Source organism: Sus scrofa, chromosome 14 (assembly GCF_054392235.1).
Source record: "Sus scrofa isolate SSC_HxYL_T2T_F1_AM1 chromosome 14, Sscrofa_HxYL_maternal_Yorkshire_Landrace_v2.0, whole genome shotgun sequence".
Taxonomy (NCBI): domain Eukaryota; kingdom Metazoa; phylum Chordata; class Mammalia; order Artiodactyla; family Suidae; genus Sus; species Sus scrofa.
Window position 1 is genome coordinate 72,319,019 of NC_139396.1, and position 234,232 is coordinate 72,553,250.

The window sequence follows — 234,232 nt, forward strand, 5'->3', positions numbered from 1 at the left end:
CATTGCTCACACTTGCAGCCTGGCTTGTGAGGTATCCATGTCCACATGTGCTGGTTTTGTTAGGCATGTGTGTGCCTGGTTGTCATCCAGTCACCCAGCTTCTGAGTGACAGGCAATGGGATGGCCACCTGGCAGGGAAGCAGCTAGAGGGGTGTCAGTGGCCACTCATCCAGGCCTCCTTTCCAGACTCAGGACCACACAGCTGGCAGGGAGGCAACAATGAGGTTTAGGACCCAGGGGAGAACGTGCTTAGCCTTCCCTATGCTTGACGAATCTGACTCTCTTCTCCTGTGGGTCAGCATCTGGATAACTTTCTAAGAAAATCCCAATTTCCAGATAATTCTTCAGGAAAATCAAGTTTGTTTACTGATGAAATTGGCAAGTCAGTGGCAACCTTTGGTGTCCAACACGATCAGGGACCCAGAGCACAGAGCAGACAGAACCACAGACCTTGACACCAGGCTGGGGAGAAGACATGTACAAGGAGCCAGTCTGCTAGGCCAGCTCAGATTGAGATGCTGCACGGAAAGTGACCTCCATGCTGTGAAATGACTTCCGTGTGGAGGGGCCGGGGGGATGAGAGGACATCAAAGACCCCTTCTGGCTCCAGTGTTTTGTCACTGCCCATTTCAGGAGCAGAACCCACAGTGTAGGTGAGGAAAGTGGAAGTTGGAAGGTAGAGGCTGCTGAAATCAGGATCATTTGGTATCCAATGCGTGTTCATTTATTTTACACTTACAAAAGAAATCACCCGCCCTCCGCCCTATTCCCCCCAAAAGTCTCTTTTTACAAACATTGAAAAATTAAAACCAAATGAAGATAGACAAGTTAATTTCAGTACAATTTGTTTTCAATGTAGCTGTCATAATTAGAGTTTAAATTTCCTACAAGTGACCAATGTCCAAGTGACTTATAGGGAAATCCTGATTATTGGCCAAAAGGAAAATTCCATATTACAAGTTAGCAAATTCTAGTACAAAAATAGTCCGTGTGTTGGATAGCCTTTCCTTTCACATAGGTCTCAGGTCAGTCTGCTGACCACACAGTACACTAGCGTCTCTGGGCTGGCTCTCTCACACACATGGCTCATTTGTTGTAGTGGGAGCAGCACAGCACCTCCAGTGGCAGGGGCTACTATCCACCTTGGGGCCGTGCTGGAGACAGCCGGCCTCGGAGTGCCTCACTGGCCCCCGCTCTGCACTGAGGTCCTGGAGGGAGGGATGAATTGTGGGCAGAGCTACCTCCCTGAGGGGCAATAGGCCCAGGACACAGGGGAAGTTTGCCCAGGGGGCTGGGCCAGTGCTGGTGCAGGACAGCCCACCCCCTATTAGCATCTCTTCATCCTCCTGTGGCCCAGCGAGGTGAGAGGCGGCTCTGCGTTTGCTGTGGCCGGGGTGGGCCTGGGCAGGCTACTTGTCTCTCAGGATGTCGAGCTGTTCCTGACACTCGGTGAAGAGGCGCTGGAAGCGGAGGTTCTGCCCTATGACAGGCAGCAGCTCCTTCAGCAGATCCCTCTTCCGCAGACCCTGTGGGGACAGGAGTAACAGCTGAATGCAGATGACAGGAAGGAGACCTAGCCTGGGAGCCTTCACTGGTCTGACAGAGACCCCTGCAAGCACCTCCTGAAGAAACTAAAGATGGACAAAAATAATTTCTCTGTATGCTGGGAGGCCCTGTGACAGCTGAAAAGCTGAGCTGGGGCATTTGGGGTGGAGTGGCGGGGTGTAGGGAGGGACACGGGAACAGGTAACAGGGTAGGCTCTGCTCTTCTGTGTCCCCTAAGTCTGCTGGCATACACCTGGACTTTGAATGCATGGGTTAGTGGCCAGAGTAGCTTATTAGCTTTCCGGGAAGGATGGAAGCAGGCTATCAGGGCATAGGGACGGGTAAATGCTCTCCAGGGGATTGAGGTCAAGCCCAGGTGCCAGGAGGGGCCTGGGTGACAATGATGGCCCTGGGTTTGACAGTCCTCCAGTCTCTACCCTTGGCTCTTGCTGCACCTTCTTTCATGCCTGGGTGCACGGGCACCAGATGTGCTTGGGCCCTTCATTGCACAGGTCTGTGAGGAGCACAGCTGCTATAAATGGAAAGCCACCAACTGACAACAATGACCACTGGAAGAGAAGGACCAAGATGCTAAAATAAGGGGTAGAAAGATGATGAATTACAGAAAAGAACCAAGTATGGTATTAACTTTGAGCAACACAGTGGTTGAAGGAGACTGGACACTGCTGAGGGTAAGTCAGAGTGAGGTCAGACGGAACAGCGGTCCACACTCGAGCAGAGGGTTCACTGCAGGAGGAGAGACTGTGCAGTTGCCTAAAAGGATGATGGAGAGCAGCAATGGGCCCAACATCTATATAATGGGTCCCCCAGGAGATAAGACAGACAGAAGGAAATATTTAAAGAAATAATATGGGTATACTTCACTTAAGAATCAAATCCAGATGATGCTAAAGGGACAAGGAAAGCAATGTGATTAACTCTTGCTGAAGTTGATGTTGGTCTTAAAAATGACACATACAGAGGAGTTCTCATCATAGCTCAGTGGAAACGAATCTGACTAGCATCCATGAGGACACAGGTTCAATTCCCTGGCCTCACTCAGCGGGTTAAGGATCTAGTGTTGCCATGAGCTGTGATGTAGGTTGCAGACGTGGCTCGGATCTCATGTTGCTGTGGCTGTGACCCCTAGCCTAGGAACCTCCATATGCCGTTAGTGCGGCCCTTAAAAGACACACACACACAAACATATATATATATATATATGGTAACAAAAAAATGTAAATGGCTTGAATTTGGTGGTGAAAAAACAGCTGGTTAGATACAACAAAAGCCAGTTTTACCTGATGTTGGCAACAACATATACAACACAAACATGTATACAGAAAGGCTAAAATTTAAGATGGAGAAAGCTATATTAGTAAATAGTAAAAAACCCCAAAAAACTAGTATTACAATTATCAGATAAAGTAGATTTTGAGACAAAAACCATCACCGGAGAAACAGTCAAAAGAGAAGAACAAAACCACCCTTATAGTGAGGTTTCAATATACATTCAATTAGTGATGGGTCAGAAAGGCAAAAACTACCAGATTCTGGTAACTCAATCTGAACATTAATAAACATGACCTGACAGACATATACAGAACGAGGCCCCCACAACTAGAGAACATATATTTTTCTTTGGCATACATGGAGATATGAAAACTTGTTCTAATGCAAACCTCAACAAAATAAGTATCATGTAGATCATGGACTGGCATAAGCCAAATCAGGCCTACCATCTATTTTGATAAATGATTTTATTGAAATGCAGCCAGACCTGCCTATCTGCAACAGCAATCACATGGGTTTGCAAAACTTGAAAAACTTATAGAAAACCTAAGTGAATGAAGAGTAGTGATCGAACAGGGGCACAGTATGGAGAACAGGATAGAGGCTGCAAAAGATAGTGGTGAGCACTGTCGCATGTGAGAGCTTCAGGGGTCAGGAGATTATGGGTAGAGTACAATAGACATCTAAGGTTGTGGAACGAAACAGGAGACTTTCAGGGAAAGTAAATCATTAAAGGCAGTCTTGTACATGCCTGGGAAAGATGCATCTCCAGAAAAGGTCTGAGAGGACCACGAGCCTTCACAACAGGCTGAGTAGTGGAACCAGTGTGTAAAGATGGGGAAAGGTGTTTTTTTTTTTCAAGTGCCCAATATTCAATAAAAGATCACAAGTCATACAGAGAAACAGGGAAACATGGCCCATTCAGAGGAATAACATACATCTCCAGATTCTGACCCTAAAGGGACATAGGCTTGGAAGTTACATGACAAAGACTTTTAAAACGACTGTCTTAAATATGCTCACAGAGAACACGGACAGACAACTAAATGAAACCAGGAAAATGATATGTGAACAAAATGAGAAGATCGACAGACAGAAATTATAAAAGGGAACCAAACTGAAATTCTACAGCTTAAAACCACAATAACAGAACAGAAAAATTTACTAGAAAGGTTACAGCCAACTTGATTAGACAAAAAGAAGAACCAGTGAACCCGAAGTCAGGTTATTTGAAATTACGGAGTTTGAAGAACAACAACAAAAAAAAAGGCAAAGTGAAAATAGCCAAAGGCACTTAAAGGGCACCATTAAGCAGATCAATATATGTACTATATGAGTCCCAGAAATATAACAGAGAGAAAGGCTAAGAGCTTATTTGGAGAAAGAATGGCTGAAAATGTTTCAAGTCAGAGGAAAAAAAACATGGATCTACAAATTCAAGAAGGCTACCAAACACTCCATGCAGGAAAAACCCAAAGGGGAGAGTTCCCATTGTGGCTCAGTGGGTTAAGAATCTGACTAGTATACACGAGGATGCAGGTTAGATCCCTGGCCTTGCCCAGTGGGTTAAAGATCTGCTGTTGCCAAAAACTATGGAATAGGTCGAAGATGCAGCCTGGCTCCTGTGTTGCTGTGGCTGTAATTGTAGGCCAGTAGCTGCAGCTGTGATTTGACCCCTAGCCTGAGGACTTCCATATGCTGGAGGTTCAGCCCTAAAAAGGAAAAAACAACACAACAAAACAAAACCCCATACTGTGATACATTATAATCAAACTGTGGAAAGTCAAAGACTAAGAGAGAATTTTGAAAGCAAAGTGATTTGTTATGTAAAAGGGATCCTCAATAAGATAATAAGTGGATTTTTCAGCAGAAACTGTGAAGGCCAGAAGATAGTGGGATGGCACATTTAAAGTGTTAAAAGAAAAAGTGACGTCTGGGAATACTACATCAAGCAAAACCATCTCTCAAAAACAAGGAAGAATTTAAGACATTCCTAGGTAAATAAACCTTACAGAGTTTATTACTATTAAACCTAATGTATGAGAATTGTTCAAGCTGAAATGAAAGGTCACTAGACAAAAAAGCATAAAATTCTCCAGGGGAGTTGCCACTGTGGCACAGCAGGTTAACGATCAGGCACTATCACTGCAGTGGCTCAGACTGCTGCTGTGGCATGGGTTCAATCTCTGGCCTGGAACTTCTACATGCCACAGGTGCAGCAAAAAAAACCCAAAAAACAAAACAAAACATAAAAAAAACAACTCTGGTAAACAAATACACAAATAAATATAAAAATCTACATTATGACGGGGTTCCTGTTGTGGCTCAGCAGTAACGACCCTGACTAGTATCCATGAAGTTGCAGGTTCCATCCCTGGCCTCACTCAGTGGGTTAAGAATCTGGTGCTGCCGTGAGCTGTGGTGTAGGACGCTGACATGGCTTGGATCCCACATTACTGTGGCATAGGCCAGCAGCTATAGCTCCGATTGGAGCCCTAGCCTGGGAACTTCCATATGCTACAGGTGTGGCGCTAAAAAGCAAAAACAAACAAAAAACCCAACCCATATTATGTGATAATATGGTAACTCCATTTTAATTCTTTTACAGGGTTTAAAAGACAAAAAAAGAGATATTATAAATTTAAGTTAATTGTGACATAATATATAAAAATATCATTTGTGACTTCAATTACAAAGTGGGCAGAGTGGACCTGTAAAGGAGTATGCAATGTTTTTGTATGCAACTGAAATTAAATGGTAATTTGGTTTAAAATAGATTGTTATAACTTTACAATATTTTTGTTATCTCCTCACAGTTACCAAAAATAAAATATCTATGAGAATATACACAAAAGGAAATGAGGAGGGAATCAAACCATTTTACCAAAACAATTAACTAAACAAAGAAAGATAGTAAAGGAGGAAGTGAGAGACAAAAAAAAAGGTATAAAACACACAGAAATAAATTACAAAATGGGAACATTACATCTTTACATGTCAATAATTTTTTACACTATAAATGGATTAAATTCTTCAATCAAAAAATGGATAAAAGGGAGTTCCTGCTGTGGAATGGGATCGGTGGAGTTTCTGGAGCGCTGAACACAGGTTCAATCCCCAGTCTAGCACAGTGGGTTAAGGATCTGGCATTACCGCAGCTGCAGCATAGGTTGCAACTGTGGTTCCGATCTGATCCCTGGCCAGCAACTCCATATGCCACAGGCTGGCCAGAAAAAAAAAAGGATTAAAGAACAGGATCCAACTACATACTGCTTACAAGGAACTCAGATCTGAAGGACACATATAGGTTGAAAATGAAAAGATAGAAAAAGATAACCTATGTAAATAATAACCAAAACAGAGAAGAGATGGCTATACTAATAGCAGACAAAATAGATTTTACATCAAAAATTGTTACAAGAAGACAAAGGACACTGTATAACAATAAAAGGGTCAATTCACTAAAAAGATGTAACAGACAGAAACATATATGATATGCATCTAACATCAGAGTTCCTAATCATACAGTGTAAACATTATCTGAGTTGAAAGGAGAACTGAGACAGTCCTACAATCTGTAGGAGACTTCAATATCCCATTTTCAATAACAGAACAACCAGATAGAAGATCAATAAGACACAGAGGACCTGAAAAGCATTACAGATTAATTTGACCTAAGGGACATACAAACAAAACACTCCATCCAACAATAGCAGAATATATATTTTTCTCCAGTGCATATGGAATATTCACCAGGACAGACCATATGTTAGGCTACTAAACAAGTCTCAGTAAGTTTAAAAAGACTGAATCATAAAAGCATCTTTTCCATTCACAATGGAAAGAAACTAGAATTCAATAGAAGGAAAACTGGAGTACCCACAAATATGTGGAAATTAATACATTGTTAAACTAATAATTCAAAGAAGAAATTACAAGGGCAGTTAAAAATATCTAGAGACAGATGAAAATGAAAACACAACACAGTAAAATTACGGGATGTAGCAAAAGCATTAGTTAGAGAGAAATTTGTAATTAGAGGACTCTGCAAAGAGGAGTTGAGTTCCCTAGTGGCTCAGCGGGTTAAAGATCTGGCATTGTCACTGTCAAGAAATTATATGTTCAATCCCTAGCCTAGGAACTTCTGCATGCTGTGTGCAAATCAAAAAAAAAAAAAAAAGGCGCTCCTGTTGTAGTGCAGTGGGTTGGTGATACGGCTTGTCTCTGAGGTGTTGCCAGTTCCATCCCTGACCCAGCGCAGTGGGTTAAAGATAGGATATCTCTGCAGCTGTGGCAAAGGTCGCAGATGTGGCTTGGTTTTGATCCCTGGCCCAGAAACTTCCATATGCAAGTGCGGCTGAAAAAGGAAAAAAAAAAAAGAATCTACAGAAAGATCTCAAATCAGTAATACATCACATTTAATAAAACTAGAAACATAAGAGCAAACTAAACCCAAAGCAAGCAGTGAAAATAAATAGAAAAATAATAGAGAAAATAATAAAAGCAAAAATGGTCATCAAAACTGACAAAGCATTTAGCTACATGGACTAAGAAGAAAAGAAAGAAGACTCAAATAATGACAATCAGAAATGAAACAGGCACATTACAACTGATGCCACAAAAATAAAAAAAGGATTATAAATAAGAGAATGCTATGAGCAATTGGACACCAACAAACTGGATGACCCAGATAAAATGGACAACTTCTTAAGAAATATATAGCCTACCAAGACTGAATCATGAAGAAAGAGCAAATGTGAACAGACCTATAAGGAGTAAGGAGACTGAGTCAGTAATCAAAAACTTCCCAACAAAGACAAGCCTAAGACTGACCATATGCCTTTACTGGTGAGTTTTACCAAACATGTAAAGAATTAACAACAATCCTCCACACACTCGTTCAAAAAATGTGAAAAGAATATGTTCAGATTCATTCTATGAGGTCATCATTATCCTGATATCAAAGCCAGACAAAGAAAGTATAAGAAAACAGACCAATGTCTCATGTGAACATTAATAAATCTTGAACAAAATACTTTATTGAACAGAATTTAATAGCAAACTGAAAGAATTATATACTATAACTAAGTGTGACTTATTTCTGGAATGCAAGGGTGGTTCAAGAAACTAATCAACACCACATTAATAAAATAAAGGGGAAAAAAAAATCCCAGACCATCTCAATTGATGCAGAAAAAGCATTTGACAAAATTCAACATACTTCCACTACTAAAATACTCAACAAACTGGTAATAGAAGGAAACTACTTCAATAAAATTCAGGTCATGTATGAAAGGCCCCCAGCTAGCATCTTATTCATTGTTAAAAGACTGAAAACTTTTGTACCAAGATCAGCAACAAGGTGAGGATGCCTCACCTTCACCACTTTTTCCCCCCTGAACCCACAGCATGTGGAAATTCCCAGGTCAGGGACTGAACTCTAGCCACAGCAATGACCTGAACTGCTTCAGTGACAGTGCCAGATCCTCAACCCTGTGCACCACAGGGGACCTTCACTTTCACCACTTTTATTCAACTTCTATTCAATATTAAAAAGTCTTCGCCAGAACAATGAGGCAAAAAAGGAAAAAGGCACATTTGAAAGAAAGAAGTAAACTTATCTGCTTGCAGGCAACATAATCTTATATGTAGAAAAACCCTAAAGATTCCACAAAAAACTTGTTAGAACTAATAAATGAATCTAACGAATTTGCAGAATATGAAATTAACACACAAAAATCAATTTCGTTTTATACACTGACAACCAACAACCTAGGAAAAAAATTAAGAAAAACAATTCCAGAGTTCCTGTTGTGGCTCAGTGGTTAACAAATCCAACTAGGAACCATGAGGTTGCAGGTTCGATCCCTGGCCTTGCTCAGTGGGTTAAGGATCTGGCGTTGCCGTGAGCTGTGGTGTAGGTCGCAGATGTGGCTCAGATCCTCCGTTGCTGTGGCTCTGGTGTGGGCCAGTGGCTACGGCTTTGATTAGACTCCTAGCCTGGGAACCTCCATTTGCCGTGGGAGCAGCCCTAGAAAAGGCAAAAAGACAAAAAAAAAAAAAAAAAAAAAAAAAAAAAAGAATTCCATTTGCAATAATATCCAAAAGTACAAATACTTAGGAATACACTTAACCTAGGAGGCAAAAGACTAGTATACTGAAAACTAAAAAATGTTGCTGAAAGAAATTAAAGACACACATAAATGGAAAGACATCCCATGTTCATGGATAGGAAGGCTTAATATTGTTTAAGTTATCAATAATGCCAACAGCAATTTATCGATCTAGTGCACTCCCTATCAATATCTTAATGGCATTTTTCACAGAAATAGAAAAATCTATCCTAAAATTCTTATGGAATCTCAAGGGACCTGGAATAGCCCCAATTATCTTGAGAAAGATGATAAAAGGGTAAACAGCCTCATGCTTCCTGACTTCAAAACTTAATCAAAACTATTGTACCTTTTAATTTTTGAAATATGTGATCATTAAAAATAAGTTTAAGATAAATTTTAAAATTAAAAAACTGAAAAATGTATTAAAAATGAAATGGGGGAGTTCTTGTTGCGGCTCAGTGGTAACAAACTGGACTGTTATCCATGAGGACACAGGTTTGATCCCTGGCCTTGCTTGGTGGGTTAAGAATCCAGCATTGCTGTGAGCTGTGGTGCAGATTGCAGACAAAGCTTGGATCCCAAGTAGCTGTGACTGTGGTGCAGGCCAGAAGCTGCAGCTCTGATTCGACCCTAGCCTGGGAACATCCATATGCCGTGGGTGTGGCCTAAAAAAAAAAATAAAAAAAAGAAAAAAGAAAAAAGAAAAAGAAATGGAATGAAGTAAATTATTATAAGTAAAGCAAAATGTTCTGCTTGCATGTGGCATCAGGGTGAACTACCAAAGGATGTGCCCTTGGGCCTGAAAGGTGTACCTTCAGGTCCCCAGCACCATTTCCCACCCTGGGCTCTCAGAAATGGAAGATGCTGTCCACTGTTGTCAGGTAGCAGCCTGGACAGGATCAACACCACTTCTCTGGGCAGTGTCACAGGTATTGAAATGAAGATCTTGTCAAAGGGAAGCTTCCTAAGAGCAGGGAGGGCCTGGCTAGGGAGACACGTCACCAGCACAGCTGCTCAGTGCCCCAAGCCTCTGACTACTGCTTCCATCTTGCACAAAGATCTTTTGAGGGAAAGGATCCTGGATTTCTGGGGTCCTCCAAGGCACACAAGCAGCTCATATCACAAAATTTCCCAATACATAAAAAATTTCTATAAACTAGTAAGAAAAACACATGACACCAAAGTATTTCAACAGGAAATACAAGTGGTTCTCTTTTTTAAATTTAGGGCCACAGCTGTGGCATATGGAAGTTCCCAGGCAAGGGGTCAAATCAGAACTGCAGCTGCCAATCTGTGCCACAGCCACAGCAACGCCAGATCTGAGCTGCGTCAGTGACCTACACTGTAGCTCATGGCAACACTGGATCCTTAACCCTCTGAGTGGGGGCCAGGGATCAAACCCATGTCTTCATGGATGCTACCACTGAGCCACAAGGGAAACTCCACAAGTGGCTCTTAAATATATGAAATGATGCTTTTTTCAATACGCCTCTTGGGAGGGCTGCTGGGTTAGCACTGCTCATCAGCTCCATTTCCCAGACATCTAGAGGACCAGTCCCATTTGAATGACCAATTCTCACCATAAAAGTCTTCACAAAGAAACTCAACAAGAAGGCAGAGGGTTCATATTCAACTCACACCTTCTGTCCCTAATATTCAAATGAAGAGACAGTAAAAATATTTTTAAAAAAATGCATAAATTCAGAAGAGTGCTAAGGTGAAGAGGGATGTGCAGACAGCAGGTGCTGGCTCTGTCCATACCTGTGCCAAGACTTTTCCCATGTGCTCTTTGCGGCTCATGTTCCCAACCTCCCTCCATATGCTTTGCTGCTTGTGTGGCACAGGCTGGCTTCTGAGAGCCTTTCTTTTCCTGGTAAGAGGGAAGGACACTGCTGCTGGCTTCCTTCTGTCCTCCTTCCTTGAACTGGACTTCCTCCTCATCTTGCAATCATGAGGCCAAGAGAATCATAAAGTTATAGACTAGCACTTAACTCCAAATGACTGGTTTTGGAAGACAGAATAAAACTAACTTCAGCCACTATTAGATGGGGTATCCTGTGATTTTAGGGTTTACGTATGGGAGAAATCCTGATGGTGCCCCTGAGAAGGTAGCCACAGGCTCTCCTGGGCAAAGTCCCAGTGAGGATGCCAGCAAGAATAGCAGGAAGGAGGGGGACTGGAGGGTGCATGGCTGTTGGCTGGTGGTCTGTCTGTGCCCCTTGCTCCCTCACCACTTTGGCCTAGAGGGCTTGCCTTCTGCTGAGACAGAGAAGGGGTATGTAGAGCTCTGGCTAATGTCTTGAGCTAAGGCTCCCAGAGTGGCAGGAGAGTCAAAGAGCAGAGCCCCACAACCTGGTCAGGGGGATGGCTTCATCAGGCCCATGCCTACCTACTGCCCACTCAAGCATATGGCAGGGAGGTGTGCTGGGAAATATCTACTACTGCAGGTAATTCAGAACAGCTCCTCCTGTTGAGGACAGAGGACAAAGCTGAAATAGTGTGTGCGGAGGTCAAGGACTGAGCCAGGGTGTAGAAGGTGAAAGCTAGAGGGACACTTTTGCCTTGGGAACATGCATTGATGAGGAAAAGGCTGAGTGAACGTCTGTCAGACTTGAGAAATGGGGGTTCTTGGGAAAAATGGGGGTCCTTGGGACAGCACCTTCCTCTGTGCTGGTAGACCCAAGGGATGCACCAGCAAGTGCCCAGGTTTGCGAAGTTCCCAGGCAGCCCAGAAAACCTCTAGCCCTGAACTGGGTGAAGAGACTCTGTAGTGCTGGAGCTTTAAGAGCTGGCACAGCAGTGCATCAACTGTTCTGCGGAGAAGGTAACATCACCTGAGGCTCAAACCATTTCTACAAATGCTTTTTCAAATACCATGTCCAGTAGATGGCTGAAAATAACCAGGCACATGAGATAGGATGATACGAATGACAACTAGCAGAAACACTTACAGGCAACAGAAACAGACCAAGAAGGGCACCTGGTACTAGGACTACCAGACTCAACTTTTATTTGTGTGTGTCTTCTTAGGGCTGTACCCACCGCATATGGAGGTTCCCAGGCTAGGGGTCAAATCAGAGCTGCAGCTGCCGGCCTACACCATAGCCATAGCAACGCCAAATCCGAGCTGTGCCTGTAACCTACACCACAGCTCACATCAAAGCCAGATCCTGGTTATAACCCACTGAGCAAGGCCGGGGGTTGAACTTGAGTCTTCACAGACACTATGTCGTGTTCTTAACCTGCTGAGCCACAAGGGAACTCACAGACTCAACTTTCAATAACCAACTTACTGTGCTCAGCAGGTGAGAAGGATAGATTGAAAATTTGAGGGAGAATTAAAATCCTAAAAAATGATACAGCAGACTTTAAAAAGGGAGGATATGACCTTTCTGATGATGGGGAAAATAGAAGGGAAGACATAACCACAGAAGAGAGCCAAGTAAAGTCCACAGAAAGAATGAAAGCCCTGGAGCTTTGTGAGTCTTCAAACATGGAGGCAGGGTCCCCACAGAGCTTACAAAGCAATGGCAATCAGATTTTTAGCATCAACAGCAAATGCTAAAAGTTGGTGGCACATTGCTTTCCAAATGCTAAAGGAAAATGATTTTGAAACTTAGGATTCTATTAACCAACCAAGTTAAGACCTATGGCAACAAAATAATGGACTAAAAAATACAGGAAGCCAAGCACACACCAAGGCCTCCAATCCTCCCGGGACTGACTCTCCAAACTTCAGATCTCATCCCTTTCAGCCCCCTTGCCTCTGCTCAGCTGCTCCTTTTGCACCAGCCCTCCCACCTTGCGGTCCCCATACTTGCTGTTCCCTTTGCCTGGATTTCTTCCCCTAAATATCTGCAGGGCTTGTCCCTGATTTCTAACCTCCGACAGTCAGTCAGGACCTGCTTGATCACCTGATATAAAGCAGTGCCCTGGTAGTTCTCTGTACCCACTGCCCATTTTTACTGGTCCTCAGGGCACCCACCTCTGCCAGCACATTCTGGGTCCCCGTCACTTGTTTCTCCCCAAGAATGCAGAGCTGTGACAGTGGGGCCCCCCTGGTCTGCTTCACCGCTGCTGCTAGAACCCAGACCATGCCTGGACAGAGCAAGCACTCCACAGCAGCTGCTCAGCCACTGGGTGAAGTGGTGGGACCCACCTCCCCCTCGCCAGGTGGCTCCTTTGCACAGCCAGCCGCTGCACCAACACCCACTTGTGTGAGCCCAAAAGGTCTCATTGTTGTGATTTCATGATGTGTATCACTCTCTCCTTCACTGGCTCCACACCCACCTGCCTGCCCCCTGCCTTGTTGGATACATATAGACTCCATTTCCTTTTCCTTCTCTGTGGCTACTACATGGGGCCGAGTCACCTTCAGCTACTTTTGGGACCATGGCAGAAAAACATGCCCTGACTGGCTTGTTCCCACAGCTCACATGCCCCACGATCCACTTCCTACCCCAGTCGGACTCAGGTCACTCTCTTTTGTCTCCATGTACCAATGTCTCTGTGTCTCCTGTTGGCTCTACCAACAGACTCCCCAGGTCTGCACGGAGCTGGCTCACTTTTGCCCCGGTTTACCCCAAAGTCCTTTCTAGGCGAGGCCTCCCCAGCCCACTCTCCCAGGCACACTTGTCTCACTTCTGTTCACTTCTTTCTTAGCATGATCCACAGCCTAATACCACCTGGATGACCGAGGTGCTTATTGCTGATGTCTGCCTTCACCGCTAAACAGAGCCATCGCCCCTGGGGGGTAGCTGTCCCAGCACAGGTGCGTGGCTGAGAGGAGGCTCCCTTGGCCCTGATGTTAAGGCCCTGCTCCCACCAGGGTGGTCAGGGCCAGAACCTCACCCTCTGACACCGGGCCCTTGGCAGTGTGCTGGAGAAGTGTAACAGAGAAGAGTTGCAAAGTGCGGTGGCTTACTTTTCAACCCCAACTTTCACTTTTCAAGAAAGAATTCTTGTGGCAAGAAGGAAAGCAGCACCTACCACTACTGTGGACTCCCACTGGCTTCCAGTGGAGGAGTGAACCGGACCCAGTAAGTCCTTGCATATTTCTCGGAGTCGGTATTCAAACCCTAATTATAGAAAACAAACAAAAACAAAAACAAAAACAAAACAAAACAAATAGGAACACATTACAAAAAGAAATTAAAAAATCAAGAATATGCTAAGTTGCTGTGACGTCAAACAGAATGAACAAAGGCCACTTGCTGCCTTGGGGGCAGGTCAGGGCACCAAGACCTAAGGGACAGGCCTTGCTCACTCTCCCATGCCCTGGCCCAACGCAGTGGCCTCTGTGTCCCAGGCCCAAGGGAAGATGAATGGGGCAGCTTGGGGACAGAGTCCCCAAGGGGATGGGCTGCAGGGGGTTGAGGAAGGAGGGAGCAGGCCTGAGGCCTGCTTTCGAGAAGACCTGGCAGTGGCGGCAGTAGATGAGCAGGGTCAGAAGCGGGCTCCAGACAAGAGATGGTGTGGGAATGAGTCTGGGCTGGGGAGGTGGTGAGAGCAGAGGAGACTGGAGGAGACCAGCAATGCTGGAGGCAGAATGGGCAGCTGCATCACAGGGAGTGGATGAAATCACCCAGAGATGAGGGTGGAAAACAGGGGATGAATCTGGAACCTGAGGACCTTTGGAAGATAGCGGGGGTTCCTCCTCCTTCAGTGGAGGGAGCAAGGTACAGGCAGAGGGGGGATCCGTGCACAGATCATGGGCCAGATGCATGAAGACGGAGGAGGAGAAGCAAGTGGTGGAGGCAATGGCACTGGGGTAGTCCAGTGAGGGACGCCCACAGGGAACAAAGCAGAGGGGCTGGAGGCAGGCTTTCTGGGAATGGAGTGAGGCTGAAGTCTGGGCAGGAAGAGCACAAACCTAACTTGGCCCTGGCGTCTGGTAGGGAGGGGACTTGGCAACTCAACCTGGGAGTTCTGCTTGTAGGGGTCTGGCAATTTTTTCTTTCTTTCTTCTTTTTTTTTGGTCTTTTTGCCATTTTCTTGGGCCACTCTCGCAGCATATGGAGGTTCCCAGGCTAGGGGTCCAATTGGAGCTGTAGCCACTGGCCTACGCCAGAGCCACAGCAACGCGAGATCTGAGCCGCATCTGCGACCTACGCCACAGCTCAGGGCAACGCCAGATCCTTAACCCACTGAGCAAGGCCAGGGATGGAACCCGCAACCTCATGGTTCCTAGTCGGATTCGTTAACCACTGCGCCATGACGGGAACTCGAATTTTTTCTTTCTTATACTTAATTTGTTTTCTCCAAATCATACACAAAACAGGGAAGGAGCTGAAAGCAAAGCAAGAAGGCCAGAAAAGGCTTTGGGGGAATCTGCTCCGTAAGCAGGCTGGGGCTGTGTGGTGACACATGGAGAGCTTGGGCAGGACAGTCCCCAAGGCCATAGCCTGGGGCTATGCTTGCCTAGTGGGGAGATGAGAGGCAGCTGGAGGCGGCAGAAAGCGGTAGCACCTTGCTTTCTCCTGGTGGGCAGGCGGGCACACCACTGGGAAGGGGGACACAGTGAAAGAGCCCTGGTGGGGAAAGCTGGGCTGGAGGGCCGGCCCTTTCACGATATCAGGGGCTTGGAGGAGGAACAGAGGTGAAGGCCCACTGATACCAACAGATGCTGTTCCCTGGGGGAAGCTCACAGACTGACTACTGGCTGAGGGGCAGCAGGTAGGGGCCAGGGGAGAGCTGGGCTTGCACCCACTCTTCCGAGTATGCTTTCCACACATCCTCTGCCCCACACCTCCTGGCCCCGGGGAAGGGTTCAGAGCTGCAGTTGCAGCTGCACCTTGGCCCCACCTTGCAGGCCACTAGGAAGCTTACCTTCATTCACGAGGTACCGGGCGTAGAGGAGGAGCCAGTGGCGGTACTCGTGGCTGGACTGCAGGGTGAGTGCTGCGGCAACCTGGCTCTCCAGGTAGGCCAGGGTGGCTTCCCGCTGCACAGCATGCGGCACGGAGAAAAGCCGGGCCGCCTGCCGACCTGAGCTGCTGGGATGGCAAGTACATGTCACAAGACTGCCTCCATGTGTCCCGGGAATGGGCAGGAAGCCAGGGGGTGGGGCAGGGAGTGGGGCTGAAGCTGGTGTCAGACTCCACACTGCCTGTGGATCCCAGGTGTGCCCACCCTGCACCTCCCTCTCACCCGGAGGTGTCAGGCCAGCAGCCCACCCCCACCCAAGGTTCAGCCCAACATGATCATCCATGACCTGCTGCACCTCAGACCATCACCCTCGTGCTGAGGTGAGAGCTGTGTCCTGTACCCTGAGACAGTGCCATCACAGGTCCACCACCCGTGTCGGCACAACCCCCCATCCCACCCCAGCCCTCTGGTCACCTACGTGGAGGCGCGGCCCTGGACTATGGCTAAGGGCCCTGAGCACAGCATGGCGTCCTGGGGAGGCAGACTGCTCCTGAAGTCTGCGCACTGGGCCAAGGAGTCCTGCTTGTCAGAAACCAGGTTCCTGGGAGCAAAGGCAGGAGCAGAGCTCAGGAGACTGGGAGGTCCACCGCCAGAGCACCAGAGGCCACGTCCTCTCCTGAGGAGAACACTTCTGCTCTGGGAACACGGGCAGGGGGCTGTGCTCGGAATGTCCCCGGGTGCCCACCCTCCCTGAGCCCCCACAAAAGCCCAGGAGTCCACCTGCTCTGGACCCTTTGTGTCGTTGTAAAGAAAAATTTCCTTATACACTTTTAAAAACAGCCCAGTGCCTTTGTAATGTGTCTCAAACACACAGCCCAGATTTCCCTTCTTATATAACCACCTTGTCTCTGTAGTTACACTAACCACATATAATGCAATATTCTGCAACTTGGAAAAGCAGATAGTGGGTTGTGTTTTGAAACTCAAGACGGAGATCTCAGTGTGAGGATATACTGGTGTCCAGCAACTCTTATCAGGAAGGACTGGGAAGCAGCAGTTGGGGGGGCCTAAAGGACAAGGGTACAGGCAGGAGAGAGCCGAGGGCATGCGATACAAGGCGTAACCTTCTTTCCAGGTCTGGGTTAGGGTCTCTGATGGATACGAGCTTTTCAGAAAGGGACTCCAAATGGCCGAGCACAGGCACAGACCTCACTAACCCATGGCGTCGGCCAGAGGTGCCACATGACTCCCACCAAGCCACAGAACAAACCAGGGCTGAGGAGTCTGCTGTGAAGGTGGCACAGGAGGCGAGGGCGGAAATACCCGTCAACAACCATAAAAATGCTCAAATGCCTGTTCCAAACAAAACGACGAAGGACAGTGCAGGCACAGTGCACAGGCCTGCGGGTGGAGAGGCTGCAGCTTCCATGTAGATGACGGCCTGAGCTGGCGGGTTAGAGCTCCATGTCCGCCAGCAGACAGGCTCAGGGGGTCACTATGGCCCCCACTCCAGGCGAGGCTCCAAGAGGAGAGGGCCAGGCAGAGGCTGTCGCTCGTTGGGCTGGGCTCCAGCTCAGACGGACACTCCCAAGAGAAGGGCTGGGCGGGTGGGCTTACCATGTAGACAGTGATGGGTTAAAGCAGTAGGCCTTCCCATCAGACAGGTTCATCACGGGGATTCCATGCTGTGTCAACAAGATCTGTGAAACTGTCATGTCACTTCCTAGAAAGACAACCAAGAAGGGGTCCCAGTGAGTTCTTGTCAAGAGGCGCCCCAGGGGCACCTCAGGGGTCACTGCTCCACTCTGCACGTGCTGTGCTCACTGCCACCCCCAAGCAAGCACACGGGTGCCAGAGCTGAACTTGGGCTCCCCACCCTGCCCACCCCTGCCAGCCTTACCTGCCAGGATGGAGTGGAGAGGCTCTTCCTTGACCACCACCACCTGTCTGTGAACGTCCCTGGAGGGGGACAGGAGTGGCTTACCCTGTGGCAGGGACAGTGCACCAGGACAGGCCTCGGGCTCAGACCCTGCTGGCCTCCTGAGAGGGGTGCAGCCTCAGGCGGCTTCCGCTCCCCACGCCACACTCCCCTGCACATGCAGAGCAGAGGGCTGAGGCTCTGACTGTAAGTCCATTACCAATGCCACGTCAACTTGGGAGAAGCATGGCCCCTGCCTGGTGCTGAGACCACATTTCTGAGGTCTCACAGACTTTAACACATGTGATCTGGCACCATGTCTTGTCACATGGTTTGCTCCTGTAAGGGTGGTGGTGGGCAGGCCAGCTGCCCCACTTCTGCAGGCCTCCCCTCACCCCGGAGAGCCCCCCAACACCATGTCCAAATGCTCAGGCCTCTGTGGGCATTAAGACCCACTGAGGGCCTGTCTGTCAGGGACAACCTCCCTGAAGTGAGGGGGACTGGCACAGCCCCTCGGGCCCCAATGCCACCTGCTTCTCACCAGACAGACAGCGTGGCCGCAGCGGTGAGGGCCATGACGTAGGAGCCGGTGCAGTGCAAAGTGGAGATCGGGGACGGCAGGAGGATGGGAGGGAGGAGGCGGCGCCCACAGGTGGAGAAGACTGACAGCAGCCTCTTTTCACAGGCGACACACACCACATCACTGAGAGGCAGAGGGGACGGGGTCACGGGGGGAAGCCATGGTGGCTCCAAGATACGGGGCGTCCCGCTGCCTGGACCGGCCCGTGTCTGGTACAACTGGTATAGCTGGCAGACAGGGACAGAGCAGGGCTGGGCAGCAGGGCTGCTGGAGCCCTCTGCCTGGAGACTGTCCGCCTTCTCCCAGGTCTGCTCACTGTTCTGAGCTTACAGCAAACCAACCCAGGGGAGCAGTTCGCAGGAAGCCAAGATGCAGCCGCACAGCAGGGGCTGACCACCTCCTGGCTATAGGAGGGCCTTGCCCAGGTGGGGTGGACACCAGAGTATGGCGGCACCCACTGTGCTCAGAAGGCCTTCCAAAATGGGTGGGAGAGACAAGTGACTCCCTGAGCAAGAACACCTGCCCGAGAGTGCAGGTGCTATCAGGTGTCTCTCTCTAGAGTGGCTACCAGGCCCTTGGGTGTGCCCGGCACAAGCTGGATCTGCCTTCTCAGTGAGGCCCCTGCCATAGGCCCAGGGTGAGGATGGAGCCTCAGACCCTGAGCAATGGGAGCTGAGCGCAGCCAGTGGACCACCAAGGCCCTGCTCTGTGTCACTTCTGTTCCACTTGGCCAGTGCCTTTGTCTCCAAGGCAAAGACCTGCTCTTACCAGCTGCCGGCAGCGGTGAGGATCCGGCCAGTGAGCACCGTCTCCCACTCCTTCCCTTCCCGGCTACACTTCAAGCGGCTCAGCTTTGTGCCCCCCACAGTCGTCACCTCATTCTCCACCTCGATGTACATGGAGGGGTCGGAGCTCACCTGGTGAGGAAATCAACCAGAACTCCTTGAGGCGCAGTGGGGAAAGATGTGGAAGGCAAATGGGACCGGCCGGCCAACAGGAAGCTGGCTGGTGGTGGGGGCAGTAACAGGGCAGGATGGCAGTAGGTGGGAGTGGGGATGGGGTCAGAGGTCCAATGTGCAGCCCTCGAGGCAGGGAAAGTGATGGGGGCTGGTCTCTGCTTTGTCCTCCAAGTAGTGGGTGTGGTACAGAATTGGGGTCACAACTGAAGACGCCCCAAGCCTTTGGATCCCACCACCTCCTCTCACGAGGCAGAATGCAGTGACGGGCAAGCACCTTGCCAAGAGCACAAGGCATGTAAGGCCTCGCCTGCTGGGGGTGACAAAGGTCTCTGGTCTTCCAACTAGAGGATCTTCAAAGACTGGGGGGCTTGGCAAGAACAGAGGCTATGTCGGCACTTGAAGAAAGTTCTGGAAACCCCTGAGTTTCCCTGGTTTCTTTGGCAGTGCACCTCCATGTGCTCATCAGAGCCCAGTGTCATGGGAGTGTCCCCAGAAGAGCGTGGCTCCACAGGAGGGCAGGTAAGCAGTCTTCACTCCCCTCACAGCAGGGGAGCCAGTGCCCCAGAAACCAAGAACAACCCCAGGCACCACTCTGCGAATAGGCCCCAGTAAGGGGTGAGGTGGGAGATTTGTGAGAGAAGAGCCAGATGACCCCAACTTGCCCACTGGCACCACCAAGGACATGAACCTCAGCCGAGGTGCAGAGGGAGTGAGGGAACAGTGTGTGATTTCTTCCAGACCCATGCTGTGAATAAGCACGTGGTTATAAGATGGCACTTGAGTGCTTCCCAGGGCCCTGGGAAGTGGATGGGGCCAGCAGGCTGGTGGGAGACAGACCACTAGCTCGCAGTCCAACAGGCATGGAGCTGAGACCAAGTGTGCAGATGGAAAAGGCTTCCAGGTGGGACACCGAGACGGGTTGTGAGGAGCAGGGCACCTTGCTGCCATCAGGAACATGGAGGGTACAGCCACAAAGGAGAAAGAGGCGGGGGGAGGGGTTGGTGGGGGGAAGCGAGGGGCCCTGGAGAGACCGGCCATCTTGTTAAGATTGGGGGGCTGCTCTGAAGGGGATGAAGGGCACCTGAAAGTGAGGTGGGGTGGGGGGGGCTGAGAGAATGTGCCAGCTCGGGAAGGAGGCAGGAGGCCCACTCACCTGGAGGGTGAACGCTCTCTGGGGACCCGGCATGGGCAGCTTCAGTGCAGGTGCTGGGACAGACAAACACATGGCATCCTTCTCTGCAGTCAGGGCGGCGGGGGACTGAAAGAGCAGAGATGTCCCTGAGCTCTGCCCTTGGTGAGGACAAAGGTGCGGAGGAAGGCTGACCCTGAGGACTCTGGAGGGGCAGGGGCAGCAAGGACCTGTGGCTTCACCTGCATGGATAGGGACATGGGCATGAGCCGGGAGTCCTTCCGAGGCCGCCCTTTCTTCTTCTTCTCCACTGTCTCCACCTCCAGGTCCAGCTTCCGCTTAGAAAGCGAGGAGGGCTTGGCCACAGGGACCTTCTCGTCGCTGTCACTGCTGCTCTCCAGGACATCCCGGGGCCTCAGCTCCTTCACAAGGCTCTGCTCTTTCAACCTGCATAAACATGGACACTCATGGCTCTTCCATAGGACCACTTGTTTTATGAAAATCAATAAAATCCATACTCATCCCCTAAAGCTGAGAAATTAAAAGTTGGGAGGGGATTTCTGGCTTCTGCTCTGAGATGCAGAGAGCTTATCCTCAAAGCAAGAAGAAAGCTGAAAGACTGAACATCAGCAACTCTTCTTAGATCCATCAGAGAAGTAACGTTACAGGGGAAACCATCACCCTGAAAACTGGGGACACAGGTAGAAAACCACAGCTCACCTGGAGCAGAAGTCCCTGGAGCCCTAACAGGGGGAAGAATGAAAAGGGCCCCAGTCCCTGGCTGGGTGCTTGTGAGTTAGAACTTCTGAGGGGCCAGTGGGAAGAGGGCACCCACACTTGGTTAATTTTATCTCCAGGAACTCCACTGGGTTCACAGGGTAGAGATCAGGAACAGAGTGCTCCCCCTGCATGCTTTGGGCTGGGGGAGGGAAAGTAAACATGATGAAACACACCCAGAATTCTGTCTGTCTTAACAAAAGCTTTTCCCCAAGGGAAACTATTCTTCTAGAGTAAGATGTGACCTGGGAACAGTGCAATTAACCAACTTCTGCCTAGGCCCCTCCACATGCAAGGAAACCCTCCTGAAAGTCAGAGGCAGGGACTCTGGCTCCACAATAAAATAGGAGACTTTAAACAAGACCTAATTCTTGCCCAGGTAAGCAAAACCTCACATTAAAGACTTTGGAACCTCAGTTCCTATATTATTCAGTATATTATGTTCAGCTTTCAACAAAAATTACAAGACATGATAAAAAGCAAAACAAAACCACACAAAAACCCAAAATGAAACACAGTTTTAGCAGATGAAGCAGGCTCAGAATAAGTCAGACATGGCAGCAATTTTGGAATTATCAGACCAGAATTTTAAAATAACTATGATTAATATGTTAAGGGCTCTAATGGAAAAAGCTGGACAACATGTAAGAACAGATGGGTCATATAAGCAGAGAGAATTTAACAATAATAATGATAGCAATAGCTGAGAATAATAGCTGAGAATTTTTCATAATTAATGAAAGACACCAGACCACAGATTTGAGTTGCTCAGAGAACACCAAGTAGAATAAATACCAAAAAATCAACACCTAGCTACACATACTCAAACTGCAGAAAACCAAAGACAAACAGAAACTCTTTGAGCGAAGCAGAGGGAAAAATACACTTCATATATAAGGGACAGAATAAAAATTATGTCAGACCTCTCTTCAGAAACCATTCAAGCAAAACTTGACTGAAGTGAAAAATTTAAGACATTAAATTAAAAACAAACCCACCTGAAGTTCCCATTGTGGCTGGGTGGAAATGAATCTGACTAGCATCCATGTGGATATGCAGGTTCAATCCCTGGCCTCGCTCAGTGGGTTAAGGATGTGGTGTTGCTGTGAGCTGTGGTATATAGATCACAGATGCGGCTCAGATCTGGCATTGCTGTGGTGTAGGCCAGCAGCTACAGCTCCAATTCGACCCCTAGTCTGGGAACCTCCATATGCCACAGATGCAGCCCTAAAGACAAAACAAAGTAAAAACAAAAACTAAACAAAAAAATCCCCTACCAATCTAGAATTCTGTATCCTGTGAAATTATACATCAAAAACAGAAATAAATACATTCTCAGACAAAAACAACAAAAAGAAATCAAAGGAATTTAGTTGCCAGCAGAACTGCCTTGCGAGAAAGGTTAAAAGAAGTTTCTCAGCAGGAAAACAGTAGAGGTCAGAAACTCAGATCTGCATGAAGAAAGAATAAATGAATATAAATTTTTAAATTTTTATTATTCTTAAAAATTTTTTTTTTTTAATTTTTAGGGCTGCAACCCAGGCTAGGGGTCCAATCAGAGCTACGGCTGCCAGCCTACACCACAGCCACAGCAGCGCAGGATGTGAAGTGCATCTGCAAGCTACACCATAGCTCACAGCAACGCCAGGTCCTTAACCCACTGAGCAAGGCCAGGGATGGAACCTGCAACCTCATGGCTCCTAGTTGGATTCTTTTCTGATGTGCTATGACGGGAACTCCGAATTTTTCTTATTCTTTTTTTTAAATTTTTTCTTTTTTTATTATAGTTGATTTAACACATTGTGCCAATTTCTGCTGCACAGCAAAGTGACCCAGTCATACATATATATACATTCCTTTTCTTTTTTTTTTTTTTTTTATTTTCCCACTGTACAGCAAGGGGGTCAGGTTATCCTTACATGTATACATTGCAATTACAGTTTTTCCCCCACCCTTTGTTCTGTTGCAACATGAGTATCTAGACACAGTTCTCAATGCTATTCAGCAGCATCTCCTTGTAAATCTATTCTAAGTTGTGTCTGATAAGCCCAAGCTCCCGATCCCTCCCACTCCCTCCCCCTCCCATCAGGCAGCCACAAGTCTCTTCTCCAAGTCCATGATTTTCTTTTCTGAGGAGATGTTCATTTGTGCTGGATATTAGATTCCAGTTATAAGTGATACCATATGGTATTTGTCTTTGTCTTTCTGGCTCATTTCACTCAGTATGAGATTCTCTAGTTCCATCCATGTTGCTGCAAATGGCATTATGGCATCCTTTTTTATGGCTGAGTAGTATTCCATTGTGTATATATACCACTTCTTCCGAATCCAATCATCTGTCGATGGACATTTGGGTTGTTTCCATGTCCTGGCTATTGTGAATAGTGCTGCAATGAACATGCGGGTGCATGTGTCTCTTTTAAGTAGAGTTTTGTCCGGATAGATGCCCAAGAGTGGGATTGCGGGGTCATATGGAAGGTCTATGTATAGATTTCTAAGGTATCTCCAAACTGATCTCCATAGTGGCTGTACCAGTTTACATTCCCACCAGCAGTGCAGGAGGGTTCCCTTTTCTCCACAGCCCCTCCAGCAGTTGTTATTTGTGGATTTATTAATGATGGCCATTCTGACTGGTGTGAGGCGAATTTTTCTTTTTTTCTTTCTTTTTTTTTTTTTTGTTGTTGTTGTTGCTATTTCTTGGGCCGCTCCCGCGGCATATGGAGGTTCCCAGGCTAGGGGTTGAATCGGAGCTGTAGCCACCGGCCTACGCCAGAGCCACAGCAATGCGGGATCCGAGCCGCGTCTGCAACCTACACCACAGCTCATGGCAACGCCGGATTGTTAACCCACTGAGCAAGGGCAGGGACCGAACCCGCAACCTCATGGTTCCTAGTCGGATTCGTTAACCACTGCGCCACGACGGGAACTCCCGAATTTTTCTTATTCTTAACTAAAAGATGACTTTTTGTTCAAACTAGTAACAGCAACAATGTACTGAATTACTATAGCTTATGCATAAGTGAAATAAATAAATAGTGGCAATGTTCTAAGTCATGGAAAGAAGGAATTGGGAATACTCTGTTATAAGGTAACTTTGGCATTGTAACATTTGAAAGTATATTCAGATAGTTATAAGTGTTTATTTCAAACTGTAGGGCAACCACCAAAAAAATTTTAAAAAGCAGTATATAATGTAAGAGAAGAGAGAAAATGGAATCATACCAAAAACATGCTCAGTTAAAACCAGAGAAGGCATAAAAAGAGAGGAGATAAGAACAAATGCAACAGATAGAAAACAGTAAAGAATAGGAGTTCCCGTCGTGGCTCAGTGGTTAACAAATCTGACTAGGAACCATGAGGTTGTGGGTTCGATCCCTGGTCTTGCTCAGTGGGTTAAAGATCCGGCATTGCCGTGAGCTGTGGTGTAGGTTGCACACATGGCTCAGATGCTGCATTGCTGTGGCTCTGGCGTAGGCCCGTGGCTACAGCTCCGATTTGACCCCTAGCTTGGGAAGCTCCATATGCCATGGGAATGGCTTAAGAAATAGCAAAAAAAAAAAAACAAAAACAAAAACAAAAAACCCAGAAACAACACCAGTAAAGAATATAATAGATATCAATCTACCTATAGCAATAATCACTTTAAATATATGTACTAAAGATACTAATAAAAAGACAAAAAAATGACAAAAAGAACAAAAAAGAAGACCCAACTTACATGTTGTCTACAAGAAACTCCATTTAAATATAAAGACACATAGATTAAAAGTGAAGAGTGGTCCCAACTGTATGGCATTCTGGAAAATAAAGAACTACAGAGACAGAAAAATATCAATTGTTGGGGGTTAAGAGGGAGAGAGGGATGAACAGAGTGTGAGGGTTTTCAAGCCAGTGTAACTGTTTTCTATGATACCATGATAGTGATGGATACATGTCCTTATACATTTGTCCAAACCCACAGAATGCACAACACCAAATGTGACCCCTAATTTAAACTATGGACTTTTGGGTGATGTGTCAATGCAGTTTTATTGACTGTAACAAATGTACTACTCAGACGTAGGATGTGAATAGTGAAGGCAAAGGAGTATATGAGAACTCGCTGTACTTTCTGCTCAATTTTGCTGTGAACCTTAAACTGTTAAAAAAAATTCAGTCTATTTTTGTGTGTGTGTCTTTTTAGGGCTGCACCTGTGCTATATGGAGGATCCTAGGCTAGGGGTGGAATCGTAGCTGTAGCCACTAGCCTATGCCACAGCGACAGCAATGCCAGATCTGAGCCATGTTTGTGACCTACACCACAGCTCATAGCAACGCCTGATCCTTAACCCACTGAGCGAGGCAAGGGATCAAACCTGCACCCTCATGGATGCTAGTCAGATTCATTTCCACCGAGCCACAACAGGAACTCCTTAAGTCTATTTTTGAAAAATGGGATAGAGAAAGACATGCCATGCTAATACTAATTAAAAGAAAGCTGAAGCAGTTGTATTAATCTGACAAAGCAGTCATCAGAGTAAGGAAAATTACCTCTATCAGTAATCAACAGATCCAGCAGACAGAAAATCAATGATATAACTCACTGAGCAGTTATCATCATCCATTGAATTTAACTGACATTTATAAAATACTTCATTAACCAAGAGCAGAATATACGTACTTCTCAAGAGCACATGGAATATTCGCTAAAATAGACCACATTCTGGGTCAAAAAAACATATTCCAACAAATTTAAAAGGATAAAAACCATACAAAATATGCTTTAAGACCACAAGGGAATTAAACTAGACATCAATAAAAATATATATATACCTAGAAGATTCCCAAATCTTTAGAAATCAAACAACACAATTCTAATTAACACATGGGTCAAAGAAAAAGTCTCAAAAGAAATTTTAAAAATGTTGAATTAGGAGTTCCCTCCATGGCTCAGGGGTTAATGAACCCAACTAGTACCCATGAGGATGCGGGTTCAGTCCCTGGCCTCACTCAGTGGGTTAAGGATCTGGAGTTGCTGTGAGCTGTGGTGTAGGCCAGCAGCTGTAGCTCAGATTTGACCCCTAGCCTGGGAACCTCCACATGCAGCAGATGAGGCCCTAAAAAGACAAAAAAAAAATGTAGAATTAAATGAAAATGAAAACATAATGTCAAAATTTATGGGATACAGTGGAAGCAGTGCTTAGAGGGAAAATTTATTGCAGAGAATGCATAAATTAGAAAAAGAGAAAGACCTGAAACAATATCACCTTTAGAAACTAGAATAAGATGAGCAAGAAGCAGCAAGCAAAGGAAAATTAATAATAAAAGCAATATAAAAAGTTCCTGTCATGGCTCAGCAGTTAACAAACCCGACTAGCATCCATGAGGACTGGCCTCGCTCAGTGGGTTAAAGGTCTGGCATTCCTGTGAGCTGTGGTGTAGGGTGCAGACGCGGCTCGGATTCTGTATTGCTGTGGCTGTGGCTGTGGCGTAGGCCAGTGGCTACAGCTCTGATTGAATGCCTGGCCTGGGAAACTCCATATGCTGAGGGTGTGGCCCTAAAAAGACAAAAAAAAAAAAAAAAAAAAAGTACAATATGATAATACAATATTAATGTACTAATAAACAAAATATACAAAGCAAGCAAAAGAAAGTAAAAAATAAAAATTAGAGCATAAATCAATGAAATTGAAAATGGAAAACAAGAGAAAAATCAATGAAAAGCAGTTCTTTGAAAAGATCAATAAAATCAATTAATAACTTACAGTGAGGATAATCAGGGGGAAAAAAGAGCAAAGACACAAAGTACTAATATCAGAAACGAAAGATGAGATAAACAATAAGGACTTACTGTATCATATAGGGAACTACACTAAATGGTCTTATAATAACCTTAATGGAAAAGAATCTGAAAAATATGTAACTGAATCACTTTGCTGTACACTTGAAACTAACACAGTATTGTAAATCAAAAATGCTTCAATAAAAAAAAGAAAGAAATGGAAGGGGGCTCTTACTATTGATGCCATGGACAATAAAAGGATCACAAAAGAATATTATGACCAACTATAAAATGGGCCTTTTTTTCTTTTTAGGGTGGCGCCTGTCGCATATGTAAGTTCCCAGGCTGGGGGTCAAATCAGAGCTGCAGGTGCCAGCCTGTGCCACAGACACGCCAGATCCAGCAATGCATGGCTGGATCCTTACCCCAATGAGTGGAGCCAGGGATTGAACCTGCATCCTCATGGATACTAGTCAGGTTTGTTACTGCTGACCACAATGGGATGACTGGGCCAGCTTTTTTTTGGGGAGGGGGAATCCACCTAAACTCACATAAGGAAAAGGAATCAGAATAGGCTTGTTACCTATTAAAGAAATTGAAGCAACAATGAATAATCTTCCAAGAAATAAATCAGCAGGCCCAGACAATTTTATTGGTGAATTTTACCAAACATTTAAGAAAGAAACTATACTAATACTCTACAACTGGTTCCAGAAAATAGAAGTAGAGGAAATAAATTCTAACTCCTATGAGGCAGCATTACCAAAATCAGATTATAAAAAAGAAAAACTACAGACCAGTATCTCTCACGAACAAAGATGCAAAAATCCTCAACAAATTACTAGCAAATTTAATCCAACAGCATATAAAAATAATTACTCATTATCATCAAATAGGATTTGAGCCAGGTATGCATACTGATTCAACATTCGAAAAAATCAATGTAATCCACCACATCCAACAACATTAAAAAGAAAAGTCTCATGACCATATCGACAGATGCAGAAAAAGGATATGACAAACTAAACATTAATCATAAAAACTCAGCAAATTAGAAATAGAGAACTTCTTCAACTTGATAAAGAATAATCACAAAAAAACTTACTGTTAACACTGTAATAGAAGTCTTAGCTAATACAAAATGACAGGAGAAGAAAACAAAAGTATAAAGATTGGGAAGAAAGAATAAAACTGATTTAGTGAATGAAGACATTAGTGATAACACTGTGTCATTGTAGAAAACCCCAAAGAATCAACAAGAGAAAATTTTTTTAACTGATTAGCAATTACAAGAATTCCTGCTGTGGTGCAGTGGGTTAAGAAGCCAACTGCAATGGCTTAAGAATCCAATTGCAGTGGCTTGGGTCACTGTGGAGGCACAGGTTCAATCCCTGGCCTGGTGCAGTGGGCTAAAGGATCCTGCCAGTTATGGCTCAGATTCAATCCCTGGCCTAGGAACTTCCATATGCTGTGGGAGTGGCCATTAAAAAAAAAAAAAAAAAAAAAAAGCAAAGCAAGTATACCAAGGTTGCAGGATACAAAATTATCATATAAAAGTCAATTGTTTTTCTATATACCAGCAACGAACAATTAGTATTTGAAATTCTAACCATAGTACCACTTACACTCATGACAAGGAAATGATCTGATAAAAATCTAACAAAATATGTACAAATTCTGTATGAGGAAAATCACAGAACTCTGACGAAAAGTGAAAGATCTAAATAGAGATATTCTACGTTCATGAATAGCAAGACCTCACATTGTTTTGTTTTGGTCTTTTTGCCTTTTCTAGGGCCATTCCTACAGCATATGGAGGTTCCCAGGGCAGGGGTTGAATCAGAGCTGTAGCCGCCAGCCTACGCCAAGGCCACACCAACACGGGATCCAAGCCGCTTCTGTGACCTACACCACAGCTCACGGCAACGCCGGATTGTTAACCCACTGAGCAAGGGCAGGGATCGAACCCGCAACCTCATGGTTCCTAGTCGGATTCGTTAACCACTGCACCACGATGGGAACTCCAAGACCCCATATTGTTAAGATTTTAATTTTTTGTAACTTGATCTAGAGATTCCATGGAATTCCATTAAAAATCCCAGGAAGTTATATTGTAGTTATCAACAAATTGCTTCTAAAGTTTACATGGAAAAGCAAAAGACTGAGAAACTGATCCATACAAATGTAGTCAATTGATCTTTGATAAAGGCAAAGGCAGAGAAAGGATAGTCTTTCAACAAATGGTGTTGGTGCAATTGGATGTCCACAAGCAAAAGCTAAATCTAGACATAGACCTTACACCTTTCACAAACATTAACTCAAAATGGATCACAGATCTAATGTAAAATATGAAACTATAAAATTAGAATTTAGAAGAAAACACAGGAGATCCAGGTGAGCTTGGGTTTGGCTATGGGTTTTTGATAATCACCAAAAGAATGACCCATGATAGAGAAATAATCTAGTGAGTTGTACCTCATCAATATTAAACATTTCTCCTCTGAGAAAGACACTTAAGAGAATGAAAAGCCAAGCCAAAGACAGGTAACAAATGTCTGTAAATCACATTATCTGGATAAAGACTTGTATCTAAAATATACAAAGAATTCTTAAAACTCAGCAGTAAGAAAACAAACAAGCAATTAAAAAAATGAACAAAGATCTGAATAGGTACTGCACCAAAGATACAGATGGCTAAGAAGCATATGAAAAGATGCTCAACAGCATATGTCATTAGGGAACTGAAAATTAAAATGAGATACCACTAAACGCTTATCAGAATGGTGAAAACCCAAGCAGCTGATGATACCAAATGCTGACAAGGATGTGGATGCAAGGAACTCATTCACTGCTAGTGGGACTGCAGCCATTTTGGAAGAGAGTCTGGCGATTTCTTATAAAGTTAAAGCTAGTCTTATCATATGATCCAGCAATTGCACTCCTAGGTATTTGCCCAGTGGAGCTGAAAACATGTATTCACACAAAAACCTACACATGAGTACTGACAGTAATCTTATACATCATTTATATATAATTGCCAAAAAAATGGAAGAAACCACAATGTCCTTCAGTGGGGGAAGGGATAATCTGTAGTACATAGAAACTGTGTGCATCCATAATACGGAATATTATCTAATGATATAAAGAAATAAGCTACTACACTATGAAAATGCATGGAGGAACCTTAAATGGCCATTACTAAGTAAAACACACCCATTTGAAAAGGCTACATACAATGTGATTCCAATTATATGATATTCTAGAATGGGCAAAAAAGACAGTAAAGAGACCAGTGGTTGGCAGGTGTACAAGGAGGAGGAAGGAAGGGATGAACAGCTGAAGCAGAAGGGGTATTTAGGAGGTGAAATACCAGGGCATACAGTGGAGGTTCTGCCCTCCAGCAGCCTGATTCAAGGGGCATGCTCTGCACTCCTCAAGCAGGGTCTGCACTACCCACGAGACAGGAACTGACTGTGACAAGGGGCGTGGAAGCCAGCAAGCGTCCTTCCTCATTGAAGAGGTGTTTCTGGCAATGGTGCTCCTCTGGGGTTTCACCAAAGTGGAGATTTCGTTTTATTCCTGCTATTCAGAATTCCCTCCATTTCCAAAATTGAGATTTCAGTACTTGCTTAACCCTGTAAAACAGTGCCCTCTGCCTCTGGACAGCTGCCCCATGGCATGTCCTCCTAGGAGCTCCATAGCCTCTCCTCAGACCATTCCCTCAGAGAAAATGCTCTTCAGCTGGTCTCATCTGCTGTCACGCATGCCCTGACTTTTTACTGAAATATTTATTATTATTCCTTTCTAAAAGTATTTTTGGGCTCATTTCCAAATTTATCTGGTTTTTCTGATGTATTATTTTTTTTTTATGGAGCTATAATTCACATACCATTAAGAGTCACCATTTTAAAGTGTAGAATTCAGTAGTTTTTAGTATATTCATAAGGTCTTCAACCATCACCATACCAGATCCTTTAACCCACTGCACTGGGCTGGGGATCGAACCTGTGCCTCCGCAGCAGCTAGAGCTGCTGCAGTTGGAATCTTAACTCACCGTGCCACAGCTGGAACTCCAAATATTTTCTTTTTTATCTTTCATGTTTTTGACCATCTTACACATTTATTTTCCAGTTTCCAACTGCCAATCTATGATCAGAGGCATATAGAGGTCTGTACCTTCTGCTCATGATGTTTCCTGCATTTGTGCATAAGCAAGGTTTCTTTTTTCTTTTTGGGGCTGTGCTCATGGCATGCAGATGTTTCCAGGCCAGGGAACAAACTTGTGCCACAGCAGTGACAATGCTGGATCCTTAAACTGCTGTGCCACCAGGGAACTCTAAGCAGGGTTTCTTCATGCGCTTTGTTTCTCTGGATTCCAAGTCATCTCAGGCAGTGTTTCTTTAGTGGGAATGCAGCACATCCTTGTCTGGGTCAGCTGCATTTGTAGTTGCTTTGCCAAGGGCCTCTGGGGTGTTAATTAGATCAGATCTTCCGTGTCCATTTCTCAGCTTGGTGCTTTCCAAATGACACAGGGAGTGTTTCACTGACCCCAAATCCCCAAGAGGGCAGGCCCATGTCTCCATAGCCTCAGGGAGACAGTCTTCCTAACTCAGAGAGCAGGCTGAGACACTGCAAGCTCTGGCCCATGTTTCTATGCTTTCCATTATGGCTTTCTGGTCCCCTCACTGGACCATAAAGTCTAGCAGCTGGACTTTAGTGTCTTAGTTCCATCCCTAGATAGCTCAGGCCCAAGGCTCAGTTGAATCTGTATGGCCATTAAAACTCAAGGTGCTTGGTCACTAGACCAGTAACTAACCTCCTAGCCCAATACCCACTGCTACAGTTGTTTTTGCACTCTTTGGCCAGGTTTTGGCTCCTGGGGACCTCTTTTGCTTTCTTGTCAACTAGTCACACATTTGAGGGATGTGTCACATCTCACCCAGCATTTCATAAGTTTTAGCACTGGGGAGATGTGAGATCCTGCATACTGCCGACAGAAATCCTGCTAGGTCAAAAGTTACATGAAATACCTGCACACTAAAACAGATGAGCACACTGGAGAGAAGAACACTAGCTCAAGGTCACAGATGCCACTGCTGGCCTGAAGGGACAGTCCTCCCAGGCTGGCTTCTGGGCCTGTTCTCCAAGGAGAACGAATCCTGCCTGAGACCCGAGGTGAAACCCCAGGTCGGCACACTGTGGCTTTTACCTCCAAGACATTGTCTATAGCCAGGTCCCTGCACACTTGCTGCCACAGTCTGACCCTAGGCCTGATGTGGATGGTGGCACAAGCGGAGAGCACTGGCCCAGGATGGATGAGTTCTGGCCCCCTCTAACTCTCCTAGCCCTTGCCTTGTCAGACCAGGCCCAGAACTTTGTGCCACAGCCTGCTTGGAGGGAGGTGCCCTCCTGGGGGGCAGGGCTCTGTACCACTGGCCCAACTCTGCACCTTCCTTGGTCCCTGGGGCCCCATACAGCTACCACCTACCTTTCCACGGCCGTCGGAGTCAAACTGGCCAAGGCAGGAGCACCTGGTGTGGCTTTAGACCGCTCCGTGAATCGGGAGTCGAATGCTTTCATAGGTTCAATTTTGGACGGGGTTGTCAACACTGAGGGCGATGATGCCGCAGGGGTGGAGGTAGCGTTCACACTGGGGTGGGTGAGGAGATGGAAGGCACATCAGCACAACCCTCAGGACCCGGGATTCATGCGATTGGAGCCAAGGGAATGGGGACATATCAAACTTCTAGAAGAGACTTCAGGACGAAACCTACTATTTCTAACTTTCTTTAATATTTTCACGTTAAAATTCTGGAAGATTGACTTTCTGAGAAGGCTGTGCATAAATGCACTCACAGAGGCCCCACTTTATTGTTCTGGGAGATTCTGGGGGTAGTGTGGGGCCTAAAAATGGTTCCCACAGGCTTTTCCCCTCACCATGGAGCCCTATCCTCACAGCCTGCCTCCAACTCCACACCCACCTACTCTGATGCTGGGCTTCGACAAGACCAGAAGCCCCAGCCTCACAGTGACAGTCACACACCCTTCATACTCTCCTTCAGGGCTCCAGGAGCCTTGCTCCCACTCCAGAGAAAGGAGGGCCCAGAACCCACATGTCAGCTTCTCCTGGGAACTGTGATACCTTAAGCCTAGAACATGTCTCCACAGCCATGTTACCCAAGCCAGGGCTAGGAGGCTGTGAGGATGCAACGGAGAGCCACTCTGACAGTGTCAGCGATGTACGCTGGGTGGCATACGTCTGGGCACTGGTGATGCTGCCCTTCCTAAGGGGCCAGTCCTGGTTCCCTCCGGCCCATTCTATCCTTCCCAGTGCTCCTCAGGGGTCCAGGCTCTGCTCTTCTGCTGCCGCTACTTTCCAACCCCTTCCCTGGGTCAGCCTTCCTGAGACCTACCCACCAAGGCCCTCAGAGGGCCAGCCCACACCCCTGGGGTCACTTCTTCCCTACCCATCTATAGATACTCCCCAGAGATGAGGACGCATTAGTCAACCCCCTGCAGCTGCCTGGCTCCTGGCTCTTAGCCATGCTCATCAGGCCCCTTCCAACATCTAATTTGGTTTTCAGGTGATGGTTGCTGAAGACCCCCTGGTTGGCTGGGGGGTGACACTCTGCACGGTGCAGACCGAGATGGACTGGTCCTGTGTTCCCACCCTAGCAGCCAGATCCTGTGACTGCCTATCCCCCGATCAAGGCCTCCTTTCTGAGCCCTCACTTGAAACCAAGCATCTCTTTCTTTGCTTGACAGAGGCTGCAAACTGTCCTTGATCTGTCTAAACTTTACTTTCCCTAGGGACCTACTTACCTGTCCTTACTAACAGAATCGCCTGCAGGCCTGGCGCTGGCCACCGACTCCGTGGAAGGCTTCGTGCCAAAGGAGGCGGGGGTGCTGGAGTCCAGGGGCAGCAGCTGTGGACTGCTGTGTGAGGTGAGCACAGTGCCTGCCAGGGAGCCCGAGAGTGGGATGCTGTTGAAGAACGCTGTGGAGAAGTCCCTGTTGTTAAGGAGGAGAAAAGTCAGCTTCACACTTTCAACACCAGTCAAGTGCCTACACATTCTAACTTTTGCTGGGACCAATGGTAATGTATTTTCATGGTAGAATTTTCAGGCAAGTTACAGAAAAGTACAAAGGGAATGAAAGTCACTTCATACACAATATTTAATCAAACTGAAGATGAACGGGTACTTTTATGCACCATTAAGAAACTGCTACCAATGATAATTGTCAGGCGCCAGTCATCTCAAGAGGTGCTAACATGTGCAAACCGCTTCAGGACTGAGAACAGCACTATCAGTGGGCCTCACTTTCATGATGGGCAATGTGGAGGTGCCACGATTTAGCAGCTCCCCTGAGGGACTAGCAGACGGCTCCCTGGCATTGCTGTAACGCACGCTGCAGTGTTGCAGCTGAGGGCCAAACCAGCTAGGTCTGACTGCTCTACCAGGCACTGGCTCGGGCCAGGGCCACTTCAACCAGTCTGTGCCTCAGGGTCCTGCCTGAAAAACAGGCAACAGGACCCCCCCATCTGGAGGCCACTGTGTGGACCGAAGTAGCTCCAGTTATACACTGGGAACACAGAGACACCTGCTATTTTAACTGTCATTCCACTGTTGTTTTCCTTGTTCCGTGGGACTGGGACAAGTTCCTAGAAGCAATGGCGGCAGCAAAGGCAAAGTTCACTGACAACTTTGGATAAACAGTCCTCAAGCGACCTCCTTAGAGGTCCAACTCCAAGCTGCAGATGAAGGTCTATTTCCCACACCCTCATCTATGGTTTTCATGCTGGACCATCCAACAGATGAAAAACGGTACCTTCAGTTTTACTTATTTATTTTTGGTCTTTTTAGGGCCGTACCTATGGCATACGGAGGTTCCTAGGCTAGGGGTCAAATAGGAGATGTAGCTGCTGGCCTATGCCACAGCCACAGCAAGGCCAGATCCTTAACTTACAGAGTGAGGCCTTGGATAGAAACTGTGTCCTCAGGGATACTAGTCAGATTTGTTCCACTCAGCTACAATCGGAACTTCCCAGTACCTTCAGTTTTAATTTGCCATTATTTTGATGCAAGGTTGAAAATTTTTCATCCAGAAACATCTCATTCCCACTTTTTTGGTGAACTCTTACATACCATCTGTTGTCATTTCCCTCGCAAAACATGTTATTTTTGTGTGGCTTAATTTTCTTGTTTTTGGCCACACCCACAGCATGTAGAAGTTCTTGGGCTAGGGAATGAACCTGAGCTGAGTTGCAACCACCACAAATCTGACTGCGTCTGTGAAACAGATTTCTTCTTTTAGGGAGTTCCCATTGTGGCCCAATGGGTTAACGACCCAACATGTCTATGAGGATGGCGATTCAATCTCTAGTCTCACTCAGTGGGTTAAGGATCCGGTGTTGCTGTGGCTGGGCTGTAGGTCTCAGCTGCAGGTCTCACTTGAGGCCTAGCCTGCAAACTTACATATGCCACAGGTGTGACTTTTTTTTTTTTTTTTTTTTTAAAAAAAGGAAAGTGATTTCTTCTTTTATATCTTCTAAATGTAGTAACTGGTACTACTTGGTCTCATTATGGTGGTTATTCCCAGTTATCTTACTGTCTTCCTTTATTGCCTACGATAGTTTTTCCAGTTGATTCTTTTATAGATCATATCATCACTGAGTAATAACACATTTACCTCCTTTTTTTGAAATTTCTTCTTTCTCTTCACTAACCATATGAGCTAGGATCTCTAGAACGATGTTAAATTATAGTCACAAGAGTAGACACTTGTTTGGTTTTTAAATTTAATTTGAAAATGAGGTAGTTTATCAAGTTAAACATATATTTATTTCCATTTAATTGAGTTTTAAATAAGACTGATATTGGATTTAATAAAAATGCCTCTTAAGCATCTATGGAAATGATCACATAATTTCTTCATTTTTACCTACTGACATGCAGGAGTAAATTAAGTTTCCCCAAATTGTTTGAACCATCTCGCTTTCCTGAAATAAATTTTAGTTATAGTGTACCAGTACTTTAACATGTTTTAAGTTTCTGTTAACTACTTTATTTAGGATTTTGCATTGACATTTAGAAAGGAGATTGATCAGAAACTTATATATCTTTGTCATATTGAGATTGCGAAATTTCAGTATTGTGTTCATTTCAGAAAGATTCTACAAGCTTTCCTTTTCCTATGCACTAGAATATTTTCAACAGTGTTAGAATGTTGTTCTTTAAAAGTCTGTCAGAATTTTCCCATAAAGTCTTCTGAAGTCTGGTGGCTTTGGTAGGTTAACTCTTGGACTATGTCCTCTATTTCTTCTACAATAATTCATCTATACAGGTTTTTCTTCAATTTTGGTAATTTTTGTTTTCCTCAAAATCTTCTAATTCAAATTTATTTGCATAGAATTCAGCAAAAAAGTCTTTCATTCTTTTATTTTTCATCTGTGATTATTGCTCACTTATTTCTATTTTAAATATTTACACCTTTTCTTTCTTGATTAGCTAATAATTGCCTATTCCACCACTACTTGTTTTAACACGGGAATCAGGAGGACAAAAAAGACCAAAATAATCAAGCTCCAGTGCCAGAAATATGAACCCCTTGGCAGAAAGCTGGCTCAAGATTGGGCAGCTACCACCACTGCCTCCTCATCAGGTGAGGCCTGGATGGACTCCATAGAACCAAAGTGCCACCACCACCTCTACCCCTTCCACCACCCTCACTCCCATAAGTATGACGAAGTTCTCAGGTAGTCGCATACTTGGTTCTAACAAAGGGCGGGCAAGTGGCATTACCTCCTGGCTCTCGATGGGAAAAAGGCTTGATCAAGGGAAAAGCTCTCCACAGGAGGAGTGTGAAGTTGGTTCTGGCCCCCCAGATCAGGCCTCTGCTCTTCAGAGCCCTTGCTTGCACACCTTATGTGAGAAGGGCATCAGTACATCACATGACTTAAAGTCTTGCAAGACTTCAGGGAAAATTTGGAACAGCTCATGGAGGAACTAGTGAGAAGTACAGAGGACACCCAAGCACAGGGCCTTACCATTCTTCATGTCACACACCTCACTCTGGGGAGAATGAGCAAGACAAAAGCAAGCCTGACTATAGATGCCAAGACAAAAGCAAATTAACTGAACCTACTGCCCCTCAGGGAGACCTACCTTTCACCCAGCAAGTCCACTTCTGGGAAGTGGCTGGAGGAACAGTCACAGGTGTGCAGAGTCATTTAAAATCACAAGAATACACGGTTAAGGGGCTAGGTAGGGAAATCATGGTGCATTCATGGGTTGGGCACCAAGATAGTCGGTAACCAATGCTTCAGAGGACTATTTATTAAAGTGGATGCAAGGTCAAGATACAGGAACAAGCAGGAGATACACACACCAAGATGCTAACAGTGATCATATCTGACAGACTGGATTATGGGCAAGATTTATGTCCTTGGGCTTTACCTATTTTCAATAATGTGTATATATCCCTTCTACAATCAGAAAGAGAGGCTAGAAAAGGAGAAAAAGAGATAGAAAAAAATCAGTATGACTTTTCTCTCTCCAGTGTTTTCAACGAGGCAGGGCCGGCCACATGGCCACACTGGAGCTGTGCAGGCACCTTGCCAGCTGGCCTGCTTGTAACACCATCAAGTGTGCATCGGGCTCTGTGGGTGAGGCCGGCCCACGAGCCCAAGAAGACCCAGCTGTGACAGTGCTACCTGGCAAGAGCAGAGTGGCAGATACCCAGGGAAGGCCACAGAAAGCCTGGGGAGTGAACGAGTACCCGGTGTCCAGCTGTGCTATGCAGAGTGGTGTGATTCTCCTCCGGCCATCCGCTGTCCGAGTCTCCACTTGTTTCTTTAGAAGATTCTGGCAGGGAAGAATGACATAAATGAATAGAAACGTGGCCGAATCTCCAAGTACCGACAGACAAAACCGCTGATGAAAAGCATCCTAATTTCCTGGCCTGTGTCCTTTTGCTGCCTCACTGAGGAACAAGTGCTTTTATGAGGGTGTATGCTCGACCTCCTGCACAGCAGGGTGACAAGGACACAGGCTCCAGCTCAATCAGATCCACACTTTCCTCTTGACCTCCAACTTGCACCTGGCCAGGTTGCCAGGACGGCGAGGACATGCCAGGCTGGCCACCTGTAGCCAGCAGCCATGGGGTTGGATGAAGGAACTAGCAGGTGAGACCTGTACTCCCATCTCTCAGCCGTGCTTTGCAGACATTCCTTCACTGAAGGCTCACAACCAAGGGTTTAGTCACACGAGTCCAAATCACCTGGGGAGGTGTGACACCTTGTACAAGGTCCTGGAAACATTTCAGGGCCCAATATCGGTCCTGTTCCCGTCTATCTCCACCTCACCTCCCAGGGAAACATCGGCTTCCAGAGGAAAAGGGGGAGTCCATGGATGTCTCCTAGGGCAGAACTGGAAACCCACTCTTCCCAATATCTGGATTTCCTGGAAAGGCTGGAGTTCCCAAGAGATGCCCTGTCTCAGTTGCCTCTTCCCTTCAAGGCCCATGTCCTAGAGCCACTGGCCAAGCCCTCACCTTCCTGATATCCTCCAGACTCTCCCCATTGACGACGCCAGCAACTGAGGCAGTGGAGCCTGTCTCTCTGGCCGTGGTACTCTTCTGGTCCAGCTGCTGCTGCTGTTGCCGTCGCTGGTACTTAAGCATCTCGGGGTTCTCAATGACAGCAGTAGACAGTTGGGCTTCAGTCATGATGGCCAAGCTCTTGCCATAGGTGGACTGGTGAATGCGGCTCTAGAGGCAAAGAGAGTGCAACAACCCGGCTGTGACATCACCCGCCAGGCTCAGAAGCAGGAGAGCCCTGGGCAGGTCCCAGCTCTGAATGCCAGCTCTGCGAAACCTCCCCCTTTGTCCCGCCAGTCACTGATCGGGTGCCTTTGGAAGGTGGTGCACCCTCACAGGATGTCTACAGCCTCCAGGGGATGAGAGCGAGCCATTGGGGAAACACCCACAGAAGATATGGTGCACAACCAACAGCAGTAAACTCTTGCTGAACTAAAGACACTCAAATTGCTAATGTAAGGCTCTTAAATCACTCTAAGGACCCCAAACACCTCTTGGGAATCAGACACTGAAACCTAGAGTCTGCTTTCACTGCTCCTGCCTGCAGCCATCAGTCCCACATGTGGCTGGAGGCTACCTGAGAGTAGAGGGAGGCCTGGCATGCAGGCCTGGGGGAATTCTTCTCTGCCTGTGTTGTCCCCAGAGAGTTCTGACCCTTCTGAGCAGGGCCCCGACCTTCGCAGGTCTCAGCAGTTCTGTATCACAAGCCAGGCCACATGCGGGCAGGGAGAGTGGCCCAGCACACTGGAGCAGCAGGTGTGATGAGTAGCAGACTCACACAGAACATGCTAATGACCAAAGCTGGACCAGTAGAAGAGCTGCCTCCTAAAAAAGGTGCTGGCCAGGGGAGGCCTTGACCCACCCCATGGCCCAAGACTCCCCTCCCTTGCCACTGAGGCTCCTGCCCTGACTGGTGCCTCAAGCTGGAATTTGGAGCCTGGCCTAGTATTCCTCAAACCCAGGAGTGCACATCTAAAGGAGGATCCCTGCTGGCTTCTGGCACAGGTTAGTATGCAGCCCCTGTCACTCTCTAAGCTCCCTGATGACAGTGACCGGTGGGGAGGAGAGCTGAAGCTACAGACATTCCTCCACCAACATGACTGTGGGGCACCAGGCTGCTTCCAGGGCCATCAGTGAGGCAGACCCTAACCCTGAGGGTTCTGTCACAGTGGCGTCCCCACAGCAATTGCACCACTGCCCTGGGCGCTGTGAGTCCCTGTCCCTGTGTGTGGTGAGGGCCTGTCCCCAGGAACGCAGGCTCTGGGTCTCAGGCAGGGAGAGCAGCGTCTGCACAGAGCCCTTAGGTATGGACACGGGGCCACTGTCCTGGACAGAGCACAGCAGAGAGGCGGCCTGGTCCAAAGGCTGTGGGCAGGGTTCAGGCCTCCATCCCCAGACTGGAGGGTCATGACAGCCTCGGCATAGGAAGGGCCAGACCATCTTCTGAGGCTGTTACCTCATCAATGAGATAGGATCAGCCCTGCCTTGAAAGGTGTTGTGTAATTTAAATGAAATAATACATTAAATGCAGGTTAGGGTTAGGGTTAGGGCCCAGGGTCTGGCACACGGTAAGGGCCAGGAAACGACCACAATCACCATTATAATCACTGTCCCAAGGCAACCAGGCCAATACCCTGCGGATGGGGATGGGGATGGCAGTGAGCAGCCTGGCAGGCCTCCCTTGTGCTCCTAGGCAGACACCTCCCTGGGCAAACAGAATCAGCTCAAGAGATGTCGTTATTCTTCATTCCAGAATGGATTTCTGACATGAAAAGAGCCTTGTTTTAAAATGAATCTCTCTTGTCCAGAACATAAATACCACAACCTATAAAAGGCCAATATCCAGAACATTTCAAGAAACAGTGTGCCTGTGCAGGTCACAAGAGGAGGCCTCTCAGAGCTGCCAGGGACGCAGCTGTGCAGCACACAGGCCACGAGCTGACTGCATGGGGTGCCCTACCTTCTCCTCCTCACTCAGGGGGTCCCCGAGCTCGTCCTGGGAGAAATCGAGGAACGCCACAGACCCGTCCATGGAGCATACCAGGATGCCCAGCCCGTTCAGCGTCCTGGAAGAGACAGCCGTCAGCAGCTGGGCACCACCCGACGGCACTTACCTGCCATGGGGGTGGCCAGGGGAGGCAGAGCCTGGGAGATGTCCCTGTGCCCTGGTGGGGTGGCAGGGCACGTCCCACAGGGCTCTGGGCCCTTCACCTCTCAGCATATGTACAGAGTATCTCTCACCTTATGTTCTGTGAGTTTCCTTTTTTTTTGGTCTTTTTAGGGCCATGTCCAAGGCATATGGAAGTTCCTAGGCTAGGGGTCAAACTGAGCTATAGCTACCAGCCTACACCACAGCCACAGCAATGCAGGATCCGAGCTGTGCCTGTGACCTACACCATAGCTCATGGCAACAACAGATTGTTAACCCACTGAGTGAGGCCAGGCATCAAATCTGAGTCCTCATGGATACTAGCAGGGTTGGTTACCACTGGGCCATGATGGTTATTCCCATGTAAGTTTCGTTTTTATCTTATTTTGGAAACCATTAAGAAAATAAACAGGAAGGAGTGCACATCTAAATGAGGTCATTGAGAAGCAGGAAATGGTCTCCACGCTGACGTTGCTCTGATCCATGCAGCGACAGGGCACTGGGGTCATGCCCCTCCACCCTCCAGAGCCTCATCTGTCTGAGCAGGTGTTTCAGCAGCAAATCCCAGGTGTCCAGGGGTACAGCTGTGGACTGGCCGCCCTCCCCTGAGTCACTGCGTTGCTGGGACACTTGGGCCCCAGTCACCCAACCCTAACCACACACACAAGAGGTCCTGAGTTCCGACATGTGGCTTCTCCTTTCCCAAACTATACATCGCAATAAGAATCCTTACCAAGAAATGTCCATAATGGATTTGTCAAATAGCTCATGGATAACAACCAACGGCCGCTTCAGACACGTGAGCTGGAAGAGAACATTAGCGAGGGTTAATCAGCGAACAAAACCCTCCAGATCCTCTCTAGCTCAGCGAACGCCACCACAGCCAGAAGCCTTGGTTGAAATTTTCCTAACACAGTTTTCCTGAGTTTTGGACTCCACCCAAACAACCACCACCAAGACTGCAACTGTGGACCCCAAGCCTGCCAAAGATGCATGTGCTTGTGTGGGATGTCCCCAAAGGGCCTGGCAGGGGAGACGGCTATATACACAATGGAGGGCTTGGAAGGCGCAGGAGCAGGTGCAGGGCTGATGCTGAGACCCAGAGAGGGAGTGAGGCAGCAAAGGCAGCCCCAGGATAGGAAAGCAGCCCATCCAGGCCCCAGGTTGGGCACACGTCCCTAGGCTCAGCATGACAGATCCCAGGTCCATAGGCATAGGCTGTAGACTATGTGTGGACAGCTCGCCAAGCCAAGCAGGCTGCCTCAATGAGCCCGGGTCAGCCTCTACCACTGCTCTGCTGACATGCTGTCTCCCATCTCTGCACAGGCACATGCCCACACAGAGGTTTTTCTTAAAAGAGTGCCAACAATGGCCCTCACCACTCTAAGTGTTCTCCGGGTCTGGACACAAGAGCTGCTCTGGCCAGCGGGTCAGGGTGGCCTCTCCTGCCCAGGCCCCGCTTCAGGGAGGAAACACCCACTAACCACCATGAAAGCAGGGATCTTCCCTTTCCCAGGTCCCCAGAAGTGTGAAGGCCACGCTGGGCTCACCCAGACAGACAGCGAGCGATCCTTGCTGCCAACAGCACAGCAGCAGTATGGGCAGCTAGGCTTTGCAGAGCTCCCATTCTTCTGTTTCTTCTTGAAGATTTTTGGGTTGAATTTCTAAAGCCAAATGACAAACATTAAATCATAATTAAGCAAGCATCAAGCAGGTAACCCACCCAAATATGAGAGACATGCACAATCCCAGCCCACCAAGGAACCCAGCAGACACTCTGCAGGCCTGGCACGTGGTTCTGTGGCCTCACAGCTACCTGACAGGTATGCTAATGCTCAGGGCTGGAGCATGCCTTATCAAACGAGCAAGTGGTGAGACCTGTCAGATGCTGGCTTTACCAACTAGCGCTCCCAGCCTGCAGCCAGGTCCATACATGAATCTCCTGACCAGGCCCTCCGAACACCTCTTGGTTTGGGTAGAACCAGCTCTAGGACCAGGCTTTAGGAACCAGGTCCTAAGGGAGGCCCAAGTGGTTGTCAGGAAAGGCTGGCTCTACCAATCCCTGCTCCTTTCTCCATATTTGATGCTCAGTCAAAACTGTCCAGTAGAGAAGAGTCAGTCCTACAGGACATGACCAGGCCAGGGTTGACGGCCAGGTCATGCTTTGGTCACTTCAGGGGGTTAACCCCCTGTCACCTCGGTGTCAATTTCTGAAAAGTTGGAAGCGCATGTGGAATTGAAAGGGGTGGGAGGAACTCCAGACTCAGACGTGGAGCTCGCAGGCCAGGATGAGGAGAAGCCTGGTACAGGCGGCTCAGAGCAGATCCAGTCCCAGAGGACAGGCAGGAATGGTCAGGGCTGCATGGAGTCTGGACAGCCTAGAACCAGAGGTGTGACCCTGGGCCTAAGTCAGCTGCAAGGCCTGGGGGCAGGAGGCTCATAGGAGAGTGACTGGAAGCACTGTGCCAACCACGAAGCAGTGCTCTCCAGATGTTTTAGCAGATGGGTCCTGGGCTCTAACAGAACTCTATGTGAAGTCCAATGTAATTACAGAAGCAGTATTTTACTTGCATAAAATTTATAGCTGAAGTCACAATATCTGATATTTATCATCAATTTAAGCAAAGGGAAGGAGGAGTCCGTTCTGATGGATGTCAGGGTCCGGCACAACCCTTCACCTTGGTTAACTGTAGCTGCCATCTATTGACTGTGCTTGCCTAGAGGTGACAAAGTCCTGGCTCTCAGAGGTTGTTTGCAATGAGGCACTCAGCCTGCCTCAGCTAAGGAATCTGGAAGCACTAACCCAAAAATAGATGCACCCAATCTTCTGGTGCCTTGCACCTACCATCAATGTTGGGCAGGTGAGTGTCCAGTGACCCACTGTGTGGCCTTGAAGCTATGCCTGGCTACCGTGGGCTGCAGGGAGCAGGTGTGCTCAGTGGGTACAATGGAATCCAGCCCATGTTCCTGGAGCCTGGCGAGTATGCGACTTGTCAGGGCCACCACGCCTAGGTACCCCTGAGTAGGCCCCAACATGTGAGGAGGCTAGTGCAGGCCTGAAACATCCCTGATCAATGCCTGATTTGGGTGATAGTCATCATGTCCATCTGCTAGTAAAACACATGGGTGTGTATGCTGCTTTGTGTGCTCAGTTTTTAAATAATGAAAATTAAATATTTAAAATGAAACAAGAATACGATATGTACTGAATCTCAGAGGCCAGCTCAGTCCACATGTGACCAGGCTCTGGCCGAGAGGACTCACCACGACCGTCACAGCTTTCCGGTGCCCAACAAAGTCCATGTTGGTCTTCCAGCCCTCCCGTTCGATAATCTGGGCAGTGGGGCCAGAGTTGTTCATGGCATGGGCAGACACCAGGTAGTGCCCGTCAGGTGACCAGCTGAGCCGCAGCACATGGGTCGTCCCTCCACACTGCAAGAGACACCCGTGCTTTAGCCCAAGGCCAACTCTGTGACCACACGTGGCCCCAAGAACCAAGCTGATCTCAGATCTACAGAGGCATGATGATGCTTCCGGCTGCACTGCAACTGCGTTCTGGCCTCTCCAGGTAACCCCACAGAAGGCTGTCAGGAGAGGCCCTCTACCCTCCCCTGAGGCATGGCTGCCTCTTCACTGTCAACCCTGTGTGGGCCTGACCACTGACCCTTTCCTCCCGCCAGTGCCTGTCAGCCTCCCATAAAGTCCTCAGAGCACTGACTGCAGCAGAGGGCCCTGCAGCCCCTCAGAAGCCATGTTGGGAGCCTGCCTCCTCACTGAAGCCTGGGGATGCTACCTGTCAAGGTTTACAAACCATAAAGGGCACAGCAGAAAGGCACTGTTCCCCCTGCTTGGAGAGAGGGCAGAGGCAGGGCATCCTTTCCCAATACACCTCCTGCAAAGTGAGGTGTTGGGTACAAGCCAGCCACCAGAGCTCAAGGCCAGTCCAGGATAGCCTGAAAGACTCGGGGTTAAGACCTAGGCTGCACAGCCCTAGAAGAAGCAGGACAGTCCCACCCAGAGGCTCCCACTGGGATACCAAACATTCCTGCCTGCCTCCCACAGCTGCCTCCCAGGCCCAGCTTGAGGGACCCCTGTGGCCTGGGAGTTGGAGCCCTGAAGAACCGCAAAGGGCATGGAGCACATAGCCCACTATACCAGGCAGCTGCCAGAGAGGGCGGAGCTAAGTACAGTGAATACCTGTGCTCTCAGGAGTTGCTGGCAGGGGGAGGGCTGAATACATGACTTCCACTCTCCTCTTGCTCCCAGACCTAAGCAGTTGGTAAATGCCCACCTTTCCTGCACAACTTGTGCTTATGTCCCTCTCTCTGAGAAGCCATCCCTGATGTGACCATCCCCTGCCCCCCCCCCCAGCATTTCTGCACACTCTGCATAATTCCATCCCAATCCACATCCATTTCTTGTACTCAAGACTGCCTTACACACAGGGGCACTTAAGACACATCAACCGAATAACAGCGACTTTGAGCTATGATCCCAGGTGAAGATGAAGGCAGAGCTAAAATAGGGGAAGTGACAGCAAAATACCACACACCACTGTAGCCCGACCTGCATACATTCTGCAAACTGGACTATTACCTCCACCCCAGGTAGCTGGCTGGCCCAGGGAATAGCTGTCAGCAGGGATAGCCCAACACTGAGGAAGACATGAGAGCTGCCTCTATCCCCCACCCCCGTATACCCTTCAGCTTTCACACCTATAATCCTTTTCACTTCAAAAGTGGATGTTTCCCAGCTTCTGAGAAGTAAAAGATTTCTGTCACCAGCTCTCGGGCTCTAGGCAGGTCTGGCCCCGGGTAGCCCCTGTTCCATGTGTGGAGGCCAGGAAGGCTGCTGGGCCACTCTCCATACTACCCTGTTACCTCGTCAAAGGGCTTGGTGATGCTGGTCTCTAATTGCCAGTCCAGCGTCCTCCACACCTTCAGGCTGCGGTCATCAGCTTGAGAGGCAATGTATTTACCAACAGGGTCCCAAGTCAACCCCTTCACCAGGCCTGAATGACCTCTCAGAGTAGCCAGAATTTCTGTAAGGAAAAATAAGAAAGATTCAGAATGCATCACCCAGGGGGATACAATGACTCTGAACAGAAACAGGCCAAGGGACTTCAGGAGCAGCCTGCCAAGCAAAGGGACTTCAGGAGTCCACCCTGGCCATTCCCCACCCCTGGACACAGGCAGAAGAGCCCCCTGGCCTGTCCCCCTTTAGGAGTGGGCACCATACATTCCCCCCCAGCCACAGACAACACTTGGAGGGACAGCCAGGGGCCAGGCCTGGGCTAGAGTCAAACCCTGCCCACCCCCCCTCAATCCTGACTATAGCCATAAGCCCTGCCTGTGGTTTCCCTCTCTGGAAAGAAGTCCATGCCCACCCAAGCACTTCTGATGTGACACTTCCTGGTAAATGGGGACAAGAGTTGGGGCTCATCAAGTCCTCTATTGTCACTAAGGACAAAGATGAGAGAGACTTGACCTCACAGAGCTGCAAGCTGGGTGCCACCCCAGCCCTGGAGGCTAGGCTGAGGCTCTACACACAGTGGACGCTCACAAGAAAGTGAGTGCCTAGGACCGAGCCCAGGATTAGAATACACTGCAGACGTGAGCTGTGAAGTGCCTCACTGGGTGCAAATCATGGTGCTGCTCCAGGCTCTGCCATTGGCAGAGACTTCAAAAACATCCATTGGGTGTGTCAGCCTGCGTATGCTCAAGGGCTTCAGAGAGATGGCTACTGAGCTGGGGCCAGAGCCCGGGCTGGGGAGCCAGCCCTTGAGAACCACCTGAGCACCAGTGCGCAGGGTCCTGGGCACCCACCCTCATAGCCTATGGCACATCCATGCCAACTGCATGCTTTTTCTTTAACATAGACATCTTTTTAAACCATAAATGGAACTGATAAAGAAGACCTAAGTTACTAAGACGCCAGGAGATCCAGCTGCTACCAGTGGATGGAGACCGAGCCCACCCGTTCCAGACCCCACCAGGCAGCGGTGTGGACAGGCTGCTGCGTCAATATGGGCCACTCAGAGGAGGCGCAGACCTGGGAACTTCACAGCGTTCCAGATGACCACAGTGTTGTCCACGCTGCACGAGGCCAGCCAAGCATCATGGGGAGACCATGCTACATCCATCACATCTGGAAGACAAGGGCTGGTAGTGAGTCTCTTACCTGGCACTTGGAACTACCCTGTTCATCGACTGGTCAGCAGTCCCTGATGTTCTCACATCTGAGGAGACAAGACCTGGGACCATAACTAGACTTCTTAAAACCAATCTGAGAAACTCCTCCATTACAGTTTCTCTATCAATCCTAAAGGCTGAAGGATCTAACTGACCCCGCCCACCTCTTCTCAGATGAAGCCACCGAGGGCTTCACAGAGAGCCTGGCACAGGCAGAGCTCCAAGTGCCTGCCAACCCAGTGAGTGTGACACTGTCTTCAGGTCCTGCTCCTCACGAGCTGGATCCCACCTCCACGGCCCTGGGAGCCCCACACAAGGTTACTCATGATTGTTTCTCCGCAGCTCAGCTTTACTACCTATGAAACACTGATAAGGAAAACCCACCAATCAATCTGTAGAGGGTCATCGTGAGGACTGAATGTGAGCAATGGCAACATGTGCGCTGGGCACATACCAAGGCAGTGACAAAGACCAGCTGTGATGATGACAATGACCACAGCCAGCCCGCCACGCTGGTGGGATGGGCAAGGTCTCACTGGCTTCCCACTTTAGGGCCTGCTGCCGCACTAGGCACACAAAGAATGGCTGATAAGGTGAAGAGACAGACATGGTGGCAAGTCATGGGACCTAAACCTTCAGTCAGTGTGGTGAGGTTCTGTCCTGTGCAAAGCAGCGATTTTACTAGCCCACACAGACCTGGTTCAGTGGATGTGGGCGGGGTCCCAGCTTCTGACGCCAATGAGCACATGCATGTTCTTCACCCTCCATGTTCTGGACTCTTCTTTGAGGGAAACTGAGCATCTTCACTTGTCTGAACTCAACGCTGTGGGCTGCTTTGCAAAGACCCTATAACTTCACACTTCTATAAGCAGAATGTCCATTTCAAAAGCTCCCTTATTAGCTGAGGACTCTTTTTCCCTTTTAACTTATTAAGCACATTTTCATGTTTTAAGTTTCCCTTTAATTTGCAAAGTGAAGAGTGCACCTTGGTTGTCTGAAGTTGTCCCAGACTTCTCTGCTCCTGCCCTGTCTGCCGGCGGGTCCGAGGCGAATGTGGCGTTTGCAAAGGCAGCCCCTTCAGTCTGCTGAGCAGACTGTACTCAGCTGGGAGCCCAGAAAGGAGACCGGTTTTCTTTTAGACATCCACGGACTATTGATAACTCAGACATGAGCTGCAAATCCCACCAGTTTGCCTCCTGTACTATAGAAGATTTATGTAGTGAAGTCTGTTATTCTCCTTTGTGGTATTTTAAAAGTTAATTATTTCTTTTATTGTTTGTTAACTTTGAAAAATATTCACTCTGCTAGAAACTTGATAAAAAAAATATACAGTTGTGTTTTCTCTTGCTTGATTTAGAATATTTCTTCAAAATCTGCAGTTGATTATGCTGTCTTTAGCTGAGGCTCTAAAGTACTCTTCTTTGACCCCGACCTGCCGCATGGCTAGTTACTCCAGTGAGTGCAGGGATTGAGAATTGATGCTGCCTTGACAAAACACGAGTTCTCTGGCACAGCAGCCTACTCTGACTTGCCAACCTTGCCCAGCTCTGAAGGAGTTCTTCTGCATCCTGACTCTTCTCCCCAGGACACCCTTTGCAGTCACTGCTGCGTCTGCAGTAAGTCCACACACAGGATTTGACTTCCTCCCTGATTTTGAGCTTTGGAACATCTGTATTCAGACCATACACCCCCTTTCCTCACCATAGCTCCACACCACGTAAGACCCTCCCTGCACTTAAAGAATGAAGTTTCTGGTCACTGTCATTTCCACCAACCCTCCATCACCATTCTTGGTGATTCCAAGAGGATGACTTCTCCTTTTTTCCTTTTTCTTTTTTTGGCTGTCATAGAAATGAATTAAGGAGAAATTTTATTTCTAAGCTGTTTAAAGACTATTACAAACACCCTCCAACTCTTCCACTTGCTCAAATGACTGTGGCTTCCATGGGCTCAGCCGCTATTCTCATGGTCACGCTCAGAGACCCTCCCTGCTCTCATCCCACCTTCTCAGATGCCCCCTGCCCCTTTCCCAGCTCACTCTCTGATGGGGCTCCTACCAACTATCTTCTCCAGGCTTGGGATCTACCTTCCTTTGGCTTTTCTGTCTGCACAGGCTCCTGCCTACACCAGCCTGGTTCCATCCAGCTCTGATCCCTGGTTGGGTCTTTCCTGAGCGGCCTCCACGCTGACCAGCCCAATAGCCAATCCTCAGCCCTAAAACTTGACCATGAGGCAAGATGCACGGTTCACTCTCTCCACCACCCTAATTAGCCTCCCTGATTCAGCTGTATCCTGGGCCCACCCCTGGCCTGTGTCCACCTACATGTCTGCCTGTGCTCTGGACTCACTCACCTCAACACCCAGGGGGCAAGTCCCCTCACCTCGCTGCCAGGCGGTATAAACCTTCTGTTCCATCCACAGGTAATGGCTGTCCAGGCTGCAGTCTGGGTTGCCAGCCAACTCCACAACCTCACCCCACATCTCCTCCCCCAGGAAGCTTGTGTGACCACCTCTCCCAGTGTCACCTCGGCAACACTGTCTCTCACTGAGACTGTCACTGGTCTCACCAATGTGGCCTTGGCCCCTTGGAGATGGGACTCCATACTGCACCATGGCCCCCTCCCTCCTCTATCACTCAGGGGACCCCCGTGGCCTGGAGGGCCCGCCCTTATACTCCAGGGCTCAGCCCTGGCTGCTCCCTCTGCCTGGGAAGCTCTTGTCCCTCACCTCCTCCACCCACTCTCCCCATGGTCACCACCTTCTCAGTGAGACCCTCCTTGGGACTCTGAGTAAAATCACACCTATCTTCTCATCTCTTACGTGGCTACTTGACTGTCTGTCTCTCTTATAAGAATGTGAACTCCCTGAGGGGTGAAACAGCACCTGGAACACACCAGGTGCTCAATAAATATCTATTAAATGAATAATAAATATTAATTTGGTAAAAAAACAACAACTTTATTTTAAAGTATTTAGTCTTTCCATTTATGAAGTTGTCCCTTTATCTCCTTCAAAAAAGGTTTGTGCTTGGGAGTTCCCATTGTGGCGCAGCGGAAACAAATCTGACTAGTATTCATGAGGACGCAGGTTCGATCCCTGGCCTCGCTCAGTGGGTTGGTTGGGTGTAGGTCGAAGACATGGTTCAGATCTGGTGCTGCTGTGGCTGTGGAACAGGCTGGTGGCTACAGCTCTGATTTGACCCCTAGCCTTGGAACCTCCATATGCCTTGGGTGGGGACCATTAAAAAAAAAAAAAAAGTTTGTGCATTAAGTCTTAGAAATCTCACATATTTCTTGGCAAGATTATTCCTGAGCATTTTCAATTTTTGATCCTACTGTGTAGGAGTTTTCTCTCTTTTTTTGGCCCCATCTGCAGCATGTGGCAATTCCCAGGCCAGGGATCAAACCTGCACCACAGCTGTAGCACTATCAAATACTTAACACATCGAAACACACAAGAGCTTCCAAGAATTCTCTTTTTAATCATTAGATATGCTAACTGGCTATTATTAGCGAAAGATAATTAAAAATTTTCTTGTATGAAGCCAATTCAATGACTCATTTTTATTAGTCTTAAGTGGTTTTCAATGCTTTATAAGTTCTAAGAGTAATATTCCTTGGCGTTTTCCTGATGTACAACAATGCCATCCTCATGATCACCTCATTTTTGTATTTTCCAGTTTGTCTACCTTCTTCTGATTCTGTTTAATGCTACTGCAGAAATTCCAAGGTAACAAATGAAGTGACAGCACCCATGCTTGGCTTTTCTTGATACTGACAGGAACAAGGCTCAATGTGGTAGGAAAACAGCTTTCTGTGGCCATTTTAAAAAGTATTTTTATTAGGAATTGATGCTGAATAATCTAATACTCCTTTCAGAACACTTCCTAGGATAACTCTGGCTTCTCTTATTTAACCTTTTAGTACATTATGATATGTTAATAGAGTACCCTAGCACAAAATTCTCCTGTTATAGGAGTTCCCATCATGGCTCAGTGGTTAACGATTCTGACTAGGAACCATGAGGTTGCGGGTTTGATCCCCGGTCCCACTCAGTGGGTTAAGGATCCCGCATTGCTGTGGCTGTGGCGTAGGCCTGCAGCTACAGCTCCTATTAGACCCCTAGCCTGGGAACCTCCATATGCTGCGGGTGCGGCCCTAAAGAAACAAACAAACAAAAATTCTTCCGTTATAAATCATATTTAGTGAAAATGAATTACTGCTTTCAAATGTTATTAAATTCACAAGTATTGTTTCTGACTTTTCTAGCTTTGTTCACATTTGTCTACACTTTATTTCACTGTTATTTTTATTAGGTTTGGAAACACAGGTTTATAGCCTCCTTTGAAGAATAAATATTTCTTTGCTCCATAATAGTTTTTCTTAATAGTTTGAAACAATGCATAATGGATAATGTAGAGTCAGAAGCCATTTTTGTAGCTAACTTCCAACTTCTTCAGTGTTTACTACTTTGTTCAGGCTTTCCTAACCCAATGTTATCAATTTTGAAAACTAGTATTTTCTAGAAAACAATATTTTAGTATTTTGTTTTGTTTTTCAGTTCAATACTATGAACATTATGTTGCATGCTTTGATAATTTTTTTCCCCCTTTAGGTTAAATGTTTTCCTAGACCTTTAACTTCTAATTTTATCTGTTTTTTTCCAACCCCCTAATTAAAGATACCAAGTATAGGTTTTTCACATTTTGCTTTTAAAGACCCAGTGCTTTCTATTCATTTATTTCTGCTTTACTGCTGATTTTTCTTGTTACATGGTTCTAACCATACCTGCTATGAGGACCACTGTACAAGAGCTGCAGGTAACCCCACTGCCCGCCTAATAGGGGAAAGCCCAGGAGAGAGGCTGAGGTCATGGCTCAGCTGAGTTTCAGGTGACAGGCCCCAGGTCAGCCCTCACTGAGGCCTGACTCCACACTGGATCACCTCATGGACACCGTGCCCATGTTCCAAAGAAGCCCAGTTAGATGCACCCTGGGGAGCTGTGAGTCAGGGTAAGTTACACATTTTTACTCTTATCAAAAATAACACAATGTTACTTTATCAGCTTTCAAAAGTGTACACCCAGCCTGTGATCACCAAGGGGTGGGTCTGTTCATCTATAAAGCTTCATCTGCAGTGTATGCTGAGCAATGCCCACCCCGCTGGTTCCACCCTGAGCTGTAGGCTCCATTCCAATAGGCTCGTGACACATCCCCTCCCCCTTAAACTCAGCACCTCCCAAACTGGTCTGGCACTTGGCCCCAGAAGCCTGAGTATGGTCTCAGCAGAGGAAACCACGTACTCTCTGGGCATTCAGCTAGGAGCCCCAACACCCCCAAAGAAGTTACCAAGTCAGCCTCCATCTCTCTCAACGACCACAGGCCTGGCTGGGGACCAAATCACTCCTTTTCCCCAGTGCTGTCTGATGACTCCCTCTCAGGCTTCAAAGCTTTAGTGGCTCCTGCCTCTTCCACAATAAAGGACACCCTCGGGAAGGGGGCCCAGGCACCCATGACCCAGCCCCTGGACACTCAGCCAGTCCAGCCCAGGCAGCTTGCTGCCTTCCATGTAAAGACTGGCAGGGTTGAGATGCTGCCAGCTGGCCCCCACCTGGCAACAAAGCTTTGTTTCTGCTGGACCCTGCTTTGGCACACCTTTCCTGGCCTGGCCGCAGGCTCTCTGAGGCAGAACCGGACTGTACTCACGCTGGGGTCCTGGCATCTAACTGAGAGCGATCAACTGCAGTCCACATCTGAAAACCCAGTCTCTTTCTGCACCAAGCCTACTGAGAACACCTTGCAAACACCAAGTCAAGTGAAAAGCCTTAGAGCGGGCCCCTGTGTGGGTTTCTGTGGAATAAGGAAAGTGAGCTTACGGACTTAGCGATCCACTGATGGAGGTAGTGACTCAGTTCCCCAGGACAGACAGCACAATGCAGGGAGTTCTACATTAAAGATATAAACACACACCCCATGAGGGCAGGGGTGGTGACTACCCAGACCTTGGGGGGCCAGGGAGGGAGTGCCCCACTATAGGGAGGGCTATCTGAGGCCCCGCCCCCCAAGGGCTGCCCACTTACCGCCTGAGTGGCTCCGTAGGATGGAGACACAGCGCCACTGCTCCACATTGGCAAGCTTACCACTGGAGCTGAACACAGTGCTGGGCCCGATGTACCTGCGTGAGAGAGGAGTCAGAAGGGTGCTCTGGGCACTGCAGAGATACTTGCTGCAGAGTGGCTGGTCAGTGACAGAACAGAGCAGACAGACAGTGCTGGAGAGCCCCACAACACTGACCAGTGGGACTGTCCTATGTGTCTGTGGCATACTGCATGCCTGCACCATACATCATCAGGTCACGGTAGCAGGCCACATAATGTCATATGGAACAGAACACCACCCATGTCATCTATGCGTGAAAATGGATCAGGACACATGTGAACATGTTAACCATGGCTTCCTTTAGGTGGTGGCTGAATTTTTCTTCTTTCAGTTTTCCAAATCATGTACTAAATATGCCGTGTGTGATGAATCAACAGTATTTTTCAAACCCTCTTGTAACGACTAGATAGATGCCTTTGCCTTAACACCTGAGGCAGAGAAAGCATGGAACCAAGGGTGCTGGCTCCTGCTGCTCAAGCAGTAAGGTCCCAGCTCTTTCTGAGCCCAAAGGAGAGCTCAGTGGGGGGCAGCAGCTGGGTAAGAGGGCAGGGTTTGGTCCTAGCTGGACCCACCCTGAGACTCACTGAGGCTCGGAGGAGAAGAGTCTCCAGGGGATGGTCAGTTCCCTGAGGGTGCAGAGCAAGACCTTTAGGGTAGAAGGGGTCTCCTCAGAGCCCCGTGGAAGGCTGACAGGGAACAAAGTGAGTGGCACAGAGGGCAGGCTGTAGACCCCCTGCCCTGGATTCCACCAGAGCACCCGACCTTTAACTACTTTGTGTGCTGGGAAATTTCACTTGAAGGACAAAACAAATGAAGCCACCAGTGTCACCCCCAGAAAGGATCAGCTCTTCACTTTCAGGTGGAAACCCTACAGCCTGCTGAAGGGCAAGAAGGTCCCCAGGCAGGTGGGTGGCTGCCCACCTCCCTGGTCAGGCCCCAGCTGCACCCACTGACATGTGCTTCCCACTACTCCTCAAGGGTTCTACTCCTTGGAGCTTGGGGAACCTCAGTGCCAGGCAGGGGAAAGCGACTGTGATAAAGATCTGCAAAGAAGCTTTTAAAAATAAAATGTGAAGAAAGGAAAATGATGCTTACGTAGCCCGCTTCCACACCATAATCAGTTTGTCATCTCCCCCAGAAGCTAAATACATCCCACTGTTTGACCACCGCACACAGTTCACACATGCTGGGAAGAAAAAAAAATAGGGTGATGAAAATCCAGTACTCATGCTCATTTGCTCTGTGCAGTTTGGTAAGATGCAGAGGGTTTACCAGATCTCATCTACCTAATCTACTCAAGGCACCTACTGTGTGACAGCCCTGGAACAACTCGATTCAAGCACTAACCTACTAGTGCTGTTGAGAACAAATCTCCAGAACAGTCTCGAGGGAGAAGCTAGGTCTTCTGAGAAGCATTAGTGCTGGACGAAACCATCAACAGGAGAGGACTTTTTTCCATGAAAACTGATAAATAAACAAATCTTCTTATTTCAAAAGGGCTGTCTAATGAAGAGATCTATTTCTGAGTACGGATAATTTTCAAAATCAGGGCATGTCTTAAAAAGGCTGAGATGCCTTTTCCAGAACTTTCAGGGGAGCAGCTTGGTAGAGCATAAAGCTCTGAGCTCAAGCCACCTATCAGCTCTCTTAAACTTGTCAGCACTGCAGGTCGATGATCCTGCACTTCCAAGCTAAGCAGGAAGAACCCCCCCCCCCCGGCCCTGAAGGGCCAGGGCCCCTGGGAGCCCCCCGTGGGAGGGGCGATATCCATGCTGTGGTCCACGTGTGGCCTGCGGGGTGCCTGGTGCTCCAGACTGGAGGATGCCAAGAGGCAGGCTGGGAGCAGGGACACACAGAGTGGAGGACCTCAGGGCATCCAGGTTGGAAACCAGAGCTGGGTATAGTCACCCTGATACCCAGGGCAGGTGTCTAAGGCAGGACAAGAAACCACATGGGCCTGGCAGAGGGCCTCCGAGCAACACGGTGGCCATCTGAGACGTTTGGGAGCTGTCTTTGTGCACCCTTCCCCAGAACCCTACTTCCTCCAGGTTGTTGGCCCCAAAGCCCCATGGAATCAGGCAGTAACGACTCATGAGCAGGAAATCACCAGAGGTACCTGCAGACTGTCCAAAGGTGGTTCTGTGGGCGGGCCGAGTCTTCTGCTGAATAACTCACCCAGGTGTGCAGCAACATCTGTGCCTTCAGACAGCAGGCCGAGGGGAGCTACCGCCGCACGGGCCTTATCTCTCTAATTACAAACACACGTGCTAACCTCGGGCACTGTGCCGACACGCAAAGCCTGCAAAGGGCCACCCTGTAATACCTAAATGATTGTCCATCTGGCAAAGCATCTTGGGGACATTTTCATCCTTCTCGTCATCCTCCTGGAGGACTGGAGACATATTCCAGATCACAACCTTCCCAGAATCCTGTCCTGGAACGAAGAAGCAGAGACAACTCAATGTGTGAGGAGTGTTAACAGGAGACTATGACTGCCCTCACCAGGCTATCGTATCAGGCCTGACCAGACTGGGGGCACTGGGGACTGTGGACTCAGCAGCAGGCTGAGGCCAGCCTGACCTTGAGAGAGGAACTCTGGCTGCCTCTAACACAGACCCCAAGGACCCCTAGAAGGACCCAGACCCCCTCACTGGTAACAGCTGATGCCCTAGGGTGCTCCCAGGTCTTGTGCGTGGGCACCCCAGCTACCAAGAATGTACCCTCAGCACAGGAAAAAGGCATTACTATCTCCTATTGCCCTCTGCTGCCCCTACAGCCGGGAGTCGGACTAAAAGGGGGCCCTGGGCTTCCTTTGGTCATCAGCTGATGCAGTGCTCTTATGAAATACATGCCTACATATGTTAGCAGTGATTTCGCTTTCTAAGGTTCCCATTATTATTAACTACCAGAAAGGCAGCCCCTCATTTAACTTTCTATTGCAGACGGCAAACACCAGGACAACACTACCATAAAGCACATTTGAAGTTGCCTCTTGGCCGGTAGGTAGAAACAGTTCCTAACAGTTTCCTAGACCCTGCTGAGTAGGGCGGGAAGCAGCTACTCCTCTTGTGGACCAGGACAAAAGCCTGGCCACAGTAAGGCTGGAGCTCCTGGGTGAGGTAGCTGGATTCCACAAAATGGGCCTGATAACTACATGGCTGACTTCATAATCTAACCACTTCCTCCCCTTGCCTCTGGGGCTAAGACTTTGTCCATGGAACCACTGGCCACTCTCCATGCTCAATAAGGTTGAGATGCAAACTGATTTTTTTTTCTTTTTTGGCCATGCCTGCAACATGTGGAAGTTCCAAGGCCAGGGATCGAACCTGCGTCACAGCAACAACCCAAGCCACTGTAGTAACGCTAGATCCTTAACCCACTGAGCCACTAGGGAACTCCTCAAGCTGACTTTAATATCAACCCAATTCCTAGGAATTGGAAAGATAAACCCGCAACCAAAATACTTGCAGAGAGCATGCTGGAGCCCAAAAGGGTATTGGGAACAGCAAGCCCTCTCTGCAGCCCAGGGCACAGGATAAGTGGGCAAGGCAGCAGGGCCATACCACTTCCCCTACCCTCCCATCCCCGCCCCTGTTCCTCCAGAACATACCTTGTCCTCCAGTTGCAAACTTGGTCCCGTCAGGGTGAATATCAACTGAAAAAATTGGCTTGCCTGGGAACAAAGAAAAAAAAATACGTAACATCGATCTTGGCTTTTATTCATGGGAGAACAGCGAAGACTCAAACATGTAAACTATTGGTTCTTCAAGTAATGTCTCTAATCACTAGTCCTAGGAAAAAAAAGTGTCTACCAATAAATTAGCTGTGAACAAAGGTGGAATGATCTAACTTTTAGTTAAAATATAAATTACTGAGACTCTCCCCGTGACATTGAATAGCTTAGAGTCTGAAAGCAGGACAGGGCCTCCGGTCACTGAACAGTTGAGCCTGCAGCCCTGGGCACTCAGAAGTGAGAGCCTGCCCACTTCTTGGGGTACATGCTTGTTAAGGCCACAAGTTTCCTGGTGACAACAGCCCTAAGTCACAGGGGCTGCACCTCCAGCCATCTCCTTGTCCTACAGAGCCCCAGCTTTTCCATCCAGCTATCTGACAACTGAGCATGACCAGTGGCTGCAGTGCTCGGGCACTGCTTCCCTCACTGCCCTCCAAACCCCCCCCCCCATAGGTTTGTGCTGCATTACAGCCCAGGCAGAGTCCTTCCCGATGTCTCCTCCAGCTGGGCCTCAGTGGACACACCCCAGGGTGCAGTAAGTTAGATGCCTCATCCCTGCAGGGGAAGGGCTGTGGCACAATATGGGCCCAGGAGCCTATAACTGTCCCCAGAACTGGACGGTTAGCTGAGCAGACCTGAGTAGTGAAGGCACCACAGTGGGCTGTGGCAGTCATCCTGGGGCCTGTAGCCAATGGGCGTGTGTCCAGCTCCTGGCCTCCATCCAGTCCAAGAATGGTATGTCAATAGCTGTGGAGTTTATCACTGCAGCAGCACCTGGCATGGGCCTGGGGACGGTGGCTCAGTAATATCTGTTCAGCTACAAATTAGATGCTTTACAATGAGCTGAACATCAACGATTGCTGATACAAAGGGCTGTTGCCAAGGAGTCTTTTAGCTGAGGATGCTCTGGCTTCCAGGAGGAGGAGGGATGGGTACTAGTACCAGGGTCACCACCGCTGAAATCACGTGGCAGCGAATGCGGGTCAGGCAGAAGCAGGTGGTGGCTGATGAAGGTCTGGCTGAGGTGCCCATCAAGCATGGGAGACCAAGCGCTGGTACCAAGGCCAGCATGGCCCCCAGCCTAGCCCACCTTCCTCTGGAGAGCACACCCCTACGGTCAAGCGTGAGCTTCTATGAGCCCAGGGACCATACCCTCTCCCTCTTACTGGTCATTATGTGGTGGGGGAAGCAGCTGTGCAGGGCCACCAGCCAGCAGAGGTACCAAATGCAAACTCCCTCTCCTGTCCAGGGAGCTGGGAGTAGCACTGGGAAATTTGGAAATCACACCACACGTCATCTCAGCTCTAGCATTACTGGTTCCAACAGCAAAGGCTACCACAACAGGCTCCAGTTGGGCTGGCAGCTCTGGCTGGGTCCGTGAGCTAGAGCTCTTCAGCGACAGGTCAAGTTCAGCCAGGCAGCTGCTGACTGGGCCTGAAGCACATGCAATGTGCTCAAACCTGTCCCCACACATGGGAAACTCAGTCCCAGCCTGCTGTGAGCACTTGCTCAAGGGCTCACAAGGTCAAGACCTGACACTGTCTGCCCTCCACCCAGCACTGAACAGCCAGACCATAAGTGGACAGTGATCTGAGGCCCAGCTAGCCAGAGCTCTTCCTGCAGGGCCCAGACAGGACAGACCCTAACAGTCCCACCTTGACTTTCAAGAGAAGGGCCCTGAGAACCATCATGGCGACTCCAGGAAGGCAGATATGCGGGGGGCTGAGGGGGGGATGTGAAGGGCTCCCGATGAGGTGGGGATGCTTGCGCCCTCCTGGGCCAGGTGGCTGCCACCCATGATACTCCTGTGCTGCTGGGAACACATCACCCTTCCCCACAGGCTGGGGGCTGGAGGGAAGCCACTGTGAGAAGGTGGTCTCTTGCCATCTGGGCTCAAGAAAGGCCAACCAGGGCTGCGGGTCCTGCACTGCTGCTCCTAGGAGCGAGGAACAAGGGACTGCAGCATCCAGTGCTGAGACCTGGCTGGGCCCTGCCAACACCAGAGGACAGTGAGCCTTGTGAACTCAGATGTCTCCCTGGGTGGTGATGACCTTGGCAGGGGTCAGGCAGGCGCCTGCACTCAAGGGTCCCAGGGAACTGCCTTTCTAGGACCAGCCAAGCTCCTTGCCAGCCCTAACTTGCTTCAGAGCCCCTCTTACCCATAGGCAGCAAAGCCCGGGGCCTTCCCTGAATCCCACATGGCCCTCGCGCATCCTCCCTTCAATGGGAGGGGAAATGGAGGCATACAGAGAAGTCAGAAAAGTTGCCCAAGGCCTCATAGATGCCCAGGCATAAGTGCCATGGTGTGCTCCTGCCAGTGAAGATGGGAGGGTGGGGGTGCTGCTCAGAGGGAGCCCATCCAGGCCAAGCCCCCGGAAGGAGAGAATAAGGGAGCACAAGCCAGGAAGAGAACAAGCACAGGTGTGAGGAAAAGCACCCTACACACCTCAGCCCTTCTACTCTGTGTGCCCCACTCATCCCCACCCATCCCTGGAACCTGGGCTGGCTTGGACTTGTCTTTAACTAACCAAACATGACAAAGGAGACGCTGTTGCAGTGGTGGGCCAGTGCGGAAGACCCAGAGGTTCAACATCTGCCCTGTGGACAAGGCCCTGTCATGTAAGAGACCACCATGCTGAGAGGGGGCCCAAGCACTGAGACAGCAACAGCCAGTGCTGGGCTGGGACATGGGCCCCATGGTGGGGACCCACAGTGGGATGTCCCAGTCCCAGGCTGTTCAAGTGGCCCCAGCAGATTCTGTGAGGAGCCGAGATGAGCTGGCCCCACTGAGCCCTGCCAAGGGCAAAATCACACACAAGTAATAAAAATGCTGTTTTAAGCCAACAAGTTTAGGGGCAGTTTGCTATACCCAAGATGCCAATTTCTTCACTTTTCTGCCTGTGCTGACCTGAGCTGGGCACTCATCATTTTAACCAAAAAGGTTCTGACTGATCCAGCATCAGTCATGAGTGGCCATCAGCAAGAAGAATTCACCTGTGAGCAGAGTGCTTTTTAAGTTCTGAGGTCTGTGCAACGGAGTTTACATCCCCTCCAGGAGCACATCAGAATCACATGCCTACAAGTCACAGGCCAGCCTGACTCCCTCAGAGCACAGAGGTGGGGGTGGGGGCCCTGCTTCACAGGGACCGACTACACAGCCCAGGTCCTTTCCACCACACCCTCTCACGACACTTCTAAGATGCATATGCCTCACGGGCCAGTGTTTCTGAGACTGGGGTGTGCCTGGGACAGGTGTGACTGGCGTAAGTGGTGCTGCATTTCTAGAGCAGACGTCACAAGGAAGTGGACCTACAGGAGGCCACCAGTATAGAGCTGGCTGCCCACCCCACAGAACTGGGCCTCTCGATTCCAAGGATTGCGGTGGCACCCTGCCCTGCTCCTCCCAAGGGCTTCTGGGGGTGGAGCTGAGGGAAAGGGCATGGGGCTGGACTAGTTGGAGAACTTTCCTGAGGCCCTGTACAATGACCAAGATGAGCTCCCGACTCCCTCTCCACAGAGACAGAGCTGAAAGCCAGATCAGCACACTCTGCTCCCTAGAGCCACCAGCAACCTTGCAGCCTCTGCAGGATGGCCCCCAGCATGCTTAGCCCACACCAGCACTGCTCTCCCATTCTGCTCCAATGATCCCATTCTCATTTGGACAGAATGAAAAATAAGAGTTCCTGTCATGGCCCAGTGGTTAACAAACCTGACTAGCGTCCACGAGGAGGCAGGTTCAATCCCTGGTCTCGCTCAGTGGGTTAAGGATCTGGTTGCCATGACCTGTGGTGTAGGTCGCAGACACAGCTTGGATCCCAAGTTGCTGTGGCTCTGGCATAGGCTGGCAGCTACAGCTCTGATTAGACCCCTAGTCTGGGAAACTCCATAAGCCATGGGTGCAGCCCTAAAAAGACAAAAAGGAAAAAAAAAAAAGAGTAAGCTACAGACACTGGTTCTTCCTGGAGTCAGGGAGATTCTGAGAGGAGCAGGCGAGCAGGAGAAGGGATACCAGTAGGGCACAAAACAGACGGCCACCGTTGGTAATCCGGGGGCCTCCAGTCTGGGCTCTGCTGGAGCAGAACCTGGAAAAGGCGAGGCCTTCACTCTCCATGCTGTTCTCACACAGCCCAATAATACTTCAGATCTAAAAAAGTCTGGTACATTTGTAATTCAAAATGAAACACCGGATTGTCTGAAACATTTACTAAGTGGAAAAAAAGTTACAAAACAATATTTAAATATAAGGTGGATACAAAAGACATGATCTTATATGTGGAAAACCCTGAAGATTCCACAAAATAAAGGAATTTAGTAGAGCTGAAGGACACAAAATCAACAAACATTTGTTGCATTTCTATACATTAACAATGAAAATCCAAAAGAAACAAAGAGAAAAAAGTCATCTAAAATAGAATCAAAAAGGAAAAAAAAAGCTTAGAAATAAACTTAACCAAGGAAGCCAAAGACTTGTGCACTGAAAATTAGAAAACGGCTGCCCTGAGAACTAGCAGAGACACAAATAAATGGAAAGACAGCCCATGTTCATGGACATAAAGACTTACCACTGTTAAGGTGTCAACTACATGCAAAGCTCTACAGACTTAATGCATTCTCTACCAAAACTGCAATGACATTTTTCTTTTTTGCAAAGACTGAAAAACCCATCCTAAAATTCATATGGAATCTCAAGGGACTCCAAACAGCCAAATGGAATTTTGAAAAAAGACAAAGTGGGAGGTCTTACACTTGCTGATTTCAAAACTTACTACAAAGTCACAGTAATCAAAAGTGTGTTATTGGCATGATAATATACAGACCAATGGAACAGAATAAAGAGCCCTGAAATAAACCTTTGCATATGTGGCTACATGATTTTCCACAAGACTGCCAAGACCATTCAACGAGGTAAAGGACATTTTCTTCAACTAATAGATGGAGGAAAACAATATCAAGAAGAATGAGGCTGGAATCTTACCTAACATATACAAAAATTACCTCAGAATGGCTCAAAGACCCAAATGTTGAACCTAATGCTCTAAAAATTCTCAGAAGAAAACATAAAAAGAAAGCTTCACAACACTGCATTTGGCAATGATTTTTTTAGATGTGACAGAAAGGGACAGACAGTAAGAGAAAAAAAAACAGACAAACTGGACTTCATGGAAACTTTCGCCCATCAAAGGAGACTATCAACAGAATAAAAAGGCAACCCACAGAATGCGGGAAAATACTGGGAAGTCACATTTCTGATAATATATGGAGAACTCCTAAAACTCAATGACAAAAAACCAAAAACCTGATTCAAAAATGGGCAAAGACCTTGACTAGACTTTCTCCAAAGGATAGCTACCATTTAAAAAAAAGAAAAGAAGGAGTTCCTGTTGTGGCTCAGTGGTTAACAAACCGGACTGGCATCCCTGAAGATGTAGGTTTGATCCCTGGCCTTGCTCAGTGGGTTAAGGATCTGGTGTTGCTGTGAGCTGTGCCATAGGTCACAGACGAGGCTAGGATCCTGAGTTGCTGGGGCTGTGGCATAGGCCAGCGGCTACAGCTGATTGAACTCCTAGCCTGGGAACCTCCATGTGCCACCAGTGCAGGCCCTAAGAAAAACACAAAAAGTAAATAAATAAATAAAAAGAAAAGAGAAGAGAAGTAAAGTAAAAAAGAAAAAGTAACAAGTGGTGGTGGTAGGGATGTGGTGAAACTGGAACAATACACAACTGATGGGAATGTAAAATGGTGCAGCTGCTGTGGAAAACAATACGGAGGCTCCTCAAAACATTAAAAATAGGCATGACACTAAATCAACTATACTTTAACAAAAAAAAAAAAAAAGAAAAAAGAAAAAAACATTAAAAATATAATTACCTGGGTATAGCAGAGCACAAGTTTGTAATAAACTATATGGGAAAAAGAATGGAGATAAGATATACCAATCCACTTTGCTGGACACCTGAAACTAATACCACTTTGCTGGACACCTGAAACTAATACAGCATTGTGAGTCAACTATACTCCAATAAAATTAAAATTAAGGAAAAAAAAAGGAATTACCTGTGATCCAGCAATTCCACTTCCAAGTATACAAAAGAACTGAAAGTAGGGTCCCGAAGAGTTATTTGTAGACCCACATTTGCAGCAGCACTATTCATAATAGCAAGAGGTGGAGGCAACCCCAGGGTCCATCAATGGAAGAATGGATAAGTAAATATGGTGCATCCATACAATGAAACATTATTCAGCAATGAAAAGGAAAGAAATTCTGACATAAGCTACAACATGGATGAACTGTGAAGACATTACTCTGATTTACACAAGCCAGTCACAAAAGCACAAATGCTATAAGATTTCACTTATATGAAGTCTCTAGAATAGTCACATTCATGTAGACAGAAAGTAGAATGACGGCTGCTGTGGACTGGGGGGCAGAGTTTTAAAGTTCTGCAAGATGAAAAGTTATAGAGATGGTGGCACAACACTACTGAACTATACCCTTAAAAGATGGTCAAGATGGTAAATTTTGTGTTATATTTATTTTGTCACAACTTTAACCAAAAACCAAACCAAATAAAACCAATAGTATATAAGCTGGAAGGGTGTGGGAGGGAGCTGGGTGTGGCTGTAAAAGGTACTGGAAACAGTCTTGACTGGTGGATACCCGAACATGCACAGGCGAAAAATTGTGTAGAACTAAACAGCTACCCCCACACAGATAAGTACTACAAATAATAAAGGGGAAGATCTATACAAGATAGGTGGAATCTGTCAATGTTGAGGTGGCATTATATTGCAGTTTTACAAAATGTTACCCCTGGAGAAACTAAGCAAAGTGCTCAGATGACCTCAGCTGGGTGGGAATCTACAAGCATCTCAATAAAGAATAAATATACATATGCATCAAGTCTGTTTTCTAAAAACTCTAAGTATGAGTATGCATAATGAAAGGTAAGAAAGATAAATATCCAAATACCAGTGGGCTCTCCTCATAAAGTTGGTTCTTTCCTTGTGCAGGGTATGCACCCTATGACCAACAAACCCTCCAGAGGCCCTGCACCAGAGCATTCTACCTAATGGTGGGAAACTCCTCTATCTGGCTGCCTGCCAAGTGTCTCACCCTTCACCTTGCCACAAGCAACTCCTGGTCTTCCTGCCCAAACCTGCCATCTCAGTCAAGGCCATGCCTCAGACAGGAGAAGCCAACAGGCCCTGCAGGACAGCCACACTCCTGGCGACTTCTCTGGCCTCATCTCTGGGTCCCCTAACTCAATGGGTGGTCCAGCATCCCCCTCCTCTCCGCTCCTAGACTGAACAGGCACCCTCCCACCGAGGAGGCCCGCCTCCCCTAACCGCCCAGTGTGGCACCACCATTCTGCCAACACTGAGCTATTTTTCCCTAAGCAATTTCTTATACACTATTTACTTTCCATCATTGTATGTCTGGCCGCTCTACCCAACAGACGTAAAATCCAAGAACTTAGTACTTCTTGTCTGTTTTAGTTGTGGAGTCATCCCCAGGGCCCAGTGGCTTAACACCTAGTAGGCACTCAATAAACACATGCTGTTGTTAATGGCCGGAGGAAGCCGGAGGCTGAGGCCCCAAATTTGAAGACCCCGATCTTGGGAAGGCAGGCCCCTCACCTCCCGAGGTGAGAGCTCACATCAGCACCCACCTGCAGGTGGAAGCACAGCCTTGGCGGCCCCCAGGGCCATCTGCTGCTGTTACCTCTACTGAGTTCAACCACAAAAACTTCTGTCTTCCTAAGTTGGCACCACACAAGGACACTTCACAGGGGTCAGGTGCCTGAGAAAGCCAGAACGCAGCACAGGAAGGAAGTTGTAACACTCATGCAACCGTTTTGGGTTTTTTTGTTTTGTTTTGTTTTGTTTTTGCCATGAACTAGAGGGGAAAAAGTGGCAGGTATGTCATTCGCAGACCTGAGCCACTTCTGCAGCATTTGCCAACACCTTAACAAGGAAGTTTTAGTGTCTCTTTATATACTTTTCCCCTAATTTTATAGGACAGAGATACTCCTTAAAAGTTATCTGCAAGATGAATTTCTATAAATAGTCACTCCTCCTATCTAGTTCCATTAGGAAACCAAGACCAATTAAGGACAGCACTTCCATAGAGGCGAAAAATCTGTTAATTTAACAACAACCAAAGTTAAGGAAGTAACACTAGTTTGTTTGTTTGTTTTTTTAAGGGCCGCACCAGCAGCACAGGGAGGTTCCCAGCCTAGGGACTGAATTGGAGCTGTTGCTGCTGGCCTACACCAAAGCCACAGCAACGCAGAATCCCAGCTGCGTCTGCAGGCTATACCACGGCTCACAGCAACACTGGATCCCTAACTCAATGATGAAGACCAGGGATCGAACCTCCGTCCTCATGGATGCTAGTGACATTTGTTAACCACTGAGCCATGGACGGCAACTCCCAGAAATAACACTATAGTTAATAACACTGTATTATTGCATATTTGAAAGTTGCTAGAGAGTAAATCTTAAATGTTCTTGTCAAGAAAAAATAATTCTGTAACTATATGAGGTGACAGATGTTAACCAAAATTACTGTGGTGATCATCTTGCAATATATACAAACACTGAATCATTATGTTGTACACCTGAAACTAATCAATGTTACAAGTCAATTTAAAAAAAGGAAAAAGAAAAATAACAGACTGCGCTACAGTCAACCTCTTTCCCCGTCAGGTGCCTAGAGCTGGGTTCCAGGACCTCTTCAGTACTCCTGCTCATGGTCTGCTGCCTGAGACAAGGTCTCAGTTCACAGGTTACCTTTTCGCTCAGGCTTGCCCAAAAAACCCTATTTAAAACCCTTCCGACCCTGACCCCAACCCTGACCCCAGGGCTCATCTCTGCCTGCTGTTTCTTCCACACTCCCTTAGCTACTGCTCTGTTTATGGTCCCTGCCGCCTGTCTCCCTAGGGAGCTCCCCTCCTATACTTCTCCTCACTGGTCAATGTGACTCGGGCTGCTCCTGAGCAGAGCCCAGCACATGGCCTGGTCCATAGCACTTAGCCCCACACAGTTCACAGGCATGTGTGTTGATGGGACAAATGGACTGGGTGCCTCTCTGCGCAGGGCCCATTGGAGGATGCAGAGAGACCAGGAGTCTGCTCCAGTGCAGATCCATTCCCGGCCCTCAAGTGACACTGCCTTTTCTGTCTGTTCTTCACCGCAGTGGCTCTGGACAGGGTAGTTTCCCTGTCCTGGGCTGGTTATGAATGAAGACAGGTATTGCTTTTAAAAGAGGCAAGTTTTGACCTAACTGGGCTTACGCTTTGCCAGGGGTGTTCTAAACCATTTCTATCTGTTCTGTGTCATCTACTCACCCTCCTACAACAGAAAGCTTTAAGACACAATTGTATAAATGTGCTCCTAGGGTAAAGACTAGAGCAAAATGTGTCCCCTTGTCACTGGAATCCCCAGTGGATTCCCCAGTGGATTCTACCACAAGGTCTGGTCTACTAGAAGAGCTAGCCAAGATGAACAGAAAGTTTTATGAAGCAAATTAACGCTACCAGCCAAGGGCAGCAGATACTGTGGGCTGCCTGTCTGCTGGCCGCCTTGTAGTCGACACCCCAAGTACATGCCTTTCAGAGGGGTGGTCTCGAGTGGAGCCCCAATCTTACCCAGGCATCTACTTCCCCCACCCCCGATGCAGTCAGCAGGCAATGGTGATGGGTGTAAGAGGGCACGTGACCTAGCTGGCTTGAGCAATCAAACAAGGAAGATTCAGAGTCCAGGATTGGCCATAGGCCTGCCCTACCCCTCCCAGAAACCATTCTGCTGATATGTCATGACCAGAGAATTCTCAAAAAGTAAACGCCAGAGAAGGCTCACCAAGCACATCGAAGAGAAACCTGCCAGGTTAGAAGCCCTATGGCTCTCTGAATGGCTAGAAGCAGCCATGGGATAACAATACCCAAGCACGAGAGCACTCCTGGTGCCCAGATGGAGCAGTGCTTCCTCCCTTCCTCCCCGCCCCTCACTTTTTAGGCTGTATCAGCGGAGTATGGAAGTTCACAGGCTAGGGGTCGAACTGGAGCTACACCTGCCAGCCTACACTACAGCCACACAGTATCCAAGCCTCGTCTATGACCTACACCACAGCTCATGGCAACACCAGATCCCTGATCCACTAAGCAAGGCCAGGGATTGAACCTGCATCCTCATGGATACTAGTTGGATTTGTTTCCACTGCGCCATGATAGGAACTCCTGTAGCAGTGGTTTCTGAAAGCTCTTTCTACAGATGAAAAGGAACCCAAGCTCTCCAGGACAGAGGTGGCCACCCTCAGCAAGGGGGCCACCATTTGGCAACTAGAAACAATGAGCTTGGGTTCTGGTCAGTCTGGATGTGCCTCCCAACTCGTACCCTTCACATCAACTGCAATCCTGGGGCCACCTAACCTCAGCCTCAGTTTCTATCTGCACAATGCACTGTTGGGGATGTTTTCTTTCTGCTGCATGTCACAGAGGACTTCAAGGGTAACCTACTAACTCATATGACGAGTTCTGACGAGGGTCAGTTTCAAGAGTCATTAATTAGCAGCTTAAGGAGCCATGTCCTTCAACTGTCCCCTCCTGTCATGCTCATGGTCACACGCTGGCTACCATACACAGACGCAGTGAATCCAAGAGAAGAGAGATGGGCTAGCCTCTCAAGTATCTCTTCTTAACTGATTCCCCATGAGCCCCAGAAGACATTCCCCCAACACAAGGCCTACTGGCTGGAAGGGCACCACACAGCCGTTCCCCAACAAGTCTCCGCTCCATCCACAATCCAGCTTAGAGTTATTAAGCCTTGGCCCTGCAACTGGTCTGCAGAAGGGGGCAGACATGTGGAAAAAACCTGGGGTTCTGATAGAAAGGAAGAAGGGGGTGAGACACTCCCTCTCTGCTAGTTAGCAGTGCAGATGTTCACATCCCAAGGTGTTGCTGCTCACCTGTGTTTGCATCCATTTCTGATCCCCGGGGTTTATTTCACACGCTGGACACCTGTGCAGTTCACAAGCAAACACCCCAGATAAACCGGATAGCCTAGTAACCCTTGTGGAAAAGGAGGGGTCAGGGGAGAAAGGAACCCAGATGGGTGCAATGGCAGCAGGTCCCCTCGGGCTAAGGCTAGGCACTGCCTAGAGGTCACTCCCAACTGTGTAAACACAGCTTGATGCAAAAGATGAAAACATCTTTTTAACTACTTCTTAGATTAAAAGAAACATTTAAGGAGTTCCCATCGTGGTGCAGCAAAAACAAATCCAACTAGGAACCATGAGGTTGTGGGTTTGATCCCTGGACTTAGTGAGTTAAGGATCAACGTCGTGACCTATGGCTCAGATCCGGTGTTGCTGTGGATGTGGCGTAGGCCGGCAGCTGTAGCTCCAATTGGACCCCTAGCCTGGGAACCTCCATATGTTATGGGTGCGGCCCTGAAAAGCGGAAAAAAAAAAAAAAAGAAATATTTAAGAACAGTTCCTACTGTGGCACAGCAGGTTAAGACTCTGATGTTGTCACAGCTGTGGTGTAGGTTGCAACTGCAGCTCAAATTCAATCTCTGGCCTGGAAACCTCCATATGTCTTGGATGTAGTCAAAAAAGAAAAAAAATTAACATTTAAGAAAACCTCATTTCTGAGCGCTCATCTCCGCTCTTTCTTCTGCATACGAAAGAAACTAACTCTTGGAGTTCCTGCCATGGCTCAGGGCTAACAAACCCAACCAGTATCCATGAGGACACAGGTTGGATCCCTGGCCTCACTCAGTGGGTTAAGGATCTGGTGTTGTCTTGAGCTGTGGTGTATGTCACAGATGAGGCTTGGATGTGGTGTTGCTGTGGCTGTGGTGTAGGCCAGCAGCTGTAGCTCTGATTCGACCCCTAGCCTGGGAACTTCCATATGCCACTGGTGTGGCCCTGAAAAGGCAAAGAAAGAAAGAGAGGGAAGGAAGAAAGGAAGGAAGGAGGAAACTTTAAGTCTCAGATCTACAGTTATGTGCCTCTCCCCTGTCTTCACCTCCACCAACCTCCTGTCTCCATCATTACCTCTCTACCAAGACCCAGGGAACTGCCTCTGAGCTTGACCATTGGGCAATGTCCAGCCCCCTCAGACATATCAATGCTCCCCTCTCACAATTCCTAGAAGAAAGTCCAAGCTTCCAGGCAGGTGTCAGGGCCCTGACTCCAGCACCAACTCTCATCACATGCACTGTCCATCCCTAAGTGCCCCCAGCCCTCCTGGGGCCTCTGCTCCTGAGGTTTCCCTCACAGTCCTCCTGTGGTCCAGACACAGCTCAGGCCCTCTTCCCTGGGGCTTCCAGCTACCCTGCACCCTAGAATGTGGTCTCTTCCCTTCTCCCACATGGCGCAAGCTTCTCCCACACAAGGAGAGCCTTATTTACTTCTGACCCCACAGAACTTCTCTCCAGAAGGGTTCAATGTCTGGGGCACACATCACTGAAAATTCTACAAGAGTAGTATCCAAGGCAAAATCCCACCTAGTCTTCTGAATCCTCTCCAGAAGTATTCTGATTACTTTTTAAAAAAACCAAACTACTGCCCTCAGTGCTAAGTCAGTGAGAGACTGTGAAGAGGGTTTGCATTTCCTGAGCCTTCACAGGTGAGCAGGGAGCAGGTGAGGCAGGTGTCAGTGGCTTCACTTAACAGAGCAGGACAAGAGGCGTAAAGAACCTTCTGGAACACACATTTGGGGAGCAGCAGAGCACAGAGACTTGAGAACAGGATGGCTACCTGACTCCAAAATATAAAAGGCAAAATTCTTCTCTTCAAGAGGCTTACAATCTGGTTTGATGGTTGACACAAATACACAAAAAGGGAACTAACAATAGATACTCTTACCTAGAGCACTTTCTCAACCTTGGCACTGCTGACTTTGGGGCAGGGGATTCTTTGCTGTGGGGGAATGACCTGGACCCTGCAGCATCTTGTGGGCAGTCCTGTCCTCCACCCACTGGATACAAGAGCACCACCCACTCCAGCTCTGAAAACCAAAAATGTCTCCAGACACTGGCCCATTTGAGAATCCCTAATCTAGAGCAACTGCAGTTTATCTGAATGACCATGGCCATCACAGAATGTCACTGCTGGGATCCCTCCTGGCCTCTGTCTCAGCAGCTGTGTAGGTCTTTCCACACCCAGGCCAACCTCACTACTGTGTCATCCCTCCCTGTGTTTCCCTTTCAAGCTGGTTTATGTTCACCCAGATGTGGTCCATGTCTCAGGAGGAGATTTTAAACCTTTTGTGGAATGAGACAGGGTGGGGAAAAGAATCGAATCATAGGCAGGACAGGAAAAAACACACCATAAAGAAATGTGATTCACTGACATATTATCCCATTATTTAAAACTTGCCAAATAACTTTCCACAACACTGCCCTCAGTGTGATCAAGAGGGCAAAGGAGGACACGTGTCCTTCACTCCTGGTCCCTCTGGTGAGAATGGGTTTCACCAATGAGCTACTCATGAATACCATGAGAATTCCAGACAAACTCTCAGAAACAGAGGCCCAGGGATGGGAAGAAGCAGGGCTCTCAATGAAATCTTTTCAACATAAATGCTACATTTTCCTACAACTAATAACCCAACTGCTTTCACTTTCTGACCAATATGTGGTTATAACCTAACTTAAAAATAAACTTTATTTTGGGCAAGCCTAAAATAATATATGTAAGGAATATTATATCCGAGAACACAGAGCAAGGCCCATGCGTGTGTGTGTGTGTGAACAGTGTCTAGCATATATGTCCACAGTTCTTATCATACACCTCAGTTTAAGATAGTCCTTTTTTTTTTTTTTTTTTTTTTTTTGGTCTTTTTGCCTTTTCTAGGGCCGCACCCATGGCATATGGAGGTTCCCAGGCTAGGGGTTTAATTGGAGCTGTGGCCACTGGCCTATGTCAGAGCCACAGCAACTTGGGATCCGAGCCATGTCTGCGACCTACACCACAGCTCACGGCAATGCCAGATCCTTAACCCATTGAGCGAGGCCAGGGATCGAACCTGCAACCTCATGGTTCCTAGTCGGATTCGTTAACCACTGAGCCACAACAGGAACTCTAGTTTAACATAGTCTTTACGTTTGCGGACAGGATTGAATGATGAGCATGAGTCTATATGCTTATTCAACTTCACCAAGGCCCAGAAGTGGAATCACAGTCACAAGAATCTACAGTCAATACACGATGGTGTCTGAATCCGTGTTCAACGCTCCTTACTGTGATGTGACTTTAACATCTGTGAACTTACTGATCACTTCAAAAAGTGATTCTGGAGTTCCCGTCGTGGCGCAGTGGTTGACGAATCCGACTAGGAACCGTGAGGTTGCGGGTTCGGTCCCTGCCCTTGCTCGGTGGGTTAAGGATCCAGCGTTGCCGCGAGCTGTGGTGTAGGTTGCAGACGCAGCTCAGATCCCACGTTGCTGTGGCTCTGGTGTAGGCCAGTGGCTACAGCTCCGATTCAACCCCTAGCCTGGGAACCTCCATATGCCGCGGGAGCGGCCCAAGAAATAGCAACAACAACAACAACAATAAAAAAAAAAAGACAAAAAAAAAAAAAAAAAAAAAAGTGATTCTCTGCTGGGGGTGACCTGGCCAACAGAGGACACTGGATGTCTGAGGCCAGGGATGCTGCTAATGTCCTATAACACACAGGCTGGTCTCCACAGTTCTGTAACCCAAAATGTCAACAAGTGCTGAGAATTAGAAACTCTACCTTAGAGGAAAAGTCTTACCATTATCATCAGTCAGAAAAATGAAGACCAAGGGCGCACTTGCGCCCAACAGATTGTTTTCCCTCTGCTTTCATCCTGCCCTCGCCACTCTGCCTGAATGGATCCTGCCGCCAGGGGGAAAGTGCAGGGCTCTCTGCTCCTTCCCTCTCTTGACTCTTATTAGACACCAGAAAGTATCTTCGAGCTGCGTAATGAGTGAGGAGACATGAATGCAGAGTCAGGAAGCCAGCTCTCCAAAGTACGATGGTCTTTTTTTTGCTTTCTAACCCAAAGAAGTGAGATTATACCAGCCACTACAGAGCACTTGGGCTTCTGGCTGAGCAGCACCCCCACCCCGGCAGTTTCTACTAGTCACAAGACTTTAAAGGACTACTCAATAGTAATCCAGACCATCATCATGTCCTTCTGGAAAGTGGTTATTCTCCCCAACAGTCCTCCTGAACACTCAGTGAGACAGGGGTTGATTTCAGAAGATTTTAAGAGAAAGGAAATTTGACAAAGAACAGGTTTGTCTCAGTTTCTGTACTATCATCTCTCATATTTCTAAGGCACTTTAGAGTGTGGGAAGCACTTTGTGGCCTCACAATTGCTTATGAAGAAGGCAGGGCAGGTATCCTGAGTTCTACCCTAGGACTGTGGCTAGGCCATGGCAACAAGAGCCCCAGGTCCACTCCTCTGCTCACTCTGCCGTCAGGATGCTTGCTTGCTGGCCTGGCTGCACACTCTCACTCATTTGTACCTAAGTAATCGCACAAGCATCTTGACCTGCTTATGCTTACAGCATAAAACATGTGTCCTACAAAGGAGCTTATCATGAAATTAGAAGTTACATAGCAAAAGGCAGACTAGAGAAGGATACACTACACAAACAAGTCAATCTAGGCAAAGCATGTCAAAATAAAAATTCCTTCAGACTTGCACAGCAAACTAGATCATAAAACTTTTTCCTCTCTTGATTCACCAGCACCACAATCTATAATTACTGAACACTCACCCAGTTCTCCAAAGAAAAATCTCACACCACACATCAGGAAACACTCTTGGAGAGCAACACAGGAGAAACGAAACCAGAGTTCACAGCTTTTGCTTTCATGTACAGTAAACCTAGATGTCTTAGTAAGTTATGGTCACCTCAGCTCTCTTACCTGTATCAGCCAACATTTACCACAGACCCTCTGTGTGGAAAACATTGCCGAGTGTGGAGAGGAAATGTGGAGAGGAAAAGAGGGGAACCAGGCAGTCTCCACCCTGAGGGCATATGGAATGTACACCCACAGGGACAGGGTCCATCTAGCAGAGTGACTCAGATGGAATGTTACCAAAATGGAAAGATGACCTCACCTGGACCCTGAAAAACGACACAGATGACCTACAAGAAGATGGCAAGGGAAAGCACGCCTGATGGAAAGGACACAGACATTCAGTTCAGTTCAGCTGCAGCAGTAGGAAGCATCCTCAGATCAAGTTCAAAACCAAAAACCTAGGAGTTTAAGGAAGGTAAAAGCATCTACTCTACTTGGTAGAAAAGAAAACCGGAGCTCCCTCTAGTCATACAGCGAAGCAGAAACGAGGACAAAATCTGGGTGACCCTTTGCATAAGAGCAGTCAAAAAGGCCCTCCCTGGAACAGTATTCCCTGGGCTTCAGCGCTGTCAGGAGAGAGATGGGGCTCTCTCCCCTCAAAGACCAACTCCTGTAGCAGGTGCACGGACAAGGCAAAACTCAAACAAAACTGCTGGCGACCACGTGCTTCTCTATACCAGAATCCCTTCTCAACCAGGGAAACTGCATGCTCCCCCAAGGTGTGCTTCGGAGACACTGCCACAGAGCTAAGGAAGGCCCTCTGTGCCCTGGAGGCCCCAGACAGCTAGCGGGAACGTGGTTGCTTGGCTCCAGAAACAGCCTGAAGACACAGTTTCCCACCTGGAAGCACTGTCACCAGATCTAGCCCAGCTGGTATGGCAGGGACGTACCCATTCCAGGTCTACACCCTGCCACCAAAAGGCCAAGGCGGATTCACACACTGGACCATCCTGGCACATCCCTGCCAACTCCCGGAACCGGGCCGTGACCCCTGGCCGGACCACGCGTCGGCGACCGAGGGCTCAGCGAAAGGGCTGGGGCGAGAGTCGACGTGGCCGCGGCCGGGCGGAGCACGTGCCCGGTACCCGGAATCCCCGCGCCAGGGCAAAGTCCGCGCCCGCCAGTCCCGCGGCCCGGGCACCGGGCGCCCGGCATGGAGCACGCCGGGCAGGACCTGCGCACGGCACCCACCCGGCTCCAGACCCTGGCCGGTCTCCGGTCCGGCCCCCCGCGACCCCCACACGCACTCACCATTATGGTTGACCCAGGTCGGCTTCAGGAGCTTCATTGTTCGGCCGCCGCCGCCGCCGCCGCCGCCGCCGGGCTGAAGCGAGAGCCGCGTCCCTCAGCGCGCCCGGGCCATGGAGCCGCCGCCGCCCGCGCCGCTCGCCCTCCGGCTGCCGCCCGTCCTGCGCCCTCAGCGCCGCCGCGCCATCGCCGGCCTGCGCCCCCCGCCGCCGCCGCCACAGCCGACCCCCGCGCTCGGCCGCCGCCGCCGCCGCCACAGCCGCATCCCCCGCGCCGCTCCTCCTCCGGCGGCTCCCGGGCAACGCCGGAAGTCACGGCGCGCACCTGCCAAACCGCCCCGGCGGGAAACCGCTCTCCGCGCGCACGGGGAGCCCGGCTCCTCGGCCCGCTGGGCTGAGCGGGCAGACGGCTCCGCTTCAGGTCCGCCCCGTGCGGCCGCGAGCTAAGTGCTAGCCGACGGGAAGCGGGGCTTGGGGTGCACTCGGGCCGGCGGAGCTGGGCGGGGCGCGGCGGCGGCGCTGACGGCCTCGCCGCCCCGCCCGCCGACGCCGAGCCGACTAATTAACTGGCTTCCGCCGCTCCCAGCGCGCGTTCATTGGGCGCTCGCGAGCGCCGGCCACGTGCCGCGCCGGGCGCGGCCCGGCTGCTCCGGCTCGGACGCGCTTACTGGGCGGCCAGGCCGCCTCACAGACGAGGACACTCGGTCCCCTCCGGCCACGCCGGCCCCACTATGGGTATCGGCCCTCGCGTGGCGCAGGCCGAGCGGCCGGTGGCTGCGTAGGTGGCAAGAAGAACCCTAAGCCGAGCGAGGTGCGAGGCGCCGGGCGCGGGGCGGAGCCACGTCGGGGGCGGGGCAAGGCGCGGCGGCCGGAACAGGGGAGCGCGGGAGGGCCAGGCGGCCGGACCAGAGACCGGAGCACCGCGGCCCGGGGCGCGCGCCCGGAAGCGGCCGGTGTGGACCGGGAGTCATGGCGGCCGCCGCGCTGGGGGCGGCCTCACGCACTCTGCGCCCGGCGAGCCGGTGAGTGTGGACTGGCGGAGCCGGGGTCGCAGGTCTGCAGTCTCCCCCAGCGCTTCGAGAATCAGGCGCTTACGCCCCCTCCGTCTCTTCCAGGCTTGTGGGAGCGTGGCCGACGCAGACCAGAGACGCGCACGAGCGAGGCTCGCTATTCTCCTTTTGGGGTCTCGTGCCCATGAGGTAACCCGATTTGGGGCCGGCCTCGGGGACCCAACGTTTCTCAGTTCAGAGTAGGTGGACTCTATACTGTAGCTGTCAGTGTCCCGTGATAAACGTAATGCGGAATAATTTGGAGAAGAATGTATGGGTATAATCTAGTCATTGCTGTACGCCAGAAACACAACATTGTAGGCTAGCTATACTTAAATTTAAGAGAAAATTTGGTCAGATACCTTTCTGTCTTTTTATATGGAATACTGTTATCTGTACTCAGAAAATAAAAACGTGAAAATAGTCTTAAAAAGTTAGTTAGCTTTGAAGGGACTGTTGGGTGTTTTAAAGAGCCCAGCACTTCCCTTTCTTACTCCCTGGAGAGGTGGGAGAAGGTGCAAGGATGAGTTTTTCCACCTGGGACTCTGTGTCCCTTCTAGACTTGATTCATGAAAATCAGTCTTGATGCTGGAGGACTTATTTATTCTTAGTAGTAAATTGTCACCATAGGAGCTGTGTTCCTGGGAGTAAATCAATCTCATAAGTGCTCTAGGATGGGAAAATTTGTTAAGAAAGCCCAAGTAAATAGGAACCTGCTGGTCACTTTAGTTATACTATCTCTCTTTAGTCTTACTCAAATCATTTTTATAAATCACCAATTCATTAAAATGTGAGTAATGAGTTTCTCATTCATCAGTTTGGTATTTTCACTATTCAGTGCTGTGCTGTCTCAAGTCACAGGAAATCCTGCGCTAAAGATAAGCACTTCCCTTTAATTTATACCTTCTCACCCCTCCTGATTGGCTGTACCCACAGAGTTCTCACAGGGACCCCAGGTGAAGGCTGTCTCCCTGCCACGCTTAGGAGGTCAGGCCACACACTTCCTTCCCTGGCAGAGAGCTCAGTACAGGTTTGGGGCCCTTTACCTCAGGCTATGTCTTTATGTGTTCATGAGACCAGAGAGAAAAAGGTTTAATGTTTGCTTTATCGTTTAGAGCAGAACCTCTTCGAAAGAAGAAGAAAGTAGATCCTAAGAAAGACCAAGCAGCAAAGGACCGCTTGAAAAAGAGGATCAGACGACTGGAGAAGGCAAGCCAGGAGCTCATTCCCATTGAGGATTTTATCACGCCAGTCAAGTTCTTGAATAAAGAGAGGTGGGGCCCTCTATGTTTGAAGTCCTCAGAGCAAAGGACTTCTGTCTGCACTTCAAACCCGTGGTGGGAAGGGGTGGGGCTGGGACAGACTTGGCCCTGGTCTGAGTCCTCATCTCCTGGGTTGTCTGTGGGCCTTGAGAAAGCATTCCTTGGTGCTGCTCCTGGATGGCTGAATGTGGGAAGGGAAACTCAGGGAGATTGTTGATAGTACTTGAGCAAGTTTGCACTGTTGCTCTTGCAAGAGGAGTTTAGTTGTGATTGATGACTTGGGCCCTGGGTCTGCAGCCCTTACTCTTTCCTGATGCTAGGAAACCCTTAGCCTCTTGCTTTAGGGTGCAAATGTTCATAGTTGGGATGTGTCATGTGGGGTTTCTGCCTTGTCAGGAGCATACACCATGTATAAGGAACATGTATTGTGCATAAGTAGCACCTTGCCAGGTAATCGGGACATGACAGTGCTTTTTGGGGTCTCTGGGGCTGACATAGTTTCTTGACTCCCTGTGGTTTCGGTGTCTGTTTTCACAACTTCTGTTGACTTTTCTCCAAAGCTGCCTTTGGCTGGGGCAGAGGAGTTTCTTCCAGTCTGCTTAGAGTGATGCGTTCCTTGTCCCCATATAAAGCAAATGTTACTGGTTCCCACAGCTGGTGCTGCTGCCATGTTGTACGTTCCATACCTTTGTTTGTCCCCAAGTTCCATCTGTGCCAGGCAGTGGGTCTGCTGCTATTGGTTGGAGAAGTGGGTACCCCAGGGTCATGCCTTCTGCTCCGTGTATTTGCAGACAGCGGCCTCCTGTGGAGCTGCCCTTTGAGGAGAGCGAGCGGAGAGCCCTGCTTCTGAAGCGGTGGTCATTGTACAAGCAGCGAGAGCATGAGATGGAGAGGAGTGCCATCAGGTCCCTGCTTGAGGCCCAGGAGGAAGCTCTGCAGGAGCTGAGGCTCTCATCCCCAGAACTCCATGCGGAGGCCACCAAGAGGGACCCCAGCCTGTTCCCCTTTGAAAGGCAAGGGCCAGATTACACACCACCGATCTCTGACTACCAGCCCCCGGAAGGCAGGTACCAGGACATCACCAAGGTGTACACACAGGTGGAGTTCAAGAAATAGACTGTCCTTGAGAGCCCATGCCATTGGGGCCTGAGCCTGCTTGCGACAGGGTTACGTGGGCTATGAATAAATATGTTCAACCTGCTGTTTCTTTGTTGTATGTTGGAGTCAAAGTTAATTTACCTGAGAATGCACGGGGCTGAGGGAGGCTGCCCTCCCTTGCCTGCTACTGGGGAGAGGAAGGCCAAGATAAGAGGCAGACACCAGCAGCAGGAGGCACAAAGTGACCTCCGGAGCAGAAGTGGAGGACATGCATCTGTATTGCCTTATGCACAGGGAGGAAAGGCAAGGCAGGCTTTGGGTTTTAAGCCAGGGGTGGGGTCCTGTAGAGAGAGTCAGAGACCACTAGCCAAGCTTGCCGTGTTGTCAAGGAGGGTGCAACACCTGCCATTAGTTTGGAGTCATGAAGATGGGAGAATGTTTCTCAGTTTGGAAGCCCCTCTCCTTGCATGTAGATGCCAATTTCTCCCTGTGTGTCTGTGTCCAAGAGTACCAGTCATAATGGATTTGTGCCCACCCATGTGACCCCATTTAACCTAGTCCCCCCCCCATAAGCACCCAGTCTCCAAATCTCATACTGAGTTGAGGAGTGGGGTAGACACAGTGCAGCCTGACAGTGGGGTCCATGAGTGCGCAGAGCCACTTCTAGAGATGTGTATCGCCATCTTAGTGCAGACCAATCAGGGAAACATTCCATTTGATTAAGAATCTAGATTGTCCATTTTCCCAGGGTACGGTTCACTTTGGTTTACAAGCTATATCAGGTAAGCACTTTTACCCGATAAAGATGTAGCCAAGGATTCTAAGTCCGTCCTGAGACCTTTGCTGAACCCTGAGGCTTCACCTGTTCACTTCAGCAGCAGGCCAGCCTGTCCAGGCCACCCCAACTCAGTCAGTGCCCCTTCCTGCCACCTCAGCAGCCCTTCCTCTGCCTTGGAAGCCTCAGCCTCCTGCTTCAGACACTGGGTCCCACACTCTCAGGTACTTTGTAAACTTGAAGTTCATCCTTTTTTTTTTTTTTGGTCCTTTCGCCTGTTTAGGGCCACACCTGCTGCACATAGAGGTTCCCAGGTAGCCACCAGCTTACACCATAGCCACAGCAACACCAGATTCCAACCTGCGTCTGTGACCTACACCACAGCTCACGGCAACACCGGATCCCCAACCCACGAGCAAGGCCAGGGATCGAACCCAAAACCTCATGGTTCCTAGTCAGATTTGTTTGCACTGCACCATGATGGGGGCTCCTGGGGTTCATTCTTTAGATTGTATAGTAGTCAATTCAATGTGTCATGGTAGCCATCTTATTTTAACCTTTTATTTAGAAGTAATCGTGGATTGACAGGAGGTTGGAAATCAACATGAAGGGAGGTGCCATGTGGTTCCCTGCCTCCCCAGCATCACATCTTACACAGCCTGTGGTGTCAGCACCCAGGCAGGCCCTGCAGCCAGAGCATGTCCAGACTCCTGACATTGTGTATAATCATGTGTGCTGCATCACAGTGCAGCCACATGGAACCCGCCCCCAAGGTCCAGGCACCACAGGACGCTTCCTCCCACGCCCCACCCCTGGCCTCACAACCATCCCCACTGATGCAGCATGTGTCCTGTGAGATTCTTGGAGTCTGAGCCGCCGCAGCAGGTGAGTGCTGTTTCCTGAAGCCTGTCTCGGTGACATGAACTATAAGCAACAGGACGAATATGGTCACAACGTAAACACTTATTACTGTGGGCATTGTCCCAGGTTTTGCAAGATGCCTCTCTTCCTTGTCATTTTGTCCGTTTTCTTCACAGCTGACATGTGAATTTTCACATCTGCCCCCAGAACTCAACTGGACTCAGAGGCCACTTGTCTGTTTCAAGCCTGTGGTACCAGAGCCTCCAGTCGTGCCCAGCGAGTGTGCAGATGTGAGGGGTGGACCTCACTGAGTCTTGGAAGAGGGAGAGCCCTCACGGCAGGCACCATGGCCCCAAATAAGCAGTGGTGGGAGCACAAACAGCCCTTAGGACCACTGCCCTGGCTACCACCCCAGGAAACCAACTGCTGCAGTTCCAGGCAAGGTGCCAACTGCAAGAAGAGCTCTGCAGCCTGTTTCAGAGGACTCAGAGCTCTGGCAACCTGCCCTCTTCCTTCTCGCCCAGAAAGGCAGCCACAGCCACCATGGATGAACTTCAGACACATTTGCCTCAGACACATCGGGGACCTCCCCTGGGATGGGGGGATCCTGGTCTTTATACTCAACTCTGCTCCAGAGTCCTCTGTGCACCACACCCCACCACTCACAGGTACACACACAAGTCACAGAGGATTCTCAGGGTGCATAGGAGAAAACACACAATGGGAAATTTTATTCTTTAATGTACGGCCTTCTGAAGTGATGGATTATTTTGCCCCATGGAACGAGTTACATCATGTCTGACCTACCCCCATGGTCCAGTCCTGAGGGAGGCACCAAGATGCAGCAGGCCTGGCCCGCAGCAGCACACAGTGGGGCCTGCTAAGGAGCCAGAGAGGAAAATCATTTTATTAGTAATGAAGAGACCATCTGAGGAACTAGAACTCTCAGAATTCCTTTGTGGCTCAGTGAGTTAAGAAGTCGACACTGCCTCTCTGAGGATATGGGTTCGATCCCTGGTCTCACTCACTGGTTTAAGGATTCAGCTTTGCTGAAGGCTGTGGTATAGGTGTGGCTGTGGTGTAGGCCTGCAGCTGTGGCTCCAATTCGACCCAAAGCCTGGGAACTTCCATATGCCTCATGTGCGGCCATAAAAGGAAAACAAAACAAAAAAATCCCTAGAGCTCTTGTTGGTTCAAATACATACATATTTAAAAACATCTAAGCAGGGAGTTCCTGTCATGGCGCAGTGGTTAAAGAATCCAACTAGGAACCATGAGGTTGTGGGTTCGATCCCTGCCCTTGCTCAGTGGGTTAACGATCCGGCGTTGCCATGAGCTGTGGTGTAGGTCGCAGATGCGGCTCGGATCCCGCGTTGCTCTGGCTCTGACGTAGGCTGGCAGCTACAGCTCCGATTAGACCCCTAGCCTAGGAACCTCCATATGCTGTGGGAGCGGCCCAAGAAATGGCAAAAAGACAACAACAACAACAACAAAAAACATCTAAGCATACAAAAATCTAATACTGCCAGAGCACAACAGTGTCAGGTACCAAATCTAACCATTTCAACAATTTAACTGTGGATTAATTTTCAGCTATTGGGAATCACGTGTGAAATGTCTTTTGATATATTCCATACTCTAAAAATGACCAGGGGAATTCAGAAGGAAGGAGACTAAAATTCCATGTGTTTTGGGCTTGGGTGTCTTAAGCCAAGAGTCCATGAATCCTTTTAACACAAGACTGTGTGTTCTGGAGCAAAGTCCATGGCCAAGGGGCCTATTCATCATCTGAGGAGGCAATACCAGCCTACCCGCTACTGCAAAGGAGCTGAGGGAGTGGCCATTACCAAACCATGGTCAGGCCAGCAGCCTGAGAAGTCCAGACCTCAGGAGAACCACCACCTGTGCTGCTGTTCCCAGGCTTGGCCACATTGCCCAAAGGGAGATGTGGTGGTGCTTGTCTTCCTGGGGGCAGAAGCCGGGCCCCCTGAACACAAATGAGGATGGGTGAGGCTAGAGACAGGGCTCTGGTGTCTGGAGGGACCCACCAGACTGCTGAGGCCGGTCCCGCGGAGAAAGTTGTGAGGGTGTCACCCATCCTTGTCCTGAGGCAGAGGGAGGTGCCAGTCTGTGGGGGGACTCCGCCTGGGGGTCCACACTACGGGGTGCTTTTGCGCAGCCCGGACTCTCGCCCGCTCACTTTCACAGAGGGACCGCTGCAAAGGAGAGTGGTCACAGTCACTCTCAGCCTCACGTGCTCCCTGTACATGTCCACTCTCCGCACCAGCCACACACGTGACAATGCCCAGGAAACCTTGGTGAGCACCTGGCACATACACATCCAAGATGCTCATTCTTCTCCTGAGCTACCGCAAAAACCTGCTGTGCAGATAACCATTTTCAAGGATTTTTTTTTTTTTTTTTTTTTTTGCTTTTTGGGGCTGCTCCTGTGGCATATGGAAGTTCCCCAGGCTTAGGGTTGAATTGGAGCTATAGCTGCTAGCCTGCGCCCCAGCCACAGCAATGTCAGATCTGAGCCACACCTGCAACCTACACCACTGCTCACGGCAAGGCAAGGGATTGAACCTGCAACACCATGGTTCCTTCTTGGGTTCGTTAACCACTGAGCCACGAAGGAAACTCTTCGAGGACATTATTTATTTATTTATTTGTCTTTTTGCCTTTCTAGGGCTGCTCCCGCGGCATATAGAGGTTCCCAGGCTAGGGGGTCTAATCGGAGCTGTAGCCACTGGCCTACGCCAGAGCCACAGCAATGCCAGATCCGAGCCGCAACCACAACTACACCATAGCTCATGGCAACACTGGATCCTTAACCCACTGAGCAAGGGCAGGGATTGAACCCGCAACCTCATGGTTCCTAGTCGGATTTGTTTCCACTGTGCCACAACGGGAACTTCTCAAGGAAATTTTAAAACTTTCCTCCTGGGCCTCAGGGTGCAATGCCTTCCCTTGACCTTACCAGACTCACCTGCTAGGACCAGCTGTGGGCTAAGCAGGAGAAGACAGCCTGAAAGAGTGGCTAGAGGAAGGGTGATGCTAGGGACACACGCCTGGAGTCCCACAGGCAACAGGTTCCACTCCCACCAATAACAGCCAGGACAGGGCCTACTGGGTGCAGGCGCTGTGCTGGCTGCTTTAAGTGTAGTTTCACCTCCACCTGTTTTCGTTCAAGTCCTACTGTCTCATATGGGATGTTTTTGATCTCATTTAAAAAACAATCAGAGGGGAGTTCCCGTTGTAGAGAGGCGGAAACAAATCCAACTAGTATCCATGAGGATTGGGGTTCTACCCTGGCCTTGCACAGTGGGTCAGGGATGTGGCGTTGCCATGAGCTGTGCTGTGGGTCACAGACGTGGCTTGGATCCCAAGTTGCATGGCATAGGCCAGGAGTTGTAGCTGCAATTTGACCCCTAGTCTGGGAACTTCCATATGCTGCCAGTGCTGCCCTAAAAAAATAAAAATAAAAAACACAGAGTCAATGTGGAAGACTCCTAGATCTCCATCTCTGCAGTGAATCAACAGCTTCCCCAATACCATCTGAGGCCTAAATTTTAGAGCTATTACGTTTCCCTAAGGAAGGAATAATCTGGCTAGTGAACATCTCGCTTTTCTCATTAAGTGACATACTGTGGGTATCTCTGCACATGGGGATGGATTACTACCTGTTCTTAAGAGCTGTGTGATACTCCATGATGGAGAAGACATCATCTGGTCAAATGTCTATTACTGGGCTTTAGGACACTTTCAGTCTTTGCACTATTACAAACAGTGACACTATGCACATTTTGAACCTGTAATTTGTTACCCAATTACTTCCTTAGGATAAACTTTCAGAGTTAAAATTGTGGGGTTAAAAGGTATGTGTTTGACATTTAGATAATCAGAACTCCTGACATTCCATCAGCACTGCCCAAGTGCCTGACTCTGCAAACCCCTGTGGACATTTCACTGGGCAGAAACCACTTACTGTCATTTCAATCCTATACCAGACCATTTGGTTTCCTTTTAGAATGAATTTCTTTGTGCTCCTTGCCTGCTTTTCTACTCTAAAATCATTTCCATTTTTCTTAGTGATACATGACAGCTACCTTTAAAATATTATACAGCATTCTTCCCATAGAAACTACAACTATCTTTCCCACTTTCCACTTATCAAGACTTGGCATCATTTTCTTTTACACACACTAGTCCTGCTGGCTCCCTCCCCCGAAAACCCCCAACTCCCCATGAGCACTGCCCACTCACAGCTTCACTCCATCCCCTACCCCCACCCTCCAGCTCCAAGGCACCCCTGTATCCTAGACTGGGATGTAGGAGCCAGGACAGGGGCTGTGACCTTCCAAAGTGTTCAGTGTCTGCTGAATGAATGGACAAGAACTCTCTCCTGACTGGTCTCCCACGCCTCCACCATTATATTCTCTCACCCTGGCAGCCACACTGATCTTTTAAAGATGTAAATCAAAGCAGGCGTCCCAGCATGCGTGGAGGCTAGGATCTAGCCCCTCTTTTAAAGTCTGCCAGGTCTATCCTCACCGCAGCCCCTGCGGCCCGGCCCCTGTTCCCTGCAGCGTCAGGCCTTCTTGTGCCCCCGGCTGGGTGACGCCGCTGGGCTTGGTCCTCGTCTTCCAGAGTTCGGCAGAACCACTCTCTGCAGGCGAGGCAGATCACCTGGGCCTCACCTGGGCCTCGGCGCTGCGGCGCTCCTCCCACTCGCGGCAGCTGGCCAGGTCGCGTCCCCACTGCCCGCAGGCCGGCCTCTCCCCGTGGACGTAGTAATGGTGCAGGAAGTGCCCGGCGCTGCGGCACAGCTCCCACTCCGCTCGGTAGGCCTCACACGGACGTGGTGGCTGCGGGGACCCGAGAGTGAGCGGGGACGCAGTGCCCGCCCCGCGCGGCCCGAACCCGGTCACCGTCCGCCGGTCCGCCCCTCCCGAACCCAGTCACCGCCCGACGCGGCACCTCCACCGATCACCTGCCAGCCTCCGCCTTCCGCCATGTCCAGGAGCCTGCTGAGCCCGCCTCCTGAGCCCGCGGGCCGTGTGACTGACGGTGGAGGAACCAATGAGCCCCGAGATCTCACCGCTTGCCGGGTGAACAGGACGTCCGGGTTAGCAGCCAATAACAGCCGAGGGCGGGCGGGGAGTGGGACCTAGAGGCCGGGGCGGGGCCTGCAGGGCCGGTGTAAGCGGAGCGCGCCGCCCGGGTCGCAGAGCTGCGTTGAGGTGGTGACAGCGGCCGTCAGCTCTGGCCCGCAAGCGCTGGGCTACAGAGGCCGTTTCTGACGGAACCACGCGGTTCAGACGGGTTCTTAACAGAAACTTTATTTTCATAAAAGACCTGTACATTTCGTAAGCACAAACCGGCATCAGCGCCTCGTGGCCAGGTCTCTGGCTGCAGCAATCTCGCCAGTGTCCAGGATGTGCCGGGCTATGAGGCCACGGAGGGGAAAGCAAGCCCTGCGGGTGGGTGTCCGGATGTCGTGTTAGGGGCGATGCTCACTGAGTCTGGGGAGACAGGACCTTTGTTCACAGATGCCCAGGAGACAATGACAGCGAAGGGGAGTAGTCTGGTGGGCCTGCGACACCGCTGCAGATGGTGGTTCTCCATCTCCTGCCAACCTTGTACAGGCCCTGGGGCCCCTTGCAAGGTGGATGCCTGGCTCCCTGGGGAGTGACACTGGGTCAGGTGGGAAAGCTGGCTCACAGAGCAAGCTCGGAGAAGACATCGTTTATGGCCAGCTGCAGGCCGGGGTACGGCAGTGACGACCATGCCCACAGACAACACCCCACTGTGTCACCAGAAGACCTACCAATGGGGTCCACCTGTGGCCCAAGCAGGGAGTGTGCCTCCAGGAAAGGACCAGGAGGGCTTTCCTTGTCTACACAGTGGATGTTGCTCAGAGAAGACAAAAACCCAGGACAATCATGCTCCATTAACAATCATTATGCATAAAATGACCTGTTAGCAGATGTGATCCAGCAAACTGTGGCTGTCTACCCGCTAAGGAGGGCTTTGACTTCTGCCAGTGACCCCAGGACCCCTTAAGTGGACAGTCAGGTAGGTCACATTCATTGCCAGTGGTATGGGCCAGAGGGCCCAGCCCTGGTCACCATGATGACCTTTGCTCATTCTTAGGACATGTGGGTAAACCCTGGTCCATCGTCCTGCAGGGGAGCTCCATTCAGACAAGTAGGAACAAGGGAATACCCTGCTGGGCCTGACCATCCCCACCCAGGGGTCAGAGAACCTCATTTCTCCCTATATTCTTAGGGAGCCCCCAGAAGAGTTCTTTTCTAAGCACAGGATTGGATCGGCACCTGCAAGCAGGCCTCCCTCCAGCTGGGTCAGTGGCCCAACTGTCAACCCATGTTGGTACCTCATCAAACATTTAGAGGCAATTCAGATTTTAATCATTGCCTGTTTTTATTTGAAATTCTTGATTCAGAATTAGTTTTAAGGAACAAAAGATTAAAATAATTGGATTAACATGTCAAAAGAGCTCATATTATAGAAAGTGAGACTAAATTAATACTAGTAAATAAAGACAGGCCAACAGAAACTTTAATGATTTAATACATTAAAACTGGGAGTGGTGGGTAGGGAAGGAGAAAGAACACTTCTTTAGCTTTCATTTATTCTAATACTCATATATGTGCTTCACCATGTTGTTTTACAGCAGAAGAGACTGATTAAGAAGGCAGTTATTTCCAAATGAAATCAAAATAAAAGTGGAAATGCTTTCAGATCAGCTTTTCCGAGTAATGTCTTTTAGTGATGAAAAAAACAAACAAACCAACATTGTAAAATCAAAATAGAAACACCCTTCCTCAAATACTTAAATTGCAGCCAGAGTAATGGGAGAGCCACTATTTATAGAGAGCACTTATCTGTTTAAACCACTTTTTTTCCAGGCCAAAGGCAACTATGACAACTATGACCTGGAAAAAGAAAGGTCAAATGAAGAAAAAACACCACAGCTTGGAGCAGTTCAATCCCTTCACAGGTTTTGAACAGGAATTGGGGGACTCTGCTGCAGCTGAGGCAGTGAGCGAGCCTTGAGGGCTGAAAGCAGGGAGTGGTGACCCGAGATGGCTGCTCCTTCCCCCAATCAGGTGCACAACTCCACGGCCTGCTGTTCCACTTCCAGTCAGACCTGAGAATTCTTAGGTAATTCTAAACAAACCTAAGGTGACAGAGCATCCCCATCAGAGCCAGTAACTAAAAGCCATCATGTTGCAATTACTTTATTTTCCAATCAGCCAACAGTCCTAACCTATGGCTTTCTTCCCTTTTTACGCAATGACTGCCCTTCTCCAGAGAAGGCGACGAATCTGCCTCCAGCTTCATCCTAAGTGTGAAGAGAAAATACTATTTTCAGAAACTCCTTGGAATTAAAAAAAAAAAAAAGGTTTATCTGTTGACTCATGTACCATTTGCCCATTTTCCTTAACCCCCTATTATTTATAAGAAATGTCTTTGAAATAGAAATACAAATTATAATCTACTGAATTGAAAACAAAGCCATGGAATCACAAGCCTGCATCTACCACAGCCTTTCGTCTCAGGCTGAACGTGTACACATCCTTTTGCACAGGCACCACATTTCAACGCAAGCATTACAAAATATACCCCCCAAATAACACATGCAGCCACTGTCTCATACACATGTCTATAAACTATAAACTTCATACTTCATTCCCAAGTGTCAAGACACTGCTTTTCTCATCTAGCACTCGCTAGAGATGCAGAGAATCCCATCCCCTGGGAGAGGCAGTTCTCCCATCAGCTACTGTTCCAGACTGCAGTGTTCACACTGGCAGGTGAGCAGATTGATGTATCTGCACACGACTTTGATTTTCCTAGAAGTGGAATTCTGCAGTAGAGGGATGCACAGATTTTTAAGGCTTTTGAAAATTGTGACTCAACAGCCCTTGGAAACCCTCTACCCAGCTATTCTCCCACCAGCAGAAAGATGCTGAACCCTCGACAACAGCAGGCATCTTTCCACAAGCTGGGCTACTAGCCAGGTGGAGGCCCCATCTGTGGAAGAGGATTCCAAGGCCCCCAACACACCCCCCTGCACTAGCCCCCCTACTAATGCAGCTAGTGTTTCTGTGGTGCCAGTACAAGGTTCATGTGGCGGCAAGTCACACTGAGCTACACAGCCTTCCTTTCCAGAGGGCCCTCCATTTGTCCTGCTGTCCACACCTAGGCCTGGCTTCCCTCACGCACACAGTGTAGTTGGCATTCTGATGATTCCACCCACTCAAGGAGGCCATGCCCTCCAGGCCTTGGGGCAGCCCCGCCTGGGCCGCTGGCGCCTGGGTGCTACATGTGCTATGGGGACTTCCTGTTCCCAGGGTCTAATGCTTTCTCATTACCACCTTTTTCCTCCATGGGGTATGTCTTCCAATAGCTTCCCGGGAAGGGGTACATGAGGATATGTGACCAGAAACACCTCTTTCTATGCCCCTGCTTTGCAGACAGGGTGCTTGTGCTGTGCATGGCTGGGGCCACCACAGCAGAATACCAGAGGCTGGGGCTTCCGCCAGACACTTATTTCCTCCAATCTGGAGGCTGGGGGGTCTGAGACCCAGGTGCCAGTAGTCTTCTCCTCTCTTTGGCCCGCAAGTGGCTCCTTCTTGGTGAGTCCTCACACAGCCTCTCTCCTGTGTCCACAACTCTTCTTAGAAGGGCACCAGTCACAGGCCCACCCTAATGGCCTCATTTTACCTCAGTAAAGGCCTATTCTCCAAAACAGTCACTCTCTGAGGCGCTGGGCTTTAGGGCTTCAACACAGGAATTTGGGGACACGATTCCGCCCCAAGAGCTGGGCACGGACATTTGCGGACCCTGCTCTACTAAGTCCTGCCTCCTTTGTCCAGTGAGAAGATGCCACTCTTGATCCGTGGTAGAACCACTACCTCCTGGAAGCTTTAAGATCACTCCTTTCCCCCAATGTGGCGTTGCTTTCATCTGCTCTGTGGGATGGTGGGTGGCTGGTGCTGGAAACTTCCTGACTGTGCTCTTCACTCGGGGGTGAGCAGGCTGGGACCTCCCTGGGCCTGACTGTCTGCTTCCAACTGCAGCGAGCCCACCCAGCACTGAGGGTGGCAAACTGTCACTTGATCCCTTGCCACAATGCCGATGGCCATCTCAGAACTCTGATGCCTGTCCCTTCTCCTGGGTGGGCGGGGCAGCAGTCCCACTGGTCTGTGACAGACACTCAGTCTTCACCCTGGGTCCTGCCTCCTGGCTTCCCCACAGCCAGCTGGGGACAAGGCTCTCTGTGGTCTAGCAGGTCATGTGCCTTTGACCTTCTGCTCTGAGGCTCCCAGAGCTCTGCTGCAGGGGCCTCCCTCCTCCTCACTGTCCCTGTCACCTTGTCACCTGTGTCCCAGTCCAGGGGGTTCCAGGATAGGACAGAGCTGCACATGACTGCAAGCCCACCTTCAGTCACACTTCTCTCCTTAGCCGCCTGTGAATGGACAAACAACCTAGCTTGCCCCTCTCGCGCCTCCAATAGTCAGGGACAGGTGAGCCTGAGGATGCCCACTGGAGGCTGTTGGACCTGGGCCAGCAGCCTGGCTGGGGATGGGCCAAGGCCTGGTCAGGACCACATCAGCTCCTCTGGGTTTGGAAAGGTCCCAACAACCACGTCAACTGGAAGAACATTAAGGCCAGGAGAGGCTGTGAGTAGGGCCAGGTATGCAGGCTGCATGGTGGTCTCTGCCCCACCCCTGGGTCCCCAAGGGGCCAAGCCTTGAGAAAAGCAAGCAGGAGAGCGAGGTTGGAGGTGTAGGTGTTCTAGAGTCACGGCTGTGGCATGGGGCCCACACCAAGCTGTGCCGGGTTTTCCCAGCCAGTTTCCTGCATCTGGGACAAGTGCCCACAAGGTGGAATGTCCCTTTGCCAACACCTGCAGCCTTCCCTTCCTGTCCCCGGGGAGCCCTGGGTCGAGAGAGGCCACTCACCCCAGGTTGGGGTGGTGGCCATTTCTGGAGTGCAGTGGCGTTGGGGTGGCGGTGCATTGGTCAAGAACTCTGCTCCAGGGACCTGGGCGCCTGGACCTCCACTCACCCTCATGCTCACTTCTGTAAAACGTGGACAGTCCCAGCAGCTGCCCACAAGATCGTCCTGGGAATGAAATTCCTTTTTTTTTGTCTTTTGTGCTTTTTAAGGCTGCACCCACAGCATATGAAGGTTCCCAGGTTAGGGGTCTAATTGGAGTTGTTGCTGCCGGCCTATGCCATAGCCACAGCCACAGAGGATCCTTAACCCACTGAGCGAGGCCAGGGATCGAACCAGCAACCTCATGGCTCCTAGTTGGATTTGTTTCCACTGTGCCACAACGGGAAATCTGGGAATGAAATTTTTTTTTTTGTCTTTTTGCTATTTCTTGGGCCGCTCCCATGGCATATGGAGGTTCGCAGGCTAGGGGTCTAATCGGAGCTGTAGCCACCAGCCTACGCCAGAGCCATAGCAACGCGGGATCCAAGCCGCATCTGCAACCTACACCACAGCTCACGGCAGCAACGCCAGATCATTAACCCAGTGAGCAAGGGCAGAGACTGAACCCGCAATCTCATGGTTCCTAGTCGGATTCATTAACCACTGCGCCACAACGGGAACTCCTGGGAATGAAATTCTTAAGTGCAGGGCACTCAGCATAGGCCTGACACCTGGCAGGGCTCAGTTAATTGGAGGCTCACTGGTCACCATCAGGGCACACCAGAACTGTGGCCTGCACACCTGCATGGCCTCAAAAAGACAAGCAAGCCACTGGGGAGAGGAGGGCCCCAGCACGGACAAAAACACGAAAGATACACCCTTATTCAGAATGCAAAGAACTCCCTCAGTCATCTGATAAAATTTCTCATTACCTACAAGATACACTCACCTCTTCAACCTTTTTGACCAGTGGACGTGAATTTCTGATGAACGTGATCTTACCGAGTTTAAATTCATAATTGGGAATTCCTCTGTGAAAAAGGGAGAGCAGAAGAGATGTTCCAGGAGAATGGGACTAAAACCCCTTTGACCTTCCATCGAGAGGAAGCCGCAGGAAGAGACGGGTATGCTGGCCGTGCCCCTCAGGAGGGGACAAAACCACTGGGGTCTTCAGACTCAGGGCCTGGCCCGCAGGGGTCACTTGGAGGCTTGGGGCCCTAGCATCTGTGTCCTGAGCCTCACATACCACTCTGTAAGGGCTACACCTGCACTACACCCATTTCCTTCCCTGGGGGGCTGGGTGTAAACCCCTTTCCACATTCTTTGTGTGCTGTCACATGGTTGGCAGGATGTACCTCATCCCGGCCACCACCATGATGGCCCCCAGAGTGGTCCCTGGACCACATGACACAAATAACCAAGTGAACAGCTCCAACTTCCTCTCGAGGGGAGCGGGGGCACTTACCTGAAATAACAGAGGACAAAAGGCACTAGACCTAAGAGAGGAACTGAGCCGGAGCCAGAGAGTAGGAGCAAGGCCCAATCAGGTGCAGGGCGCAGGGGGCTGGGCTGCAGTAGTCCTGGACCAAGGCCGGGCGATAGGGTAGGAAACTCTATGCACCCCCCAACCATGCTCTATCCACCTGCAGCCTCTGAGACCCGTGCCAGAGCTGGAGTGAGGCCTTCACACCTGGGCTTGGGTCGGGCAGAACAGAGCAGGGCAGACCCACCTTTTGATGTCTCCAGGCTTGATGGGGGAGGGGCTAGGCTCTACACCTTTCTTCTTCCCGTCCAGTCTGTTCCCAGAGCCTGAGAAGGCCTAGACAAGCAAGCAGGGAGCTGTGAGCTGAGCCCTGAGGGCAGGGTGGAACCGTAGTAACCTAGTGCAGGGATGTGGGGCCAGGAGTGCCACCTGTGGACACAGCCTGAGTGCTCTGGTAGCCCCTCAGTCCCTGAGGTGCTGCCATGAGCTGAAGGGAGCGCCTCTGGGCCATAGGAGCATGCCTCCAATTGCCATGCCCCGCAGCTGCCAAGGACTGGGTGATGAGTCTGGCAGGGCCTGCAGCTCAGCTTCCCCTGGCAGCTTCCAGCACAGGCCGAGCCATTGCACACCAGCTCCACCACCTGTTTCTCAGTGCCAGGCAGGGCAGCAGTGCTATGGTCATGTTGCAACTTACTTTCAAATAGTGCAGGCAAGGGAAACGGCCACGTTTTAGAGAAAAAGCAAAAGCGGTCACTGGTGGTGACTCTTAACTGAAGGGAACGTGTGTCTGCTCTACAACTAGAATTTTCTGGCAGGCCAGAGATCTTCACAAAGACAGAAGAGTGGGGCTGCATGACAGCTGTTGGGAGGATCCCACTTTCGGGAGGAAATGAATGGAAAGTACATGATGCCAGGTGTGCGTGCACGGTGGGGGACTCACCCGGAAGCCCAGCTCCCCAGCGTAGCCTCCATGGTCAGCCTCGCCCTCCTGATGGGGACAGAAAAACAGGGATGAGCTTCTCAGCAAGCCCCCCCACTACTGCCGTGCCTACACCCCAACAGCCAGGACATCTCGTGTCCCAAGAGCAGGGCTGGGATGGCAGAGAGTAGCTGCGTCCACACCAGCAGAGGCCACACACCACCAGCTGTCAGGACATACCCAGGGCCCGCTTCCAGGGGTACACCCAGGACTTACGGCTGACTCCTCGTGCTGGATCTGTCTCTCAGGCTCTTTGTAGCCAAGTGGAGCATCAAAGTCCACCTGCAATCCCAAGATGAATGCACAATTTGAGACAGGGCCACATATGGCCTCCCTGGCCTCTCTGTTATAAGTTGAGACAAACGAGGGTCCACATGCAGTTTTAAGAGGTGACACAGATAGGCCTGCAAACCTCACCTGCTTTCCTCAAGGTCACTATGGCCCCTCAGCAGAACATCCGCACCGACGTGAACTGGCCCTTGTACCCGGTTGACATGTGCATGTGTACGCACACGCGCACACACACACACACACGAGTTTATATCATGTCCTCACAATTTTACCATCAGTGCAGGCCGAGACCCTGAGCAGTTCCAACACTGCAGTGACCCCTTCTGCTGCCACTTTGTAATCCCGGACCTCTGCAACCACCCCTCTGCCCTCTGTGTCTAAAGTCCTGTCATCTCAAGAGTGTTACATCAGTGGACCCAGACAGAATGTGGCCTCTCAGGATCGGCCCTTTCTGCTGAGCATTCTCCCTGGAGACGCAGCAGGTCACAGATACTGCTGGGTTTGCCCATCTCGGAACCCAGAGCAATCCCATCCAGTGACCACACGGTCAGCAACCTCTTCTCTCCCCTGCCAGCCCTGCACAGAATGCTGGCCTGCAGGGCCTCAGCCACCCATCCTCCCACGGCCACTCACATTCATGTCGCATTCAATGATGGACACAGCCTTGTCAGGCTTGGTCTCCATCACCCGAAGCTCGTAGATCTGGGGGAATAGAAATCAGTCAGTTTCATGGCAGCCCTGGGCCTGTCGCCACTCATGTCACGGCAGCCCCTACATGGCTGCTGCTCACTCCCTCCCTAGCCACACCTCTTGCTGTGAAAGAGTGGCTGTTTGGGGTGGCTGCTCTGACGCCAGGCACTCAGGCGACTGTTCCTCATAAGTGATGCAAATCAGACAAGGTAGTTATGCAGCAAACTGCACAAGACACCCATGATGTTTACATCAGGAAAGTTTACTTCTAAGATTTTACCCCGAGTAAATAATCAGCTAAACACTAAAAGAGAAAATGCTAAGAACACTCCCTCCCACATTGGTAACAGTGGTGTACACGGCAGATGCCCAGCACAAGGCTGGTTAATTAAGTGGTGTTTATTTACACAAAACAAGTTCGTCACCAGTGGGACAGCGTGCAGCCAGCAGGAAGGAAGCTGGAAACCAGTTACTCTGCCATGTGTCTAAGATGGTCTCATGCATGTAGAATTCGTACAAAGTCCAAACAGACAGGAACCAAGAGTGGCAGAACCTCTCTTCTATGTTGTTTTAGGTTCTTTCTCTCTACCTAGAGCACGTCCCGCTTCTCTAACAAGCACTAGGGGTGATCCCACCATTAAAAAACAAGATATTGGAGTTCCTGTTGTGGCGCAGCGGAAACGAATCCAACTAGGAACCATGAGGTTGCCGGTTCGATCCCTGGTCTTGCTCAGTGGGTTAAGGATCCCGCATTGCTGTGAGTTGTGGTGTAGGTCACAGATACGGCTCAGATCCTGTATTGCTGTGGCTGCGGCGCAGGCCGGCGGCTACAGCTCTGATTAGACCCCTAGCCTGGGAATCTCCATATGCCATGGGTGCGGCCCGAAAAAAAAAAAAAAAAGATATTGACGGAGGCCCATTCAAGTACAGCGAGAAGGCCCCATGTGCCTGGTCCACCCTCAAGTCTCCGGACTACTAAAAGAAATGAACATGTCGCTGGGTGGATGAGCCACCACTGTTTCACGTCGCCCCTGGGCGACCTCTCATGGTTCTGCTGCTACTGACAAGGCTCCACTAGACTGGGGTGCTGTTCCCAGAGAATCTGGGACAAGGACAATACCCACCTCTGCATCTATTTTGGCCCCTTCAAGGGCCCAGCTTCACAAGGATGCCTCAATTGAGAGCCCTCCAGACAATGATGGCCATTTTCTGCTGTGTACCAAGTGCCTACCAGAGCTTCCCAGTGGGTGGGACAACAACTCACAGGACAAGGACTGGGTAGGTCCATGTCCCCACAGCCCAGCCAAGGGCTTCACTAAGGTCACAGGTGCAATGAAGGCCATCCTGCTGAGGATGAGACCGCAACCAGGCAGTGCTCGAGACAGAGGTTCTGGGCAATCAGCATGGGGCCCTAAATCCAGCCCCTGAAGATTTCAGAATCAAACAGTGGGCCGGGAAGGAAGCAGGCAAACTCCGTTTCAACAGGGCCTCTGTCCAACACCAGAATGGCACTGAAGGTCCATGTTAGGTGTGAACTACCCCAGCCAGCCTCTAGGCTCCGCTGTGCCCACCCGCAGGCTGAAACTCACCTTCTCGTTGTAGTTGATGGCAATCACATCCCCGGTGGTCAGACAGGCAAAGTTTCTCAGTGCGTTTTCTAATCTGCAGACACACACTGTCAAGGCCACATAGCAAGATGGAATGTCTCAAATCTGAACAAGTCTCCATGAGGCCTTTAAGTGATCACGGTCAGACACATCCTAGGCAGAAATGCACCAAGCCACAGCTCACAGATGTGGCTGTTACACAAGGAGAAGGAAGAGCTCCTAACAGGTGCCTCACTCTCCTTGGAGTGGGGAGACCCCCATCCCCAGCCAGAGAAAGATGGATCTCTGATGTAGTAGGCAGCACGGGTGCTGGGGCCAGGGTGGGTGCAGATGGGCAGGATGGGTGCAAAGACCCTTCAGGAGGACGGCCACGCTCTGGCCCCACAGTGAACGCACCTGTCAAACCTGCCGAGCTGTGCGTTCAATTGTATGTAAATTACACCTCAATGAGTTGACTTTAAAGTCCCATGGGAGCACAGGGGAGAAAACTGAATGACCCATGGTAGGTCCCCTCAAACCTCCTTCCAATGCAAAGAAGTTTTCACTCGCTCTTGTTTCTATCTTTTGGGCGATAACACAACTTTAGCTATACGTCCCAGGATTTAAAAAAAAAAAAAAAAAAAAACTTGAATAAAAATTTAAAAGAGAAAAGTAGCCTGTAAGCCCCCTTTATAATTGTAAATAAGCTTTTAAAAACTTAATGACCCAAGAGCCCAGACAAGGGAAAAAACCCCAGTCATGGGAACACTTTAGCCAGATCATCCTCGTCAGTTTACCGAAGTGCTTTAAACATAAAAGTCAAGCGTAAAACGTGGCCAGATCCACCACCATGATGTGGCACAGCTGGGTGAGGATCCAAGTCCATCACCAAGGGTGGAAGAGCCATGTCCATGTTCATGTCTCTCGGTCACATGGCCCTCCAGCTGCTGTGGCTCTGAGAAGTGTGGAGTGTGCTGTCTCCTCCCCTCGAGAAATGCCAGCTGCAGGGGTGACCCCTGAACTGTCAGGCCTGACCCACTAGCCTCTGAGGGCAACACTGATCCCTGCTGCACGCCCCACTCCCTGTCTTTGCCCCACACTAAGGCTGCCTTTGTCCAGACCCTCGGCCACTACAGCTGGCAACGCCAAGCCCTTTCTCCACGGTAACCAAAACCGTGTGTGAGGGGCCGACTCTGAAGGAGACCTGATAAGTCCATGCCGACACATGCGAAAACACTCCACAAGCAGAGGACACACAATGGGCCGGGCGGGGCCGGGCCAGGCCTCATCCCTGGGCTCAGAAACCATTCTACCAGGAAGGAGCCTCCTCTGGCGCCTGCTAAGAGCAGAGCCCAACATCCCCACGTGTCTGGCACTGACCCTGCAGCTCAATCCTGGCTCCAGCCTGGGGACTGCAGATGAGGAGGGTGGAGCCAGCTTTTTTTTTTTTTAAACTATCTGTGTTGCTCAACTGCACTTATTTATTCAAAAAGCATGCCTTTTTGAATAAATAAGTGGTAGAGTGACCACTGTGTGACATGATATCAACAAGCCAATCAGGACTCCAAGCTAGAGACCTTGATTGCAGGGCATACCCCAGGCCCATCCTAATCATCCCTGAAATTATATACACAGGCTGGCTCATATTCAGAGAACAAACACAGAAGAATCACTAGAACCTGAGGCCTTTGCTTCCTCTATTGAGAGAAAGAAAACATACTGCAACAGTGCTCCCCGCACCTGGGTTAAAAGGGAGGCTGAGCTGGGGCCTGAAAGGCCGACAAACTGCCCTCCCACCAGAGCACAGGTGCCTGGAGCAGGGACTCCACTCTGCCCTCCAGAAAGCATCCAGAGACACCCAGCATGCTCGTCTAGCCCAAGCCATGATGGATGTGCTGGCCTGACACTACTGTTCACACACATCAGTCAGGACAGGAATGTGGTCCCCAAGGCAGGCCCACACTCAAGCAAGCATGCACTGTTGCCTGCTGCCAGCTGCATAGCCCTTCCTGGCCCCGAAGGACTGGTATTGATTGACAAGGATACACAGCCTTGGGGTTGGTGATGTCCAGGAAATCCGGGCTCTGGGGCTGGAACTTGGAGTATGTGGCCACCTGCAGGTTGACGCTCTCCACCTGAACCAGGCCCCCCTCCTCCAGCAGCAGGTTCTGCATCATCTGAAAGAAGCAGATAGAAGGCTGATAAGGGGAAGGACTGAAGCTGCAGCCAGCAGTGCCAGCACCTCCGAGATGCCGATCACTGGAGGTGGGAGATGACTGCCCCAGCGGGCTGACCTTGCCCAGCTCGGCTCCGTAGCCATCTGCTCCAAGGCCTCTACAGTAGCACCCTGCAAGGCAAAGGCCAACTGAAGGATGAGATGGAGAGAGAGGAACCAGGACCTGAGGTACTGGAGTACAGGACCCTTCAGAGACAGGTTCAGGGGTCTGAGAAAGGAGCACCCCCCCACATCCCAGAATAGTTTTCTGCTTTTTTTATTTCAACCCTTCTTAAAGAGAGCTGCAAACATACATAGGTGGAAAGGACCACAGGAGAGCCAACACACTCAGCCGCTTCCATAGCCAGCAGGTGACAGCTGACCTCGTCCATCCACACAGGCTGCCTAGAGCTCAGGGGGAGCGAGTCTACAAGCAGCCGACACAAAGCACTGACTCGCACACTTGTTGGTCAGAGGACCCTCGAGTCAACTCTGCCACAGCAGCAGGAAACCCCAACCCAGGAAGAGGCCACAGGCATCTCCATGCTACCTAAAGAAGCTTCTTAGGGGTAGGATGTTTCCAGGCAAATGGATTCAGTTAGCTTTCTGGTTCAAAGTGGTCTGAGACCCTGGATCAGAGCCCAATCAAACTACACGTATGTGGACTAGAGAGAGACCCTTCAAAGTACAGCATCCCCACCTCCTTTCACTAAGGCTGTGCCACAGAGGAGCCTGGGGAGGTCGTCACTGCCCAACACGTCAACCACCCACAGCTCTCCACAGATGAGACGGGCCTTGCACCTGAGGGGCATCTGCAGGCACACAGCCAGGGAAGCAGGTGCTGGAGCAGATGTGTGGGCAGCTGGGGGGGGGGCGGTCCGTGAGGGAGGCAGCACAGGGGGGCAGCTGGGCCTAGCACTTGGGAAGACCCTGGCTCAAGGGGACAGCCAGCTCTCAGGGGAAATGGCCAGGGTCACCACTGCAGGAGAGCAGAAACCTCCAAACTTCTACTCATATTTAATCTTAAAACATGACTCAAGGCCCCTCCTTTCAAAGTGCGGTGACGACTATGACGGGGCCCTCACTGTGCAGGAGAGGTGGGGCTGCTGTTCAGGACATCTCCCTAGGGGCAGAGACCTTGTGGTGCCTTCCCAAGTTCACCCACAGACCCTGAGGGGTCTCTGAGTACCCTGACTTAGGTGAGCATGAGGAGAAGAACACACAGTCCTCTCTATGGGTTTCCCAAGGCCAAGCATGTCAGAGATGGGGGAGTGGGGGCTGAGCTGGGGGGAGGGGGCCAGCCTCTGCCTGGAGCTCCCTTTCCAAAACCATCCCAGACATGGAATTTCTGCATATGATAGAAGATGGCGCTGAAGGTCAAAGCACTCCGGTTCACCTGTGCCCGTGGACATACCCTGGCCCAAGATGGAGGGGGGGCCGACATGGACACCTCACACTGAGGGAATATGGCCTGGCCATATGGGCTTCTGGCCACTGCAGGCCCCTGCCCACAGCGCTGGTGCGGCTGTCAGCCCCTCGGAGGTGGATGGCACCAGCCAGCCTGGGTGCAGAGGCTTCCCTCAAATGGCAATGAAGCTCAGTGCTCTGGACAGGCTCAGGTGCAGGCAAGTGAGTATACACATGCGCGTGCGCGCACACACGCGCACACACACACACACACACACACACACACACACAGGACGCACTACTGAAGTAGAGGAAATGTAAAATCTAAAACTCTATATTTGGAAAAATACTCCTGCTCCATTGTTTTAAAAAAGCTTGAGGCAGAAAATGGCAGTTAAGGAGCAGGCCGCCCAGCCTGCAAGGTACCGCCCCACTCACCCAGTGAGGAAGGTAGCAGATGCCCTCGTCAGCCACAAACTCCAGCACCCCACAGTGCGTCATGCGGTCCGAGTTCTTGTTGGTCAGCTTGAACAGCATGGGGTAGGTGATGTTAAGTCGGCCTAAAAAGAACAGTAAGGTATGAGGCTCCACTTCTTGAGTGAGAGAGACCCTGCCCCCCAGGCCCTCCCCTGGGAAGTGCCCCCCCCCCCCCAGAGCAAGCCCGAGGAACCAAGTGGCACTTAGCCCACTCTGCAGGCTCTCAGCTCCCAGAGAAAGCTCAGGAAGGTTTGCCACACCCAAAACTCAGCATTAGCTTACGCTTGTGACTGTCTGAAATCCCAATGGTGACACATTTTTTCACTTATTTACAGAGTTTAAGTGTCAACCGTGTGCCAGGCACAATCCCTCCTCAAAGGTCTCTAGTCAGGAGAGCAGAAAGCAGACCAACAAGTGCGCCCAGCCACCTGGCGCTGGGGGGAGGCTGGGCGGGAATTCCAGGCAGGAGAGCAGACTGAGCAAAGCATGGAGGGAGGGGAGCCGGGCCAGTTTGGGACCTGCTGGCAACTGGGCAAGACTGGGGCACAGGGACAGAGTGTGGGAGCAGTTGGGAAGAGGCCGGGCAGGGCCAGTCAGCAGCTTGGGTTGCAGCAGGGACATGGTGTGTCCCTTCCTGCCAACGGTCCCTGAGCCGAGGGCTGCATGTAGGATTGGACCAGGAAACAGGGCTGCCGGCCAGCCTGATAGGGAGGGTGGGGGGCACAGACAGGAGGGGCTGGTGGCCTAAGGCCGGAAAATCAGGAGAGTCAGGAAGCGGGGGGAGGGCCCGGACAGACCAATGCATGCCAAGCCTTCACTCGGTCTTCCTGGAACAATGAGGCGTATCATCCTCACCCTCTTATCTACAGGGAACTAAGGCATACAGGTTTGGTGACACACCCAGGATCACACAGTCCTGGACCTGCCATACTGGGAGTCAGCCCAGGCTGCTAACCCAGGTCTGGGGCTTGACTACTGAGGCCAACTAGCCTGTTGCTTTAGGTAAACGTGGCAAGAGAAGTTCCACTCAGCAGCAAGAGGCCTGGCAGCCTCCATCCGGGATCTCCCTTAAAAGATGGTGTTCCCCCATCATCAAGGGTGATTTGGATGCTGGCAGTGGTGGCCAAGGGTCCAGACAGCAGGCCCTCCATCACCAGGGTGCCTGCTTCCTGGCTGTAGAGCCATGGAACGGAATCCAGTCCGTTGTAAACAGAACAGATGGATGAGGCTTCAACCAATGGTCTGAGATTCTTGCCTCTGGAAGAGGCCCCATGTTCCTTGATCCAGAAATTTTCAAATTGCATTTTGGGATTCAAGAGACGCTTTGGGATGCCTGAGCCCTCTGTATCACCTCACCTGCTCCAACCTGAGCAGCCAAGTTTTTATAACTTAGAGCTCCCTGTGAGAGTTCATCTGGACTGAGGAGCTTTGACCAGCATCTACGGTGCACTATCCCACTCCTGGTTTTAGCTCCTGGGTCAGCTCCACCCTACAAGGCAGTCTTCCAATCCACTCCCTTGTCACGGTCCAGGCATGACAGGGGCCTGCGCAAGGACTGTGAGCCCTACGCTCTATCCACCCTCTGGTTGAGCTGAGGCAGAATGAAAGGTCTCCACTGGGTGTGGCCACTGCCACTAATTTCGGTTAAGCCCTGTTGGCTAAAGCACCTCTGTCTGCTACCTGGTGTCACGTGGCCTTGGGCAACATCTAGGAGGGACTCCTCCTGCCATAGAACAATTCCAATAGACAGCCCCGTGTGTCCCCGTTTAAAGACGCTGATACTGAAGTCCAAAGAGACCCAGTCATTGGTATAGAGACAGGCCAGGCAAGGTGTAAAGCATGAGCCAGAGCAACACAGAGCCGAAGCCTGATCCCATAGTGCTGCCCCCCTCAATACCTGACAATGTGGACTCCTGTCTCCCAGGAGCCTCTGCATCTCCTGCCTCACAATGAAAAGACCCCCAACAGAGTTCCCACCATGACTCAGCAGTTAACGAACCCAACTAGTGTTCATGAGGACTCAGGTTCAATTCCCTAGCATCGTTCAGTTGGTTGGGGACCAGGCGTTGCCCTGAGCTGTGCTGTGGGTTGCAGACGTGGCTTGGATCCTGCACTATTGTGGCTGTGGTGTAGGCCAGTGGCTGCAGCTCTGATTCAACCCCTAGCCTGGGAACTTCCATATGCTGCCTGTGGGGCCCTAAAAAGACCAAAAAAAAAAAAAGAAAGAAAGAGAAAGAAAGAAAAGACCTCCAAGACTCAAAAGGACTGTGGTTGGGGCTCTGGGTCCAGTTGTAAGGTCTCTGAGATGCTCCCATGGGATGAGTGGTCGGGGAAGGAGAGAAAAGCGTGGCTAAGCTCATAAGTCCTGGGCCTTTCCCACTCCTGGTTAAGAGGCAGGATGCAGTGAGGGGAGCAGCTTATGGGGTGGAAGGGTTAGACCTACAGCTGGATCTGAGGGAAGAGGCTTGGGGAGGTGAGAGGCCTGCTGCACAGCATCCTCTTGGGAGCCACTGCTATCTTTTAGGGGAAAATCCAGCGGGCCCAGCCAGCAGCATCAGCTGCACTGGGCAGCGTGAATAGCACTGCTGCTCATCCCTCCTTCAGTCCTGATAGGGTTGGGGGGAAGGGGTGGGGGGCCTCCAGAGGAGCAGACCTAGAGCTGAGCACCTGTTGGCCACCACCAGCCACCACCTCACCAGCCCAGTGGGCACCTTCCAGGGGCAATTGTCCTTCCAGCTCTACCTGCACACAGTGAGGGGCCTAGGCCCGGCACCCCCATTCACATTTCCTCAGTTCTCAAGTCATGGAGAAGTACTTACTGAGTTGGTCGAGGGCTGAAGGCGGCATAATTACTGCAGAAAGAACATTTTAGAGATGTTAAGAAAATGAACGACAGCTGAAAGAACAGGACAAAAGCCAAAGTGCACTTTCTGTTACATCTAAGTGAGAGTACTAAACAATGCTGTAGGCACGCCAGAACTTCATAGTGGTCTTTCATAAAGGATTTTATGGGCTGTGATTCACTTGGCGGCACCGAATGGCTATTGGCCATAAACCTAGTCATAACTTGGCCCCCTCCCGCCAACCCCCTGGCAAGTCTGGGGCAGGCAAAGCTTTGACTGTAACTAGTGTCTGTTCCTCATGCAGAATGAGGGCTCTGAGCACTACGGGCACTGCAGGCTGAGGGCAGGAAGGGTTACCATTCAAAATAAAAACAGCACATACTCTTCCCTCCTTTCTCCACATCTGACCTGTCATTAGGCCCGGCGAGCATGGACACAGAGAAGCAGCGGTACTGCGTGGAGAAGCGGTTCTGGAAGACCCGGGGAATTGGGTGGTCAAACATGTTGAAGGAGAACTAGAAGGAGGAAAAAGACATGTGGTTAACACAGAGCAAAGGTGCATTTCCTCCACCAACACCCAAGTAGGACACGAGAGTTGACAATGAAGAACAAGACACCCTGGAAACACCTCCCGGAGCCAGAGAACCAGAAGCTGCTTCCAGAGGCTGCCCGCCCTGTCAGTTCCACCCACCTACTCATCCCATTTTCAGATGGTCAGATCTTACTAAAAGGTAAAACTGGCCCCTTCAAGCCTGTCCTTAACCTCTTTCAGTCCCCAGTTCCCCATCCAGGCCACACCTTGCACTGGCTTTAGGGACTGGTCCTACACCTGCCCTGTCTGCACCAGGCTGTACCTCTGCTTAGAACATGTTCCCTCTCCTCTTAAATACTTATCAGTGCCCACCATCTACCAGGCTCTGACCTCTAAGCACCAGGGAGACTTCACTCTAGTGGTGTTTGCTCACCAACAAAACAGGTACAACCCCTGCCCTGGTGGGGCTGGCATTCAAGACAAGGGAACCAGGCAAAGAAAACTGCATGTCAATGTTCTGAGGACATGAGAGGGGAAGGGACAGAGAGCTTCTGGGAATGCTATTTTAAGTGGGTATCAAGAAGGAATTCGGCAGAGGCCTGAAGAAGGAGCAGGCAGAAAACAGGGAACAGTATTCCAGGCATCGAGTTGTGCACCCCTAACCCTGGCTTCTAGAACCATCTTTTTCTTTCTCCAGAACCTTCCCATCTCTGCCCAGGGTCAAAGTTCATGCCCTTCCAAAGTGCTCTCAAGTTGTACTACACCATGGCACTCCCTCCCATTCACAAGCAAAGCCAAAATTGTGGTACTGAGGCAGAATATTAACTCAGGTAGTCAGTGTAGGAGCATGGGCTTTGATTGCATTCTTTGATAGGCCAATGATTAACATTTGCGGCTTAATGGCTCCAGGGAGTAACATCTCCACAGGCCTTGTTTACTTTAGGGAGTGTACCTATGCCCAGATGGACATTAATCCCTAATCCTTTGTGACCCAGTCTGCGGAAGAAAGGGGCAAAGAAACTATGAGACTTCCACCCCTAAGACCCTGCTGGACAAAGACTAATACTGGTAATTGATCAAGGCCAATGGGAGAAAACCACATATTTCTGGACTCCACGTTGGTAACCCCCCCATCTTTAAGGGGAAAAAAACCCCTATAGGACAATAGAGAAAGGGGGCTCTTCTCCCCACTCCCAGCAGCCCTGGGAGCTATTTACTTTCCTTTAATAAAGACTTTGCTTGCTTGCTGCCTTTGTGTTGGCGGAGTTCATTCTTCAACTGCCATGAACAAGAACTTGGATTCCGGTATCGTCTTTCTGGTATCAGTACCACCACAATGCTAAGACCCCAGCTCTGAACTATAGATTATGACAAGACTCAGAAAATGTGTTGCCCAGCAACCTAGAGTCTTCTTGAAGTACTGCAATTACTGTGACATTTCAAAAAGAAAGAATATGAAATTGCACAATAGAGTATAAATCCAAAACAATGAGAAGCTGGGTCTTGAAAATATGTATTTGTACACTGACAGTCACAGGAGGGCTATTTACAAGAGCAAAGAGCTGGAAACAATCCAAACACCCATCGACAAATGAATGAAGAAAGAAAACGTGGTCCATCCATACAATGGAATATTGTTTGGCTCTAAAGAGGAAGGAAGTTCCAACATTTGCTCTAACGGTAATGAACTCTGAGGACATTCTGCTCAGTGTAATAGGCCAAACACAAAAGGACAAATACTGCGTGATTCTATTTACATGAGGTACTTAGAGTAAGTCAAATTCGCAGAGAGGAAAAAAATGGTGGTGGTGGTTGCCAGGGGCTGGGGGAAGAGGAATTGTTTAATGGGGACAGAGTTTCAATTTTTCAAGATAAAAAAGTTCTGTAGATCTACTATGCAACAATGTGAATGTACTTAACACCACTAAACTTTACACTTAAAAATGTACAAACTGGAGTTCCCGTCGTGGCTCAGTGGTTAACAAATCCAACTAGGAACCATGAGGTTGTGGGTTCAACCCCTGGCCTTGCTCAGTGGGTTAAGGATCCAGCGTTGCCGTGAGCTGTGGTGTAGGTCGCAGACGCAGCTCAGATCCCATGTTGCTGTGGCTGTGGCCTATGCCAGAGACTACAGCTCCGAACAGACCCCTGGCCTGGGAACCTCCATATGCCGCGGGAGCGGCCCTAGAAAAGACAAAAAGACAAAAAAAGGGGGGAGGAAAAAAAAAAAAAGAACTCAGTTCAACAAAATCATGGCCAGAGGCATAACAAATACACGGCGCTTCTGCTTCTGGGTGAGTGGGCGCCTCGTCACTAGAACCCCACCTCTAAGCCCTTTCTTCTGGGTGCAACACAAAAAGGACCGCGTACACAAGGTGTTGAACAGCGGGTCCCAACCTGCCCTCAACCTTCCCCTTATGATCCCGACGCGGAGCGCTCAGCCCAGAGCACGAGGATACTCGCTTGTTCGGTGGACTGGGCACTGACGCACTCAGCTTAAACTCTTGACAAAGCAAACGCGCGACCCTCTGGTGACAAACAGCGGTACAGCCAGGCCTGACTTCCAAGTCTCACTCCCCCAGCCTTTACACCTCGCCCCCGCCTCCAGAGGCATCGCTGGGGCCCAGGACTGAGAGGTAAGAGGGCCAGGGGAGCCACGGGCAGCGTGGCGGCGTCGCAAGCCGGCAGGGCTCAGTTGGGGGACGGGCCCCGAGCGCCCGCGCCCTTGCCCCTCAGCCTACCAGTCCATCCAGGGCTCGTTTGAGGGAAGCCGTCACAGGTCTAGAGCCTCGAAACGGAGGGCGAAGGCGCCCGCGGAAGGCTCAGGCCGGTGAGTCGGCACCTCCTCGGCTGCACGTTCGCTCGCCGAGCTCCCGCCCCGCCCCCGGCCCCGACCCCAGCCTGCCCCGCCACTCACCATGGTGGACCCCTCGGCCTAGCAGGTGCGCTTTGCCAAAGAACGTTGCGGTGGAAGCCGACTTCTCCTCACAGCCGCCGCTACCGCCGCCGCCTCGCGCGGACATCCGGGACTCACCGGAAATACCGCACCTACACTTCCGGGAGAGGCGCGCGAGGAGGGCGCAGCTGGGTCAAGGGACAAAGGCAAAGGCGCCAGGGTACAAGGTTTCCTTGAGTGAGCGCTTAAATACCCCTTCCTTCCTAACATGTGCACTCTAGACTACCTTTCATGATTATTTTAAACTGCAGTTTGACAGTGCCCCCTCCAGAAGAGTTTGATGGGATTAACGCCCCTTCCGCTTAAGTTACCCAGAATGCACGCAGATCTCCGGCGTCTGCCGCGGCCATCCAAGACTCGGGCGGAAGTAAGACACCCTTCCGCCCTTGAACCAGGCCGAGAGCCAATTGAAATCCTAAACGGAAGCACTCTTTGATGTACACACGAATTTAATTTGCAGAGGGAAGGTTTCTTTTTTCTAGAGGTCTCAGTGAGGGGCAGTAGGCTTTTCTTCCCAAAGTAAAGATAAACACCGAGCGTCGGGTTTCCAGTTAAACGGAGTCAGCGTTAACATGCGCAACCACCAGCGCGTCCAGCCTGTGGCAGATGCCCCTTTGGGGGCAGGCCGAAGTCTTCCAGCCGTGAACGGCGGAGCGCTAGTGCCCGCCCTCCAAACAGGCCAATCAGAAAGGAGAAAAGTCTGGGAGCCGAGGGTCGCTGGTTTGTCCCTGGGCCAATCGAAAGAGCCCTGATTTGGCGGGAGTCTTGACGGTTTCCGGGCTCTCGGTCCCCGCGCGCGTTCGGGCTATCCCGCCGCCGTGGCCATGTTCGTGTCCGATTTCCGCAAGGAATTCTACGAGGTGGTCCAGAGTCAGGTGATCCCTGCCTTGGGCGCCCGAGGCCTTGTCGGGGAAGGGCTGAGGGGGTGTGGCCGTGGGGGGCGGGAGGGGCCGGGATTCGTGTATAAACGCTCGGCAAACTCGCTCCCCCCCTCCCCCCCGGTAGAGGGTCCTTCTCTTCGTGGCCTCGGACGTGGACGCTCTGTGCGCTTGCAAGATCCTTCAGGTGAGAGCTGCAGACCTGGCCGGCGGGCGGGGGACAGGGCAAGGGAGGGGAGGGACAGGGCAAGGGTGGGGGTCAGGGCAAGGGGAGGGGGGGACAGGGCAAAGGGAGGGGGGAACAGGGCAAGGGGAGGGGCGGGGCAAGGACCCCCTCCTGGGCGAGAGCTCGGCCTGGGGCGAGGGCTCTTCCCTGGCGGGACAGTGTTGGGTGGGTTAGAGGAGAACTAAGCAGAAAGCAAGGAGACTAGTTAGTGTGTCTGCAGTAACCTAGGCTGCATCGGGGAGACCTGAGACCCGTAGCGGCTTCTTTCTGTGGGGTTTGAGGCAGAGGGCTGCGGGCACCCTGGTGTCATAAGCAGTCCCGGAGATGACGATTCTTGTTAGAAAAGGTCGCTGCACAGAGTGTAGTGTTTCCATGAACTTCGATTAGGCCCTTGGGTCAGGATCCGCTCAGAAAACCTAGGTCAGCTTTCCAACCGTGTTTTCCTTTAGTGGTTTTCAGCGAAGTTGACAGAATGGTACAGTGAACATTTGTGTGCCCATCATCAACATTTTACTAACCTTACTTTATCAGGTGTTTTTATCTTTCAACTCTTTTTTTTTTAAGTGCATTTCAAGGTAGATTGCAGACATCCTAATAGGTTTTGAAAATACTCTTTCTCCAGGCCCTGTTCCAGTGTGACCACGTGCCATATACGCTGGTTCCAGTTTCTGGGTGGCAAGAACTTGAAACTGCATTTCTTGAGCATAAAGAGCAGGTATGAGAGATGCATTTGAGAATAGTAGGCTTCTTTAGGGAGTTCCCTTCGTGGCTCAACAGTTAACAAACCCGAGGATGTGGGTTCGATCCCTGGCCTAGCTCAGTGGGTTAAGGATCCGGTGTTGCCGTGAGCTGTGGTGTAGGTCACAGACATGGCTTGGATCTGGCATTGCTCTAGCTGTGGTGTAGGCTGGCAGCCGTAGCTTTCATTCAACCCCCAGCCCAGGAACCTCCATATGCCGCAGGAATGGCCCTAAAAAGCAAAAAAAAAAAAAAGAGAGAGAGAGAGAATGGTAGGCTTTTTAAAACTCAACTACAACTTCTTAGCACTGAGCATTCTATTTCTCTAATGTGTTGTGTATATTTTTTACTAGAAATTTGATTAGGCCCTATGGAAAAGTGAGCTATATGTCTGGGTGACTTGACTTATCCTCAAATTGTGGAGACAAAGTCAACAACGAAAAAGAGATAATGAATGTGGAGGGCTTCTAACTTTGATTAGAAGACACATTTCATTGTAAGGTGTTTGGAATTTGGCAGGTTGATTTGATAAGGCCTAGTTAAAATTATTTTAGATTAGGGAGTTCCCACTGTGGCTCAGTGGTAATGAATCTGACTAGTATCTATGAGAACTCAGGTTTGATCCCTGGCCCTGCTCAGTGGGTTAAAAATCTGGCGTTGCTGTGAGCTGTGGTATAGGTTGCAGATGCAGCTCAGATCTGGTGTGTCTGTGGCATAGGTCAGAAGCTGCAGCTCTGATTCAAACCCTAGCCTGGGAGATTCTATCTGCCACAAGTACGGCCCTAAAAAAGACAAAAAACAAACAAAAAAATTATTTTAGACTAGAGTACTGTTTTACGTTTATCTTTCTAAGAAGATGAATCCCAGTTTCCAGGTGGGAATCTAGGAACATAACTTTTCCCTTGCAGTGTAAGCAGTAAAGGCTGGGACTCCTCCCACCTCTGCATGGGGCCATGATGAGAGCGGGCACGTCTCCGACCTCACAACCCCCCCCCCCCCCCCGCTGCCCAAGGAGGGGCTGGAGTGTGCATGAGGGTCACTGGAGTTTCTGGCCAAGATACATCCTCACCTGGAGCGCCTATCATCGCAGGAGGGAACTCTACCAACTCAGCATTACAAGGAAAGGACTTTTTATAGTGACAGGATGTAATAAAAGGCTTAGCTTAATATTTAGGTGCTTGTTAATTGTGGGCTATGCAAGGATTGCTAGCAATTTAAGCCTATACAACACAATTAGCACGGAGAAGCAGTTCATCACAATAGAGTGTCAGGTCAGGAGAGGCCCGGTTACACATATGACCTCTTGGTCTGTCCACCTCAGCTTCTACACCCCATGTGTGAGTCTCAAGTATGCTCAGCCTCTGTCTGCTCCTCACTGAAGCAGGGACACCGTAGGACTCCCCTTACAGTGTCGTGGAAATGAAATAGCGCACAGAGCTGTTAAACACTTGGCACAGGCCAGCCTCGGCCACAATGGACCCCTCGTCATCGGGGCCTCGCCAGCTGGCAGAGGCTGGGTGCCGTTCAGTAGGGCTCAGGCCTCATGCTGCAGACAAACAGGCTCCTCCAGGTGCTCGCTCACTCATGGTGCCCCTCTTCTTTTTCCAGTTCCATTACTTCATCCTCATAAACTGTGGCGCTAACGTGGACCTATTGGATATACTTCAACCCGATGAAGATACCATATTTTTCGTGTGTGACACTCACAGGCCAGTCAATGTTGTGAACGTGTACAATGATACCCAGGTAAGCAGGCCTTTGGGGCCCTGAGTTCTATCCATCTGTCTGTTCCCTTTTTGTGCATGGACAGCACTGCATCTGGTGTTCTTGGCAAGGAGCATGGCCACCTCTCCAGTAGGAGCTGGAGCAGCCTGAAGATGAGAACCCGGTCTTGTCCATCCTGGATGAGAAACACAGCATATACCCTGGAAGTGCTCAGAGTGCATGTATGGAACTTGCTCGACCTGGGAGGTGTAGGGACCAGAACCCTACCCTGAGTCTTTGCTCCCAGTTCAGGCCAACCCAACCTTAGTGAATATCAGGAGACCTCAGAGATGCCCCTAAATGGGGCAGGGACGTGCCCTACTTATCCAGGGCGGTATAGGGACCAGGTGTGAGAGGCCATGGTGAGCCTGGCTTGGCTCTGACTCACTTGCTCCTGGAGCCTGAGCAGAGCAGCCACCTAGCCCTTCTCTGAGTCTCCACAGTCTCTGTGTCCTCTGTCCGAGGCCAAGTTGCAAGGCGTTCACTTTGGTGGCTGTGTGTGTGGCCTGAGAGGGACCTTTTTCCCAGACTTAAGGGACTATACCTGTACCTCTGCGCACCATGTGGCACACAGATCCCAGTGCCTCACTGAGCAGAAATGAAGATGAGAAAACATCTAAGAGTCTGAGTTCTCACATGGGGCTCTGCTACACAGGCCAGTCAGGAAGTAAGATTTTGTAAGAGATAAACACTATGGATAGTTTTTGGTCAAGGAGAGAGGAGGTTTATTGCTTTTTGTTTGAATCTTAGATCAAACTGCTTATTAAACAAGATGACGACCTGGAAGTTCCTGCCTATGACGACCTCTTTAGGGATGAAGAGGAAGATGAAGAACATTCAGGAAACGAAAGCGATGAGGGGTCAGAGCCTTCTGAGAAGCGCACACGGTTAGAGGAGGTGGGTTCAGGCCTCTCACCATGATCTTGAGGAACTCGGGGGTTGCTCCTGAGGTCAGAGAGCAGCCCGAAGCCAAAGGCCTTGGCAGAGCTGGGGGGCAGCAGGCACGGCTGCTGACTCAGGGCTCTCCTCTCCCCTGGCTGTGCGGCCTTGGGCAGGTTTCTGACTTTCTCTGAGCTTCGGTATCCCTGTCTGTGCCATAGAATCCCGGCTGATGAAATGAAACTTGGTACTGCTCAGCTTACCACCTAGGTAGCAAACACTTTCTAAAGCTGCACGAAGAAACAGTAAGCAGCACAAGCGGCCCCTCTCTTCCCCAGTCCCTCCAGTGTGTGCTCACTGTGGAGGAGCTGCAGTTCTAGACCATCACCCCAGGGGAAGTATTTTGTGGATAGATACCAGTGGTTTGCACCCAGTGGGCCTGGGGCCTGTGCACTTCTGCGAGATGTAGGATTACTGGTCGTTGCTGCAACGGGAAGGCTGAGATTATTCTAGTGCTCAGTGTTGTGAAGAAGTGGATGCCTCTGGCTCTGGGTCCTTGCTGTGCGGACTGATTTGCCTCTGGGATGTTCAGGGTCTTCCCCTCATCCTTGGCCTCACAGGGCCATGTCTGGGACGTCTGGACACTGTCCACTGGGGGGCGTCCTGCTTCCTCGGCTCGCCTGCTCTTTCTAGAGTGTCGGGTCCTCTGAGCAAGACTTCTCAGACCCACTCAGATTTCTTTCCTCTTGCCTGGCTCTTTACCTCTTTGTTCTATTTTCCAGCCAAGTTCTGGTCTTTGTCTTCTGATCTTTGATTTCTAAGAGCTCTTTCTTTTTACTACAAGCTTCAGGGGTACAGCATTATAGTCCAACATCTGCACACACTGCAAAGTGCTCACCACCCCAAGTCTAGTACCAGCCGCCACCATATGGTAGATCCCGGTTCCCTTCACCCTCGTCCCTGCCCCCCCACCCCCACCCCCCCGCCCCAGTAGCAGATCTCTGTATCCATGAGTTTGTGTTTATTTTCTCTGTTCATTTGTTATGTGCAGATTCCACATATAAGTGGTATATGATTTCTGTCTTTCTCTGTCTGGCTTATCTCACCTGTATGGTGATCTCTAGGTCCACCATGTTGCTGTAAATTGCATTATTTCTGTGGCTGAGTAGTATCCCATTGCATAAATACACGACATATTCTTTATTCATATCTCTGTTGATGGACATTTAGATTGCTTCCATGTCTTAGGTATTGTGAATAGTGCTGCAGTGAATACAGGGATGCATGTATCTTTTCAAATCATGGTTTTCTTAGGTAAATGCCCAGGAGCGATATTGCTGGATCATATGGTAGCTTTATTTTTAGTTTTTTTGGCCAGGCCAGGGATCGAACCACACCTCTGCAGCAACCTGAGCGGTCGGATTCTTAACACACTGCACCACCGCGGGAATTTTATTTTTAGTTTTTTAAGGGACTTCGGTACTGTTTTCCAGAGTGGTTGTACCAATTTACATTCCCACCAACAGTGCAGGAGAGTTCCCTCTTCTCCACACCCTCTCCAGCATTTGTTATTTATAGACTTTTTGATGATGGCCATTCTCCCTGGAGTGAAGTAGTTTTGATTTGCATTTGCATTTCTCTAATAATTAGTGATGTTGAACATTTTTTCATGTGCTTGTTGGTCATCTGTCTGTCTTCTTTGGAGAAATGTCTGTTTTAGTTTTCTGCCCATTTTTTTTACTTGTTTGGTTTTTTGCTAGTGAGCTGTGTGAGCCCTCCTGCCCAGGCTTGGGGTCCCACAGTGTCCCACAGCCACAAGGGAAGGGGACAGGACCCTACTGTGCGCTCTGGGGAGGGTCAAAGAATCCTTGGACCGTGGGGGTTTTGTTAATCAGCTTTACTGACATTTAACTTCTACACAATAAATTTCTCTAGGTCTAATCTGATGAGATTTGACAATGTGTAAAGTCATGTCACGACAGAGAACAGAAGAGTTCCATCACCCTCCAAAAGTTCCCTCAGGACCATGGCTTGCCTTTTTGCGGGGGGGGGGACACCTGAAGCACATGGAGGTTCCCAGGCTAGGGATTGAATTGGAGCTGCAGCTCCCGGCCTAAACCACAGCCACAGCAACGCCAGATCCGAGCCAAGTCTGAGACCTATACCACAGCAACACTGGATCCTTAACCCACTGAGCGAGACCAGGGATCGAACCCACAACCTCATGGTTCCTAGTCGGATTCGTTTCCGCTGCGCCACAACGAGAACACCTCCTTGCCCTTTTTTTTTTTTTTGTCTTTTCTAAGGCCTCATGCGCAGCATATGGAGGTTCCCAGGCTAGGGGTCCAATCGGAGCTGTAGCCACCGGCCTACACCAGAGCCACAGTGACACTGGATCTGAGCCGTGTCTGTGACCTACACCACAACTCACAGCAACACTGGATCCTTAACCCACTGAGCAGGTCCAGGGATCGAGCCCAAATCCTTATGGATACTAGTCATGTTCGCTAACCACTGAGCTATGACGGGAACTCCAAGTTGCTTCCCTTTTGTTTCTGAGTTTGTTCCATGGTGTGGACCCACCTCGGTTTGTTTAGCCATATACTCCCTGACGGGCATCTGGGCTATCTCATTTCCGGCTATTGTGAAGAGAGCTGCTATAAACATTTGTGTGCAGGTTTGTGTGAACATGAATCTTCATTTCCCTGGAATGGATGACTAAGAGTGCATTTGTTGGCTTCTGTGGTAGTTAATATGTTCAGTTTTTTAAGAAGCTGCCAAACTTTCCCAGAGTGTCTGTACCATGTTACCTTCTGACCAGCAATCTGTGATGACCCAGTTTCTCCCTGAGGAGTGTGGCTCCTTCTTAGCACTGGGCACCATACCTGCCCTCTGACCCCACCCTGGTGGGAGGTAGGGAGGGGCACTGGGCCTTTGCTGTGGTGGATGGGGTGGGACCATGGTGTTTCTGGTGGTGGTGCAGTTAGAGTTGAGCAGTTATCCTCTAAAAGTTTTCTCTTTCAAGGCCGGTCCTTCCTGGTTCTTTGGCTTTTGTTGGGGATTTTTTCTTCTATCGGTGTTTCTGTGTGGCCAGCTTCTCTGGAATATATGAACAAAAAGGAAAACTCTGGGAACTCCCTACTGTGACATTCCCAGGTCCTGGGACCCTTGGCTGGTCAGCCTTCCTCTCCACCTTTCAGACTCTTTTCTTTTTTTAAATATGCACTACCAGGATTTCTAGGTACATTTAGTGTATGAATAGAGACAAATACATCTACCTATCCTTCTACAAGCAGAAGTCTAGAGACTACAGATTTTAAAACTGCGCCCTCACCTGTGCCTTTATTGTGGGAAGAGAAAGAGGTTGTGCCTGTAAAATTAGAATAGTTGCTGGAAACAGTGGGGTTAGGATGTGAGAAATAGGAGCGCTCTCTTTTTTTTTTTTTTTTGCTTTTTAGGGCTGCACCTGCAGTATATGGAGGTTCCCAGGCTAGGGGTCGAATTGGAGCTGTAGCTGCCAGCCACAGCCACAGCAATGCAGCTCCGCTGCATCTGTGACCTACACTGCAGCTCATGGCAACACCAGATCCTTAACCCACTGAGCAAGGCCAGGGATCAAACCCACATCCTCATGGATCCTGGTCAGGTTCATTACCGCTGAGCCATGACAGGAACTCCCCGTGAGTTCTTTCTAACATGGTGGGAAAGCGGGGACGTGGCAGCTGTGGGCTTTTTGTGGCTCACATGGTACTGGGACAGTGGACCTGGGGTGTCACCTAAGCAGATGCTGGGGAAGCGTCCAATCCCATCCACAGTGGCCACGGGGCTGAGGGGCCCTGCCGTCCCACCAGGGGCAGGCTGTACCCTCAGTGGCTTCTGACAAATTGGATCCTTCTCAGCCAAACTCCTTGGCTCACCTTTTGTTCTCTTTGTCCTATAGCAGGAAATCGTGGAGCGAACCATGAAGAGGAGGCAACGAAGAGAGTGGGAGGCCCGCAGGTGAGGGTCCTTCCATCAGCAGCCCTGCCTGCGGGACAGCTGGGGGTGGGGGGTGGGGTGAGTATCACTGATATGCCTGGCTTTTCCTTGGGGGCTTTGTGCATTTTTTTTTTCCATTTTAGGATAATGTGTTGAGTTTAGAGCCTTTGGGCCAGTGTCTCTAGGACTGAGCATGTGGCCCCTGCATTGGGGAAAAGCTCAGGGACCCTCCATGTCACCTTCATGTCCCATGAGTGATGGGCTGGGCTCAAGAGCTCCCAACACCTGCCATCTGTTAGGGATGACAGCCCTGGTCCCTCGTTTTAATAGTTTTCTAAATCTAGATACTTTTCTTTACAAATTCAATAGATGGGAATTGTATGAAACTCCTCATAGAAAAAAAATTGAAAAGAAAACTAAGCTATCCATAGTTCCTCTTCATATTGCAAGTTAAAAAAACTCAAGTGCTTTAAATGAAAATGTTGGAGAGGATACTCTAGCTCAAGGTGAACATGCAGCAGTGCGCTTGCTGGGAATTCCCTGCTAATTGCATCCCTATAAGGCCTCGTGGGTGTCTGAGTGTCCAGCCCCTGCCCTGCTGCTCCATCTAAGGGCGTGCCCCTGTCAGCCCCACTTGGGGAGGCTGGTTGTAAAATCATTTGGGGAAGTGCAGGAAAGAAAAGTGAATATAATCCATTTTCACTAATAGGAAGAGGTTCCAGCTTTGGATTGATCTGCCCGGGGTTGTCTGTGCTTGTGCACGTTTTACATCATCACACCTAATTTTGCACTTTTCCACGTAATAGAACCATAGTTCGGAAATCTCCACAGGCCTTTGTAAAGTGCACGGTGCCGAACTGGCCTTCCCCTTCTTTGTGAGCTGGAGGTTGCTTTCAGTGTTCTGCGGTGACTGTCAGGCTGAAGCAAACAACCTTGCACACCGCGAGGCCTGTCTGGCTTGTCCCTTTGAACTGCTGTCTTGCCTTAACTTCTTGTGGGGAGTGGAATCTGGGACTGTGCCATTTTACATCTTTGGTAGCCACACAAGGTTTGTGCCCCGGTCACTCCCTTCCCAATGCTGTACACTTTCAGTCCTTGGAAGAGTCAATAAGTGAAAACAAATGATTTCGTTTGGGTTTCTTTGAGTATCGTCCATTCTAGCATTTTTCCCACTGTTTGTTTTCCTATTCTGCTTCCTGTTGAAGACCTACTTTTGTGTCTTTACAGAAGAGACATCCTTTTTGACTACGAACAGTACGAATACCACGGGACGTCAGTAAGTCCAGATCCCGGGATTCACTGCCATGTCCGGACTCTAGGGGGCACTGTCCTAAAAGAGGAGGAGGAATCAGCAGAGGTTTTAGAGCCCCCGAGGACTGGTTTAAATCCAAGCCCTGCAGCTTCCACCCTGTGGCCTGAGGGGAGGATCTGCTCTTAGCCTCTCCTCCTGGGAAAAAGGGAGATAGCAGGCCTCACTTCAAAGGCAGTTGTTGGGATGGCCTCTCACACTCAGAGGTGCTCAGGGAACAGCAGCCACTCTTTCTGTTCATCATCAAAAAACAGAACGAGCCTGCGCTGATTTCTGTGCAAGAAGATGAAACTTGATTTGTGTGTTAGGATTTTCATCAGAAAACCCAGTGGGTTGATTCTTGTGCTGCTGAGCAGAGCTCAGGGCCTTAAGGGGACCTAGAAAGTGGTTCTAGTAAAAATCCTGTATTTAGTCTCAGAATTTGACCTGGGGCCTTGGCCTCTGAGCAGGTACTTCAGAACCCCTTTTGAGATTGGTTTGCCCTTGGCGGGAGGATTCTGAGCTGTAGGTGGGTTCACGGGTGGAAACAGATGCATGGCTGGGAAGCTCTCTTGGAAACCAGTTTCCTTGGAGATGCTGAAGTCAGGCCAGTGTCTCACTGCAGACAGGGCTTTAGGGTCTCCTGGTCGGACGCTGATCTCCTGGTCTCCTTCTGGAACCCAGACCATCTTCTCAGAGGAGGCTGGACGCTTCCATTTATAGACCGCCCTGTCGGGAGACCTCTTTACAGGGACCTGGGCCTGGGAGTGTGGGTCTGGCCCTGCCATGAGCTCGGCCACTTTGGCCTCAGGCTTCTCTTCCTTGCAGTCGGCCATGTTGATGTTCGACCTGGCGTGGATGATGTCTAAGGACCTGAGCGACATGCTGTGGTGCGTGGCCCCAGTCGGGGCACAACTTTCTCTGCATAGCCCTGTCCTCCCACACCAGGTGAAATCTGGTGTAGGGGTAACCATTGGCCCACCTCTGAGTCTGCCACACTCAGCGCACTGTGGCATCTGAAGGTGGGTTGACTGGGGACTGAACCTGCAGAGCCTGAGCCAGGGGCAGTAGTTCTGGCCCTCCCAGCCCTCTGCCCTGGGTCCCAATTTTCTCCTCTGCAAGGTGACAGTCTGGTGAGGTTCCTGGCCCTGACCACCTCCAGTGGGGACTGTGACAGTCTGTGTTGAGTCAGAGCCCCAAAATGGCAGGGGGCTGGGACAGGGCCTGGCACTGGCCACGCCAAGGCCCAAAGGTGCTGTCACCCTGTGCCAGAGAGGGTAGCCTGCAGCCAGGCGAGTCAGGACGCAGGTGTGGGGGCCTGCTGCCCTTGTCATAGGGGATCTCCCTCCTGGGTACTGAGCATGCCCACAGTGGTGACAACCCAGTGGGAGCCCGGTCACCTGTCTGCTCCGCAGGGTGAGACTGCTGGTCTGATAGAGTGTCTGGGTCAGGTCACACAGTACCACCTGCCCTGTTCAAGACTCCATCTCATCTCCTTCCAGGTGGGCCATCGTTGGACTAACGGACCAGTGGGTGCAAGACAAAATCACCCAGTAAGGACGTGCTCCCTGAACTGTCTGCGATGGTCCTGTGCATGGCCTGGCTGCAGCTGAAGTTGCAGTGGGGGCTGAGGGGCAGTGTCCCTGAAGGCTTTGGTGCTCTCATCTCTCTTACCTCAGAGTGCAGATGCCTGGGGCAGTAGGCCAGCATCCCTCCTTCTGGCTGCTTGGGTGCCATCATGTGGAGACTATACCCCTATCCCAGGGTCCCTCCTCCTGCTCTGGGTTCCTGAACTTTGCAGAGGCCTATGAGCCCCCGATTCCTGTTGCACCCACTCTGCCCTGCCCACTAAAGCATCCTGGTGGCCCCTCAGGTGAGGCCCTGCTGTCAGTCCTGCTCAGTGGCCCTGGATGCGGTCTGCCCACTGCCCATGGCATCTACCCAGGAGGGCAAATGAGTGAGGCTGGCAGCCACCACCCAGAGGAGAGTGTGAGGGGGCAGCTGGCGAGGCCAGCACGCAGCCCTCCCGCTCTGGGTGCTCACATCCCCAGCCCCATGCTGCATGGTCTCTCCCAGGATGAAGTACGTGACTGACGTGGGCGTCCTGCAGAGGCATGTGTCCCGGCACAGCCATCGGCACCAGGATGAGGAGCATGCGCTCTCCGTTGACTGCATGCGGATCTCTTTCGAGTATGAGTATCCTTGTGGCTCAGGCCTCCTGGTCCCTGTCTGGCCTGGCCATGCAGCTTTGCTGTGTTCAGAAGCATTGCATATATCAGGGCACGCTGGGTGCTGCACACACTCAGGTGAACGCACATGGGACCCCAGCGGTTCAGGTAGTTTAGCAGGTTCACACACTCATGTCAAGCCAGGTGGGAAAACTGTAAGGAGGTGTGACTACAGAGCTCACATTTCAGGAGAAAGACGTGAGGCCTTGGGGAGCAATGTGGACCATTGGGCCACAAGGCTCAGGAAAGTGTTGGAGAGGCTGAGCCACGCTCAGGGGAGGGAGAGCTTAGCCCATCGTCATGCAAAGGTCCTGAGGTGAGCTTGAGGAGGGGGCTGGATCTTGGTGCTTAAGATTATCCTGGGCTGCCAAATGAAGGGACAGACTGTGGCAGGCGTGGGTGTGAGCCATGGCAGTGGTCTCACTGCATTGATGGCAGGAATGGGGCCAGCCTGTGCCTGCTCTGGGATGGCTGGAGACCACAAAAGAGAGCTAGGACAGGTCGGGAGAGGGATATAGTGCCCCCGACAGGTGTAGGAGGAGGTGCCAGGTATGGGGCAGCCAGGTCCTGACATGTGACATCCAGGGACCAGGGCATGCCTAGATGTGGGCAGGGAGGACAGTGGCCCTAGGATCTAGCCGTCAGGAGGGGCAGGCCTGAGGGCAGAGCCCACCACATGCCCAGAGACTCTCGGTGTGGGTGAGAGGAGGCCTGCAGGGGTCAGGACCATCCTCACAGCCACAGTCGTGACCAGTGGAGAGCTCGTGTAAGATGTGGGGTGAGGAGGAGGCTGTAGGGTCCCACAGAGGCCTGGGCTAGTGGCATGTGCTGGGGCCTTCCAAGTCCTGTGTGGCTACAGGGCCCCATGGATAATTGTGCTTGGCCACACGTCATAGACTTTCCATATGTGCAGGATTCGGCCAAGGTTGAATTGCTCAGGTCTCAGAGGATAACTGGTTGTGCAGGAGGTGGTCACAGGGTGGTCAGATCACTGTGCAGCCACAGCTCCTTGACCAGAGGCCCAGCCTCCGCCTGGCACTCTACCAGCACTGGTCCCTGCATGACAGCCTGTGTAACACGTGCTACACCGCAGCCAGGTTCAAGCTCTGGTCCCTGCACGGGCAGAAGCGGCTCCAGGAGTTCCTTGCAGACGTGGGGTGAGTGAACGTTGAGGCTCCGAGGCCCTAGCCTTAAGTCCCCCAGGTAAGGGCCCCTCCTTGGAACCAACTGGGTTGTAACATCCAGCTAAGTTCCTCCTCACTCAATCCCAGAATCTGGTCTGAAGGCCACACTGGGGTGTCAGTGGAGGCATCACACCAGGAGCCCCTTCTTTGCATCCCATGGTGTTCCCATGATTTCTGCTTGAAGCCAGGCACCTCCCTTGACTAGTGCTCCCTCTTTCCAGCCTCCCCCTGAAACAGGTGAAACAGAAGTTTCAGTCCATGGACATCTCCTTGAAGGAGAATTTGCGGGAGATGATTGAAGAGTCTGCGAATAAGTTTGGGTAAACATGCCTTGAAGCTTGGTTAAGGCTTCAGCTTTAACCACATTCCGAAAATAACAAAAAAAAGAAAATGAGAATGCACAGATAAGCATGACCTGACTAGCCTTCCCCAAAGTTTTGAGTTCTCTTTGGGTTGGAAATAGGACTTCATAAAGTGCCTGAAAAGTCTAGAATCCTTAAATCCCGGGGCGGAGGTGCAGACCTTTGAGGTCAGCCCGGCCTTTTCCTCACTGGACCCTGGGAAGGGTCCACTGAGGTCAGGCTCAGGTGAGATCCTCTGGTATTGCTGGAGGACTTGGGCCAGGCTGCCCTGGTGCCCTGGGGTGCAGGAAAGGACCACACGTACCCCCCTCCCCCGCACCCACAGTCAGCTGCTGCGCTGCCTGACGAGCTGTCAGCTTTGCACCAGGCACCCAGGGCCCCGGTTTCAGGGCTGGTGTCAGGCCTCCTGACCCCCTGCATTCTCTGACTGGAATGGCCATGCTACAAGCATCAATGGAGGCTGGGAGGGAGCGTTAGTGCTGGCCTGGCCGGCCTGAGAGCTCACCCCAATTTGAGGACACTCCTGTGCACATGCAGAATGACAGCTGTGTCGCTTCCTCCTTTTGCAGCATGAAGGACATGCGCATCCAGACTTTCAGCATCCATTTTGGCTTCAAGCATAAGTTCCTGGCCAGTGATGTGGTCTTTGCCACCATGGCGCTGATGGAGAGCCCCGAGAAGGACGGCTCCGGGACAGATAATTTCATCCAGGCTCTGGACAGTCTCTCCAGGTAGTGCTCAGGGCTGAGGGCCACTTTCCCCACCGGCCACTTCCAGCCCTTGGCCTCACACAGGGGAGGCAGTTCACAGGGCCCCCGGGTGTGGGGGTGACTGCATTCTGCAGTGAGTGCTCAAGCAGGGGTTGGGGTCTCAGTCCAGCAGAGATGGGGGGCGCATGAAACATGTGGCCTGCCTGTGTTGAGGATGTATCACTTTCTCTTTTTTGATTTAATGTTTTTGGCTGTACCCTCACCATGCAGAAGTTACCAGGCCAGGGATGGAACGCAGGCCACAGCAACAACCACAGCTACAGCTGTGACAACACTGGATCCTTAACCACTGGGCCATCAGGGAACTCTGTGTGTCACTTTCTCTTGAATCCTTTTCTTCTCTTTTCTTTTTGGTTTTTAAATTTTTCTTCTTTCTCACTTTCTATATCTCTTCAGGCATTATGGGGTTTTATTTCATTCCTGTGCTTCTTCCGAGTTCAGCCTTCATTTCTCAATTATTTTTCTGCTATTTCTTTTTTTAAATGATTTTTTATTTATTTTTTTTATTTTTTGGTCTTTTTGCTATTTCTTTGGGCCGCTTCCACGGCATATGGAGGTTCCCAGGCTAGGGGTCGCCAGAGCCACAGCAACTCGGGATCCGAGCTGCATCTGCAACCTACACCACAGCTCACGGCAACACCGGATCGTTAACCCACTGAGCAAGGGCAGGGACTGAACCCTCAACCTCATGGTTCCCAGTCGGATTCATTAACTACTGCGCCACAACGGGAATTCCCTTTTTCTGCTATTTCTAATTTTTTCCAACCTCATTTCCTGAGATGTCCTATATTACTTTTTTAATGTCTTTCAGCTTGTTTTGAAATAGAGCATTACAGTTTCGATCTTTTAGGGGCATGCATTTCTGGTTAATTTTCATTGTCAAGAAGGAGGCTATTGTCTTTGTTCTCTTTTTTCCAACTTTAAGAGGTGACTGTGGTACTTGTCTGTTGCTCAGATTTTTGTGAATTTAGTCTTCCTGACTTTTCCGGAGGAGGCACAGTTCACACGGCTCTTCCAGCTTCACAGAGTTTCCGTGCAATGTTAAAAATGGAGGGCCTGCTTTCTGGGGTTTCCTGATCTGTTCACTTTTTTCAAACAGCTTTACTGAGCTATAATTCACACGCCATATGACTCACTCATTGAAAATGTGCAATTCAGTGGCATTTAGTATATTCACAAGGTTGTGCAAACATCACCACTATTTAACTTTAGAACATTTTCACTGCCTTCTTTCCTCAGCCATTACCTCCCAAATCTGCCATCACCCCATCACCCCAAACCTGTCGTCTACAGACATTTCATATCCATGGATTCAGACACTAGGTGACCCTTCTAGACTGGTCTCTTTCACTGTGAATACTGTCCTCAAGGGTCATCCATGTTGTAGCCCATCAGAATGTCCTTCCTTTTTATTGAAAATAATATTGTATTTTAGGGATGGACCATTCATCAGTTGACGGACATTTGGATAGGTTCCACCTTTTGACTATAATGAAAATACTCTCATTAAAACACATATGTGAGTTTTGTGTGGAGAAGTTTTCATTTCTCTTGGTTATATCATGGGAGTGGAATTGCTGGGTCACGTGGTGATTCTGTTTCACCTTTTGTGTAACTGCCAGACTATTTCCAGAGCGAGACTTCACCTGTAATATGTCCCCACATGCAGCAGATAGGAGTTTGAGTTTCTTCATATACTCAGCAACACTTGTCATTGTCTTTCTGGGCGCAGCCGGCCTAGGTGTGTGAAGTGGTCTCACTGTGGCTTTGATTTGCATTTCTCAGTGGTTAATGATGTTGAGCAGCTTTTCATTTGCTTATTGGTCATTTGTGTATCTTGTTTGGAGAGATGTGTATTCAAGTCCTTTGTTTTTAAATTGGGTTGTCTTTTTATTATTGAGAATTGTATTATATAATCGAAATATAAGTCTCTCAACACATGTATATTTGCTAATGTTTTCTCCCATCCTGTGGGTTCTCTTTTTACCTTTTTAATTTTGTCCTTTGAAGCACAAAAGTTTTTAATTTTGATATGTTTGAGGTGTCTGTTTTTTTCTTTTGTTTCTTGTGCTTTTGGTGTCTCATCCAAAGTGATGAAGACTTACACCTATATTTTCTATAAGAGTTTTGTAATTTTAGCCTTGACATTAGGTGTATGACTCATTTGAGGTTAATTTTTGTGTCTGCTATAAGGAAGGGATCCAGCTTAATTCTTTTGCAGGTGGGCATCCAACCGTTCTAAAAGCATTTGCTAAAAAGACTTCTTTCCCCCACTGAATTAATTTGGCACCCATGTTGAAAATCAGTTAGCCATAAATGCGGGAATTTATTTCTGGATTCTCCTCTCCCATCCATCCACATGTTTGACTGTATGCCAGTACCACACTGTTTTGATTACTGTAGTTCTTTGGCAGGTTTTGGCTGTCAGGTTCCTTGAAATTCCACATGAATTTTAGGATCAGCTTGTCAATTTCTGCAAAGAAGTCAGATTGCACGGAATCTATTGATCAATTTGGGGAGTGTTGCTATCTTAATAATATTAAGTGTTCTAATCCCTGAACATGGAATGGTTTTCAGTTTACTTAGATTCTCTTTAATTTCTTTCAACAATATTTTGTAGTTTTCAGAGAATAAACTACACTTTTATTAGATTTATTTCTAAATTTTTTGTTCATTTTGATGCTGTTATGGACTTGATTTCACTTTTGGTTTGCTCATTACTACTGCACAGAAATACAATCAGTTTCTGTATATTAATCTTGTCCTGCAACCTTGCAGAACTTGTTTATTATTTCTAACCATTTTTTTGGTGGCTTCCTTAGGATTTTCTGTATACAACATCACATCAACTGCAAATAGAGATACTTTTACTTCTTTTCTGATCGAACTGCCTTTTACTTCATTTTCTTGCCAATTGCCTGGCTAGAACCTCCATGACGGTTCCAGTATGTTTCATCAGAGCCTCTGCCTGTCTTTTCCAAGTTGTTCTTAGGCTCAGTTTTGATCCCACCCTCAGTCGGTTCTCCTCAGTGAGGGGCCCAGGGTGGCACAGCACTCTGGCCCGTCAGGTGGACCTCCGGGAGCTTGCCTGCTCCACCTCCTGGTCTTTGCGGCCCTCACACTCACCTGCTCTTGGGTAGGGCAAAACTCCTCTCAGTTGCCTAGAGTTTTCATCTTTCTTAGGTCCCTCTGCCTCCCTGTTCCTTCCCACTCTGATGATGACAGTACACATCTTGTCACCGGTTGGGGTTCTCTTCTCACCTGCTTATATTCTGGGATCTGTGGTGTGCCTCACTCCCTTATGTTGTAAATGTGGGCCCCCGGTCTTTGATTTTATAATGGAGTTGCTCTGTTTTTATCTAGAAATATGGAAAAATCAAAAGACTGTACTGCCAACTACTGCTGCCTTTCTTCTAGAATTGACAGACTGTCTTAGCCATTGTCTCTGACTTCCTGCTATGACAAAAGATCATTTATCCCACTTCTGTGCTCTTTCCCCTCCTGTCTATAGTTGAGCTACTATTTTTAGCTCCTTTTAAGTAACATACTTGCGGCTTTTCTCACCAGTGTCTCCTCTCCCTGGTTTGTAAGAAAAGGGTGTTTGCACCCCTGGTTTTCTCCTGCCCATACCTTCAAACTTCCAGTATGTGAAGATCCTTTCAGGTGTTCAAGGTTGATAACACTTGATCATGCAGCAGAAGACAGAATGTGAGTCTTCTCATCCTTGGCTATAGGTTGATTCTAAAAGATGAAGATCAATAAATAGTGTTACTTGGTTGTGCTAATAAAATTTTTCAGAGTCACTAATGTGTGATGATCATATTCCCTTCGGGCACAGCTCTTTGTTTTTCCTGGAGCTCTTAATTGCCTCCTTTATCATATCCGGTTATCCCAGCTCTCCTTCCAGCGGGCAGTCCCTGAACCCCTTTTGTCCAGGAGCTTTGTCCTCTGGCTCCCCAGCCCTGTGGCTCTCTAAGCCTGCCAAAGGCACCACCACTGCTGGCCCAGACTGCCCCCGGGGTGGATCCAGCAGGTTGGAATCTTCATCTGTTTTTTTTTTCATCCCCTCATTTTGCTAGAGCATGATTCTCAAGCAGCTTTTAAAGAAAGGGCACATTTCTGATGAGCATTCTGAGCTCTTGCACATCTGACAATATCTTTCGTCTTTCCTGTCCTTGTCTGATTGCTGATTTAGCTTGTGCAGAATTCAGGGTTGCAGTAATTTCCTGTTGAACCTAGATTCCCTTGCTCTCTGTCTCCCAGCTGCCAGTGACGCCAATGAGAAGTCTGAGCCACTTTGGTTCTGTTTCTTTGTAAATGCACCCCCACCCTACCGGAAGCTTTCAGGATCTCTTTTATTCTCAGTGTTCCAGAATTTTCTGGTGATATCTGGAGTGGCTCTCATTTCATGCATTAGATGGAGTTTTTATTTATTTGCTTTTTAGGGCCGCACCGGAAGCATATGGTGGTTCCCAGGCTAGGGGTCGAATCGGAGCTATAGCAACACCAGATCCGAGCCTAGTCTGCAAACTACACCACAGCCCATGGCAATGCCAGATCTTTAACCTGCTGAGTGAGGCCAGGGATTGAACCCGAAACCTCGTGGTTCCTAGTCGGATCCATTTCTGCTGCGCCACGATGGACACTCCTAGATGGAGTTTTTAGGTGAGCCCTTTCATTCTGGCGGAATGCTTATTATAGCAAGGAAGATTTTCTTGACTTTATCCTCTAGCCTTTAAGCGAATTTTTTATTTGTTGCAACCATTTTACTTTCCACAAACACATCTCAGTTTCTGATTTTTCCTTTCCATAGCATCCTATTTTTAGTTTATTAATGTATTTCCCAAATCTCTCTGAAGATACTAATTAGACTTCATTTTAAGCTTTCTTTTGGTCTCCAAATTATCTGTTTCCTCTAGGGCCATTTTTTAAGGCCACAGGCATTTCTCCAATGTCTGGTGGTCTTCCACATTCAAGACGGGGGCAGTGGGGAGTCCTCTTGTGGCTCAGCAGGTTAAGAACCCAACATTAGTGTCTGTGGGGATGCAGGTTTGATCCCTAGCCTCACTCAGTGAGTTAAGCATCCCAGTGTTGTTGTGGCTATGCCGTAGGCTGGCAGCTACAGCTCCAATAGATCCCTAGCCTGGGAACTTTCCTGTGCCAAAGGTGCAGCCCTAAAAAGGTAAAAGGAGTTCCCGTCGTGGCTCAGTGGTTAACGAATCCGACTAGGAACCATGAGGTTGCGGGTCCAATCCCTGGCCTCGCTCAGTGGGTTGAGGATCCGGCGTTGCCGTGAGCTGTGGTGTAGGTCATAGACATCGCTCAGATCTGGCGTTGTTGTGGCTCTGGCGTAGGCCAGAAGCTACAGCTCCAATTCGACCCCTAGCCTGGGAACCTCCACTTGCTGCGGGTGTGGCCCTAGAAAAGACCCAAAAAAAAAAAAAAAAAAAAGGCGGGGCTGTGGAAGACCAGCAAGCCCTGGGTCTCTGGATGAAGCCTGCATCTTGGTGGGTGGGGAGCCATCATGACACTCGGGGACCCTTAACTGCTGGGAGCTTAGGCTATGCTCCCAGACCTCACTTCTCCACAGAGGGGAGCCCTCCTTTGTGTTGGGGAAGGGAAAAATCCATCTGCCAGGCAGGGCACCTGCTGGCTTTCCATCTCCAGTTCTCTGATGCCAGCCCCCTGCCCACTTCCCACAGCCACTGCTCTGGGCTTGTACAGCTTTCAGTCCTGCCTTTCCCAGGACGGCAGCTGGGGAGGGAGAGGAGTGAGCTCTTTCCCCCAACCCCTGACCCAGTTGTGACCTGTGCTAAAGCTGTGTGTCTGCCATGTTTCAGGAGCAACCTGGACAAACTGTATCATGGCCTGGAGCTTGCCAAGCAGCAGCTGCGAGCCACCCAGCAGACCATCGCCAGCTGCCTCTGCACCAACCTCATCATTTCCCAAGGGCCTTTCCTCTACTGCTCCCTCATGGAGGTCAGCTCCCTGCAGGCACCGGTGCCAACCATGCCTGCCAGTGGCCCCCTGACCATCTGCTCCCCCTCTGCAGGGCACTCCCGATGTCATGCTCTTCTCCAAGCCAGCGTCCCTGAGCCTGCTCAGCAGACACCTGCTCAAGTCCTTCGTGTGCTGGGTGAGGAGTGGGTGGGCACCCCCTTTCCTGAGCCGTGTTCCTCAGCTGAGCCAAGGCCTCCGCTTCCCACCCACCCTTGTGCTGCTGCTGCTAACCGACCAGGTCACTTGTGAGGAGAGGCCTCACATGGGCTGGGGCTCGTGTTCAGCAGAAGCAGCTCAGGGAAGGAAGGTTGGCTAAAGCCACTGTGGCACCCAGGCACCAGGCAGTGCGCTGGCCCCACGAGCTGTGACCAAGGTGTGTTTTCCCTCTGCAGACAAAGAACCGGCGCTGCAAGCTACTGCCCTTGGTGATGGCCGCACCGCTGAGTGTGGAGCAGGGCACCGTGACCATGGTGGGCATCCCGCCGGAGACTGACAGCTCGGACAAAAAGAAGTGAGTCCTGGGGGCCTGTAGAGGTGTTGGTCCATGGATCCTGCTAGTTGGCAGTGTTTGCCCTCAGCGCCAGGCCATGGATGGCCTTTTCCACCACGAGGCAGGGTGGTGGGGGCTTATGTACACAAGGGGGCTTTACGTACGTGGGCTGCAGGTTAGGGCAGTGTCAAGTGTGTGCTCAGTGGGGCCGAGGGCGAGCTGCCAGGTCCAGCCTGGGGTGTGCAGGGAGGTTCAGCAGCAGGCAAGCCCCAAGGATGGCAGTGACCTGCCCTGCCAGTCCCCCGAAGCCTGTCCCAAGCCCTGGCAGCCAGTCCTTGGGGCCTCATTTTGAAAGCACAGGATGGAAACCAGCACTGGGGCTCACAGATGAGGGCTTGTCTCTGGGCTCCAGGTAACCCAGTTTCCTGTGAGTGACCTGAGGCCTCTTAGGAACCCCACCCCAGCACGGGGAGGGGAATGCAGGGGTGGTGTGGGTGTCCAGCCTCCAGGCGAGGGCATCCAGCTACCCCAGGAGGGCCAGGGGCCATCCCACCCAGGATGGGTGGCAGGGTGCCCAGCTCTCCAGCCTGGGTGGGACCCCCTGCCCTCCTAGGGCCTGAACACTTTCTTGAGGAGCAAAGAGTTTGCACTGAAAAACCCGAAGGGTCAGCCACCCCAGAAGTTAGGCTTGACCTGCAAGGTACCTTGAGACCAGCTAGGTATCATCTTGGAAATACTTATGAATGGTCCTTCACTGACATTAGAGGAGAGCCGGGCAGCGCCTCCCATCCCTACCCCACCCCCGGAAGTCTGAACCCCAAATGTTGACATGTGCCAATTGCAATGGAAAGCTGAGTTACAAGACTGAAACACAGGATGGCTCCCTGTGGTGTGGAGTGCCCACCTGCCAAGATCACTTGTACCTCTGAGGTTTAGGGATGCCAGCCTCTCCTGGCAGAGCGCTTGCAGGGTAGAAGCAGCTGGCCGTGGGGCCCTGGCTCCCCTCTTTTCTTGGCCTTTTCTCTGTTCAGAGTCTAGGAAACCCAGTTGGGTTTCAGTGGCTTTTTCATTTGGTTTTGTTTTCTCACTTTTTCACGAATGTCTTTGTGGAGGGGACTCTAACAGCAGGTGGCTTGCTGAGTGGAGGGGACAGTCCCTGTCATCCCCATTGGCTGTCTAGACTGTGTTTAGCTTTCTTTCACAGACACAGGCTTTTCCTTGCACAGGCTCATCGCACACTCTTGAGAACCTTTCCCACGTCTCCTTGCATCTTTCTGACCCTTCCCCCCACCCCAGACCTGTGTTGGCCCTCAGGCAGAGTGTGAGGGGCACCTTGATTCCCCCCACTGCCTCTCCAAGCTCTGCACAGCTGGAGGACTTGGTGACTACTACCAGAGACTTCCTGTCGCCGTCCTCAGGTGTCTGCCTCCCTGGCGCAGTCGGGACCCTGGGCCTGGGCCTCACCAGCACGTCCCAGAAGGTGACCTTGGTTGGACACCGAGTGGGGGCTGAGGACCACCCCATGTCCCAATCCTCTCAGTTTCTCCAGTTAGCTCCTATTAGCCTCTGCCTGGAGGACACTGGATCTGGACCAGGCCCAGCTCCACTACTGTGAGCTTTGACCTCCTTTGGTGTCTGCAAAGCCCATTTAACAGTGAACGGGGGACAATGGGCTTTTAAGACAAGTGCGTCCATGCTGCTGGGCTGCTTTCCAAGGCTTCGCCATGGTCTCAGAGTCAAAGTCACAGGGGTAGCAGCTGACCTGGGGCTCCTAGGCTGGGTTCCCAAGGTGGCATCATGGCCGCCTGCATCCTCACTCAGGCTGCCCATCTGTGGCTGTGCTGGGCAGCGGTTAGCTCTATGCCACACTGTCTCCTGGGAGAGCAGCCATGGAGGCTCGTCTCCTCTGTCCTCCGTCCTCCCCCAGAGCCCCTTCTCCACTACTCTCTAACTCCACGGCAGCCCTGAGCCCCTGGGCTGGATCCATGTTCCCCGTGTCTCCACTGAACTGTACCCTCTTGGCAGCTCTGGCTAGTCCACACCAGGTGCCCCTAATCCCCCAAACACCCTGTAACCCTTCTCAGTCCCCCAAGTCCACTAAGACCCCTGTCGCCTCATAGCTCCCACCGAGCCTCTGCCTCTCACTGCCCCAGCTGCCAGCACGGTGCCGGCCTGAAGCCAGCTGCATTGGGCAGTGGGTGTGAGGCTCTGGGGGATGCTCATGCCGAGGGCCAGAAAGGGCTCGGTGGGATGCAGGGGTGGGAGCAGCTGTGAGATGGTGGCTGTCCAAACAGTGGCCTGAGCCCTCAGAGGGCAGGGGGATGGCTGGTGAGGAGCCTAGTCGAGTCTGGCATGTCCCTGGGCAGGGAGGGTCCATAGTAGGGACAGTCCCCAATGAGCCTCTGTGTGTCCCCAGCTTTTTTGGCCGGGCGTTTGAGAAGGCGGCAGAGAGCACCAACTCCCGGACGATGCACAACCATTTCGATCTGTCAGGTAAGTATCCACTGCCAAGTCCTTCAGGGTCAGTGCTGGCTTTGGAACCAGGGAGGTGCTGGTGCTGCCCTGCCAGCAGCCCCCAGGTGCCACACCAGCTCTGGCAGCTCCAAAGGCCCAGGCCCTGCACCTTGACCCTGACAGGCAGGCCGGGCTCTGTACAATCCAGCCTGAGCCCACTTTACCAAGGAGCCTGGGGACTGGCCAACAGGGCCTCCTGGGCCCAGCCTCACTCCTCAGTGTCACCTGCCACTTCTGTGGGTGCAGAGACAGCAAGGCCTGCAGCAACGAGGGCACCACCTCCGCAGCCGTGCAGGTCACACCATGGTGCCCTGAGACTGCTGTAGGGTGGTTCTGTGGAGACTTTCCTGTAGGCTGCCAGCAACCCCCACTCCACCCACAGCTTCTCTAGATGCTAGTGTGAACATGGTTCACATTTGGCCATGTTTGCTCCTTTTTTTTTTTTCTCTTTTTAGGGCCATACCTGTGGCATATGGAAGTTCCCAGGCTGGGGCTTGAATTGGAGCTGCAGATGCTGGTCTATACCATTGCCACAGCAACACCAGATCCGAGCCACGTCTGGGACCTATGCCACAGCTCATGGCAACACCGGATCCTTACTTAGCCCAGTAAGTGTGGACAGGGATTGAACCCACGTCCTCATGGACCCTATGTCAGGTTCTTAACCCGCTGAACCGCTGAGCCATGTTTGCCTCCTATGCTTGCAACAAATTTCAAAGTAAAGCAGATGTTTGGCACTTAACCCCGTGTTAGTGAGATTGGCTGCTGTGACAAAGTGCCACAGACTGGCGGGGGTTAAACCACAGAAATGAATGTCTCACTGTGTGGAGCTGGACATTTCAGGTCAAGGTGGCAGGGCTGGTTCCCCCTGAGGCCTCTCTCCTTGGCGTGCATTCGGCTGCCTTGACTGTGTCCTCATGCGGCTCTCCCTCTGTGTGTCTGTGTCCTATCCTTCCTGTAAGGACAGTAGATTAGATCAGGTCCCACCCTAATAACCGTATTTAACTTGATTCCCCTTTTAAAAGGCCATTTCCAGGTATATTCACATTCTGAAGTGCCGGGGGTCAGGGTGCAACATGGCAAATTTGGGAGGTTGGACTTCAATCCATGGTACCCATCTCTCAGAAGGGACACCACCTCCTGATCCTCAGCGAGGACCAGTCACTGCAGTCAGAGCCCCAGCCTTCAGCCCATTGCCTCGGGTGTCCAGAGCAGGCATCCTCCTGCCTGGTCCTCTCAGCTGTGGCCCCGTGTTGGGTGGGTTCACTCCAGGGGCAGCCCCCTGACTCCTGTCTCATGCCTGAGACACGGGACAGGTTGGTGCTGGCTGGCCTGAAGAGTGTGCCAGCTCTTCCACATGGGGAGCTCGGGGCTTCCCCTGGGCAGACAACTTACAGAGGATATGGTGGGAGCTGTGACCTGAGGTGTACAGCTCACAGGACCAGGCCGGCCTGGCTTTGCCTGATAAGGGCCCACATGCTGGTCCGAACCTGATGGCCCACAGAGGGGGCAGGCCACACTGCATCCCCTCCTACAGAATAGAGCACTGGGGCTGAGGGACAGGCCAACGCAGGAGGAAGGTTGGCCTCCTGCCAGACCCCAGGGCCTCTCCCACCACTCAGTTGCAGGGCTTTGTGTCTGCAGGGTGGGAGGCTCCTCTGTTGGGTCTGTGGTATTCAGAGTGTCACATCATGTGTTCCCTCTGTTGGCTGTTACTGTCCCCTGGGTCCTCCCCACAGCCACAGCCCCTACCACATCGATGAGGTAGCTGACTGTTTCTGAGGGTTAAATGGGCCCCAGGCCATCAGGGAGCAAAGGCGCTGTGGAATGTGGTGGAGGGCTGTGGCCGCGGGGATGTGGGAGTTAACCTGACAGTTGACGGCTTCTCCCCTTGCTCTGTCCCTGCTCCTCCCATCCCAACCATGTTTTCCTTTCATTACTGCAGTGATTGAGCTGAAAGCCGAGGACCGCAGCAAGTTCCTGGATGCACTCGTTTCCCTCCTGTCCTAGGGTGAGTCGTGGGGGCAGGCAGGGCTCCTGTGGAGACCAGGGCCAGTGCCTTTTTCCCAAGGCTATCTGTCCCTGAGCTGGCGTCAGAGCCACAATGGAGCATTTTGAAGGAGCTAATTTCATTAAACTCCTGGGATCCCTTCAGAAAGAGCTGACATTTACCCTCCTGTGACCACAGGGTGCTGGGCACTGCTGGGAATGAGGGTCGCCAGGGCCTCCTGGAACCTTGCTGTTCTCACCCCAGCATCAGGCCCTGGGCTGGAGCCCACGGGGGTGTCTATCCAGGCTCTCATGCACTTTTGAGAAGGCAGAGCTGGTGGCAGCCACTCAATAGAGGGTTACAACATGCGAGCCTGTGATACCCACACATCAGAGAGAAGACCTGGGCATTTAGTTTGGTTAATCTGGGATACCATCAGAATTGTTAGAAATTTACTTATTTTTTCTTTTTTTTTTCTTCCACAGAGTTTGATTTCTTCAGAAGTGACCTCCTATTTATGTTGGCTGGCTTTTATTTAGATTCTAAGTTATAGGCGTAGTTCTAGATGTAGGAACAGTGGTTTTTAATGGAATAAAATGCTGATTTTAGGTTTGACGGCCTAGTCTTGGCTCTGGTCCCAGGGCCAGTGTCTAGTTATACCGAGCCTTCTATGTGTCCAGAGGGGCCTTGATCATATGCCCTGGGCACCCCCGACACCCAGCGGGAAACCACCAGGACTGGCCTACGGGCTCCCTGGGTGGCAGTGGCTGGGGACTGGGTCCTGAGGCACCCAGCTGACCACTGCCTAATGATGCCAGCCAGGACCTGGCTCAGTTTGTCCTCCCACCACTTCCTATTGCCCACTGGCCTTGGCAGCATCTCAAATCCACCCTCTTAACCGTGTACCCCTCCCAGGCCCAGTCCCCATGGCCATCATCTCACCCCCAGCACCTGCCTGTCCAGGCACCCCCATCTCACAGACAGAGTATGCACTGCCAGGCGAGTGAGGTGGGGATAGCAAGGGCAAGGCCCACCATTCAGGAAGGGCAGGGCTGGCTGAGGGACCTCAAGGTCGGCTTCACCCACATCCTGCCACCAAAGGTCTGAGCTGGATAGACCTCTGCAACTTCAAAAGTCTTCAGAGCAGCAAAAGGGGAGTTGTGGGATCATGTGGCCCCATCCTGGATGTCCCCAGAGCACAAGCCACATGCCAGGGTTGAGGGATTTGGAGGCAAAGGGGAAGCCATTTCTGCCCTTCAGGAGGCAGTAAGCCATTCACAGAAGTGTCCAAGGCCATCTGGGTGGTACCTGGGGCCACAGGCACAAGAGGTGGCAGAGTAGTTGAGGCAGGCTTTGAGTTAGTGGGAAAGCCCAGAAATCATGTCACCAAAGAAACTATGTCCTGGAAATGAGGGTGCGGGTGGGTGGGGCTGGGTCTCAGGGTGGCCCTTGGGGAGGGAGTGGCAGGCTCTCACCTGACTTCTGCCAGCTAAGTGCCCCTGCCTTTCCTGGCATGTGCCGGGGGCAGCAGCCTGGCCCCCCAGGGTCCATTTGCAGAAGGTGAGGCTGGGCAGCTACTGTTCAGAATCTAGCTAATGCCTGGGGCCCTGGAGTCAGAGAGCCCTGGGCTGTGTGGGATGAAGCCTTAGGCCAGCACCCTTGGCCAAACACCCTGTATGCAGGACTGGCTGGCCCCTGTGGCCAGGAGCAGGAGTGTAAGGACCTCTTTTTTGGCTCCACCAAGAGCTGAGGCCACAGGATCACACACTCCCACGCTCGGGGGCTGTTCTTGGTCAGGCCCAGGTGGCACTGCCAAGGACCTCTGTGTGATGGGGCCTGTGCTTCTGTAGTCCCACCATTGAGAGCTCAGGCCTCCAGAGAGTTCGGCCTCCCTGAGGTCCTGAGGTTTGGGCTGAGTTCTTAGCAGCTGCCTGAGTCTGTGTCCTTGGGTTCTACCCCTCCCTAACAATAGGGAGACTGGCCAGGCCTGGGAGACTCCTTGCCGTTGGACCCAGCCCAGACATTTCTGGACATGGCCCCCATGGCCAGAGTTGGGGCAGATGCCAAGCCTTCCCTCCTGGCTGGGTTTGGAGCTTCTCCCTGCAAACCCCACTCCCGTCTATTGTTCTCTTATACCCTGGCCTTTGGCAGAAGCAAAAATGTATTAATTCGAAGTGCCAAGAACAGGGTTGGAAGCAGTGAGCTCAGGGCAGTTCTGGTCAGCTGTGCCCTCCTGAGACCCCGCCCCACCCCAGTGCCTGGCTACAACCAGCACCAGCTCCCAGAGGACCTACCCATAGGATGAATGTCACAGAGGGCTCCCAGCAGGGGCTGGCACAAAGGGGCTGGTGGTCGGCCCAAGTCTGGGCTGGCTGCCAGGCCACCAGGTGGGCATGGACCCTGCGCAGAGTCAGGATGTAGGGGCTGGACCTGAGCCTAGGCACTTTGGGGAGCCAGCCGAGGATGCCTCCTCCCCATGGCAACATGCTTGTCAACCTGCAGCCAGCTCCACTGGAGCCCAGCACACATGCTAGACTTGCCCCTGTTACTGCAGTACTGAGCAGAAGGGGCCCAGTTGGTGTTATACAGGTGTTGGGCCATGTGATGTGACCCAGAGCTGGGTGAGCCCCAAAGGGCAGGTGGGAAACACCCAACCTCCTCTAGGTAAAACTAGCAGCCCACCCTCAGCACTGCCTGCATCCTAAGACCCACACAGTGGCCGGAGTCAACTGCCATTTTTTGCTGGGGTCTGCGTCACAGCTCCTATTCCCCTCATTGCACCCCCTAAGCCCCATGACTCAGCAGTGACCCTTAAGACTATAGATCTTGCCTTTCTGGATTGCAGTGAGCTGTGGCTGTTTCCCACCCAACAGGAAGGTGATCAGGTAGCAGGAAGGATCTGAGAAATGGCCATGGGATCTTCTGATCCCAGAGGCCAGCCCTGGGAGGTCCCCACAGGAGCTTTTGGGGGGAAGAAGGTAGGTGGATGAATGGGGGCTGCTGGGCATGGGCAGTGGCTGGACAGAGAACAGGACACGGATAGGAGAGTATCCAAACTATTTACTAAGCAGATTTAACCCTTCCCCCAAGCTGTGACTGAGGGCAGGGCCCCAGCCCCACACCCAGGATCTGGTGCCCATAAGCGTTGTCGCCTGGGGAACTGCTAGGGTGAGGCCAAGTCTCTCGCCCCTACCCTGGGGCTAGCCCGATGATGGAATAAAGGCCAGCTGTAGGCTTCCCTCTGGGGTCCCTGCGCTCTCTGCTCTCCCGCTGCCTCTAAAATCAGCAGGAGCCGCTGGGGAGTGGCCGGCATCCGAGACTCTGAGGGTCGGGCAGGGAGCGTCATCTTTAGTATGGTGCCCACACAGCCAAAGGAACGCACGCCCTACCCACGTTGGAGCCAACACTGCACGCAGAAAAAGAAACCGAGCGAGTCCTCCCAAGTGCGCGTTGCTTTGCGCGGCAGCAGGGCCGGCCAGCGGCGGCCGGAGAGGACGGGGTGCGGGCAAAGTCTGGTCTGGGCACAGAGCTGGGAGTTCTGCGGAGCCAGTGCGCCGCGCACTCCAGCGAAGGCCGCCCTCCAAAGCGGAGTTCCTCTGGCTAGTCCAGCTCGCGGCCCTGTTGTGCCCGACACCCTCAGACGTAGTTCTTCTTGTCGTAGTCGCCGGTGGCCGTGGGCCGCCGCGGGGCCGAATACTTGACAGGGAAGCCGAGGTCGGGGCGGCCGGCACAGAGCCAGGCACCACAGCACACGAGGCCGCCTCCACACATGAGCAGCGCCGAGGCGGCCCAGCCGATGTAGAGGGCGGCGCCCAGCTCGTACTTCTGCGACATGGGCACAGTCGGGTCGTAGAACTCGCGGACCACGATGTTGGCGAACCAGCAGAGTGGCACGAGCGCCAGCAGCCCGCAGAGCGCGTAGAGCGCGCCGCCGGTGAGAGCTACGCGTGCCTTGCCCGGGCCGGGGGCCACGCAGGTGGTGCACTGCGCACCTGCCAAGGTAACGAAGAGCGCAACGAGCGCCAGCAGCACTGCGCCGACGGTGAGGGCCCGCGCTGCCTGCACTTCGGTGCTCAGCGCCAGCACCGAGTCGTACACCTTGCACTGCATATGCCCCGTGCTCTGCACCACGCAGGACATCCACAGCCCCTTCCAAGTGGTCTGCGCCGTCACGATGTTGTGGTCCAGGAAGGCGGTTACCTGCCACATGGGCAGCCCGCACGCCAGGATCAGGCCTACCCAGCCCACCAGGCACAGCACGAGGCCGAGGATTTCCAGCGCTGCCGAACCCATGGCTGGAGACAAGACGCGCGCCCGACGGCCCGGGGCCTCCGGGCGCGCACGGCTCACTCCCTCAGTCCCCCGGACCCGCGGCTTCTCAGCACAGCCTCGAGTCTGCGGGAGCCTCTAGAGGGGCTTCCCATTTGAAGGTTCGGGGCGGACTCTGCCCCTCTGCCCGCCCCCCCCCCCCCCGCCCTAAACAGCCAATCCGCGCGCGGGCCATCCGCCCGCAGCCAATCGCAGGCGCCTCCGGCAACCAGTCTTCGGGAAACAACGGCGCACCGGGGTAGAGGGGCGTGGAGGCGGGCATGGGCGGGCATTATCGGGGGTGGGCGGGGGGACCGCTCCTCGCTAGGCCGCCGCCCTGGGTACCCCACTGGCGATGGTCCTGGTCTAGGCCGAGCGCATTTCAGGCTGGCTGGGGCAGCTGCTCGCGCTCCGCACGCCACCTCTCCGTGCACCCCCCACCTCGCGGTTTCAGGTGCTGCCTGACCCTGGGTCTGCATCGACATCCACGCCACCTCCCTGAATGAGCCTGTTGGTCCCTACCTCCCGGGCCAGCTCCGCTTTTCCCTGGCCAAAGTCGCCGGGAGTCCCCACCTCCGAGCCGTGCATTGGGGGCTCTCTCGGCCCCTTCTCTCGGGTTAGGGCAAGCACAGCTCAGCCTGTTCTTCCAGGAAGCTCTCCCTGGAGTCCAAACCCAACCCAGGCCCCCTTCTCCGCACCCTTCCTGCAGAGGCCCTCTGAATGTTGACACTGTCTTTCCCACAGGCCAAGAAGCCAGGAAGGCCTGTGTGGGTCAGGCCCAGGGTTCCAGCTTCGTCCAAGGTCCTACCCAGCACTACGACGTCCCTGGGGTTTTAGGCTCCAGCACCAAGCAGGAAGAACGGGGGTTCCTGAGTTCCTTCTACAGCCTCTGCAATCCACCCTCCTCCCACCCCCCGCCCTGGGGGGCTTCTCAGACCTCCCAACCTGTGCATGCACTGCTCCTCTTCCGGAGATGCTGCCCATCCCCCATCCTTTGAGGCCCTCTCTGGTGACACCGTCTCAGAAAGTCCCCAATGGTCCTTAATGATCCAGCACAAAGGGTGTCCTTCCAGGAGCAGCCTGTGGCCTCAGGCTCTGCCGCCTACTCCTACTCCCGCCTCTCGTCTCTCACTCTCAGACAAGAGACACAAAAGCGTAGGGGCAGCATACTGCTCTACCAGTGGCAGTGCTTCGCCTGGCACCCCAGCCCCCAGGCCACCCTCCGGAAGCTAACATGGAGTTTCCTGACAGGGAGGAAGAGCCCCCATCCTCGCTGAGGCGGGAGGCGAAGGATTTCCGGGCATTCTTCTGCACAATGGCCCAGCCTTTCTCAAAAGGCCCACTGGGATGAACCCTGGGCCCCCCTGAGGCTCAGGTCCGGGAACCAGCCCCTTTCTGGCAGCGCTCTTCTCACTCCCTGGTGGCCCCTTTGTCTCCTGCAAAGTCTGTACTCTGCACTGAAATGGGGCTGCTAGGACCCCTGCTCCTCCCTCAGGTCCAAGGTGCCTGAGGAGAAGCCCTGATTCTGAGGCTGCCCACAGGTTAGGAGCTTTGATAGATCTGTCTGTCTTGGGCCCAGTTGCTTCTTCCTCCTCAGGTAGCAGAGATTGTACCCTGCAGTCCAGCATGGGGAGGCACCCAAGGCAAGTTTGCTGGCCCCTGTGTGATTGGGGAGGACTTAACCCCTTCCTTAACCCAGCCCCTCACTCCCTGCACAGGATAGGACTACCAGCACTACAGCCTCCTCCCATTCCCAGCCGCACTTCACTCACTGCTTTTCTCCTGCTGTAGAATATCCTGGATGTCCTCTCCCCCATCCACTCCAAGGGGCCCAGTACAACCCCCTTTCTTTTTTTTCTTTTTGCTTTTTAAGGCCGCACTGCAGCATACGGAAGTTTCTAGGCTACAGGGCAAATTAAGAGATGCAGTCATCAGCGTACACCGCAGCCACAGTAATGCCAGATCTGAGCCACATCTACACTAACGCTTGCAACCATGCCAGATCCTTAATCCAACAATCAAAGCCAGGGATGGAACCCGCATCCTCATGGATACTAGTTGGGTTTTGTACCTGCTGAGCCACAACAGGAACTTCCCACACACTCCTTCAATCCCACTTGCCCATGGCCCAAATCCAGGGATGTTTCCCAGGGTCCCTCCACCACATTCCACACTGCCGTCTTACCAGGACAACTACTGTGGCCACCTCAGGCCATCCAGGTCCCACCCTTAGCCACTCTCCTCAAGGCAGCTGGGCCATCTTGGCAGGCCCTACTCCTGGGTCACATTCTGCCTGAAACCCTCTGTGGCTCCCACTGCCCATGGACACATCACTAACTCTCAGGAACAGCTCATATGGTATGTGCCAGCTGTACTAGGTCTGGCCAGTCCAGCAGCACACTCCATGCTCCATCCAGATTTGCCTCCCTCCGGGCCCTCAGACTGGTCTGTCCCTCACCCAAGCCTGCAGTGCATGTCCCTCGAAAGGAGCCTGCATCTTTTTTTTCAGGGCTGCACTTGCGGTGTATGGGGGTTCTCAGGGTAGGGATCGAATCCGAGCTACAGCTGCTGGCCGGCCTACACCACAGTTCAAAGCAACGCCAGGTCCTTAACCCACTGAGTGAGGCTAGGGATTGAACCCAAAACCTCATGGTTCCTAGTTGGATTCGTTTCTGCTGTGGCATGACAGGAACTCCTGAGCCTGCATCTTCCAAGTTGTGTTATCAAGGTCAATTCTCCAATGCCTTTCCGCCCCCATTCCTTAGCCTTGCCCTCAGAGGCCCAAGCTGGGACTGTCCATACGCTTGTTGGTTTACCTCCCCAGTATCCAGGAATGAGCCCCAACACAGTGGCCATCTTCACACATCTATTTCAGGTGAGCAGGGGGCAGCCCATGATCCACCCTCTGGCCACCTGCCTCCTCTCCACCAGCTTGGAGCTATAGCCAGTATAAGGCTCTCCCCCATCGCCTGCCCGCCTGCCTCCCTCTCTCTACCACTTTGGGCCCATCCCAGCCTGGCACCCTGAGGTGTCCCCAGTGAGTTCACATCTCTTTGGGGACAGCCTCACAGTATTGTGGGGACTTGGTGGAAGGGCCTCAGTCTCTACCTCTCACACTCTGATGTGCTGGTTGTGGTGGGCCCAGCCCCGACCAGCAGGGGCATGAGGACGTGCCCTCCCTTCCTTCGACTCTAGAATCTCCTGACCACTTACTGTGCACTGAGCATAATCTCCGGGTAGAACACACACCAAGGGGGCTCCTGCCCTCAGCCAGGGGGTGGGTAGGACTCCAGGGTATGCCCTTGGCTGTGAGGGAAAGAGACAGCAGTGTGACGCAAGTGATGAAAGCCTGAGGAGGTGGAGGTTCAGCCCAAACTGAAGTTCTGCACAAGAGCCCAGAGGCGGGAAGGGCAGGAGGCCAGTAGAGTTGGGATGACATGGTGGGCCCAGGCCTGCAGGCCGAGGTCAGAAGGGGTCCGGGTTGGGCAGGGTGTGAGTCCCTGTTTTCTGGCAAGGGGCTCTCAGGCCAGTTTGCCAGCCCAGCCCACCTGCTCATCTGCCACTATTGTTCTGCTTTCCCAGGGGAAGTGCAGCAGGATCTCATTAACTGTGTGAGGGAAAGGCCTGAGTCGGCAGAAATAAGTTTATCTTGGGCAGCTGATGGCTGACCCTGCACCAGGGTGATCTGGTGAGCTTCCAGGGACAATCTAAATTTAGGCTCCAGATTTCGGGGGATTGGGGTTTGGGAAGTTCCCAGTTAAGGGATTTCATTTTGGAGAAGTAAGAAATAACTTCCCTCTGTCTTTCAGCTTTAAAATAGTTAAGAATGTTTTCCTCCAGGGCAGCAGCTGTCTGCGGAGCCTCTGAGCACAGAGCACTGCCTGGTGCCCTTTCTTGGCACCACCAGTATTTGAGGTAGCTCCTCCACAGTTCCTCCAGCACTACTGGCTCTGCAGAGGGGCTGAGGTGCCCTGCGTGGGAGGGGCATGGGTGGCTGTGCCCTCTAAATTCACAGTTCAGAGGGAACTAGGCTCTCCTTGCCTCTGTTCCACCGCTGACACGAAGCCCTCCATGCTGGAGGCTGCAAGGTTGAAGGGGAGGTGGCTGTCAACCCTGGGTCCTCTGCTGCCATTCCTGAGTGCCCTCCAGGTTCTAAAGACAGGGTCCCTGGCTCCCTTGACCTTCACAGCTCATCTGATTCAGTCCTGTCCTCAAAGTGGGCACCACTAGCTGGCTGTCAGAATGGGAGGGTACTGCTGCTTAATCTTACCCAGCAAATAGGGGAGCAGGGGGCAGGGGACTCTGGTTGACAGAGACCCAGGATCTTGTGGACCCCTGAGCCCTGATGGACCACAATGGATGGTGATCTCTGTGTAGTCTCTTGGAGGCCAGACAAGGCTCTGAAATGGCAGCAGTGGCTCTAGAAGCCCCCCACCCTCTCTACCCTTCATGCCTTTTCTGCCTCTGTGGCCTCTCTGTCCACCTTCTCTCCTTAAGCCCTTTCCTTCACAGATTCCTTTCTTCTCTGCATAAATGCAACAATTTTATACTCTTTTCACTTAAAATCGGTAGCGTGATTCTGGATCCTCATCTTTCATTTAGCATTATATTGTAAACATGTCCCTTTGTTAAAAACACTCATAATTTGCATTGTTTCCAACTGCCTTGGGAGCTAGATCTATCTCCACCACTCCCGGGGGCAGCAGGGGCAGGGGGTGCAGGTTGGGACCAAGGCAATCTGTTCCAAGGTTCTGTAACATGGGATAGCAGTGGGCTCAACATCAAAGGGCTACCAAGCTGCTTAGTGGAGACCACTTCCTGGCTCAAGGTGGACGCTGGGTTAACATTAATGATGATGAGTATCCTGGGAATTACGCTACCATCCCTTAAGGCATGGTTTTATTAATGACATTTTTTCTAAATAATGCTGCCATGAATGTCATTACTCATGAGCCTTGGTATTACAGATGATTTCCTCAGGAAAAATTCCTCAGAGTAGCATTTCTTGCTCACGCTCAGGAGGGTGTGTCCCTTACACCCCTTATATGAGTATGCATTTTTGCTGCCTGTCATTGGCTCTGGGTATTCAATTTTAAAACTTTACTAATCAGATAAGCAGAAAATGGCATTTCTTTGCCCAGTAATGAGGTTCATTTTTTTCCAATTCATACTGCTTATTTTTATTTCCTCTTTGGTAAATTGTACCCACAGAGAGCCTTAGTGTTTTATCACTTTATATGTTAGAAACATTACTTACTATCATATATGTGGCATATATCTTTTGTTGTTTTCTACTTAATCTATTTAATGTTACAGAAGTTTAAATTTTTGAGTATTCATATCTATTAAGGTTTTCCTTGTGTGATTTCTATCTTTATCTTTAGCCATCAAAAAGTATTTCTATACCCAGGAGTTCCCACTGTGGTGCAGCGGAAACAAATCTGACTAGTATCCATGAGGATGCGGGTTTGATCCCTGGCCTCACTCAGTGGGTGGGGGATCTGGTGTTGCCATGAGCTATGGTGTAGGTCACAGGTGTGGCTTGGATCCTGCATTGCTGTGGTGTAGGCCGGCAGCTGTAGCTTCAATTCAGCCCCTAGCCTGGGAACTTTCATATGCCATGGGTGTGGCCCTAAAAAGCAAAATAAATAAATAAATAGAAGGAGGGAGAAAGAAAGAAAGAAGAAAGAAAAATATTGAAAGGAGCCAGAAAAAAAGAACACCTCACCAATAGGAGGGAGACAAATCAAATGACAGGATTTTTCCTCAGAAGCCATGGAGACTAGAGAAGGCAGCACATTTTTTTTTTTTTTTTAGGCACTAAAAGGAAAAATATATCAACTCAGAATTCTGTATCTAGTGAATATATTCTTTAAGAATGAAGGGAAAATAAATATATTCTCAGATGAAGGAAAACTAAGAGAATGTCAATAGCAGATGTACCCTAAAAGACTGGCTAAAGGATGTTCTTTAGACAGAAGGGAAATGACAAAAGGAGGAAACCGTGATCATCAAAAAAGGAAGAAAAAATATGATAAGCAAAATTTTGGTAAATAAAATAGACTTCCCATCTCCTTTTGAGTTTTCTAAATTATGTTTGATGGTTGGAGCAAAAATGATTACACTGCCTAAAGTGGTTCTCAGTGTAGGTAGGAAATGCCTAAGATAACTGAATTATAAATAGGGAAGGGTAATGGGACATAAAAGGAGGTAAGGTTTTCTTCATTCCACTCTATCTGGTAGTGTTGAGATCAGTAGACTTTCATGAGCTATCTGTATAAAGTATAATCCTAGAGCAACCACTAAAAATGATACAAAAAGATACACTCAAAAACACTATAGATTGGAGTTCCCGTCATGGCTCAGTGGTTAACGAATCCCACTAGGAACCATGAGGTTGTGGGTTCAATCCCAGGTCTTGCTCAGTGGGTTAAGGATCCAGCGTTGCTGCGGCTGTGGTGTAGGCCAGCAGCTACAGCTCTGATTCGACTCTGAGCCTGGGAACTTCCATATGCCGCAGGAGCGGTTCAAGAAATGGCAAAAAGACAAAAAACACTATAGATAATTCAAAAAACTCTAAAAGATGTTTAACTAAGCCATAGGAAGACAGGAAAAAGGTAAACAGAGAAACAGAGAGGGAGAGAATAAACAAAACAAAAATAAAGTGGCAGACTTAGCCTTACCATATCAATAATTACAGTAAATGTAAATGGTCTAAATACAGCAGTTAATCAACAGAATTTGGTATAGTGGACCAAAAAAATTACCCAGACACATGTTATTTAAAAGAAACGCACTTCAAATACAATGACATGTGGGCTAAAAGCAAAAGCACATAAAAAGAGTTCCCTTGTGGCACAGGAGGTTAAGTACCTGGCATTGTCACTGCAGTGGCCTGGGTTGCTGCTGTGGTGCAAGTTCAACCCCTAGAACTTTCACATGCCACAGGTGCAGCCAAAAAAAAAAAAAAAAAAAAAGTACAGAAAAAGATATACTATGTAAACATCAAACAAATAAATATAGGAATGGCTATATTAATATCGGGTGTAGTAGACTTCATTAAGAAAATCACCAGGGAGTTCCTGTTGTGGGTCAGCAGGTTAAGAACCTGACATAGTGTCCAAGAGGATGCAGGCTCAATCCCTGGCATTGCTCAGTGTGTTAGATCCTGTGTTGCCTCAAGCTGTGGTATAAGTCGCACATGGGGCTCATCCAGGATTGCTGTGGCTGTGATGAAGGCCAGGAGCTGTAGCTCCAATTTGACCCCTACCCCAGGAATTTCCATATGCTGCAGATGACACTGTAAAAAGAAAAAAAAGAAAAAGAAAAGAACGAAAATTACCAGGGACAAAGACATCACATAATGATAAAAGGGCCAATATACCAAGAAAGCACAACAATTCTAAATCTTACTTCCCAAACAACACAGCTGGAAAATATGTGAAGCAAAACCTCATAAAACTGAGTATACATACAGACAAATTGAAATTTATAGTTGAGGCTTCAATACTCTTCTCTCAACAACTGATAGACAAAAAATCAGCAAGAAGACAGAAGAATTCAACACCATCAAACAAAAGGATCTAATCAAAATTTATATAACATTACTCAGAAACAGCAGAATACACATTCTTTTTATGTGCCCAGAGAACCTATGCCGGACAGACCATAGCCCTAGCCATTTAAAAAACCTCAAATCAGAGTTCCTTTCGTGGCTCAGCAGCTAATGAACCCAACTAGTATCCTTGAAGATGCAGATTCAATCCCTGGCCTTGCTCAGTGTGTTAAGGATCCAGCGTTGCCATGAGCTGTGGTGTAGGTCTCAGACTTGACTTGGATCCTGAGTTGCTGTGGCTGTGGCCGGCAGCTACAGCGCCAACTGGACCCCTAGCCTGGGAACCTCCATATGCTGACGGTGTGGCCCTAAAAAAGACCAAAAAAAAAACCCTCAAAATCAATGAAAGCATAAGTTGCTTCTTTGAAAAGCCAACAAAATTAACATGCCTTTACCTAAACTGACCTTTAAAAAGGGAGAAGGAGTTCCCATCGTGGTTCAGTGGTTAACGAATCCGACTAGGAACCATGAGGTTGCGGGTTCGGTCCCTGCCCTTGCTCAGTGGGTTAACAATCCGGCGTTGCCGTGAGCTGTGGTGTAGGTTGCAGACTCGGCTCGGATCCCGCGTTGCTGTGACTCTGGCGTAGGCCGGTGGCTACAGCTCTGATTAGACCCCTAGCCTGGGAACCTCCATACGCTGCGGGAGCAGCCCAAGAAATAGCAAAAAAAAGACAAAAAATAAATAAATAAATAAATAAATAAAAATAAAAAAAATAAAAAGGGAGAAGACTCAACATTACTGAAATTAGAAATAAGAGATATCACTAATAATATCTCACTAATAATAACAATGATTTTAAGGGAATACTATGAACAATTGTATGCCAACCAAGTAGATAAGCTATGGACAAATTCCTAGACATGAAAACCACAAAATCTGACTTAAGAAAAAATAAAAAAAATCTGAATAGATCCATAACAAGTAGAGATTGAGTTAGTAATTTGAAAATTTTCCTACACAGAAAAGTCCAGAACCAGATGGCTTCACCAGTAAATTCTACCGAATGTTTAAAGAAAAACTAACACCAATCAATCTTAAATTCTCAAAAAAAAAAAAAAAAAAAGAAGAGGGGAGTTCTTGCTGTAGTGCAACAGGATCAGTAGTGTCTTGGGAACGCTGGGATAAGGGATTCAATCCCCGGCCCAGCAGAGTGGGTTAGGGATACCATGTTGCTGCAGCTGTGGCTTAGTTTGCAGCTGCAGCTTGCATGTGATCCCTGGCTTGGGAGCGCCATATGCCACAGAAAAAAAAAAAAAAAAACAAAGAGAAAAGGGGTCACACTCTGTAAGGCCAGAATTGCCTGGTCCAAAGTCAGGCAAAGGACATAGAAAACAAACAAACTTATGATTACCAAAGAAGAAAGGGGGGGAGGGATAAATTAGGAGTTCGGATTAAAATATATATACACACTAATATATATAAAATAGGTAACCAACAAGGACTTACTTTACAGCACAGGGAACTATACTCAATATCTTGTAATAACCTATAATGGAAAAGAATCTGAAAAAGAATATATGTATATATCTGAGAGTATATATCTGAATCACTTTGCTGTATACCTGAAACTAACAGAACATTGTAAATCCACTATAATTCAATAAAAATGTTTAAAAAGTCAAAGACATCATAAGAAAACTGCAACCAATAATGTCTGTGAATACAGATGCCAAAGTACTCAACAATATTCCAGCAAACCAAATCCAGCAACACATACCAAAAAAAACATGAATGAATAAATTCTATTTGGTTTAACATGAAGCAATCCTATTTTGCCCCAGGAATGCAAAACTGGATTAACATGAAAAACCCATCAATGTAGCATACCTAAATACTCTGATGTAAATTGAACAAAATATATACAGGAATTATATAATGAAAACTATAAAACAATGATGAAGAAATCAAAGATTTAAATACATGGAAAGGCATTTTATGCTCATGGATTGGAAGACTCAGTGTGATAAAGATGTGAATAATGCACTTTCCTTCAAAATCCCAGAAATATTTCTTACATATATAGACAAGATTATTCTAAAATGTTTTAAGGGGAAACATCAGAATAGCTAAAACAATTCTGAAAAATAAGAATAAAGTGGGAAGAATCACATTACCTGATTTCAAGACTTATTATATAGATACTAATATAGTGTTTTTTAGAGGACAGAGATATTGTTCAATGAAACAGAATAGAGAACCCAGAAACAGCCCCATAAAATCGACTTTTGACAAGCATGCAAAAGCAATTCAATGAGGAGTTCCCCCTGTGGCTCAGCGGTAATGATCCCGACTAGCATCCATGAGGACACGGGTTGGATCCCAGGCGTCGCTCAGTGGGTTAACGATCCAGCGTTGCTATGAGCTGTGGTTTAGGTCGCAGATGCAGCTTGGATCCCTTGTTACTATGGCTATGGTGCAGGCGGCAGCTGTAACTCTGAGTAGACTCCTAGCCTGTGTATGGCCCTAAAAGCAAAAAAAAAAAAAGCAATTCAATAACCCCAAAAGTACTGAAAGCAGGGTTTGGTACACCAACACTCATAGCAGCATTATTCACAACAGCCAAAACGTAGAAATAACCCAAATGTCCACCCATCAGTGACTGGATAAACAAACAAAAGTAGTATATCCATACAATGGAATATTAGTTTCAAAAAGTAAGGAAATTCTGACACATGCTACAACATGGATCAACCTTGAAGGCATTATGTTAAATGAAATAAGCCAGAAACAAAAGTGAAGTATTGTATGATTCCACTAACATGAAGTCCCTATATCAGTAAGATTCATAGAGACAGAAAGCAGAATAGTGACTGACCGATTGACAAGGGGCTGGAGAAGGAGGGGGTGGACAGTTATAATTTAATGGGTACAGAATTTCAGTACGGGATACTGAAAAGTTCTGAAGATGGACCATGGTGATGGTTGCACAACAATGTGATATACTTAATGCCAATGAATTGCACAAATGGATATAATAAATTTTATGGGATGCACATCTTACCATAAAAAAGCAACTCAGTGGAGGAAGGATAATTTTTTCAACAAACATGTTAAAGCAATTAGATATCAATAGGAAAAAAAAAATCAACCTCAACCAAAAAAAAAAAAAAATCTCAAAATAAATCCCAGATTTAAAAGTAAAATGCAAAACTACCTAACTTTTAGAAGATAACCTCAGAGAAAATCTTCAGGACATGACACCAAAAGCATGATCATAAAAAGAGAAAATAATCAACTTATTTTATCAAAATTAACTTTTTACCTTGTAAAAGACACTTTTTCTTTTTTTAATCTTTTTTGTCCTGCACTTTTGGCATATGGAGGTTCCCAGGCTAGGGGTCTAATCAGAACTGTTGCTGCCGGCCTACACCAGAGCCACAGCAACCCCAGATCTGAGCTGAGCCTGTGACCTACACCACAGCTCATGGCAATGCCAAATCCTCAACCCACTGAGCAAGGCCAGGGATCAAACCCACAACCTCATGGTTCGTAGTCAGACTCATTTCCGCTGCACCACAACGGGAACTCCAAAAGACACTTTTTATTTTTTGGCCATACCTGTGACATGTGAACATTCCTGGGCCAGGGATCAAACCTGTGCCACAGCACTGACTCAAGTCACTGCAGTGACAATGCTGGATTCTTAACACTGCATCACAGGGAACTCCCAAAAGACACTTTTTTTTTTTTTTTTTTTAATGGCTGCACCCATGCCAAATGTAAGTTCCCTGGCTAGGGGTTGAATTGAAGCTGTAGCTGAGGCCTACACCACAATCACGACAACATCAGATGAGCTGCATCTGCAACCTGTGCTGGAGCTTGAGGCAACACTGCATCCTTAACCTACTGAGCAAGGCCAGGGCTCGAACCCTCATCCTCATGGACATTATGTTGTGATCTTAACCCACAGAGCCACAATTGGAATTCCCCAAAAGCCATTTTTTAAAAGATGAAAAGTCAGGGTATATACTGGGAGAAGAACTGCTTAATAGAGTAGTAATGGCCCATAAGAAGTGCCACAGATACTATTTTTACTAAATTACTGGGTTGTAATTATTTTATTAGATTTACTCCTGGATTCTTTGTATTTTTCCTGCTATTTCCAAATCTTTTTAAATCTACATTTTCTAACTTATTTTTACTATTGTATAGAAATGCAAATGAATTTTGTTTTGAATCTAGCAACATTGCTACAAATCTAGCAATTTGTAGATGCCTTTGGATTTTCCACATAGAATATCATATCATTGGAGTTCCCGTCGTGGCGCAGTGGTTAACGAATCCGACTAGGAACCATGAGGTTGCGGGTTCAATCCCTGCCCTTGCTCAGTGGGTTAAGGATCCGGCGTTGCCGTGAGCTGTGGTGTAGGTTGCAGACGCGGCTCGGATCCCGAGTTGCTGTGGCTCTGGCGTAGGCCAGTGCCCACAGCTCCGATTCGACCCCTAGCCTGGGAACCTCCATATGCCGCGGGAGCGGCCCAAAGAAATAGCAAAAAAAAAAAAAAAGAATATCATATCATGTGCAAATGATGAGTTTTGTGTCTTTCCTTCTAATGCTCTACCTTTTATTTCCTTTTCTCATTTCACTGCACTGGTTAGGATATCCAGTAGCATGTCATGTACAAGACTTCATCATGGGCATCATGTAGAGCTCCTGATCTCACAGGGAATGCTTTCATTGTTCATGTCTGCTATATATTAGTAGTGTTCTTTATTAGCTTCTATTCCTATTGTCATATTTTTTATCATGAAAGTTTTATTTCATCAGTTTTTTCTACATCTATTGAAACACTACCATGGTTTTATTCTTTTATTCTGTTAATATGGTGATTTACATCATGTAATTTTATAATGTTACACCAATCATGCAATTTGGGGATAAACCCAACTTGGCCATGAGAATTTATTCTTTTAAAACTCAATGAATTTTATTATATTTATAGTTGTATAACCATATCATAACCCAATTTTACATTTCCATCCCAAACCCCCAGCCCAGCCCATTGTAGTTGGAAAACATGCTTAGTATGATTTCAGTTTTCCTAAATTTACTGAGGTTTGATTTGTGGCCCAGAATGTGATCTATCCTAAAGAATGTTCCATGTGCTCTTGAGAAGAATGTGTATTCTTCTGCTTTTGGATGGAATATGCTATAAATATCTATTAAGTCTATCTGGTCAAGTGCATCATTTAAGGTCTGTGCTTCCTCGTTGATTTTCTGTCTGGATGATCTGTCCATTTCTGTAAATGGGGTATTAAAGTCCCCCACTATTATTGTGTTATTGTCAATTTCTCCATTTAAAGTTATTAGCAGTTGCCTTATATACTGAGGTGATCCTATGTTGGGTGCATATATATTTATAATTGTTGTATCTTCTTCTTGGATTGATCCTTTGATCATTATGTAATGTCCTTCTTTGTCTCTTAAAATATTCTTTATTTTAAGGTCTATTTTGTGTGATCTGAGTATTGCTACTCCAGCTTTGATTTCTGTTTGCGTGGAATATTTTCTTCCATTCTCTCACTTTCAATTTGTGTGTGTCCCTAAAACCGAAGTGGGTCCACTGAAGACAGCACACTACGGGTCTTGTTTTTGTATCCATTCAGCCAGTCTATATCTTTTGGTTTGGGCATTTAGTCCATTTACATTTAAGGTAATTATTGCTATGTATGTTTTTACTGCCATTTTATTAACTGTTTCAGGTTTTTTTTCTTTGGTTTTTTGTTTGTTAGCTTGCTTGCTTTTTAAGGCCACACCCATGGCATATGGAAGTTCCTGGGCTAGGGGTCAAATCAGAGCTGTAGCTGCCAGCCTATGCCACAGCCACAGCAACGTGAGAACTGAGTTGTGTCTGAAATCTACACCCCAGTTCATGGAAATGCCAGCTCTTTAACCCACAGAGTGAGGCCAGGGATCAAACCTGCATCCTCATGGATACTAGTCATATTGGTTTCCACTGAGCCACGATGGGAACTCCTAGATTTATTTTTGCTGGTCTTTTCTCTTCTTTTCTTCTCTTGTTCTCTTATGGTTTGATGACTATCTTCAGTGTTGTATTTGGATTGCTTTTTTAAAATTTGTGCATGTATCTACTGTAGATTTTTGGTTTGCAGTTAGCATGAAGTTTCTATACAGGAATCTATATATAGACAAGATTGTTTTAAGTTGTTGGTCTCTTAATTGAAAGTACATCTTCAGTATTCTGCATTTTTACCCTCCTCTTCTCACAATTTCTGGATGTGGTAGCATATTTGTGCATGGATGACTTCCAACATTTACTGTATGTATGCCTTTACCAGTGAGCCTTGTCGTATGTAATATTTTTGTTTCTAGTTGTGGCCTTTTCTACCTAGAGTAGTTTCTTTAGAATTTGTTGTAAAGCTCGTTTAGTGGTGCTGAATTCTCTTGGCTTTTGCTTGTCTATAAAGCTTTTGATTTCTCCTTCAAATCTGAATGAAAGCCTTCCTGGGCAATCTTGGGAGGTTTTCTTCCTTTCATCACTTTAAGTATATTGTGCCACTCCCTTCTGACCTGCAGTTTCCACCGAAAAATCTGCCAGTAACCTTATCAGAGTTCCCTTGTATGTTATTTGTTTCTTTTCCCTAGATGCTTTCAATATTTTGTCTTTAATTCTGGTCCGCTCGATTAACATGTGCTTTGGGTGTTCCTCCTTGGGTTTATTTTATTTTATTATTTATTTATTTATTTATTTTATTTTTATTTTTTTGTCCCTTTGCCACTTCTAGGGCCGCTCCCGTGGCATATGGAGGTTCCCAGGCTAGGGGTCTAATCGGAGCTGTAGCCACTGGCCTACGCCAGAGTCACAGCAACGCGGGATCCGAGCCGCGTCTGCAACCTACACCACAGCTCACGGCAACGCTGGATTGTTAACCCACTGAGCAAGGGCAGGGACCAAACCCGCAACCTCATGGTTCCTAGTCGGATTCGTCAACCACTGTGCCACGACGGGAACTCCGGATTTATTTTAAATGGTACTCATTATGCTTCCTGGATGTGAGTGAGTGACTCCTTTCCTATGTTAGGGACGTTTTCAGCTATTATCTCTGGAAACATTTTCTCTGGCTCCTTCTCTCTCTTCTCCTTCTGGTACCCCTATAATACAGATGTTCGTGCATTTAAATTTGAGAACCAGAGTTCTCAAAGTTGGGACCAGATTTCTCTTAGACTGTCTTCATTTCTTTTCAATCTTTTTTCTCTTTTCTGTTCTGCATCAGTGATTTCCACTAGCCTGTTTTCCACCTTGCTTATTTTTCTGCCTCCTGTATTCTGCTGTTGGTTGCTTCCAGTGAATTTTTTATTTCAGTTATTATATTTTGCACTTCTGCTGTTAATCCTTAAATCTTCTATTTTGGGTTTTTTTTTTAAGGCCACATGTGCAGCACATGGAAGTTCCCAGGCTAGGGGTTGAATCAGAGCTGCAGCTGCCAGCATACACCACAGTCACAGCAACAGCAATGCCAGATCCAAGCCGAATCTGAGACCTACACCACAGCTCATGGTGACACTGGATCCTTAACCCACTGAGCAAGGCCAGGGATCAAACCTGCATCCCCATGGATGCTAGCAGGGTTCATTAACTGCTGAGCCACGATGGGAACTCCACCTGCCTTTTCATTTTGTACAGATTTTAGATGTGGTCTCCTTTTTTTGCAGACAATAGGATTGCAGCTTCTCCTGCTTCTGATGTCTGCCCCCCTTGTGGCTGAATTTGGTGAGGGGCCTTACTGCAGGTTTCCTAATGGCAGGAACTGGTGCTTGCCCACTGGTAGGTGGAGCTGATTCTTATCCCTCTGGTGGGTGGGGCTTTGTCTCTGGATATGATTAGAGGCAGGTGTGTGCCTGGGGGGCGGTCTTTGGGCATCCGGTTTACTGATGAAAGGGGCTGGGTTCCCACTCAGTTTGTTGCTTAGCCTGGGGCTTCTCAGCCCTGATGGGTGGGGCCACATTTTTCCAAAATGGCCATCTCTAGAGGAGTTCATGCTGATGATTATTCCTGAAATTTTTGTCTCCAACATCCTCCCCTCACAATGAGCCACAGTCAGCCCGTTTTCCTAGGGTAATCTCCAGAACCTGCGGTTTGACCCAGATTCCTATGGAGTCTCTGCTTTGCCCTGGGACCCAGTGCACATGAAAGCTTATGTGAGCCTTTCAAGAGTGGAGTCTCCCATTTCCCAAAGTCCTGTGGAGCTCCTGTGCCCAAGCCCCGCTGGCCCTCAACACCAAATGCTCCAGGGGGGTCCTCCCAATGCCAGATCCCAAAGTGTGGGAACTTGACATGGGGCTCAGAAGTCTCTCTTCCATGTGTAAGCCTCTGCAATATAGTTACTTTCCAGTCTATGGGCTGCCCACCCAGCAGGTATGGGGTTGCTTATATCACATAATCACGCCTGCCACCATCTCAATGTGGCCTCCTTTTTGCCTTCTGGAGTAGGATATGTTTGTTTGTTTTTTTTTGTTTTTTTTTTTTTTTTTTGTCTTTTTTGTCTTTTGTTGTTGTTGTTGTTGTTGCTGTTTCTTGGGCCGCTCCCGCGGCATATGGAGATTCCCAGGCTAGGGGTTGAATCGGAGCTGTAGCCACCGGCCTACGCCACAGCCACAGCAACGCGGGATCCGAGCCGCGTCTGCAACCTACACCACAGCTCACGGCAACGCCGGATCATTAACCCACTGAGCAAGGGCAGGGACCGAACCCGCAACCTCATGGTTCCTAGTCGGATTCGTTAACCACTGCACCACAATGGGAACTCCGGATATGTTTTTTTGATAGTTTGCGTCTTTTTGAAGGTTGTTCAGCGGTTGGTTGTAATTTTGTTGCTTTTATGGGAGAAGATGAGGTCCAGTCCTTCTACTTGAACATCTTAATTCCCACTCAAGAATTTATCTTTTTGATCCATTATTGAATTCAGTTTGCATCAGTGTTTGAGTGAGATTTACTAGTAATTTTATTCTTGTCCTATTCTTGTTCAATTTGCATATCAAATTACATAGAAATTATGTAGAAATAAGGTGAGAGTTTTCCGATTTTCCTATTCACTGAAATAATCTGTATAAGATTATTAAATTTTTTTTTTCCTGTTTAAGAAACAGAGCAGGAGTTCCCGTCGTGGCGCAGTGGTTAACAAATCCGACTGGGAACCATGAGGTTGCGGGTTCGGTCCCTGCCCTTGCTCAGTGGGTTAACGATCTGGCATTGCCGTGAGCTGTGGTGTAGGTTGCAGACGCGGCTCGGATCCCGCGTTGCTGTGGCTCTGGCGTAGGCCAGTGGCTACAGCTCCGATTAAACCCCTAGCCTGGGAACCTCCATATGCCACAGAAGCAGCACAAAGAAACAGCAAAAAGACAAAAAAAAAAAAAAAAAAAAAAAAAAAAAAAAAAAAAGAAACAGAGCAGGGAGTTCCCATCGTGGCTCAGTGGTTAACGAATCCAACTAGGAACCATGAGGTTGCAGGTTCGACCCCTAGCTTGCTCAGTGGGTTAAGGATCGGCGTTGCCGTGAGCTGTGGTATAGGTCACAGACACGGCTCAGATCCCACGTTGCTGTGGCTCTGGCGTAGGCTGGCATCTGGAGCTCCGATTCCACTGCTAGCCTGAGAACCTCCACATACTGCAGGCAGCGGCCCTAGAAAAGGCAAAAAGACAAATACATACATACATACATAAGATCATGTGTCTCCCCCCTTTATCCTATTAGTATACATTGATTTGACTTTTGTGTGTTAAACTAACCTTGGATTCCTTGGATAAATCCCACTTGGTTGTGGTATATAATCCCTTTTACTATGTTGTTGGATTCAGTTTGCTAGCATCTTGAAGATTTTTGCATCTCTTTTCATAAGGGATATTGATCTGTTTTTCTTGTGATGTCTTTGGTATCAGGGTAATGCTAGCTTTGTAGAATGAGTTAAGAAATGTTCCCTCCTCTTCTATTTTTTGGAAGTATTTGAGAAAGATGGATATTAATTATTCTTTAAACATTTGGTAGAATTCACCAGTGAAACCATCTGGTCCTGGGTTCTTTGTTGAATTTTTTTTATTACTAACTCAAAATTCATCAAAATTGGGAAGATGTTAGCCTTTATATTTCTTACTGAGAATCAGTTAGGTTTTGTTTGTTTGAATAAGCTTTCCCCAGGTTGCTACAAGCCTTTGCTAATTTCCTAAGTTCCAAAAAATTTGATTTTTTGTTTGTTTTTTTAGGGCTGCACGTGCAACATATGGAAGTTCCCAGGCTAGGAGTCCAATCAGAGCTACAGCTGACGGCCTACACCACAGCCATAGCAATGCCAGATCTGAGCCACATCTGCAACCTACACCACAGCTTACAACAATACCAGATCCTTAACCCACTGAACAAGGCCAGGAATCGAGCCCATGTCCTCATGGAAACTAGTTGGGTTCATTTATCGCTGAGCCACAATGGGAACTTCAATCCTGACAGTTTCTGCCCCAGTTTTCATTGCTTTCATGAAAGGGTGGAATTTCTTACTCCTCCGTTTTTGCTGATTATCATTCCTTTTATTTAGGCTTCTGATAGAGCAGAAAAAAGCATTCTAATTGATGAGATTTATTTAGTTATAAAGGTAGGTACTGGGATGATGATCCTCAAACCTTAGTGTGAATAAGAATTAACTAGAGGTAATGATTATAAATGCATATTCCTAGATTCCACCACAAATCCCAGTACTTTTGCCTGGGGACGAGGAATCTTCATTTTAGGCAGGCACTCAGAGGGCCCTCTTTGTAAGCACTGGATCTAAAAAATGAAAAAAGTATAAACAAGTTGGGAGGTTGAGAGAAAAAATCATGTGAATGTTTTCACTTTATATTTTTCACAGAATAGAGCCAAGAAAAACCATGTAGAGTTAAGAAATCGAGACATGGGGTGTACACTTTAGAGTTATGGAGGTAACCACAGTAAAAATTAGAAACAAATGGTGAAGGGAGGTGACTGCCAGGGAGGGGCTGGAGTAGGACATGGCAACTTTGACTTTTTCCTTTACACTCTGAACTTTCTTTTCTCAAATATGGCTTGGTATCTTTATTTTAAAAAAAAACACACAAAACAAATACAAACAAAAGCAATGGAGAAGTCAGTAGGAGGGGGCTACTAGCCAACAATTCTGCCTTGTTTCCTCAGTGCCACGGCTAGTGTAGCCCTTCCTACCATCCCTTACCCAGGCTCAGGATGCATCATGCAGCTGCCACCTTGGAAAGGGCACTACAGAGTGGGGCTCCTCTCCTTCAACATGGGCCACGCCCTTGCCATGTCCCTCCAGAGAAGAGGATGCTGGCAATTGAGTGCCAACAGATAAGGGGGACACTGTAGTATGAGGGAGTCAGGAACTGCAACTTAGAGTCACAGAGCCCTGGCCTCTCTGGGCTGCAAGGGACCTTCCCAAGGTCACACAGTGACCCAGTCCTTCCCAGAACCAGCAGTCTATGGGGCTTAAAAACATAAGCATAGAATCAAAAACAAATTTTGCTTGGAAGCCAGCTGTGGGCAGTTGGCTTAGCTTACACAGTGGACTCACCAGCCAATTGTTTCAGAGGTCTGGGCAGGGGGCCACCTGACAGGATGTGCTAGGGAGCCAAGTGGGGATGGTTGCTTCTGGGAGAGGGATAGGTGATGACAGCCACGCCCCTGGACAGTGGAGGGTTGTGACTCTTATCGCCTGCCCCCTTTACTGCAGGGCTGTTTTCAGGGTGAAGGTTATCTAGCCCAGAGCCCTTCCATCCAAAGCCGAAGACTCGCTGTCCTTTCCACAAGCAGAGGTGTTTCTCCCTTCCCAAATATCCTGTGCCAGCATCCGGACGTGCCTCCAAACAGAAAAGTCAAAAAAGCCCCACTTCTCCATGGAGCAGGGGTAGAGAGGGAGGGATCAGCAGAGGGAGCCTGGGACCAGAGCCTCTGATACCCCCAGCCAGGGTGATGCTGTGCTCTGATAAGCTGGGCTGCAGACTGGGGAGTTAATGTCTGGGAGTTCTCACGTAGTGAGAAGTCAGGGAAGGCCACTGCAATAGAAAGGCTTCTCTGAAAAAAAAAAAAAAAAAAAAAACCACCATGAGTCGGGCCTGATGACTGGCAAACTTTGGATGCAGGAAGGCAGGGAGCACCCCTGTTTTCCTCTAATGGGCAGGAAGGCATGGTGACTTGACACGACTGCCACTCAGGCAAAGCTTGCCTCTTGCTCCTGAAATGTTCCCGGAGGCCTGGGGAACTCCAAAGGCAACACCAAATATGACCTCACCTTAAGACGCTCACCAGCTCCTAGTCCAAAAGGCAAACACATCAGTTCTTCTGCTCTCACCCCTGGTGCTGGGAGTGGTAAAACCAACTCTGGCTCTTCCACCACAGTTCTTGGCCAGGTGTGGGTCAGAATCTCCCACCTTCAGCTTTTTTTCTCACCTGTCAAATGTGTCTCAGGTGTCATCAGCACAAGTGCCAAAACCCAACTAAGTTGACCGGCCTGTGATATAATGACAAAGCAGTAGCAAGCACACTCACTTGGCACCTGCCATACGCCAGGCACTGTTTAGAGCGATACACATACGACTCTCCAATTTTGCTCCGGATTATGATATGCAGGGTTTTTTTCCCCCACAACCAAGCAATTCTCCAACAGTAGCTGAATGTCCAAGAATTTTTGTTTGTTTGTTTGTTTTTGTCTTTTCTAGGGCTGCACCCTTGGCATATGGAAGTCCCCCAGGCTAGGGATCTAATCAGAGCTACAGCCGCCAGCCTACTACAGTCAGAGCCATAGCAATGTGGGATCCAAGGCACATCTGTGACCTATACCACAGCTCACGGCAACGCCAGATCCTTAACCCACTGAGCGAGGCCAGGGATCAAACCCACAACCTCATGGTTCCTAGTAAGATTCGTTAACCACTGAGCCACGACGGGAACTCCTAGAATTTAACTCAATTCTGACACTATCGACCTGGAGACAGCATCATATTCCACAGGTTAAGGGCTTGATCCTACAAGACGCCCCACTTCAGATGTCAATTACAAGTCCAGATTGTTACCACTGCCTCTGACCTACTGGCTATAAATCAGAGGTTCTCATTGCCCCCTTCCTTGGGTCTGATTAATTTGCTAGAGCAGCTCAATGAACTCAGAGAAACACTTTACTTACTAGATTACCCATTTATTATTAAAGAATAGACATCAGAAACAACCAGATAGAGAAGACAGGGCAAGGTATGGGGAAGAGACACAGAGCTTCCCAGCCCTCTCCAGGCATGCCACTCTCCCCAAATCTCCAAGTGTTCACCAACCAGGAAGCTCTATGAACCCTTTCAGATTTTTACGGCGGCGACATTACAGAAGCATGATTGAATATGTCACTGGCCATTGGTGACTGATTCAAATTCCAGCCTCTCTCCCCTCGCAAGGTTGGAGGTGAGGGAATGGGACTGAAAATTCCAAATCTCTAGTCTCCTGGTTGCCCCACCCACCCCACCCCAAACCAGCCCCCATTCGAGGTGCTACCGCCCAACCACCTCATTAACATAACAAAAGACACTTTAACTGCCATCACCACTTCAGAAAATCCAAGGATTTTAGAAGCTCTGTGCCAGGAACAGGGATGAAAACCAAATATACATTTCTTTTCTTTTTGTCTTTTTTAGGGCCACACCCACAGAAGTTCCCAGGCTTGGGGTTGAATTGGAGCTGTAGCTGCCGGTCTATGCCACAACCACAGCAATGCCAGGTCCAAGCCAAGGCTAAAACCTATACCACAGCTCATCACAGCCATGCCAGATCCTTTACACACTGACTGAGGCCAGAGATCAAACTCACATCCTCATGGATACTAGTTGGGTTTGTTACTGCTGATCCATGATGGGAACTCCCCAAATACGTATTTCTTACTGTAAACCACAATATCACAGACTCTAACCCTTGGGCTTAGCCATCAGCACACCCAATCAAAAGGAAAAATACTGTGATATGTCACACAGGATTACCAAGTAAGCACAACTAGGATCTAAACAGGCAATGATTGAGCTGAGACTCTTGCTACTGTTTAGGAAAAAAAGGAAAGAAACAAGAGCCCAGGAGTTCCCTGGTGGTGCAGCAGGTTAAGGTGGTGCTGTCACTGCTGTGGTGCAGGTTTGATTCCTAGCCCGGAAACTTCTGCGTGCTGTGGGCATGGCAAAAAAAAAAAAAAAAAAGGAAAGAAAGGGCAGGCCCAAAATGGAGTCACTTGTGCTAAGCCTCATATCACCAAACCCAGAACTTAATTACAGTGTCAACCTCTTCCTGGAATGGACTCTTAAACCAGTCAATCTGGAATTAACTGGTTATTACTAGTGAGGTAATTTGGTCTATAGGCCCCTGCTCTAACCTAAAGGAAGGTGACTTTGCCTGCTATAATCAGCTTTTTGCTAGAGTAACTTCTGTGAGAATTAACATGTCTTTTCTAGCAAAGGAAGCCTTGGTTACTCCATTTTATTCCTGCTTTGCCTGAGACACCCTCCTCCACCCCTCCCCCTCTCCTCCCAGTAACAGTTTGTTTCAAATTAGCCAACTGAGGAGAATGTGTGCCTTGGAGTTTCCATCCTGGAGCGGTGGTTAATGAATCCGACTAGGAATCATGAGGTTGCCAGTTCGATCCCTGCCCTTGCTCAGTGGGTTAAGGATCCAGCATTGCCGTGAGCTGTGGTGTAGGTCACAGACGTGGCTTGGATCCCGCGTTGCTGTGGCTGTGGCATAGGCCGGCAGCAACAGCTCAGATTAGACCCCTAGCCTGGGAACCTCCATATGCCATGGGAGTGGCCCTAGAAAAGGCAAAAAGACAAAAAAAAAAAAAAAAAAAAAAAAGGGTGCCTTGACCTGACCATTGGGAAGGGGACAGATGTACCGCCTGCTTTAGGGATAAATAGTGGGTTCTTCCTTCTTTGCACAGGCTTGCTCGCTTGCCTGCTCATCACGGATGGGGAGCACTTGCGCCCTTCTGCAGGAGTAAAGAACCTTGTCGAGATCTCCTTGTGTTTGTGTGTCTTATTTTCCAACACTGATGATCTGAGCTGGGGTCACTTTTCCCCAACACTTCCTTGTCCCATTTCCTTCTACCTATAAAACTTCCATTTTGTACAGCTCTTTGGAGCTCCTTTCTATTTGTCAGATGGGATGCTACCCAATTCATGAATCACTAAATAAAGCCAGTAAGATCTTTAAAATTTACTCAGTTGAATTTTGTTTTTGTTAACACTATCCTGATGATTGTTCATCTGTATAACCTCAAGGTCCAGCAAAGGGCCAGAGGAGTAACCCCATTAATTGTTTGCTGAACAAAAGAATGAAAATGAGTATCCACAAACCTCCAGTATATAGACTCTTATTATAACTATAAGGGATATGAGTGAAATTAATGGAAAAGTATCACAATAAAATGAATTGTGACAAGTGCTGCATCAGTGTGATCAACTACAACCTTTGCCTTGTAATAATTAGAGTTCCAGATGAAGATGTCAGGCATCTGGAAACTGTGTGTACCATTTATAAGTGCAGCTAGTTCTCAGCTTCAGGTTTCACCGGGTCAAAATGAAGGTATGGGTGGACAGAGCTACATTCTCTCCTGGAAGCTCTAGGGATGAATTCACTTCTGTACTCACCAAGGTTGTTGGCAAAATTCAGTTCAAACATGAGTGGGATACCTGTTTCCCTGCTGGCTGTAGAGTAGAAGTCATTCTCAGTTTCTAGAGGCTGCCTGCAATCCCTGATTAGTTGTCCCTTCCAAGCCCTAAATGGCAGGCCAAGTCCTTCTCACACTTTGCCTTTCTGACCCTGTCTGTCTCCTCCCCTCTACTACCTGACCTGTCTCTGACAGGTGCCTTTTGCTGCTGAGCTTCTAAGAGCTCAGGAGATTCCACTGTGCCCACCCAGGTAATCCTGAATGAGCTCACTCACTTAGGGTGGGACCATTATAACCCCCATTCCACGCAAAGGCCTTCAGAGCTGTATGAAAGCAGCATTTAATTGAATGATTGGAGGAAGGAAATCTTTGGGACTACCATTAAGAGTTCTTCCCACCATAGTTGCCCTTTGGGAAATTAAACTCAAAGAATGCACAAGAGGGTGATAAAACTAAAGTAAATGGAAGAAGAACAGAGCGATGGCTCTGTAGGCAAAGGAAGGGGTTAAATCAAAGTATGCTTTGTTCTGCAGAAACTAACAAGTTGCAGAAAGTTCCAGCTACCAGAATTTCCAAAAAGGTTACGATGCATTCCAGTCTACAAAATACCACAATGTGAACAAATAAGCACCTACCTACTTGCAGTTTTGGGCAACCTAGAGTAACTTTTGCCTCATTATAATAATCCTGTCTACCTTTTCATGAATATGCATGCTCCCCCCACCCCCAGGCTTTAAACTCCCATGGACAGCAATCTCCCTTATCCTTGCCACAAGTAAAAAAAAAAATGCTTCTGCTTTAATGGAATGCTTGGTGTGTTCACTGACTAAGCACTCCGAGCCATAGACCTATTCTATTGTGTCTGGTAACAAGAAGACCAGTGGAGAATGGAGAACCATAGAATCAACTGGAACACGAGGTTCAAATGGCAATAAATAATCATCTATCAATTATCACCTTAAATGTCAATGGGCTGAATGCCCCAATCAAAAGACACAGAGTGGCTGAGTGGATAAAAAGGCAAAAACCTTCAATATGCTGCCTGCAAGAAACTCACCTTAGGACAAAAGATACATATAGATTGAAAGTGAAAGGGTGGGGAAAAATATTTCACGCCAATAGATATGACAGAAAAGCAGGAGTCGCAACGCTCGTATCAGACAAAATAGACTTTAAAACAAAAGACATAAAGAAAGACAAAGAAGGACACTATTTAATGATTAAGGGATCCATCCAAGGAGAGGATGTTACTATCATCAACATATATGCCCCAAATATAGGAGCACCCTGATACATACAACAAATATTAACAGACATAAAGGGAGATATTGATGAGAATACAATCATAGTAGGAGACCTAAATACCCCCCTCACATCAATGGACAGATCCTCTAGACAGAAAACCAATAAAGCAACAGAGATCCTAAAGGAAACAATAGAAAAGTTAGACTTAATTGATATCTTCAGGACACTACATCCAAAAAAAATCAGAATACACATTCTTCTCAAATGCTCATGGAACATTCTCAAGAATCGACCACATATTGGGACACAAAGCTAACCTCAATAAATTTAGGAGCATAGAAATTATCTCAAGTATCTTCTCTGACCACAATGCCATGAAATTAGAAATCAACCATGGGAAAAGCAAAGAGAAAAAACCTACTCCATGGAGACTAAACAACATGCTACTAAAAAACCAATGGGTCAATGAGGAAATCAAGAAGGAAATTAAAAACTACCTTGAAACAAATGATAGTGAAGACACAACCTCTCAAAATCTATGGGATGCTGTGAAAGCAGTGCTCAGAGGGAAATTTATAGCAATACAGGCCTTTCTCAAAAAAGAAGAAAGATCCCAAATTGACAACTTAACCCTCCACCTAAACGAATTAGAAAAAGAAGAACAAAAAAGTCCTAAAGTCAGCAGAAGGAAGGCAGCAGAAGGAAGGAAATTATAAAGATCAAAGAAGAAATCAATAAAATAGAGACTCAAAAAACAATAGAGAAAATTAATAAAACCAAGAGCTGGTTCTTTGAAAAGGTGAACAAAATTGACAAACCCCTGGCCAGACTCACCAAAAAGAGGAGAGAAAGAACCCAAATAACCAAAATTATAAATGAAAAAGGAGAAATCACAACGGATACAGCAGAAATACAAAAAACCATAAGAGAATACTATGAACAACTATACGGCAACAAGTTTGACAATCTGGAAGAAATGGACAATTTTCTAGAATCTTACAGCCTGCCAAAACTGAATCAAGCAGAAACAGACCAACTGAACAGACCGATCACTAGAAATGAAATTGAAGAGGTCATAAAATCACTCCCTACAAATAAAAGTCCAGGACCAGATGGCTTCACAGGTGAATTTTATCAAACATATAAAGAGGAATTGGTGCCCATCCTCCTTAAACTCTTTCAAAAGGTTGAAGAAGAAGGAATACTCCCAAAGACATTCTATGAGGCCACCATCACCCTCATTCCAAAACCAGACAGAGATACCACCAAAAAAGAAAACTATCGCCCAATATCATTGATGAATATAGATGCAAAAATTCTCAACAAAATCTTAGCCAACCAAATCCAACAACATACCAAAAAAATTATACACCATGACCAGGTTGGGTTCATCCCAGGTTCACAAGGATGGTTCAACATACGCAAATCAATCAGCATCATACACCACGTTAACAAAAAAAAAGTCAAAAATCATATGATCATCTCAATAGACGCAGAAAAAGCATTTGACAAAGTTCAACATCCATTCATGATCAAGACCCTCGCCAAAGTGGGTATAGAGGGAACATTCCTGAGTATAATCAAAGCCATTTATGATAAACCCACAGCAAATATAATACTCAATGGGGAAAAAATGAAAGCCTTCTCACTCAAATCTGGAACAAGACAGGGATGCCCACTCTCACCACTGCTCTTCAACATAGTTTTGGAAGTCCTAGCCACAGCAATTAGACAAACAAAAGAAATAAAAGGCATCCATATAGGAAGAGAAGAGATAAAACTGTCACTGTATGCAGATGACATGATACTATACATAGAAAACCCTAAGGACTCAACCCCAAAACTACTTGAACTGATTCATAAATTCAGCAAAGTAGCGGGATATAAGATTAACATTCAGAAGTCAGTTGCATTTCTGTATACCAGCAATGAAACATTAGAAAAGGAATACAAAAATACGATACCTTTTAAAATTGCACCTCACAAAATCAAATACCTCGGAATACACCTGACCAAGGAGGTAAAGGACCTATATGCCGAGAACTATAAAACTTTAATCAAAGAAATCAAAGAAGATGTAAAGAAATGGAAAGATATTCCATGTTCCTGGATTGGGAAAATCAATATTGTAAAAATGGCCATACTACCCAAAGCAATCTACAGATTCAATGCAATCCCTATCAAATTACCCATGACATTTTTCACAGAACTAGAACAAACAATCCAAACATTTATATGGAACCACAAAAGACCCAGAATCGCCAAAGCAATCCTGAGAAACAAAAACCAAGCAGGAGGCATAACTCTCCCAGACTTCAAGAAATACTACAAAGCCACAGTCATCAAAACAGTGTGGTACTGGTATCAAAACAGACAGACAGACGAATGGAACAGAATAGAGAACCCGGAAATAAACCCGGACACCTATGGTCAATTAATCTTTGACAAGGGAGGCAAGAACATAAAACGGGAAAAAGAAAGTCTATTCAGCAAGCATTGCTGGGAAACCTGGACAGCTGCATGCAAAGCAATGAGACTAGAACACACCCTCACACCATGCACAAAAATAAACTCCAAATGGCTGAAAGACTTAAATATACGACAGGACACCATCAAACTCCTAGAAGAAAACATAGGCAAAACACTCTCTGACATCAACATCATGAATATTTTCTCAGGTCAGTCTCCCAAAGCAATAGAAATTAGAGCAAAAATAAACCCATGGGACCTCATCAAACTGAAAAGCTTTTGCACAGCAAAGGAAACCAAAAAGAAAACAAAAAGACAACTTACAGAATGGGAGAAAATAATTTCAAATGATGCAACTGACAAGGGCTTAATCTCTAGAATACATAAATAACTTATACAACCCAACAGCAAAAAAGCCAATCAATCAATGGAAAAATGGGCAAAAGACCTGAATAGACATTTCTCCAAAGAAGATATACAGATGGCCAACAAACACATGAAAAAATGCTCAACATCGCTGATTATAAGAGAAATGCAAATCAAAACTACCATGAGATACCACCTCACACCAGTCAGAATGGCCATCATTAATAAATCCACAAATAACAAGTGCTGGAGGGGCTGTGGAGAAAAGGGAACCCTCCTGCACTGCTGGTGGGAATGTAAACTGGTACAGCCACTATGGAGATCAGTTTGGAGATACCTTAGAAATCTATACATAGACCTTCCATATGACCCCGCAATCCCACTCTTGGGCATCTATCCGGACAAAACTCTACTTAAAAGAGACACATGCACCCGCATGTTCATTGCAGCACTATTCACAATAGCCAGGACATGGAAACAACCCAAATGTCCATCGACAGATGATTGGATTCGGAAGAAGTGGTATATATACACAATGGAATACTACTCAGCCATAAAAAAGGATGACATAATGCCATTTGCAGCAACATGGATGGAACTAGAGAATCTCATACTGAGTGAAATGAGCCAGAAAGACAAAGACAAACACCATATGGTATCACTTATAACTGGAATCTAATATCCAGCACAAATGAACATCTCCTCAGAAAAGAAAATCATGGACTTGGAGAAGAGACTTGTGGTTGCCTGATGGGAGGGGGAAGGAGTGGGAGGGATCGGGAGCTTGGACTTATCAGACACAACTTAGAATAGATTTACAAGGAGATCCTGCTGAATAGCATTGAGAACTTTGTCTAGATACTCATGTTGCAACAGAACAAAGGGTGGGGGAAAACCTGTAATTGCAATTGTAATGTATACATCTAAGGATAACCTGACCCCCTTGCTGTACAGTGGGAAAATAAAAAAAAAAAAAAAAAAGAAGAAGGCCAGTGCCAGCAATTCAGCTGCTCTGCATCCTCATTACTGTTGTCAATCTTTGTAATTTTGGCCATTTGAGAGGGTACGTGTGGTTTTGTGGTGGCTTGCTGAGGCTTTGTTTCCCTAATGACAGATGATGGTCCAGCATCCTTTATGTACTTATTTGCATCTCTGATGAAGTATCTGTTATGTTTGTAGTTTTATTACAGGGCTGTAGGGGTGGGGTTATGTATTTTGGATAGAAGTCCTTTATGAGGTATGGGTTTCAATTTCTACCCAGTCTGTGGCCTGCCCTTCATTTTATTTTCTTTTTAATTTTATTTATTTTTATTTTTTTGTCTATTAGGCTGCACCCGCGGCATATGGAGGTTCCCAGGCTGGGGGGCAAATTGGAGCTGTAGCTGCTGGCCTACACCAGGGCCACAGCAAGGCAGCATCCAGGCTGCACCTGGGACCTACACCACAGTTCATGGCAATGCAAGACCCACGAGGCCAGGGATCAAACCTGCATCTTCATGGATACTAATCAGATTCATTTCCACTTAGCCACAATGGGAACTCCCATGTCCTTCATTTTCTTAATGGGGGCTTTCTTTCTATTTTTTTTTTTTTCTTCTTTTTCTTTTTAGGGCTGCACCTGTGGGATGTGGACATTCCCTATTAGGGGTCTGATCAGAGCTACAGCTGCTGGCCTACGCCACAACGCCAGACCTGCACCACATCTTCGACCTACACCACAGCTCATGGCAATGCTGGATCTTTAACCCACTGAGTGGGGCCTGGGATCCAACACGTGTCCTCATGGATACCAGTCAGGTTCCTTACCACTGAGCCACGACAAGAACTCTTTAATGGAGTCTTTTAAAACTTAATTTTCCTCAGGTTTCCTGAGGTACATTCACCCTTTCTAGGCGTACGGCCTACAATTCCACCACCACATCGAGGAACGGAATATTCCTGCCTCCCCACACTCCCCGCCTTCATTCCAGCAGATGGCTTCAGCAGCCGGGTAACAAGCACCGGGCCTTTCCCTGTCCACGTGGCCGCTGAATGCCTCTGGTCACTTCTGTGCCCCGCTCGTAAATCCCAGGGCAACAGGAAAAGGCCCATTAAACGTCCTGCTTCACACACTAATAAAACCAGTAATAACAACACCAAAACGCTCGCCCGAGTGCCGCTGGCCCCTCCCGCTCGCTGCCAACACTGCCCGGTACAGACCTCACAACCCGCCTGTGAGAAGCCTCCACGAACTCTTCTCAGCCGGAGGAGGAACAGCGCTGAGGAGGCCAAGTGCGGGGCCCTCCAGGAGCCGTGGCCCGAGTTCAGGGTGTGCTCCAGTCTACACGGCCAGGGGCCCTGAGGGCAGGTGCCGAAAAACCACGCTTCAAGACCCGGACAGAGGATGTGCCTCAAACTCTAGACACGACCGCAGGGCCTAGCTCACGCCAGAGTGAGGACTGCGCATGTGCGCAGTGACGGTGGGGCACGTACCGGGCCGGGGGTGGTGCATGCGCAGGTGCGCTTCGGCTCTGAGGGCGAACGGGAGCTGCAGGGTTACCTGCGCCGGGAGCTGGCGGCAAACTGAACCCTCGGCCCCGTGGTGCGGGAGCCGCCTGAGGACCGTGCTGGGGGCCTGAGCCGGCTCCCGGAATCCAGAAGCCTCCCACCGTCTCTCTCAGCGCAAGGTCTCAGCCAACTGTAGATGCCCAGCCGACTCAGACCCCTAGCTCTTGCTTCCGGTTGTCAGCGGGAGGAGGGGGCACCTCATCTCCATGCTGCAGGTTGTTATTAACGGCAGGAAACTAGCCAGACCACGATGGCCCGGACCTGACAGTGCCACGAGCGGGAGTAGGGGACGTCAGTACAAGGTTTACCCGATGAGCTCCAAGCTGAGCCTTGAGTGGGCCTGGAGTGCTAGGGGCAGGGCATCGGTGTGTCTGCAGAGGTGGGAGTGGCCGTCAATGCAGCGTTGGGCATTTGGGGGGCAATGGGGGCTTGGACGGGGAGGTGGGGACAGGCTATGGAGGACCTTGAAAGCTCCTGTGGGCGGGAAAAGCTTCAGAGGGTCCTTAGAAGTAACATCAGATGCGTGTTTCGGTAGAGTTACTTTGGCAGGAACCAGACAGGAAGTGTAATTGTATAAAGGGGATGTTGGAGGAAGGAAGCTAATCTCATAGTCCCGGGAGTAATGAGGGCCTGAGCCTAGGAGTGCGGTGGGGATGCAGGTGGAGGCCGGATTTCAGAGACAATCATTGACAGGCTTCACAGACCTGGGCACAGATGAGTCTAGGATGACTCCTGGGTCTGGAAAGTAAGGGACCTGAGTCACTAGGACAATGAGCCAGTCACTCAGCAACAGAGATGAAAGACCTAGCCTCTGTCCTCAAGGTGTTTGTAGCTGACCAGAGGAGGTGTTTATATTCCATGGGGTGTAGAGCATCACAGGTGTTTCTGCGTGAGCCTGAGGTGGAGGCAAGGAGGACATCCTAGACGAAGTAGGCATGAACTTCAGGGAAACCAGAGTTCCCAGGCAGTGTGGTATCTGGGCACAGAAAGCAAATCAGCAGGAAAGCCAGACCATTAGTGATATGCTTAGAGCACTAAAAGCAGATGCTGGAGGTCAAAACTAGGTGAACTAGTAGAACTAGATACTGGAGTTTGAAATGGGAGGTTGAACTTGAATTTTATTCTCTAGGGGGTGGGGAGCCACTGCAGGGCCTTATGTGGAGGAGTGCTTGTTCGGATTTGGCTCTGGGGGGCAGCTGAGTGCATCTTGGAGAACTGTTGTAGAGGTGAGAAGCTGGTGAGCGAGGGTGGGACTGAATCTGGGCAGTGGTGGCAGGACCATGTTTGCCATGGTGAGGACAGGAAGGAGACTGGTGTGGAGTCAGTGGGGTAGGAAGTGAGGATGGGGGCGAGGATGCCTGGGACCCTGGGGACATCCCAGTGGAGATACCTAATAACAGTTTACTAGCTAAGCACATGGCAGATCACTTGACCTTCACATGCAAATGAATATAACAATACCCACCTCTTTAATGTTGTGGTGATTCACTCAACAGATATTTACTAAGCACCTTCCAGTGTTCTAGGTGCCCAGAAAATACAGGTTATGCTAAAAATAGAAGGGCCAGGTGGAGGTTCAGTTTAGCCACATACACATTAAGCTCCCAGAAAAGAGGGAGATGAGCCCTGAGTGAGATCCCTCCAGTTGCAGGACAAGACAGAGGCCACTTGGTGACATTGTGTTGGCTGGCGGAGGAAGTGAGTGCTGGTGTATGTCTGAATAGCCTTGACAAGGCCAGCTTTAAAGGTTTGGAACTGTATCTCTAAGCTCTTCCATGGTGCCATAATTTCTGCTGATGACCTGTGTGCACCCATTTCTGTGTGTGAAGGAGCTGATTCAGGGTTTAGTCACATAGATCCAAAATCCTAGGGGTCTCCCGGGAGGACCCCGGGCCTGTGGAGCTCTGCGAGGGGCCAGCTGTCTCTCAATACACCTGTTTTCAGTGGACCAAGTATTTGCTGGGTACATAAGAGAGGGACAGGACTTTTATTATGACCATTCTTCAGAGTAGGTTAATTTTGTTTAGAGTTGGGAAGATTAAGTCATGATGAGATTAGGCATTTTGCTAGAGGCCCCACAGTTATCTGAAGAAGCTTTTTCTTGACTCTTTGAACTGTGTCCCAGAAATATGTCATAGCTCCAGATTAACATAAATGACAAATTAATTTTTTTAATGAAGTAGCAATAATTTATTAAGTTAATAAATCATTTATAAGTAATTTATAAGTAAGTAAACTTGGAATTTATATTCACATTTTTAAACCAAATTTGAAATCATCAAAGGCTAATACAGTTGTCATATTGTTCCCTGTGGCTCAGGGGGTTAAGTATCTGGAGTTGCACAACAGTGACTTGAGTTGCTGCTGTGGCGTGGTTTTGATCCTGGGCCTGGGAAGTTCTGCATGCTGCAGGCACAACAACCAAAAAAAAATTGTTAATATTTCTTGAGTGCTTCATCAACATGATACTTCATATGTTTTTTCCTCAATTTTAATAACATCCTCATGAGCTAGGTGTGATCATCATCACCATTTTTACTGACTGTTAGTGAGGTGGAGTTAACTGGTCCAAGGTCGTTTAGTGTGTGAGGTAGAACCAACTTTTGACCCAGGATCTTAGACATAGAATCTTAGTTGATGACCACTGGCCTCAGTGCCCCTTATGTGCTTTATCTCTGGGATCTTACTAGGAACAGCAATAACTCAATAGCCAAAATCATTAACTTGAAGAGTTGCACGCTTCCTCTTATCCTTATTGTTCAGGCTAAATCAAGAGCAAGTTTTCTTGGGAGTTCCTGTTGTGGCTCAGAGGTTAATGAACCCGACTAGGAACCATGAGGACGCGGGCTCAATCCCTGGCCTCGCTCAGTGGGTTAAGGATCCTGCGTTGCTGTGATGTAGGCCGGCAACTGTAGCTCCGATTTGACCCTGAGCCTGGGAACTTCCATATGCCATGGGTTGGGCCTGGGAAGAAAAAAAAAAAAAAGAAAGGCAGGTTTTTTCAGTTTTGCTGAAGTGGGTGTCTGCTGGAGGTTGAGGACACCCACAGCCCTCACCCTGGGCTGTGTGCTAAGCTGAGAGAACTGTTTCAGGAGATGGTGCTGGAGTGAAAACTCTCCGCTTTCAAAAATGATTTGGTATCTGTGTAGAAGATAGCTTTCTTTTTTTTTTTTTATTTTTTTTTTTTTTGGCTTTTTGCCTTTTCTAGAGCCGCTCCCGCAGCATATGAAGGTTCCCAGGCTAGGGGTCTAAATGGAGCTGTAGCCACCGGCCTACACCAGAGCCACAGCCATGCGGAGTCCGAGCCACGTCTTCGACATACACCACAGCTCACGGCAACACCGGATCCTTAATCCACTGATCAAAGCCAGGAATTGAACCCACAACCTCATGGTTCTTAGTCGGCTTCATTAACCACTGATCCACAACAGGAACTCCAGAAGATAGCTTTCTTAAGCTAAGAGTTTTTTCTGAAATATAAGATATAGTGACCCAGAGACCTCTGAGAGTCTTAGACACTGGCTTAATCTGGGAAGGCTGAGGTCTGCCTGCTTCCTGTTACCCTCTCTTACCCAGTGCCTGTCACTTGGAGACTCTGGGGGCAGGGGACGGGGACTAGGGGAGTCTGGGCACCATACAGAGGAGGGAGCTGATTCAGGTGGGCCACAGCCACACAGACCCTGTCTATCTGGTTTCTCTGTGGTGTTCCCACTCAGTATATCTGGCCCAGAGGGTCCATTGGAAGCAGCCATGTGATCTGGATAAGGCCTTGGCACTAATCTCTGAGTTTATTATTGGGCTTTAGAAAAATCTCAGGTGTGTTTATTAATATTGAGCATTAAAAAACCCTTCTACTGAAACTTGTTTTCCCCTCACACACCACACCTTGGGAAAATGGGATTTTTTTTTTTTTTTTGCTTTTTAGGGCTGCACCTGCAGCATATGGAGGTTCCCAGACTAGGGATCCAGTCAGAGCTACAGCTGCTGGCTTAGGCCACAGCCGCAGTAACATCAGATCCAAACTGTGTCTGTGACCTACACAGCTCACGGCAGAGCCAGATCCTCAACCCACTGAGCAAGGCCAGGGATCAAACCCGTAACCGTCAAACCTCATGGTTCCTAGTCGGATTCATTTCCACTTCTCCACGACGGGAACTCCTGGGAAGATGGGACTTTTGCCTGAGTCAGTGGTAGATCTGTGAGCCAGGCGCCCATGCTGCCCCCAGGGCAGTGGCTGCCAGAAATAACAGCTGTGAAATTATTTGTGACTGTTAAGGATAAACACGTTTGTCCCTTTTCATTCCGTGACCCACAGGGGCTAGCAGTTCCTAGTAACTGTGATTTACTCTCCCTACTGTATCTCTTAGTTTAAAGTGAACACAGAACCCATGGCATCATCTGTTTTCCCTGGGATCTGGGTGTTGAGTTTGGGGCCTATTCTCAGGTGGCCTTGGCTCTTCAGTCTTGCAAGATCAGGCTTTCCTGTTTTCGTCATTCTCCATTTACTTTTACGTGTTTTGTGTACAGGAGAAAAATACTCGAAAGGGAAGCTCCCCGGAGGGTGACCAGGTACACAGTTCAGCCAAGTAGGTGACTTGATGGGATGCGTCTCTTTGTGTTTGTTCGTGTCGGAAGGGTGTGACAGTGCTCGGCTTGCGGCCAAATCACTTTACCACCTGAGCTGCAAGGCGGTGCTTTGAGGGTCCAGCCCTGCCGCTGAGAGCATGTGGGAAGCGAGCAGGCCTGCGTGGTCCTGGCAGCACTGGGACCATTGCTCATTATGTGTTCCAGGTACCCCATGACCCTGAGGAGATACATGGAGCTCCTCTGTATATGCCTTTAGTGTGTAAAAGTGCATCCATACACACAATCAAGTTTTTGTGAGTGGAACAAGGAAAGAAAAGAGGTGTGAGGGTGGATGGCCAAATGGCAGCACACTGATAGTTACTGAGACTGGGTGACCGCTGACTGGGGGTTCCTGATACTCTTCCCTCTGCTTTTGTATGTATTTGAAAATTCCAAAATAAAAAAGGTTTAAAACTAGGCTAGTATTTTAAGCATTTGTTTAAATGTCTAACCTCATAATACTCATGGCTTGCTGCAGACACTGTGGGGTGTTTGGATGCTGTGGCAATTCTCTACCTTCGTGGCACTCAGAGCTAGGGACCAACATTAACCTGATGTCACGCAGACACTGAATGTCAAACAGCAGTTCTTTGCAGCACAGAAAAACTTGAGCAGCAGAAACCTTTGAGGGTGGGCCACAGTGAGCTTCACGGAAGGACTGGGGACTGACCAGGACTTAGCTGGGCGCCAGGGTCAGGGAGAGGGAGAGGAGAGTTCTGGAGGTTGGGACTCACCTGTGTAGCACCTGAGACCTGAGTGGCCAGGTGATGGAGAGAGTTGGGGGAAGGGTTGGGGGACCAGAGAGTGTTGCCAGAGTTTGTTAAGCAATAGCCCTGCTCCTGGATCCAGGGACAGCCGCAGCCCAAGGAGAGGTGAAGCGGAAAGTAACTGCAAATTAACTTCCCCTTCTTTTAAGGGTCGAACCCATGGCAAGTGGAACTTCCCAGGCCAGGGGTCGAATTGGAGCTGCAGCTGCTGGCCTACACCACAGCCACAGCAATGTGCGATCTGAGCTGCATCTGCGACCCACACCACAGCTTGCGGCAATGCCAGATTCTTAACCCACTGAACGAGGTCAGGGTTTAAACCCATGTCCTCAGGGATACTAGTCAGGTTCATTACCACTGAGCCATGATGGGAACTCCTCACCTTTCTTAATTTTTTCCCTAATCTGTTGAATGAAAAAGCTTGTCTTATTGATTCCATTGACTACTTGGACATTTAAGCATCTTTTTTTCATTTTTGGCTGCCTCACAGCCTGTGGAATTCCCAGGCCAGGGATCAGATCTGAGCCACAATCACGACCTAAGCTGTAGCTGCAGCAAGACCAGATCCTTAACCTATTGTGCCAGGCTGGGGATCAAACCTTTGACCCAGTGCTCCCAAGATGCTGCCGGTCACATTGTGCCACAGCAGGAACGCCTAAGCATCTTTTAAATGTTTATTAGCTATATTCAGTCTTCATGAGAAAATGGTAATCTTTTACATATGTTTCCTTGGAGTTGCTTTCCTTTTTCTTTTCTTTTTTTTTTTACTTTATTTTTATATTTATTTTTAATTTTTTTATTTTCCCACTGTACAGCAAGGGGGTCAGGTTATCCTTAGATGTATACATTACAATTACATTTTTTCCCCCACCCTTTGTTCTGTTGCAACATGAGTATCTAGACAAAGTTCTCAATGCTATTCAGCAGGATCTCCTTGTAAATCTATTCTAAGTTGTGTCTGATAAGTCCAAGCTCCCGATCCCTCCCACTCCTTCCCCCTCCCATCAGGCAACCACAAGTCTCTTCTCCAAGTCCATGATTTTCTTTTCTGAGGAGATGTTCATTTGTGCTGGATATTAGATTCCAGTTATAAGTGATACCATATGGTGTTTGTCTTTGTCTTTCTGGCTCATTTCACTCAGTATGAGATTCTCTAGTTCCATCCATGTTGCTGCAAATGGCATTATGTCATCCTTTTTTATGGCTGAGTAGTATTCCATTGTGTATATATACCACTTCTTCCGAATCCAATCATCTGTCGATGGACATTTGGGTTGTTTCCATGTCCTGGCTATTGTGAATAGTGCTGCAATGAACATGCGGGTGCATGTGTCTCTTTTAAGTAGAGTTTTGTCCGGATAGATGCCCAAGAGTGGGATTGCGGGGTCATATGGAAGGTCTATGTATAGATTTCTAAGGTATCTCCAAACTGATCTCCATAGTGGCTGTACCAGTTTACATTCCCACCAGCAGTGCAGGAGGGTTCCCTTTTCTCCACAGCCCCTCCAGCACTTGTTATTTGTGGATTTATTAATGATGGCCATTCTGACTGGTGTGAGGTGGTATCTCATGGTAGTTTTGATTTGCATTTCTCTTATAATCAGCGATGTTGAGCATTTTTTCATGTGTTTGTTGGCCATCTGTATATCTTCTTTGGAGAAATGTCTATTCAGGTCTTTTGCCCATTTTTCCATTGATTGATTGGCTTTTTTGCTGTTGGGTTGTATAAGTTGTTTATGTATTCTAGAGATTAAGCCCTTGTCAGTTGCATCATTTGAAACTATTTTCTCCCATTCTGTAAGTTGTCTTTTTGTTTTCTTTTTGGTTTCCTTTGCTGTGCAAAAGCTTTTCAGTTTGATGAGGTCCCATGGGTTTATTTTTGCTCTAATTTCTATTGCTTTGGGAGACTGACCTGAGAAAATATTCATGATGTTGATGTCAGAGAGTGTTTTGCCTATGTTTTCTTCTAGGAGTTTGATGGTGTCCTGTCGTATATTTAAGTCTTTCAGCCATTTGGAGTTTATTTTTGTGCATGGTGTGAGGGTGTGTTCTAGTCTCATTGCTTTGCATGCAGCTGTCCAGGTTTCCCAGCAATGCTTGCTGAATAGACTTTCTTTTTCCCGTTTTATGTTCTTGCCTCCCTTGTCAAAGATTAATTGACCATAGGTGTCCGGGTTTATTTCCGGGTTCTCTATTCTGTTCCATTCGTCTGTCTGTCTGTTTTGATACCAGTACCACACTGTTTTGATGACTGTGGCTTTGTAGTATTTCTTGAAGTCTGGGAGAGTTATGCCTCCTGCTTGGTTTTTGTTTCTCAGGATTGCTTTGGCGATTCTGGGTCTTTTGTGGTTCCATATAAATGTTTGGATTGTTTGTTCTAGTTCTGTGAAAAATGTCATGGGTAATTTGATAGGGATTGCATTGAATCTGTAGATTGCTTTGGGTAGTATGGCCATTTTTACAATATTGATTTTCCCAATCCAGGAACATGGAATATCTTTCCATTTCTTTACATCTTCTTTGATTTCTTTGATTAAAGTTTTATAGTTCTCGGCATATAGGTCCTTTACCTCCTTGGTCAGGTGTATTCCGAGGTATTTGATTTTGTGAGGTGCAATTTTAAAAGGTATCGTATTTTTGTATTCCTTTTCTAATGTTTCATTGCTGGTATACAGAAATGCAACTGACTTCTGAATGTTAATCTTATATCCCGCTACTTTGCTGAATTTATGAATCAGTTCAAGTAGTTTTGGGGTTGAGTCCTTAGGGTTTTCTATGTATAGTATCATGTCATCTGCATACAGTGACAGTTTTATCTCTTCTCTTCCTATATGGATGCCTTTTATTTCTTTTGTTTGTCTAATTGCTGTGGCTAGGACTTCCAAAACTATGTTGAAGAGCAGTGGTGAGAGTGGGCATCCCTGTCTTGTTCCAGATTTGAGTGAGAAGGCTTTCATTTTTTCCCCATTGAGTATTATATTTGCTGTGGGTTTATCATAAATGGCTTTGATTATACTCAGGAATGTTCCCTCTATACCCACTTTGGCGAGGGTCTTGATCATGAATGGATGTTGAACTTTGTCAAATGTTTTTTCTGCGTCTATTGAGATGATCATATGATTTTTGACTTTTTTTTTGTTAACGTGGTGTATGATGCTGATTGATTTGCGTATGTTGAACCATCCTTGTGAACCTGGGATGAACCCAACCTGGTCATGGTGTATAATTTTTTTGGTATGTTGTTGGATTTGGTTGGCTAAGATTTTGTTGAGAATTTTTGCATCTATATTCATCAATGATATTGGGCGATAGTTTTCTTTTTTGGTGGTATCTCTGTCTGGTTTTGGAATGAGGGTGATGGTGGCCTCATAGAATGTCTTTGGGAGTATTCCTTCTTCTTCAACCTTTTGAAAGAGTTTAAGGAGGATGGGCACCAATTCCTCTTTATATGTTTGATAAAATTCACCTGTGAAGCCATCTGGTCCTGGACTTTTATTTGTAGGGAGTGATTTTATGACCTCTTCAATTTCATTTCTAGTGATCGGTCTGTTCAGTTGGTCTGTTTCTGCTTGATTCAGTTTTGGCAGGCTGTAAGATTCTAGAAAATTGTCCATTTCTTCCAGATTGTCAAACTTGTTGCCATATAGTTGTTCATAGTATTCTCTTATGGTTTTTTGTATTTCTGCTGTATCCGTTGTGATTTCTCCTTTTTCATTTATAATTTTGGTTATTTGGGTTCTTTCTCTCCTCTTTTTGGTGAGTCTGGCCAGGGGTTTGTCAATTTTGTTCACCTTTTCAAAGAACCAGCTCTTGGTTTTATTAATTTTCTCTATTGTTTTTTGAGTCTCTATTTTATTGATTTCTTCTTTGATCTTTATAATTTCCTTCCTTCTGCTGCCTTCCTTCTGCTGACTTTAGGACTTTTTTGTTCTTCTTTTTCTAATTCGTTTAGGTGGAGGGTTAAGTTGTCAATTTGGGATCTTTCTTCTTTTTTGAGAAAGGCCTGTATTGCTATAAATTTCCCTCTGAGCACTGCTTTCACAGCATCCCATAGATTTTGAGAGGTTGTGTCTTCACTATCATTTGTTTCAAGGTAGTTTTTAATTTCCTTCTTGATTTCCTCATTGACCCATTGGTTTTTTAGTAGCATGTTGTTTAGTCTCCACGGAGTAGGTTTTTTCTCTTTGCTTTTCCCATGGTTGATTTCTAATTTCATGGCATTGTGGTCAGAGAAGATACTTGAGATAATTTCTATGCTCCTAAATTTATTGAGGTTAGCTTTGTGTCCCAATATGTGGTCGATTCTTGATCCTTTTTCTTTATTGAGTTGTGACAATTCCTTATGCAATATATGGATATTGACTGTTAGCACTTGAGTCTGAGGTTGCACCTGGCTATGACAGCAGTCTGAGAATTCTGCTTCTTCCATGTTACCAGTCACCAGGCCCAGCTTGTTCTCCTCCAGAGCTTTGACAGCTCTGCCCTTGGCCCCTTAAGATTGGTGACACACTGCAGAGCATTCCCTGAGATGTTCCCAAAAGTGAGCTGACCTGCCCAGGGGCTCTGTTTCTGCAGAAGCTTCAGATGATGCAACAATAGGGATCTGGCCCAGCAACCTCCCGGGTCAGACTTCATCTTGGGACCTCCTGCGTTGTTGTCACCAGTCTTGCCCGTGCTTGCACTACCATTTCAGGTCCCAGGTAACCTCTGGGAAAGAGCTACTGTCAGCATGCCACAAAGATGTTCAGTTGGAAATGCAGAAATCTGTCCTCAAGAATGTATGGAAACTTCCAGTACCCAGAGCTCTGGGACCCTGGGGTGATTCGTTCATGGCAAATGCAAGTTGTGAGGTCTGACCTCAGGAAGGCATATGAGTCCGTGCTGGAAGTTTCTTGGTGTGCTGTGCTTGGTGCCGCAGCAGGAATGTGAGTGATTTTCCTGTCTGTGTCTTCTCTCTGGTTTTACGAGGGGAGCGTGTGTCTAGGGCCCAGGGCATCACCAGAATCTCAGAGAGCTGGCTCCTAACCTTGTGACCCTGCCAAACACCCCACAGTCCAGCTGAAAGGCTCCCCCTGCCCCCCTGCTGCCAGGCCCTGGCCCCCAGGGGACATCCAGTCACCTGCTCTGTGCCCCACTGCCCCACGACTTCCAAAGCTAGTGTGTGCACCTCCTGTCTCCCTCTTCTTTCTTGATGTGTTTTCTTTTTCTTTTTCTTTCTTTCTTTTTTTGGTCTTTTTAGGGCTGCACCTGTAGCATATGGAGGTTCCCAGGTTAGGGGTCGAATCGGAGCTGTAGCTACCTGCCACAGCCACAGCCACAGCAATGCCAGATCCCAGCCGCATCTGCTACCTACACCACAGCTCATGGCAACGCCAGATCCTTAACCCACTGAACAAGGCCAGGAATCGAACCCGCAACCTCATGATTCCTAGTCGGATTCGTTTCCTCTGCGCCAGGACGGGAACTCTTTGATGTGTTTTCTTGGGTAGCAGACTTAATAGAGATTTAATTCACACATCATACAACTCATCCATCCAAAATATACACTTTAGCGGTTTTTATTATACTCACAGAGCTGTGCAACTGTCATCACAGTCACTTGTGGAACATGTTCATCACCCCAGAGTGAGTCCTCTACCCATTAAACAGTCATCTCCCTTCTTTCCCCTCCCCAAGCCCCCAGGCAACACTAATCTACTTTCTGTCTCTATTGATTTGCCTTTTCTGTACATTTCATATCAATGGAATCAGACAATTTTTTAAAAACTTATTTTATTTAGGTATAGTTGATTTACAATGTTGAGATAATTTCTGCTGTACAGCAAAGTTATTCAGTTATACAATACACATATCCATTCTTTTTCAGATTCTTTTCCCATATAGGTTATCACAGAACATTGGGTAGAGTTCCCAGTGCTAGACAGCAGGTCCTGTTGGCCAAGCAACCATACCATACCAGTATGTACATGCCAGTCCCAAACTCCCAGTGCCTCCCTCTCCCATGCCATGTAAATTTTTGCTGTATGGCAAAAATTCTTTTTTTTCATATTCTTTTCCATTATGGTTTATCATAGGATATTGAATATAAATCTCTGGGCTACACAGTAGGACCTTGTTGTTTACATCTTATGTGTAGCAGTTTGCACCTGCTAATCCCAAACTCCTAATCCTTCCCTCCTGTGGGCAACCACAAGTCTGTTCTCTATGTCTGTGTGTGGAATCAGACATAAAATATCTTAAAAAAAATTTTTTTTTGTCTTTTTAGGGCCAAACCCTCAGCATACGGAGGTTCCCAGGCTAGGGGTCAGATTGGAGATGTATCTGCTGGCCTGTACCACAGCTCACAGCAATGCCAGATCCTTAACCCACTGAGCAGGGACAGGGATCAAACCTGCGTCCTCATGGATACTAGTCAGGTTCTTTAACCACTGAGCCATGAAGAGAACTCCTAAAATGTTTTTAAAGTTGTGATTGGGGGCCAGGCCGCTCACCATCCAAACTGGGATCTCTGGGGCCAGTTGCTTGGTACCTATGAGCTGCCAGGCTGTGGAGAAGACCCGGACCGGGTTATTCCTGTCCTTGGGTGGGGTCCCAAGGCCCCAGTTACGTGGGATCTCTCTTTATCCTTTGGTAAAACAGCAGACTCTGGCTGGGATGTGGTTAGTGGTTAGCCAGGCCTGTGTGAAGTCCAGGCCACGTCTCCTGGATGCAAGCTCTGGGTTGTCCTGCACAGCCTCCTGCCAGCCCGACCTGGTCACCCTGCAGCCTCACAGCATCCCCAGCCCACCCTCACGTAGCTCTGTTCTGTGCTCTGCCCACACTCTGTGCTCCCAACTCTCCCCATGGGATACCTGTTCCTGCTGTTCCTTGGTGACAAAATGTGGGTTCATTTGCGAAACATTTTCTGGCTCAGTTCAGCTGGAGCAGGGTTGAGTCCTTTCTGCTGAGACAATCAATCTTTTGTTTTTGTTTAGAGAATACCAAGGGAGAAAAAAGGAAGAAAGTTTTTTGTTTTTATCTTTTTGCCATTTTCTTGGGCTGCTCCCATGGCATAGGGAGCTTCCCAGGATAGGGGTCGAATCAGAGCTGTAGCCACCGGCCTATGCCAGAGCTACAGCAACATGGGATCTGAGCCGCGTCTGCGACCTACACCACAGCTCATGGCAACGCCGGATCCCTAACCCACTGAGCAAGGCCAGGGATCGAACCCTCAACCTCATGGTTCCTAGTCGGATTTGTTAACCACTGAGCCACGATGGGAACTCTGAAGGTTTTTTTGAACACACACACACACACACACACACACACACACACAGCAACTTTATTATAGAAAAATACTAGTACATGCAAAGATGGAATAGTGACCCGCCCCCCCTTAATCCAACCCCAACAGATCCCAATGAATGTCCATCCTGCTTCACTCGCTCCCCTCGCCCCTACCCCTAGATGAATTAGAAGCAAACCACAGAGATCTTATGCCATTTGTACATATTTTAGTTTGTATCCAAAATGAAGCTTCTGGAAACAAAGGCTTAGGGAGAGCTGAACTGCTGGAGCCACGATCTGCTGGCCCCCAAGGGAATAGTGAAATGGCGCCCGGGGTGCTGTCAGTTACCCGCCGCAGGTGGGTGTGCATGCCATTTGCATGACGTCTGAAAGAAGCAAGCCTGGCTCAAGCCATTGCACAGGTGTCCCCATGGTCACTTCCTTCCTGTGCTGGTCAGAGGCACCGTCATCAGCTTACAAAATCTGCGGTGTTTTCCCTCTTTTCATTTCCTGTCACTGTTTTGAAACAAAGGAAGAGAGATCCCTCCATCTGATAGCCGTTCATTTACTATCAGAGTCAGTGCCCATGTTTATAATGAAGTGTAGTCAAAATCATGAATATTGGTGCCTTGAGAAATGCTAATGTTCAGGGAGGGTAGGAATAAAACAGATGTTCATTATGTACAGTTGTTTTCTGCCATAGCACTAAAGGCGGGTTATTACATGAGTGACAAAAATGTGAACTTCATATCTCTCTACATTTAACAACTTTTTTTTTGTAAAAAAAAATGGCTGCACCCATGGCATGTGGAGGTTCCCAGGCTAGGGGTAGAATTGGAGCTGTAGCTGCTGGCCTATGCCAGAGCCACAGCAATGCCAGATCCTTAACCCAATCACTGAGCAAGGCCAGGGGTGAAACCTGTGTCCTCATGGATGCTAGTTGGATTCATATCTGCTGAGCCATGACGGGAACTCCCACATTTAACAACTTGAATGGAATGTCAATTCTTGTTAAAAAAAATTATGGGGAGTTCCCGTCGTGGCCCAGTGGTTAACGAATCCGACTAGGAACCATGAGGTTGCAGGTTCGATCCCTGCCCTTGCTCAGTGGGTTAACGATTCGACGTTGCCATGAGCTGTGGTGTAGGTTGCAGACGCGGCTCGGATCCCGCGTTGCTGTGGCTCTGGCGTAGGCCGGTGGCTACAGCTCCGATTGGACCTCTAGCCTGGGAACCTCCATATGCCGCGGGAGCGGCCCAAGAAATAGCAACAATAACAACAACAACAACAACAACAACAACAAATTATGGGAGTTCCCATCGTGGTGCAGTGGTTAACGAATCCAACTAGGAACCATGAGGTTGCGGGTTCGGTCCCTGCCCTTGCTCAGTGGGTTAGTGATCCGGCGTTGCCGTGAGCTGTGGTGTAGGTTGCAGATGCGGCTCGGATCCTGCGTTGCTGTGGCTGTGGCTGTGGCCGGCAGCTACAGCTCCGATTTGATCCCTAGCCTGGGAACCTCCATATGCCATGGGAGCGGCCCAAGAAATGGCAAAAAGACAACAACAACAACAACAACAACAAAAATAGTCCAAAACCAAAAACAACTAAAATTTCCATCAACATGTGATAAGCAGATGTGGTGTAGTCACGCAGTTGGACAGTATCAGTAATAAAAAAGGAAAGCCTGGAGTTCCCGTCGTGGCGCAGTGGTTAACGAATCTGACTAGGAACCATGAGGTTGCGGGTTTGGTCCCTGCCCTTGCTCAGTGGGTTAAGGATCTGGTGTTGCTGTGAGCTGTGGTGTAGGTTGCATACGCGGCTCAGATCCCGCGTTGCTGTGGCTCTGGCGTAGGCCGGTGGCTACAGCTCCAATCAGACCGCTAGCCTGGGAAGCTCCATATGCCATGGGAGCGGCCCAAAAAATGCCAAAAAGACAAAAAAAAAAAAAAAAGGAAAGCCGGATAAGGGGCAGATCTCACAGATGGAATGTTGAATGAAGTCAGACCCCAAAAGTAACTGCTATGCGATTTTATGTATGTAAAACTTCAGAAAGGACAGATCTTGCATAGGTGGTCAATGGGGGCCTGGTATCACAGGGAAGGGACCTGACTAGGAAGAGTCACGAGGGAACGTTTCCCATGACGGAAGTGTTCTTTGTCTTGATGTGACAGTGGTCACTTACACAGACATACACATTTGTCAGCTCATTGAACTCATGTAAAACAAATGTATCCCAGGCCAGGGATCAAACCCATGCCACAGCAGCGACCCCAGCCATTGCAGTGATAATACCAGATCCTTAACCCACTATGCCACAAGGGAACTTGAGCTTGCTACTATTTTCTTAAATTTGTTTTGTCTTGGAGTTTCCGTCGTGGCGCAGTGGTTAACGAATCCGACTAGGAACCATGAAGTTGAGGGTTCGATCCCTGGCCTTGCTCAGTGAGTTAAGGATCTGGCTTTGCTGTGAGCTGTGGTGTAGGTCGCAGACGCAGCTCGGATCCCACGTTGCTGTGGCTCTGTTGTAGGCTGGCAGCTACAGCTCTGATTCGACCCCTAGCCTGGGAAGCTCCATATGCCGTGGGATCAGCCCAAGAAATGGCAAAAAAAGACAAAATAAAAAAAAATAATAATAAAAATTTGTTTTGTCTTGTTTTTTTAATGGCCACACCCATGGCATGTGGAAGTTTCCAGGCCAGGGACTGAATCTGAACCACAGCTATGAGCTATGCCACACCTGTGCAGCACCTCTGCAGCAACTGGAGCCACTGCAGCCATATTCTTAACCCACTGTGCCACAGCAGGAACTCCCATTGCTACCATTTTTAAAGGATCTTTTTACACATATGCCTGTCATCACTTGCAATATTTCGTCATAGACCCATGGTTACCCTTGGCGATGGGAGATAGGTGGAGTGGGGGAGAAACTTGAATTATGCACCATGAGCAATCATTTCCCAACAGCAACAGAAACTTCTTCTTCTTCATTTTTTTTTTTTTTTTTTTTTGGTCATTTTGGTGCCACACTTGAGGCATATGAAAGTTCCCAGGCTAGGGGTCAAATTGGAGCTGCAGCAGCCAGCCTACCCCACAGCCACAGCAACGTGGTATCTGAGCCACATCTATGACCTACACTGCAGCTTGTGGCAATGCCAGATCCTTAACCCACTGGCCAAGACCAGGAATCAAACCCATATCCTTATGGATACTAGTCAGGTTCTTAACCACTGAACCATAGAGGGAACCCCCTTGGCCAGCCTCTTGTTATGCCCAGCCATACTTTCCTTTAAGAAAAGGAAAGTCACAGCAAAAGTCCCATTCATTTGAAGGGTTGAATATTAGGCTGTTTACTTAAGCAGAGGCTGCCTGCCCTCAAAGCAAGACAACACACCTGTCCCCTTATTTGGTCAGCGGCAGTGCTGGAATCCATGTGTACAGCCACCCAGTGCGATCTAAAATAACAGTTATCCATGAAATGAAATTCTGGTAACTTCAGAAAATGAAACTGTACTTATTATAGTGAATGGGTTATAAGGAAAAGCTCATAGATGTAGAACAGATTTTAAAACCCTGAACTTATTTTAAGTGATAGGTTCATAAAATAGAAATCTATGTGACTGCAAAGACTTGTTATTAGTTCAAGTCCATGAACTTCTCTAGGAAAATCCCTGTTTCAAAGGAAGAGGGTGACTGTATCTAAAGATCTGATTTATTTGGGTTTTTAAAATCAAATGTGGAGGAGTTTCTGTCATGGCACAGTGGTTAATGAATCCGACTAGGAACCATGAGGTTGCGGGTTCAATCCCTGGCCTTGCTCAGTGGGTTAAGGATCCAGCGTTGCCTTGAGCTGTGGTGTAGGTTGCAGACGCAGCTTGGATCCCGCGTAGCTGTGGCTCTGGCGTAGGCCGGTGGCTACAGCTCCTATTAGACCCCTAGCCTGGGAGCCTCCATACGCTGCAGGAGCAGCCCAAGAAATGGCAAAAAGACAAAAATAAATAAAAATAAAGTAAAATGTAATGACATGCAATTTACATACAATAAAAGGCGCTTTCTTCTGAGTGAACTGGTCAGTGTAACCACCATCACCAACAAAATATACAACCTTCCCATTGGTCTGGAAAGTTTCCTTGTGCCTCTAGCTCCCCGGTCTCCTTGTTCACAGACCCAGGTGGACACTGGGCAGATTTCTGTCACTCGGTTAGGTTTATCTCCTAGAGTTCATGTAAATGGAGTCATTCAGTGTACACTGGTTCCTGTCTGACACCTTTGGGGCAGCACTGTAGGCTCAGATTTATCCACGTTCTTGCATGTGTCAGTCACTCCATTTGATTGCTGAGTTGTATTCGTCAAGTGGTATTTTTGTTTTATTTCATTTTATTTTATTTGGGCCGCTCCTGCAGCATATGGAAATTCCCAGGCTAGGGGTTGTATCGGAGCTATAGCTGTTGGCCTACACCACAGCCACGGCAACTCGGGTTCCAGGCCGCATCTGCGCTTATACCACAGCTCACGGCAACGCCAGATCCTTAAGACACTGAGCAAGGCCAGGGAACGAACCCACATCCTCGTGGATGCTCATTGGATTCGTTTCCACTGTGCCACAATGGGAACTCCCAAGTGGTATTTTTCAATCATTACCTGTTTCCTCATTACTTGCAAATAACTTCTGGAAATGTGATGAGTAAGAGCTTATGAGCACCTGAATAATAAAGCCAGCGAGCAGAAGTCATTCAGCCCCTGGCCAAGCCAGAAACCTGAGAATTTGTTTTGGTTCCTCTTCTCATACCTTTCTCAAATCTAATAACCACCAAGTCTGGTCAATTTTAATCTCTCTCAGATTGATCTCTTCAGCTGGTATTTTAAGCACATTATCATTTCGCAGCCTCATTACTCCAGAGACCCATTTTTCTTTAATTTGCCCCCCCCCACCAATTCATTCTCCATCTTCAAACCAGAATGATCTTACTCAAAAAATCCTACTGAAATGATCCTGCTGAAAGAATAACTGAAGTAGAAAATATATACGTTTCAGATTTTTCCCATCATCCCAGACTGAAACTCTGTACCCTTTCAACCATCACTCCATATTCCCCCCTCTCCTGAACCCCTGGTGACCTGTGTTCTACTTTTTATCTCTATAAATTTGCCTATTTTAGGGACCTCAAAAAAGAAGACTCATACGGTATTTGTCCTTTTATGTCTGGCATCTTTCTTTGTCTGTCTTTCTTTCTTTGTCTGTCTTTCTTTCTCCTCCCTCCCTCCCTCCCTCCCTCCCTCCTTTCTTTCTTTCTTTCTTTCTTTCTTCCTTCCTTCCTTCCTTCCTTCCTTCCTTCCTTCCTTCCTTTCTTTCTTTCTTTCTTTCTTTCTTTCTTTGCTTTTTAGGGCCGCATGTGCAGCATTTTGAAGTTCCCAGGCTAGGGGTCGAATCCAAACAATAGCTACACTACAGCAATGTGGAATCCAAGCCTACACCACAGCTCACAGCAACACCTAATCCTTAACCCACTGAGCGGGACGAGGGATCAAATCTGCATCCTCATGGATATTAGTCGAGTTTGTTAATACTGAGCCACAATGGGACCTCCATATGTCTGGCATATTTCAAACATGTTTTCAGGGTTCATCCATGTCATAGCACATGTCAGAATTCCATTCTTTTTATGGCTGAATAACATTCCACCATATGTCCATACCACATCATGTTATCCATTCATTTGGGTTGTTTCCACCTTTTGGCTATTGTGAGTAATGCTGATATGAAGGTGGATGTACAAACATCTGTTAGAGGCCTTGCCTTCAGTTCTTTTGAGTATACACCTAGGCGGGGAATTGTTGGGTCATCGGATAATCTTGTATTTGACTTTTTGAGGAACCACCTATTTGCCACAAGGGCTGAACCATTTTACACTCCCACTAGCAACACGCGAGGATTCTAATTCCTCCAAAATCTCTGCTACATTGAACAAAAATTTGGGGAAATTTAAGCTCTCTGTGCCTCAGTTCCCCAATTTCTAAAATGCAGGTAGTAATAATATCATTCTCAGGGTGGTTGTGAAATTGAAATGAGAATGAATATGTAAATGACTTAGAAAGGCCCTGGCAGATATGAATGTTGTAATAATAAATGCTACCTGGTACCATCATCAGCACCATTACTGAAGGTCAGCATGTCTGAATCTGTACTTTTTTGGTGCACACCCCTCCGTGCATCTCCCCGGGCTCCTGGTGGCTGTTGTGGGCGGGCAGCACAGTGGGACAGTGGCTGGATGCTGGGGCAGTGGGACGAGCCCTTGGAGATGTGCACAGACCTACGTGGCTGTGGGTGTCATGGAAGGGGCCACGCAGTGCAGAGGGGCAGCCAGGCAGGCCTTTATCTTGCAGAACAGGAAGGGGAGGCTCTCGGAGGCTGGGGAGGCCTGCAGCACACACTTCCTGTGGTGGCATTGCCAGGACATGGGAGCAGTCTCCCGCTCCGCCTTTCTGTTTGCTTTAAGAAGCACAGTGGGGTGCTTGGCTTCTTGATGCGGGCCAGGTACGTGCAGAGAGCCTGGTGTCATCACCAGAATGGTGAAACAAGGCACGAGGATGCCACAGGGTCCCTGACTGTGGCCTGAGCATGGGGACAATGCACCTGGTTTCCCTCAGGATTGCTTTCGGATTCAGTGATTGAGCTCACAGGATGTGCACATTCTCTCAAGATCCCTTGAGCAAAAGCCTGGCCCAAAGCCAATGCTCTGCATCACCTGCTGCCATCACCCAGTCATCAGAGCTGTTCCTACAGGCTTATTCACATGAGCTAGAAAGCCCTCCGTGTTAAATTTCCAAGTCCATAACTGTGTAGATCTTTGCTTTTTAAAAAATGATGTTTAGGAGTTCCCACTGTGGCTCAGTTGTTACAAATCCAACCAGTATCCATGAAGACATGAGTTCAATCTCTGGCCTTGTTCAGTGGGTTAAGGATCTGGTTGCCAAGAGCTGTGGTGTAGGTCACAGATCCAGCTCAGATGCCGTGTTGCTGTGCCTCTGGTCTAAGCCAGCAGCTACAGCTCTGTTTTGACTCCTAGCCTGGGAACTTCCATATGCCACAGGTATGGACCTAAAAAGACAAAAAAAAAAAAACAAAAACCGAAAAGCAAAAATGATGTTTACAGTTTCCTAAACTATTGTTATCATTTTATCATGTACGTAAATCAAATAAGTACGTTGTACACCTTAAACTTACATAGTGCTGTATGTCAGTTATAGCTCATCGAAATAGAAGGAAAATAAATAGAACAAAATTGGCATTTACAAGGTAAAAATATGTGTGTTTTTTGTATTGGGGGGGGATCTGATGCGTTCCTTTGTTACGCCTCATTCCTAATGCATCTGCTATCCTTTCCAGCTCCCTGTGAGGCCACGGGCAGTGTGGGCTTTGCCCTGCCAGACACACAGGAAGTCTGCCAGGAAAGGCTCTGCCCTCAGCCTTGTGGGAGCTGGTGGGTCACTTCCCGGTTCTTTCCTATTATTATTGTTTGTTAAGTTTGAATGGTACTTGTGGCTGGGCATTATGAAGTTTTTCTAAAACCTCCTTTTTCATTATTAAAGGTTTATTACAACAATATTTGGAAAAAACAAAGAAAGATCATGTCACTCGTATTCCCACCATCCTACCATAATATCTGCTTTCGTTCTCCCAGATTTATTTTCTACCTTTCCTCATGCTAATGGATATTTTACATTGTTGTAATCATTATATTTGGACAGTTTAGGTTCTTCCTGCTCAGCTTTGTTTATAAAATCTTTTCCCTGCCACATTTTTTTGTTTTTGTTTTTGTTTTGGCTGCCTTGCAGCATATGGATTTCCCAGGCCAGGGATCATATCTGAGCTGCAGTTGAGACCTACGCCCCACCTGTGGGTACTTTTTAGCCCACTGTGCTAAAAATAGTCTGGGGTTCAGACTGTGTCTTGGTACTGCAGAGATACCAGCACTTCCCTTGCGCCACAGCAGGAACTCCATGTGACATTATTTTTAATAGCCATATGATGATCTGTCAGGTTAATATTTATGTAGACATCCTTCTGTAATTGACAATTAGTTTTCCCTAAATTTTCACCATTGTGAATTTTATTTCATTTAGCTCTTTTTAGTTATATGCCGTTTGTAAAAAAAGTATAGGCTTAGGTTTAAACATATAATGAAAATTAGCCACAAGGTCAGTCACATTCACTGAAATGGTTTTGCTGTTTTGTATAACAAAAATCTTCTTTTATACTTTGTCCTATGGACTTTCCCAAGTGGGTCATGCCACAAAATTTTAGACCAGTTGTTGCCATCCTCCTTCATCCCTCATATCAGACCTGTGGGGAGAGCCACCAGAAAGAAGTACCCTGGCAGCAGCATTTTGGAATCACGAGGCCCGTTAGTGAGGGCCGCTGACAGGCGAGGCATGTGGGCTCTCTTGGGGTGGCATCTGCTCCGAGGCTGGGCAAGCTTATGTGCTTGGCTGGACTGTCCCAGGGTGGACCATATCAGAGTCAAGTAATCAGCAGCTAGATGGGGTAATCTTGTTGCAGGTACTCTGCCGCCCTAAGCAACTGGAAACCTAGGCAAAATGTATGAATCAGATATTCTCAGACATTGGACAACAGGCAGCACAGAGGTGGGATCCCTGAGCACTTGTGGGTTATGGAGCTATGTGTGTGCATGTGTGTGTGTGTGTGTGTGTGTGTGTGTGAGAGAGAGAGAGAGAGAGAGACCTTGTGGAGCTGGACCAAGAACAGCTGCCAGGGGGCTGGTCCCAAGAGCTCAGCCACAGTGGACAGCTCTTACTGACCCTGGACATGGTCTGGAGACCCCTGAAGGGTCCACCTTAGTACACAGTGGGGTAAATGAGTCCTAGAGTGGGGATGGGGCCAACCTTCCCAGCAGTGTTTAAAACCAAGCCTTGAGGAGTTCCCATTGTGGCTCAGCAGAAGTGAATCTGACTAGCATCCATGAGGATACAGATTCAATCCCTGGCCTCACACAGTGGGTTAAGGATCTGGCGTTGCCATGAGCTGTAGTGTAGGTCGCAGTTGCGGCTCGAATCTGGTATTGCTGTGACTGTGGCATAAGCCAGCGGCGACAGCTCCGATTTGATCCCTAGCCTGGGAACCTCTGTATGCCATGGGGGCAGCCCTAAAAAGCAATAAATAAATAAATAAAACCTAACCTTGAAGGGTCAAGCTAATCTGGAAGTCATGTAAATGCCTAAATAGACTCAGGAAGGGAAAACTATAGACCATGGTCCTGCATGAGCATGGATGTGAAAATCCTTATCAGACACATCAGTCTATTCAGCCATGCATAAGAAGGATAATACATGTATGTGTATAACTGAGTCACTCTGCTGTACAGCAGAAATTAGCACATTGTAAATCCCCTATACATCAATAATTTTTTTTTAAAAAAAGGATAATACATCACAGGCAGTAGAATTTATCCCAGGAATAAAAGGTTGGTTCCACATTTGAAACTCAAACAAATGGTTTTCCTCAAGAAGGAAATGTTATAATCACCTCAATAGATCGAAAAACAGTATTTAGGAGTTCCCGTCGTGGCTCAGTGGTTAACAAACCAGACTAGGAACCATGAGGTTGCGGGTTCGATCCCTGCCCTTGCTCAGTGGGTTAGGGACCCGGCGTTGCTGTGAGCTGTGGTGTAGGTCACAGGCGCGGCTCGGATCCTGCGTTGCTGTGGCTCTGATGTAGGCTGGTGGCTACAGCTCCGATTAGACCCCTAGCCTGGGAACCTCCATATGCCGTGGGTGTGGCCCTAGAAAAGGCAAAAAGAAAAAAAAAAAGAAAAAGAAAAAGAAAGAAACAGCATTTAACAAAATTCACCATCTATCTGTGGTAAAGACTCAGCAAGCCAGAATTTAGAGCTCTTCCTTAACCTGGTGGAAACAAAGCCCCTTCTGCAGTATCATGCACAGTCATGGAAGACTGGATGCTTCTGCTCCAAGATCAGGAACTCAGCAAGTAGCTCCACTCTCAGCACCTCAGCTCCGCATCGCCGTGGAGGGTCTAGCAAGCTCAGAAGGCAAAAGAAAAAAGTAAAAGGCATACAGATGGGAAGCAAAGAAATAAAACCACTTTTTTGCAAATGATGTGAATTTCTTCGTAGAAAATCAAATGGAATCTACAGGCTATACAGCAGCAGAGAACCATTGGAAATTGAAATGTAAAACATTTGCATTTACAATAGAACAAAAAAAACCATGAGATACTTAGAATAAATCCCACAAAATATGTGCAGCAACTTTTTGCTGAAAACTACAAAACACCAATGAAGGAAGGAAAAGAACTCCTAAATAAATGGAGACATACATTGTGTCCATGGATTGGAATAGTCAATATTGTTTAAATGTCAGTTTTTCCCAAATTGATGGAGACATTAAACTCAGTCCCTGAGTCCCAGCAGGCCTTTTTGCAGACGTTACCAAACTGATGGTAAGATTTGCTCTGAAAGGCAAAGGTGCTGGAAGGCACAAGACTTTAGAGGAGGAGGCTATGGCCATGGAACACATGCTCTCTGGTTCCAGGACCTGATGCAGAGCTGTAGCCACCCAGACAGGGCAGTGTTGGAGGCAGGTGGGTACATGGTTGGTGGCAAAGCTGAGTCTGGACACTGCCCCATCCAGGTGTGCTCTGTGGATGGTGGCCATGCAGCCTGTGCAGCAGAGGCTGTTTGGGGCTGGGAGGCCTTGCAGGATACCTGAGGGGCAGTTGGAAGTTCAAGGGGGTCTGAAACTCAGGCAGGGCACCTGGGCCCAGAGACACAGTTTGGGGAGCCCCCAAGTTAGAAGTGTGAACCTGAGCCCATGGAGGACAGCGGTGCCGAGTCAGAAGGCAAGCACAGAAGCTGCCCCACTGCACAAGGGGGTCCAGGCTGGGGGGCCAGGGTAGGGTGGCTCAGGGAGAGAGGTGAGTTGGGGAGAATAGACCAAACATGGAGGCAAGGTGGGCGGCTGCTGCACAGAGTCACCCTCCCCTCCACTGGGACGAGACCCATCACATCAGCAGCCTCTCAATTTTCCTCATTAGTGGCTTTTTTGAAAGCCACCGGCATTTGGAGTGATTTCTAGGTGCCAAACACTACTCTGAACGCTTCCTAAATGTTGAGTCTCTTCCCCTCACTACTCTGAAGCAGGGCCTGCTGCCCCCATTGCACAGATGAGGAAACTGAGGCATGTCCCCCCCCCGCCCCGCCCCACAGAGCTCTGCTTCTCCAGCTTAGGATGGTAGATGTAACAACTCGGCCTTGGAGGGTCTGCACAAGGCCCTACATCTCCTAACCTGGCGAGGCCGCACACTTGGTACAACTAGGCCCAGATCAGGCCTCGGCTGCCCTGCCCTGAAACCCGCAATGGCCCCAAACCTCCCCCTGAGCAGACCTTGAGCTGAGGAGGGGACCATGAACCCTGTCTCCCGCCTCTGCCCCCTGGTGCTGCCTGACCCTCTGCTGCTCAGAAACAGATGCCTCTGCTGCCCCCATGGAGCGGCCCTTGGGGACTGACGACGTGTTGCCGCCTCCCTCATTCAGTCTCAAGCTCTAAGCTTGTTTCCTCCAGCTTTTGAAAGAGCGAGATGGAGTGGAGAAGGGGTGGCACAAGGCCAAGTGCAGGTTTGAATCTGAACGGAAAAAGGCTTGATTCTAAAATGTTTAGCCATATGCATTTGAATGACTTAATCTTCAACTGAGAGAAACCCAGAGGTATTTCCATGTTATTTGAACAGCCATAATCTCTTTAAAATCTGTGCATGTGGAGTCTTCAAGTGAACGTTGAGGGCTGGCATTTGGGGCTTTTGGCTTACGGAGAGACCAGCTCTCCATTTCAAAGTCGCCTGGTATTTTTGGTCTTCTGTACCCTTTGTAACTTCCTCTGAATAAGAGGAAATATGGTTGCCAGTTGTGTTTAATTTATTTTAAACAAATCAAAGCACTGATTTCTACTTCCTGCCTATGTAACACTTGAGCTGCAGGCTGCTTCAAAGGGCAGAATAACTGTGTTCTTGAGTGATTGTGCGTCTGTTGTATTATATTATAAACAGTTTAAAGCTCGGCATTGTATAGGAGCAAAGGGCACGACATTGAGATCCCCTTTTCTATGGAAGCGGTAGCAGAGAACTCGTGTGACCTTCTGATTGGTCTTGGCTGGTTAAGAGAATAAATTAGAATAGAATAAATTTAGATTTTGCTAGAATATATATTTATGTAAAGACTCAGAGTTTGTTTTTCCTGTTTTCTCCAGCGCGTCTTAACATTCTCTGAAACGTTTATCGCAAACGGCAGGTTGTTGCAAAGGGCAGTGGGAAGAAAACCAAACACTTATTCATCACTTGGTTTTCTTGCAGATTCACGGGGTTTAGGAAACTCCACCTAGATTAGCTGCTTGTTTCGGACAGGCCTCTCCCCAGAACTCCGTTCCTGGGGCTTCAGTCACCAGGGCTTCAGAACCCAGTGTTCCCAGGACTGCTAGGGCAGAGCCCCAGCCCGCAGAGTGTTACAGCAAAGATGTTCGGCACCAGATTCCCAAAGCCAGTTCAGTTGTTTCAGAAATGGTTCCCTAAATGCTCTGCTGATGTCACTCAGCCTCCTGGTCCAGGCTCTGTTGCCCTGTCCCCCTACTCCTGCCACAACGGCCTCTGTGCCTTATGCTGCCAGGGACAGAGGGAGGTTTGTATGCCCGCAGCCACCGACTGCCGATCTGGGCCCAGGGGACAAGCCCTCTCTTCTGAGGGACATGTGGGAAGAGCGTGTGTGAAAGCCTTGTGGGGGCGCCACTGGGGGCGTGGGACAGAGTCTGCCTGGAGTGCAGGGCACACGAAGAGCCCAGCTTCATTGTCTGGGGGCCTCCCTCCATAAGCCCTGGGGTGTGCAGACAGCAAGCAGGCGAGGCACCTGCCTCTCTGGAGCACCGCTTGGGGAGATGCAGGGCAGCTATTGTCCCACCTGAGGCGAGTTGTGGAGAGGCCGTGAGGGCCCTGAGCAAAGGCGGCAACCCTGTGCCCTTGCCATATCAGTGGCTGGACCCAGCAGGGCAGACCTCTGGGAAGCGGCTGGGACTGGGCATTTCAGTTTATTCCCTGTCTTTACTCTGAGACTCCAGAGTTCCAATTCCGTTTTCACTTCTTTGGAAGTGCTGATAAGAGGGGGACAGAATAAATCAAAATTACATGTTTCCTGACAGAGGAAGCAAAACTCTCATTGTGACCTTGGACATGCTCCCGGACGCCTTTTATTTATTTATTTATTTATTTTTGGTAATTTTTCCCTCCTCTGTGACTTTTTCTTCTTGCATTTTATTGTGGTGAAATCTATATAACATAAAATGGGCCAGTCTCACCATTTCTAAGCATGCAGTTCAGGGGCACTAAGCACAGTCGTGCTGTCACACAGCCATCCCCACCATCATCTCCAGAAGTTTTTCATCTTCCCACCAGCAGCACTGCCCCCCACATACCAACTTCCAGTCCCCATGCTGCCAGCCCGTTGCCCAGGAAGTCGGGCTCCAGCAAGAGCCCTACCTCCCAGGTGTCACCTTGGGACGTGCTGGAAGGTTGGTGGCTCCCTGGTGACTGAGTTCTTTCTGGTGCTGGCCGGCGGGGTGGGGGTGGGGGTGCTGGCTGGCAGGGTGGGCACCGATCACCCCTCGTCCCACCCCGAGGGCAGCCATACCCCTTCCAGAGAGGGGCCTGTCGGAGACCAGTCTTCTATGTAGTGGTCACAGGGGGCGTGGATTGCATGCCTGTTGCCCGGTGCCGTGCTGAAGTTTGCCCCTCGAAGCTCTGGTCCCTCAGGAAGGAGGTGGCCGGAGCAGGTTAACTTGCATCCTGGACCTTGATGGGGGTGGGGGTGGGGTGGGTAGAGGGCCACTCCCAGACCGTTCTGTCCAGTCCCACGGGGCCAATTAGAGGCACAGATATTTCACTCCCATTTTGATGATGAGGAAACAGGTACAGAAGCTAAATCAACAGTGTGTTTCTGAGTCCTGCCAGAAGAGTCAGAATGGAGACGCTACTGCATTTGGCAACAGATGTGGCCCAGTGTCCTGAACCCCTGCCGAAGGGGCAGAGGGCAAGCTGTGGATGGTGCCTGAGGGTCTGGCCTTTGTCCCTTGGTGCCTTTTCTGGGTTAATTTTCTAGTGCTTTTTCAGGCAGCTTCTGTTCAAGTGAAGACGCCAGCACTGGACACAAGTCCAGGCCGTCCATGCGTGGTCACTGACCTATGTCCCCAGAGTCTCTTGTTTATCTACTCTGCTTCCTCTGCAGCTGATGTCACCGTGGCTCCCTACTTCACTCAGGCTGACCTCTGGGGAGGGATGGTGAGGGGCACCCCAGGCTGGAGCCCACCCCTGCCCACAAACCCATGGCTCATGAGCTCAGAATGGTCGGTGCATGTTACACAGTTGGAAAAAATTCCCCATGCAAATTACATGAAATACCAGCCTCAGGGTCTGAAACAAAGCTCTGTTGTGACACAGTCACACACGCTGTCTGCCACAACTGGATACCATGTGCCCCACCATAGAGCCGAAAATAACTGTTACCTGGCCCTTCCCAGCCCAGAGTCCCCCTTCCTGTGGTGACAGAGGTTCGGACTGGTGGCAGCAGCTCACGTGCTCACACCTCTGGCTGTGAGTAAGGGTGGAGAAGCTGTGTGCCGGGAGGCCGGCCTGCGTGATTCCTCGAAAGGGACAGCGTCCTGAGCCTCACCAAGCGATCCCACACCTGTGGCTGCTCACCTGAAGCACCTAATGTTCGTGCAGGTTCAAGAGCCTGACACACAGTGAGGCCAGATGAGAGAAAGATTCAGCACAGGCCAAGCAATGAGACAGGTGGCTCATGCCCCAAACCCCAAACTCACCGGAGGGTTGCAGCAAAGCATTTTTTAAAAGCCAGGTAAAGGACTTCCTGTTGTGGCTCAGCAGCTTACGAACCTGACTAGTATCCATGAGGATGTGGGTTCGATCCCTGGCCTCGCTCAGTGGGTGAAGGATCTTGTGTTGCCATGAGCTGTAGCATAGGTTGCAGATGCAGATGTAGTATAGATCTGGTGGGCTGTGACTGTGGCACAGGCCAGCAGCTGCAGCTCTGGTTTGACCTCTAGCCCAGGAACTTCCACATGCAGCAGGTATGGCTGAAAAAGAAAAAATCTGTGCAGGATCCAGCCAGAAATCCAAATGCTGTGGCCCCGCTGGCCCTGCTTGGACACCATCCCCTTAAAACATCCCTTTTTTTTTTTTTTTTTTTTTTTTTTAAGGGCCGCACATGCAGCGTATGGAAGTTCCTAAGCTAGGAGTTGAATCAGAGCTGCAGTTGCTGGCCTATGTCACAGCCACGGCAAGGTGGGATCCGAGCCTCATCTGTGACCTACACCACAGCTCACAGCAACACCAGATCCTTAACCCACTGAGCAGGGCCAGGGATCGAACCCGTGTCCTCTTGGATACTAGTTGGGGTTGTTACCACTGAGCCATGATGGGAACTCTAAAACATTCCTTCTTCACAAACAGTTCTCAGGGGCTGTACTGCCCAGAGACATCTGTTTGCCATCACTAGTTTTCTTTGGTTTGGGGCTTTTGTTTGTTTTGATTTTTATTGTGGTAAATTATGCATAACACAAAATTTACCATTTTAACCATTTTTAGGTGCACATTCAGTGGCATCAAGTACATTCGCATATTGTGCAAACATCCTCACCATCTCTCCAGAACATTTTCATCTTCCCAAACTAACACTCTTTCCCTATTACACACTGACTCCTCATCCCCCTCTCCCAGCCCCAGCCCCCACTAATCTACTTTCTGCCTCTATGAATGTAACTCCAGGGACCTCAACTGAGTGGAATCACACAGTATTTGTCCTTCCATCCAGCTGATTTCACTGACATCAGGTCCTCAAGTTTTATCCCCATTGTAGCCTCCGTCAGGGCTTCCTCCCTCTTTGAGGCTGAATCACGTTCCGTTGTGTGTATATTTTGCTTTTTATGTTGCCAACTTTGCTTATCCACTTAGCCAGCAGTAGACACTGGGGTTGCCTCCACCTCTTGCTATTGTGAGTAGTGCTGCTGTGAACACCGGTCTACAAATACTTCCTTAGGACCCCGCTTTCAATTCTTTGGGCTCTATACTCAAAAGTGGAACTGGAGTTCCCGTCGTGGCGCAGTGGTTAACGAATCCGACTAGGAACCATGAGGTTGTGGGTTCGGTCCCTGCCCTTGCTCAGTGGGTTAACGATCCGGCGTTGCCGTGAGCTGTGGTGTAGGTTGCAGACTCGGCTCGGATCCCGTGTTGCTGTGGCTCTGGCGAAGGCCAGCGGCTACAGCTCTGATTAGACCCCTAGCCTGGGAACCTCCATATGCCACAGAAGCAGCACAAAGAAATAGCAAAAAGACAAAAAAAATAAAATAAAATAAAAAAGCAAAAAAAAAAAAAGTGGAACTGCTGGATCATTTGGTATTCTGTTTTTATTTTATTTATTTATTTATTTATTTTGCTTTTTAGGGCCACACTTGGGGCATATGGAGGTTCACAGGCTAGGGGTCCAATTGAGCTGTAGGGGCCAGCCTACACCACAGCCACACCAGATCCGAGCCATGTCTGCCACCTACACCACAGTTCACAGCAACCTCAGAGCTTTAACCCAACTGAGAGAGGCCAGGGATCGAACCTGCAACCTCATGGTTCCTAGTTGGATTCGTTTCCACTGTGCCACGACGGGAACTCCTGTTTTTAATTTTTGAGGAATTGATGCTGTCTTTCATAGCAGCTACACTATTTTTCATTCCCACCAGCAGTGCATGGGGTTCCAGTTACTCCACACCCTTCACCCACACTCACTTGTGATTTTCTGTGTTTTTGTTTTCTTTAAATAGTATTCATCAGAATAGTTGTGGGGTGGTTTTATTTTTATCCAATGAAATGCACAGATTTTGTTTTCCATCAGAGGAGTTTCAACAGAAACCTTCATGAAACTCACACCCCATCAGGAGAGAACATTTCCAGCACTCCGGAAATTTCCCAGTGACCTTTCCTGTTAGCCCCTCCCCATGTCACACATAGCCACCACCAGGAAAGAGCGTGTTATCTTTGCTTTCGGCAGGGGCTGTGACCGGTTTGGGGCGACCAGAGTGGGCCTCCCTGTGCCTGGTGGGGTCAGGCCACTCTCCCCAACAGAATGAGGTGCCTCCAGGAGCGAGGAGGGGTGGTGGCTGGGTTTCTCCCGGTCAGGCTGCATTTGCTTTTGGAGTACGTGGTACAGGATGCCCTCCTCCACTAGACGACGGGGAGTGATGTCAGCCCAGGTGCTTCCCGGGCAGGGCTGGGGAAGGTTCCCGAACCCATGCTGACAGCCACTTTCCCCAAAACGAACGTGCTCAGCTTTGCAAACAGCACAATAGATTTTCTGGGCAGCAGGTTCCTGAAAGCCTAAGTCCAGCCGGGGCCCAGAGGGCCTGTGCCCGGTGAGCTGGGTCTTGCCACCTATGTGGATGTGCTGAGTGACAGTGGATGAATCTTTTCCTCTTTCAGAGACTTGCTTTTTCATTTATCCATCCACAAGTGATTCTTTCTGCCAGGCATTTGGGACATGGGACCCAGCGGGCCAGGTAGTGGGACAGCAGTGGGCCGATGGCAGAACAGCACATAAATATCGATGGACGTGTGGTGAAGGGGTGGTGGTCTGAGAAGGTCCCTCTGAGGAAGTCACCCCTAAAGGATGGGCAGGAGTTACCCAGGACACACACTGGGGGGCTGAGCCTCAGGGCGCCAAGGCCACGGCCCCAGTGCTCCTCGGAACAGCATGAGACAGCTCGGGGACAGCATGGGACAACGTTGACTGCTCCCTGTGTTTGGTCAGAGTGAGCGGCAGCTCCTGGGGGCAGCGACATGGCCCCTACTCAGAACTATCCTTCCAGTCTGAGTGGCTTCCAGGCCCTTCAGAGGCTTGGGCAGGGGAAAAAAAAAAAAAAAAAGGTCTTCCATTCTCTTCCCTAAGATCAGGTTTTCTAACACTGGTTTTGATGACTTTGCTGGGTTTTATGGCTCCTTTTCTCAAAAGAGGCTGGGTCAAACTCAGGTCTGGCCCCAAGAGGCCAGGGTCCAGGTCCATACAGTGCCAGGCAGGGGCGCCTTCTGCCTCTAAACCCCTGCATTGTGTACAGCCCCTTAGAGCTCCTTTCTGTCTGCTGGATGGCATGGGTGTGATTCACAGGCCATTGAATAAAACCATTGAGATCTTTACATTTTAATCATTTGAATTATGTTTTTTTTAATAACAGGAATGCCACCCCCAGGCTGGGCCACCACATCTGTTCTTTCCTTTCCTTACGGATGGACTGTCGAAGGATTCCCGTTTTCTGCTTTCCCAGGAAAGTGACTCAGCCCTCTCCCGCAGGAGCATTCAGTATGTACACATTTAAACAGACTCGCCCAGCCAACTGGGCTGCTCCAGGTCACCTCCTACCAGCAGGCATCAGAGCTGCCTTTGCCTGTACTTCATTCATTCTTGTTCCAACTTGTGAATTTCCAGTTCCTATTTCCCCCTTTTTCTGATGGGCATTATTTTAAGTGAAATAAGTCAGACATAGAAAGGCAAATACTGGATAGACCCAGCAATATGTGGAATATAAAAGAAAAAAAAAAACAAAAAAACATGCTCAGAGATACAGGAAACAGATTGGTGGTTGCCAGAGGGTCCATGAAATGGGTAAGGGACAAAGATTTAGACTTCTGGTTATACGATGATTGAGTCCTGGGGTGTAATGTACTGCATGGCGACTGCGATTATAACACCGTGTCAAAGATTTGAAAGTTGCCAAGAGAGCAGATCTTAAAAGGTCTCATCACAAGCAAAAAAATGCTAAATGTGTGAGATGACAGGTGTTAGCTAGGCTTACTGTGGTGTTTGCCTCACGGTGCACGCAAACATTGAGTCACTATACTACACACCTGATACTACCGCAAGGCTATATGTCAGCTGTACTCAAAAAGATCTAGACCAGGAGTTTCCATTGTGGGACAGCAGAAATGAACCTGACTAGTATCCACAAGGATTCAGGTTCGATCCTTGGTCTCGCTCAGTGGGTCAGCAGCTGTAGCTCTGATTCAACCCCTGGCCTAGGAACTTCATATGTCGAAGGCGCGGCCCAAAAAACAAAACAAAACAAAAAAAGCCCTAGGTCTAAAAGAAACAAGCGCACCTTTTGTTGCTCCTTTTCCTTATCTTTTACAATTGTTTTCATCACAGCTATTCCCCTATTTTAAGGGATAATATGTAGAGTAGCAAAAAATAAAACAAAAGCCATACAATATGTTGCTGTTGCCCTCTCTCCTTTTTCCTGCTCCGAGCACCAAGGGAGAGGTGGACAGAGCCAGTATCATCTCTCCATGGGCCACAGCCACAGGACCATCCCTCCAGGCACTACTTTCGCAGAGAGCATGGGCCCAACTGGCACTACATTCCGGACAGCTGGACCTTGGCCGTTGGGAAAGACGTGGGCCTGGCCATGTTGGACATGGGACACTTCTTGGTTTGTGTTAGCAGGAATCCCGAGTAGCACGACAAGCTTCCACTGAGAGATAGTCACCCCAAGCCATCAGATTGCCAACCCATGGTAGTGGTCTTTGGGACAAATACTTCTGTTGACTTTGCATTCCTGGAGAAGTGTGGTGTCATTTGGGTGAAGCTGGCTTCACCTAAAAGCAGTAGTGTTGGAAGGAGCTATGGTATCATCACAGACACTGCTCAGATACCTTGTACGAGCTGAAATGGGTGGGAGCAAGATCGCTGTGGTGTGATTGTGCACGTGTGATAAAAATACATATCATAAAACTTGCCATCTTAATCACTATTTTTTTTTTTTAGGACTGCACCCTTGGCATATGGAGGTGCCCAGGCTAGGGGTCTAATCGGAGCTACAGCTGCCGGCCTATGCCACAGCCACAGCAATGCAGGATCCGAGCCGCATCTATGACTTATGCCACAGCTCACAGCAACACTGGATCCCCAACCCACTGATCGAGGCCAGGGATCGAACCCGCATCCTCATGGTTACTAGTCGGAATCATTTCTTCTTTGCCACAATGGGAATGCCCTATTTTTTCTTTTTTTGAGAAACCCCCATACTACTTTCCCTAATGGCCATATTAGTTTACTTTCCCACCAATATTGCACAAGGATTCCCTTTTCCCCACAGTCTCACCAACACTTTTTTTTTTAAAACTATCCTATCATAACTATCCTAACAGGTGTGAAGTAATATCTCTTTGCAGTTTTGATTTGCATTTCCCTGATGATCAGTAGTATTGAGCATATTTTCATGTGCTTATTGGTCATTTGTTTATCATCTTTGTAGAAACGCTGATTCAAATATTTGCCTATTTTTCAGCTGGGCCATTTGGTTTTTTGTTGTTGAGTTGTAGTTCTTTCCGTATTTTTTAATTTTTTTTTTCCTTTTTAAGGTGGCACCCACGGCATATGGAGGTTCCCAGGCTAGAGGTCTAATCAGAGCTGCAGCTGCCGGCCTACACCACAGCCACAGCAACACTAGATCCGAGCCACATCTGTGACCTACACCACAGCTCATGGCAATGCCGGATCCTTAACCCACTGAGCAAGGCCAGGGATAGGGGTCAAACCCACAGCCTCATGGTTCCTAGTCAGATTTGTTTCTGCTGCACCACAACGGGAACTCCAAAATGATTTTAATTTTTTTCATTATAGCTGGTTTACAGTATTCTGTTCATTTTCTACTGCACAGCATGGTGACCCAGTCACACATACACATATACATTCCTTTTCTCACGTTATCCTCCATCTTGCTCCATCATAAGTGACTAGACGTAGTTCCCAGTGCTATACACAAGATCTCATTGCTTATCCATTCCAAAGGCAATAGTTTGCGTCTATTAACCCCAAATTCCCAGTCCATCCCACTCCCTGCACTTTCCCCTTGGCAACCACAAGACTGTTCTCCAAGTCCATGAGTGTCTTTTCTGTGGAAAGGTTCATTTGTTCCATATATTAGATTCCAGACATGTTACATCATGTGGTTTTTGTCTTTTCTTTCTGAATTATTTCGCTTAGTATGAGAGTCTCTAGTTCCATCCATGTTGCTGCAGGTGGCATTATTTTGTTCTTTTTTATGGCTGAGTAGTATTCCATTGTGTATATATACCACATCTTCTTAATGCATTCATCTATCCAAGGAAATTTAGTTTCTTTCCATGTCTTGGCTATTGTGAATAGTTCTGCAGTGAATATACAGGTGTATGCATGTCTTTTTCAAGGGAAGTTTTGTCTGGATATATGCCCAAGAGTGTGATTGCTGGGTCATATGGTAGTTCTATATTTAGTTTTCTGAGGTACATCTATATTGTTTTCCATAGTGGTTGTACCAGTTTACATTCTCACCAACAGTGTAGAAGGGTTCCCTTTTCTCCACACCCTCTCCAGCATTTGTTATATATGGACTTATTACTGATGGCCATTCTGACTGATGTGAGGTGGTACCTCATAGTAGTTTTGATTTACATTTCTCTAATAATCAGTGATGTTGAGCATTTTTTCATGTGTCTGTTGGCCCTCTGTATATCTTCTTTGCTTTGCGTATTTTGGATGCTAACGCCTTATCAGATACACGATCCTCAGATATTTCCCTCATTCCATAGGTTGTGTTTTCACTCTGTTGGATGTGCCCATTAATGAAGCATGTTGTTTGATGTAGTCCGCCTGGTTTGATTTTTGTTCAATACACATCTGTGGGGCCCCATCCCTAGGCAGTCCCCTACCTCTGCTGACGCTGCAGCTGGGCCAGGGCACTTTCTTGCCATATTTGCTCTTTCCCAGCCAATGTGGAAAGAACAGCAGGAAGTCAGCCATTCCTTTCCATTTTCTTTCACAACAGCAAAAAGATGCCAACGTTTTTGTGTGCCCCCTTGTCATGAATTGTGTACCCTGCCAAAGTCACGTGTCCAAGATCTCAGGATGGACTGTGTTTTGGAGATGGGCCTTTCACAGGGTGATTAAATTCCGTGAGGCCATCGGGGTGGGTCCTGGTTCAGTCTAATGGTGTCCTTATGGGAAGGGCGCAGACACACACAGGATGACCTTGTAAGTTCCCAGGAAGAAGACGGCTATCTACATGCAGAGGGGAGGTCTCGGGAGCAAGTATCCCCACTAACACCTGGGACATCTGGCTGCCAGGACTCTCAGAAAGAAACCCCTGTTGTTTACCCCACCCCTATCTCCAGACTTTGTCATCCCACCACAAATCATCATTAACGCCAGCAGCTCTCTGCCACAGGCACTGTTCTGCCAAGCTCTCCCAAGGCTGGCTGGTAACTTTGGCAAGTGACTGAGAGCCGTGAGCCCGCGTCCGGTCATGAATGGGTACCATCCTTGTTGAAATGCCACTCTCAACCCGTTTCCCGGCGCTCTTGGCCACAGCCCAGCCTTATGTTCCAAATAGGAAAAGGCGGGTTGATTTAGAGATTCAGCCGTCGTTAGGCGTTACCTTGATTTATGCAAAAATAATATTAACCAGTTGAATAACAATGGCTCAGCATTCACCTGCGGCCTGGAAGGCTAATAAAACGGGCACATTAATCTCTATTGTGATGACATCAATTTGTACCAGCCGTTCTTCCAAGTTGAGAAATGTGTCATGTTGTTCCAAATGTGCCTTTACTTGGTACAGGGTTGTGTTAAGTGGTTCCAAAAAACGAGCGTGTCGATTTTCTCTAGGGAAACTCTTGTATATTATTTCAGCTGAAAACATCTCTCACACACAATTACTAATCAGGAGTAGAAATCGGCATTTGTCCTGCTGGCCCAGCCGGCCCACCTGCTGCCTCAGGGACGTGGCTGGCGGGGCCGCCCGGCGGGGCGGGTGCCCCAGTTCCACTCTTTGAGCAGGAGGCACTCTTGTGATGCTCAAGGAGGAAGCACGGCTTGGGGCCATTCCTGTTTTGTCTCCCTGGAATTCAAAGATATTTTGTCAGCCTTTTCCCCACTTGAGTTGAGAGGGTCTGGGCCGCGGGATCACACGCTGTCCTGCAGAACCGCCTCCCAAGGAGACTGCTCCAAGGAGTGACCTCATGCGAGGGGAACTAATATTTGCTGTTTCTTCTTTCTTTCCCATTTCCCAAGGGAAGGCTAATCTTTAGAAACACAGAGCCTCTGGAGGCCAATAAAACGGAGCCCAAGAGAAGCGAGATTGTTTCATTGTTGCCGCCATGAAATAGAGTTTGTTTTCCTAGCGTTCCTTTTCCCTTCAGGAAAGCGCTGGGTTAAGAGCCCCTTTGGGTTATTCTTGCACCCCTGGTCCCGGCTTTCCCGCCATTGTTCCAATTGCCTTTTTATCACGGAGATCTCTGTCAAGTTCAATGCCGTTCTTGTCTCATGTGCTTGTTCCCGCCACTGGACTGCCCGCCCACCAGTACCCAGGCTCTTCAGGGTGATGGCGTGCGAACTTGGCAGGTTGTAACAGTCCAAGCGTCCCTGAAAACTGGCAGGAGGTCAGTGGTACTAAGGGCTCGGCATCTCCCAGTCCGGTGGCCTGGGTGGAAGCCCCCCCCTCCGAGCGCTTGGTGCTGCTGGTGGGTTCAGGAGGGCATGGCCTTCCCCAAGCACTCAGGCCTCCGGTGTCTGAGCAAGTGCTTCTTGTACAGACATGGGGCCCGGGACAGAGTGGACGCAGAATGGGCACATCACACATGGAACCGAAACAGCTGAAATGCAGGCAGGGGGCTGTTCAGACAGCGGGGGGCTTAGACAAGGAAAGGTGGAAGAGGGGAGTTCCGAGACGGCGCAGTGGAAACAAATCCAACTAGGAACCATGAAGCTGTGGGTTTGATCCCTGGTGGGTTGAGGATCTAGCATTGCTGTGAGCAGATGCAGCTCAATCCTACGTTGCTGTGACTGTGGCATATGCCAGCAGCAACTGCTCCGATTGGATCTGTAGCCTGGGAACCTCCTTATGCCGCAGATGCGGCTCTAAAAACAAAAGAAAAAAAGAAAGGGGGAAGAGCCGAATGGGCTGGGGGCATGCCCAGGCTCTGGTGGTCCCTTCCTGATGGGCTCTTCCTTAAGAGAGGAACTTTTTCAGTGTGGTCATTTTTTAATTTATTATGGTAAAATATACATAAACATAAGATTAACTTTAACCATTTTTAAGTGCACAGGTCAGTGGCGTTAAGCACATACTTACTGTGCTGTAGAACTTTCTCATCTTCCCAAACTGACACTCTGTCCCCATTTGACACTCATTCCCTGTCTCCCTGAACCACAACCCCTGGGAACCACCGTCCTACTTCTGTCTCCATGAATCTGACTCTTCCAAGGACCTTATGTATGTGGATCACACAGGGCTTGTCCTCTCATAATGGGCTTCCCTCGCGCACCACCATTGGGGTTGGCCTGTATGTGGCACACACCAGAATGTTTTTTCCTTTGTATGGATGGACCACACTGTGTTTTTCTCTTCCACCTGGGTTGCCTCCACCTTTTGGCTGGTGTGAATGATGCTTCTGTGAGGAGCCCAGGGGCAAGGAGGACTGTTTCAGAAAAGGGAGAGCATCCTGCTTTTGTCAATGCTCACATTTTCCTTCTTTCTTTGTTACCCTGGTGATAGCTTTGGCAGTAATCCAGAGCAATTGGAGCCAAAAAGTTCCATTTCGTTTGCTCAGGCTCCCAGCACAAGTGGTTGCCGCCGTGTGCTCACATGGCAGAGGCCAGTCTAATAGGGGTGCTATGGAAGCCCTGAACCCCAGATTCCTCGGGAGCACCTAGGACCAGCCAGGTATTTTCCTTTCTTGTGATAGAAGCGTGCTCCCCTGTTAGCACAGGTGGAAAGTGGCCTCTTGTAGAAAACCGGGCTTAAAAACAGTTTCTCTAACCCCCCCAGGTCATCCCTGGGCGGTGGCCACCTTGGCTGGAGTTAAGGGCTCCACGCATTGGGATGGAGGAAGGGCGCTGGCGCGGGGGCGGTAGGACAGGTCAATAGATGGGGCAGAGGCCCACTTGCTGATGGACTGCCAAGGGACTAGTGACACACAGCCACCTGAACCATCTCTCCTCTGAGTCCTTCTGGGGTCTGTGCTGTTTGTCTGCTCCCGGTAACCATCCTGCAGGGCATGCACAGAGCAGGAGAGGATGAGAGGACGAGAGGCACTGGGTCTGCAGGCGCCTTCGGTGACCGGTGACGTGAGCAGGGCACAAAGAAAATTACCTCCTGGGTCCTCTTGCCGGAGGGTGGAGGGTCCTAGGCCTCAGTCAGCGGGTGCTCACCGCCCTCTAGTGGTGAGATGGATGTGAACAGCCCCAAGTTTCTTCAGCAGCATTGACCATTACTTGCACACTGCTGCAGTAGTTACACGTGTGAGTTTGCACATGTGTCAGCTGCTGTGGGCAGATGAGATGAGTTACACATTGTTCTGGGCTGAGTCATGTCCATCCTACCCCAAGAACCTCGGAATGTGACTTCACCGGCAGATGGGCCTTCAAAGAGGTGGTAGAAGAGTTCCCGTTGTGGCTCAGTGGTAACAAACCCGACTAGTATCCATGAGGATGCAGTTTGATCCCTGGCCTCGCTCAGCAGGTTAAGGATCTAGCATTGCTGTGAGCTGCAGAATAGGTAGCAGACAGCTCAGATCCAGAATTGCTGTAGCTGTGGTGTAGGCTGACAGCTGCAGCTCCAATTGGACCCCTAGCCTGGGAACTTCCATATGCTGCAGGTGCGGCACTAGAAAGAAAAGAAGAAAAAAAAAAGAGGTGGTGGAGTTAAATGAGGTCATCCAGGTGGACCCTGGTCCACTATGATTGGTTCTTTAGAAAGATGAGATCAGTACACAGACATACACAGAGGGACAACCATGTGAGGCCACAACAAGAAGGAACCGTCTTACATGGGGCCCATGATCTTGGTCAGGACATGAGTTACAACGTGCTTCACCTCAGACCCATGTCCTCGGTGCGGCTGGGCTTCTTCACGTCCCACTTGGTGTTTGCTGTATCTTTGGAGAAATAGCCTGCTAGGCCTGAGCCCCGACCCCACCAACATGCACACTGTCCAGCCTCCCCCTTAGGCCAGGTGCTGCTCTGTACCCTGATACTCAAGAACTCACCCTACTCTGGGTGCTTGTTGGGGAAGGCTGCCGCTGGCCTCCCCAAACTCCTGAGGGTCTGCTACCCATCCATACAGCTCTCAGCCTCCAGCTACCAGCCCACAAACAAGGCTGGTCATCACTCACATGGTCCACTCCCCCCCCCATTTGTCCAGCAAAGGGTAGACTTGTAAATGTGATAGAGAAGCACAATGCACCTTAGATAAGGCCATGAGCCTGATAGCAAGACACTGGACACATTCGCCTGGAGCTGGAGAAACATCTCAAAGTGGCCGACGAGGATCTTAAGCCCTCTCGCTCCCACATCTTCCTTCATATTCAACACAAAGGAAAGCAGTAATAGAGGAACAAAAAGACACAAGGAATGTACAAAACAAATAGAAAAATGGCAGATAATCCTACCTTACCAGTAATTATTTTACACACTCCAATTAAAAGACTGAGATAGGCAGAATGGATAGAAAAATATGATCCATTATACATTGTCTACAAGAAATACATTGTAGGAGGGCCCTTAGCGTCTCAAAAGAAAAGAATCTGCCTTAAAAAAAAAAAAGAAAGAAAAGAAAAAAAAAAGAAATACTTTTTTTGCTGTTGTTGCTGCTATTTCTTGGGCCGATCCCACAGCATATGGAGGTTCCCAGGCTAGGGGTTGAATCGGAGCTGTAGCCACCGGCCTACGCCAGAGCCACAGCAACGCAGGATCCAAGCCGCGTCTGCAACCTACACCACAGCTCACGGCAACGCCGGATTGTTAACCCACTGAGCAAGGGCAGGGACCGAACCCGCAACCTCATGGTTCCTAGTCGGATTCGTTAACCACTGCGCCATGATGGGAACTCCTTTTTTTTTTTTTTTTTTTTTTTGTCTTCTTAGGGCTGCACCCTTGGCATACGGAGGTTCCCAGGCTAGGGGTCCAATCAGAACTATAGCCACCGGACTACACCATAGTCACAGCAATGCAGGATCCAAGCGGTGTCTGCGACCTACACCATAGCTCACAGCAACACCAGATCCTTAACCCACTGAGCAAGGCCAGGGATCAATCCCAAGTCCTCATGGATGTTAGTCAGGTTTGCTAACTGCTGAGCCAAGACAGGAACTCTGAAAAGAAATACATTTTAGATTCAAAGACACAAAAAGTTTGAAAGTGAAAGAATGGAAAATGATATATCATGCAAATAAGACCCAAAAAAGAGATTGAGTAGCTATGTTCATATCAGACAAAATTGCTGATTTTAAGGTAAAAGTTGCTATTAGAGGCAAGTAAGATATTTTATAACAGTAAAGGGGTCAATCCATCAAGAAGGTAATTATAAGCATAAAGCAAAAACTGACAGATTAAAGGGAAAAAAATAAGCAATATAGAGTTCTCTACTCCACCTTTAAGGATCAATAAAGTAATAGAATAGTTGAAAACACTATAAACCAACTAGACCTAACAGACATCTATAGAACATTCCACCAAATACACATTAATCTCAAGTTGACATGGAATATTCTCCAGGATAGATGATATTTTAGGTCATAAAACAAGTCTCAATAAATTTTAAAGCATTGAAATCATATAAATTATATAAATGATATTCCCCAACCACAGCAGAATAAAATGAGGAATCAGTAACAGAAGGAAATTTGGGAAATTCACAAATATATGGAAATTAAACAACACAGCACTGAATGCCAATGGGTCAAGAATAAAATCTTGAAAGCAATTAGGAAAGACCTTGAGATGGGTGAAGACAGAAGCACAGCAGATCAAAACTTATGGGATACAACTAAAACAGTGCTCAGAGAAAAATTTTAAATTTTAAACACCTATGTTAAAAAAGAAGAAATTTTTCAAATCAATAACTTAAAGTTCTACCATAAGAAACTTAAGAAACGGAGTTCCCGTCGTGGCGCAGTGGTTAACAAATCCGACTAGGAACCATGAGGTTGCGGGTTCAATCCCTGGCCTTGCTCAGGGGGTTAAGGATCTGGCGTTGCCATGAGCTGTGGTTGAGGTCTCAGACAAGGCTCAGATCCCACGTTGCTGTGGCTCTGGCTGGAGGCCGGTTGCTACAGCTCTGATTGGACCCCTAGCCTGGTAATCTCCATATGTGCCGGGAGTGGCCCTAGAAAAGGCCAAAAGACAAAAGAAAAAAAAAAAAAAAAAACTAGAAAAAGAAGATCAAACTAAACCTAATGCAGCAGAAGAAAGGAAATAATAAAGATTAGAATGGAGATAATTTAAAGAACAGAAATTATAAAGAAATCAACCAAAACAAAAGTTGATTTGTTTTCGCTGACCAGCAAAATTGATAATCTTTTCTACCCTGACCAAGAAAGAAAGACTCAAATTACTAAAATCAGAAATGAAAGAGAGGATATTACTATCAATGTTACTGAAATTTTTTAAAAGATCAGGAGGGAATACTGTGAACAGTTGTATGTTCCCCCTAAGATATCTGTGTCCTAATCCCTGAAATCCATGAATGTGTTCTCTTAAACTGCAAATAGGATTTTGAAGATATGATTAAGGCTTTTTTTTTTTTTCTCCATTTTTGGCCGCCACCTGCCTCTCAGCCTATGGACTTCCCAGGCCAGGGATCCGATCTGGGTCTCAATTGCAACCTACTACATCACAGCTATAGCAATACTGGATACTTCAGCCACTGTGCCAGGCCAGGGATCAAACCTGAAGTGCCAGAGCTCCCAAGACACTGCTGATCCTGTTGTGCTAGGAACTCCAAGATTAAGTTTTGTTTCTTGTTTAGGGTTTTTTTAGTTTTTGTTGTTGTTGTTGTTTTGTCTCTTTTAAGGCCGCAACCAAGGCATATGGAGGTTCCCAGGCTAGGGGTCGAATCGGAGTTGTAACATCTGATCTACACTACAGCCACAGCAACACCAGATCCAAGCCTCAACTGCAACCTATACCACAGCTCATGGCAACGCCAGATTCTTAACTCACCAAGTGAGGCCAGGGATCGAACTTGCATCCTCATGGATCCTAGTCAGATTCGCTTCCGCTGAGCCACGACGGGAACTCCAAAGTTTTTTTTTGATTGAAGTAAAAGTTGATTTACAATATTTTACTAGTTTCAGGTGTACAGCATAGTGACTCAGGATTTTTGCAAAAGTGAAGGATCTTGATGGGATCTTAGATTATCAAAATAGGCCCAATGTAATCACAAGAGTCCTTATAACAGAAAGAGGGAGGCAAGAGGACTAGAGTCAGAGATTTGAAGGGTCTATGCTGCTGGCTTTGAAGATGGAGGAAGGGGACTCCGAGCCAATATGGCCTTAAGAAGCTGGAAAGAGGAGTTCCCATTATGGTGCAGTGGTTAACGAATCCGACTAGAAACCATGAAGTTGCAGGTTTGATCCCTGGCCTTGCTCAGTGGGTTAGGGATCTGGCGTTGCTGTGGGCTGTGGTGTGGGCCGCAGATGCGGCTCGGATCCCATGTTGCTGTGGCTCTGGCGTAGGCCGGTGGCTACAGCTCCGATTCAACCCCTAGCCTGGGAATCTCCATATGCCGTGGGAGCGGCTCAAGAAAAGGAGAAAAAAAGAGAAGCTGGAAAGAGGAGTTCCCATCGTGGCTCAGTGGTAACAAACCGAACTAGTATCCATGAGGATGTGGGTTTGATCCCTGGCCTCACTCATTGGGTTAAGGATCCAGTGTTGCTGTGACCTGTGGTGTAGGTGGCAGATGTGGCTCAGATCTGGTGTTTCTGTGGCTGTGGTGTAGGCCGGCAGCTACAGCTTCAATTAGACCCCTAGCCTGGGAACCTCCATATGCCAGGAATGCAGCCCTAAAGAGACAAAAAAAACCAAATTAATTAATTTAAAAAATAAAAGATGACTGGTTGACAGGGTTGGGATGGGGTAATGAACAGGTGGAACCTAGGAGTTTTAGGGCCATGTGACAGCTCTGTGTGACACTGTGATGGCAGACACATGTCTTTATACATTTGTCCAAATGTATGGTGTGCAAGAAGGACCCCTGATGTAGACTGTGTGACTACATCAGACAGTGCATTCTGGGTGCACTGACTGTGACAAAGGTCCCACTGGGTGTAGGTGTTTACTGTGGGAGGTTACGCGTTGAGGGGGTGGGGATATGTAGGAAATCTTGCCCTTCCTGCTCAACTTTGCTTTGCTCAACTTTAAACTACTCTACAAATAAAGTCTATTAAAATGTTTAAAAAATAAAAGTGAATGTGGCCCAGAGTGGCTGGGTCACAGTGTGGCTGGGTCACAGTGTGTGGGGTCTGCGGAGGTGACATCCTGTGTCTGCCTGCGGCCTTGCAGGCTCTCCCACAGGCACACCCTTTGCTGCAGATCAGCCAGAGATCCAACCTGAACTTGCAGTCTCCTTCTGCAAGACCCTGCCCCTTCCTGCAGGATGCATTCCTTCTAAGCTGTGTGGGAAGGGAGCCGGGGATGAAGGAGCTGGAGGCCCGTGAATCCAGAGAGGACGCTGCAGGTGGGAGGGAGAATGGTGGCCTGACTCAGGGTCCAGGCACTGCCCAGGGCAGCGCAGTCTTCCTAGACAACCTGGGAGCCTTGGGATCTCCTTTCCGAGAGAGGGGCTCAGAATCTCCTTCACAGAGGTCAGGCCAGAGGTTATCAGAAAATGTGACACCCCATCTACAGTGTTCTTGTCACCTGGTACGCTCCGTTTCCTGTCTGAGGCTCTGCAGCCACCTGGCCACTACCTGTGTTCACGACGGGGGATGGGGTCACCCATGGAAACCAGTGGTTTGCTTCCTTCTCTGGGTATAGAGTTGGGGGGCCCAGCCCTGCCCAGGGTGCTCCTGGTGCCACAAAGAGGGCTCTGCTGGGCATCAAACAGCCTGTTTGGCCTGGGTTTTGGGGCAGAAGATGTGGAGCCTCCAAGAAGCCCCTGGAGGTAGCCAGGCTACGGGATGAGGGCTGGGGGGGGAGGCAGGCTTGGGGGAGACAGGCTGGACGAGGGGCTGGGGCTGGAGGAGCTGGGCCAGGAAAGGCAGGGGGCCAGCTGGGGTACTGGGCCAGGTCTTTTGGGAGGAGCTGGGCGTGCAGTGTGGGTGCAGGGCCAGGCTGGCCTGAAGGGCAGCTGCAGGCCCCTCCTCTCAGCGGAAGCCCCCTCAGTCACACAGCATGTTTGACTCAGTGTGTTTTTCTTGGCTTGAATGAACAGGATTGGTTGCACTCTTTGTAATTTTTGGAATTGAAGGTATTTTTAACAAATGCAGCCAGTATCGTGGGAACATCCTGAAGTTGCTGGCGTGTCTGTTACTCTACAATCAACCCTGTCCCACCCCCAGCCTTCCTCCCTGCAGCGCCTAAGTCACTCCGTGGAGGTCTATTTTTGTTCATTAAGGTTTCAAACTGTGGTGTGGACAGAACCGAAGAGACTGGCCTCCTCTACAGTCACTCCTTTGTCCTGCCCCTGACCTGTGAAAACAAAGCAAAAGGTAGAAACAGCCAGACCCCATGGCATGTTCCAGGTAGGGCAAGTGGGGGCAGTGGCCTGCCCGCACCCCCAGCCCCCTTCTCTGTTAACTGTAGGCTCTAGTTGGGAACAAGCAAAACAAAAGTGAAATACACCACCCGTCCTCAAATTAGGAAGGTGTATTAAAGATATGTTTTATGATTTTTATTTTTTCTATTATAGTTGATTTACAATGTTCTGTCAATTTGTGCTGTACAGCAAATCAACCCAGTCATATGTATATACATTCTTTGTCTCACATTATCCTCCATCATGTTCCATCACAAGTGATTATAGTTCCCTAAGCTATACAGCAGGATCTCATTGCTCATCCACTCCAAATGCAATAATTTACAACTACTAATAAAATGCAATAATTTACAACAACCCCAAACTCCCAGTCCATCCCACTCCCTCCTCTCCTCCTTGACAACCACAAGTCTGTTCTCCAAGTCCATGAGTTTGTTTCTTCTCTGTAGATAGGTTCCTTTGTGCCGTATATTAGATTCCAGATATAAGTGATATCATACAAGGAAGGTATATGAATTATTTGCTGCTGTGTAACAAAATCACCCAGACCCTAGAGAGCATATCTTCATGTCCTTAGTGTTTATGGGTCAGGATTAGGCACGGGGGCCTCTGCTAAGCGTCTCTCACAAGGTTGCAGTCAGGGTGTCAGTCTGGGCTCAGTGTCCTCAGAAGGCCCCACCAGGTAGGATCCTCTCCCAAGCTTCAGTGGCTATTGGAGCAAGGCCAGCCACCCTCAGGTCCTTGCCACGTGGGACTCCCCAGCATGGCAACTTGTTTTATCAAAGAGTAGTCTAATCCCAGAGCAACCTCTGCAGTGGAACATGCACGATGTCCTGTGGGTTAGAAGGAAGTTACACAAACAGCAGGGATCACACCACCCATGCCTTCTGGGAGGGGAGCAGGGAGCCATCTGCCATAGAAGATGTGACAACATTCACTCGGGTTACCAACACATGCCTTGCTCTCACAAGCCTGGTAAGTGGCACAGCCTTTTCAGAAAGTGCTTTGGCTCTAGGCCCAGAGGGAGAGCACCAGCGGCCGTCTTGAACCCAGACCCTTGAGTGATCCACTTAGCCACTCTGACCCTCCGTGTCCTCTTTATGGTGGTCATGGTCACCGTTGTGTCATTTAGGGACACTTTTGGATTAGATATGATAAGTTTTAAAGAGCTGGACAAGGCAGCTCCTTGGAAGATGCACCCAGAGATTCTTGTGGGATGAAGGAGTGAGCTTCCTATTGATATGGTGGGGGCAAAGTGTTCCTTTACAAGGTTTGGATTTCTGAGGGAGCGAGACCCACTCCAGCTCCTGGGCAGGAGGAGTGAGTCAGATGTATTTTTTTGGTTTCCCAGTGCAAATAAAAGTTAGGTTTACACTAGACAGTAGTCTCTTAATATGCAACAGTGCTATGTCTAAAAAACAATGTATATACCTTAACTTAAAAATACTTTATTGCTGAAAAGTGCTAACCATCCTCTGAGCCTATAGCAAGTTGTAGTAGTAACATCAGAGGTCATTGATAACAGATGGCCCTACAAACATAATAATGAAAAAGTGTTTTTGGTTTTTTTTGTTTTGTTTTGTTTTGTTTTTTTGTCTTTTCTAGGGCCGCACCTGTGGCATATGGAGGTTCCCAGGCTAGGGGTCTAATCAGAGCTGTTGCCACTGGCCTATACCACAGCCACAGGAACACAGTATCCGAACCGCGTCTTCGACGTACACCACAGCTCACAGCAATGCCAAATCCTTAAGCCACTGAGTGAGGACAGGGATAGAACCCGCAACCTCATGGTTCCTAGTTGGATTCGTTAACCACTGAGCCATGACAGAAACTCCATAATGAAAAAGTTTTAAATATTACGAGGATTGGAGTTCCCCTTGCGGCTCAGTGGTAACAAAGCCGATGAGTAACTATGAAGATGTGGATTTGACCCCTGGCCTCACTCAGTGGGTTAAGGATCCAGTGTTGCCATGAGCTGTGGTGTAGGTCGCAGACACAGCTCCAATCTGGCATTGCTATGGCTGTGGTGTAGGCCAGCAGCTGCAACTCCAATTCAACCTCTAGCCTGGGAACTTCCATATGCCATGGGTGTGGCCCTAAAAAGAAAAGAACAGAAGTAGTGCAAGAATTACCAAAATGTGGCACAGAGGCGAGAAGTGAGTAAATACTGTTGGGAAAGTGGTGCTGAGAGACTTGCCACAAACCTTCATTTGGTTAGGAAAAAAAAAAAAAAAGCCATATCTTTGAAGTGCAATAAAAGGAGGTTTGCCTGCATATGATTCCATTTATATTTTAAAAACTGTTGAAATGAAAAAATTATAAAAAAGGAAAACTGATGACTGGTTGTGGATGGCAGGAGGGAAGTGGGTGTGGCTATGAAAGGGCCACAGGAGGGTCCTGATGATAAACCACCCTCTGTCCCAACCTTTGGCATCCGGTTGAAATGTCCTGTAGTTCTGCAAGATATTACCACTTGGAGAAACTAGGTGAAGGGCACCAGGGACCCGTAGAGACGGTGAGCCACAGGGGCTACGTGGGCTGTCAGCTGGTCTCCCTCCCAGAGCCCATTTGTCTGCTCTCAGTGTGGGCCAGGCTCCCTCTTGGGTTATAGCTGCTAAAGAAATGCATTGCACCACACCACCATTTCCACACATCTGGGAGCGGGGGCCCTGGGGGCAGGGCCTGGTGGGGGGCTGGGAGGTGCTTTCTACATCGCAAGCCATGCACCTCCCTACCTGCTGCCTCTTGGGGTAGCACTCCAACTGCAGCCACATCCTGTGCCTATGGACCCTGTGTGCCGTGCAGCTGGGCAGATGGTGTACACAGGAGGGGTTGACCAGGGTCCCAAGGAGGGTGGAGGGGTGGGGCGTCAGGGCCACAGCGCCCCCGAGCTTGCAGTTTGCTTTCTAATTTGTGGCCACAGCCAATGAAGGTGGAAACCACTGCAGTATCGTTCTCAAAATAGAGCAGCCACAGACGTTGCTTCACTACCTCCCTCTGCATCTCGCCATCCATCCTGCCTTCCTTCTGCCATCGGCCCCTTCCCTCTCCTCTCCAACCACATGCTGAGGCCCTGGCCAGCCGGCTGTGGTCTCCCAGCTGGGAGGCATCACCCCAACTCCCTTCCTCCCAGGACGCTGCCACTGCCACATTGTTCCTCCAGAACACTGGCCTGGCCATGCCACCCCCAAAACTGCCCTGGTCCCTCTCAGCAAGTTACAGTGGGGGTCTTGACCTCTTGAGCCTGCCCCTGCCTGCCCTCCCCCCTCTCCCCCCCTACTGCTCAGGCCCCTGGCACTTTGGCTGCCTCTCAGCCCTTCCCGTCCTCCAGGCTCGCTGGTGCTCCATCAGGGAGGGGCAGTTCCACTCCTCACCTCCACCCCTCTTTTTTTGGAGATGGGGGTGCTGGCTCATTTTATCCCCCAGAACCCAGGCCTCAAGGCACCCCCAGGCTGCTGCTCAGCAGTTCTAGACTGTGCCCATGCTTGTAATGCCCAGTCTTCGCACTGTGGCACATTCCTGGAGGCCGGGACACAGATCCCAGCGGAAGGGATATGCAGTCTCACTAGATGTCACCCGCCCCCTGGGACCCCTGGTGTGAGTTAACCTGGGCACCCGGCCCATGTGTATGGTGTGTGTTCAGCCTTGTCTGTGTCTTTGGCCCCCTGGCTACTGAGACTTTGCCCGCAGGCCCCAGATGTTCTCTCTCCACTTGTCATGATCCATCTCTTTCTTTATGCTCCCTTTACCATGGCAGTGATGTGATTTTCTGTAACTGTGTCTTGTCTTTTCTTGGGTGTGGAGTTTTGAGTCCCCACACACCTCCTGCCAGGGAATTCACTCAGGGAATTCATATCTCTCCTGCCAGTGAATTCACCCAGGGAATTCATATCTCTGCTGTTATCACCTGTGTGTTTTCGTTGACTGCTTCTGAGGTTTGGTCCATTTGCAGCTTAGCTTTCTAAAGGAGTGAGGGTTGCATCTGATCACACCTGTTTCTAGATGGCTTCCCTGTTTTCCCACCCCACTTTTGTTCAGAAAACCCACTTTCCCTCGCCTTTTGCAAATACTAAGTCTCCAGAGGAGCTTGGGTCTGTTCCTGAATTTTCCAGATCAATGCAAGCTACATGCCGGATAAAAATTTTCTGGGAGCCACATTAAAAAAATAAAGAGAGGAGTTCCTGTCATGGTTCAGTGGTTAATGAATCTGACTAGCATCCATGAGGATGCAGGTTTGATCCTTGGCCTCGCTCAGTGAGTTAAGGATCCTGTGTCGCCATGAGCTGTGGTGTAGGTTGAAGACACAGCTCGGATCTGGTATTGCTGTGGCTCTGGCGTAGGCAGGCACCTACAACTCCAATTGGACCCCTGGCCTGGGAACCTCCATATGTATGCCGCAGGTGCAGCCCCAAAAAACAAACAAAAAAAAAAAAGAGAGAGAGAGAGAGAAAGAGAGAAAAACAAGTGAGACTAGTTTTAACATTTACAACGTAATCCATCCAAAGATCCCTCCACCTGTCAGTAGGTGTGTACAAAAGACCGATGAGTAGTCTGCATCTTTTTCTCTGGCCTGGGTGTGTGTGGTTTCCACCAGAATAGCCAAATCCCAGGGCTCAGCAGACACTCAGGGCTGTGCCACCCTGTCCCTCCCGCCTGGCCCTCACCGTGATCCTTGTAAGGGTGTACAGGGTGTTTGCATGTCTGGCAGGTGCCTGATCCTCTCCAAGTGGAGGCTGACCGCTCAGCGCCTGAGCCCCCTCCCCAGAGAACGTTCTTCTTCCCCAGAGGGAACGGCCTCAGGGAGGCACCAGGGGCAGCTGGCATTGGGTGAGAAAGTGCGAGATCTTTATGTTTGTCTGGGACTTTGTTTGAGGAAAATTTGTTTCTCTCATTTTGCTAATAGAGGTCTGTTCATCTGCCAGATACTATGAGATGACTTCTTCATTTGAACATAGAATTTTCTTCGGATTCTTAAACCTCAAACCAGCTTTGAGGTAATGTCTTAGGAAATTTTTGGAACTATGAAAATAAAAATAGGAGCCAGGAATACGCCTTGTATTATTGCTGCTTAATTAGCTGAGGGCCTGGCTTCACGGGCTGCTGGGATGTAAATTCTGAACAAAATGGACTGTGCTTTCCTTTTTAGGACGTGTGCCTGTGCCAACATCTCCTCCTTTACAGTAAGTAGGCTTTAATTGCCTTTAGGCAAACCCTGGCCTCTTCTGTTAGTTCCATTTCACTCTTTCCGCTAAGAGGGTCCTCCTCTGTAAGACTCTTGCCCAGAGAGCCCCCGACGTGGCTTTTGGCCTGAACGTCACCATGGGAAGGCCGCATGCTTCCTGCCTGCTGCCTCAGAATCCCACAGGCTCTGGTCTGGCCAGTGGGGCCAGCCGACCACACAGCTGGACGTCTGCACAGAGGCTGGGAAAGGAGGGGACAAACCCAAGTTGGCTGGATCTGTGGACACTCGTCACCATTAGTCAGCTTGCGGTGGAACGGGACCTTCAAGTTCTCCCCGATGGTGGGGCGCAGGGCAGGGCTGCAGGGCTGCTTCGTCTGCACAAGAAGCCGGTTTGGGGCAGGGCCGAGGGCTCCTCCCTGCCCAGAAAATGCCCCTCAGCGGGTGGAGCCGCCTCGTCCTTGGCTCTTGCTCTTTTCCTTGGCTGGGCCTCTGAAGGCCGTCTGTTTCTTGACTTTCCAGTAGGTGACAGAGTCTCAGGACTCAAAATTCCAGAGCAGAAAACTTCCCACGTCCAGAAGCCCTTCCCACTTCTGGGCAGCTGACGGGTGTCCCTCTGGGCGCTTATGTATGTGCAAGCACACATGTGTCGTCTGAGGCATGTTATGCGTGTGCAAGCACACATATGCATGCAGAGGCAGATTTTTCTCTTCTGCCACCCTTTCTGCACACATGGCAGCCTGTTGTGCCCGTAGGCCTATAACTGCGTCTATTTTTTTTTTATTGTGGTAACACTCATCATGAGATCTGCCCTCATCACAAATGTTTTACAGGTTTATTAACTGGGGGCCCATCGTACAGCAGGTCCTCGAATTTAATCATCCTGCAAAACTGAAACTTTATGCCCCTTGGATTATTTTTATTACTTCCTTTTAAAGACTTGTAGTAAAATAAAATATACATAACACAACCATTGTTTACCATTTTAGCCATTTTTAAGTGCACAGCTCAGCAACATCAAGGACATTCACCCTGTCATGCAGCCACCCCCACCGTCACCTCCAGAACATTTCATCTTCCCAACCTGACGTTCTGCCCCCGTTAAACACTGACACCCACCGCCCAGACCCTGGCCCCTCCATCCTGCTTCCTGTTTCCATGAATCTGACAGCTCCAGGGCCCTCATGTAAGTAGGATGGTGCAGCATTTGTCCTTCTGGGTCCTCAAGTCCATCCTCACCGTGGTGCCAAAATGTCCTTCCTCCTTATGGCACAGTCCTATTCCACTGATGGACAAACCATGCCGGCTCACGGTACTCCTGGCGGGACTCAGGGTTAAGGAGGAGGGAGTCAGGAGAGGCACCAAAGGAGCCGGAGCAGGAGCTGGGGGAAAACCAGGTCTCGGGGGCAGGGAGGGGTCTGCAGGTGGGCACAGGCTAGGTGGTGAACAGTCTTGATGAAGCTTCTGTTCAAAAGAATGTGGGCGCACAACCAGGCTTTGAGAGGATCCCAGGAGCCTGGTGTGTTTGAAGAGAGGCAAGGAGGCAGAGTCTGGGATGAAGGAGGAGCTCAGGCGGCAAAGGAGACAGGGCAGGGCTGTGTGCACTGCGAGGCCAGAGCCTGAGGCCTGAGCCGCTGTTCTAAAGGGTCCCCACTGGGCCGAGGACTGAGTGTGGGACAGACGCATGGCCTAAGCTGAGATGGTGCAGATGAGGGTGGCATTGGGTATATCACAGGCTGATTTGTGCCCCCCAAATGCTTATGTTGAAGCCCTAACCCCAGTGCAGCATGTGACTGTATTTGGACATGGGCCTTTGTGATGAAGCAAAATGAGGTCCCTAGGGTGGCCCTGGTCCAGTAGGATTAGTGTCCTTATAAGAAAGGTGTTCAGGACACACATGAGGACACAGGGAGACCACAGCGGGAGCATGTCAAGGAGACAGGCCTTGGGCCCGCCCTGCCCACACCTTCTCCATCACATACTTCCAGCCTCCAGACTGTGAGGAAACAGACTCCTGCTGTTTAGCCACCGGGATGTGGCCCTTGTTACAGCAGCCATAGCTCCTGCCCGGGGTGACAGAGCAAGTAAGGAGTCGTGAATGCACTTTGGGATAGAATCCATGTTGAATGTAGAGGGAGAGGGGAGGGGACAAGCCACGTGACTTGAGATTCGCATTTGAGCCACTGGTGGGTGGTGACGTCACGGGCCCGTGGGAAAGCTGGGCAGAAGTGGGCCAGTCCCCTCGTGGGCAGCCAACAGGGATGTCTGTCTGGGGTGCTGTGAGAAGGACACAGACCACCCTGGGCAGCCCCCAGCAATGGTCCTCGCCCAAGCCAGGGCAAGGTCTCCTCCCTGCCTGCATGGTGGCAAATGAAAACAAAAACCAGGAGGTACCTTCGGCCTAGCAGAGGCCCTGCTGAAGCCCAGGAGACTTCCTGAATGGGGGATGCTCCCCCATCGTGGACTAGTTCCAAGATACCAGTGCTTGCTGAAGGCATCACAGCCTCTTTGGGGAGGGCTACGGAGCCTGCCCCCATCAGCAGTGATTTCTGAAGAGTTTCCTTTGATTCGAGAGTTGGAAAGGGGGGTTGTCAGCAAAGGAGAAACACTGAGATGGCCACAGATTCTTTGGTTCCAGGGATTTGGGGGGGGGGTGTGTGTCAACACCTTGGAGAGAGCCCGTGAAACATACACCAGTGCCCCCTCCCCAGCCGCCCCGACAGCACGGGCCTGTCCTTGGTGGTCAGGCCGGGGGTGGCTGCCAGCACGGAATGCGCCCTCTCACTCAGCGCCTCCCCCAGAGCCTGAGACGGCTGCACTCAGCTCTAACATCCTCCCCCGGAACCCTCGCCAAGCCAAACACGCCTGTGTGTCAGTGCAGCGTGGCTGCAGGCTGAGCTCGCCCCGCTCTGTCCCTATACCTCGTCACCCATCCACCCTGCAGTCCTCAGCCCCCGAGACACATCCCGAGTAGGGGCCAGACTCATGCTCCCACACAACTGAGATGAGAGGGTCAACAGGTCCCTCTGTCCCCCATCAGGCCTGACCACACACCACTGATGGCCACTCTTCCCCCCCACCACCATCCTGCTCTCATCTTGCGGGCCTCAATGTAACTCAGCTGGACAGGGGAGTCTCCCACCACACACTCCAATCCACCCCCAAAGGATGGCCAGAGGCAGATCAATATAGATTATCCAGGGTGTGAACAGAGAGAAAGAGGATAGGCCCCAAAACGATGAGATTTTGCAGACGGTATTTTTCAGACGGCCACAACAACGTCATCCAGCCCACGCATGCCCCCGTGAATGTCAGTGAGCTTATACTGTCCCATCGGCAGTGGGCTACAGCACATGTGATGCTGCACAGCTTCTGAGGCAGCATCTACTTTGGGGGCTGGAGGTTTTGTGCATAAAGCTGGAGGCCCCACACATTCAGGATGGTGGCCTAGCCCCCAGCAGAGACGGTGTGAAGACTTCATGGAAAAGAGGGCTCCACTTCTAGACACTGCTGAAGTCACACCAACGACCCACCTGAGCCCTTCTGAATTTCTGACCCACAGAAATTGACTAAACTGATGTTCTAAGTCACTAAGGTTTGAACTGTTACACAGCAACAGATAATCATTTCAGAACAGAAGAGAGGCCAGAAAGATATCCACAATATAGCCAAAAAAAAATTTTTTTTTTTTTTTTTTTTTTTTTTTTGCTTTTCAGGGCCACACCCATGGCATATGGAGATTCCCAGGCTAGGGGTCGAATTGAAGCCACAGCCACAGCCCACAGCAATGCCAGATCCAAGCTGCGTCTATGACCTATACCACAGTTCATGGCAACACTAGATCCTTAACCCACTGAGTGAGGCCAGGGATCAAACCTGCATCCACACGGATGCTAGTCAGATTCGTTTCTGCTAAGCCACAATGGAAACTTCTCAAACTCTTGATTTTCTTTCTTTCTTTTTTTAATGCTTTTTTAGGGCCGCACCCAAGGCACATAGAGTTCCCAGGCTAGGGGTCAAATCAGAGCAGCAGCCGCTGGCCTACACCACAGTCACAGCAACGTAGGATCCGAACCACATCTGCCACCTATGCCACAGCTCATGGCAATGTCAGATCCTTAACCCACTGAGCAAGGCCAGGGATTGAACTCGCAACCTCATGGTTCCTAGTCAGATTCATTTCCGCTGCGCCATGATGGGAACTCCTCAAACTCTCGATTTTCATCAAGATGTCATGGCAATTAAATGGGGAAAATAAAAAAATTTTTTAACAAATGATGCTAGAACTATTGGATAAACTTAGGAGGGGGGACTTTGACCTCTGCCTAACGCCATACACAAAAATTAATGCAAATGGATCATAGTCCTAAATATAACCCTGAAACTACAAAGCTTAGAGAAGAAACAGTAGAGAATAAATTCATGACCTTAGAGTAGGTAGGCAAAGATTTCTTGGAGAAGGCAAAAAAAGCTTGAGATAGAAATTGAAAAATCAATAAATTGAAATTTATCAAAATTATAAACATCTGTTTCTTAAAAGACACCTTTAAGAAAATGAAAAGCAAAACCACTGTCTGGGAGAAAATACTTGCAATGAACCTATCTAACATTGGACTTGTACACAGAATATATAAAGAACTCCTGCAGATCGGTTATAAAAAAGGTGATCCAGGAGTTCCTTTGTAGTGCAGTGGGTTAAGGATCCAGTGTTGTCACTGCAGTGGCCTAGGCTGCTGGTGTAGGTAGCATGGGTTTGATCCCTGGCCTAGGAACTTCCACATACCATAGGTGTGGCAAAAAAAAAAAAAAAAAAAAAAAAAAAAAAAAAAAGAAATCCAATTTAAGCATGGACAGAAGATTTGAATAGACATTTCACAAAAGAAGACATTCAAATGTCCAGTCATCACTAAAGAGACACCCAACATCATTAGTCATCAGGGAGGGAAATACAAATGCAAACTGCCGAGAGATACCCCTATGTATCCATTAGAATCGCGAAAATAAAAGGCTGACACTAATAACTGTTGTCAGGGATTCAGAGCAACTGGAACTCTCATACATCCTGGTGGGACTAAAATGGTACAACAATTTTTTTTGGAAACAATTTGACAGTCTCTTACAAAGTTAAACATACAGCTATATGATTCAGCCATTCTACTCCTAATTATGTACCCAAGAGAAAAGGAAATATATATATGACTCCAAATTTGTACATGCATGTTCATAGCAGCTATATTTGTAATAGCCAAAAACTAGACGCAATCCAAATGTCCATCAATGGTGAATAAATACACAAATTGTGGTATATCTGTACAGCAGAATATTACTCAGCAGTAAAAAAAAAAAAAATGAAATATTGATGCTCTTAGCAACATGAATTCATCTCAAAATAATTATGCTGAGTTAAAGTGAGATTTTAAAAGTACATATTGTTTAATTCCCTTTATTAGAAGTTCTAAGCAGGCAAAATTAATCTGTGGTGATAGAAAGCAGATCCAGTGTAAACCCCAGGGAAGGAGAGGGGGGCCACCTCTTCCTCCTACATGTGCCAGACTGGCAGGGCTGGCAGCCGCCATGTAGGGGAGAGGCACAGTCCTGCCACATGGTACCCTCCACCTAGGCAGGTGCATCCTGCCTAGGAGGCCAGGCGCAGCTGTCCTTCTGGGTGAGAGCAGGAGGTGCAACCCTCCCAGACTGCGCCAGCACCCGTGGGTACTTGTGAAGTTGTGGCTCCAAAAAGGAGGCTTTGGAAAGAGCTTGAGGGAGGGAAGTGAGCCCCAGGGACAGCTTTTCCCTCATGGCCCCACTTGGGTGGCCCCACCAGCCCTGATGGGATGCTGGCCAGAAGTGCTCAGGCTAGGCGACCGAGGCGGTGCTCCCTCCATCCCCCCCACTCCGAGCCACTGGTAATTTAAGGCTTGGGGGCTCCTGCCACTGATCCCCCAACTAGAGTGGACCTCATCTATGGTTCCCCTCGGCCTTGGGGCAGTCCCATAGTCTCAGCAGTGTGTGGGCAGAGCTCTCCAGAGGAAACCCCAGTGGTCTGCAGCCACATGGAGGGGTGGGGGGACCATGTAGGGAAATGAGCTGATACCCAGAGCCCTTGCTCTTCCCCCAAGTGGCTGTGCCAGCATGCATAGGGGTGGGGTAGGGCAGCATGCACAAGCAGCAGGGGACAGCAGGCACAGGTGGGGGCTGTGGCTGGGAGCTGGGGCCTGGCCTCAGCCCCTCCTGTTTCCTTCTGGGGCATTTTCTGGCCTGACGATCATGTGACAGAGGTAGGGCTGGGATCCAATGGGGAGCTGGAGCCAGCCTTTGGAACCCCAACACTCGGCCTTCCCTGGTGGAGAGAGGAGGTCATATCACAGGGGAAGGGGGTGCCTTGCTGGCCGTGGAGGATCTAGGTCACCACTCTGCCTTTTGCAAGCGTGGCTCTCTTGGGATTTTTACTGCGTGAACGCCTCTGGGAGCATCTCCATGTTGGCACCATCTCATGTCTCCACCTCTGCTGGTCGGGAAGCCACAGAACTCAGCGAGGACAGTCAGAGGTGCCAGCCCATAGTCAGGGAGGTCTGGGCACAGCCCCTCCTGCTGAGTCACACTGCGCTCAGGGTCTCTGCTCTCAGAGTCCTCTTCCAGGGACCGTGTCTCACCATAAGTGGACAGAGGCCCCCACTGACCCTTGTCAGAAATGGGGTACATACTGCTGCTCTGGGTCCCCAGGCTGGCCCACTACCACCAAGCACAGCCATCATTTGTCCCATTGTCCAGCTGCCCAGTGAATGGGGGACACAGCATGGCCTGAGGCTCTACCCACTTGGAAAACTGCTGTATCCCCTGCAGCACATAAGCCGCTGTGGTGGGGCTGGCAGTGCCCTCCTGGGCACTGGACTGGGTACCCCTCTAACCACATGTCCTCCACTGGAGGTGAGACTCTGTGACACCGTTCTACAGCCCTCATTGCATACACGTGCCCCTGAGCTTGAGGCAGGTGCCCCTAGAACTCCTCGGGCAGGGCTGCGGGGGCAGAGGGCACTTGCAGCTTGGAGCCTTGGAACATACCTGCCAGCACAGGGTGGAATGTGCTGGGGTGGCTGAGCCGAGCCGGCTGAGCTGAAGCAGCAGATATAGCAAGGACAGGGCTTGGTAACAGTGCCCATAAGCCATTGGAGGCAGGAGTCGGAGGCCTCAAGGCGGATGAGGCCACTTGACCTGGGCAGGTCACATCCACCTCCTGTGGGTCAAGGCCTGGGCTCAGGGTCCCTGTTCAGCCCATAGGTCTCCCACACTCTGAAGTCCTGCTTCCTTATCTGTGCACCCGCACAAGGCCCAGCCCAGCACGCAGGGCTGCCCAGAGAGGATCCATGCAGGAGGGAGGCTGGCAGGGTATCCTTGCCCTGCTTCCTCTCCCTCGGTGGGGGCGGGGCAGGGGAGACTCTCCTTCCGCACCAGGAACTACCGTGTGAGAGGAGGACCCCTGACCCCAACCTGGGCCCCCACGTCCCCAAGACTGCATGCTGAGGGGGGCCCTTGGAGGGAGACAGTGCCTGAGCTAGAGGCACAAGAACACCTACCTGCCGCATGTCTGTGTCCTGGGCAGGGTGGCAGGCGGAGCTGGATGTGGAAGCTGGCCGAGCAGGTGTGGGACACACAGGTCACAGGGTGCTCACTGTGGGCATGGGCGGGCCCCTGAGCAGAGCTTCCTTCATCAGCCACAGCCAACGCTGATCTTGACCTGGGCCTGCACCACACACTGGCCCCATACCTGGCCACAGATTTACCAGGAGTAATCCCGGGGAATCATAGCATTGAGCCTTCTTTGGGGCAGTGAGGGTCCCACAAGCTACCAGGCACAGGGGGTGGGCTTCTCCAGGGGCAGCTGGAGCAGGAGGGTGTCTCAGGGCTCCAGGTTTCGGGGTGTCTGTCTTGCTTGCCCCAGGCTGCTGCCAGGCCCAGCTCCCAGAGCGCTAGCACTGGGCTTTCATCACTGTCCCAGCCACGCGTAGGCTGAGGCTCCAAGTGAGGTCTAGTAGGAAGGCAAGCGAGGTTGCCACTGCGCATCAGTAACATTCCATTCAGGGGATTCACTCCTTTTGAGCTGATTAAGGTCCTTGTTTGTCCACCTAGAGGGCTGTGTGTTTCTCCCCCTCCTGTAGTGCCTCTTTCTTCAAAGAGGTGGTCTGATCTGACCCCCAGGGGCCAACATGACCCCCAGGCCTATCCTCCAGGCCCCCGTGGGGGGTGTCAATGACAAAGCTGTGTCCAGAAGTTCCCGTCATGGCTCGGCAGTTAGTGAACCCAACTGGCATCCATGAGGTTGCGAGTTCGATCCCTGGCCTTGCTCATTGGGTTAAGGATCCGGCGTTGTCGTGAGCTGTGGTGTAGGTCACAGACATGGCTCAGATCCCAAGTTGCTATGGCTGTGGTGTAGGCCAGAGGCTACAGCTCCAATTATACCTCTAGCCTGGGAACTTCCATATGCCATGTGTGTGGCCCTAAAAAGAAAAAAAAGACAAAAAATAAATAAATAAATATGCTGCGTCCAGCTCAGCCTCTGCCCTCCTCTTTGGCTTCAGATGGACTGAATGCTCTAGAGCTTTGTCGCCAGTGGCCTTGCTCCACCTGACACCTAATTGTCACCTGGACAGACTGCTCCACCTCTGAAGCTGGCACCTCCATTGTCACTGTCACTGTCATGGGATTTACACCATGGAAGCACGCAAGCTCTTTCCTTCTCCATCCTGTGTGACCACAGACGCCTACAAGTCTGTGCTGACAGGGAGGAGACCCAGCACCCACTAAATTCGGCCTCTTGAGAATTTCCTAACTAAAAAGAGGTTTTTTTCTGAAAAGCGTCAAGCTATTTGTAGCCCAAGTTGGCTGAACAGATTTTTCTGGGTGTAGCTTATTTTTTACTCATTAACTTCCTTTTCTTATGAATTAAAAAGTAGCATTTTCCCCACCCAGGAACATCTGACTTACTTCTCTCTGTACCACAGCCAGCCTCTCTCCCCCTGCCGGGGAAGCCGACTCAGACCCCACAAGTGCAGGCCTGAAGTGGGAAGTGTGGTGGCCGGGCCCTGCCCGCCTCGTGCTCCTTCCCAAAGGTTGTGTCCTTTGATGGGCAGGGGCGGGTAAGGGTTTCACTTGGCACCGTCTAGGCTGGAGAAAGCAGAAGAGGCCTTTTGCATCCTACCTGGCAGAACTGGAAGCACATCCTGGCTTCAGAAGTGTCCCCAGTGCCTACTTGCCTGTGGATCCTTGGATGCTGTCACCAACATCTCCCAACCAGACTAGGGCAACCCTGGTGCCTGTGGAGGGACTCAGGCTGTCCCGTGGACTCACATTTGTGGGTGACCACAGCCCCTGGGCTAGGAGCAGACAGCGCTTTCCTTCCAGGCCAGCAGCCTGTGGTCACCCCCAGGCATTCAGAAGAGGCCCGTCCCAGGCCTGCTGTGGAATCTCCTTCCTTTCCATCAGCTCCACGCTGGTTTTCCAGGCCTGGGACACTGGTCTCTAACCCAGCTTCGTTTGTGCACACACTCCTTTGGGATGCACTTACCTTAATGAAAACAGATCCCTTACGCCGTGCGCCTCGTCCTCTTTGCCTCCCTTCTCCAGGATTGTTTTCAAATTCTGGGTCCAGCCAAGCTAGGCCCTTGATCTGCAGTCCAGTTTCCTCAAGCCTGAGTTCAAATCCTCTGACCTGGGGCTACCTGGAGTCCCTCCCCCCAACCCAAGGGGGCAGTGTTGCCAGGTCCCTTTGTAGGAGCACACCTGCCCCGTCAGGGACAGGCTCTAGCCTGGCCTCCTATGTCCCCAAGCATAGGCTTGCATGGCCTGCTCTAAATGTCCAACTGAACCATTTGGCGAAAGATCCAGGTCCCCTGAGATGGGATCCACCCCCTAGCCTCTTGGGCTGGTGAAGGCTCAGAAGCCCTGCCTGGCACTCCAGGTGTCCCCCCTGGCCCCAGTCTTTCATCTACAATTCCAAATGCCCAGAGGCTCAGAAACAAAGGTTTTCAAAACTTCGTGGCAAAGCCAGTTCTGAACTGGCTGTTTATTATGGTCTTTATTCCAGTTCCTGTGAGCAGTTGTTTCACCACAAAATCTCAACATGGTTGATTATGGGGTGCAGTCTCAGGATCCAATGAGGTATAACGTAATATGCAAAATATACACAAAATTCTGATTCCAATCACATCTGGCCCCCAGGCCTGGATGAGGGGCTGGCCTGGTGGAACATCCCCGCACTCATCACAGCGCTGGACCAGGCAGAGTACAGATAGAGGGAACCAGGGAGGGACAGGGATTCTTGCATGCGGAGAGAGGGGTACAGGGCACAGCAGCCCTTCTCCATGGGGACCCTCACCTGGGAAGCTAGGTGCCCCAGGCTTGACTGCCCCTTTCTGAGGGACACCTGGATTGTGACAGTGACAGGAGGCACTCATGCTCCGGAGTCCTCAGCTTCCCCATCTGGAGCTGGGGTGCAGGCTCTGGCGGCAGGGGAGCAACCCTTCTCAGGATGGTACCAGCTCTGCCTGTGGGTCTGCAGAGCAGAGGGTGCATGGTGGCTTCACATACGGCTGTTCTGTCCCGAATGGCAGCCCCTTCCTCCCCAACAACCCTGGAAAAGGGGCGGGAAGACCGCCCAGGGGTGTGTCTGAAGAGCAGCTTTAAGAGGAGAGCTGGGGCTGCCCCTCCACTGCCTACCCCAACCCCTGCCAGGTAACAGGCCTTCCACACAGCGACCATCATCACTTTTCCTGCCATGGCCAGGAAGAGGACACCCCAGGCCAACGTTCCCCTCACCCCACTCCCTGCCCCACGTCCATCTTGATGAGGTGAGAAGAGCATCCACTGACCTCAGCGGGCAGAGACCTGGGGGGCAGGCTTTACACGCGGGCCACACCAAGGATGACCAGAGGCCCAGGCCTGGACTGAGGTCCCACGAGGGCAGAGGAGTCAGAGCCAGGGAGGGGGAACATGGGCGGGGGCCCGGCATCGGGGAGGGGAGGGCGATGGCCTCGTAGGTCTCACGGGGTCCGGGAGCCAGCCTTTGGGAGGCGAGGGCGTCTCCCCAAGCTGGAGGCAGTTGGGGGCTCCCAGGTCCCTGCCCCCGCCGGCCGCGCCGGGTCGCGCGTGGGCGCGGCGGGTGCCGATTGGCTGGCGGGCGCGCGGGCGGGGCGGGGCGGGCGGCGGCGCGGAGGGGCCGGTCACCCTGCAGCCTGGCCTCGGCCTCCGCTCGTCGCCGCCCCGCCCGCGTGCACGTCCCCCAGGCGGCCACCATGAGCACAGGCCTACGGTACAAGAGCAAGCTGGCGACCCCAGGTGAGCCCGGCGCCCGCCCGCGCGAGCGCGCGCGCCTTTGTCCCCGCCGCCCGCCAGTCTCTCACCGTGTGTCTCCGTCTCTCCCCCGCCCGCCGGCCCGGACCCCGACCCGACCCCCGACCGGACCGCGCAGAGGACAAGCAGGTACGTGTGCGCTGCTGCTCACCCCGCCCGCTGTCACCCATTGTGCCACCAACACCGCGGCACCCCGGCGCGACCCCGCCCCCGCCAGCTGTCATCCCCCCCCCCCCGTCGCGATAAAATAACCGATAAACGATTGTCCAGCTTGGGCAGCACCGCCGCCCTGGGGCAGCAGAGAGGAGGAGTGAGCGGAACCTCAGGGCCTGGCTCTGGACCCTTAAGGCACGCCCGTGCCCCCCTCCCCGGATGGGGGATGGGCCTGGTGCCCTTCTCTCACTGGTCCAGTACCAGCATCTCGCCTGTGATCATGTGTGCTGGAGGTCCTGAGTGAGACCATGGTCCTGGAAGGCCACGGACTGGGGGAGGGGTCTGAGTACACCAGCCAGGGCCAATCACTGAGCAGCCCCACAGGAGTGCCTCTGGCCACTCCACCCAACTCCTCAGCATCTTATGTCTTCTCTCCCCACACCAGTTTGGACAGGCTGATCTGTGGCCAGGCCTCTTCCCCAGACTGAGAGCCTCCAAGGCCTGAGTCATCCCAGTGCCCAGCTCCAATGGCAGACCTAGGGGGCACAAATTGGTTTCCCAAAGGGCCAGCCTGGACCCCACCCTGTATCACAGGGCCCGACCATAGGCTGGCCTGGGCACCCACTCTGAACCCAGCTGAGGTCAGATTTAAACAGCTGGGAGACCCCCAAGAAGGGATGGAGGACTGGGTAACCAGACCACCTGGGGTCTATGGGACAGCCCTGCCAGGGGCCTCTCTGGCTTGAGCTTGACCATCTTTGGGGCAGAAACAAAGGGCTGAACTCTGGCATTGGGGTAGCCTTGGCAGCTCTTGCCGAGGATGGGGGTTCACACCCTGGGCGAATGCTGGGTGGAACCCCAGAGTCCTGGCCCAGATGTGGCAGGTGGGCCAGGAGTGGCCCCGGAGTCACCGGTTGCCCACTGCCAGGCCCCTGGCAGGGACGCACCCCGCCCTGGGACAGGTGAGGCTCATGGGGAGGGGCCTCGTCAACCTCACCTTGCCAGCAGGGGGCTCCCTGGGGGGCCTAGGCCAGGAGCTGCCTCCCCATCGGGGCAGGTCAAACAATGACAGAGATGCAGGGGCACACCACCACCAGGCTATTGTTCTAGGGAGAGAAAGATGGAAGGCCTGGGGGACCAGCCCCCACTCTTCTCCTGGGCCTGTGGGCTGGCGCTTGGAGTCACTGGGCAGACAGCTGCTGCTCAGCACTGCTCAGGGACCCCCTGCTCAGGCCTGGGTCTGTCCCTCCTTGAGCTAGGGTGGGACCAGCATCACCCATCTCCTGCCCCCAGGACCAGAGGGAGAGGGCATTGTGCAGGGGGGTGGGGGGTTGGGGAGGCCCAGGAGGGCCAGGGAGCCAGGTGTTTGGGGAAGGCACCCCATGGGTCTCAGGGGAGCTAGAAGCACGTGGCAGCCTCACTGTTTCATTGTTGGTATTACTGAGCCTCAGCCTGTCTACACTCTGGGAAAGGGCGCCCTCTGTCTCTGTGCCCACCCCATCTCAGGCACTGGGGAGGGTCTGGTGGCCCTCACTGCCCCTCCCCCAGGCCCACCCCCACCTCAGGGAGTGATGGAGGCTCTGCTGGCTCTGCCGGCTGTTTCCAGAGCTGACTCGGGTGATTCTAAGAATGGAAATGCCTCGAGAGTGTCAGTCACCAGGAGGAGGTGGGTGCAGTGCTGTCTATGGCTCAGGAAGTCCTGAGGAGTATTTGTTTGCCTCAGAGGCCAGAGGAGGGAATCCACAGGCCCTGTTTGGGCAAGGTTGGGAGACAGGGCAGGTAGGGAGAAGCTGGTCTTCCTGACCTGGGCCTCCCCTGAGGCTGGACCTCACCGATGGGAACATTGAGGTAGTCGGGAGCAACAAGCTCCATCAGGAGCCAGGCTGTGGAGTCCTGAGCCTCCTTCTCAGTCTGGTTCAGGCCCAGCTCTCTCTCTTCTCCTGGAGAGGCCCTGGGTCTGAGATGCCAGCCGGTATGGGCAGGAGCTGGGCTGAGGGGCTGTATCTAAAGTGGACCAGGGGTGGAGGCTGAGTGGGACTCATCCCAGAGGCCTCCTGCAGGTCAGCGTGGCCGAGGGTCGGGGCCAGTGTGGAGGCTTTCTCAGCACAAGGGCTGGGGGACAGGCTCGGGGAGCCAGGCCTGTGGCTTCCCCCCTTCTCCTCTCGGATGAAAGGCTCCCCTGTTCCAGTAATGGGCCCACCCCTCCTCCCCAGGTGCCAGCATCCTCCAGGCCTCACAGAAGCACCACAAGCCAGGACAGGGGGACAGAGGCCCCTTAAGCCGGGAGCCAAGAAGGGAGGGCCTGGGTTGGGGAGGGGGGGCACCTCACTGACACAGAGTCCAGGGCACGCCTCTTCCCACCCCAGCTCCATCGCAAGCCTCCCTTCCCACTGGGCTGGCACTGGCTTGTTCAGTTTCTGGTGGGGTCCCACAAGCAGGATGGGTGAGGAAGGGTGCAGGGGCTCAGGAGACCCCTGTGGTTCCTGGGGTGGCCACACAGGGGTGAGGGCTGAGCTGGCAGGAGCTTTCCAGGCCCTGATTTGCCCAGTCCTGTGGCTGAGAGCAGGACTGGAGCTCAGAAGGAGTGACCCCTGTGGAGGGGCCCACTCCAGTTCCCCTACCTGTGCTGGCAGCGGCTGTCTGGGGGCCAAGGTGGCGGGTTTGTGGAGCTACACACTGGCCACAGCTTCCAAGTTTGTGAAGGTGGCGACGGGAGGGTGCACATCTAGTGTTCTGACGGCCCATGCCCCCAGCGTAAGCCTCCGTGGGCCTGGGTGGGGAGGTGGGCTCTACCCTCGCAGGTTCTCCACGTGTCTCAAGGGCTACAGCGGTAAGAATTCCCCAGACACCCGGCGCACACACACACGAGGGACAGGTAGTGCAGGGAGGGGTGTTCCCGTGGGTAGTTGGGGCGCCGCTGTGACACCGCCCCGGGGAGAAGGGGCGCATCGTGCGCGGGGATGGGGGCTTCCTTGGGCGCCCTCTGGTGGGTGGGACGCTGCAGCGCAGACCCAGTGGACCCGGCCCCCCGCCCACCCTTGCGCGGTCGTGGGACTGACGGACCCAGCCGCACCGTTCCGCGCAGCGCCGCGCAGCCGCTCGCCCCTGCCGAGCTCCGTCCTCCTCCGCTCCGGTGGCTCCGCCCGCGCGGCCCAATTTCCAGGCGACTGTCTCCGGGAGACTGCGCGCTCCCTCTGGTGAGAGGCCCCGCCTGTACCGGGGCGGGCCTGCCTGGGGCCGGAGGAGCAACGCGGTAGCCCCGGGGCGAGAACAGGACGTGGGGCCGCACAGCCTGCAGGCTCCTCGTCCCCGCGTAACTCCAGGTGGGCCTGACGTGCTCTGGGTCCCAGCGCAGCGGGTAGGGGCCCCGGGTCGCTGCGATGGACTCTCTGGCAGCACCCCAGGACCGCCTGGTGGAGCAGCTGCTGTCGCCTCGGACCCAGGCCCAGAGGCGGCTCAAGGTGTGTGTGGAGAGGGAAGTGGAAGGTGGGTCAGTTGTGCACTGACCTCAGCCCGCATACTGGGGATGCGTCAGGGGCCTCTGGGCCAGGGTCGCTGGGGTGGGCCGGCTCAGAGACTGGGGGCGGCTGGGCGCCGATGTCTATAAATAGCCCCTGCTCAGCCATTGTCGCAGTCAGCCACCCCCGCTGCTGGATCAGGGCCAGAAGGGGGCCTCCCACCCTTACTTGGGAGGGGTGAGTATCGAGGCAGGGGCTTCTCCAGCCTTGAAGGCCTTGGGCGTGTCTGAGGAGTCTGGGTCCTGGTGCCCTCTGCCCAGCACCTAAGAGAGGACAATGCACTGCCTGCTGTTCCTGCTGGCCCCTCCACACACACACAGACATAGTCTTGGGTCCCTGCAAAGCCTTGGGAGGCACCTCCAGCCTCCACCCTACCTGCCTTCCGCCTCCAGGCCTTTGTCCACACGCCCTCACACATTTCTGCCACTGAAATGCCCCACTCTGGGGACCCTACCTACCTCTGCCTGGCCTGAGCTGGGTAGGGGGCAGGGCACTGGGCTGCCCCAGGAACTGGGAACCATCACAGTGCCCTGACCTGCCCCGCCTCCGCCCAGGACATCGACAAGCAGTACGTGGGCTTCGCCACACTGCCCAACCAGGTGCACCGAAAGTCCGTGAAGAAGGGCTTTGATTTCACGCTCATGGTGGCGGGTGAGTGGACCAGCTTCCAGGGCCGGGGGGTGGGGGGCACTGGTGGTCAGGCTCAGCCTCAGACCTGACCGGACTCCCCCACTGCACCCGAGGGCAGGGGAGTCGGGCCTGGGGAAGTCCACGCTGGTCCACAGCCTCTTCCTGACCGACTTGTACAAAGAGCGGAAGTTGCTCAGCGCCGAGGGTGAGTGAGCCTGTTCGGCCCTGGTACTGGCCACTGTCCCCTGCTGCCTGAAACTTCCCAGGGTTACCTGCAGGCCCAGCCCCGCTCCTCTGTCCCTAAAGCATGCCTCTTCCATTCAGGGTCCAGACCAGGGATAGGCCCCATGGCCAGGGATGAGAACGAGGGTCTGGGTTTCCCTGGGGTTGGGTGAGGGTCACAGAGGCAGGTTCAGACCCCACCCCCCACCACAGAACGCATCAGCCAGACGGTCGAGATCCTGAAGCACACGGTGGACATTGAAGAGAAGGGGGTCAAGCTGAAGCTCACTATCGTGGACACGCCTGGCTTTGGGGACGCCGTCAACAACTCTGAGTGGTGAGGCAGGCCTGCCCTGCCCGGACTACCCCAGCCTCCCCTCACCCCCCAGCCCCACCCAGCCTGGCCTCATGTGCTCCCTGCCCCCAGTTGGAAGCCCATCACTGACTACGTGGACCAACAGTTTGAGCAGTATTTCCGGGACGAGAGCGGCCTCAACCGCAAGAACATCCAGGACAACCGTGTGCACTGCTGCCTGTACTTCATCTCCCCTTTTGGGCACGGGTATGTGGGGACCCAGGCCAGGTGTGCCAGTTGCTGCCCATTCCCCATGGTGCCCCCTACCACCGCCTAGGCCCCATTTACACAGGTTGCGGCCAGTGGATGTGGGCTTCATGAAGGCACTGCACGAGAAGGTGAACATCGTGCCCCTCATCGCCAAAGCCGACTGTCTGGTCCCTGGTGAGATCCGGAAGCTGAAGGAGCGGGTGAGCCTCTGAGGCAGTGCAGCCCGGCCCAGACTCTGGGGCCAAGGGCAGTTGGGTTGGGTGGCATGCTGACTGGGTACCTGCCCCTCACCTGACCACCGTTGCCTGCCGCAGATCCGGGAGGAGATCGACAAGTTTGGGATCCATGTGTACCAGTTTCCTGAGTGTGACTCAGACGAGGACGAGGACTTCAAGCAGCAGGATCGGGAACTCAAGGTGTGTCTGCAACCCCATGGGGTGGGGAGGGATCCAGAAGCCTTTGACACCAGGCCTAGGGGAGGGCCCAGGCCCAGGCCCAGGACTGATCTGGGTGGCAATACAATCTTCCCCTGGGGCCGGGCCAGGGTTGCCCAGGCCCCCTCCGCCACATCTGGCATGTGCAATTTGGTTAATAGGTCAAGGAATGCTTGCCAGGACTGAAAGGCACAGCTACTGGTCAGGCCCCCACCCTCACCCTGCTCTCAGCCCCCTTCCCATGCTTTATCCACAGAAGGGCCCAGCCGGCCCAGTGGTCTCAGGCCTACGTAGCCCTAGCACCAAGAATTCTGAGCTCCAGGGGAGGACATGGCTTTGGGTGCCCCAGGGGATAGTGGCAATGGCAAGCCTAAGCTGGGGACAGGTGGCCACCAGGCCAGCAGCAGGGTGGGCCTTTTACCCCAAAGTCAGCAGGGGCCTCACTAACGGGAGGCATGGGCTCAGCTCTGGGGAAGGAAGGGAGGCATGAGGGGGAGTGATTTTTGATGGGAGGGTTTTAGGAGGGGATGGTACTCCTCCTTGGGCACTGCCCAGGCAAAAACCCTAAGGTGCAAGTTGCATAGGCTCTGGCTTCAGCTGGCAACAGGCCAGAGGTGGGAACAACAGGATCTCTTTGGGGAGAGGTTGTTGATGGTGATGCTGGAGGGGCCGGCCAGGTGCTGAGTGCCCACGCCCCCTCCCACCACTGACCCCACACCCCCGCTAACTGGGCATGAGCCCTTGCACCTGCCCCCCAGGAGAGCGCACCCTTCGCTGTTATCGGCAGCAACACGGTGGTGGAGGCCAAGGGGCAGCGGGTCCGGGGGCGACTGTACCCCTGGGGGATCGTGGAGGGTGAGTTAAGGCCTGGGGCACAGCACTTGGGTGGGAAGGCTCCACTGGGCTGGCGCCCAACCCACTGCCTGTCCCTGCCCGCAGTGGAGAACCAGGCACACTGCGACTTTGTGAAACTTCGCAACATGCTTATCCGCACACACATGCACGACCTCAAGGACGTGACGTGCGACGTGCACTACGAGAACTACCGGGCCCACTGTATCCAGCAGATGACCAGGTGTGCACTCCGCTCCCCCCCCCCCCAATCCTGTCCAGAGGTACAGGAGCTGCAGGGCCTTGGTATACTGGGGAGGTCAGCCCAGCCCCCAGCAGTTGTGTCCCTGGTGTCCACCCTACAGCAAGCTGACCCAGGACAGCCGCATGGAGAGCCCCATCCCCATCCTGCCACTGCCCACCCCAGATGCCGAGACGGAGAAGCTCATCAGGATGAAGGATGAGGAGGTTGGCAGGCAGCGGGGGAGAGCTGGGGCTGCGGGTGGGGGCTGGGCCCTTCCCCTTGCATTTCTCACCCCACCCTCTGTTGTTCCTGCCCTGCCCCCCAGCTCAGGCGCATGCAGGAGATGCTGCAGAAAATGAAGCAGCAAATGCAGGACCAGTGACCCTGCTGCAGCCCCACGTTGTCATGGATATACTGCCCACTTCCAGGCTGGCCCTTCCCACCCCTGGACCCCGACTGGCCTGGACTCGACCCCGGATTCATCTGAATCTCCAACAGGCCTGGACACAACCCCAACCCCAGAGTGGCCCAGACCTGGACTTTTCCCTACTGTTCCCTACCTGACCCAGAGACGCGGGGTTGCAGCCCCCAGCCAACCCTAATTTATTCTCAGCATTAGCTCCTCCCCTCATTTGTATCTGATTCTATGGGGCCTGGACAATGCTCCCCTGCCCCCAGCCCTCTCTGGCCTTGGGGGAGCAGGGGCTAAGTTGGATGGTGACTTTTGAGGTCACAGCACTCCGCCTCCAGGCCCTACTCCGAAGGGCTGGTAAATCAAGGCAAACTAGGGGAGCCGATCCCAGGATCCTGGCCTTTCCTCCTGACCTGGTGCAGCAGAGTGAACTTGGGAACACTCACTCTGTGCCTAGGTGGCCAGGGCCTTCTTACCTCCTGACCAACTCAACAGGCAGCTCAGCAGGCAGGTTGGGCAGCTGAAGCAATTAGGATCTTTCCAGACCTAAGGAGGCCAGTTGGCTGCTGGGGAGGAAAGTGGGGGCTGGGATGCCCGTCAACGCCTGTGACCATCCCCCAGGGCCATGGCCCTACTGGGCTCTAGGAGCAGTGGGGGTGGGCAGCCTGGCACCCCCATCCTGCACCACCCTCTCTGCCCCTGGGGGCTGGAGGGCTCTTCTCGCCAGCGCTCTTGCCCTGGGTTCCTGAGTCCTTGGTACCCCCCCTCCTTCTACCCGCATGATCCCTGCCTCCGAACCCCCTTCTCGGTTTGTTCATTTGTGAATGCTGCGTCCTGTCCTGGTGACAGGAGAACAATGTTGGTGAACTCGCAGAGGGTGTCCGTGTGCTCCCTGCACTCCTGGAAACGGTGGGGCGGAAGTTGGGTCGGCCGGCGGCCTGGCGATAGCGCTCTATCTGCGCCGCGGGCTCGGCCTCCGGGTTATTTCTGGCGGGGAGGCCGCGCTGCGGTCGGTTCCGCGGGCACGCTCGAGCCTGGCAGGGGCGGGGCGGCCTTATCGCCTGCTTCTGAGGCCATTGCCTCGTGCTCCAGAGCTAGCCGGTCGCCATCCTCTCGCCATGGGCTCCGGTGAGTCTGGGGTCGGAGGTGCTCGGTCCTTTTGGCCTTAGTCGAGAGATACCTGGGTCAAACTCAGCGGGTACTTCCAACCTGCGCGACAGGCAGTCGGGTGGAGAGGCTCGCGGGCGACTGAGGGGTAGGGGGCGCTCAGGAACCCTGTCAGGTGGCCCGCTGGCCGGCCTCATCGTGGCGCTTCCCTTCCAGGGCCGCGCGGCGCGCTGAGCCTGCTGCTCCTGCTGCTCGCGCCGCCGATCCGCCCGGCCGTGGGCTGTCCCGCCCCGTGTCGCTGCGCGGGGACGCTCGTGGATTGCGGGCGTCGCGGGCTGACCTGGGCCTCGCTGCCCGCTGCCTTCCCGCCAGACACAACCGAACTGGTGCTGACAGGCAACAACCTGACGGCGCTGCCACTCGGGCTGCTGGACGCGCTGCCGGCGCTGCGTACCGCGCACCTGGGAGCCAACCCCTGGCGCTGCGACTGTCACCTGGTGCCGCTGCGCGCCTGGCTGGCCGACCGACCTGAGCGCGAGCCCTACCGCGACCTGCGCTGCGCGGCGCCCCCGGCGCTGCGCGGCCGCCTGCTGCCCTACCTGGCGGAGGAAGAGCTGCGTGCCGCCTGCACGCCCGGCGCGCTCTGCCACTGGGCACTAGCGGCGCAGCTCCTGCTTCTCGGCCTCGGGCTGCTGCACGCGCTGCTGCTGGCGTTGTTGTTGTGCCGCTTGCAGAGGCTGCGCGCCCGCATCGCGCGCAGGTGGGCGCTAATCACACCACTGGCAGCTGAGCCCGCGACAACCGAGCAGAGCTACTGACGGGACCCGCCGCGAGCGCGTCCTCCGCTGGCACAGTCTCCCTGACATGCCTCCGCAGCCCCAGCACAGGAGCCCTGCTGCTGCGAACGCACCGCCGGCGAGGGAACCCACGCCCTGGACGCTGGGGCGGGCCCGGGTCCAGCTGCCGCCTAGACCTGCTGAGCCACCTATGCCATCTTCAGTGCGAATAAACCCTGCTCCCCTCTGGCGGACCTGTGCACCGTGCGACCCGAACTCTCCCTCCCAAAAATGAGGAAAAAGTCCAGGGGCTGGTTCAAGGGGGCACATCACGTTGTCATACACACACATCACCTCCTGGCAAGAGCGAGGTCCATGAGCAAACTCCGCGACACTGGCTTTCGCTGAAGTTTAAGTAGGAAGAACTCAAGGGACAGTGACCAGGCTGTGGGGATCGAGTACACTGAGGGGACAGTGGGGATACTGGAGAGAACACTGGGGACAGTGAAGGCCCCAGGAGCAGTGTAGATGCAAGAAAGAAAGGATGTTGGGAGTGGCAGTTTCTGGGAGTTAGGGTCTTCAAAGTGGCTCTGAGGACAGTTCAGGGTGTGAATTTTCGCCAGTGGTAGTGACCATGCCATGTAGGTAGCTTTCAGGGGTCAGGGCTG

General features: G+C 49.8%; 8 protein-coding genes and 2 long non-coding RNA genes across 73 annotated transcripts; 4 read left to right on the top strand and 6 right to left on the bottom strand.

Moving 5' to 3' along the window:
• Positions 1-701: 701 nt before the first annotated feature.
• HIRA (histone cell cycle regulator) lies at positions 702-74,349 on the bottom strand. Of its 18 annotated transcripts, none has more exons than XM_084994095.1 (26): positions 74,191-74,349; positions 73,870-73,942; positions 56,651-56,713; positions 55,364-55,474; positions 54,136-54,226; positions 52,962-53,056; positions 46,744-46,839; positions 45,573-45,733; positions 43,957-44,124; positions 42,243-42,356; positions 41,426-41,496; positions 40,504-40,609; positions 38,499-38,714; positions 37,725-37,810; positions 33,768-33,956; positions 32,434-32,595; positions 20,650-20,854; positions 20,432-20,536; positions 19,088-19,236; positions 18,281-18,442; positions 17,722-17,780; positions 17,439-17,544; positions 16,300-16,422; positions 15,783-15,946; positions 13,944-14,032; positions 702-1,526 (listed from the first exon to the last, which is right to left on the bottom strand). In XM_084994095.1, exons 2-26 carry the CDS (start codon positions 73,904-73,906, stop codon positions 1,410-1,412), a joined length of 3,045 nt encoding a protein of 1,014 aa, XP_084850221.1. In that variant the 5' UTR covers positions 73,907-73,942; positions 74,191-74,349; the 3' UTR covers positions 702-1,409. The 18 variants fall into 18 exon arrangements, with proteins under 18 accessions (XP_084850221.1, XP_084850220.1, XP_005654172.1 ...); XM_084994094.1 differs by having other exon boundaries at positions 15,783-15,949; XM_005654115.4 differs by lacking the exon at positions 74,191-74,349 and adding an exon at positions 74,115-74,151.
• On the top strand, positions 73,980-77,381 carry MRPL40 (mitochondrial ribosomal protein L40). Of its 4 annotated transcripts, none has more exons than XR_014825564.1 (4): positions 73,980-74,286; positions 74,981-75,064; positions 76,035-76,188; positions 76,968-77,377. XR_014825564.1 is itself a non-coding variant. In XM_084992893.1 (4 exons), exons 2-4 carry the CDS (start codon positions 75,060-75,062, stop codon positions 77,290-77,292), a joined length of 489 nt encoding a protein of 162 aa, XP_084849019.1. In that variant the 5' UTR covers positions 74,187-74,286; positions 74,981-75,059; the 3' UTR covers positions 77,293-77,377. The 4 variants fall into 4 exon arrangements, 3 of the variants coding, with proteins under 3 accessions (XP_084849019.1, NP_001230489.1, NP_001230488.1); XM_084992893.1 differs by having other exon boundaries at positions 74,187-74,286; positions 76,030-76,188; NM_001243560.1 differs by lacking the exon at positions 73,980-74,286 and adding an exon at positions 74,512-74,676 and having other exon boundaries at positions 76,030-76,188; positions 76,968-77,381.
• Positions 77,382-78,596: 1,215 nt separating this feature from the next.
• On the bottom strand, positions 78,597-83,939 carry C14H22orf39 (chromosome 14 C22orf39 homolog). Its single transcript, XM_001929616.7, has 3 exons — positions 83,904-83,939; positions 83,611-83,778; positions 78,597-81,126 (listed from the first exon to the last, which is right to left on the bottom strand). The coding sequence occupies exons 1-3, from the start codon at positions 83,925-83,927 to the stop codon at positions 81,001-81,003; spliced, it is 318 nt and encodes a 105-aa protein (XP_001929651.1). The 5' UTR covers positions 83,928-83,939; the 3' UTR covers positions 78,597-81,000.
• Positions 83,940-85,329: 1,390 nt separating this feature from the next.
• Positions 85,330-104,410, bottom strand: UFD1 (ubiquitin recognition factor in ER associated degradation 1). 2 transcript variants are annotated; one of them, XM_001929622.8, is made up of 12 exons: positions 104,303-104,410; positions 101,262-101,368; positions 100,830-100,862; positions 97,972-98,093; positions 95,958-96,088; positions 93,915-93,987; positions 92,269-92,337; positions 91,561-91,626; positions 91,306-91,353; positions 90,613-90,701; positions 89,832-89,913; positions 85,330-86,279 (listed from the first exon to the last, which is right to left on the bottom strand). In XM_001929622.8, the coding sequence occupies exons 2-12, from the start codon at positions 101,266-101,268 to the stop codon at positions 86,205-86,207; spliced, it is 795 nt and encodes a 264-aa protein (XP_001929657.6). In that variant the 5' UTR covers positions 101,269-101,368; positions 104,303-104,410; the 3' UTR covers positions 85,330-86,204. The 2 variants fall into 2 exon arrangements, with proteins under 2 accessions (XP_001929657.6, XP_020929784.1); XM_021074125.2 differs by having other exon boundaries at positions 101,236-101,368.
• Positions 104,411-105,126: 716 nt separating this feature from the next.
• Positions 105,127-130,245, top strand: CDC45 (cell division cycle 45). Of its 36 annotated transcripts, none has more exons than XM_084994131.1 (20): positions 105,127-105,216; positions 105,347-105,406; positions 106,068-106,160; positions 107,792-108,129; positions 108,698-108,844; positions 112,770-112,825; positions 113,611-113,852; positions 114,032-114,080; positions 114,921-115,114; positions 115,595-115,965; positions 116,169-116,288; positions 117,346-117,477; positions 117,726-117,824; positions 118,436-118,597; positions 124,477-124,615; positions 124,689-124,772; positions 125,029-125,147; positions 127,543-127,619; positions 129,586-129,651; positions 130,116-130,245. In XM_084994131.1, exons 11-19 carry the CDS (start codon positions 116,170-116,172, stop codon positions 129,648-129,650), a joined length of 996 nt encoding a protein of 331 aa, XP_084850257.1. In that variant the 5' UTR covers positions 105,127-105,216; positions 105,347-105,406; positions 106,068-106,160; positions 107,792-108,129; positions 108,698-108,844; positions 112,770-112,825; positions 113,611-113,852; positions 114,032-114,080; positions 114,921-115,114; positions 115,595-115,965; position 116,169; the 3' UTR covers position 129,651; positions 130,116-130,245. The 36 variants fall into 36 exon arrangements, 33 of the variants coding, with proteins under 33 accessions (XP_084850257.1, XP_084850255.1, XP_084850252.1 ...); XM_084994129.1 differs by having other exon boundaries at positions 115,595-115,645; XM_084994126.1 differs by having other exon boundaries at positions 114,921-114,982.
• A 2,885-nt stretch (positions 130,246-133,130) lies between these two features.
• CLDN5 (claudin 5) lies at positions 133,131-134,023 on the bottom strand. The gene is given in 1 exon segment (NM_001161636.1): positions 133,131-134,023. A coding segment is annotated over 1 exon segment (657 nt). The 5' UTR covers positions 133,924-134,023; the 3' UTR covers positions 133,131-133,266.
• A 7,486-nt stretch (positions 134,024-141,509) lies between these two features.
• Positions 141,510-163,733, bottom strand: LOC146396683 (uncharacterized). Its single transcript, XR_014826117.1, has 2 exons — positions 163,500-163,733; positions 141,510-144,017 (listed from the first exon to the last, which is right to left on the bottom strand). It is a non-coding gene; the product is annotated as an uncharacterized LOC146396683 (long non-coding RNA).
• A 44,534-nt stretch (positions 163,734-208,267) lies between these two features.
• LOC146396684 (uncharacterized) lies at positions 208,268-224,423 on the bottom strand. The gene is made up of 3 exons (XR_014826465.1): positions 224,192-224,423; positions 222,912-223,875; positions 208,268-209,784 (listed from the first exon to the last, which is right to left on the bottom strand). It is a non-coding gene; the product is annotated as an uncharacterized LOC146396684 (long non-coding RNA).
• On the top strand, positions 224,031-232,554 carry SEPTIN5 (septin 5). Of its 8 annotated transcripts, none has more exons than XM_003133010.6 (12): positions 224,515-224,657; positions 224,791-228,286; positions 228,898-228,994; positions 229,092-229,178; positions 229,409-229,532; positions 229,623-229,757; positions 229,843-229,960; positions 230,075-230,176; positions 230,953-231,049; positions 231,134-231,269; positions 231,391-231,493; positions 231,595-232,554. In XM_003133010.6, exons 2-12 carry the CDS (start codon positions 228,206-228,208, stop codon positions 231,649-231,651), a joined length of 1,137 nt encoding a protein of 378 aa, XP_003133058.1. In that variant the 5' UTR covers positions 224,515-224,657; positions 224,791-228,205; the 3' UTR covers positions 231,652-232,554. The 8 variants fall into 8 exon arrangements, 5 of the variants coding, with proteins under 5 accessions (XP_084850782.1, XP_003133058.1, XP_084850780.1 ...); XM_084994654.1 differs by having other exon boundaries at positions 224,791-227,655; XM_001929628.8 differs by having other exon boundaries at positions 224,791-224,801.
• Positions 232,555-232,799: 245 nt separating this feature from the next.
• On the top strand, positions 232,800-233,606 carry GP1BB (glycoprotein Ib platelet subunit beta). Its single transcript, NM_001141985.1, has 2 exons — positions 232,800-232,809; positions 233,005-233,606. The coding sequence occupies exons 1-2, from the start codon at positions 232,800-232,802 to the stop codon at positions 233,604-233,606; spliced, it is 612 nt and encodes a 203-aa protein (NP_001135457.1).
• Positions 233,607-234,232: the final 626 nt, after the last annotated feature.

Excerpts from the sequence above, each read along its gene's own strand:
- C14H22orf39 (XM_001929616.7), bottom strand. The coding sequence starts at position 83,927 with ATGGCGGAAGGCGGAGGCTGGCAG. Across the intron at positions 83,779-83,903 it reads CGGAAGGCGGAGGCTGGCAG|CCACCACGTCCGTGTGAGGC; the intron begins GTGATCGGTGGA and ends GGGTCCCCGCAG. Across the intron at positions 81,127-83,610 it reads GCCGCAGCGCCGAGGCCCAG|CGGTCCCTCTGTGAAAGTGA; the intron begins GTGAGGCCCAGG and ends TCTCCTTTGCAG.
- SEPTIN5 (XM_003133010.6), top strand. The coding sequence starts at position 228,206 with ATGGACTCTCTGGCAGCACCCCAGGACCGCCTGGTGGAGCAGCTGCTG. Across the intron at positions 228,287-228,897 it reads AGGCCCAGAGGCGGCTCAAG|GACATCGACAAGCAGTACGT; the intron begins GTGTGTGTGGAG and ends GCCTCCGCCCAG. Across the intron at positions 231,270-231,390 it reads TGTATCCAGCAGATGACCAG|CAAGCTGACCCAGGACAGCC; the intron begins GTGTGCACTCCG and ends TCCACCCTACAG.
- CDC45 (XM_005670938.4), top strand. The coding sequence starts at position 105,166 with ATGTTCGTGTCCGATTTCCGCAAGGAATTCTACGAGGTGGTCCAGAGT. Across the intron at positions 124,616-124,688 it reads TCTACTGCTCCCTCATGGAG|GGCACTCCCGATGTCATGCT; the intron begins GTCAGCTCCCTG and ends CCCCCTCTGCAG. Across the intron at positions 124,773-125,028 it reads TCAAGTCCTTCGTGTGCTGG|ACAAAGAACCGGCGCTGCAA; the intron begins GTGAGGAGTGGG and ends TTCCCTCTGCAG.
- UFD1 (XM_021074125.2), bottom strand. Across the intron at positions 91,627-92,268 it reads TCATTGAATGCGACATGAAT|GTGGACTTTGATGCTCCACT; the intron begins GTGAGTGGCCGT and ends TTGGGATTGCAG. Across the intron at positions 91,354-91,560 it reads TCCAGCACGAGGAGTCAGCC|GAGGGCGAGGCTGACCATGG; the intron begins GTAAGTCCTGGG and ends TGTCCCCATCAG.
- HIRA (XM_084994094.1), bottom strand. The coding sequence starts at position 73,906 with ATGAAGCTCCTGAAGCCGACCTGGGTCAACCATAATG. Across the intron at positions 46,840-52,961 it reads CCTACGGAGCCACTCAGGCG|ATGTGATGGATGTAGCATGG; the intron begins GTAAGTGGGCAG and ends CTTGTCTTCCAG. Across the intron at positions 15,950-16,299 it reads GTCCAGGGCCGCGCCTCCAC|CAGCTCAGGTCGGCAGGCGG; the intron begins GTAGGTGACCAG and ends TTGCCATCCCAG.
- MRPL40 (NM_001243559.1), top strand. The coding sequence starts at position 74,835 with ATGGCGGCCGCCGCGCTGGGGGCGGCCTCACGCACTCTGCGCCCGGCG. Across the intron at positions 74,888-74,980 it reads ACTCTGCGCCCGGCGAGCCG|GCTTGTGGGAGCGTGGCCGA; the intron begins GTGAGTGTGGAC and ends CGTCTCTTCCAG. Across the intron at positions 75,065-76,029 it reads TGGGGTCTCGTGCCCATGAG|AGCAGAACCTCTTCGAAAGA; the intron begins GTAACCCGATTT and ends TTTATCGTTTAG.